Below are 231,056 nucleotides of genomic sequence, written 5' to 3'. Positions count from 1 at the left end.
CCACAAAGCCACACTGAATAATAAGTTACTTCACTTGGTCAGATAAACACGGCTCTGATTGTTTTGTGCAAGGCATATACTGACACAACTCTATTTTTAAATTCACATAACAGATAAGATAACGCCAACGCCCACTTTAAATGTAACCAGATCTGCAAGGTGTCCAATTCCGTCACTTGTTGTGTTCTAAAGTTCTCAAAGATTTCTCACACACTTCCATTTTTGTTCTGGGAATTTTGTTTTAGTCTTGTGTCATTAGCTTTGTGTATAACTTATAATTTGAAACAAAGTGATCTGATTGTGGATATTTCCTGTATGTTTGTGATTTCTAAAGTTGAGAATTTTTCAGCGCAGCGGTTCCCAAACTTCTTTAACTTTAATTTAAAATGAAGCAATCCCAAACTGCTTGTAACCAAAGAGTAAATATTTTGCCTGTTTTATTGGAATACTTTTAGTAGATACATTTATTAAGTAATTTTCATTAATAATGAGAAAAGTCTTTTATTAATAATTTTGTGACCTCTCAGATTTTATCACGCAACCCCTTGTGGGTGTCTGAACCACAGGACTACATCTACCGTCACACATTAAATTGAAACTATTTGTTATTGAAATGTGGACGTGGCAAAGATGTCACAATAACTTTTGTTATTATTAGATAGTTGGCTCGAAAGGCTTTGAAATTCAGTAATAAAATAAATTCCATTATGAAGTAAGTCCCATATATTTTCTTTATAAGAAGAAAGCTGCTGATCTATTGATATTGTTTTCACTCGCATGTATATTTGAGTTTACGGTGCTGGGAACATTGGTCGCAGATACAACACTAACCAGTATGACATCCAGCCTACGGGGAGAATAAACAACGCTGATTTATTGTCAAGGTAAATATCGGCCGGGTGTAAATCTGACGATCTTGATAAGTCCCCACAGCTTTAGTCTGCAGGTGCTGGATGAGTCATCTGTTTTGATTTATGGCTTCGTAGTGAAGCCGCCACTGTTGGGGTGTAAACAACAGCGTGAGACTAATCATCCCTGATGAGACCCTCCATAACATGATACATTTATTTACTGTAAAGCAATGTGGATATGGATGACGGGTTGGGAAAATCTATAAATTGTTGATCTAAATTATGCAGTAATAACAAAGGTGTTTTTGGACTTTTCATATGAGAAATCAATTTGTGTCTTCCTTTAATTCCTTGAATCACAAAATGTGTACTGTATATTCACCTCTTTAAGAGTTGTGTTGTGTGACCTATGGGTGCAGCCCACCCAGTCACTGTGTCGGCAAATGTACTCCAATAAAATGATAACAGTTAGAGGTAAAAGGTGATAAGCAGTAAACAATAACACAGAAAATTACAAGACATGCATTAGTGTTTAACATATTGTAGCAGCCCCTCCCTCTTTGGTACTTGCTGTCCTGTCCCTTTTCACAGCAGCCTCGTTTGTCATTGCAGAGAAAACACAGGCGTAATTAATAACATTAATTATGGCCCTGTGCAAATTTAGGTTGGCCAGGGCCCTGGTGGTGCATGCTGGCGTACTGGTATAAGACCATAAATAATTTATTCAATTCAAAAGGGCCTATTGATTTTAGCTGTTGACTGGAGGGTTATTCAGATCACCTATTGTGCAATGTGTGTAGAGACTGGCTCCTAATTTAGAATTGAGAGCAGCTTTGTGCTTTTCCTCTCTTGACCAATCAGGGTGTGAAGACACCCTTTCTTTAGGGCTTATTGCTTTCTGATTCTTATGCAGACCTCATCTCAACAGATAGCAGCATCTAGAAGCACAGGTCTTTAGCCCCTTTTGAGATTTCTTTGTCATCGTTTGCTTTTCTGATTGAGGGTTATTTTGAGGACTCTGAAACCTATAGCTGCAGTGAATTTTAAAGAACACCCTTCCACAAGATTACCTGCATCAGGGCAGATCTTAGTACAATTTTTGCGAGAGTTTGTCCTTGCCCACCGATATCCACCTGCAGGTTATATTTGTACAGATTTCCTTATTATCAAAGAGGCATTTGTTTATCATTGAGGAGGCAATTTAATTATAATTGAAGTGGCATTTTCTTCTTTGTGAAAGCACTAGTGTGAGATTTGTCTCTCCATGTAAATATTTCTGTGTTAAGTGTGCGGGAGCTGGTCCTCATGCTTTTTTACAACCAGCTGAATTCTGTGGAATCAACACCACTTAAAGATCGTTAGGATAAAAGGATGACAAAAACCTTCTGACATTTCTGTTTCTAGAATCCAGTTAACTTCATTTGCATTTCAGGCGTTTCAGACATTTCAGTGTGTAATTGCTGTTTGAGAACAGCTCATTATCTCTTTATTGGCTGTGCTATTACATAACGTGTTTGACACGGATGATTTGCTCAGTTTACAGCTTTAGACATGACAGTCAAGTGTCTGTTTTACAAACCTAAAGGCTCAGATAAGAGTAATTTCATATAACTCACTTTTATGTCCTTGACATTTAGGGATTCAAATGCTCATGCAATAACTCTAATGTAATGTTGTACCTCCTAAATGTCAATTTTCAAAAGGCAATATGTTTTCCATATAAGGAATAGTTCCACGTTTTAGAATGTATGCTTTGTTTGCTATCTTCCCGAAAGTTTGGTGAGAAAATAAATACCACTCTCATGTCTGTACGATCAACACAAAACTACAGCCAGCGGCGGGTTAGCTTAGCATAAAGTCTGGGTGAAACAGCTAATCTCTCGACCAAAAGGTAGCAAAATATGTCTACCAGCCCCTCAAACACTCATTAATGTTGTATGTGAAGTGTTTTTACATTCCCCAGTTTCCAGTCTTTATGCTAAGCTAAACTAACCAGCTGCTGTCTGCAGCTTGATATTTACCCTGCAGACATTACAGTGGTATTGATCGTCTCACCTAATACTCGGAAAGAAAGAAAAATGTCAAACCTAACCCTAATCCTAACTCATCCATTACAACATGATTGTAATAAACAAAACTGGAATAAAAGTTTAGAGTAAAACTAAAACAATGAGCCAACCAAGCTTGTTCACAAACAGAAGTTAATTTTATGTAAAATGAGTAATGTCTCTGCTTCAGCCACTCCCAATGTGTCTCCTTTTATCCTACTGGGAATAAGGCAGCTCATATCTGCATTTGTCATAACGGCTGTGTTAGTCACACTATGTTTTGACTTCCTGTAGAGTGGCAGCAGGGATTGGATGGCGAGGTCCTAAAGTATTTAAAAATGAGGAGCTGCATTTGATATCAAGTTTGGACACTGTTTTATAGTATTAGGTTTGGTTTCATTTTTACAAATATATGTCAACTTTTCACATGTCAATCATCAGTGAGAGGTCTGACTAAGGAAGGCAAAGGCATATTTTTAGGGTTCTGGTGTAGCCAGCGGATATCCGGGCCAAAACAAATTGTCCAATTAGCAACTTGAGATGTGAGACAGGAGTTGGAGTTTAGTGACGAGGTGTACGACCGGATTGTTTCACAAGCTAATATTAAACCAATAAAAAGCTAAATCATGGTCAGACGATAGCCGGTGGGTTCCCAGATTGGAATGGCAATTGCAAGGCTAATGTGTCTCTTTTGCTCTCCATACGGACTGTTTGCCTGCATTAAACCGAAGCCTGCTTCCACGTAATTAGTCAATACTACGACGGACCACAAAAGGGAACCAGAATTCAGAATCTGTTTATTGGGATTAATCACATGTGACGGCATTTCACATATAAGAAAATTTAAATAAATGGCTTTGACACATGTCGTTTTCAGACATTTCACATGTGATAAAAACTTAGTTTAACATGTGCAGGTGTTTTTCTGTTGAATATAGTTTTTCTCAGTGAACATCTATTTAGATGAAGTCATGTCAAAATGATCTACAGCAGAAGGTTCAGAACATGAATCTACACACTTTTTTCTCCTGACAAATGCCTTTATGTTTGAAGCGATAAACCGCAGATTATGTCCAGTTTTCCTCTTTGATTGGGAATGGACTCCAACTATTTCTTAACATTTAATAAAGAATAAAGCAGCAAAGAATTAGCCAGGTCACGCACATTTGTACAACTTTAAACTCTCCACTAACTATGGGTCAGATGATTAGGTGCAATGTGACAGGAAAGAATTAGCTCTTTCTCAAGGACATTTTCACCAAAAAAGCTCTGACTGTATGCTCACGTGGAGCATTTAGCAGCTAGCTATTTCTTCCAGGAGTTTGTGAAAAGCAAAACCGAGCTAAAAGAGAGTGAATACTGGAGTTACATTAACCAGGTGGCCAGAAACATGATTTCAAATGAAGCCAATGTTGCCTCGTGTAAGTTTTTTGTGAACACTTTAACAAGTTTAAAAGGTGCTAGTGTGTCGATGTTGTGTTTGAAGCTTGTTTCGTTGCCAATTGGCCGAAATCATCTTAAAGCCGGTTTAAAGAATCTAGATAATTTTATTCTCAGAGGGGTCACAGGATCACGCTCAGCTAAAGACATAAAAAAGGGTCCTGAGGGAGAAACACTGCTTGCTGACCCACTTGACTATAAGATGTCTATGGTGAGAGGAGGTTAGATAAATACTCTAAAATACTCTATTCACACTCAGGCTGATGATTTACTGCCCTCCAGCCTACATGAGAGTCATCTGTCTTAGCTGTGTGACTAACTGCCTTTTTCCCCACGACTTAGAGACCTTTTTGACAAGCGCAGACGAACGGTGACTTGAAATCAATACCGCACTTGAATTATGAAGTCAATTAGCACAAATGCGTTAACAGCTTCTATGAGAAGGTTTAGATTGACGTGAACAGGGGTTACTGAGTGCAGTGCAATGTTAAAATCCATTATCCGTAACCTTTACACAAACACTTCTTTACAAGCATGAAAATTATGAATATTTCAAAAAAACTTTAATTATTTAAGTGGATCGCCTCACCCTAATTTCTGTTACGTCACACCGTACCACCCACACATTTCGGGAAGGGCAGCCGCATTCGTTGCAACCTTTTGACCTGATTTCAAAAGTTGGGCAAAGCCTTACCTGTCTGAAGTAAAGGTTATTGATTAACAATGCAATCTCAGTGTCGTATACCACTCCCACCCGTCTGCATGGACTGTATGATACAGTGCAACTGATGGTGAGTAATGCAGACGACACTGCCGTTTTTGTAGTTTTTCATCATTTATTAATCCATTATCTCTACCTGCTTATCCTGTGCATCACTGGGGGCTGTAGCCTATCCCATCATAGGGCGAGAGGCCTCTGTCACAGGGGCAAAATGTAGACAGAATACCATTCACACACCCAACATACGTGTCTTTGGACTGTCGTCAGGAACCCAAGCATGCTTGGATTAAACCACTATAGGGAAGGAAAATGAGCCGTGGGTCCCAGTTAACCCCCTGCAGCTTTCTGTGCTACCAGGCACCCTTCTGGTCTGAAAACTGAAGCCATTGCAGAATTGCCTTAAACTCGCATTCTTCTTCTAATGGCCATTGGGTCGGGGGCGACTCCTCTGATTGCAAAAAAAGTGATTGTATAGAAGTCTATGAGAAAATGACTCTACTTCTCACTTGATTTATTACCTCAGTAAACATTGTAAACATGAGTTTATGGTCTCAATCTCTGGTTTTAAGTATTCTTCAATACAGCATGATGTTCATTTAGTAAATGATGGTTAATTTAGAGTAAAACAGACCATAAAGTAGGGTATGCTTTAGGGCGGGGCTACCTTCTGATTGACAGGTTGCTGCCTCGGTGTTGTCCGGTCAGAGAGTTGTCTGTTTTTTAGTTTTACAACTTTAACGTTTGGTTGGACTTAGCTCCAGCCTCTCATGTCACTTCTGATTGCAAAAAACAAGCAAACTCCAAAACGGCAAACTCAAGGCCTCAAAACTGTAGTCCGCAAACCAATGAGTGATGTCCCGGCAACTACGTTCACTTCTTATATACAGCCAATTGTGTAGTGTGTATGTATTTGTTAGTTAATTTGTTTGTGGTTACTTTTGTTATCAGTAATGAAGTAAATTAGCACACTTTGATTTAGTAAAATCCGCTTTGTAAACAAATATGTAATGACACAAGAAAGGGCTTGAAATAAAAAATGTTACGCTCATCGGGGATACAAGATAAGTTAATGCTAGAGGTATGATTTTGTTGCGCATACTGTGTTAACAAAACCAATTAGCAATGAATTAAATACTTGTTGGCAGAATCAAGTCGTTGTTAGTTTAGGTTTCTTCAGAGGAACTGTTAATAGTTCAAAACAGATATAATAAAACCTTATCCTTTATTGGCAAAAATCACCTCATAAATCGTAACTTCACACATTAACAACTAAATAATAGGCACTGAGAATTAGATGTTCTGTTGTAGTCATTATTATATCTGACAGAAATTAAAGCTTGATGACTGCTGTTGAGCTGTAATGTGCCACCCTGGTAGACAGATACACCCTTCATGCTCTGGAGCAGAAATGTGTTTAAGGAGCTCATTAAAAACCTCACTGGCCTGTCACATCCTTGTGTATGTGGGAGCGTGCATGGGTCCACTAATAAGCGAATTCAATTGATTATTTTTGCAGCCTCTCGCTGACCTTGAGAGGCATAGCGATTATAGTCGTTCCATTACTGGAGGGTCATAGTTTTGATTTCTGCAGCGTTATCGACGAAGCTTTTTGGTAAAAGGACAACTCTTTAGCATTGAGGGAAATGCATCTATTGGTATTTGTGTTGTTTGTGATCTACTTCTTTCCTAGTCCCGTTTCCTGAAAGCTTTTTCTACACAGCCAGTGTCTTGTTGGCCTTAAAGCACAAAGGTAGCATACCCATATCTTACAAGTGTCCCCGATTATTAATTCAGATCTTGATGGACTCAAGGGCTTAATAAATAAATAAAAATGAACTTTATGTTTTCTGCAGCAGAAGCAGAAATATCTGTCAACTCATCCACCAGTTTTCAGTAAATACCATCTGAATATGGCACACTACGAGCTAATGAGAGCTCTGCAGGCCACTCACATGGGATAAAATGATATTTGCATATATACAGTATTTAATGGTTTCAGCCTAGTTCCCTCACTCAGAATGTAAGTTAAGCAAAACAGTATAAAATGTAACAGCATACATTTTCTGTAATATACTATACATGTGTATATATAACACATGGGACTTTCTTTTGAACATGACAAGATATTTCATTGAAATACAGAGGACCGTCTCTTTGGAACAACCTGCTTCCATCTCTGCAATCCACATCTGCATTAATCATTAAAAAAACATCTGAAAAGAACTTGAATTAGCAAAAGATTTGTAACAGTCATGGATTTTATTGAGATACATCTCAACTTGTAAACTTTAACTTATGTGTAATTTGCAAATATTTTATTAATCTTATATTAATACATTAATATACTAATACTTCTTTGTGTTGAAACTTTTATGAATTATGCAAATGTTTTCTTCATCTTTTTATCCTTTTACCTCCTATCAAGTATGACTAATGATATCTAATGGGGAATGTCTTCATAAGCCATCATTGGCTTCTAACCTCTAATGCTATCTATAATGTTAAATATATAAAATGTTTAAAAGTATTTTGTGTAAATGTGCAAATAAAGAAAATCCAAAATAATCCACAGGTCTGTCAGACATGCCATCACATGAAACAGAGTTCAATAATTTGCATGGATGTGAGTCACAGGACTTTCTAACAATGGGCTGGTGTGGCTTCATCGTCATCAATGGAGCAAATGGTAACTGTTTAACCAACCAGAGTTGTGATCAATTATGCAGAGCAAAACATCCATAACAATATTCCCATGAGGCCACAGACTGATTTATGAATTCCCCTTTACAGCCCTGTAAAACCCCACCACTACTCATTAACCCGTGAGAAAAACTTTGCTCCCATTTGGTCACATGACCGCCGGGCTGTGGGGCCAGAACTGTTTAAAAGGAAGCTTGTGATTGGAGGGAGAGCAGACACTGAGCTGAGCACCTGCTGAGCAACATCACGAGACAAACAAAAACGCCGCAAGACAAACCGCTGTCAACTGTCACCATGAAGGCCGCTCTCGCCACCATCGCTGTCCTCGTCCTGGCTCTCGGCTGGACCTCTGAGGCTGTGCAGGTTGAAGTAAGTGTTGACATTTCTGTGTGACTGACTGGCCTTGACAATGGCATTGTTCATGCAGACTGCTACAAACCTGCATTCTGTACTCTCGTGGATTACAAACCACACTAAAGCTGTGCAAACCTCTGCCATGTATTTCTGTTTTGTCACATTATTTGCATATTCAGCAAACTGGGCCTTTTGGTTTGAATACAGCACTTTAATGACAACATCTGCTTTTTTTTTTCAAGGAGAACGGATTGACTTTCTCTCTGGAAGCCATCAAGAGGCTCCAGGAGCTAACGGAGAGCAGCGATGCGACAGGACAACAAAGCCCACGACTCAGGGCGAGCTCTGCGTCCGTCTGTGCCGACCCCATGCTCCCGCAGGAGCTCCTGCCCCTCTGTAGGCAGAGGGGAGCATCTGCGTCCCTCGCCAGACTAGGTGAGACCATTATATATGGAACAGTCAGTCTTTGTGATGCAGTTTTAAGTGCGTCGATCCATGCTCATCGAAGTACAGGTGATTCAACAGAGTCTTTCTGTTTGTTTTTTGTCTTTATTTCAGCTATGGTTCCCATGGATGTCTGTGAGATCTGCGCCTTTGCTGCCTGCACTGGCTGCTAAACAAACGCAGCCAGCCAGAAACATCTTGCCCAGCTTAAGACTTGTGATTCTTCTCCTCCCCCTCAAAACTATATCAGGGAATTTTTCAAATGTTTGCCTGCAATGTTGAGATGATGACTTTATGTTCCCTGAACACAGAGGCTCTGACTCTGGCCCATTGGGTACTTTATACATTTTAAAGTTGCCGCTAGACATAAAACCCAAAAACAAATCAGACGAACTGGGGTATGTGGTTTTGTAAACTGTTACTTTGTAGAACCACTTTATTTTGTGGTGACAGTTCTATACCAAACATGATATTTTTGGAATTGACACTGTTTGTTACATTTCTATCTTACCAAGCTTTGTACCGTATACATATTTAAAATAGACGTTTCATTTTTCCTCATGTTTCTTTTTTTTTATTACCATTGTTTTGAATAAAAAGCTTTCATTGATATATCATCTGTACATTGTGCTGTTTCCTGCATATTCAAACACACTATTACTATCATTATTACTATTACTATTTGCATTTTATTGCCGTTTGTAAAAAAGTAAAAAGTTTTGTTTTCAAAAATATACTTAAAGCTGCTGTTTTGGCCAATAGGAGGCGGAAATGAACCAAAGCTGACAGACACAAGGTCACAACCATCTTATAGCTTATAATGTTAATTTTAACACATCCAATTTCTGTACGCAAGTACTGCTTGTACAGCGTCTGCACATCTTCATGGTCAACCTGAAAAAAAGACAAAACTCACCTCCCCATCCCCAGTTCCAGCAGCGCGAGAGGGGCCAGGCTCCGGCGGATCAGGCTGTGGTCCAGCAGGATTTGCCTAAAGGAATGTATTGATGTAGTCCAAATACCACTCACAAGGAGTGAGTTGGATAGGAGTATCAGTTTCCACACAGTCTCCTCATCATCTGGACTAGCCTCCTGTTAGTGAATTAGGAATTATTATAGGAACTTTGGAAAATTGTCTTTGGTTTTAAAAAACACACACAATGAACATGTATAGAATCATTACACAATGATGCAGCAATATCAACTTGCATCAGTGGGCTCCTCTCCTCCAACCAACACTATGGGTGGTGGCTGCAGCAATATGACTGAATGCCCAGCCACTGCAAAAAGTGATGATGGTTAACCAAATGACTAATTATGAAGGAAACGCATAGAATGAAGTGCACCTACCTTGGAGATAAGGCCTCCTACCAGTACTGCCCACCTCTCCAGAGGAGCTGCCCCCAGCTATGCCCTCCATTATGGGCCTACCCCTATTGTGCTGGAGTGCCAGCTCCTCAGCAGGAGTAAAATCTGGAGTCTTAGGTCCTCCCCCAGTCTTGACCATATCAGCCCTCTTTTTGTTTGCTAAAATATGAAGGATATGACACTGACAAGCTGTTCAATACATTACCATGGCACATATTGTATTGACTCACCATTCTGAATAATGTTTTTGTGCTTAGTTTTGACTTGCTCCCATGTCCTCTTGATTGCTGGGTTGCAACTACATGGGGGTTGAAAGCACTCATAATTATATGACAGTGTTATTAGTACACCATAGCATATCATTATTGTAGAACATGATTAAGGTGGATAAGAATAGAGAGAATCACACACAATTTCTTTTCACTGCTTCAATTGATTGAATTTCTGATTATGAATAATACATACATACATACATACATACATACATACATACATACATATATATATATATACTGGTCCTCCCATACACAGATTTGCACACACATATTCAAACTCCTACTTCTATATGGTAATCTACACATACATGTATATACACATATATAGTACATGATACATAAGCGCATACAGTACATATATCCTCATAAGTATCTATTAATTTGTATCAATTAGATACTCTTTGGGCTTGTTTTTATCCACTTATTCTGAAAGAGTTGAGATAATTATTTTCGCTAGCAAGATCTCATTCGACAATGCATTCCATAAGCCTACTGCCAGCAGGCACATTTAAAGAAATATAATCTGATAGATTGGGGTGATGAGGCACTTAAAATTAGCCTAAACATTTCCCCAACACTTACGCATTTAACTTGTCTGCGATATTTTGCCATGCTTCTTGTCTAGCCCTCGCAGCGGTGGCGGTGTTCGATTTTGCCATGATTATGGTCTTGAATTCCTCATATGAATTCATGATCATCTCCTGCTTGTCAGCGGAGAAAAAAGAGGCTCTTTCTTTGAGTTTATTTGCCATTGTACCGTTAGAAAATCATGGTTTCGGTGATCGACGCTTCCCCCTTTTGAAGTAGGACGGGCACGTTCTTTCTTTGGTTTGTTGCTACAGTAGGCAGTTACATCAGAGTTTGTTCGCCAGAAATGGCTGCGTAAATGTGCTGAGTGTGCATATCTGAGGGATAGGAATGTACGTGATTATCAATGCTACAGAACTTGCTGTATAGTGCAGTATGTATGTGCAGCAATGCCTACAAGGTCAATTCTGGTACTTTTTGTTGACTTATAGGTGAAATAAAATTTAAAGAAATGTTGGAATTATACCTTTGTGCGAACAAGGGGATGCGTAAATGTTGACATATCTGAATAAAAAATTTGTTTCATAAATATATTTCTTATCAGCCTCATAAGGCTTGCAAAACACACAAAGCCGTGGGATTAACATTGTGAAACAATTTTATGCACCAAAACTACTTGATTAAGATGATAAAAAACATCATGGCTTTTGTTCAAATCATAACATAACAAAACTAGTGTGAATGCACAACTTTCTCATGCAACAAGCGTAACAACATTATGTTGCAAACGTAAATGTCTTGTTTTGGTTTCACACACAAACAGCTGTCTGCTGGTTGAAAGTAGTTAGTGGACTTTCTTGTTTCTTACGTTATTATTACAACTTTCAATAATGTGATAATAACACGTAATATAAAATAACAGCAGCTCAACGTCACTTTCTCTGACCGGATGCAAAAAAAACTTTGATACTTTTCATTGTTTACAAAAAGACATATTGTTAGATTATAACAATTAAAATGTATTTGACCAGTTTAAGGCAATAGAAAAAAAATACATTCAATTAAATTGACATTTAATGAAGTGAATCAGTATCTTTCCTCCAGTATATCCTCTTGGAAGTAAATAGAAGGATTTCAAATATAACGTAGATGTGAGGAGATAGAAATTGTATATATATATATATATATATATATATATATATATATATATATATATATATATATATATGAACAAGTAAATTAAATGATTAAAATACAGAGAAAATATAGACCTTTCAGAGGCTTGTTGAAAATGTATTTTGTGGGGTTGTATAACAACAGAAGCATCTTCCATGAGATTGTTTTTCTCTCAGTTCTGGATGATGGTCATGTCATATTATCGACATGCCGCTGCCTCTGAGTCTCTCGCTCATTACAGGTGATAATAATACTACTCACCAGACATTACCGCATATGGTGCAGTTGGTTTGCCTCTCCTGTCTGAGCAACATAATAACTGCTGGTACTATTTATCTACCACATCTGTCATCCGAACGCTAATGCACATAGTAACCAGTGGGTTGTTGACGCACCACGAGCACAGAGCCTGTACTCCAACTCAGCGGTTATTTCAGGTGTATATTTTTTCCCAACTGAACTATTTAAAGGGCGTTGTTGTGAAAGAATAGGCATGCTCAGTAAAACAAAGGTTAAATAAATGAATAGAATAAAAGATAACAAACAAGTAGGGAACCACTCATATGCGGTTTAAAAATAATCTCAGATTCAGTTTTACCACTTTAGCTTTAACCCTTCACCCTGTTTGCTGCATACTTAGAAGTAATGTTTATCTTAAAGCATCAGTGAGCTTCAAATAATATTCCATACACATCCATTTAAATTTTATAAAAATCTACTATTATTATTTTAGGGAGATTATTTGACTAAATTGTGTCATAAACCATGCTGGATCTTTCTATTTTTAACGATTTAATTTATGTCCTGTACATCCTTGACTTGTCTAGTTTGGGAGTTGTAATGGTCCAAATAGTACTTCCATTCTCTATTTTAACAATTTCCAGTATTTCACCAGCTCAGTATCTTCAACATGTTACCACTCAAACTTGAACATACTTATCTTTTTTGAGCTTTTCAAACCCAGAAGCAACATAAATATATATGAACTAAAAGCTTCCCATTATGTATTTAAATGTCCTCTTGGACCTTCATAAGAGTTATTTATTGTGTAATCAATAGATATCATTTAGTCTTTATTGATTTTCAGAATAATACTTACTAGTTACTTTATAGACCTTCATTAACAGCCATTGTTTGTGTGTGTGTGTGTGTGTGTGTGTGTGTGTGTGTGTGTGTGTGTGTGTGTGTGTGTATGTGTGCGTGACAGTGACACATTTCTTTATCATATAGAGAGTATTGTGATCCAACAAGTCCCAAAATATAGTTAAAGGTCAGATATTATGTATAGTTCTACTGGTGGATGTTTGCCTGCTTTGTTTCTTTTAAGTCATCAATTTTCGTAACGGTTCATTTTATTTCCTGTCTCTTTACCTAGTTGCAGACAGTTTGGCCCAAAATATGAACAAGCAAAGTCCGTCTCAAAGCTATTAAAACAATAAATACACAAGGAATTGGAAGCCTTGATTTCCTCTTTTATCTCAGCAGAGTGAAACCTGCCAAAAATGGTCGATGTTGTGACTCTGATGTGACCTCTGAAGCAGAGTCTCTGAGATCACAGAGTGAGGATACAGACTGTGACTCACAATGACGTCACACGTTTGGCTCTTTTCTGTTGTCCGACTGAGGTAAAGGTCAGCTCCTTCTCACCAACTCTTTAATTCGTTCATTTCAAACATTTGGAATAAGGGAGTTAGTGTGTGATATCTTTTGAATTGGTGATACTGACTGTATGAGCATTTCAATGTTTCCATTAAGGTGTGCTTTTCTGACACATAAAATTGCCATTTGTTTCTCAAAAGTGTCCTAATTTGCAAATATCACAGCCATGCAAACAAATGACCTATATGGGACAGCTTTGTACGTATATGGCCGCTTCCTTATCAGACAGCTCTGTGACAAATATCTGTGGGAGAGAGACGAGGGGTGAGATTTATTAAGTGGCCCTGAGGCATTGTATGCGTTAGTGTGACAACCAAAGTCAATAGCAAAATATTATGCTGACAGAGTAAACGACAGAGATAGAGGTTATAAATAAATTTAGAGGATGGTGGTTATAAACTAAAAAAGAGGATCCAAAGCGTTTGCAGTGCGCAAACCTTTGGTTTATCTTTGTCTTGTAAGTGTCCCTCCTACCTTTACTCTCCTCACCCTGCCTGTTGTTTGTGTTAATAATTCACTCACTAATCTGTCCAAACGCCTTCATAAGAGGCAGAGCCGATGCACAGCGACCACAGAAGAAACTCTCGTCTATACTGAGAGGCACCTTGCATCATCTGAAAATGAGAGTGCTCAGCGTTGTCCTTGTTGTGGTGCTGTGTGTGTGCAGAGGAGCTCTGGGTGTGCAGGTTAAAGTGAGTATCACTTGTCTTTTCTGTTTCTCTGTCTTTTCACTCTGTCTTCGCTTATTTTTAGTATTTTCTAAATGCATCTTAGAAATAGCAGTAGTTGACACCAAGGGGACTTTTTTTTGTTGTTGGAAAAATGTTGCCGGGCTGATCTGAGGATATGTTTTGCCTCATCTTACTTAAAAAACTGCATTTTAACACCAAATATTCTGTCAGGTCATGTTTTCTTTTACTATCTGGTCCGCTCTACATTCCCATGACAAGACTCCACACTCTCTCTTTCTCAGTCAAAAGCACCTGCACTTTTTGACGGATCATTCTCATCCCTCGCCATTTTCCTTGTTCCTCACCTACCAGGTTGGAGACAGGAGCTTCCCCTTGGAGGCAGTGAAGCAGCTGGAGAAGCTGATGGATTTAGATGACAGTGTTAGCCCTCACCTCGCCGAGACGAGCGTCGTAGCCGTTTGCACCAACCCCGTCCTGCCGCAGGTCTTTCGGCCAGTGTGTCAAGGGAAAGCAGCAGGCATGGTTTTCTCCAAACTAGGTAAGACTGAGCAAACAAACAAAGGCCAAACAAACAAACAACATAATGAAAAATGTGTGTAGGACATCAGGTTCACTTTGGCACCAACACATTGTGTTGAAAACCCCAACAGCAGCAGCAACAACTCTCAGTAGTTTCCAGCCGTGGCATTCAGCCCCAAGGCCATTGGTTCCCTTTCTTTCGAAGGGCTAATCACTGCTTAAGAAAGCCAGGCACTGTATGTTTCTGGGAAATTTAACTCAAACTGGAATAAATTGTGCATTTGTTTTCTGCCGTGGATTAATACACATTTGGTGCAATATGGACTTTTTACGACACAAAGACATGTGTGATTGATTTTAAATAATAGTAGCCATTATATTGAAGGAACATATCACCAAGTTCATTGATTAGTTTTTTAAAATATATTTTGGAAACCAATGGAGCTCTATGGCAGAGTGGACTAAGCTATATTTGACTTACAATACTATTGACTACACAATTATGTTTCTGTTTTGTCTTTTAACGGGATTTGCTGATAATAATAATAATATAATATCACCCAAACATTTCCTCTAACTAAGAGGCTGCATCGAGTGTAGGAGCTGGTTAGCTTAGCTTAGCATTTAGACTGGAAACAGGGGGAAACTGTGAGCCTGTTAGCCTCAGAGTTGGAGTTCCTAAAGTGAAGTCACATAGCAATTGAAGATCACATTGTAAAAGGTAAACCATCAACTTAAAGGCAGCATTTGCTTCTTATTAATTACATAATGCATACTATCATATGGTAAACCTGTTCTGCATGATTCCATGTCAGAATCTGTCACCAACGTAATTAATAACTAGCTGGTTGTGGTAAACAGTTCAATTGTGCTGGTTTGTTCAATTGTGCAAATAAACATGTGTTTGTCATGGTGGTGTTTGTTTACATTTGGTGTGCTTCACCCGGAACACTTGGAGGTCGGAACTTGGAAATTTCAACTGAGAAAATCCTCGACCTCCAAGTTGTCTGATGTCTGCTCAGTTAACACATTGTCACTCCCAACTTCAAACTGTGACGCTCTACGTACCCCTCTGCTTCACAGGAAGTTAGGTTGAGGCACCAAAACCGCGTAGTTGGATGTTAACTCGACTAACGTGTCACATGACTAACGACCGAAGTGACAGAATGACAACATTTACTTTTCGTTTTGCGTGGGACACCAACAGCGGTCTCCTTGACAAGAGTCCTGTGTTTGTTTGACCCCCTTGCCCTCTGCCTTGTGTGGACTATCTCGATCTTTGTAATACACCAGTCGCTCTAAACCTTCTCATAATGTGGCTGTTGGGTTCACAATGGAGTTAGTAAAAATCATACAGTAAACAATCTCAAACTTGCTCTCAGAAACCCTGTTTAATTAACAGTTGTGTTACTCAGACACACGCTCGCTCTCAGACTTCAGATTAAAGACACTGACGGCCGGCGCAGGCCTCCACTAGTTTGCTTACATGGATTCCTCGGTTTCACTGTTTAAACATGGTATTATGCACATCCTGCAATTGGTGCTTCATAAAGTGGCTCTGGAATGATAATGCCCGAGGCCGATGACAGGCTGTTCAAATAGTCTTTGGGGGCCATTAATAAAGCTCATCAGACAGACTGCACACGGATCTCATTATCAATATTAACAGCATTTCATTGAACTTAAAAAGCTGGCCCTCGGGTGGTACGAAAAACACATTTTAGGTCAGATGAATATCTATGTTGATATATTTTCATTTTTTTTTAACTTTCCAGTGTCAATCATCACGTCTATGGATCCTTGTGAAATATGTGCCAACCCCTCCTGCTTTGGGTGTTTGAACTGAGGCTGCCATCTGCTAGACGCACAAACACACTGATTGAGAGCCTCTGGGGTCGTCGTCCGCCTGAGTTCATGCAAATTTATATGTGTGTAAGATTGGCAAAACAAGTCCTGTCACCTAGCAACCAAGCCCAACGGGTCTCAAGGCTCAGTGGTCAAAGTAATACATTTTTGTAGATACATAAAACTGTATTATTCACCTTTTTTAAATATGTTTTGGTAAATTCTTTGGGCTACATAGTACCTTGTCAGTAAAGTGTCAAAGCAGAAGTTCTGTAGTGTTTGGATATTACTCTGTTGTCTTCAACTTGCTTTCATATTGAACTTTTAATATATTGAGTCTGATTCTTATTCTTGACAATAAAAAATGTGTATTCTTTGCATCCTTGAAAGCAGTTTTTACTTGTTTCAACAATACTGTGATACTCACACACTCAGCATCTTACCTTTACACACACACACACACACACACACACACACACACACACACACACACACACTCACACACACACACACAAAGGGAGTATGCTATTTCAAACTGAATGGAGAGAAAAAATAAAGTACATTAAATTGAGTCAAATGAAAGCAAATGGATACACTAAAGTGAGTGAGAGTGGAAACTGTCGCTGGTTCCACTTTTAAAATCGAAGATTGACTATTCAGCTGATGAATCACTCAATTCACACACACTGGGTTGCAAAGCGGATAACTGTCTGTGTACATTCTCTACTGTGGTTTCAGACACCGATGGATTGTCTCAGTGACCACCATCACGCGGCTCTGATTTGCCGTGTAGGAAATCTTCTCCCACATGTCTACAATTCCAATTAAATGGAATCTGGCAGCAGGAGAGCCAACTAGAGCAGCTAATTTATGGAACAGCAATCGAGAATGTGCCCGACTGACACCAGGAATCAATGTCTATGTCCTCAGTTCCAAACCCCTGTGCTTCACAGCCATCAGGTGGCAGACATGGCCATCACTCATTACAGGAACTCCTATCTCTAACCATTTAAAGCTGCCCTGCTGCCTGCATTGTGGTTACCTGCACCCATTGATCTATAAACCCTAAAATGTGAGTTTATTATTATTATTATTATTATTATTATTATTATTAATATTATTACTAGTAGTAGTAGTAGTAGTTGTTGTTGTAGTAGTAAGACCATCCACAAAAAAAATCTGCGGCCCCTGGGCATACACACAGAACAATCGGCAGACATTAAATACATTCATTTATATGCAACACCATTACGTAGAGCAATCCATAAGCATCTAGTATAACTAAAAAAATGACAATTCATTACAATTAAAAAACTAAAAATTAATGTCAACATGACTGGTTGCTTAATATCAATTTTTTTTGTGTCATGGGAAAAGATTAATAGATCAATCAATACACTAAAGGGATGAACCTCAACAAGTGCTTAATCCTTGGTGGCTGACTGATTCCCCTCCATAATGTGCATTTAAATAATTACAAGTAATGCTGGGCCTTTTTATTTACTGTGGTAGTGACTCACACAAACAATTGTAAAAATGAATGGCAATCCACATACGGAAAGTGACAAATTCAGAAAAATGTACTGTAGTTTGTTTCAACCTAGTTCTTATTTTAATATTTGTAGCCTTAATTGGTTTAAGGGAAGAAAAAAATATACAGAAGTATGTTCATGGCTACACTCTTTTATTCTAAGAAGTACCTTTATTTAGTCAAGTGTTTCACAGACTGAAAATCAGACAATGTAGAAAAGAATAAGCAACAAACAAAGCAAAAAGACAGTAGGCCTGGTTAAAATAATCCTTGAATGAAACACAAACAAATAAGAATAAGAAGAACAAAACAGAATAAGCACAATGAAAAAAATAAATAAAAAATGTCTAAACTGTGTGGTGGAAAAAAAATCCTATACCCGCTTTGCGTGAGTCTTCTAATGCTGAAATACATAATACCAAAAACCAGGTTGTCTTTTAAGTATTTATTCTCTGCGCAGAGAAGGTTCAATCATCACAACAGAATGCGTACAGTCTCAGTGAGGAAGAACCTCGAAAAAAGTGAACAAGCTTTCTTTATACAGAATGAGCAAAGGTGGGGCCGATGGCCGATGTTACAGACGTTTCGGTCTCAGACTTTTGGTCTCAGACTGATAGGAACAACAAGTGAAAACAAACGACCAGCAACCAAAACAAGCGGCCCAAAGGCCTTGGCATGGAACATTCTCATACAACACAGTCAGTTATCTATGTGAACAGGCAAGGGAGAATTATACTTTTGCACAACAGAGACACGGTGAAGTTCAACAAAGTCCAGAGCAAAATGACTTATGCATGAATACAATATACTGAGTAGAAATATATACTACGTAAAAACTTACCATTACAACTGAGAAACACGTCTGCCAACAGGAGTTAAACGAAGACGGAAGTAGCTGGGAGTGATGCCGCTTGCCTCAGCCTCTTTCTCACAGCGTATGTCGACCTCTGGCGGTTGTTAAGCGACGTCACAACAACGTCAACGTTCCAAAAATAATGGACTCTTCCAACTCTTCTCACAAAGAGGAATACAGACACATTTACCGGGTCAGAAGGATTGAGCTTCGCCAAACAACACAAATGAATGAGAAAGTTAAAGAAATGTATGTTAGGTTCGACGAGAAACATTGTTTGCAGTTTTTTAAGAGAAAAACCAAACACTTCACTTTTTCGACGTCTCGTCATGATCTACCTTCAGGGTAGGTTACTGGTATAACTTAAAAATAGAAACAAAACATGCTGAAGAAACCTTCCCTCTCTTTATTTACAAAATTGCAACATGTACTCTATTGCACAACTTGGCTCGTTGGTCTAGGGGTATGATTCTCGCTTAGGGTGCGAGAGGTCCCGGGTTCAAATCCCGGACGAGCCCTCGGTTTTTTAGTACATCAAGAATGTTTTTCTTTTTCCTTTTTAGGGAAAGCTATTGGTTCAGGTTGGCTAAAATATACATTGTAGTCTACAAATGCTCTGCCAAAACATACACGTCAAAGAATAAAAAACGGTAAATGGAATACAGATTCCACTTCTATCTTTAATTAAGTAGCTGTACAGTATTACAAACACACACACACACACACATCTACAGTTTGTTCCTGGTCTTCACTGAAGCTATTATGTTTACCCTGAATTAAACATTCAAACCCCAGAACCAAGACATGCACTATTCCATCAAATGGAAATTTATTGAGGATGGCTTGCATATTATTGTAGACATATTTCCTCAAAATTGAACCTGGCAGAAACTTTGTAATCTCAAGTGGAAAATAAACGTCTGCCGGTTGGATCAATGTTTTGCTAGACAACATTGGTTTGTGCTGACTGCCTGATGACGTAACATAATAGCAATGATTTTAATATATATTGCACCTTTCATACACAAAATACAGCTGAAATTAGGCTACTTAAAACAAACAACTAGAAATTAAAGAAAAAGATTGAAACAACAGTTACTTTAAAATACATCCAAAAAGATATCTAAAAAAGGAAGTTAGGTACATAAATACAAACAATAAACAAATGACACAGGTTCTAAAATGATTAGTCATGGTTTATTCAATCAACAACAATTATAATAATACATTAAATCTTTTATCAAGCAAAAATGCAAAACATTTGCTGTTTCCAGCCTCTTAAATGAGAGGATTTCCACATTTCTGCCATTTTATTTAAGAAATCATTAAGCAGTATCGAAAAATTATTCAACAGATCTGTTAATAATGAAAGTAATTATTTGTTGCTGCCCTAAAAGGACTTAAATAAGTAAGTTATAGGAAAATAAATAAGTACATATAAACTACTTACAGTTTTTAGGTAAAACTGTATATTGTCATAGCTTCAGAGGAAAACATAATTTTCATACATTTATTTGACAGCTATATTTTTTGCAGATTAAAATGTTCTAATACAAATCACAAGCTCTGCCTTTGAAATATGATGCATTGCATGAACTAGCACTATATAAAGTAGTTAAAATAGCTAGAGCATTAAAAAAAACGTTAAACCCTGAACATTAATAATGCAGTAGTATAACTTGTATAACGATATAACCCATATGAGACTTGTCCCTCTTTAAGAAGTACTTTTGATGTTTTGGTACATTTTGCTGGTAATACTCATGTACTTCTGTCCATTGTTCTTGTTCCTCTCAATTCCCACCAGAGGGCACAATTTACTAAACTTTCTTTTCTACGGTCAGCAGACTTCAGAGCATGTTGGCATCTATTATCCTCATGCAATATTAGAGTAAACAATAAATCAGGTTACAAATATTACTGTAGTTATCTGTGTCCATTTTGTTTCTCGTTGTACATGTCCTGACTATGTCCCGGCACCTTTTTATTGAAAAAAAGGACGCCATGACAAATGTACATCTTGACACTGCATACTTGTAAAGTGCATGATGACCGTTGCTCTCCTCCCTTTTCCAAGGAGCCATGAGAAATAGTGAGATTACCTCATCTTCTAAGAGGAGTGTTTTATTTTCACAGCTTGTCTTAAATATGAAGGGAAACCATCCCTCCACTCCTCATTTGGTTGTACTACTTATACTGTTCAGGACCAAACTGCTGGAGTATCCCAGTGTGCACTTTAAGAGAAGTTTGATGACAGTCCAGTGATTGGGCCAACATGCATTTAGACGGAAAACCACATTCACATCGAAGATTTAGAGTTCTCCTCTCACTTAACGTGCATGTCTGTGGACTGTGGGAGAACATGTAAAGTCTATAAGGCCCAGCGGGGTTCAAACCCACAGACTTTTTGTTGTAAGGCTATCGGGGAAACCAAGTGAAAACATCTGTGTGTTGACTTTGAAGTCTTTACGCAGCCCTAAACCTCCACTTCCCTTTGCCCACGCTCATCCAACACATTGTCACTCTCAACTCGTCGAGAGGCTCGGTCAGTGGCCACATGCCTCAAACTATGACACTCTAGGCGCTCTTCTAGCGTCAGTCTTGGACGTGTCAGGGACGTGTCAGAGACGGGACGTGTCAGAGACGGGACGTGTCAGGGACGTGTCAGGGACTGACTGATCGAACTGTGATGATGTGTTTGAATTCAAAATTCACTCCGCAAATTTAATTTATCCAAACCAATAACAGCTATATCAACAGCTATCAACCTGCACTCCTAATTTGTCAGGTAACTGACGTTAGCTAAGTAACAAAAGTAAGGTAAAAAAAAACTCAATGTTGACTTGTCACACCAGACACGAACAGCTGGTACCTGGGTGAAAGTCCTGTGTTTGTATGTCTCATGGGCCAGAAGGTGATGTTTCTTTGTGTGAATGTTCCAGCATTTTGCCAAAAACTGAAGATGACAATAATGATGATAATAGTAATGATTGGTTCTCCAGTTGGTTATCCGCTCTTGTTACATTGGTAGGCTAAATCGAGAATCCACCAGCAAAAGTGAACGGCCCGCTGCATGGCAACATGCATAGCTCAGTATTCCGCACCCCGAAGCCCCACCCCCCGCTGCTGCACAGTGCGCCGTTTGCTTGTTTATTCAAAGGTTATAAATACTGAACACGTCACATGTCCAAATTGCAAGGCACTTCTGCCGAGTGTGAAGTAGATCGGAAGAACAGTACAGACAGACAGATTTATTTCTTTATAGTTTCTAGAAGCGACCAGTTAGACATCGTCAAATCTACATCTAACATTGAAACTCCAAACCTCAAATACATAGTAAATCAGTGCCACTTTTGTTCTCTGGGAGCGTACCTCCCTCTTTAAAGATTCATCCAAAGGAAAGTTTCACAGCAGAACCACCAACCCAGTCTGGTGGAGGACGTTTGTGTCCTGAATAATAATCAGAGCCGTCTGACAAAGTCTGCAATCTGATCCATCTGACTGACTGTGTTGGAAATGTTAACTGGCGTGAAGGCTGTTTATTTGCGAGAGCATCAGCAAATCTTCAGAAAGACTTTCGCTCCCACCTGTTCCCAAGCTATAACAAAACACAATGCAGACACCTCTCCTTGATGTATGGAGACATGTAATGAATAAAATCAGTAAAAGGTGAGAAAGTGACAGTTACAGCTAAAGATGAAAAAAAAAATTTGACTGTTTTTTTTTTTTTAAACCAAATTCTCTATTTTGACACTTTCTTTGGAGGAGTGTATCTGTGAATTAATAAATATGAATGACACAAAATCTAACCAGCTCATAGCACTTTGTCCTTTTGTTCCCTGTTTGAATAAGAATATGTACACATACTAGATCCTCCTTGCTTTGGACACACATTTTCTTAAAGTTAGAAATTGAACCCAGTTCATCCAAACAACGTATGAGCGACCTTTGAACCTTTGTTGTGTTTGGCCGGCTGAGGCGTCCTGCTGCGGCACATGGCTTTCACAGCCTTAACACAAGAAAAAAGAAACAAAAGCAATCCGTGCACACTGGAGGCCATGCCACTGCAAACAGTTGCTCTCCTCTCCTGCAGGGTTCTCAATAAGCGAAGATTTTTTTCCCAGAACAGGATGTGGCTGGAAGGACATCTGAGATGACAGAAGAACACAAAGTGAGACAGAGAGAGCTGTTTTGTGTTTAACTTTAGTTGAACCAACCAGTAAGAAAAATAAGCAACATTATCTGAATGTCTTTCCACCTCTATCTTTATATGTTGCATTTCTTTCTTTCGTTTTTAGCCACATTTCCTAGATGGGGTACCAATTACAGCCGCAATCACCTCACTGATCCTACTGTCATTTAAATCACGTCCGCAGAAACGTCCTTGTATTTTAGAGTGGATAAAGATATATTTTTTATTTTACTTTTATGTGAAAATGGAGTAAAAAAAAAAGTGACAGAAATATTTTAACGTCTCCAACACAAATGTCTATTCGGGAACCAATGTGATGACAAAAAAAATTAAAGCCATCAGGGGAGCAAAACCCTTAAAAGCTCATCAAATGGGCTGTTTTAATGCCAGTAGATACTCTTCTGGTATTCTTTTTGAGCTCTATAGAGTATATTGATTTCATTTTGTATGCTGAATTAGCTCTAAACTACAAATTTGGCACCAGAACCTGACCATGTTTCTTATCTTTTAGAAAATGAAAATAGAAACAAGTGTCTTTTTCTTTTTTATATATTTGGTATCGTTATAGCTCACTGTTTTTGTTTCTGTTTCCCTCCACCTATATGTTTAGCTGCAGTGAAGAGTTCATTCCAATTTATAGCCAGATGGACAGATAGGAGGTCTTGGTTTAAGCAGCATGGGATTATCTTCTGATAAGAAACGCGTCTTGTAACTGATACTTTAAGTTACTACATGCTCTGTATTCGACACATACTATTAACAACTTTATACTATACTATATACTGCTGTATAACAACCTTTGTAAAAAATTTAGTGGAGTAATGTCTCTCTGAGCAGAGAATGAAGTTGCTCTCCCTTTGTGTTGTGTTGTAATCCGAGCTTCTTTGTGCTTTGTTTACATAGCTGGGCCAGCCGCGCATGAACGCTCAGGTAATCACTGTTAGCACAGTTAGCTGCTAGCCAGAGGCTCGGCCGGCGCCATGTTGAGAGCCATTGTGAGGCAACAGACATGCTTTCAATTTCACGTAAAGCACCTTTTAATTACAGCCTTTTACTTTCCAACGCACTCTTGCTTAGATGAGTCGAATGAGATGAAGACAAAGACACAATAGTTTGTAGAGCCTGGAGTTGATGAGAGACGCAGACTTGATGAAGCCTATAAAACCTTAATCCTGCCGTGTCCAAAAAATGAAATCTTCACAGGCTGAGTGGTCAAATGCAAGCAGATGTCTGCCAGAGTTCACTGTGCAGAAAACTACAAGCTCAATGGATTCAGTCAGTTGCAGGGAAGAATGCACGCGTAATAATTAACCCTCCAGGTTTGTTTAGGAATGAGTGGATTGCAACAGTCACTCATTACTACACATCAAAGAGTCCTCTGTTTCAGCAGAATTTCAAGGAGACATTCATACGCTGCCGTCGTGAACAAGCATGAAAACAAGCAATCTGCTCTAACAAAGAGTCACTCGACTGTCAATTAATTGCCTTGTAACGAGACAAAGGCCCAAAATATTGTCTTTTGATTAGGGGCATTATCAACAGTAGCAGCCTGTGGCAGAAGGGATGTGGGTTCAGTGATCAGGGTAATTGGATATTAACTGTACTTGGCAAGAAATTCTCTCCTGCGATCATCGGATGAATTCGGCAGTCCAAAGTATGACGCTCTGCAACAAATCTAAAGGGCTAGGATCCGGATTCTGACATGTGTGATTACTCAAGAGGAAAACAGAGATGTCGAGGAAGGGCTTGTATGATTGCTTTTCTAGCCCTGCCTGTCTCTTGGGAATCTTTTTATCTGTGCATGGGACAGATCGATGTTGAGTCTTGATGAACAACACTTCATTCCGTGACCACCTTGCTGCTTTTGGCTGTCTGGTTAAAGCCGGATCCAGCTGTCCCGCCTGCAGAAAATGTTGTGTGCAAAAATGAATAATAACAAAGACGCTGCCCTGTTTTAGTTTATCCTCTCTAGAAACCCTCCCAGAGGATTGTTACGGTAAAGCTGGATGAGACCAAAAGGTCACTTCATCTACACCGGATAAAACCACTAAGCCACAACCTACGATATGTTCACTCAATTGTTTTTCAGCCACAGAAGAGCTGAAGAACAAACGTGAGAGTGGTGTATTGCCAGCAGGTATTTGCGTATCCACGGACTGTTCTATCATGTAGGATAGGTGTAGTGGAAAATACATGTCGGCCCATCTAAACAGTGGAGACAGTGACTGTTGATTAGCGAAGTGATGAAGCAAACCGTCGTATGTGCGTTGTCAAAATCTGACAACAATTTAATTAGATTAGACTGCGTGGTACAGTATGTACTCATGGTATTTTATATTTTCTTCCCAACAGAATGATAATAATCTTGAAGAAAGTTAGTCGATATCTCCAGGTTTGCGTGGGGATGTGAACCCTTTCCTGCAGGAAATTCGTCTTCCTGCACATGTTCCCTGACCTTAGATACAGGACTCTGACAAGACTCGTCTCATTTCTATTGTGGTGGTTGATTTTCTTTGACAAGACTGGTCACAGATGAGGTTGGAGTCGAAGATCAATTTTTGCAGAATTCTTTATTACATTGATACATGAATCATGGGAAGGAAAGCATAGTTTGCTGGACTGCTGAATTCCTTCAGCTTTTCTGAAGGAACCGTAAAACCTTTATACCCTCTTGTTACACAAAAGTGAGGGGGTGGAACATACAGGAGTGTCAAGTTTATGCCCATACGTGTATGTTAGCCAGATTATATTTAGGTCCGAGTCTGGCGTCAGTTATTTAAGAAATACCGAGAACAAAGTCTGTATATGGAGATGGTCAAAACACAGGCATGTAACACAGATATGTAAGACATTCTAGAAAGAGCTGACTTCACTGGTTCAGTCACTTACACCTGTTCAAGTCTGTCCAGTTACAGAGTTATTTAGTGAATACAAGAGTGTGTGTAATTCTACAATAAAGAGGTAATATATACTAATAAATAGCTGAACTATTACATACAATGTTATCAATCCTAACATGCATATACAGGAGATATAAAATATCTCCACACTATCCGTCCTGGTTCAAATATTGCAGTTACCACTATTCGGTTTAAAAAGCTCATTAAGAGGTTAACTTGGCGTCCTCTCTCCCACTATGTTTTTTCAAGGCACAGTTAGGGTGAGTGTGGATCAACTTATGCATGCAGCTGTGGAGCTGTGGAGGGCAGTCAACTTGCCGGGTAGGGAAAGGTGATGGAGGCCTGAAAGCAGCACCAACAAATGGTTTTGATTAGACATTGATGATTAGACATTGCACAATGACGCACTGTGTTAAGACTCTTGCCTTGTTAAAGCTTTGGTATTCTCATACATTCCGTTTTTTTACTGCGTCCATCCATTGCATCATTTTGTTTTGTACATATATATTTTCCATTTTTATGTCCATCTTTTACTGCAGTCAACATTTTTTTTAAATGCAGAAAAAGTTATGCTGCTCACAGCTGCACAACAAATGTCTCTCTTGTACTGTTGCTGCGTCTAACTGTTACTGCTGTTATTAACTCCTATTTATCATCCAGTGGCGTCATCTGTAATGCAAGCTAAAAACACACAAACAGTCCTCATTTCTAAATGACAAATTAAGTTGTTTGTCAGTGCCATGTGGGTCCAAAATTACCCAAGATGCAAGCCTTTTTCTGAAGTGCTCCTCTACATTAGGGTATCTTTAAAAGTTAGTTAGTGGAAGACAGGATGCAAACCCCAATCTCCAAAGTCACGCATCCACCCAGTCCTTGTTTTGTTTGTGAATGTCGCGCTGCTTTCTTCTTCAAATCAAATATTTCCGCGACTCATACAGGTAAATTGAACAACAACACCAAGACTATTATTTTTGTGGTGATGACAGCACCACCCGCCAGCCCGACCTTCAACCGTACTGTAAGAGCCGTATTAGACTTAATAAGATGTGTAAAGTGATTTGTGTAAAAACAATGTTGAAATGCTCCTTTAGTCGCGCTACTGACTACGTCACAGCCAATAGCTCTCAGTTGAGGTTAATCAGTCTGCGGAGCAAGATAGTTTTTTGACCGTTGTGCCAACGTTGTGACAAGTTGAGCACAGAATGTTTCTTGTAATTTTATTTTTGTTGAGTAAAACCTTTTAAATGGAGTTACTGCCTCTGAAGACTCATTTCGAGTCAAGCTTATTGCCAAACACAGACTGTAACAGTAGTGGTAATGGGGATCACCGGACGGAGGTAAGATTGCCACTACACATACTCTTACTTTCTTATGCGTGGGAAAGGTTGTTTTTGCCAAGACACGCATTCCTCAAGAGATATCCAGGGCCAGAGGGCATTCACTTTTCTTACACCTCAATTCCTTTCATTGTTTATGGCTTAATCGACATTTACTGTAACACAGCGAAGAGCCCGATTTTTATACTCACCATTTTGCTTTAAAGTTGAGAGAACTAAATGTGACTAAATGGGATTTACTATTGCGGCTAACTGCATATGAAACATCTTTCTGGACAACTTGCCGATAAACCAAAGGAGCTGACAAAGACCACGTAAACACCAACATAAAGCCAACCAGGCTAAAACCCCCTCCAAAATGCCCAGTTTCCACCCTACCATCAAGTATTATAGTTTGTGCATACTTCAGAATGTGCCTAATAACCTTGGTGAATATGGAGAAGTTTCTTCTTCCCAAGCAAAAGTTATTCATACATTCTTTCAGACCTACCAAAAAATGTGTCCCTTCTCAGTCATGCACAGTGTCAGCCCTTCTATCAAGTAGTGGGGCATATAATCTTTGCTGTAAATGTGGTGGATACGAAGAATGTTCTACTTTCCCAGCATAGATATAGTGGGATTTCAGACTGCATTTACCAAAAGTTGTATCCCCTATCTATAATGCACATATGCTGCCCTGCCCTACCGTCATAATGGTACGATCTGAAGTACAAAATAAAATACTTGACGGTTGGGCAGAGACTGTGCATTATAGAGAGGGGATACATTATTTGGCAGGCCTGAATTTTTATCGCACTATAACATTTGCTGGTAAAGAAGAAACTCTATATTCAACAAGGTTAACTCCATATGCACAACCACCCAGATCCAAAACCTAAACAACCTGAAATCTACTGCTGCTCTCAAGGAAAATGTAAAAGCAGAGGACATACTTTTCTTTACTCCAGATGTTAATGTACACGCAGAAGTCCATCTCAGTAATCTGTGATGCCATCGATCTGAAGCCGCTCCATTGACAGTGAATGGGAGACTTACTATGTGTACCATGTGACCGTGCAATAAGAGAATAACAGTGTTACCTTATCAACAGTTGGTGAGCGCAGTGAGTGAAAGGACTTTGGCTGACACAGAGACAACACAGAGAAGTCACTTCTAACCTTTTTCAGAGGGGAAATCCATTGCACAGTCACTGACACATCGACCTGCTAGATTACTTATTTCCCAGCATGCCAACAAACCAAAGAATTGAGACTTTGTATCACTAAGTACCCCCAATATCAGATCGATCAGCCGTCACCCTAAAACACTTGTGTCTTTAATTGTTAATGATGGTCTTCATGGGCTATGTCATTACTTTGAAACAATTTAAACCTTTGTGGATAATGTGGGATCTATTGTGTAAGGTTAAAATGTTTCATGTGATTCTAGTTAGTATGCAGATTTGCCTTGCACATCTTTTTTGACTTCATTGCTAAATTTTCCTCTCATAAAAGTGTCCACTACAGCTGGTCTCACTCTCAAGTTCACTCATCCCCAGCAGTTCTCAGTCCCAGCACATTTTGAGGGGAATTTAAGGTTCTTACATTCATGACTGTGAGGCTGTGCGGAGGAGAAGTGGAGAAACCAAACAGAAAATGTGCAGAAGCCATGGACTGGGCCCTAATTTTCTTTTCTGCCTTCATTAGCCGCAGAGGGATTAACCCTCATGCTGGCTGCCTACAGAGGGGTGATAGGAGCTGGGGAGGGTGTGTAGACAAAAGGCGATTAAGACTTGTTCACCTATTCACAGTAGGAAACGATAAGAGACTATGAGATCATAAACAGGTCCAGAAATGTGCAGAAAGTATTCAGCATAGCATTCAAAGAAAGTGCAATATCTAGTAGTACAAATCCTTTCAAATTCCAAACATTTGATCCAAATTCATCAAAATGAGGAATGAGGTTTATTCCCAGTCATATAATGAATAATAATCATTCTTTTTTGCATTTCTAACTATTTTGCAGAGCAAATCAGGTTGTGGATTATTGTGTGTTTTATTTAATGTACTCATCTGAACTAGATTACCCAAAGGAGGAGGGTCATCAACTCCATTTTGCCCCAGAGAAGGATCTCTGCATTGAAAGGGGGAGAATTAGCATCTTCTTGCAGCCTCACTGCTCCTTTTATACAGCAGCCCCCGTAGCTGTCAGCCTTGCCTTGCTTTCTTAGTTTGATCTGTCTGAGGTTCTGAATTCCAACACACTTCTCCCCCTCGTTTTTCAACCATGCCCACAGCAAATCAAAGAGCTGGAGATCATGACACAGATTGAAGCGAGGGTCCTTGATATAAATAGAGAGATTGACTGACATAAGACATCATAAGTGGCCAAATCAAAGTAGGGGAGGGAGATGGCGAACAGGAGGACGTGAAATGGAAAGCATCGAGCTGTCACAGCATGCTGCTGGGAGAGGTTGAGGTGGCGTGTTTGATGAGCGACTTGATGTCTGTGGTGTCAGGGCGAGTGACGCTTTGATGGCACAGTCAGAACTTTTCAGGGTCGATCAAGATCTATATCCACAGCAGGACAGCTGCAGGTTTTTTTTTTCCATTCCATCAGGCTGGCCGTGAAAGCTCTTACCACTACAACTGATGAGGAAGATCTTCTACTTTACATATACTATCATTTATAGCATATTTATCTTGATTAAACGAGTATCTGAAAAGAGTATTTATTAGTTTCATGTTCATAAAAAAAGAAATCTATTGAATAAAATATAACTTAGATTTAAAGATAAAAAATTACATTAGCTTTCACCATTTTTCACCTTAAGCTTTAAAGTTAGATAACTCCAATCATACTCTCATATGACAGTATCATACATATGTTATACATATCTGTCTCTCTACACTATCAAATAAAAGCACAAAATGTCCAAAAAATTATCTTAAAACAAGAAAACATTCGATTTCATTTACATTTCATGTGTGTACGGTATGAAACTACTTTTCTCCAGTGTTACATTACAGTATCATATTATAACCGCCGCTCGCTTTTTAATGCAATTTCATCATCTGGAACTTGTAATGTAGACTTCATGCTAACTGTGATGAATTACACAACTCAGGCAGGTTTCGCAACAAATTTATTGTCATTGACTGCCCAGCCTAAATTGTCATTTTCTTATCACTTTATTCATTCTGCCCAACATCAAAGCAAAAAGAGTAGGATTCAAAGTTGGCCCCTCCTCCTGGGCTCAACGACACCACAAGCGCACGCTCCCCTGACTGCGGCTAGTGTGCTCGCCAGCAGGTGAACTTCAACCCCAGATTCAGTGTATCATGGCACCAAATTTGAAATTTTTCACTGCTTTGTCCGCCATTTTTGTCACTTCCTCTTGGATCCTTGCTTACAATCTGGCACCTGGCAGTTAGGTTGCCCAGAAACATCCTGAACACTGCAAAATAGGAAAATATAGGCAGAGGGCAGATACAAAGAGCACAACACAATTAGTGGGTCACAAGTGATGATTCAGAGGGATTATTTTAGTTTGAGTCTATTCATAGTTTTTTAGGAACATCCTACTCTTTAATATTAATACTGATTTGTTGTTGGGAGTGGACATTGTTTTATTTGCTTTGCCCTACCATATGAGTAGACGGTGATGTCTCCATCCTGAAAACGTATTATCAGTCAACATCTTCTCAGGACTGCCTGATTTCCCTCTCTTTTAACTCTGTTTTCCTCGCCCTGCTAGGCGAGACAAATTACACCTTTATTGTCCTTATTGGTACATGGAGTCCGATGACGTCCCACCCTCAACCTCAGCAGGCATCTAATCAGCCAACACGGATGAAAACACCTGTGTGTGTGCAGGGACTTTAAGTGATGTTATTCCTGCAAATCGACTTACAAAAGCTTGTCCAGCTGCCTCGATCTCATCCACGCTGTGGCTAGTTTTTGTTGGCTGTAGCTGATTGGTGCAGTTGTCTCTCTAATTAAGATAAACAGACATCATTTGACACAACAGCAGGCCTTTTGAATCAGACATGGGCAGTGATTCAGACATCTGTAACTAGGTTAATCACTGCATGGAATGGTAGAAAAAGTCCACTCTAACTTTTAAAACACAAAACATTGTACATGCTGGCAGGATGAAAGGGCAAAATCCCATATGGGGAGATGGTTGAGACGTAGAAGATTACAGTGTTTCTAGTATGCAGCCTCACACATGGCTTTGTGATATGACACTATGGCTTGCCTCACAAAATTGCACGTCTGGTGAGGCCCCCTCAAGCATTTATGTAGACCTGAGACGTGAACAAAAGAGGGAGACTTCAGCTATTGTTCTTCATCGTAGCCCCTTGTCTTGTGGTTGATGGATAGATTGAATGTCAAAGCTTTAGCAAGGCAACCACTTTAAAGTACCATACATACAGTACAAGTCTTTGACCTGGTTTCGTTTTAGAAAATGAAAGGTTTCATTATTCAGGAAACATAAGAAGCACTGCAAATCATGCACAAATACATCTGAAAGCTAGAGGAAGTTGGGGGTTGAAAGCCCAATTGAATATTCATGCCCTACAATCTGATACCCATCGTCGCCTATCTCTAAATTTAGAATACAAAAGATAAATCAGGATTACGGGACAACGATTTTTAGCTGCCAAAAGGAATAGAAGAAAAATCCAAATCAGCAAAGCAAGGCTAAATAAAAGCATGAAGTGGTCCCCGAGGGCCTCAGTAGATTTCATGGAGATATTGAGAATGTACAACTGACAGCATAAGGACCTCATTTCATACCCGTTTTACACTGAACCTCCCTTTTTCATGCTTCAACCAACATGAGTCCTCCTCTGTTTTCGCAGTGACCGCATGAAGCCAAGGAATGAGTGGCCTCAGTCCATTCACATTCCACACAATAGAGCAGATGGAAAAGTACAGCATACAACATATGTGACACTCTGAAAGAAGGATGTTCACTGAGGTATTTCTGTCGTGTGACAAATTGCAAATCCGTGTGACGGTTTACATGTGGAAAAAAACCACAAAACTGTGTCATTGAAGTATTGTCTGTACAAAACCACGCTTCTTTTCAGCTATCAGCCTATAATTGATCTGGTGGCAGAAAGCATCATTCCTTCTTAAACGCAATTCTTCTTGTTACATTTTTCTCTGTAAAAATAGTCGAAGGAGATTAAAAACTACCCTCTTTCCTTCCTTCTGCGCAGAGTTCGGAGACTGGCGTTAAGAAATGACTTAGCAACTCTACCGTACTCGACTTAACAAGGGACTTAACTTTTCAAGTTTTGTTTTTATTTAATTTTTTTGTTTCACTGTCCACTTCGCTGCTGTAATCCTGCAAATTTCCCCACTGTGGGACTAATAAAGGATTATTTTATAGTATTTTAAGTAGACCTGGGCACAGATTGATGAAACGTACCCTGGTAGAGTGTTCACACTAATATTAAACAAACTAGACTTTAGGAGTTGAACAATGTTTAGGAGAAGTTTAAAACCAATAATGTTGCAATAAAACTGACAAAAGATGATCAGATTTCATTTATTGGTTAAGAGGTTTTACAACTTCTGTTATTGGACACAACAATGGTAGGTGGGCTTTTTCTGTATGCACAAGATGTATGACAAGAAATCTATTCCTTTTACTTTTGCCTCTGGTTCCGGCATAAATTTTGCCCATCGAAATGTGCCCTTCTGAACGCACCACAATTACATGAGAGATCTTTTGCAAGTTTATGAGGTAGATTATGTTATCTGCACATTTAAAATATTAAACATATTCAAACATTTGCAAATTCAATCTAACCTAAAGGGTTTACATTTTACAAGGAGACTTAATGAGTCCTAAAACCCTTAACAAAAACAATCTATTCAATAGACAAATCACAACTGAGATCTCTGATTTTGTGGTGATCTCTGTAACACCACTTTTCATTTCAGTGCATCAAGGGGGATCAATTATTTTTTTATCATTTTACATATTTGCCTGAACTGCCTAAAACCGATATCCCTATGCTTTTCTCAAGTCATTTTTATAACAAAAACAGAAACAGTGGTCCTATGATCAAAATAGCTTAGAGTACAATTAGAAAATTAAAAAAAACAAAAACAAATTGAAATCTTAAAATGTATGTGGTGTTATTAATAGGTTGAGGACTATCAGGGGGAGGTCAGCACAGAATTCGGGTGACTGTGAGAAGGGCTGCCATGCTGGAGAGGACAGGGTGTAAACCGGCAGACCCGCTGCGTGAGAAACAGTGTTCCCTGTTCTGGCCAATACAGGCTGCGTATGCCATCACGTGGGGGATGTAGTTCTGCTCGTGGACCCCATGCAGCAGGTGAGCCAGGGGACCTTTAGCAAACACAGCCACATCTTCTCCTCCATGAGTTTCCATGCTCAGAGGTACAGCTGCCTGGGCCTGGTAGTTGCTGTCCTCTGAGAGGCAGGGGCAAAGAGAAAAGGTTGTTGTTTTTAATTCCTGAAGCATAGAGGGAAAAAGTCCACCCCGAAGTTAACAGTTCCCTGTGGAGGTGATGTGATACACAGTCCTGCCAATGGTTTCACACAATTTTAATGATCTACAGGTGGCGGTAACTAGCCAAGTAATGCACATGGCTGTGCAACAAAGCATGAAAGAAGAAGACCAATAGTGAAAATGGATGTAAAAAAAAAGTTGGATTTTCAAATGTCTGTGGAAGGAAATGCATTCAACACATTTGTTAGAACTCCAGAAAACATAGGCAAAAATACATTTTGGTGAGTAACACTGAACGTAAATATAAATTTTGTTGATTGATAAGAAAACTCCAGAGGGCACCTTTTCATTTTAGTTATACAGCATTAATCTGAGATTACCTAGTAACTCATTTTACAAGTCATTTCATGTCAAGACAGAGCAATCCCCTTACTAAGTCATGTTTACTAAAACTGTATAAATGTAAAAATGTAGAAATGTCTCCTCCTCTGCAATAGATTAATCCTTGTATGACTAAAATAACATGTGATATTACAATATCTACCATTGTAAAGTTATTTTTGGAGAATCATAAAAAAACAATTATTTTTGAAAGTCAATGAAGTTTAGTTATGGTAATCTGTCCTTATTGATATTACTCACGGTAGTCAACAGTGGAGACATTCTCCCTCGCGCCGTTAACAAGTTTGTAACCTGGTCCGTTCCCATATATGATGGAGGTGAAGGGCTTCTGGTCAACATCACTTAGCATTGGGGCCAGACCTGTGGATGCATTGAGCCCCATCATCAGACCTGAAAATGTAACTTACAGCACTGAACATGTGGTACGACAACGATACACACAGTACTGAATGCACAACATTATGTACCAAATATTGTGTTTCCTCTGACTGTGTAGCCTCCGAAGTTGAACACATGAGAATGATCAGCAGTAACTATTGTCAGTGTGTCATGGACACTGGTCAGGAGGTCTGCCAGACCGATGGCTCTGTCCATTTCCACAGCTTCATGAAGTGCCTGGTTGGCCTTTCCCTCGTGATGTCCATGATCAATACGTCCTCCTGACAGAGGGACAAATATTTCCAGTTAGCTGTTAAAAACACAGTGAAATTTTTAATCCAGTGTTTCTGTGTTAATTGTTCATTTATCTCTTGAGGTAACATTGATGTATCCAGTCAAATTTGATGTGGGGCAACTAGCTAACCCCACCTATCATAGTAAGTGGTGCGTGTTTGGATTTCAGCGTACAAAAACTTACATTTCCAAAGAATGTGGCTGCAATCTAATTCATTATTTTACCTTTATTGTCTTCTTTTTGATTTAACGACACAGGTAAGAGGGGTGGGTGGAGGTAAACAGTCCTACAGCTCCATATTGCATAACAACATTGAGGATTTGATTTAAATCCTTTTTATAACTATACTACTGGCTACATATTCGGTTTGAATAGTATTGTTAAAATGTCACATTACAGCCACTAAAGATGCCCGAAGTCCTGTTTCACTGGGTCTTTAATGTTGGGCTATTCTTTAAACAAAGTAGTTTGTAGGACATGTCGTGCGACAACGGCTGAAGCTGTTCGATCACTCAGAAAGTCTTTCTAAAAAGGCAATACTGGATCTGGTGCCAAAGTATTTGTGTGAAGAATTAAAAATAAAACAGCTTGAGAGGGAAGTTCAAACTGTGCTTACTGTCTCCCCTCCATAAACCTGACGGGCCGCTGCGTGAATGGGGCATTCTTGTCAGACTGTCGTTTTTTTAATGGCTCCACTATTTTTCCGTCGAAAAGGTGTGAGGGCCTTCTTTCAGACGGTATTCAACGATCCGACAACCACTCTGTTTGATACATACTGACCCCTTTTTTCTCGCTCAGTCTGGCTGAACAGTGTTTGACTGTAATTATGCTTCATGCACATAGTTATCAAAACCACAATCCTTCCTGTGCCTTTTGTATCTCATATTGTTCTGACATTGAACATTCCCAGATTTCTCAGTACTTGTTCCAATGTCAATGATAATGATATCATTATGTCAAGGCCAATACAGACCTTTTGTGCGAATGTCTCATGTTTTCTCTTCTCCTACATAAACTGCCTAGAATAACCAGCAACAGAAATATTTTAAACCATAAACTATAATGTTTCTCAATTTTCATGGTTGATAATTGCTGTATAACATATCAGTGTTGTCCCTTCCTCTGAGTCCTTGTCTGCTTTTCCTTTGATATGTTGTGGCTTTTTTGTATTTATTTTATGTTAACTGCGGCAAAATGTGTTTCCTTCAAGAGATAATTGAGTGAAGGGAAGTTGGCAGCAAAGTAAAAGACTTGGGAAATAGTTGCTTTTAAACAAACAATAACTCTCTGGCTGAAGGACGACGGGCCACCCTGCTAGTGTATGTTTACAAAGCTGCCTACTTCTTGACAGTTTTTAATTTTTCACATACAATATTATCTGGCCCGGGAAAGGGAAGTTTGGGGTTCCCTGCTGGAGCTGTTGCCCCCGCGACCCGATCCCGGATAAGCGGTCGAAGATGAGATGAGAGATGAGATGAATATTATGGGTAAATTACGACTATTTAAACGGAAGAAAATGGTTCAAGCTGTTGTAAACATGCTCCTTATAAAAGTAATTTAAAGGTTTGAAGGACATTTTCTTGTGTAAATTTAGCTATAAATACCATCGATCCATTATCTTCTGCATATCTGGGGCCGGATTGCAGGCTTTCCAGTGGTCCCTCTCCCCAGCAACATTTTTCCAGCTCTTCCTGGGGGACTCCAAAGTGGTCCCAGGCAAGACAAGATATCAAATCTCTCCAGCGGTGTTCTGGGTCTAGCCCTGGGCCTCTTACCAGTTGGATGTGCCCAGAAAACCTCTAAAGAGAGGCGTCCATGAGTGCATCCTGATCAGATGCCACCTCAGCTGACACAAAGTAGCAAGAGCTCCTCACCCTATCCTTAAGCCCAGCCACCTCAAGGCAGCTTATTTCGTACCGTACCGCCTGTTTACTTCCTGGTCCATTTTACCCTCACTGGTGAACAAGACAAGACACTTTAACTCCCTTAGTTGACTCACTCCTCAACGTTGGGCGCAATCCACCGTTATCCTTAAGGGATATTTAACTATAGAAATCTGCAATGTCTCCAACAGAAACTAAAACTTGACTTAGTCAGGAGATGAGGCTGACAGATCTTTGTCAAAACGGCCCGACGCCAAAAGATGACCTTCCAATTTCACCACAAACTTACCTTCGACAAGCAGGTAAAATCCATTGGGGTTCTTCCTAAGGATCTTGATGGCCACATTCACCATCTCTGTCAGCGAGGGATCAGTCTCACTGTTTCTCTCCAAGTCGTACGGCAAATCCATAGGTTCAAAGAGACCTGGAATAACAGAAGGCACGGTTCAAGGAGAAATAGGATATGAAACGCAGAAAATAAGCCTACAGCAAATGCATACACGTATGGCTCTTCATTTACACTTCAATGAGAGTTTCATAATTACTGAGACTGGAAACTCACCCAATAAGTAATCCACACTATTAGGGTTCAGTGATAACAGCTGCTTCTTGTTCCATACATAATGACCTTTCTGCACAAAGACACAAATGTATAGCACAGCAACAATGTGAGTCATTTTGAACTCCTAAATATGAAAATATAATTGGGAAGAAAAAAGAGGGAGCCAAGAAACAAAGAGGAGCAAAGAGAGGAAAGAGGAGAAACGCACTTTATCCTTCATTTTGTCAATCCACTCCTGCACCAGGTTTCTTCCGTCTTTTCGTGTGCCACTGTGCTTCGCAATGCTGGGGTACTCTACATCCGATTGGTTTTTGGGGAACATATACTTCCTCCCCCCACCCAGAATCACCTGGAAAGTCGCAAGAACAGAATAAGAAGTTGCAATCATTTCAATTAATTTCATCAGCTGTAGCTAGCTAATTAATCAAATTGATTATGCAAGGTTGAAAACAAGGTTTCCAGCTTAAAGTTGAATGTTTCAAGCAGATTTGTTTAAACAACAACCCTGTAAAGGGGTCTTAAATATGCACTTTATGGCTAAATACATGATATCATGCTAAAGACTGGAGCTAAAGCTAAAGTCAGTCCTAGTATTTTAAGTATGAATGCTTGTTAGTAGGACATATGTGGTTAGATTAATGCTTTATTGTTCATATTGTCAAACAGTACTTAGAGATAAGGCTTTTAGGATTAACATATAATTAACTCTAAGTTTGTCTGAGGTTGCTGGAGCATAAACTTTTTTATTTTGATGTAATGTTTAACTCCAGAAACTGGTTACACTATTTGATGAGTCCAATGTTGGTACTCTTTCAGGTGACAAAACATAAGAAAGTGCCATTCAAATAAATAAAAGACATCACTTGAAACTCTGAGGGTTTTTTCTAGTGACACTTGATAATAAGTTGTGTATTGAAATTGATTAATACTTTTGACTCACATCAATGTTGGGAATGTTTTCAAAGAGTTGTCTGGCGATATCTTTGCAGCCATCCTTCAGCGCTTCAGCTGGCAAGTCACTGTCGGAGTACCAGTCTCTGTCCACGCAGTGGGCGTACGCAGCACTGGGCGTGGCATGGTTGACTCGGGTCGTCGTCACTATTCCCACTGATTTGCCTGAAGGGGATACACACACATGCACACACAGGCAGCTGTTTGAATGAGGGCTGAGCATTTTTATTTATCAAAGAACATGTTCAGACATGGATTCCCTTTTTGTGCTTCCTTGAGCAGTGTTTCCTCGCTGACCTGCAGTGGAGAAAGAGTAACCCAAAAAGGGAATTTTGTTCTAAAATTACTGTAACTTTGTAAAATACTAATCGGATTTGCTAAGTCGGAGTGCTGAAGCTTCATGTAAGCTTTGGTTGAAACTGAAATGCTTTGTTGCATGGAACAAGGAGTGTTGGTTTTGTCCCCTATCTCTAAGAGAAAGGATCGTTCCACAGCCAGCATGGTGTCGCAACCAATAACTATTTTAATGGACTTATGGTCATGTGAAAACTGTGTTAAAATAGTTCAAAACCTATCCTTTGTCCATGTGAAAGCAATTGTAAATCACATGAAAAACATCTCAGAAAGTTTCAGACCAAATACCATATTTTACATTGCAATTTGATTGCATAGTCCCACAAGAAAATGTTGCTTTTGCTCAAACCTAGCCTGAATAAAAAATTTTAACAGTAATGCCCACCAATGATCAATGAACCTTTACTGAAGGCATAACAAAACCTTTTTTCAGATAATCAATCTTCTCACCTCATCTCTCATCTTCAACCGCTTATCCGGGATCGGGTCGCGGGGGCAACAGCTCCAGCAGGGGACCCCAAACTTCCCTTTCCCGAGCCACATCAGTCAGCTCATCCTTACCAGATGCCCGAACCACCTCAACTGGCTCTTTTCCACGCAAAGGAGCAGCGGCTCTACTCCGAGTCCCTCACGGATGACCGAACTTCTCACCCTATCTCTAAGGGAGATGCCAGCCACCCTCCTGAGGAAACCCATTTCAGCCGCTTGTACCCGCGATCTAATTCTTTCGGTCATGACCCAGTCCACATGACCATAGGTGAGGGTAGGAACAAAGATTGCCCGGTAGATAAAGAGCTTTGCCTTGCGGTTCAGCTCTCTTTTCGTCACAACGGTGCGGTAGAGCGACTGCAATACCGCCCCAGCTGCTCCGATTCTCCGGCCAATCTCACGTTCCATTGTTCCCTCACTCGCGAACAAGACCCCAAGGTACTTGAACTCCTTCACTTGGGGTAAGGACTCATTCCCTACCCGGAGTGGGCAATCCACCGGTTTCCTGCTGAGAACCATGGCCTCAGATTTAGAGGTGCTGATCCTCATCCCAACCGCTTCACACTCGGCTGCGAACCGATCCAGTGAGTGCTGGAGGTCACAGCCCGGTGAAGACATCAGGACCACAACATCTGCAAACAGCAGCGATGCAATCCTCAGCCCACTGAACTGTAAACACTCCTCCCCACGACTACGCCTCGATATCCTGTCCATGAATGCCACAAACAGGATTGGTGACAAAGCGCAGCCCTGGCGGAGGCCAACCCTCACCGGAAACGAGTCCGACTTACTGCCGAGAACCCGGACACAGCTCTCACTTTGGGCGTACAGGGATTGGATGGCCCCCAAAAGTGGCCCCCTCATCCCATACTCCCGCAGCACCTCCCACAGTATCTCCCGGGGGACCCGGTCATACGCCTTCTCCTGGTCCACAAAACACATGTAGACCGAATGGGCGTATTCCCAAGCCCCCTCCAGGATCATTGCGAGAATGAAGACCTGGTCCGTTGTTCCACGGCCAGGACGGAATCCGCATTGTTCCTCTTCAATCCGAGGTTCGACTATCGGCCGAACCCTCCTTTCCAGCACCTTGGAGTAGACTTTATCAGGGAGGCTGAGTAGTGTGATACCGCGGTAATTGGCACACACCCTCTGGTCCCCCTTTTTGAACAGGGGAACCAGCACCCCGGTCTGCCACTCCCTAGGCACCGTCCCAGACCTCTACACAATGTTGAAGAGACGTGTCATCCAAGACAGCCCCTCCACACCCAGTGCCTTCAGCATTTCTGGACGGATCTCATCAATCCCTGGGGCTTTGCCGCTGTGGAGTTGTTTGACTACCTCAGTGACTTCCACCAGGGAAATTGATGATGCTCCCCCATCAGCCTCCAGCTCTGCCTCTACCATAGAGGGCGCATTAGTCGGATTCAGGAGTTCCTCAAAGTGCTCCTTCCACCGCCCGATTACCCCCTCAGTTGAAGTCAACAGAGTCCCATCCTTACTGTATACAGCTTGGATGTTTCCCCATTTCCCCCTCCTGAGGTTCCGGATGGTTTTCCAGAAACACCTTGGTGCCGACCGAAAGTCCTTCTCCATGGCTACTCCGAACTCCTCCCACACCCGCTGCTTTGCCTCCTTCACGGCAGCGGCTGTAGCCCTTCGGGTCTGTCGATACCTTGCAACTGCCTCAGGAGTCCTCCGGGATAACATATCCCGGAAGGCCTCTTTCTTCAGTCGGACAGCTTCCCTGACCACCGGTGTCCACGGTGTTCGAGGGTTACCGCCCCTTGAGGCACCTAAGACCTTGAGACTACAACTCACCGCCGTAGCTTTGGCAATAGAAGCTTTGAACATCGTCCATTCCTGTTCGATGCCCCCAACCTCCACAGGGATGCTAGAAAAGCTCCGCCGGAGGTGTGAGTTGAAGATCTCCCAGACAGGGGCCTCCTCCAGACGTTCCCAGTTTGCCCGCACTACCCGTTTGGGCTTACCAGGTCTGTCCAGAGTTTTCCCCCACCCTCTGACCCAACTCACAACCAGATGGTGATCAGTTGACAGCTCCGCCCCTCTCTTCACCCGAGTGTCCAAAACATACAGCCTCAGATCCGATGATACGATAACAAAATCGATCATCGACCTTCGGCCTAGGGTGCTCTGGTACCACGTACACTTATGAACATCCTTATGCTCGAACATGGTGTTCGTTATGGACAATCCATGACTAGCACAGAAGTCCAACAACAAACGACCGCTCGGATTTAGATCAGGGAGGCCGTTCCTCCCAATCACGCCTCTCCAGGTATCCCCATCGTTGCTCACGTGCGCGTTGAAATCCCCCAGCAGAACTATGGAGTCCCCCACTGGAGCCCCATACAGGACTCCAGTCAGAGTCTCTAAGAAGGCCGAATACTCTGAACTGTTGTTTGGTGCATATGCACAGACAACAGTCAGAGTTTTTTAATCAATCTTCTGGATGTAAAAAGCACAACTTTAAAGGCAAAACCAGCAGAGAAAAGTCTTGTAAAATGATGGAAATAACTTTTCACATTTCTATTTGCTCTGCGCAGGAGGTCAGCTGCTGCCTGCCGTGTTTCTCCGAGGAATAATTGGATTTTTTATTATCTGTGACCCGTGAACCCACACATACCCTGACCCTCACCCACTTCTAACTTGTCCCCACCACCTCCCTCTGAAAATCCATGGAACTCAGTCCTTTCCTTCTTTGTGGTGCGTTTTGTCTTGTGTTGTGTTACACAAGAAGCAGATTGCATAACACCGTGATGTATCCTTGAAGGGTAAAAACCAGATGTCCTTCTTTGGGACACTTTTTTCATGAGATTTGGCTCTATGTTGTGTTCTGACTTTATGGACTCAGCACTGAACTGATTAATGATATTAAAGCCACTTGTAGACCCATGTGCAAATGGTTTTAATCAAGGATGCAGACACATCAGGGAAGTAAAAAAAAAATAAAAATTGACGAAACTTCATCCCAAGGGTGGCCAGATAGAGATTTTCAAAAAAAAATGTTTGGTTCAAAAAGTATCTCTTGTAATTTTAAATGAGGATACATCCGTAAATAACTTTTTGGGTTAGGTTGATGTCAACTCTGAGAATAACTTTGGTTCAAAGGGATTGAGCAGAGTGGAAAAACATGTATTAAGAGCATCACTTTCAAGAGCACTTCAAAGTCTTGACTTTGAGCAATCAAGTCGCCCCGGGGAGTATTCCCACTTTCCATTAACGCTACATTCAACTACAACCCCATTTAGGTTTTCCTTGGACATGAAACATATGATAATTGATTACAAAAATTACAATTCAGCATCCCAGTCCCTGTAAACAGAGAAACGTCTGTGTTACGTTTTATTTCATCTCACTCTACCTGCTTCCTTAGCCCATTTGAGGATGGAGGTGACTTCATTGCCCTTTGTGGTGTTACATTGGGCTCGGACAGCAGCTGCATTCACGCCCACCGTGCCCTCGTTGGCCTTGACCCCGCAGAGGTAAGCTGTGGCGGTGCCGGCGCTGTCTGGCACCTGAGCGTTAGTGTTGTATGTCTGCAGAGACGCCATTGTCAGAATTCAAATATCGAACAGGATTGTTTATAGAGAAGCAAGTTTTATGTCACATTTAGTATAAATAGTGTGTCAGTATGGGATTTTGAGCAGAGCCTTTGTTTACTTGCTTTTTTATTTTTATTACAACTCAATGTTGCAGCTGTTCGTAGAATGTGTTAAGTTCTCTTTCAGTTGAATATCAGCAGGAACAGTGTTAGATGCACATGTTACGCACAGCAGGTACCCTCATTAATTAGGCCTATTCAAATCTTTCTTCTATGAGCTTTCCCACACATTGTTCTTACATTAAGATCATTTGTATTGTGTCCAACATTTTTACTTAAAGCAAATCTCCAAACACTGTTTTCCTGTGGATTATCCAAATAGATTTGGTTTGTCAACCATATTATTCCTGGAAGTTCTCAGTTCATTTCAGAGGCCAGATTGTTTTTTCCATAGTATTCACAGAGGAGGTCTTTTTCTACAATTGTATTTGTAACCCGATGGGACTAACTGGATGCTGCCTTTTTAATTAGACTATTAACTAAAATAGAAGCAGTAAATACTATTAAGGACACATATTTTTATATTTCCACTTCATGCTAGAGCTGGCATTAGTTGCATGTGTGTGTTTTAAATAGTTTTTGGACAACAATGGAGGTCTATAAATGATTTCTGGCTTTGGCTGCAAAGACAACACTTGTTAGTCGGACCAGTTAATTGTTGTTTTTGGTCTTTTTGTGCGAATAGAGAAGAAAAATAAAGACCATCACTGGACTGATAGGTTAACTGGTTCATTTAAAGACAGTATTTGCTAATGATTCCTGAGGTGTAAATAATCAATTTACTCTAATAGTCCTTTTATCAAATCTATAACATAATACAGACCAGTGTGACGTGACACACTGAATGACCTTGTTTACGGTCACAGGCCTTGTCAGGAAGCCATTAATGGCCACAGCAAGATCAATACATTGGGCCATGTTGTACATATATAATAATGACCAAGTCAGACCTTAGCCAAAGACACAAAGGGGAACTTGTCCATCTCCAGCTGCGTCTCTTCTCCACTCTGTCCGTTCAGCTGACCCTTCAGTATTCGAGCAGCAGTCACCGTGGGAACGCCCATCCCTAAACACCATTAGGATTGCATTAGTTATCCCTCAGGACGGGAAACAAAGCACCTGCACATGAGAAACACTTTTCATCCACTAATGTGCTCAGTACGCAACACATGAAAAATTGTTGCTTTCTTTGACATCTTAGAACAAGGCAGCTGCTGTTAGGCAAAACACATTCTTGGATATGAATCACTTCAAAAACAGAGATATACAAAACAGATACTTATTAGGCCACAGAAAGAAATAAACATCTGTAGTTAACGTTTCAGGATTTCTTTTCTTTCCTGGAATTAAAGATAATCACAGGAAAATATAAGAAACTGTTTAACATACTCATTGGTAGGTCCTGATCTTGTCCTGCGATAAGCCACACCTTTCTTCTATTGTATATAAGCTGAAAAACGAATTGTGTTACCATTGGCCCCATGTCTAGTGTGATCACTGAAAATAAAGTTGAAGTCGACTCCGTTCCACAAAAGCCTGAGGCTCTCAGAGGTACACAAAGGACACAGTTTGTGCATTTGAGTCACAATTCCTGTGATTTTCCCGGCTAAAGGAAGACAATGTCCGGGAAACATTTTCCAGTTATATAATCACTCCCTGCTTTTTTTTTTTTAAGTTGTAAGAAGATGGTGCCTGTTATTTTGTAACTACTCTGTCACAACCCCACCACTCCACTCGGATGTGCAGCAGTGTGCAAGAATGTCATGTTGTGCCTATAGTCTGAACAGAGAGAGAGAGACAGAGACCAGATGGAGGATAAAAAGTTTTTGTGTGACCAATGAGTGGCCCAGCACAAACAGAAGCCCAGTGATCTGGTGGCAGCACAGTTGTTTTGTTTGCTGCTATTCATTCACCCTGCATGTTAGAAGAAATTTGAAAAATCTCATTAATTTGCTGATGGATTATGAGATCCTCTGTATCATCATTTCAGCTTCAATAAAACTGTTGGCACAGCTCCATAATTAATCTTATCCATTATAAATGACAGACGGGAAAATTGTGTCCTAATGACCTTACTGCAATTCAAATCCTTCTGCACTAAGGTAACCTTGCACCTTTTAAGTGGATTTACACAGCATTTGAAGAAATTTCACAGTCTCGCCATTAATTAGGACGTAAACATAACGATTTTGTGGCTTACCATCTCCGAGGAAGAGGATGAGATTCTTCGCTTTGTTTATGTTGAGATTTTGCAGCGTCAGAGCGTTCTTCAGAGTCCGCTGGGCCCACGTATTCCAAAACTTGGGATCCTTCTCTTGTTCTGTGTATTAGAAAGACACAAGTCTGGTTAGCTTCGGATAGAAAGTCAGAGAGTGAAAAACGCTCGTTATAATTTCCTTCAGCCCAAGATGAGGGCTTCATGAGAACCAACAAGATTGCCAAATGGCACGCCATTTCCATAATTGTTAATCTTTAAAGTGAAAAGTTTGTGGTGCAGTCCATCAGAGGTGGCAACCACAAAGTTACTTCAGAGAGGGACATGCTGGATTTTTAAACTTGATGCTATTGTGTATCCAGGTCTTAATCTGGCTTTTTTTGTAAACAAGCTTAGTCCCTCCATTGTTGTTGATGTTATTGTAGTATTGATTTCATTGTTATGACTGTAATCATCACTGTGACTTTGAACTTCTTTTTCAAGCCTACATAAGGCATATTTATGTTGTGATATGCTGGTGTAATTTAGCCTCCTGGTCATTTGTTGGCTTTAAAAGGAACCATGACACTCATGTTGACTCTTCCAGGCTCGTCCTTAGGAGCACCTAGTGTGGGTCGAAGCCAGTCGGGGTTCTCCTCTTGTGACTTTTTAATTGATATGTCCTACAGTAAACTAATAAAGGCATTTAAACTACATTGTGGGCTCGGGGGGTTTGTGCCTGAAATAAGCCCAAAGGCTTTCCTTTGTTCTAAAGTGTCTTCATATGTCTCGTTTTATGGGACTAACAGTCCAAAAACCCCAAATATTCTGTTTAATATCATGTATGACAAGGAACATGATCAGATCCTCACAATTGAAAGCTTAAACCAGCTAATTTGTAGGCATTTTTTCTTAAAAAGGACAAACTGGGTGACTGTGGCTAAGTGGAGAGCAGGGCCGCCTTTCAATCAGATGGTTGGCGGTTCAATCCCCGGCTCCTGCTCTACTAGTCTCATGTCAATGTGTCCTTGAGCAAGACACTTAACCCCAAAATTGCTCCCGTAGCTGCATCTGCGGTGTATAGATAGATATTGAATTGTAAGTCGCTTTGGATAAAAGTGTCTGCTAAATGACCGTAATGTAATGTAAATGATACTTTGACTATCAACTTACTTTTCTGTCGATCGACTCATTGTGTAATCATTGCAGCTTTAATTCTCACCAAATCAGTCAAATCATCTAAGAGTGACATACAATGTCACGTATTCTACATATTTGACTTTGTTCACCTCTTCTTATAAAATGTGACGACAAATACACAACTATCTCCTAAAGAGCAGCAGGGTGATCCTTTTTTTGAGAAAAATGTTCTTAAACAATAAATGCCTGTTATTTTCTTGGCATCACCTCAGCAGCAAAAATATCCAGTGTTTAAAAATAACCACAAACAGGAAATGTATTTTGATATGTAAACTTCCTCCAAAAAGGAGCCAAACATTCCCCCTCACAACCCTGAAACCCCCATGTGTGCTGAACATCTCCTGACACATTACAGACAGCTGACAGACATCTTGTTGTTGCTGACTAACGACGCAGTAACTTACCAGGGAATTGCGGCTTCCCGAAACTCCCCGAAATCAGACAGGAGCAAACGATGAGCAGCGCTGTCACCTTCATGTTGTCGTCCCAGTGCAGCTGACGCGTTGCTCCAGACAGAGTTAAATGTGCCACTTTGAGACTCGGAAGATGCCTGTCTGCCGTCGCCTCACAGCTGGAGAGAGAAGAAGAACACACACTGGTTATTAAGTCTGTGTCATCTTGTGACACACTGACCAGTTTAATGTGTACTTACTCAGATGAGTACATTTCCAGGGAAAGACACACCTTTCGGCTACGCTGTATGGCTTAAAATTCTCTGTATGTGACCAATATACAGTAGATATTGAACTGGCAACTCCACTGGAGTATTAGTTAGTGGGAACTTAACAGACATTAGTAGTATTACCTTATTCACCTTCTCTCTCATAGGCTTTCTAAATAAAGAAACAGCAAATTAAGGCTGGAGAATGCCAGTGGTCGGTCTGTTTTCGAGTCATCATGTTGGGGGAAGATGTTTGTGTGTGTGTGTTGTAAAAGTGTCGGGTCCATCAGGCTTTGCCGCAGAAGCACAAGGAGAGCTTGGTAAAGTTAAGCTGGAGGCCTTGCTGCGAATGTAAGTAGTCTCAACAGGAGGCCCTTATGGGTCCTGGCCAGTCAGCCTTTCATTTGTGATTATTCACACCCTCCTCCTTTCTTCCTTGTGCTCATAGTCAAGGTCACTTTAATGGGATTGAGCTCCATCGCACCGAGAGGTTTAAGGGCCATAACAAAGCCGATTAACAGCGGATGATTGACTGGACACGTCCGTCAGTAAGGAGAAAAAAACTCAAAATATTTTTAGCCCAATAAATCTTTCACCTGTGCAATTCCGACAGAAGGCTTCTGATTGTTATTTGATTTAGTATTGACAAAGATGGGTGCAAACATCTAAATCACCTGCTATTTTACTAATTGTGTGTCCCACCAAGCTTCTATTATTGTAGCCTAGCCTACTACACACTATAAGCAACTATACCATATGAAAAATATTAAAATTCCAAACTCTGAGAGATCCCCTCGTCAACACATCCAAAAGTTAACTCTCACTGCTAGCTGGCATATACTGATTTAAGCAACAAGAAGTTCTGAACCAAAATAAAACCATTGCATCAATGGATATAATCTCAAGGCACAGTATTAATCCAAAAAGACCATGCCTGGAGACAGTTGTTTTTACCTTTCTCCAGATGACTAGTTAAAAGCCGCCAGGTCCGCCCAGGGGCGGCGAGCCAGCCAACCTGCAGCAAAAGAAGCAAACCAGTGCCAACACGGCCACCAGCAGGACACCAGACAGGACGGTGGTCAGGATCACATGAAGTCCCACTTCAGTCATGGTGTCACCAAGCACTTGGCTGTTCCAGTGTATCCAGCTAGTGTCAAATGAGGTGAAATTTACCACGGTGCCAAATAAGTTCACTGGCCAAGCTCCTTCCTGAGCTGGCGTTGAAGCCCCTAGGCAACTTGGATGTGTCACTTCAGCAGGCAGCAGCTCCATCTGAAGCGAGGATTAGGCTGCTAGTTACGCTCAGGAGTGGAGGGCTGATAGATGAGAGGCTGCATGGCCTCCAAAAATATTCTGTCAAAACTCCACATTTATCGGTCTGCGCCTGCTCCTCAGGCCGGCAAGATGGTGTCATTTTCTTTGTCTGTTAGTTGCCAGTTCTTTTGTTTTTTTTTAAAGGCAACTTGGTTTGCTTCTCACACCAGGCTGCCTCATTCAGCCTCTTGTATGTACACAGAATAACTAACTGAATTTCACACTGGGGAGAGGGGGCATCTTACTAATTTTCTCTGTTTGACTGCAACTATTTAGACATGTAAAAACATTTTTCTTTTTTGTATCACTTTGTCAGAAACTTACTGGGTTGTGTCAGTTTAAAGAAGTGCCTCACAAACTTGTCCATGCCTCCCAAAATGTATCCTATCTGCAAAAGTCCATGCCACTTTCTGTCATTAAAAAAGAACAAAATCAGATAAATAGGGATATGATGGTATTTTACTGCAGCCTCCTACACATCAAAGGGGCAAGGAATTAGTGGTGTGTGAAGGGAAACCCATGACTCCATTGCAAGCATTTCTATAATCTCCCAATGTCTAAAGGACTTTCATGTTGCTTTCAAAAATGGCATCATGAAATCCTTTAGGCTATGACTTGAATGAATAAATGAAAACATGAATTAAAACTGTGCTGTTACCTGTTACTAAAATTCCAACTGACGCTTCGACAGCGCGTTTCTCCCAAAGCAACACGTTATCTGTGTAAAACCAACGCAAAAAAATAAAATAAAGTTGTATTGTTGTTTTACTTACTGCAAGTGGCGATTTTCCGCGACAGAAACCTACATCCAAATGCGCGTGCAGTTCATTCGGTCTTTCCCCTTGAAGTGTGTGTCCTCGTCGCTGCTTTCAGTCCTTTTTATAAGGCCACGGTTGTTCGACTCTGGCTCTGGGGGTCTGAGAATAGCGGTCTGTATCCCACGAGGGAAAAAAAACCCTTAGAAATAACGATGCCATGCTGCTGCTGCTGCTGTGGTAGTAGATGGACCGAGAGCTCCGCCTGTCTGACGACCGATGCAGTACTTCCAGGAGAGAGCACCGTCATTATACTGTAACCATTAACAGTGGAAAAACCACAATATAAAAATACTCCATCATAAGTGAAAGTACTGCATTCAAAAATGAACTTAAAGTACGAAGCTGTAGCCTATCTACAGCTTTGGGAGGTGGAGTTTATTCATGTATATATGCGTGTCTGTGTGTGTGTATATACTGTATATGTATATATATATATATATATATATATATATATATATATATATATATATATATATATATATATGTAGATATATGTATACATATATTCACATAATTTATATGTGTGTGTGTGTGTGTGTGTGTATATACAGTACTATACACACACACACACACACTAGGGAGGTGCGGTCAGGGGAGTCAGAGCCTCACCTGACATCATGAAAAGTAAAAAACAAATAATGCTAAAATAAAATAAAAATTAATATTTCCCTACTGATCTGTGCTATAAATGTAAATTATGTATGATTCCAATCATTTCAAGCATTTTTATAATCAAAATCGCTGAATTTGCGCAAACAGATTGGAGACACGCGAGGTGAGGCAGCGACGAGTTGTGCCTCACCTCAGATTGTGAATCCCTCACTAACTGGGTTGAGCGAGTGCCTTTTGCTGTCTCATTCCTGCACACACTGTACTATTTGTAGACACTTTTATTATATGTCCTTTCTTTCCATAGAATAGGTCATGTATTTCACGTCTGTGTAGAACATATTTAGTCTTCAATCTACCGCAGAGAAAAAGCACAGGGGGGAGGCAAATAATACCTCTGCCTCAATGAAAGGGGCGTGCGAGAGCCCAGGGGCCGGGTTTATCGCGTCAAGATGCACAGAGCAGATCGACCCAGACAGGAAGTCAAACAGCGAAAAGGGATAAAGCATCCGGTATTTTTTCAAAATAAAACACTATGTGCAGCCGGATCGCGGCGCACACGCTCCCGGTGGAATCAAAAATGTACTTTACCTATGTGTCTGTAAAGAATGCAGATATGAAATATGAAAAACAACCAGTAGTCAATGTGCAAGCTGCCAATTGAATGATGATTTAAGCTACTCTATTGGGTTCATATATTTGTAAATCTGACTCTGAAAGAGTCAGATTTATAAATTCTCATGCACGTCCTCATGCACGTCACTGACACACACACACACACACACACACACACACACACACACACACACACACATATATATATATATATATATATATATATATATATATATATATATATATATATATATATATATATATATATATATATATATATACTGTATGTACATATGCACACACATTTATGCCCATATATATATATATATGTTCAATACACTTACTCAGTGCTTGTGTTGGTAGTAACAGTAGTTAGTGATTCTTCTGTTCATTATAGGCTCCTTGCTGTTTCCTGTGGCCTCCTGTGGATGTCACTGTGGTAGCAGAAAAGGCTTATATGAGAAACAATCATAATATGTGGTCAAAGATCTACAACCCACTTCCTTTATTTGATTGATTTGTTTCCCCTTCTTACTGTACATAACTCCATAACTGGCAAGTTAGCATAGAATTCTTCAAACAAGCACCAAATGGACAATGATCCTTAGCATAGCATGTAGCAGCCTGTCATGGCATATTTTTTCCCACAGTAGTCTCATCATTTTAAGATCCAGCAGGATTGATTGTTTAAGACCCAACTCTTCCTATGTCCTGTCAGAGTAGTTGATTTGTCTTTCTTTCTGCCCGAAACATCTATATTTACAGATAAGAAGCAGATCCAGCTAAAGAGCTTTTAAGCTTCTACCTTTTATCCATAAACCTGATGAAGGATGAAAGTTAAAGTCTGCATCAACGGTTTATCAACATTTATAGCAGGATAAAGCTGTTGAGATGAATGAACCATGTCCTTTTCAAGTGGGTCCTCAACACAAATATACAGAAAATACAGTACATGAAATAAAACAGCACAAGTACACTCACACATTCACAGACATAAGCTCTCCAAGGCCAATCCACTCCCACACTGACTCCCTTAAAAGCCCAAACACATAGGCTACAGTAAATGTTCACATACATCCATTCATTTACATGCACTTACACATTATATGATGAATGCACGTAGACAGGATGTACCATTTTGAATACAGACTACAAAGTAACCTTCGGCAGCCGCCTGATAAATACAGGTAGACCTATGTACACATTCAATGTACCCCATTGTGGTAGTTAAAGAAACATTACTTCAATAGACGCCCAATTTTGAAACACGTTGACAGGCAGAAAGCAGGTCAGTTAATGTATTTATTCATATTTTATTTATTCAGTGTTCTCTCAGAGTGAGCTTCCACCAGTGGGACTGTGCTTTAATGTGATGCATAAGTGTGCTGTATCAGGTGGGACATCAAAATGGATCACCAAATGTGCTTAAAAACAAAGCAAAACTCCAGTTGGGTGGTTCCCAGTTAATACAAAATGTGCTCAAAAACAAGGCTGCTCGTTTTTTTTATCAAATTGGATAGCTTTTCACACTTTAGCCACAGGATATCCTGAGAGCTTAGTCATCTGCTAAGTGTTTTTCGATTTTATTTTACGTCTGACGCAAGCGCGAGGTGATTTCCGGGGTAGCGGATGCGGCGGCGGACCAAGTCCCAGAAGTGGAGGGTGACGGTGGCGGTGAACTATCTTGACAGTGAAGCGCATCTCTTTGGTTGTTTCAGTCGTGGCTCGCTCGCGGTCCCTCGGTCAGAAGGCACAACGGAGTCACGGAGAGTGTCGGCGGACTAGCGGACAGCACGGTAAGAACGCGTCCTCTACTCGGATAACACCGCGAATTCACTTAGCAAATGTTTAATTAGGTGGAATCATCTTTTTTCAGGCATTGACACAACATCACGTGTTCAACTCTTGATTAGTACGGGCTAGTTTGCGGTTGTTGACTAAATGTTTTGCTAACGACTTGTCCCGTTTGAACCAATGTAACGATGTGTTTGTATGTCTTACATAATTACAAAGTATGTTGCGTTGGCGTGCACGGAGTTCAGTGACCGTCCTGATGAAAGTCTGTGTCCTTTTCCAACAGGGACTAAACGTTTTGCTGCTAGCCAACGTGAAGTTGTCATTTTAAGAAATGTTTTTGTTGCACTTTGAGGTTACCTCTCTAACTTTTTTTAAATTTTCGTTTCACAAACACTCTCAAGGTTTCCCATGTAGGCTGCTCAGGGTACTTTCAGTGACTCACATAGACAGCATCAAATTCCCCTTCTACCACCTAACAAGAGTCAGTGGCCTGTATAACAGTTTAGCCTCTATGCAACCAGAACATCTTATACACCATCATTAGTGTGTATCCACACTATAACCCCCCCTTTTTTGCTTGATTTAATGGCATAACAAATAACATTTACTCTCACTGTCTAAATGTTTCCTTGGGTTTTTTATGAGCTCATTTATCATCTGAGGTCTTGGAGAGCAGATTGTAAGCAGCGAACGTGAAAGATCATAAATCAAAAAACATCTTTTAAGCAAACACACCAGCTCTGACCATAAACCAACTCAGAAAAAACAATGGCAGGTGCACCATGTCAGGGTTTCTGTGGAAGTAATGCTTGGCAACAAAAGCCAACATCAGAAGCACACGATGAGTGATCATCTTGTTAATTAGTGGAAAGAGGTAGAAAGCAAGAAAGCATAATTAATGTGGCATTTTCTAAAAGCAGAAGGGCTTCGGCGGAAGAGGGAATTAATGCAATCAAAGTAGAAAAACAGCATTTTTTTGGGATGCATGCCTAGATGCTGTCTTTTAATGAAGCCCATTTATTGTCAAAATGTGTATTGCATCACTTTAAAGTCAACTGGGCAAGACATGCAGTCTCTTGTTATCCCTGGCAGACATTTTGCGTCCTCTACCTCGGCATCATTCGAGGACAAGTCCTGCTTTGCGTTGAATGTGCAAATGGCAAAATGTGGTGCTACAAAGTCAACCCTCTGGGGGCACTTTTTTTTCTTTTTTTTCTTGCAAAGGCATGAAATATGAGAGACACAGGGCACTAATTGAACCACCTGAAGCCTGAGAGATTTGATGGGTTTAATAACATTACGTGGCCTCAGTTGTGTTGAGCTTGGGGAGCCTGGTTCAGTTATTCATTCCCTAGGTGTGATCGAGAGTGTTCTGCAAGGCACCATAACAACGGCAGGAACAGGTAATCTCTTGTTATTTGTGTCGTGGCGGCGAGATATCTCATTGTAAGCAAGCTTCCGTGTGCCACTCCTTTTAAACCCTGAAATAAAGCCTAGAGTAGGAGCTCTTGAATTACATTTTAGATGACATTAAAAACACCAGTTCTTTTGAAATATATCATTATAATATACTATTATGGAATGTAAATAGATAGTATGTTTCACTGTACTTTGCATCCCTAGTGAGGGGCTTGCAGATCTTTTGCATGGCTGCGACACCGAGACCTGACTGGGTGTTATTTGATCATCACACATACGTCAGAATACCTGAAACGTGCACAGGAGAATCACTTAGACTCCTGACAGCCAGGAATCTGAAGAATTTCAGAGCTGCAGCCTGTGATTTAATAACCATGTGAGAGTAAACGAAAGCTATTTATTGTTATTATTTTTGGTTGTTGTTCAAAGCAATGGAACATGTGCACGACTAAAAATAAACCAAAAGGTGTTACGATTCTGGTAAACGTGCCCTCGGCTTAGTGTAACAATCCTCCTCGTGTGTGTGTGTGTTTGTGTGTGTGTGTGTGGGTGTGTGTGGAGGGGGGGGGCTGGCTGGCTGATTTGTCAACGTTTCTTTTTTTTTTTTTTTTAATCAGGGTGTTCTCCGAAGGAAAAGCCTCGGTACTGCGAAAAAGAGACATTTCCAGGGCCTTCCTGACGTCAGAGGTCAGCAGCTAAAAGCCTGAGACGACTCTCTCTTATCTGTGGCCTTCGGGCAGAAACACAACAGGGACTGAACACAAAAACAGATAAAGTGTCGGAGCTGAAGCGGCCGTATTTAGGAATGTCTTCACGTTGAGTCACCGTCCCATACGTGAACATACGGTCAGAAGCACATGTTGCACCGGGTCGAGACCTCGCGTATATGGACCAAGGGCAGAACATGGCCGCCAGCGTGTAAACAAGTCCACGCAAAATAATCCATGTGTGCAACCCGTCTACCTGCAGGTGAGCCGGCATTGTTTGAGCCGTGCCTGCTTGATTTGTAGTAAGACGTGCGGTCATGTTTACGTTTGGCGTCGTGGTATTTCTGGAATGTTTTCACAAAACTCCTGTGTTCTCATTTTGTGATTCACCGTGAACTGTTGGCATCAAGCCTGAGGAGGAGGTTTGCAGTCGTCTCTACGTGCCAGAGAGAGTTACGAGGAACTCAGAAGCAGAAGTTGTATTTCAGCAGAATCATGAATCACAGAGGTCAACTCACTTCTACTGACACAATACGAGGCTTAGATTTTCCCTTCGATTGTTTTGGGCGTGTAGTCCTGTTAACTACTGATCCTCTGTGATCTGACACCACATCTTGCGAAACGTTTTTTTACTGCCAGCGTACGTCAAACACGTCTGCAAATCACCTGCCGTCTCCTTCCCTTCACTCGCGTCCTGCCAGCTTCATGTCTTTACGCTCTTCTCTCTTTTTTTCTTCCATAAATTCTCGTCCCACTTCTCGTTTTTCTCTCCAGAAAACAAACTGTCACACACCGTACACTCAGCACCCAAACACAAACGCGCTCCAGTTATTCTTGGAGGAATGCCCCCCCCTGCACTGCAAATAATCGTCTGGTTTCGCAGGATCAGTGACGAATTACTGACGCATGATTGTGGTTTACAGCCTCTCTCTCTCTCTCAGCCTCGCGCCGCTTCCTGATTGTGACCCCTCGTTCTGTCGGCTTGTATTTGGGAAGACATCTGGCCTTGCCCAAAGGCTCTTATCACGAGTTTTGCATCGTTTGTAGTTTCAAATGGCTCCAAGTTGCCATTCAGCAAGACTTCCAGGCAGTTAGGACATTAGCAGATGAGAGTGCTCAGTAGTTTTTACAGATTACAGTAATTCGACAGTTATTATATTTAAGCAAGTTACATATTTCACATGTTTATATCTAGTTTCTAGTTTCACAATGATGTGAATAAGGGAAATCATGACTGAGGTACAAAACATCATAGAAGAAGTGGCTGATATACCAGATATCATTAACAGGAAAGGGAAGGCAGGGTTGTCGCTGAAGCAATGTGGCGGGGTCAGTCTGTGTGGCAACATGTGCACGCACATCTGCACGGGCCTCAATGCCAGGAAAGGGTTGAAAAACAACGGTTGTGTGCTGAGGAATGTGTCTGTGTGCAACAGCAACACTGGTCTCTGCCAGCAGATACCGCCGTTTGTTGCTCTGCATTGTTGGCCGCGAGGCCGACCGCAAGATTCAATCAGGGTTACTTTTTGGCGTGTAATACTTTAGTGTGGTGAAATTCAGTTTGAGTAATTCACAAGGCATCGCTTGTTTTCCCTTAAAGACCCATTTTAGTCTTTTATTGTTAGGCAGGACAGGGGCAATCTGAAGGGCTTAGACCATTATGATGGAAGTGTATGATGTATATTCCCATGTCCCCATTGGTCATTTTTGGGTTGATAATATTTGTTACACAGATTTTATGCTAAATTAAAAAAATTGTACCACTCAAGAATTGATGAAAAGGAATACAAATCCCTCCAAAATACCATATTGAAAACTAAATGCTGTAAGAATTGCATTCTTTTGGTGATTGGATGGCGAGTACTTCTGATCTTGAAACTGCTCAGAAACCACCTTATTGTCAATAAACCTATGAAAACCATACACCTGCTGAATGCCCCAGGTCTGTAGTTTGTGGTTGTAAAGGTTCATGAGTCTGTGATTAACCTTGAGGTCACAACAGGGCATTTTATACAAAGATGTCAAGTTTCACTACAATTAAATGGTTACTATGTGGTTTAACATCATCACACATGATTGGGGGTCATTTGGATCCACAAGAGTCTCAGCTTTTAATCAATCTAAAGACTTTTCCCTAAAACTACATGGGATTAGCATTAGTGGGCATGTTTCTTAAAGGGGAGACTCGTGTGCAACCTCCGGATCTGAAAAGTGAAGTCAATGTGGAAGTCCCTTAAACTTGCATTCATTCACAAAGCCAGCAGACAGCCAGCAGACTCCTCTGGTTGTATAGAAGTCTATGAGAAAATGACTCATTTTTTACCATGTGTTTATGGTTTCAATCTCTAGTTTCAAGTCTTCTTCAGTACAGCATGATGTTCATTTAGTAAATGATGGTTCATTTAGAGTCAAATAGGCCATAAAGTAGGGTATGCTTTAGGGCGGGGCTACCTTGTGATTGACAGGTCGCTAACACAGAGTTGTCCGGTCTGGAAGTAGTCCTTGTTTTTCGTCTTAGAAGTTTAACCCTTTCACCGAGTGCTTTCACTTCATGAAAGTTAATTTTAACTTTTTTTTGGGTCGCAAAAAAGCCAAGTCTGGCCACGGCCAAAATGCCAAACTCGAGGCTTCAAAACGTCACTGTGACTACGTCCACTTCTTATATAGTCTCTGGCAGGGACCCAAATATCTTGAGGTGAGAGGTCGAGGGATCTCTGTGAATACAACCATACAAGTTTTTCCCCTCACCAAAATTTGCAGCCTTATTTAGCCCCCTGCCCTAGGTTGTCCTGTTTCATATCATACCAACATCTTTACCCTAGCTTCAAAAGTGAGCCAGCGACAGCCCCTCAAAGACGCCGACGTTACCGGGTTAAATGGAACGTGTGTGTGTGTGTGTGTGTGTGTGTGTGTGTGTGTGTGTGTGTGTGTGTGTGTGTGTGTGTGTGTGTGTGTGTGTGTGTGTGTGTGTGTGTGTGTGTGTGTGTGTGTGTGTGTGTGTGTGTGTGGAGAGATACACACATCAATATCCCCATTAGGCTCTATTCTGCTTTCAGCTATAGGTCACTTGAAGCCATTTATGTAATTGAAAGTGTCCTAAAAACAATTGGTGGCCTCTCCCTCCTCCCCCTGCCTGTCTGTGTCTCTCATCACTTTAGTCCTCCAGCTTTTGTCCCAACAGTCCTTTTATAAGCCGATAATGGGACTTGGCTGTGCCGGGTTTAACAGAGTTTAAAAGCACACTGAGACAGGGAGTGTTTGAATGATTTTCTGTTCCCTCCTCACGAATGTTACTGGGGTTGATTTGCAGCATTTTGTCTGATAGTTAACAGGAATCTGGTTTGCCAGGAATTCAGTGGAATGCTTGTGGTGGGAACGTGACTTCTCCCCCCTGTGACATGTTTACGTGAAACGAGCGGGAAATTAAATAAAGCAAGGATCTGCTGCTGGACGGCCTCCTGGATGTATTCACGAGAAAATCTTAATCTGTCTTCATGGATTAAACATTTATATTCAGTCACCGGTCTGTCTCGTGCTCGGTGGACATTAACGTGGAAAGTTACAGGCCAGAGCATGAGCATGTCCACAAAGAGAGAGATGGTACTGACAGAACCTCTGCAGTGTATCACAGTGTGTCTGTATGGTTAATCATGACCCTTCACAGGGCTGTCACTGCAGTGTAAACCACATGTAAATGTGTTTCTGGAGCGCCTTGTGTTTCAACTACAGGGCCTTTAGTCTCCTAATGTTAAAATAGCATTTGATTTATTTTAATCAGAAGTAATCTTTCACCAATCGTTTCACCAAATCAATTACAGGGTTGACTTGTAAATTCAAAATAATACATTTGTAGGGTATTCATCAGCTGATCATTCAATCAAAATGTAGATCCATCTTACCTTCACCAACACTAGTGATGTGACCAAACCGAAAACCCGGACAGGTTAGTTTAAAGTTCTCTAATATTAGTCCCTGTATTGAAAGATCTGGTTTTGGAGTGATGGCAGGTTCCAAACTTTAGTCGTTATCTCTTTCAATTTCGTGCCAATTTGTCCCGCTTCCATTCCTCTGCTCCTCAAAGTCTCCATTCAGCTTAAAATAAGAATTGCATGTTGTTGTTTAAGAATACCCGGGATGAAATATTGTGTGTATATAGATTAAAAAATATTTGGTTTCAATAATCGCATTCAAAATGTATGATGAACTATATAAATGCTATATATATATATATATATATATATATATATATATATATATATATATATATATATATATATATATATATATTTACTTAATTGGATTTAGTCCTGTGTGGATATCATATGTATTAGACAATCTATACCTTAAATCTGTAAAACAAATGTATCGTACATGTTTTAAATATTTTTGCTTCACTTACTCTCTTTGTATTTAAAACTCTTTTAATAGCAGTGTTTGTGTTTTGTGTGGGTGAGGATTTAAACTGCCTATCAGGTAACGGTTGCTACAGGCAGCGACTACAAGCATGGAGGAGGAGGAGGAGGAGGAGGAGGAGGAGGAGGAGGTTTTTTACGGGCTCCTCCCCCGGCTGTATCATGTCCTATAGAAAAAGACACTGGGTGTGAACTACAATTGTGAAGCTCCCTCCCCGAATCTAAGTAAAACCACATTGGGGAAAGCTCTCTCACACACACACACACACACACACACACACACACACACACACACACACACACACACACACACACACACACAGTCACACAATCCCTAACACACACTCCGCCTCAGTCACGTTAAATTGCTCAAGTCAGCTCTCCTTCCTGTTTTCCACTGGTTCCGTCGTCTCTCGTGCCGTGTTTGCATAGACTGGGCTGAACAGGAAGTCAAGGGAAGGAAAAAAAAAAAGTTTGCCCAGGAAGAACCACAACACTGTTGAAAGAGGAAGAGAGGACCCACAAGGAGATCTCACAAGAGCTTTCATGAGGACGTTTGTGTGTGTGTTGTGACGTTTGACACCGGGGGGGAGGGGGGGGGTTGTCTGTTGAACGACATGGGGGCCGTGAGAGGTGTCGTTGTAGCGACCAAAAGGAACATGGAAGCACTGAGAGAGTCTTTTCTGCATTTGACTTTTCAGATGTCAACGTATAAGAGAGCCACTTTGGACGAGGAGGACCTGGTGGACTCCACCAGTGACGACATCTACCCTTCATCACCCATGCAGGTAAACATGCAGACATCTTGTTTTACTGTCAGCACTGTGTTATTACGCAGAAGCTTCTGCGTGGGAAAAACGATGTGCAGGCCTTTAACATCTACTTAAACCCAATTCAACTCATGAGAGAGCCGTTTAAATAACTACATAAAAAATCGTTTCGAAGCATCGGTTCAACATTGGTCTGAACATCAGATACCACTTGATTTAATGTCTGCCCGTAAACTCTAACATGTTACAGAGGCCAGCCTGTTAGACAGATGCTTCATGAATGTAGTATATTTGCTTCTCTGCTAATACAGAACATGTAGTGATTAAATCATGCTAGCAGGGATAGCAGGTGGATTGAAAACAACATTGAACCACCTTTTATACTTTTGTCCGTTTTATTTACATGTTTCTTTTCAGTTTATGGACCCTTTTTTTTGCAGAATCAGGGAAACGAGGGGTCCGACTTTTGTTTCAGCAGATCTGTATCTAAGTTATTCGACACAATACACACTTTAAAAACTTAGAACGGAGGCCAACACGTGTACATTTTTGTCTCACTGCAAGACCTCAATAATCAAAAGACTTATTTAATCAGGAATTCCCCTTAAGATCACAATCTCTTTCACAAAAGTGACCTGCAAACATCGAACACCCACAAGCACACTAATACAATCCTTTGTAATAGTTAAGTTCATTAGGATATAGTCTGAGGTATCGGATGATTAACCCGAGGAGTTTTAAAGACAATGATGAAGAGCGTTTTGGCCTGACTCCTTTGTTTAGCAGCAGACTGTACCCAGTTTGCCAATTTCTTTTACATGATCCTATAAACATTGAAGTCACTTAACCGCTGATTGACACATAGTTTCACACCTTTTTCTGTTACCGCCTCTGTTATTTATGGTTTGCAGGATTCGCTTTGCTCTGGGAACTTTTTAATGCTTCAAGCGCTCTTTTTATAGACAGTTGGATCCCTTTTCTTCAACATCTGCAGCTGAGATCCTTCCTCACATACTTTGTTTGACTAGAAGTTTGAATCTAAGCCTTTGACATTGTTCTGCCATCATCATTTTGCCATGGTTTTCAGGGTAATAAGATGTGGTTTAGATGAGCTGCAGATTTAAAGTGCACCGACATGGCAGTGGGATTTTCTCCGTTACACTCATAAACTCAGTTAAGGTTCAAACCAACCCGACACGCTGAGCTCCAGGGATTAAGAACCCACCGTGGCTTTGGCCTCTGATTCGGCCACATTAAGTTTGACTGTTGAACTCTCATCTAAGCTAATAGTAGTCTAATAGTAGTAATTCGGATCCTTATATACACACTTCGGGGGTAATTGACTTCCACAGGATGTATGTGAGGTCCAAGATCTGGCATTTATTTACAGAGGGGATACTCAAAGGCCGGCCAGAGTGCTGAATGCGCCCTGTGGAAGATTTGCGAGTGCCTTTGGAATCATTCCTGTAGGAAATAAACTCCCTTGGCAGCCTTGACTAAAGCAACAATCAGTAGAAAACATGCAGGAGCAGCGTGTGCTGGTTAAAGGTCCACTGCACCGGTCATTGATTTATAAAATGTACACAGTATGGACGTTCCTCTAACTTATTTATTCTTTCATGTGGATTTTTTTCCTCATAAGCTTTGCAGCAGAATAATTATTATTGAGATACTGTTGTCTGACTCTTTTGTTGGACTCATTTTATTTACAGGTGAACCACAACAAAGCAGATGTGGCTCAACAGGATTAATCGAGGGCAAAACTAAAAATATCCTCCTCCTTGTTAAACTATTCCTAAAGCGAGAGAACAATAGAAGAATGCTTAACCTTTTCTGTGTAGGAGGCTTGAAAGGGTCGCGATAGAGACGTCATTGTGCTTTGAAACCAAACCTACTGGATTAAATGAAGTATGTTAATGTTTTTGTGTGTGTGTGTGTGTGTGTGGGTGTGTGGGTGTGTGCAGGTGACTCTTCTGCACGGCCGCGGCCCCTCATGTTGGTCGGACCGGACACAGAGAGAGAGGAGGCTGCTGTTTCTAGTGTGTGTCGTGTCTCTGGGCCTGTTCATATCTCTCATCGCAACCGGGGTCCTTTACAAGCAGAGTGAGTGTGAAGTTCTATTTAAACTCAATGCTATGGTGACATACACTGAAAAAACAAAACGGAGGAAGTGTTTTTATTGTTTAGTCAAATCCAAAACTAAGCAACAGTTCCAAAAAGAAGAAGAATTTTAAATAAAAAGACACAAACTGAATTTGCTGAAAACATTGATACCACTCTCATGTTTGTTTATTGAATATGAAGCTAGCTGGTTAGCTTTGCTTGGAATGTACACTTGCAACAAAATCCTCCTACCAGTTCCCATAAAGCTCACAAATTAAAACATTATACCGCATTTGTTTCTATGCAAAGAAACCGGCAAGAATTGTGAATTTTGTTTCCTTTGGACAGTCAGGCAAGCTCTTCCCTCTGTTAACAGTCTTTATGCTAAGCTAACTGGCTGCTGGCTGTAGCTACACATTTACCGTACAGACATGAGAGTGGTTTCATCTAACTCTCTGCGAAAAAGTGCATTTTCCAAAATATGGCGCTATTCCTGAAATGGCCACTACCATTTATAATGATTAAAAAGAGGTTGTGGCTATAAAGCTGCTGAATTCAAAAAGTCAGTCCACATTCTTTCCCAAGGTGCTTGAGCTTGTTCATTATGGAAAAAGGGCTTGTGGATTCACCACCGCATCCAGGCAGCATCTCATCCGCGCTGGTTTCCTCAATTTTGCCATGGGAAACGTAGTACCGCTTCCTCCCATTCAGAACCGCATGTCAGATCACACTTTGAAATAATAAAAGGAACAAGGACGAATGCTCCTCGGGGTGCTAACCTCATCACTGCTCGTAACTTTGTCTCCGTCTCTGTTTTGTGCCTTATATGTGCAGACGTTGAAAGTCTTTACAGTAAGCCGAGTATTTGAAGAGGCGAGCGTCCCCCTGGAGTTGTACTAGCACTTGCACTTCTCTAAACACTTTGATTACTTCTATAAATATTCCACACAACACACAAAAGGAGCCATGGCATTTATCTACGGGCCAGTGAAATACACTTCAAAGGCACAGTGACTGACTTAATCTTTAATTTGAAAGAAGATTAATTCACCATGGACCCGGAACCTTTATCTAGGTAGACTGCTTATTAGTCAGACAATTACATAATCAGTCGCAATAGTTCACGTCTGACAATGCCTCCTACAACGACCAGCTCAAGCCTTGCATTTCAACGAAGTATTTATGAAGGATTTTTACAAGGACCGATATTCCCTTTGGGCTGTTTATCTTGGCTCTTACTTCTTATAAAATAATAGTTTCCAGATGGTCTGAAACTCGCCAGCATACATCCCTGCCGGGGCATATTTTCAGATTACCACAGTGGTCCTCAAAAGACGAGGGTTTAAAAGTGAACTATCTATCAGTTATTAGATAGCTATCAAATTATTTCGGAAGGGCAATTTAAAGAGTTGATTTTGTTTCTGTGTACATACAGACACAGGGTGTGTATAAATATGTGTGTAGCTATGAGATTCTTTATTTAAAAACATTTTTTTTAGCCTTTTCCTTGTTATTGTTCTCGATTTTGTTATTTTTCTACTTTATTATCATTTGTACTTTTTCACTATACAATATATAAACATCGTAGAAATAAAATAATAATTAAACGTCTTTTCTCCTGCAGCTCACCCGGGCCTGTGCCTGACCGAGCCGTGCATTACTGTGGCTAGTGCGGTCATGGGAGCCCTAGACCGATCCGTCGACCCCTGCCACGACTTCTACAACTTTGCCTGTGGGGGCTGGGTGAAGAACAACCCCCTCCCCGAGGGCAAGTCCCGCTGGGGACCTTTCAGCAACCTGTGGGAGAACAACATTCTTGTAATGAAGCATTTGTTAGGTAGGAGTCCTGGTTTGAGTCAGTGTCCTCAGCTGCCTTCACCCCAGGCAAAGGCATTAATGTTTTGGGAAACCGGCCTCATTCACGTAATTAATCTTATGTCTGTTCTTTGGACAGAAAATACAACGACGAAAGGTCTGAGTAAGGCTGAGGAAAAGGCCCAGAGATACTATCATGCTTGCATGAATGAGGCCAAGATTGAAGAGTTGGGAGCTAAGCCACTACAGGAGCTTATCAGCCAGGTATGCTCACTTCCCAAAGCGGTCACACATCAGACCCAGCCATCATTTCAATCCTTCATCTCTATTAAAAGAAACCATTTCAGTCTTTTGAGTGTCTGCCTAAACGCTGCCCCTTTCAGATCGGAGGATGGGCCCTGACGGGACCCTGGGAAAAGAACAACTTCCAGGAAGTGTTGCGTATGGTGTCTGCCAACTATCACACCTCGCCTTTCTTCACCGTGTTTGTCAGCACCGACTCCAAAAACTCCAACAGCAACATCATCCAGGTGAGCAGATCGGGCCGTTTTATATACAACGTACATGTATTTATCTAAAATCATATATTCACTCACCAGAAAGTGCTACATCAAATTCCCTCCAACCCACATCGGCAGGCTTCCCTCAGGGGGATAATGCACTCATTATCTCAGCGGTCTTGGTTTCATACCGACAGAGAGTGTAACAAATGGCACAGATACGATCTTTAGCAAGCTTCTACTTTTAGCCTGCATGCTGGCAACGCAGGAATGAAAACAAAAGGTTGTTTGTGAGGGTTGAAACGGAGGCTCAAGTCATCTTATGTTTCTTTTGACTCTAGGTGGATCAGTCCAGCTTGGGGCTACCTTCACGGGATTACTACCTCAACAAAACAGCAAATGAAAAGGTACTGTTGGGTCAAATCCTTGCTTTCACAGCGGTTAAACGTGTCCCAACTCTAAAAGTATAAGACATTAAAGCATTAAAACTCAGGCCATCAAATCGAGATCTGCAATTTTTTGGAATGAGAATAAAAGAAAATTTAAATTTAGTTCTGAAAATACCCAAAGGCTCATTGCTGATGTTTGCAAAGAAAGTCAATAAATATTAAAAAGAGAAATATTTCAGATTCAGGCGAAAACAAACTCTGCATAGCGTTTTTGCATGGTTTAGGATTGCTTTCCTAACAAAATTTTAACACGCATGCACACACCTTGTCTCCCCCACTCCCCTCACCCTGCTGCCTACTGGGACTCTGCAGTATCTGACGGCATACCTCACCTTTCTGACGGAGTTGGGGGCTCTCCTGGGGGGCTCCGAGGAGACATCTCGGACGCTGATGGAGGAGATCGTGGATTTTGAAACCACCCTGGCCAACATCACAGTCCCTCAGGAGGAGAGAAGAGACGAAGAGCTCATCTACAATAAGATGGAGGCCAAGGATCTGACGGTGAGAGCCTGCCAGTTTTGATTACACAACACATAGGATGATACTTTCAGTCATGACTGCTCCTGCCGTGTACCAAAGGAAGTGAAAAGCTACATTGTGTGACAATGTAAATCTTCAGGATGTGGGACTGTAAAGGAACTGTTCACCTTTGTGCTCGTCCCTCAGTGTTTGTTGATGTGTGTGTGTGTGTGTGTGTGTGTGTGTGTGTGTGTGTGTGTGTGTGTGTGTGTGTGTGTGTGTGTGTGTGTGTGTGTGTGTGTGTGTGTGTGTGTGTGTGTGTGTGTGTGTGTGTGTGTGTGTGTGTGTGTTTATTTATTTATGTGTCTTTGCAGACTCTGGTTCCGGCGGTGGACTGGATGCCGTATCTCACAGAAGTGTTTGCTCCTGTGCCGCTCAACGAGTCAGAGCCGGTGGTTGTTTATGCCAAAGAATACCTCCAGCAAGTTTCTGAACTCCTAATGAAAACAAATAAAAGGTCAGATACTTTTTAAGCCTTAATGCTTAATATGTTCATACTACAAGCGGCCAAGCGTGGCCAGCTACTTTGTCACTGAGTCACCGTTGAAGCTTGAGTGCTTGTTGACTTAGTTATGTCCTTAAATAGCACTGGGGACTTTTGGGGCATTTTTTTTAAGGTGGAGCGTATCATTTTGAAACAAAAACATAGTATTGGCTGTCACATCACCGTGTCATTAGAGGACTGAATAAAGGTCGAGACCAGCTAAACTTTGATTTCATAGTGTATGCACCTCCAGCCCTCCCACCTCCTTTGAAAGTGTTGTGAACGATGTGTGGATCGATAAAAGCAGAGTGTTTTTTATTTTTGTAATGTATTTATGTTTTCTTTTGCTGACATTAGATATTTACACAGCTAACAGCCATATTTAGCATTTAGAAAATGAGTTAGATAGGGTGTTCATCAACTCGCCAGTGTGTTGGTGAGACAGAGAAAGGTCTTGGACAAAGTTAATTTCCTCCTGATTTGTGCGTTTGAAAAACGCAATTTCAGTCTCAGAATGTTCAGACGATGTGTGGCTTGTGAAAAATGGGTCCGATATTTACTTTGGTGACTGGAACGAAAAGAATTGGTCATAATCTGTGTTCACATTCACTTCTCCCATTGGAGTTAATAGACTCAGGACCTGCCGCTAGTCTTCTGAAGTAAACTGACCCTCAGTGGGTCATCTCCTTCTGAACTGTCTCTGGTTGAGCGTCTCTGGTTGTAGCTTCATGTCAGCGGCCTCCATTAAAAATGACTCTTAGCCTGTTGCTGTGTCGCTCGCCGTGTGAACACAGCATAATATAATACAGGCTGTATGGTTTACACTGTTAATACAATATACACTTCCATGAATCCCCCCTACTCAAAGGCATACTTGTAAATACTCAGACAGTATTAAAAAGGGCAAAAAAACAGTGATTTTGATATTTTTTAAAATTTTTCAGTCTACTCAACAACTACATGATAATGAAGGTGGTGAGGAAGATGGGGTCCATTTTGGACCAAAGGTTTCAGGACGCAGAGCAGCGCTTCCTCGAGGTCATGTACGGAACGAAGAAGGTGAGTTAAATTCTGTCCTTTTTACAGTCGCCATAATCCAGCATGACACAGATAGATTTAAACACTGAGGTGGGATTAGGCAGGGGAAAAAAAACACTGTGGCATTCTCATCCTGATAATGTATTTTTGGAATGTTGGTGAACTGGATAGAAGTATCCATGTTGCTGTTTTTTTATCATGGTCTTCTTTTTTGGCTTTTTAGTAGTCCAGTGTATACAGTCAAAGGAAATGGCTCACAGCCAAACAGCTTGTTTTAGAGAGCTGACACTCACAGAAGATTCCTTTTTCTACTGAATGCAAAAACATGGAAATTGGCACCAACAGAGGAGCCGATCTTTTCCGTTCCGTTCAAGACTGTAAAAGAACTGTAAATCATAAGTCAGCAACCTGCTTCCTTAATCTTGAAGGAAACGAGAAACCTGGTTTCCTTATTTCGGTGTGAGAGGTTTAAAAGAGAAATCTGCTTAGCACAGCTCCATTTCTGCTGGACAAACCTGTTTCCTTAGACTAAATGTGTTACTGTGTCTCTAACATGGTGTTTCTGTTTGATAAAGACCTGGGGCTAGAGCAGCTGTGTGGTAGACATGTGCTGCTAGATGCCCCTACACTACAGATGTCAAAGATACTTTAACATGTAAGTGTACATTAAAGTGACGAGGCAGCAAGTTGTACCATCTGAGTGAGAAGCTCCTTGACTGTGGCGGCTTCGGTGACTCCGGCTCTTATCTGACCAAGATCCTGTTCCCTCGGCCTTGTTTTCGACCGGGGTCAAGCTGTAATAACAAACCCCAAACTATCTATGCCTTGTCTCTTTGTGCGTCTGTTTTTCGTGAGAGCGCAGCTGAGTCTCTTTTTCCATCTCATTTTACAACTTGCTGTTGCTTGCTCAGAGCACTCCTCATTTCCTCACTGTAACCTTGTTTCCTCTCTGTCTATGTATACATGCATCCCCAATTGTCCTTGTCCTTTCTTTCACCTGATAATAACTAACGTCATATAGGGTCGTTTGGTTTACATGCAGTCCGTTAATTAGCTGGTCGTGTGAGAGAGCTGAGATGTAAAGTCATTGTTGTTAGATAGACGGAGGCACGGTTGTTGAAAATAGATATTATGTGTTAGGGCTGGACCATATGGCCTACATCCTCTATCACGACATAGGTTATTTTATATCTCAATAACGATATATATAAATAATCTGTATGAAATAACCACATGGTAAAGCCTATATTGTATGATGATGTGTACTTGATACACACATACTTGACAAATTAAAATATTGAAAATATGATTATTTTCTCATTTCATTAAGAACTCGTCACTGAAAGACGATAAATTATCATATTGAATTAGCGCCCAACCCTGTTATGTGCATTTATGTGTCTGTCTTGCAAATAAAAGTAAAGGCAGTGATGAACAAAATGCTAAATTTCCAGCATGATTCTAGAAATTGTGGCCACAAAAAACACAAATACTCAAATTTTCAGTCATTAAAGGAAACTTTTATGTGCACAAGCTAAAAAAAAAAAGTTACTTTTTTTTTTTTTTTTTTTTAAAGGTTTAAAACATTGATTTTTTTAATATATATAATCAAAGGCTAATCTGGTCTTATTGGGTAAAAGACACTTGAAGCAGTGTTAAAGATTCAAACATCAGGAAGTGAAACTGCCCTTTACGTGTTAGGATGTGACTCTTTCCCACCGATGAAATCCCTCCACTCTGTTATTCCTCTTCCGGTGTTTTGCTGGTTGACTGGTTTGCATTTCTTCAGTTTTTAGTGTAGCTAGCATGTGGGGTGTCCTGGTTGTTCACATGTTGTCTAATCAAAACAAAAACACAGTCCTCACAGTCCTGAAGAGGGAACCCTGTGTCTCTCAGCCCACAAAGAGATAACGGCTCAGCTTTGTCTCATAATCACTGAGCTCAGAGGTCATTTATAAAAGAAGATCGCAGCCATTTCCTTTCTTTTGTGTTGATTTACTTTGAGATGAATCTTCCACAACATGGGTCCTCCGTGGACTTCATTGGATTTAAATCTTTTAAAAAATTTTTTTTTTTTTAAATAAGAAATATTAAAGTCAGTAATGGTTAAAGTTTGATGTATTGTGTATATCCCAAAAGCCTTAAAGCTATCCTGATTTATAGTTTTGAATTTATGTTTTAAAAATGTATTTCTTAAATTTAGAAATTCTCCTCCGGCAGGAATACAACCAATAGAGAGTGCAGGTCTCCATTTCACACATAGGGATCCATCCATTTTAAATGTTCAGAGTTGTGGGGGTCGCCTATCCCAGCATGCACTGGGCAAGAAGCAGGAAGAGATTGGTCAAACTATTGCAGGGCTTTGCAGGAGTAATAGCGGCCTATAAGTAGACTGTGTTGTCTTAGCAGAAACACCAACACTGTCTTGAGCCCCTTTCTCTCTGGACTATTAACCCCTCTAACATCTGGCTTTTGTCTTTAGTGGGAAAGTTTACAATCGGGATTCATTCTCGGGACAAATGATTGCAGTAGTTACAGGTATTTATCATCTCCAGCTCCAATCTGCGGTGATAGAAACATGACACCCAGGTGGACACGCTGAGTTTTAAACCGATGCTATGTGACGGGCTTTGATGTGAATACATAATAGATCAAATCAACAGGGATTTGGACAATTATTATACTGCATTCTGGTCTACTTCTGGTCTACTTATGCTCCCTTTTGTGAAAAAAGGGTATCGCTGTGACTTCTTTACTGTCTCACCATCACTACGGTTCTCTCCACCTACACACGTAGCCCACGGCTGAATGGTACAAGTCCACCCACGTTCTGCGGGGTTTGTCACGTTCATTCTGGGAAATGACGAAATGTGTTGAAGAAAATCCCATTCCAAATAGATTGCTGTTCTCCAACAAGTGAGGTTGCGTTTTTCCTTAACATGTCTTTGTGTGTTGATTTGACTTTGCAGAGCTGCACTCCACGCTGGAAGCTGTGCGTCAGCGACACGGACAGCGCCCTGGGCTTCGCTCTGGGAGCCATGTTTGTCAAAGCCACCTTTGCCGAGGACAGCAAGACTATTGTACGCATTGCAGAGTGACACACGCACGCACACACACACACACACACACACACACACACACACACACACACACACACACACACACACACACACACACACGGTGATGTGCCTCTGACTGTCTTTTGTCTCCTCTGTGCTCCAGGCTGAAGATATGGTCGGGGACATTAAATGGGCGTTTGAGGACAGCCTGAAGTATGTGAGCTGGATGGACTCGGAGACAAAAAAAGCAGCCAAAGAAAAGGTGGGACAAAGATGTTGTGTTTCTTTCCCAGGAAGTTTTCCTGCTGCAGCTTCAGGGTACATAAACAACTGAAAGAGTTGTGTCTTGTGTGTTGAAGTGGCTGAGAAACACAGCACTGCCACCTGGTGTAAAAATGTGTCTTTTACAGTTTTTTTATTCTTTTTTTTTGATAATTTGTCACAGGCAGATGCAATATACAACATGGTGGGATATCCAGAGTTCATCATGAACGGCACAAAGCTGGACAAAGTGTTCAATGATGTAGGTAAATGTGGAAGTGAATTATACATCCTAACCGTCCTGTCACTTTTTATTTGTCACGCCATGTCTCACTAAAAACACTGAACTTTGCTTCTGATTCGTCTCTCTTTCAGTTTGAGGTGGTGTCGGAGCTTTACTTCCAGAATGTCATGCAGTACTACAACTTCTCAGCCAGAGTGACTGCGGACCAGCTGAGGAAAACTCCCAACAGAAACCAGTGAGTTGACCCTCATCCTCCTCCGCCCCGCTTGCCAAAGAGGAGGCTTGCACGCTCCAACGGGGACACATTCCCATTATACTGACTCAGCAGAATACTGCTGCCATCCACAAATCCCAGGCAACCAACTTCTCTCTGCTGAACCGATCCTCGTCTGTAATTAGGCTGAGGTTGAGGGGACAGACGAGGGTTCCCATGCCTTTTTTAAAATTTGATCTGCAGTCAGCCTGGCACAGTAGAGCGGGCAGGAGATCGATAGTCAGAATTTGTTGATGTCAGCCTCACACGTTGTTCCTTGTGTTTTTTTTTCAGGTGGAGCATGACCCCTCCGACCGTGAACGCATATTACAACCCAACCAAGAATGAGATGGTTCTGCCTGCAGGAATTCTTCAGGCTCCGTTTTACAGTCGTTCCTGGCCTAAGTAGGTCTAACTTCAGGTTTACTAAATCATGTTGAATGGGTTTTATTAGATAGAATAGAAAACAAGTGGAACATTGACAAATCCAAAAAAAGCAGCACGGAATAAAGATGGTATTAAAAGAAGTATAGAACGGTATTTGTTGTAAAAAAACAAACAGTTACAACTTACCAGCATTATCCACAAGATGAGAGTCCAGTGGTGTGCTGCATATGTAGCAATCAATACGAAATGCCATTTTTACAACTTCATTGTTTCATTTTATTTTTGTATTCAGTTTGATTTGATTCCATTTAAAATGCTGAACAAATCTCAGATGTGTGCAGCTCACAATTGCAGCTCTAGTTGTCAGAGACAACTAGACAGAAATACACATTACGTTCAGTAAAACCATGTGAAAAAATCTGGGATTTTACAGGAATGATTTGCGTACATTTTCTAAATGTATTATCTTTAATGTTTTTCAGAGCTCTCAACTTTGGTGGAATTGGAGTTGTCATGGGACATGAACTGACTCATGCTTTTGATGACCAAGGTTGGTAAAAAGTTTTCCATTCAAACCATTTACATTCCAGAGGACGTCAAATAGCATCATCCTTCTGACACAAAACGATTAATGTGTCAGAGAATCCGGTAATATTTCTCACTTTATATCAAAGGGAGGGAATACGACAAGGATGGAAACCTGCGTCCCTGGTGGAAGAACTCTTCGGTGGAGGCCTTCAAGAAGCAGACACAGTGCATGGTGGAGCAGTACGGAAATTACAGCATCAACCAGGAGCCCATGAACGGGAGGCACACCCTGGGAGAGAACATCGCCGACAACGGTGGACTTAAGGCCGCCTACAAGGTGTGACAGATGTTTTCTGTGTGTGGTTAAAACATGGGGGGTGGAATCTGTCACTGATGTCGACAAACAATTCAGACCACTGCTGTTATGTTTCCTATGTTGTCAGATCGCACGTCTGCGAGATCAGGAAACGATCGCATAGACTGGACATTAATCCAGCAGATTAGTTTGTTCTTCGAGGCACATCCCATTTATTTGTATTGGAAAAAAGCAAGCTTGTGTGGTTTGCGGCGACGCCTAGAAATGCAACAGGTGGTTCCGAGTGGCCTTGTCAGCCTCTGGTTACTTCTTCACATGCACACATTCTTTCCATGTAAAAGGTCATAAGCTGTGAAGCAGATGAGCAAATCATATGGAAGCAACAGTGAACCAGAGGGGCAATAACACAGAGGACCTAAAGTCTTTCCCCTTGGTCTACATCATTATGCACTTAAACACAAGCAAAAACTGTGTGTGTGTGTGTGTGTGTGTGTGTGTGTGTGTGTGTGTGTGTGTGTGTGTGTGTGTGTGTGTGCGTGCGTGCGTGCGTGCGTGCGTGCGTGCGTGCGTGCGTGCGTGCGTGCGTGCGTGCGTGCGTGCAAGTAACATGATCATTTGTTGCTTCGAAGGCTTATGTGAACTGGATCAAAAATAACGGCGAGGAGGCCACACTACCTGCCCTGGGAATGACGAACCATCAGCTGTTCTTTGTAGGATTTGCCCAGGTCTGTACCGCTCATTCTTTCTCGATTACTTAATCAAACTGTCTCATTACTAATACTTAAAGCTCCACGCCAGACATGTTTTAAGACAGTTGAAAATGCTCTGCTGATATGGTTTTATAGACATCAACGCCCTCTTTAATAAAATCAACAGTGCATGAATATGCAATTGTTCATTTGGAGACAAGCCGTCTCCTGCTTCACTGAGAAGTAAACTGTCAGTGTTTGTTCACTGGCACTTTAAGTTTCCATGTTAAACTTGTATAAGTTGCATACCGGACTGTGATTGGCTTCAAACTAGTTGAAAATCCTGCTCATGCGGTCACGTGTTCAGATTCTAGGTGAGCTCAGAGAAACCTTGCTCCTTCAGCAAATGAATGTGAACAAGAAGTCTTCTAGTGTCAAGCTGCATACTGAAGCTCAAACAGTCAAGGAACAAGTAGTAAAACACATTTGAGTGGATAAATATCAAAATAAAACAAGCCCAAAAATATACAAGTCCTTATCTGGCAAATTTAAAATGCATAACCACCTCAAAACACTTAAAAGAGCTGTATGCAAGAAATGAATGCTGATTAATATGAAATTTTCATAATGAGGGAAGAAAACAAGTTAGTCTGTTCATAATTAAATTAAAACTAACCCCCCATCGTGTGTCTCTTCATCCGTTATGGTCCCTGCAGGTTTGGTGCTCTGTCAGGACACCCGAAAGCTCGCACGAGGGCGTCATCACAGATCCTCACAGTCCATCAAGATTCCGAGTCATCGGCACCATCTCCAATTCACAGGAATTCTCGAAGCACTTTGGCTGCAAAGCGGATGCTCCCATGAACCCCAAACATAAGTGTGAGCTTTGGTGATTGCTCGTTGCTGTTAATCAGCGAGGAGGGGAATGGACGTTTGGGAGGAACCATTGACAAAGTCTCTCTAGACGGGCACCGCAAGAACCACTGAAACTCCTACTGCCTTGCCACTGCTTTCAGGACAGAATGGGCCTGCTCTGTGTGAAGGGTTGCACTCTTCAGTGCTTCTCCACGAGGATTGTTGGTTTAGCAAACTGCTTGCCCCAACTTCTGAAGTTAAATGTAGCTATGAATGCGCACTGGAAACCCAGCAAATGGTTACAGAAAATGGGAGAACCACTCTCAGATTTTGTGAACTGCTTGTTTGTCATAACGGGATGAATAATTTTATTTTTTCCTGTAACTCTTCACTGTGCTTGGGTATGCTCCCATCTTATTATTTTTTTAATTGTATTTTATTCATGGACACAATTGTTTTAACCTGATGGAAAACGAATATGGACAGTTTTAAATCTGTTCATCACGAATGGTATAAATGTGGTTTAATATTCGAGCAGCGAAGTTTGTACTTGAACCATTGCAATGTTTCAGAAATACTTTGCGTATCATTTGGTCAAACTGTTACGTTTTATAGACACATTGACATGATATGTGCGTCCCATTGCTGGCTTTTCATTTATGAAATGGAAACCAATACAAATCAGAAACGGAATAGAGGAATTAAGACATTCACAGCAAAAGTGTAAACAATTAAATTTTTTCCATCCAGAGCTTGGTCATGTAGGCCAACCAATGATGTGCCATACCTGTTTTTATGAGTAAGAGTTTGTCACAAATTATTTTGTATAGTAAAACCAGTCTTAAAACATTTTTCGTCTCCTCAATTTGTTCATTAAGTTGAGCCCACATACACACACATGTCTTTGTTGTACAGAGACGTGACTAGCCCCGCCCCCTGCCTACTTAGCCAATTACAATAACGTTAATGGAACATTCCTCTGGTGACTTGCAGATGCGAAGCAGGCAGAAGAACAATAGATGGCGCTAATAACACACAAATCTGTTATAGTCCTGCTGCTAGTGCAAATTACACACCATTACTACTTAAAAAGAAGCTGGTGTGATGGATTTTTGGCCATGCAAACACCCAAATTACTTTAAACATTTGTGCCACTTGATGTAATTAAAATATTTTAGTTTGAATATGTTGCTTCTCAATGTGTTGCCAATTACCAATGACATGTTACGTTCTGGACTTTTTTTAATATCCCGAAAAAAAAAATATATATATATATATATATATTTTTTTATATATATATATTTTTATATATATATATTTTTATATATATATATATATATATATTTTTATATATATATATATATTTTTATATATATATATATATATATATATATTTTTATATATATATATTTATATATTTATATATATATATATATATTTATATATTTATATATATATATATATTTATATATATATATATATATATATTTATATATATATATATATATATTTATATATATATATATATATATATTTTTATATATATATATATATATATTTATATATATATATTTATATATATATATATATATTTATATATATATATATATATATATATATATATTTATATATATATATATATATATATTTATATATATATATTTATATATATATATATATATATATATTTATTTCAGAGACATTATGGGCACGTGAGCCGTGCACGGTTTCTGGATGTGATTGTCGGCATGGATCGTAGGTTCGTTGATTAGCCGAGCGTATCCGTAGGTTGGCGAGAGTTGCCGAATCATCTGTCCTGCCCGGACTGCTGGAAGCGGCCACAACGCCATGTTGGCGAAGTCTCTCATCTCTGTGAGAAAAAAAATGATAGAAAACATACGTGCAGAGAAGAAAAGGTAGATCGCCGTGGAGGGATTGAAGATCGCGGCGATTATTCATTTTTGAAAGAAACGAAACCGAGCCGGATCCGCAAAGGTTCCGGACGGACGAGGGAGGCTAAACCTCCCACCGTCCCCATGCACAGCACCGCTGATCCGAGCGGCGACTTTCCATGAAAAAAGAGACGTTTGTGTTGCTATTCGAGCGTCGTTATCCCACTTCGTTAAAGGGATTTGGGGCCTGCTTCAAGAATCTGCTACGCTTGCTCCATGCATGCCAGCTAGGCGTCGTTTGTATCAGTATTTATTAAGGTATTGTTTTTATTTGTTAATTTTTTTGCGATGAGTTTGCCACCGAAAGTGGTCCCCAAACCCGCCGCTGTCGCAGTCAGCGGACCTGGAAGTGTAGTGTCTCCGTCGAGCCAACTGCGGGCTACCCTGACCTCCGTGTCTCTGCCGCCGGGAGCCCCGACGGCTCCTCAGCCTGTACCGCCACCTCAGTATCCTTTCACTTGGGTAACATGGAACATTGTTTGTGATTTTATGCATTTCATTCCCATGTTAGACAGTAACGCACAGTGTTGTTTTAATAGCGATAGATAACCGGGGTTTGATGGGGGATGATGGTTTCGTTTGGAGGGAGCTGGGAGGGGAGGGGACAATTAGCTAGCTAGGTATGCTAACGTTAGCTTATCGAGCCGGTTGTCCAAACTAACGGAAATGTCACTTGTGTTTCACGGGAGTTCACTCTACGCTACGTATTCTTGTCACATTTGTGGGTTAATATAGCTGTCATTTGAAAATAGCGAGATACAGATGAGGTGACGTTATTTTGTGCAGGATAGCTCCATCACCAGCAAGCTATCGGGCTTTCCTCACCGGTTACCGGCTTTGTTCAGTTACCGTTGTTAGCTAGCAAGGTGCATTAGCCTGTCGGAGGTTGTTGTGCCAGCCAGCTAAATTAACTGCTAGCGAGTGCACAAGTCAGTGAATGCAACGTCGCAGGGCTCTGCGGCTTCACTCATATCAGGGTGATGACCTGGGGCTTATGTTAGCCCGTACAAGTCCCAGTTTGAGGGAAGTGCACCTCCCTTTTTTTCATTTCACACGACTTGAGCTTTTGAAGAGGCGCTACTATGCACCTTGACGGGCCTGCAAGTGTCAGGGCCGGTTTGCTCCTAGGATGACAGAAGGTATCAATTAGCAGCAAGACATTAGCCAGTTCTCGGCTGTTTCTGACGTTTGGTTTTGATATGAACAGTTTGTTGAATCATTTATCAGCTGGTAAACCTGTTTTCTCCCAGAAATGTGTCTCCAAATATAAAAATGCAGTCCAGGGTTAGTTTAGTCATGTGTTTGCACTGTCATTAACCTTTGAGTTAACACAGTGGTACATCAGTATTACTCTACCCTACTCTTGGTGGAGTGAAGTCACTGTGGTTATGTCACCGCCTGTTTTATTTACAGCATGGTGGCAGTTGTGTGAGGTAGAGGATTAGGTTGACGTCTCCTGCCTGCCAGGGGCAGAGAGATGTGTCTTTTGTGATCTGACAGCTTCTGTTGTGGTTTAGCTTTGGGGTGTTGCGTCTCGACCTGATTTCCTGCCTTCCACGATCACAGCGCCCTGTGTTTGTGACATCTGTAAAGGACAGTGAGTAGCTGGTTGTGGCAGGTGGCCATATGAAACCTTCAGGAAATCCTGTTTTGCTTACAGTGTGTTGTGATGTTCATGGGTTGTTTGTGAGTTAGATGAGCAGCGCAACACGGAAGATAAAGGTCTCTTTATTTGTTGTGCCATGTCCTCGATTGACTCTGCAGGCTTTTGAAATGTACTAAACCAATTTTTGGCTGTGAAGAGCCTACCAGTTGAATACAGAAGTGCACACTCTCCATTTACTCAATTGATGTCCTCTGATGGGAATACATACTAGTAACTATAATAATGGTAAATATGTCTCTCTTATAGTTCGGAGACATTACACCTCTTGGGCTTAAATGTTTTATTTGCCTTTTTGTTTTGTTTACTGTTGCTTAGCTTCAACATTGACTAAAATTAGCAGTCTGTTTTTGTTCAAGATTATGGAGTTGTGGCTATTGATCCACTGATGTAGGAGTAACTGTGTCCCTTGTTTTAATGTACAGGGGCAAATCTATAGCACAATAAGATGGTTAATAAATGGTATTAAGAGATTAGTTAGTCCGGCTTTTTAACTGCAGTTGCACAGAATGCATTCAGGGGTATGTGATAATATGAACACAATCAAATTCAATCTAAAATAACCAATACTCTATAAGGTGTGTATGATATTACATCCCCACCTGTAGCCACATTGGAGTTGGAGGCAAATAAACTTGACAATACACTGATGTCGTTCCAGTTCATCAGGTTCATCTAACTGATGTACCTTTAATTCAATCCAATGAGTCCGCTGTGTAATAAATCCTACATTTATAAAGGTAATCATATTAGTTTTGTTGTTTGAAGAAGTATTGTTTCAACTTGCTGGTCATTTTGTAGGTTGTTTGAATTTAATTGGAATATATTGAATGTTTTTAACTATTATATACAGTTAAAAAAAAATTCTAGCGTTACAAAACCATCTGTAAAGTATGTGGGAGTAAAAAAATATATAAATTTGCAGGAAAGGGAAACGAGTCTGCTTTGTCCTGTGAGCTCTGTGTAGTTTCCAAGGTCCCCATCATCCCCGGACCCCGTTTTTGACCGCATTGCATTTGATCTTCATGTCTGCATGAAAACAGACGGTCTTGAGTGTCGCCACTTGTCTGACCTCTCACTCTCTCTAGACCTCTGAGATCAGGAGTTTTGGCGCGTGTTACGCTCTGTCTGCCCGGGGCTCCCCCTGTATGGGAATTCCCACTTGGAGGATGTTGGAGTGTTTGTGGAGTCCTGAGATGCACAGGGGTCCAAAGAAGCAGGGTGGCAAGGCGCGTATGTGTGCAGGGCCTGGGAAGGGGGTGTGGGGTAGGGGGGCAGTTTGTTTCTGTTCCTGGTTGCCAGAGAAACACCCAGCGCATGCGTCTGCTGCCGCACTTGTCAGACAATGGCAGCGCTGCTTAGCATTCAGAGCGAGAGGCCAAGGTGGCGCTTCCCACCATCTGCCAACAAAGGCCCAGGTCACCCAGGCTGCCTCGGCCCGCCCTCGTTTCCTTCCCTCCCCCCACAGCTCACCTCGCCCCACTGCTGGCCCAGCTGAGAAAACGCAGGGCTTCTCCCCATTTACCCCCTGCTCGTCTCCCGCCTCACCCCCCTCCAACCCCTCAGCTTTCATGGTACAGCGCTTTCTCCTCTCTTTGAAGGGGCTGAGCTCCTTTTTCCTCTCTCACAATTTTTTTTTTTCTCAATTCTTTGTCGTCAAGGTTAGTATTTCTGCTTGGACAAAAGGATGACAGCAGTTGATGATAAAGAAGCAGTGAAGTACTCATGTAAACTGTGAGCCAGTCATGCAGTCACAGCCAGTGTTGGTTGTGAGACACCGCTACGTAGTGCATGCACCCAGCTGGTGGCTCGCACAGCCCCGTGGTCCTGTGTTTTAGGACAGGTGTTTGCAGCCTGCATGAGAAGATATTCTCATGAGCGTACTCACTGTGGGATGTTATAAATAAACTGCTGAGTTGTTGTGAGCCAGCATGCAGGACTGTTCTTTCCAGAGAGGGAGTGGCCTGTTGAGGAAGACATTCTGCTCACTGTCAAAACATTTGCAGTGTTTTTATCTCAAGTGACATTTACACATTATTGCCGACGTAGTTTTTTTTTTTTTTTAACTCAATCCTGAATCAACACTTTTCTTTACGTCTAGAAAAAGCATTGCAGATACAAGCAGCAGCAGCAGTTGTTGAATTTTCTGATTATACTCGCATTGCTTGCAATACTCAGTATTTACAGTGAGAGCTCTGTGTTTGGAGATCCATCCCACCCAGACCATGATGCTGTCAGGTTGAGTTGAGAATGTTCACATCCATGTGTCAGCTAGTATTGCTACAACGTTTGCCAATACAGTGTTAATATTTGTGTCAGAGCAAGACTTGATGCTCTGCCTTACTGCACGTACAGTTAGAATACACTGCAGCCAAACACTTTGCGTAACTCGTGTGCATTTGAAACGGGTTAGTAAGTGGAGTACTGTATGGAGTACTTACTGGAGTAAGTGGTTTTTGATTTCAGTCTTTTGTTGTCACACATTTCAGAAATCATTTTATCCAAAACAAAATGTGAGGGAAAAAACCCCCCCAAAAAAAACATGTCATGGTGAAACTCACCATTGGTGAGCACTTAGTTCCTGTTTGTTAGCACTGTATCGCTGCCGTAATCCTCCTGGTGAGTGTTTGTAGTCGTCTGGGTCCAATAACGACACAAGTCATCGTACATTTCGTCAAACTCATTCATATTTTCTCAAGTAGTTTCACAGAAGATGGATGTCACCGGCGTCCGCTATGGTTACTGAATAGACAGGAAGTCTTTTTTAAGGTGGTTAAGAGATACACGGCGTCCTGGTTTGGTTCGGCCTTTAGACCACTATTTGGAGGAATGACACCAGCAGACTCAAATAAATAAATAGATGAGAGAAGCCCTCTCTGTGTCCATATGTAACTGTCTCAGGCTTTAAATATATTTTGCTTCTCTATGTCATCATTACTTCATCATGATCAAAGGGCTTTTGGTAATTGAAACTCAATGTAATTGGCAACGTGAACGAGGATTTACCCGTTCAGTAGGGACAGAACATTCAATCCACCTTTATTCATCCCTGAAATTGGTATTTTTTGGTAATTGTTTTCTGCATCTACCTCCTGCTGCAGAAATCCACAACCATTGCTGCTTAAGATATGGGTTGTTAAGAGTGGAATCCACCAACCTAACACCTAGCGTTAACGTTCATACTGTAGCAAAAGCAGCCTCAGCAACGGCAGGCAGGCAGGCAGGCAGGCAGGCAGGCAGGCAGGCGTGCGTGCGTGCGTGCGTGCGTGCGTGCGTGCGTGCGTGCGTGCGCGCAGGGAGAAGGAGGGTTTGTGTCTGGGCCGTCTCCACTCACTTCCTGTGCCTTTCCACCGCACCGAGACTTCCAGGTAACCGGTGTCATTCAAAGGAGGCGTGGTATTATTAAACGTGTGCCATATTTACGTGACAATCAATCCCCTGTGTGTGTGTTCATTACATGGCAGCGCAAAGCGTGACCGTTTTGATTTAAGGTTTGTATACGGAGCAGCTAACTCGGCAGAAACCCAGCTCGCCTCTAACTTTGACCCTCTTGTGCCTCTTTCTTCCTGGTCATGTTTCATGCGATGCGTTCAGGGGTGAGATTGTTAAATACGCCGCTGTGATTCATTAATCTAATCAGTAATGGCAGATTACGGTTTATTGAGCTGTATCATCCTCCGGATCACACCCCTGCTATTTGTAAGGCTGTATTTTCCTGCTGTCTTCCCACAGAAGCAGCACATTAGTGACTTTACAGTAAGCTACTGAAGAAGCCCCTCCCCCACCCTCCTAAATGAGGCTTACAGGTCACTGTAGAGTCGAGGGACAAGGTGGAGTGGCTGAAGCTGCTAAAAGAAGAAGAAGAATCAGCAGCGCAGACTTGTTTTAGGCTCTGATGGCAGACTTGTTTTAGGCCCAGGTTTTACCTTGTCAACAATAAACTACACTGCAGCCTTTCCTTTGTTCAGGAGGGACAACCCTTTTTGAAATGTGAGGCTTTTTGTGGACATGTCGTCAAATGAACTTTGAGTGTGAATAGCTGGTGTCCTTCAGGTGAAGTTCCCTCATCTGAACACTGCGTTTCTTCTCGGTGGCAGTGAGGGTCGAATGTCAATCTCATCATCGGTGTCATTTTTGTCCAATTGGACGTCGCAGGTAATTACTGGGCCACGCTGGCGCTCCTATTCCCTGAAGCAGTGTCCCTGTTGTAAGTCTTTTAAGTTGACATTGTGCTCACCCTCGCCCCTCAAGCAGAAAATTAATGGAAATCAAACTAATGACTGATATCTAATTAGTACGGTCAGCCACTTTCATGGTTGTGCCTGATGCATGTAGAAGAGCTTGACTGAAATGTATCCGCTGTCTGCATCCATCTGGTTACCAGGCCACCCACATTGGAGTATTTTTTACCAACGGCAGTAAAGAAACTTTAAGTAAGCGGTGAAAGTGCGTCACATTGCCAGCATGAATGGACGTCCATTGATATTCAAAGTGAAATCTTCAAAAGCTTATCTGAAACAAACACCTTTTTAGGCACAGAAACAGAATCACTTTCCAAGTTGTCCAGAAGGGAAACCACACTGAATCTGGTTTTCATTAGAATAGATTTGATGTTCAGTATTACCTTTTCAGTTTTCCCCCCTCAACACGATGTGATATTCCATTTAAAGGCCCGACACAAGTGTTCAATCGGTGTGTGTAGTTTGTGGCGTAACAGTCTGCTGTGACTGCAGATGTTTTCCTTCTAAGATAACAGAGATCTGCACACCTGCTTTTAGCCATTTTAAGTCATCCATTGTTGTTACAATACAAAGGTCAGGTCTGCCAAAGTCCCTGCAACATTTCCGTGTCTCAACTTCCCTGATATTTCTGCGTTTGCTGGTCCTGCCCTGGCCTCTGGTGACAACAGCCCCTGACCTTCAGGTGGACCAGGAAGCATTCGCAAGTGATTATTACGACTCCTTTTCTCGTCTGCTACTCTGTGCTTTGTGACAGTGGATGTTCCACATAATGGCCTTTCAGATCAGGAAAGGTAATCTGTGAATCACTGAAAACTTCCAGTGGATATTTTCTTCTTTGTCTCCTGTTCGGTGCTCATGGCACATCAAAACAAAGCATAAAGATTATATATACTGTGTTGTCCACAGTACTATTATGCTCCTCCTCACCTCTACTGTCAAGTCAGTTGTGAAGAGACTGAGCCTCTAATTACTCCTAGTGTCTGTGGGGGGGGGGGGGGGGGGGGTTGTTTTTCCAAAATGCCCCGGCAATGAAACGGAATACGCTTCCTGCTGTGCTTCTGCTTTTTGAATCTCAGCCCTCTTTTTAAACGATTATTCTCTCTCGTCTCCCTCTGCCTCTTGTGTTGTCGGTTACTCGTAGCGGAGCTGGCAGGGGGCCAGGAGAGACGACGGCCCCTGCAGGCAGGAGCATAGCAAACTGGCTTAAAGGGCCAGTTTGCTCAGTCAGAGCAGCTTGTCGGATCGTTGGATAGCCCCCCACCACCCCCCACCTTTCCGATGTTGCATTAGTGGAGGAGCTGCGTCTTGACCATTCCTGTAACTTTCCGAAACCTGCGATGTGACATTCACACCCACTTACCGGCCAGCTGTCCGGAGGTTAGACAGTACGCTGGCTTTAAACTTCTCTCTCAGCTCAACTTTTTTTTTCTTCATTTGTTACACAACTATTTGTGGCCCTTTTTTCTTTATCTGAAAACCCGTATGCAACACCATGAATTCCTTCCTGGAGAGGCTCTCTGACAGCTGGCTTTTTGAGTGTGGCTGCTGTAAACAACACTTTTGATATACGTCATGGTCGGACAACACATTGACGACCTACTTCTTCTCTAACATAACCCTTCCCTCCGGGGGGAGGCGTGATTTGTGTGAAAGGGAGAAAGCCAGACGTTCGGTTTCCCTTAAACCATGTGACTGTGTGTGTGTGAGTGTGAGAGAGAGGCCGTCTGTCACAGACAACTGACTGAGCAGGTTACTAACCACAGGGCTTCCCTCTTCTGTGTGGCTTGTACACATTCCCTCTTCTGTCTCCTCCGACGTCTAAGTGATGTCTCGTGAGGCTCGTTATTTCATGTTTCAGAAGCCCTGAAGAAAGTTCTCTCCTGTTCTGGTTTCTGTTCATACAGAGCCAAAAGCATGAAAAACGCCCGGAGGTTTTTTTCTTTGACCTGTTATACTACCTTTTAGTATAACAAATATATGAAGTTACAGTTGTCTTACTCTCCTGCTCTGGCTGTCCCCTTTGCCCAAAGTGGTCCGGAAATCCATTTCAGATTTTCCCTTTAACACTTGGAAAATGGTGAAGGTACACAGTGTACTCTCAGAGATGGGGCATTTTGGGCGGGGTGGTTTTGGGGGGGGGGGGGGGGGGGGTCCTTGAAATCAAACTACAGAGCCATCAGGAAAGCTCTTTGGATCCGAATCAGCGTAAAAAAATAGAAGTGTAGAGTGAAGTAATCTTTGCAGAGAGTTTGCTAAACGGGTAACTTCCCCACACACTAGATCAAGTCTCTTCATGGGGTTTGGTCTGCAATATTTAGACTTTAAATACTTGACAAATGACAATAATTTTTTCATTAAATTAAGAATTTAAGAGCAAAATGGTCAGAACTTTGAGTTAGTATGTGCTTATTATCAATTTAATTGTGTATCGCCATGTCTCGATGTACGACTTCATCACGATTCCATTGAAAGACAATAAATCATCCTATAGCGTTATCATCCAGTCCTGCTTAACGCCGCCTCTTACATGCATACATCAAACATGACGGTAATGTTACCTGATGAGCAGCAGGAAACTGGTTTTTGGTGTCCCCGGGTCTCTTCAGAGTTTCTCCTTAACGCAGCTCTCTCCAGAATCCCTCGGGTTCAGCCGACACTGGACGACCGAATCTTCCCCACACAACCCGGAGTGGCTGCAGTCTACAGCGTGAGTCCCCGCACACAGCCGCTCTCTCAAAACACATTCACCTGTATGCTGCAGTGCATGTACAGAAAATACACACTTCAGATACAGACTGCACACACAGATCTAGAATACCAATCGTATGTAATTTGGAAGCACTTTATCCACAAAACAAACATACACCGAGTTGCCAGATTATTAGGTCCACCTGACCTGGCTCAAACTACTGCAGTCTTATGTAACACCTTCATAACGGTTGCCATGTTTAGTCTTTGTTTGAACTGTTTTAATAGAGGTGTTGATTTGACTTCATGGTAACTTTTTGACCCGTTTGAACTGCATTGCATCTTTCTGAGAAGAGTTTCTGATATCGAGTCTGCTATAAATACGCTGGACAAAATATTAGAAACTCCTCTCACAGAACATCACAACCATTACAATCATGCTGTCGGCTTCATGCCACCCCCTAAAATCCATCAACATATGAGGTGATTCTTTTGCTGTTTTTGACCTGACCACAGAGTGCCACAGACATTGCTGTTTTTTTGAGGCAGAGCGCCCAACTGAAGTTCAGTGCAGGAGAAACGCACCAGTTTCCTCCTAAGAACATTGTAACCTTTATGAAGGTAGGATTCATTGCATTCGTTTTCACGTGTACCTGATGAACTGGCAACTGAATGTGTGTTGAGTTTAAATGTCATAGTGGTTTGGTACCATGCAAGATGTCAGTGCCTATAAAGCTACTCAGCCCTCCTTTATATTTATTCATATATTTTTTAATATGTATATAGGTATTTTTATGTGTGTTTTTATATCTATATCTATATCTATAGATAGATAGATAGATAGATTAAATATAAAGAGATCTCTGCAAGAGGTTGAAAAGCTTTTACAGGCACTGTGATCCTGCATTTGTGTGTTTTTGTATTTTTGTATTTTTATTACGTAAATAAGAAGGCATGCTTGTGAAGACATAATGCTGTTATCTTTGTCACCTCGGGGGATTTTTGCCATTCACTGTCTCCTTCAGGAGTTAATTAACATTTCCTGTATCAGATCTTTGTCACGATAATATGCACACGATTTAGTAAGGGGCTTCAGGAAGACTATTAGATTTGGTCACAGAAAAAAAAAAAAAGAAATCCCAAATTTAGTGTGATGTGCTGTCCTTGGCTGAACTCTGGGAGCCATTTATTGTCTAGTTGGTTACCAGCCACACCTACTCTAACACCCTAAAGACAAGCACAACCCCGAAATGGCATCCTCCTTTCCTTTTGAGGGCACATCATGCCGTACAACCATCCACGCTGTGCTGCTCACAGACCCTCAGTGCTCTGCTGCACCATTCTTGTCTTCTCTGATAAGCCAAATGTGGGGGGCAGCGATTTGTTAGAGGGCTCTGTAAGATACTGATTAGTGGCTATCTCACTATTAAATAGAAATTAGAAGATAGGAATATTGATTCCCCTCTTCACTTCACATTGTATTGATTTTTTTTTTCACACAAAATGAACTGAGCTCACACAACAGATACAATCATAGCATTCGCTGAGGCTTCCTCAGTGTTTTAATTCTACCATTGCAGTGGTCATATGTGGAAAAATATTGGCTTGTTTGTTTGCCCCATGGTGCTTTTTTATTTTCGCAATCTCTGTCCCTTAAGAGTGTTGTGGTATATCGTAGATTTGCCACTTTGATTATTTGACACCACAGATTTTTTATTTTTGATGTACAGAAGCGTGAAGACCGTCTATTCAGCTGCACGCTTATTTATTCGCTGTAACATAACGATACCGGAAACACCGCAGGTTTTATGAGATTTTCTAGCTCTGGAAGTTGGTCTTAAGGCATTAGGCTGCAACCATGATGACACTGGTGGAAATAAGCCGTGCCCATGGCGTGAAACGCTTGTTCTCTGCAGTGGATGCAGAGGGCTTGTGCTCTCTTCTCCCCCCTTCCCCTCATGTAAAGCCCCTGTACAGCCGCTTGCCTCCCCTCCCCCATTCCATCACTCTGTATGTCCTCAGAATCAGTCACTTGCCTGGAGCAGAGCAGGCCCCTCCCCTGGCAACAGCAGCTAGATTAGTTGCTTTATCCCAGGTCATCTAAGGGAAGTGGGCCATACATAGAAGATGGAGAGAAGCAGAGGGGGTTGATGCTATAGTGGCTGTACAGAATATTGCCTTTGGTGCCTGTGCATTTGAATATAATGTCACAATGGGATGTTAGTATTGGAGCTGTAAAAGCTTTCACGGCCAGGGTGTGTAGAGATAAAAAAAAAAAAGAAAAAAGGTGGGTTTCCCAGCTTTCCAGTCCGTCTCGGTGTCAGTGCCTCCTGCTTATTTCTGCAGTATCCGGTCTCATTCCCTGGTGTGTCGGGCTTGCTGCAGCAACAAGCAGCACCTGCAGTTGTGCCAGCCCACAGCTGCAGCAGCCAAGGCCCATTCTGAGTCAAAAACTCCCTCTCCCCCCCGATACCACTCGCTCGCCTTGTGCCTAACCTGAGCCCTTTTTGCTGGCCCATATTGACAAGTATTGTTTAGCAGGCTCTCGCTCGTATCTATTGTATCAGATGCACTCTGTTTATCACAGACGATTGGGGTTGTAGTGTGATGACTTGACCCAGTTTTTGCCATATGAGGCCCAGTATTTCCTGCACAGCAGAGTTGGGCACAGCAGCTTGCAGAAGGGGCCAGAGCCAGTCTTGGCCAACCCCTGCAGGCTTCAACACCCATCCACAGCACAGGTCTTCACCTCTGCACACATTTACCGGGGCTAATCCTTGAGCTTGTAGCTTAATTTGCATTCCTCAGCAGGAGGGAGGATTTATGACCTGTGGAATTCTGCCTCTTCTGTCCCTCCTCTGCAACATTTTGTGTGTGTGTGTGTGTGTGTGTGTGTGTGTGTGTGTGTGTGTGTGTGTGTGTGTGTGTGTGTGTGTGTGTGTGTGTGTGTGTGTGTGTGTGTGTGTGTGTGTGTGTGTGTGTCAGTCTGACTGACTGACATAATGTCTCTTTTTTTGTGTCTAACCTTCTTGTTTCATGTGATACAGGTACCCAGACATGCTGGCCCTCCGTACACTGCTCACGACATCACAAAGGGACACCCTAGCTTGGCGGGCACCCCGCCCGGTCATGCCCACTCCCCAGCGCTCTCTCAGGTATCACTACCCACAGCTTCCCCATATCGCTACCCTAAGGGCTGGGAGACAGGCGTAGGGGTGAGTTCATCAACCTCTCTGCATCTTCATGCTTGATCTGTCCATTGTGTCTGCATGCTTTGTGTGACCTGTGTTTGGGCCGGGCGGCAATTAAACACTAGAATTTATCATTTCTCAGTGTAATTACATGACAAATTTTGTCATGATTACATCATGACAAAATATGACAATAGAATAAGTTCTTTTTTTGTACCAACATTTGTCATGTTGCCAGAGTTTGAACACATTTTGTTTTTCTAAATGTTTTGATTTTTGCTCTAGATAAAAATAGATAATTTTGTCGAACATAAGAATGAATTTGAATACTTAAATTGTGACCTCTCCATTGTGGTAATGCTGTTATGTAGTACATTAATTCTGCCCGTCTGGCCGACCCCTAACCTGTATTATTTATACTTTTCTTACATCAGCTTTTTACATTCATCCTTTTCCTGTTTGTCTCTTTTCTTTTACACTACTTTTACACAGCAGTAATCCATGTGTGCATGGTTGCATTGTTTGTGATGAAATTCAGATGAACATATGGTTAAAACTAAATAAAATTGTAATGGAACAATCTCTGTGCACTGTATGCTCTGTACAGTACCTGTTTAATCCTGATGAGGGTCTGCAGAGGGCACACCCTGCATGCATGTGTCCAAATAGCAATAAACAGTATATCCTGGGGTTAATGCATATATGCACAAGCACCACATTATGTCCTACTCATTGGTTAAACAACGCCACAGGAATCACAGTCATGCCGGGCTATTTCACCACGAGGCTACGATTCTTATGTGATTACTCAGAATGGGTAGATCTGTTTTTACGTATTGGAGCCAGATCTATTAGCCTGCAGGTTAACACCATCAGTGTAACATTTTAGAACATTGTAAGTCATGTTAAGACCTCTGTTCTCTGGGTAAAAGCTCTGTAAAACGGCAAAGTGGCAAATGATTAATCAGGATTGGAATACAATAAAAGGGAAAGTGGGTGTGAACTCAAACCCGTGATTGGCTTGGATTTATTTAATTAATTAGGATTGGAGATGGTGGGGGTCAGGTAAGGGTTAATTTTTATAGGGTCTTCCTTCTCCATCTATCTGTAGTGAGATCCATACACATGGGATGGAGATAGAAAAGGGCAGTGATAAGAATCAGAGGTCCAAAACACAACAGAAATAAGCCAACGGCTTTTATGATGGGAAGAAAGATTATCTAAAAACCTTAATAAATACATTCAAAGAGGTAAATCTATTTAAACGGTTAATCACTAAGTCACTGTCAGACAGTAACAGTGGTGCTGGGATACCGTCGTATCGATACGTCCTATTGCCTTGCTGCTCTCCGCCTACAAATGTGACTCTGCTTCTTTTGAAAGTATGCGAGCATGCTCGCGAGGAATCTAGTCATTCCACTTTACCGTTACAGCCCTAATGGCCCGCTGCCTCACCCTAAAGCTCTGGTCTCTCACCAGCCTTCTATAGACACAAACGTAAACCATCACCGCCGTTCGTTGGTGTTGCTGGTGTATTGTTGGGGCTAGAGCTGGTCAGTGAAATGTCTCAATGAAATGACTAGCGGCTGACTTCTGCACAGTCCCTGTTCTGTATATAAAGAACCCTTTCCCTCTCTCTCCGTCTTTCCTTTTTTTTTGTCTTTCGACAGTCTCCATACAACCCTGGACAGAATGCTGGCTCCGCCCCTCTAGTGTATTCTCCCCAGACGCAGCCAATGAATGCACAGCCACAAAGTCGCCCGGTGAGTGCCCCTCTGCTCGTGGATTTACAGCACGCTCGCCTCTGAGTGCCCGAACAGTTTATGGTTTACTGTGACTGTCGGTGATGCAGGGTCCTGGTGTTATGAAGTCACAAATGGATCTGCTCATGGCAGTGAAGCAGTTTAGCTTATACGAGGTCTCCTTCGTAGTCTCCTTTTAAAGCGCCTTATATGCTTGTTATGGTGGCGGTGGTGTATGGGACCTGAGTCTAGGAGTAGTAGAAGCGCAGTATTCAAGTTAAAATGTCGCTCCCTGTGTCAGTGTTCTCTTACGTAGTTTAAATTATCTATGTCTGTTTTAATTTTGTATGTCAAGTCAAGCTGCCCTATCTTATAGTGTTGTGTTAATGTAGCCTAAGGAAAGCTGCGTAAAGATTAACAACACCTTTTTTGTGAAAATCTCCCTCCACAAGCCTAGTAAGAAATGTCCAAATATTACATGTACTTTGCCAGCACACACACACACACACACACACACACACACACACACACACACACACACACACACACACACACACACACACACACACTCCCCAGTAAGCATTACTTATTAATCCTGCCTGGCTCCTGCCCAGCCCCCCCTCAGCAGAGCAAGGCTGTCAGACCTCGGTCAGTGTCTACACACACATACATGCGTCTTGTTCTCTGTGTGGTTCCAGTTGCAGGTTTGCTAAATAAGAAACTGGAAATTGATTTGATCCCACCACATGCTTCACAGCATTAAAATCCTTTCCTGTGTTTGACAATTTAGAAGTAAGTGGTCCATAAAGCAAAATTAGCTCGGGTCTGACAGCTACATCATGTGCCATGTGTCCTCAAAGCTTTGTTGCTCTGTGGTTTTGTACTATATTCTCAAGCATCTGCCCTCATCCTTCATCTTATCTCTGTGTCTCTCTTATGCCCCCCCCCCCCCCCCCCCCCCCGCTTTGCCATCACTGCTTCAATCTCCTTGCTGGACCTCTCCTCCCTCCCCCACCAGTTTGCTACGGGCCCTCGACCAACCCACCATCAGGTAATTTGCCCCCGCTGAACGCCCCTCCTGCTCCCTCTCTTGCATCATCACCATCAGAGCCGTTTTTTTTGCTGGTACCTGCTGGCAAAGGGCTGTTTGTGGGACGTCTGCTGTTCCTTAGAAGAAAAAAAATAAAAGTCTCCGATTTGAAAGCCTTCAAGTGTCTTTGGATAGAGTACAAGAGGTTTTCATTATCATGGGATTTTTAGTGAGTGTGCTGTAATCAAGATATCCAGCCAGGTGCACAGAGCCGCTTCCTGACGGTTGTGCTGCTGCACTATTCATGTTTATTTTTACAGTCGGATTGATTTAATAGTCTTCATCAGGGTTAGAGTTCATGAAGCTTGTGGGTGTCTTTGGTTTTTAGCTCAGGATGTTAATGACTGCGATTCTCCATACAGTTCATATATTTTTTCTGCGTGACTGTACAGCAGTCAACAGTGTGCTCTCCTCCAACTGCATGTAGCACAAACACACAGCTGATTACGGACACACTTCATGCAGCATTAACATGGTTTGCAGTTCCATTCATGTGGTGTCTTCAAACAGGATATTGGGGATGAATGTCAGTTGTGGCTGTCACCAACCTGTCATTCAATCAAAAGTGTTTTGATAGTGGAAAGTTAACATTCCTATATTTGTAAGGCACTATTAAAGTTGACCTAAGTAGGAGAGACATTATGGCAATCAGAGTAGTGTTCAAGGCTATTTGGCTCCCTTGCAGATTGCTTCATTCCTGACAACAGAAATAGAGACGTTGTTATTGCGGTGCTTGTATAGCTAAATCTCAGACTTGTTTCAGTGACAAGACCCTCATGAGACCATGCTCTCATTTGTTTCCAGTAATTACACCAAGGTACTGTAATTAAATTGGCTGTTTTTATTATTGTTAGGGTGAGAATTGTTTCGTCTAATTCCAGATGGACACAAACCGCTGCAAGAATTAGTCTTAAAGAAATACTTCACCCCAAAAATGACCATTTCTATATCAATTACTCGCCCTGTGTTACCTTGAATTCTTTAATTTAACTTCATGAAGAATGTTTGTATTCTTCGTTCACCGTGGAGGCATGCGAGTAAAAGGTAACATGGGGTAAGTAATTAAAACACAAATGGTCATTTTGTGTTTTAATTACTTACCCCATGTTACCTTTTGATGCTGTTTCATGTGTGTGTGTACTACAGACTGTAGTCAGTGTGTGTGAGACACTGGTGTAAATTACACTCTGGGTCCTGTTAGGCAGCTGACACTATGTGGGCCAATGTCATTAGGTTATGAAGAGCATGTTAATGTGTTTCTGTCTGGCAGACGGCGCAGTATTTGTGGTGCTGTCGGTGAGTTACCTTGTGGACGCTAACATTCTCAGACATGTCTGAGTGCCGACATTCAGCCCATGTGAATTCCTGTTATCTTTTCTGTTGATTCTCGCCATAATGATTCACGCAGCTGCCCACTTTTATTATTGATGTGTCATTCACACCCCAGATGCCCCCCCCCCCCCCCCTCCACATCCTCACCTTCTGGACGCTTCTGTGTGGACACATTTTTAACAGACTATTAATAGTGTGGTGTCAAAGTGTCGGACGTGTTCGCCCCGCGTTGGTGTATACAAACACACATACAAAGTGCATTCTCTGGCTGTCACAAACTGGCGCTGGGATCTCTTGTGCCACCACGGAAGTTGAGTCGGGAAGCAGATGAAGCCGAACAGTGGCCTTTTATATCAATGGTGAAAACAGCCATTGTCCCCCCGAAATACACTCGATGCACAGTAAAGGGTACATGGAGTTTAGAAAATGAATTAATTTGGCCAAAGCGCAAATCCATCTTAACACAAGCATCATCATCATTTCAGTTTTTTTCCCTCCACTTGCCGGTGTAACTGACTTTTTTGGGGGATTTCAATGCTTTTGTTTGTGTTTGTGTGTTAACCAGAAGGTCAGAACAAGTGGAAATTACACTAAAACAAACAACTGTTGTACAATCCAGAGAGCTGTTCAGAGTGTAAATGACTCTATTAGTTTTAGCCTTGAGTGTTTCCTCTAGGTTGGACTCAAGCGAGCGGCCAAAGACTGCAGTTCCTTAAATGGCCACTTGAGGCTGGCTCCAAAGGGGAGGCGATCTCCATAGACCCGCATGTTAAAACGCCCACTTTCAGAGCAGGAATAAATGTGTTTAAACCCTTTCACAAAATAAGGTTTTGGTTTCTATTGGTAATATTCCCCTTCATTAATACCACACGGGGGTTGAATTCTATATATCTCATCCATTTAAAATTATATTAAGGCTTAAATGTATACACAATTAAAGGTGTGGCCTCTTTGAGTGATGGGTGGGTGCCATGTCGGGCTGCTAGCTGTGTCCTCTGATACCCTGCCCGCTTCAGCGCCACCATCGATTCACTGCGTCTGCCTAGATGGAGACAGTGGAATCCACCCACTTTGAGCTTAACAAAAACTCTTCAGATAAATATGGATGACGTCACGGAGATTATATCCATATTTCATACAGTCTCTGGCGTCGAGTAGTGGAAATGTCACATAACTGAAGCTAGCCGGACTACCAGGCTGCCAGGGCAGTGAGGTGACTCCTGTCGCCTCCCATGAGATAGACGCATGCATGTGACACTCCTTGGTGCCACCTTGGCATCATCTCAGTCGCTAAGTCATTGTTGCAGGTGACAGCCAGGTCCAACGGGGCTGGAAAATGCCAAATTGGCAGACTGTGGTAGGCTGGCACACAGACTTCGAGAAAGGAAATAACCCGTGGAAGTAAAGTGAGAGAGGATGTACCTGCGGATATATATATATGTGTGCAACTGTTCATGTTATGTCATGCTGATGCATAAGTCAAATGCTGATGTGACATTTTCGCTGTGAGCTTTTTTCCCACCTTCTCAAAGATAAACCAACTTTCATTCTGAAGGTGCTTTGTATTGCTCAAGTTATTTTTTTCCGATCAAAGTGTCTCAGGATCAGTTACAGTGTCAGGTGGATGGAAATAATTGTGTGGTTTTGTGCCTTAATGTGTGTGGGCGAATGATTGCCGGCTTTGTTTTTGTATTGAGTGTCACCAGTACAGTCTCCCATTGGCTTTTTTTCTCTTTCCTGCTTTCAATACTCAAGGGAGGATTCAGGCCCATCCAGGTAACATTAACCTCTGTTTCACAAGTCTCTCTGCAGACCTGCATGGCATAATGAGGATCATCCCTACATGATCCCATCCCTCCTCCCTTTTAACCCTGTGCACCCCCTCATCTCCACCGCAGTGAATGCTCAGTAGAGAGGTCTTTTATCATCATTTATTCCTTTCGTCTTTTATCCTGTAGAGGATCATTACTTCACTTTCCACTTCATAATGTTGCAGTTTTTGCTCCATTCATTATTCATCTTTAATTAGCTTGCACAATTTCCAAACAGCATGCGGAATGAAAGAGTCTCTTTTATTGTTCCCTAAGATAAGTGTATTTCCTTTTTATATCCATGCGATATGTAAGTGTCTCTTACCTGTTGGAAATGTGTTCATATTATTTTTTCTTTTTCTTTGGGTAGCTGGTAATGAACAGTTTCCTGGTCGTTTCCCAGATTTCCACAGGGCTATTTACAATAAAGCCGTTGAATTGATTTATTATGTTAAAGGTGATTTCCCTCCTGGGTGTTTTTAGACGGTTTTACAGCATTGTTTATTCTGCTCTCCTTCACCGGAGCACAATGTAACCGTGGTTGGGTATTCCCAGCGTGAGCCCTGGTTGTTTGGAAGTCGGTCACAGCTGTTGGTAGTGGTCTCTCTTCAGGCCCGGCCAAACACAAAGCCCATCCAATATTCAACTTTAGGCTGATTGTGACATGTGCTGTGTAAGAAGCCATTGTAGCGGCAGTCTTTATGAGTTTATGTTTTAAGTTTTCTAAAGAAAAAGGCCATATTGCTGCCTGGTGAAGAGAGCCGTGCCGAGTGTCTCACAGTCAGTACAACTGCAAAGTTGGCCGAGCTGCTCAGGCACAAAAAGAGGTATTTGAAACAATTCAGCTTTTTGATTTTATTTTCTACAGCTGTGGAGTCTGGTGCAGCTCGTTTACCGTAGACTGGCCAGAATTAAAAAAACAAAGAGTTCCAAAATAGGACAGTATAAAAAAAAACAAGAATTAATTAAATTTGCACGCGGTATTCCTCTTTAAGTTTTCTGCAGGAAACCGTATTCAGGCCGGTCTCTGCCAATAAGGTCCGGTGAAGTCCTTTGTTGCTTATCCAACCATAGGAAAAAAAGACATTAAAAACCCAATGACCCCCAGGGAAAAACGTGTGTGTGTGTGTGTGTGTGTGTGTGTGTGTGTGTGTGTGTGTGTGTGTGTGTGTGTGTGTGTGTGTGTGTGTGTGTGTGTGTGTGTGTGAGTGTGTGAGTGTGTGAGTGAGTGAGTGAGTGAGTGAGTGAGTGAGTGAGTGAGTGAGTGAGTGATACCTACAGTTGTGGTCAAAAGTTTACATACACTTGTAAAGAACATAATGTCATGGCTCTCTTGAGTTTCCCCGTTATTTCTACAACTCTGATTTTTCTCTGATAGAGTGATTGGAACAGATACTTCTTTGTCACAAAAAACATTCATGAAGTTTGGTTCTTTCATGACTTTATTATGGGTTAACAGAAAAAGTGATCAAATTTGCTGGGTCAAAAATATACATACAGCAGTGCTAATATTTGGTTACATGTCCCTTGGCCATTTTCACTTCAATTAGGCGCTTTTGGTAGCCATCCACAAGCTTCTGGCAAGCTTCTCGTTGAATCTTTGACCACTCCTCTTGACAGAATTGGTGCAGTTCAGTTAAATTTGATGGCTTTCTGACATGGACTTGTTTCTTCAGCATTGTCCACATGTTCTCAATGGGATTTTAAGTCAGGACTTTGGGAAGGCCATTCTAAAACCCTAATTCTAGCCTGATTTAGCCATTCCCCACTTTTGATGTGTTTGGGGTCATTGTCCTGTTGGAACACCCAACTGCGCCCAAGACCCAACCTTCGGGCTGATGATTTTAGGTTATCTTGAAGAATTTGAAGGTAATCCTCCTTCTCCATTATCCCATTTACTCTCTGTAAAGCACCAGTTCCATTGGCAGCAAAACAGCCCCACAGCATAATACTACCACCACCGTGCTTGACGGTAGGCATGGTGTTCTTGGGGTTAAAGGCCTCACCTTTTCTCCTCCAAACATATTGCTGGGCATTGTGGCCAAACAGCTCGATTTTTGTTTCGTCTGACCACAGAACTTTCCTCCAGAAGGTCTTATCTTTGTCCATGTGATCAGCAGCAAACTTCAGTCGAGCCTTAAGGTGCCGCTTTTGGAGCAAGGGCTTCCTTCTTGCACAGCAGCCTCTCAGTCCATGGAGATGCAAAACACGCTTGACTGTGGACACTGACACCTGTGTTCCAGCAGCTTCTAATTCTTGGCAGATCTGCTTTTTGGTGGTTCTCGGTTGACTCTTCACCCTCCTGACCAATTTTCTCTCAGCAGCAGGTGATGGCTTGCGTTTTCTTCCTGATCGTGGCAGTGACAAAACAGTGCCATGCACTTTATTCTTACAAACAATTGTTTGCACTGTTGCTCTTGGGACCTGCAGCTGCTTTGAAATGGCTCCAAGTGACTTTCCTGACTTGTTCAAGTCAATGATTCGCTTTTTCAGATCCATGCTGAGCTCCTTTGACTTTCCCATTGTAGCGTTTGTGGGCGTTTGTATCCAATGAGCCCTATTTAAATGGCCTCAGAGAAGTCACCAGCTGTAGTCACTCATAATCACTCACAAGAAATTAAGAGACCATGCTATGAAGCTCATTTCATTGACACAACTTTCTAAGTCACCAAAATTGCTAATTCATGTTGCTGTATGTATATTTTTGACCCAGCAGATTTTGTCACTTTTTCTGTTAACCCATAATAAAGTCATGAAAGAACCAAACTTCATGAATGTTTTTTGTGACAAAGAAGTATCTGTTCCAATCACTCTATCAGAGAAAAATCAGAGTTGTAGAAATAACTGGAAACTCAAGAGAGCCATGACATTATGTTCTTTACAAGTGTATGTAAACTTTTGACCACAACTGTATGTGTAGAACCCTGTATTTGAGTTAATCCATGTCTGTCTGTAACAAATGGCATCCAGTTTCATTCAGGGAAAGGAAATGTCTCTAAAAAGTCTAAACCACACCAGCGTTATATTTATCATTGAAAATTGGCATGAATAGCAATCAAATCCTCATTAACGGAACTACAGAGAACAACAAAAATTAGAGATTAATAACAAAACAAAAAAATCTGCTTTTGTTTACATCTTTTGGTGTGTGTGTGTGTGTGTGTGTGTGTGTGTGTGTGTGTGTGTGTGTGTGTGTGTGTGTGTGTGTGTGTGTGTGTGTGTGTGTCTGTATGCGTGTGTGTGTGTACACACACACACACGCATACACACACGTTTTTCACCCTTTGTGTTGCCACGGTGTTTAAAAAAACGTACGTCAAGATACCACAAAGGTCCCTTGACAACAAAAACACAGAAGTAGCGAAATTCATTCAGTTGATGAAAGTTCAATAATAATATACGTGTGGCTCCCCTCACACCTTCATCATCATAGTAATAATGATGATAATAACCATAAATCATAATGACCTTTGTAATAAACACAGGACATATTGTGAATGTCTAGAAGAATTGAGACAGTTCACTCTGGAGTACTTTGACTACAGACGACTTTTTACTATTTGTATAGCTCAATATGAATGAATCATGCTTTTAAAGCTTCTGTTTAATTGATAAGGTGATTGTCGGAGGAAATATTAAGGCCCAAGTGTCTAAATAGAGAGTGGGGCTACCTACTTTGCAGATGTCTTTCATCTGATTCATTTAATGCTTGCCAGTTACAATATAAGTTAAAGTAATAATATGTATGGGTTGATTATAGAGGCATTAAATGGTAATGTAACAGTGCATGTCATCCCTCAGTGTGAGTGAGAGTTCAGAGAGAGTCCTGGTGCTTGGCCTCTTTTTTTTCCCCCTCTTTTCTTTCTTTTGTTTTTCTAAAGCTGGTGATAAAACTGAGACTGTCGCACTGTGAGAAATGTGCAGGCCAAATGGAGAAGACATCTGAAAAGCTGTACTCTGTGTTTGTATTTTAGATACAGCGTGGCAGCATGTGGGAATGAGACCGCTGCCTCTGGAATGCTACTTTAATGTATTTTGTCGTGTTCTCTGCGTTTCTCTCACATGTTGCCCTCAGTTTTTCCAGAGGACTCAGATGCAGACTGCGAGGCCCACCATCCCTACGAACACACCCTCCATACGGCCGGGCTCACAGGCTCCCTCGGCGGCCGTCTACCCCACTAACCAACCCATCATGATGACCATGGCGCCCATGCCTTTCCCTTCCCCACAGGCTGCACAGTACTACATCCCACAGGTGACGCAGACACACTCAACTGGCTCTTAGAAATTAGCATGAAGCGTTTCTCTTATTTTGATGTATTATAATGGACACAGATTCTGAACATTAGGATTACACTTTATCTTGATGTCACATTTGCTTCTGCAGTTTTGATAATTTTTTCTTGTATTTAATCGAATGCTGAGACAGTGTTCTTTGGCTGCGGCTGGTACTGGTGAGCTGAATAAAGGAGTAGTGCAACATTTTGATAAGATTGATGCCAGTCACTCTGTCTGTTTGTTAAATATGAAGCTGCAGTCAATTGCCTGCTAGCTTCTTTTCTTATCCGTCTTTCCAGAAAGTTATTGCATTGTAAAAATTGGATTGAACAAATTGAACAACTTGGATATGATGTGTTCAGTGAGCTGCAGAATCTGGAGGCAGATTCTGTTCCCTTCTGGACAGAGCAAGGCTAGCTGTTTCCCCCTGTTTCCAGTCTTTGTGCTAAGATAACCAGCTGCTCTCTGTAGCCTTACATTTACCAGACTGGTGTGAGAGTAGTATCAAGCTTCTCGTCTCACTCTTAGCAAGAAACCAAAAAAAAAATGGGGTATTTCCCAAAATTCCTTGAACATACCAGAGGCACTATTAGGCGTGGTTCCCCACCTGTCCATATCTCAATGCCAGCTATAGTTATGACTGTACATTAGATATATAAAAGCATTTTCTCTGTGTAATTCATCATAACAAACACAGATTCTAAACATCAGTATCTCCCTTTGTCTCAGGAATTATGCAAACATATTGTTGCTGCTGGAGAGCACCTGCAATTATTTTGTTTTTGTGCTGTTGACTACAGAGATAACACTCTGGTTGCAGCTGGTACTGATTTAGATTTGACTTACTACTAGAGATACAGTTCATAACACTGCTCACGGCAGAATTTGAAAGAGGGATTATACAAAATGTCACAGAAGGATGATTAAAATCCCTTCAAATTTAAATCTGCACACTTTTGCAATCACTGGTGATCTTTTTTTTTTAATGTTTAGTTTTTTAAAATGAAGTTTGTATCTGATGATGTGTTGAGCGGTCTCTCTCTCTCTTTCTTTACTTGCAGTATCGCCACAGTACGCCCTATGTGGGACCTCCTCAGCAGTATTCTGTGCAGCCTCCAGGGACTGGCACCTTCTATCCTGGTCCAGGTCCAGGGGAGTACCCTGCCCCATATCGTGAGTCATTAACACAACAAAGATGCACATCGAGGACTCTGTCGCATTTAAAATCCAATTTCACCACAATTAGACACAACCAATCAGCCTCGTGTGCAACGATGTTGAACTAATTCCTTTTTTCCACTCTTTTGTTTTTCATCCAGACCCCCTCAGGTACCACCCGCCTGTCTCACCCTCGGTTCCTGCTCCCGTCCCCACAGCTGGTCCGCCCTACTACCCAGGACAGGCTGTGTATCCCCCCTCACCCCCCATCATAGTGCCTACACCACAGCAACCTCCACCAGCCAAGCGCGAAAAGAAAACAGTGAGTACCTTAGTAGTTCTGTGTCTATTTATTCTTTTTCCAATAGATTTGACACGCTGCACCTCCCAGTTATCTTGCCTTTTGTCAAGTTTAAAAATATCTTGCTCTTGTGGAAGCTTGCAAAACAGGAAAAAAGGGATAGTTTGGATGTTTTAAAGTGGGGTTGTATGAGAGACCTATCCACAGTCAGTGTATTACCTACAATAGTAGGTGGTCGAGATGCCCCTAGTTTGGAGAAGCAGACAGGAGTATTGGCACGGTAGCAAAGTAATTTACTGCTGGGAACAGGGCATCAACGGAACGTGTTTTTGCCACCTCAAAGTAAGGCGTCTAAAAGAATCTATATCAGTATAAGTGTGTGCTACATTCAGAATATTTCGCCCTTTCCGGCGCAGAACAGAGCCACCTGGCTCATTGGTTCACCTCGCAGATCACGGAAGTTGTTGGTCCGCCTCCGCTGCGATCGGTTAGTTTGTTTGGTATTTTTAAAGGGTTAGTTCAGATTTTAAAAAAGTCACACAATACCACAAAGTCACCACTTACCAATCAATGCAGCAGTAGACCAGCAACTCCTGTGTTCTGCGAGGTAAAATGACAAAGGTATCTGGTGGCCTTGAAGAGAGCGCATAGATAACAGCTTCCGTTCTCTGTTGGAAAGGGCTGTCATTTTTTTACAACACTGACTATGGATATGTACCTCATACAAACCCACTTCGAAACATCCAAACTATCCCTTTTAAGGCCCATTTAGCAGTTGTTCTGGAGCTTTCCATCACATAGTGATTGCTATCAGTTGTCACAGAAATGTAGATGTTCAAATTTCCATTTTTTTCATGACCTTTGTAAGACTTCTCATCCATACTGGCTCAAAAGTTGAGCTTCGCAGTTCAGTTTTGATCTCGGAAACAGCAGTTGACGAAACAATCTCCCCTCAAAGTTCATTTAGTAGCTTCTCTCTGGAGCTTTCAATCTTTTCATGCAGTATAATCTTTATAACCAGCAGCTTGCTCAGTTACTCCAGTTGCTCTTTGTGTTTAGAGTAACAGAATACATGTTTTCTTGTTTAAAATATGTAATATTTTGCGTAATATGAGGAATTATTTTAACAAAATAGTGTTTTGAAAATAAAGTCTACATTATAGTTGTGAATTGGTGAAAAAATCTAACCCCATAATATAATACTGCAAACTCTGTTGGTGTATAACGCTGCTGACGATAAGCCTACATAAGACGTGGCTGAGGCAGGGTTGCGCCGAGACTCGGGCGCTTTAGTGAGGTCTGTTTTTTTTGTGCCATTGTCCTCCCAGATCCGTATCCGTGACCCCAATCAGGGTGGCAGGGACATCACAGAGGAGATCATGGCAGGGGGTTCAGGGAGCAGGAATTCAACACCTCCTGTCGGCCGCCCCTCCTCTACCCCTACACCCCCACAGGTATGCCTCCCCGACACGCTCGCCTGCGGTAGTTACAGTCGTGGTGGTACAGCACTGATTAGGCCGGAGGTTTGGCTGTGGAGAGGAGAGACCGCTCATGTTGCTTTGGTGCAGCGTGAGCTCTCTGCCCTAAACCTTGTGTGTGACAGACAGGACACGGCTTCTGTGTCTTTGGTAATTTATCCGGCCATCTTGCCCTCTCATAAGGAATTAATGACGGCTTTCTGTCCAGAACACGCCTCTGCACTTTTGTAAATTGTTTTATAAATGTGGCTGAGTGTCATATGTTGTCAGCCATATGTTCCTGGGACGATTTAGGTCAAAAAAGTCTGAATAATAATAATAAAAAAAGTTATCGCATTAATATCACATACAACGTATTTTTAGACATGCAGGTGGGTATCATGACTTATTGAAAACTCCTGATGAATTCACTGTAATCTTATTAACAGATGTTTTAATCTTACACCTGTTTTTCTTTTTTTATAGATTATGTACTCTCATGCCTGTATTCTCCTGCTGCTCCTACAGAATCCACTCAGTTGTTGTTGTTATCTATCCGGTCTGTTCTTTAAAAAAAATGGCATTGAAGCCCCTTAATTAGAAACCGTTGTAAGAATGCCATTGGCACATTTTATTTTATGAAACGAAAAAACAGCTTTCCTGGATTCTAAAGAAAGACAATGTGACTTCTTCCTCCCTGTGTCCTTCTGTTGATGTTAACAGTCTTTCCTCTCTTTCTGTCTTTTTGTGCCCCTTTTGATTTATTTCTCTTTTCTTCTATCCTTCTCTCTGCATTGTTCTGAGCCGTTTCTCCTCCTCCTGCCATTCCTCCCACATCGATCTTCATCTTCTGTCTCGTCTGCCATTGCTGTCCTCCTAATCTACCCCCCCCCCCCCCCCCCATCGGACTCCTTCTGCTTAATCCTACATTTGGGCTTGTTTGTTTATTGGTTTGTGTGCGTGCCTACATCTCTGTGCCTGTCTCTGGTTTTCTGTGTTTCTAGTTTTTATGGGCGCACCCTCATTATCCTCACATTTTCTACCTCAAAACGCAGCAGCAGCCGAGCAGCAGCCAGACTCCAGAGCAGCAGCAGCAGCAGCCTCCTCAGCCACAGCAGGCCCATCCTGGAGGTTACGCGCTGGAGCCACCGCAGCCCCAACAGCCACAGCAGCCACAGCAGCCATCGACCACTGGGGCTTCAGACACCAAGCCAGGGCCAGGTCTGCACCCCCCCTCTTTTTTTAAAATACACCCAAACTCCTAACAGGTCTAGTAGTCTTTACCAATGCTGTTTTAACCAGAGTTTTATGTTAAAATTGTGAAGATATTGGTCTGTTTTACTATCGTGTCGTCACTTCCTGTCAGGCAATGTCATGCCTCCACTCTTTTGCTCAAACAACGATTCCCAGGCTCATCTTCCGTTTTCCCAGAACATGCTGCACATCGAACGCTTTCACTTTCATTTACCACACAAGGCGAGTCAGAGTGTCATCAACCAGTTCTACTTTTGCGTAGATGTTTATTAGTGAGCTAAAGGCTGCAAGTTTAACCTGATACCCTCTATGCAAATGCTGGAAAATGGCGTCTGGTTTATTGAGCCTGGAGCTGTCACAATCATGAACTTAATATCTATCTAAGTATTTTTAGACACACGCTATCTATTTAAAGAAAGAGATACATGATGCAAATATTACCATCGAGGATTAGATTGTGTGTTTATCTGAACTCTTCCTCTTCCAGATGATACGCCAAAACTGGAGCCAGTTGTCCAGAAGTCTTCCTCGCCTGGGCTTGTCCAGCCTGAAGCCCCTGTAGAGAGACCTGAGGCCAAAGCTGCTGTCACTGAGCTCTCTTCTGCTGTTGAACCAGAGCTTCCCTTCCCTGCTTCAGTGACCGCTGCCGTCGCTCTCCCTCTATCAGCGGCCAACAACAGTGAGCGTCCCTCAGCCAGGGAGTCCACTGCTTCAGCCTCTTCCCCCTCCTCCACAGTCGAGGAGCACAAGCCCTCTTTGGCGCCAAGTCAGATCCCCAACACAGACAAGCCTCTCTCAGACGCTCTGCGAACTCCGGCCGCCTCACCAGCGCCGGCTCCCAAGGCTTTGAACGGCCTCGTAGACTCTGGGACTGAGCTGGACGCCCTGGCTCACGAGCCTTCTCTTCTGTCTTCAGCTGCACTCCAGCCCCCGGCCTCTGCTCCTGATTACAGAGAGGCCACCTCCTCTGAAACTTTGCCCTCTGACATGAGGCCCGAGTTGCCCGTTGCTGCTGCGCCCGCCCCTATGGCACCTGTGGCCGTGGTGCCGGTCACCCTGATCTCAAGCCCCGCCCCAGCTTTGCCAGTCATGCTCCCCCTCGGCCTTCCGCCTCTAGTGCAGGCCACGATAGAGGCCGGCGAGCCAAGCAAGTCCTTAGACACTAAAGACATCGTCCCCAGGGCAGGGACGGAGGCACACGGAGGCATTACTGACAGCAAAACAGAGTCCCAGCACCAAGCACTCACCAGGAAGAGTTCCACTACAGGTACTTTATCAGATGCAATTCAACTACTGTAAACATGTCTTGTAGCCTAGATCATTTTGAGTGTTTTTTGTTTATTTGGTGACAGTCCAGCCTACAAAGAGAGGCTGTTTTTATGAGTACACTCAATAACTAGTGTTTTATGAACCCCTATGTAGTAGACATTGCAGATAATCTGTCAGACAGTCTGCTGTCACACTCCTGAAGAAGAAATTCATCTAAACTGTTTTTACCCAGATTTAAATGTGGACTATCAGATTTGTTTATGTAGACAAAAAGATGTTTCTCTTGCACATCATTGCGTTTTAAACACAAATTTCCCTTTTACATCCATCCTGGTTGAGTTGTTTGATGACTGGCTGTGGCTGATTGCGTGTTCCTGCGTTTGTGTTTCCCTGCAGTTAATCAGACTGCTTCTGCTATACCAAAGAGCTGGAGGAAACCAAATGAAGGGATCGCTGCTGGAGACACACCTCAAAAGGAAGATGAGGTAAAAAAACGTCTCTCTGCTGTAGCGAGTATTCAAAGTCTTACTTTAAATTATCTTCAAGTATGGATACTTTCAAGTTTGAATATTAACAAATATCCTGTGAAACTGACCTCCTTTCCAATACCCTTGTGATATTTCTTCACCTTCTTTGAATGGTTGGTATCTCAATTCGGAACAAGATTTTTTTTAAATGTCTTAAGTATCAGGACCGGGACAGAGTGTGAGAGGGAGAAGAGGAAAGGTGCAATAGTTGAAGTGGAAAATGTTTCTGCATGTGTGGTAGGGGAAGCAGACATAAATTACTTTGGGATGTTGTTATAGTTCAAAAGCAACAGCGAATAGTTATCCATCATCTTCATTGCTCCGACGCTGCGTGTCTCACAATTTAGATTTATATTGAATACTATTTGGCTGTACAGTGAAGCTGGCTTGACACTGGACTCAAAATATGACCTCATTGACTCAGTTGTTTCTCTTTGGAGACCAAATTCAGTGACCCCCCCCCACTTAAAGCTGCTATTTATTTTTGAAGACAAAGAAAGTTTAGTGTCTCGTTGAGAAAAATCACTCGCAGCCATGTCCTGGCCAGGATAGCACACAGAGCATGTAACACAGAACATGAATTTTAAAAAAAGAATAATCTCTCTCTTTTTTTTTTTTTTACTTTTAAAAGATGTTAGTGCACTAAGATGTTAGTGATAATATTTCAAAGGATACTAGGGATGGTGTCGAGAAAATCATAGCAGCATAGCCCTACTGCAACAAGCCTATTGTGCTCCTATGTTTCCTCCTGCTCTGTCTTTTGTTTGTACCTACCCATTCGTCTCTCATTCGTCCCTGAGTCCTCTTCCCTTCACTCTGTTTCCTTTATTTTCTCCTCCTGCATTTAAACCCTTTTATGTCCGTCCATTTCACCTCGTCAGCAGATGACCTCCTTACTGCCATGTAACTGATAATTAAAGATGGTGTTATGTGGAGAAATGTCAATGCTACTAGTCTTTAAATATAAGGAGAGCTATGCAGCAATAACTATTAAAGGGAGTATTGACCACCTGTTATGTGGATTGAATCAACAAACTGCTCAGTGCGCGCTCGATTCACCGAGAAATCTTAGTTTGCAGCTGCCAAATCTGTTGTTCTTCTTGCATCCAACTTCCTTGTTCTATTCGTTGTTTTGGCATCCCAGAATATGAGTGTAGAGGGTGTTCTGGACGGGGAGACGTTTTACAGTGTTTTTGGCTGACTAAGATATTTAGTGGCCGAAGAAATGCAGCAGAGAGAGGCAGAGAATGCGGCTGCATTAGCCGTGCAAGAGGATAAGGCTGGAGGGAACCGTCCAGGCGTCCAGTAGCTCGCTCCCAATGCATCCTGGTATATGTAGGCACTGCTGGCACAGCCGTGTGAGCAGGAGAAATTCCTCGGTTAACATAGCAGGCACTGAGGAATGTATTGCTTGGTCATCTGAAAACTGAACCTTGCCTCCACACAGGACGAGCCCAGGCCGGTAGAGCAGCCTGCTGGAGACCAGGACCTGCAGTCAGCTCCTGTGAGCAGCAGCCCGGTGCCCCTGCCGTCCATCCTCACCTCCACCGCTGCTCCGGTTCCTGCCAGCAGCCCCGAGGTTGACGCAAAGCCTGCCGTCCCAGAGGAGAATGGCGAGGCGGAGATGGAGCCCATGAGGAACGGGGCAGGTCACACTTCAGAGACGGAGAGCAGCGACAGCGGAGTCACCCCTGGGGAGAAGGAGAACTCCACAGGGGCCCCGCAGGACATGGAAGGTTAGAAGGGCCCCGTTCTTTGGACATACTATTAACTTTAATGTAAAAATACAGAAGTTTTGTCAATAGATTTCTGTGTGTTGACATTCAAATATCAGCATAACTTTTTTCAGTGTAGCTGTTGCTTCAATTATTTTCCGTTCAGTCTTTATATATATTTGCACTTTGTCTCTCAAACCCTGCTTGGTGGCCTAGACCTGGCCGAGTCCAGTGGGAAGCGTCAGTACAACAGGGACTTCCTGTTGGGCTTCCAGTTCATGCCTGCCTGCATACAGAAGCCTGAGGGTCTCCCACCCATCAGTGATGTGGTGCTGGACAAGGTGAGTAGACCAGATGTTGCAGATAGACCTGCATGAATAGTCAGAGCCCAGTGTCCTTAAACCACAGAGTGTCGAATGTTGTCTCTTTTAAAAGTTATCTGTTGTCTCTTTCCTTCTCTTAATGTAGCTTTCAACATGGAGTTTTGAATAGAGCTGAAATAATGAGTCGGTTGACAGAAAATGAACTGTCAATAATTTCGATAACCTTTTTAAGTCAGTCATAAAACAAAGATTTGCTGCTTCTTTTTTATGTCATTGTAAATTCAATGTCTGGGTTATTAGTCGGACATAGCAATTTAAAAAAAATCTCACCTCAGGCGCTTGGAAATTATTATGACTTTTCTGAGGTTTTAAAAACTAAGCAATTAAGCTATTAAATGATAGATTGTGTTCATCAGTAATGAAAGCAGCCATTAGTTGAAGCCCTAGTTTTGAATAAACTTCATGAAAACAAGGTTCTTCATCATTAGCTCAGAGCAACAGGCATTGTTTCAGACTTGAGTCCGTTAGATTGAGTGCACTGGATCAAAGATACTGCACACAGTTTGGTTCATTCCTCTGATCCACACATGTGTATGGGTGGAGCATATGGCCCGCTGAAATGCTGTTTTGATTAAAATCACATTGCTATTATGTCACACTTGGCAGCGTTGAGAGCATATGCCCCTCCCCCACCTCTCCAAAAAGAACAACCAGATCGGCGATGTAGAATCCCAAAGTCTCATTTTCTGAGGGAGAAAGTGAAATCTCAGTGGGAACGAGGCGAGAGGAAGTCAAGGACAGCTGAAAGACAAAGAGCTGGATTTGTTCTTCTCTCCTCCCCCACAACTATCTCCCCCCTGCTCTCTCTCTCTCTCCTGCGTTCCTTCCCTTCTTCCTTCCTTCCCCTCCACATCTGGTCCTGACTTTTCTGTCTTAATGGCCCCGCTAATCCCGCCGAGCAGAATTTATCACCAGTACAGTGAAAATCCATAAACTAAAAGCTGTTAATGTATTATGACTGTCATTTACAGCGGGTCACCTTTTAAGGAACCACTGGGTTAGAAATGCACATACATTCATACGCACACTCACCAGACTCCTTTTACTATATTGCCACAATTGTTATGGGGATCACTGCTCCCCCTGCTGTTCAACTCCTTGTGTGTGTGGGTGTGGGTGTGGGTGTGTGTGTGTGTGTGTGTGTGTGTGTGTGTGTGTGACGATGGATTGTGTCTGTTATGTGTTGTGCAGATTAACCAAAACAAGTTGCCATCTCGAGTGGTGGATTCCAGGGTGATTTCCAGGGGACCGGATTTCACACCCGCTTTCGCAGATTTTGGCAGACAGATGACTGGAGGACGAGGCGCTGCGGTGAGTCACATGTGCACACTCAAACACACACACGCTGCCACAATCATTCATAAAGTCACACGCACTCCTCTAATTCCTACTTTCTTAAAATGTGTCTAGTTGTCTCGTAATCATCAGGACAAATTCAGTGGGGAAAAAATGTAATAGATATGCCACGTCTTTCAAACTTTTGCGTAATGGTCTGAGGATAATGGGATATGATTTGAGGTGATTGGTTCCAGTTGGTTTCAGCCAAAGTCCATAAGTATTCAGTGGCTGATTCAACACAGAAAACCTCAGATATACCACTCCAAACACATCTGTACCATCGTCAGAGTCAAGATTTGTCTGATTTGGAATAAACACATAAGAGTGTTTCTGTTCTTCTGGACAATGCAGGGTCAGTTCAGATAGAGCAGATTTTATATTCTTTATTTTCTTATTTATTTCACAAAGTAATGTGGAGACTCTGGGCCTGTGTCCAGAAAGCATTTTTCATCTTCTTTTTTTCAACTGTTCCCAATGAGGAGAGAGCATATGCGGCCGCCTAGAGAGTTCCGCCTTTTTTTGTCCGGCCGCTTTGAGCGAGCACGTCCAGTTGAAAACCTCTGAACTTTTCAGAAAAGCACTGGTGACACGTCCCTGTAGAAAATAGAAGAGATGCTTGGCTGTGTATGTCTATCCTGAGCTTTATATGTTACGCAGACACTTACCAAATCTTAACACAGACCGAAAAGCCCATTTGTGGAAGCAGATCGGCCGGGCGTACACAGAATGTTGCTGGTGAGTGTTGTGCTAACGTTATGGCTGTCAGATCTAGCCGTGAAAAGCTCATCCATACAGAGTATGAGGGCAAGCATCCTCAGGTTAGTGCACTCCCCAAGTGCCTTGCAGGCACTTTTCTGCCATAAAAAGAGACAATATGGACACAGGCCCTCATTTGGCAGAGAATTGTTGTCTACACATGGCTCTTACAATTACAAGGAAGTGGCAGCTACCTTTTTTAAGTCATGTGTCTTTTTCAGTTTTTTTGTTATATTTTGTTGTTGGATAGACGATGTGTTGTGACTGACAACTTGTAGTGACAAGGAATATTGAGGCGTTGTATTCTTTTGATTGTGTTCACAGCTTATGAACATTGGGGCTCGGCGGCCTCCACCCAGGAAGATCATCATGAACGTGTCGGTTGATGACATTCAGCTGAAAAAATCTGAGAATGCCTGGAAACCTGGCATGAAGAGGGCGGAGGTCCTTGCAGACGATCCCGCAGTGCAAAACACACAGGTAAGGCCAAATATACACGCGTGCTTGTACACACAAACACACAGAAAAGATGACACAAGAGAGGAGTTTACCAAATTAAAATCCACTTGAGTGAAGAGCTTTACATTTTTGAAAATTGCAGAATCAATTGTCTGGTCTAACTCTGTAAAAATTAGAAAACAAAATGAGAGTTTAGTTATTATTTCTTAGTCAATGATTTGCTCTACTTCGGTTTGAAACAACTTCACTTAATAAATAGATGGTTATCATGGTTACCAATAATTACAAGCCGTAGTTTGTAAAATAATCTTCAAATAAAATGCTTGATTGACTGATTCTTCTCAGGAGCTCTTCAAGAAGGTCCGCAGCATCCTGAACAAGCTGACGCCTCAGAAGTTCAACCAGCTGATGAAACAGGTGACAGACCTGACCATCGACACAGAAGAGAGGCTCAAAGGGGTCATCGACCTGGTCTTTGAGAAGGCCATCGACGAGCCCAGCTTCTCCGTGGCCTACGGAAACATGTGCCGCTGCCTCGCCACGGTAAGCAGGCCGTCGTGTTGACATAAGGGTAGAGAAGCAGGCATGAGGTGAATGAATAATCTCACCTCAACTGTGGTTCATTCACGGCTCAGGAGTTCTAGCACAGCAATAAGTAAACTTTTCTGAAATCCACAGACGGTGCAGTTTCCTCTACGTGTGTGCTCCTTAATGAAACTAATCCAATTTACCTCTCAATATGCAGTCAACAGCTCTGACTAAATGTTTCAGCCACAAAAAGATCGATGGGTTCAGATTCATCACCGCGTCGATGCAACATAATGCTGTGCAATACAACACAGTTCAATAGAATGCGATGATATAGTGTGAACAATATCATTTTGTGATGAAATGGTAAAATGTGTTACACCCATAATCTATATTAGAGGGAGGAGAAAATCTTCTATTTAGATTGAATTTGTTTGTTGTAAAATATGAAATATGTCATCTCTTAAGGATTCCTTTAAATGGGTCACTATTCATTTAATATGCATTTCTGCAATAAGGAACAAAGAAACATCGCTATCAGTTGGTAACCCTAACTATACATTTAGCATACGTACAGGGCTTTATGGTAATAAGCCACACATGGAAATGTTAAGGGATGTGCTGGAGTTTCCTTCTGTGTGAGTTGCAGAAAACTCACATTCACACACTCAAACTTAAAGGTTTTGTTTGTCACCTAAGTTGTCTTAATATTTAATACTTTATCTACCGTGTCTACTGTTCCTCTGTGCAGCTCAAGGTGCCCATGACAGACAAACCCAACACCACAGTGAACTTCCGCAAGCTGCTGCTAAACCGCTGCCAGAAGGAGTTCGAGAAAGACAAGGTGGACGACGTGGTGTTTGAGAGGAAGCAGAAAGAGCTGGACTCTGCTGCATCGGTTTGTGCTCAATGAATTACTTTAGCGTGACACTGGATTCTGGCTGTGCCAAAGCATTTTTAGTGCGGAGGAGAGAATGAAACTCGAAGCAAAGACGTGTTGTGAGTGACTTTTGTTTGATTTTTCCATTGGTCCCCTCAGACGACAGAGCGCGAGCGGCTCCAGGAGGAGCTGGAGGATGCCAAGGACAAGGCGCGACGGCGCTCCATCGGCAACATCAGGTTCATCGGAGAGCTCTTCAAGCTCAAGATGCTGACGGAGGCCATCATGCACGACTGTGTTGTCAAGCTGCTCAAGAACCACGACGAGGAGTCCTTGGAGTGCCTTTGCAGGCTGCTCACCACCATCGGCAAGGACCTGGACTTTGAGAAGGCCAAGGTGAGGCGCAGAAGATTTATTAAGAGAGCTTAAGTAGCTAAAACGAATTCTACGTTTTGGGAAACACGCTTGTTATCGAGTTATGAGTGTTATATGAGAAGATTGATTCCACTCAGATACTGCCAGCAAGTTCGCTTAGCTTAGCATAAAGACAGGAAACGGGTACATCTTCCTGTAACAATTATAATGAAATATTATTATTTATTATACAATATAAAGAGTGGATATTTAACATATTTAGAGGCTCACTGTCACTCATCGGCAGGCCTGATGTTTTGTTTCTGAGCCAGCAAGTAAAACAAGTTTCACTGCAGCCAGAAGGTGAGCTGTTGATCAGCAGCCCTTTGATATGAGCACAGCATGTCGCTATGGCTCTGCTAAGATGCCACTAACGTAAATACCTGTAGAGTGCTGCAGGGATATTTTTGTAGGCCAACCTCGGGCATTAGCATTGCACTGGTTCCCTCGACAACAAGCCATGCTGCCATTTCACCTATTTACTACGAACTACGGGAGCTTGAGGAAGCTGTGGCAGCTCTTTACCATAATGACCCAAGTTGAGGTGGAAATTGATTTCCCTTTTTTTTTTTTAACATCATGGATTTAAATGAATTGTTAAAAGTGATTTATCGCCCAGCTTTAGGTATGAGAGGCATAAAAGAGAAGGCTGTGGTGAGATTAGGTCACACACTGGTCGGGCTTTCTTCAGTTCAAGAGACAGGAGAAAATGTTCATGTATGTTCTGAGGGAACATGAATATCCACACAGTGGATGCTCTGCTTTGACATCAGTGACACCCAGCTGGACACAGCGAGAGTCCTCAGATGCTTAAAGTGACACTAGACCTGAGGGCCTTTCTTTCTCTCTCGCTGCTGCACTGCAATGTGTGGTTTGATCCTCATCCTCTAGCAGTCACCCTGCACAAGGAAAGCCCTCTGACCAGCAGAGAGACTGATAGGAACTCAGCACAGCAACTTAATTCTGCTTTGTCTCACTTTCCGTCTGGTAAACTGTGTAAAAATCCTTCAGTAGCAATGTATAAAGCATAGTTTTAGATGTTAAAAATTCACCTTCAGGTGAGTTTCATCCTGTTTAATGTGGTGATTTTCTGAACATGGCCGTTTTAATGTCAGACCATTACAGTGAATTGGTTCTGTGCTTTCTGGGCTATTGCAGTTTTAGTTCTACCGTCTCCCAAATTGTTCCAATTTAATCTTGGGCGGTCCAGACGGCCTCTGCTCCGAGTAACAAACTGACCAATCAGTCAGTTTAGTGTAATAATGTGGAAATCCCTGAAACCCGCTGTCCATTAGATTCAATTGAGAAATTGAGAATATAACCTTCATGTCTGAAATTAACCTCTCTCTCTCTCTCTCTCTCTCTCTCTCTCTCTCTCTCTCTCTCTCTCTCTCTCTCTCTCTCTCTCTCTCTCTCTCTCTCTCTCTCTCTCTCTCTCTCTCTCTCTCTCTCTCTCTCTCTCTCTCTCTCTCTCTCTCTCTCTCTCTCTCTCTCTCTCTCTCTCCCTCAGCCACGGATGGATCAGTATTTCAATCAGATGGAAAAAATCGTCAAGGAGAGGAAGACGTCATCTCGGATACGCTTCATGCTGCAAGACATTATAGACCTCAGATTGGTGAGTGAGTGAGTGAGTGTGTGTGTGTGTGTGGTTTGTTTTGTGAGATATGTTAACAGATAGCACTGCATTAATAGAATACAACTTTCCCATATCGGTTTCCTATAATATTAAAACGCATTAATGGCACTAAACACAAATGTGTTCTGTACGTCTATTAATAGATTAAAATGGTGAATGAAAAAACAACAACAACAAACATCTTAAACTACCATTAACATATGATTGTGTTGATCTTTATTTTTTACACAGAACAGTTTATTGTGGAAAGTAAAGTGAACTGTCAACACAGTAAAATGTGATCATATATTATGCACACAGTTCTGTGTTTAGTATTGTTTTGCCAGTGGCTGTAAAACAGGAATCATCAGACATAGTGTGGATTAATCCATATCTACTGTATGTCGGTGTAAAATCAGATTAGGGCTGTTTAATATGACAAAAAACAAAAAACAATTCTCTATTTTAATCAATATCTTTCTCTGCAAAAAAATATTTACATATACAACGTCTCGCACCTGTAACTATACACAGTCATCTATGTTACATACATGAATGCTCAACTGCACACATATTGTGTCTGTTCAGTTTCAGCAGTTTGTTGTTTAGTTTATTGAACACAAATATATAGTTTGAGGGCACATGGATGTTTCCTGGGCTCCCACAGAAACAAACGAGGAGCAAAACGTCTTAACATGACAAGTGTTGTGTCCGTTTTTTTCCAACAGAGACATCTGCACTGTGATTCTCTCCTGCAGCAACTCTTACCTTACGCAAGCTGTTTGAATTAATGTCACTGTCTCCTGCAAGACGCTGGAAACACACATTTGAGCTAGGGATGCACCGATCCACGTTTTTCACTTCCGATACCGATACAGATATCTGAGGTTTAGTATCGGCCGATACCGATCTGATACCGATCTAATAGAGAAAAACAGTGCTGAATCGATTTAAAAAACGCAGCCGACGCTACGCGCCCCCAGGTTGTCCATCGCTTTTCTCATGTTGCTGGCGTTGTCCCTCAGAATCACGTGGATTTTGTTCTACGGAATTTGTCACTTGTCAAACATTTCCTTCAGGCTAGCTGCTATCGCTTCACTGGTGTGTGACCCACGAAAGTTTGTTGCATTTAACATTGCACTGTGTGGCACAAAAGTTTCATCCAGCCAGAGTGCTGTTAAACTTAAAAGTGACACAGGGGAAACGTCGGAGCTCCAGATGTCTGTCGTGAAACTTATCGATTTGACATCTTTTATCTCCTTCAATATGTGTTTGCACACTTTACCGTGCAGTTCAGGTAGCGCCGTCTCCGACAAATATTTTCGGCTTACCATGTCGTAGCGTGGTTCCAGGTGGTTAACTAGCAGCCGGAATCCCTTATCCCCGACAACTGAGAGCGGCTGCCCGGTTCCAGATGGCTGATCCTTTCGCTCGCTCCATTTTGAAAACAATCTATGCGGCCAGTTCGCTAGCGCATGACGTTACGCAGAGCACAACGCATATAATTGGACTGAATAGATTTGCCTTTATGGATCGGTCACATTGTCACCGATACCCGATCTAGAATTTTTTCCTATATCGGGACCGATACAGATATTGATATCGGATCGGTGCATCTCTAATTTGAGCCCGGCCATGCTGCGCTCTTGTCAAATGTCAAATTAAAATTAGCACGGCTACTTGGGCTGCGCATTGAATAAAAACAGTGTATAAAAACAAAAACGGCATGTTCAGCATCGTGGAATGAAACTAATATTAATGCAACAAATGAAGGGTCGTAATGAAAGTTGAAACTGAGTTAGACGATCATAACTGACAGTCTTTGAATATTCCTCTTCGCTTAAAAAACGTCTTGTATCTGAACTGATGCATCTGCTTTGATAAAACCCTCCGATACTCTGAAGATTTGCAATTTGCAATAATCTGGACTTTCATTTGAAACGGCTCGGCTCAAGTAAAAGAAATCCGTGACAAACTGCTGAAGACACTACCTCACGTGTCAGTTCTGAGGTCATTTGTGGTTCTCGTTATTCCTCCAGCACAACTGGGTGTCCAGGAGAGCCGACCAGGGCCCAAAAACCATCGAGCAGATCCACAAGGAGGCAAAGATTGAAGAGCAGGAGGAGCAGAGGAAAGTGCACCAGCAAATGCTCTCCAAGGACAGCAAGAGACGGCCAGGTCAGACCCGCGGTCTAAATCCTCTTTAGGGCTTACAGTCGGCACAGCGACAGTGATTCAGGAAGCCTGCAAGCATAGTGAGAGATTTCCTGTCCTTACGGCCTGCAGAGATGCTATTGTGCCCAACAGCAGACAGGAGGCCCCAGTCCCTCCCATCTGTTAGCTGACCTTTCATTTTTCATCATGTACAGCGCAAAACGGTCAAAAATGTCACTTTGTCAGCTTTCGCTGTCCACTCAATGAATGAAATACCATTAGATTTCCCCTGAATGCGTGTGTGTGTTTGTCTCGTTGGCCTCGTAGATCCCAGAGAGCAAAGAGAGCAGAGAGATCAGCGCGTGCAGAGAGAAGAGACCTGGAACACTGTGCCCATGACGAAGAACAGCAGGACCATCGACCCCACCAAGATTCCAAAGATCTCCAAGGTGAGACCTGCTGCTGCCTTTTGCATATGAACCAAGCAAGTGCTACAATACAGGGGGGGGGTTCTACTCTCATCACGATTTGTACATGCTTCCTTGATGCCTTTCCTCGCCTTTTTTCTTCGCATCTTAGTCCCTCCCACTGAGACATGTGAGCGGTGGAGACGAGAAAACGGGCATTTAACTAAATAAGACGTCTGCTTCAGAGCGAGTGTTGTTTTGTTATACCGCTTTATTTTATGATCTCTGTCAGAAGAACAATGTTCATGACAACTTATATATTTACTTTTAATTCTAATTCATAATGTGACAAAAATATGCCACGCCTCTTTTATATGTCTCGGCTGCCAAAAGACTTGTGTAAAGTGTACACAAGTGCATCTTCGCTCATGGCCGCTCCGGCAAGCCTCCTATCTCTTTGAGATGCAGTTTAGGAATTGAGACAAGGATGTAAAAATAGAGAATTGAGAGATGGATGGAGTAGGGACCAACTCACCTCTGCTTTGACTCCTTTTCACTTTGATATATCAAGGAGAATCCCAACAACCACTGATTAGAAACTGATTAAGTGTCCATACTGGGGCTTTCACCGTTCCAGTGTTTTGTATTTTCCAAGTCTGATAGTGTGTGATGACTCTACAGGCTGCTTTGTCTTGGTTGAATATTGTCAGGTCTGCACTGTAATTTTGATAAATCGCTGAGGTCGTTCTTCCTGTCGGGACAAGTTTGTCTCTCGTTCATTCAGTGTTTTTCCTCGTCAGTCAGAAGCTCTTCCACCGGTGGTGGTTGTTCTTTCAGTAGAATGTGTTTCTGGACACAGCAGACGTTTACGCAGCTCCAAGAGAAATCCTGTGTTTCATCATGTGTACTTATTCACTGGCCCTGTCCTCTTGTGATCCACATCATGGTGGTGGATGTTCAGTAACACTCAGTCCCCCTGTTGGACCCACGAGGTACTGCCTTGTAAAAAAGAAAACAAGTTCCCCCTGCAGGAGGAATTTTGCCATGTTCTTGGTGTCAGGTACACTACAAGAACAGTCATTTTACTAATCCTACATAAACTGGTCTCAGACTACAGAAGACTTTAGTAAACAAAAAGTAAGCATGATTAGTGTGCAAGCAATCTGCATGTATCAGGGAGGGCTTTGTCAGCAGATTGTTACTGTTATATGACACAAGCATATTAGTATCTACGCTGATTGATGTGTGTTATTTCTGGCAGCTCGGAGCGTTAAACGGACAATCAAAATGTACCTGCAGGTTTAAGTCTAATTCATTTATCTTGTCTCAAATTGTGTCCTCGTTTGCCTTTTTTGCTTTTGATGTTTTCCATGTGTGCTTGCAGCCTGTTCTTAAATTATTCTCTTTCTGCAGCCTCAAATGGATGAGAAGATCCAGCTGGGCCCCCGGGCTCAAGTCACGTGGGTGAAGGGCAGCAGTGGAGGAGCCAAGGCCAGTGACTCAGGTAAGAAAACATGTAGTAACTGATCCAAGGCCACAGTGGGACGGAACATTGCATGAGCAGGAGTTATATTGTACAGACCCGAAGTGACAGGGAAAAATATGTGTTTATTACACAGGAAAGCACATCTCATCTTGTGTTTAAGAGGCCAGTTCAAAGAAGCAAAACATTGAAAGAGCCTCAGAGGTGGAGCCCTCTCTGCCTCTCTGTCTCTCTCGCTCTCTGTGTGTGTGTGTGTGTGTGTGTGTGTGCGCGTGCGCGCCTCCGCTCAGATTTGACTTAATGACTGGATGATTACTTAGTATTTTGGTTGTAACGATCGTTAACTTCTTTGAAATAATAGTAATTAGTCATTATAGTTCCAACTTGATTGGATGGCATGAGGTGAGATTTCTTAACCTTAACACACCACATCATCTGTGCTTTGTAACCGGCCCAAACTCGAGATTGTAGCTTGAACTTGCCTAAATGTCCCATGGTTAAGGTGTCAGTATGCCTTAAGACACGACCATGAAGACAGAAATGTTGATAGCTGTTCTAAGCGGCCAGTTTTGCATTTAAGAAAGTTACAGAAATTGTCCAAACAATTTCCGATGTTGATCAAATATCCGTTTAGCACCTCTGTTGATGTTTACTGATGCTTTTAGTTTGATCCTGAAGCTCACTAGAGATTGTTTTTGCTATTGATCAGCATTGAATTTTGTATTTTATTTCCCTCTTGATACTGCAAACAGCTAAACTCTATTGATCCTTGAGCATTGCCCTTCATTTTTTGGTCATTTATGTCTTCTAACCTTTCTGTCCATAACAGAACTATCACGGACAGCTGGCCTCAATCGTTACTCTGCACTGCAATCGACGCCTTCTCCTCAGCCCTCCACCACTCCTCCACAGAACCCAGACTTTGACTCCAGGAGAACCCTGGGAAGGTAAAGAACAGCACCATGTGCTTCTGCTAGTTACTCTCTCATTTTCAAACATCCTGATTGACTCACGTTTTGTTTTTTTTCTTCTTCTGGCAGTCGTAACAGTGCGGCGAGAGAACGCAGTGAGAAGCTGGTGATCTCTGCCCCTCCGTCGTCACGGCCCGGACCGTTCACCAGGGGGGGCAGTTCGATGGAGCTGCTGGAGGGTCAAACCCCCGAGGATCCGCGGAGAGACCGGGAGCGAGAGGGAGCCGAGCCCCGCAGACAGAGTGTCACCGAGGACAAAACAGAGCTGGAGCGCAGCCGAGTCAGGGAACCTGGTAAGACACACAGCGCTGCACTACACTGGACTTACATTGAATCATATTTGAATCTAAACTGTCTCTAGTGGCACCACACGGATGTTCTGGTTCTGAGATTTAAGCCATGAACTAGTTTGGTTTGGCATCAGATATCCTGGATACAGTTTTTACACTATTGATGCACCATTAATGACATCAGAAAACATAAATATCTTAACTCTTACCCCCTTTACATGTATTGTATATTGTTTGTCTTTGTATTACATGTGTTAATCAATTTATATTTATATATCTGGCCACTAAATATTGGACCAGTTAATGTATTCTACCCGGTCAATTTGTTTTGGTAGAATTTGTGATCTTTGGGGGTTAATGCCCTTGCATCTCATTTTATTGCTGTAAAACTGTAAAAGGGTCTAATCCAGATATCAATGCATACTTTTTTAATTAGCTTGGGCTGTAATGCTGTTTGTGTGTCTTCTTTTAGTTTAGTCAGTGAATATTATATTCTTAGATAAGCTGTCCCATAAAACATAAATCTAGATTAAAAAAGATTGTACCTTTTTGAAAAAGGTATAATAAATTAAAGATGTTAAGCAAAGTATATGTATTGAATCAGAGTAGACCAAACATGGATTTTCATGCAGACAGACACTGTTGTGACTGTTGTTGTTAACGTCGACAGTGAAACCTGAGCCAGTGGTCCAGACCCCGGAAAGACCTCCTATGTCTGAGGAGGAGACAGAGAGGAAGTCCAAGTCCATCATCGACGAGTTCTTGCACATTAATGACTACAAGGTACTGAGATCCACAAGAAGATCAACAGTAGATGCATCAGTATTTTCAGTATTTGTTTCTGTAAAAACCGAGGTGGGGTTGTATGAGTTTGTTATCCGTAGTCAGTGTTTTACCTGCAGTAGATAACGGTCAGCACATCCCAGATTGGAGAAACAGACAGGAGTATGTTCAGGGAAACTAAGCAATGTACTGCTGTGGACGGGGGCAGCGGCAAAACGTATTTTAACCACCTAAAAGAAAACCAATGTTAGTTTAAGTGTACGCTATGTTCCGAATATTTCACCGCTTTACCTTGCTGTAAGACAACCCTTCCCAACGTGGGCCTGAAGCTGTTACATCCATCTACTGTATGTTCTCTTCAAAGCCACAAGACTCCTTTTGACAAAAACAGTTATTTTACCTCGTAGAATACAAGTTGCAGGTAAGTATTGCTGCTGCTGCTGCTGCTACGCGTTAAACCCCACTTCAAAAAAATCTAAGCTGTCCCTCTTTAATGTGCTGCTCTTTAATGACGACGTTGATAATATTAGAACCACAGCTTTAATCGTCGTACTTTAACCACTGTCCATGCGACAACAACTCATAGAATTCAAATGCAATGTCCTGTTCTCTCACTAGCTTCAGTCTTGATCATAGTTTCTGTTTTTCTGCAGGAGGCGGTTCAGTGTGTGGACGAGCTCGACCTGGGCTCTCAGTTGCACATCTTTGTGCGTGTCGGAGTAGACTCGACCCTGGAGCGCAGTCAGATAACCCGGGACCACATGGGCCAGCTCCTCTTCCAGCTGGTGCAGCAGGGCATCCTGCCCAAACCTCAGTTCTACAAAGGGTCGGTTCACCCACTTTGTTTAATGCACTCAGCCTTAAAACCAGGCAACCGACTGTGCCTGCTTTTTGTTATTGTGACTGCCGTGTTCCCATAAAGTGGAACTATTGATTGAGACAGTTTCTTATTCTAAAATGTCCCCATCTAATGATTTGGGGGTTTGTTTATTGGCATCCCCATGAGTTGTTGCAGTGTTATCCACAGATATACCCAGAATATTATTTCTAGTTCTCCAGAGTTTCTTACTGTTATACTTACTTTACTTGGTTTCTCAGTATTGCTCCCAATCAGCTGCATCACCAGACTTCATGGCCACCTTTTGTTGTCTCTTCCCTTAATTGTTGCTTTTGGCATTCTGTTCTTCGTCCAGCCAAGAAGCTTTTCTTTCTTTAACTGTAAATATTCTAATGAACAAATGCCTATCAGCCAGATTTTAACTCAGCTCAAGGATTTCTCTTAAGTTATCCATTGTTACAAACTAGTATCTTGTTTGTATTGTTGTTGCTCATGAGACTCAAAAGGGAAACCTAAAATAATGCTAAGTAGGAATAAAGAATGAAGAGGAAGTGTATTTCTTCTTGTCCGAGGGACATTTTTCTGGTCCATAATGAATACAATTAAAACTGAATTTGAGTTTAAATCTATTTTTTGTTGGTGCTTAAATATTGTTTGTACATGTATATGTGTGAGTCTAGTTTGTCACCTTCCAGAGGAACAATTACATCATTGTTGTATGTTGCTTCCTAACCACCGCTTTGTCTTTTTTTGTGTTCTCAGGTTTGCAGACATGCTAGAACAAGCAGATGACATGGCCATCGACATTCCCCACATCTGGCTGTACCTGGCCGAGCTGCTCAGCCCGGTGCTGAAGGAAGGGGGCTTCTCTATGAGAGAGCTCTTTAGGTACGACGCCCGCCAGTCACTGCATACTGGAGCAGAAAACATTAAAAAAATAATGTCAAATTTGATGTTTGCTCAGAATATATCAGACCAATTGCGATGTGTTGGCTTTGTGTGCACAGATAAAATTTTTGTTCACCACCACAGAACAACATTTTGATCAATATTTTTCTTGATGAACATAATTACATGTTGTTCTTCAGGCAACATTTTTCTAGTTAATGTTCCTCTTCTCTGTTCTCATATCCTGGATTAATTTGAGGCTTTACTAAAGTCTAAGATACATGGAGGAAACTTTAACGGGCCCTTATGGCCGCAAAGGAAATTGTCTTAAGTGTTTCATTGTGTTATTAAACTTCTCCATTCATCTGTTTGTTCACAGTGAATTAAGCAAACCTTTGCTTCCTGTGGGAAGAGCTGGGATCTTAATCTCTGAAATACTGCACATACTATGCAAACAAACGGTAAGCAACTCGTTCAATCTACAATTGAGTAATAAAGTTACCTGCTCTTATTATAAAGCCAGTGGACTTTAATCAATAGCTCCATTGTAGTTGTACACGGTAATAGATGATGTTCACTTAAAAGACTTGGTTTTATTGGTGATATTTTGGTGAAATGGATTTGAATGTAAAAGCCAAGAGTAAGGACAAAAAGAATGCACTTTCATTATTGCTCTACAATTGATTTTTCGCATTTATTTACTACATGAATCAAATCATGGACATTGTTGATTTGTAGCTAATTTTGGCTGAATCGGCTCGTTAAAATCTTTTCACCTGGAGGCCAGAGAGAAAAAAAACAAGATATATCAGAGAAGAGAGGTGCAATGTTGTCTCCTCTTGTCTCCACAGAGCCATAGGACTGTGGGTTCTTTGTGGAGGGAAAATGGCCTCAACTGGACCGACTTCCTGCCAGAGGAAGAGGACATCCAGGCTTTCATCTCACAACAGGTTTGTGATAAAGGCCTCCGCTCAAATCTAGAATATCAACATTGTAGGAAATCTCAGTCACCAACAATTGGTTTTCTTGATACGAATGTAAGACAAAAAGTAAACAGAGAGCACGTTATCCTCTGACTCCCTCCTCACTCTTTCTTTTTCCCCATTTCATCATCTACCTCTTCTATTGTCACCTCCCCATCGTGTCCATGTCCTCTCGTCTCGATGCGACCAGAAACTCCAGTTCGTTCTGTCGGACGGCTCCAGTCCCGAGGCGGCTCTGTCCAAAAAGATCTTGTCTCCTGAGGAGCTGAGCCAGCAGCTGGAGAAACTCCTCCTGGAGGACATGGCCAGCGACGAGCAGATCTTTGACTGGGTGGAGGTATGAGAAGTGACACATTTCTTAGAGGAACAACCATTAAACTCTGCAAGCCAGTGGCTTAAAACATTTAATAATGATATAACAAAACAACAACTTAAAGTTGTTTCCTGTTATTTTGTAGCATAACTGCTAAGACCTGTTGAACCATGTGAAATTGATATGTTGTGTGTGTGTGTGTTTTTCCCCTCCTCCTCTGTGCTCTATTTCCCAGGCAACCCTGGATGAATCTCAGATGAGCTCGTCTCCCTTCCTGAGGGCTTTGATGACAGCTGTGTGTAAGGCAGCAGTGAAAGGTAAGCACTCCGCCACCTGGAGGAGAAACTCTGTTCTGCTGAAATGCCATCACTGATTTAATATCATTCACTCTCCGTCCTGCTTTACCGAACAGATGATAACACCAACTGTCGAGTGGACACGGCCATCATCCAGTGGAGATTGCCTGTATTACTCAAGTACCTTAACTCAGACACTGAGCGACAGCTGCAAGCACTTTATGCACTTCAGGCGCTGATCGTCGCCCTCGATCAGCCTCCAAGTAAGTGCTGCATCTCAGTTTCATTAGGAGAAGGTGGGAGGAGAGAACTGTGATTTATCAGAGAAGACATAAATCATTTTAACCAATTTTATTGCAGAAAATATAATCTCAGCACAAGGTCTGTTTAGTAGCAGGTCTGAAGCTATCGATCATTTCACATGATCTTCATCAGCAGATGGAGTTTGCCCAGTTCTAATGGAATTACAGATGCTCAAATTAAAAAATGTCCTGAGCACGTAGAGGACTGCTCGTCCGTATCGGATTAAAAGTTCAGATTCAATTCATTCTTGACCTGGAGAAGGTAGTTTACAAATGTTTGAATGTTCAACTAGATATTCAGATTATTCTAATCTGTAACATTAAAGCTTTGGTAGGTAACATTAGAGAAATCAGCAAGAGAAAGCTACATTTAAAAAAAAAGTATCAAACAGAAAAACACAGCAGGACAGAAAGTTCTTTCACTTGATAAATCCTTGTCGGAGCCGAAGCAATGACTGATGCGTCTTTGTCTTCCAGACCTTCTCCGGATGTTCTTTGACTGTCTGTATGATGAGGATGTGATCTCGGAGGACGCTTTCTACAAGTGGGAGACGAGCAAAGACCCTGCCGAGCAGCAGGGTAAAGGTGTGGCCCTCAAGTCTGTCACGGCTTTCTTCACCTGGCTGCGGGAGGCGGAGGAGGAGTCGGAAGACAATTGACAAGGGAGACACTCTGGGGAGGCGACGTAGTAGAACTGCATCCTTACAACAGAACAAACAAACATTCAAAATGGGTGTGTGGGCAGGACAACATGTTTTACGGCTGGAATTTTTTTCTGCGGTACGGTTCGGAAAACATGCCGCCATTTTGAGTTTGGATTCCAACGGTGGAAGCACTAAATACCTGTATTATACATAGAAAATATTTTTGTTTTAAATTTTAACTTACTTTTGTTTTGTTACTTTTTAAGAAGAGACTTAAAAGCTACATAGGTTCTGGACTCTTTAATTTATTATTTTTTTAAGGACTGCAAATATGAAAGTTATTTAACATTTGCAGATGCTCACAAATGAGAACAGAAATAACAATATAATTAATTATAATAACAAAATAATAATTGTGAAATAAATAGCCTCCCTGGATTCCACACTGTTTGGTTTAAAACAGGGTAAAACAAAGTTATTTTGGGATGAAGGGGAAGCAGAGATAAAAAGGAGAGGATGCACACAAACTATTAACGTTGTCCGTGTATGACGTTTTGAGGTCAAAGGTTATCTCCTAATAACCAGAAGGAGTTTCCCTCAGCCTTGGCTAGCTCTACGTTGATATGTACATACGCCTCGTGAGAGGCAGAGGTATGCATTCGAGAAGCGATGCAAGTCAGTCCACAGAACTGTCAAAACAAATGCAGATGAACAAACCGGAATTGAAATGAAACGAGCAAAAAATTGCAACATTAAAAAGCAAATGGCCAAGATCGCTGAACGTGAAATGCTTGTAATACTTCAGACCTACAGAGCAGATTAAAGCTTGTAAATACATTAAAGACAAAAAAGGTATTTAAAATTGCTCATTGTCATGATTTGTTTGGTTGGTGTTTGAAGATGAGGGTTGCCAGATTTGTTTCTTTTGGAAGTGTGTGTGTTCCGTTTTCCCGTTTTTCGGGTAACACCTCAGCATCTTCAGAGGAGCAGCTGTATGATGCGGCCCCAAGAGCAGCTGGAGTCACTGATTTGTTCTGCTGAGACAATTAAAGCATCGACAAACATTATTAATTAACTCCCAACTTGTGCCTTTTGGCTTTGAAATAGTTGCAGCAGGTCCTTTCTCTTGTAATTGACTGCACTTTTTTATATATATTTTATTAATATATGTCTAAATTGTGTATATATCTAGTTGAGATGTGTTTCAATGTGGTCAGGCATGCACTGGCATTCATATTACAATGTCTGCGGGATCACATGCTGATCAGATCACCAAATGGGGCTTGCCTTATCCATATCTGATGCATTTGCTCGTCTTTACAGCAGTTGACTTGATTTTGGATCACCCACAAATAATTTTCGGCACCCAGTGTGAACATGGAGACTTGAGCTCAGATTAATAGATTGGTTGATTGACTGATGATTGATTGAAAATGTCAGCTTCTTGATTGTGAGAATGTACTGCTTTTCTGTTGTACGTCACTCTGTCGTTGGGTTTTTGAATGTTCAGACAGCATAAGGGATTTGAGGAAGTCAAATCAGGAAATTGTGACAGGCATCGTTCACAATTTTCAGACATTTCAAAGATCAAATGATTAATCCATTAATTTTGAAAATAATAAGCAGATAATGAACCTGAAAATAATTGTAACATCCATGGACTTTATTTAAGAAGGTTAATTCTTAATGGGGCCCCAATGTGGTGAAATAGTCCGAATTTAAACTAGATAATGATGCAACTAGAACGTTTAAGTATATTTCTAATGTTTTGTCTATTTTATTATTATTGTGTATCTACTACTGTTTTGAATAAGAAAATGTGTGTTCGTCTTCATTTTAACTTTGTTGGACAACTACAGCTCCCATGAGTCTTTGCCACAGGCGACCTCTCAAAACCTCGTCAGGGCTGTAGTTTCTGAATGCTTATACGTTAATAATTTATTTATCGCGGTTGACTTGACAATGTGCTCAGATTGTATTGAACTGTATGGTAGACGATATCAACGTAACTCAAAATAACGACAAACAATTGCAGTATCATGTTGAGCTTTTAGAAACTATATCGAAAGAAATTTAAAAAACGTTGTTTTGCTAGCTAGCATCTTTTCCGTTAGCCTCGGTCGGCTACACAACGGCAGCGACGAGATAATCAAGAATTGATTTTAAAAGGTAAGTGTCGGCGGCCATGACAGTGGGGATCCTTCTACGTGCTCTGTGACGCTGCGACGTAACCAACGGTCCTAATGGGGCGGGGCTCGTAAACAGTGAAATCTAAATAAAGGATCGTGCAGAAATTTACTCCAAAGTAGCTCACTTTTTCTTCACTAGTAAGAGGTAAGTTTGATCCGTGTTATGTTGAGTCACTCTCTAAATGTGAAGTTGCACGGATGCGATGCTGGAAAGGATTCGTAGGCTGGTGGCTCTTAACTCAATGCAACTGAAATGAAATTTCTACCTTGTGCGACGCCATTACTGTGTGTATAAACCAACGGACAAAATGGCGAAATTGCCGAAAAAATTCTGGCAACTCATCTTCTGGCTCGTGTGCAAATTATCGAAATCCACTGGCAGAGACTGGCGGTTAAGCCAAAGTGCATTGCACCATCTTGAAGGTGGTTGATTTTGGCGAATCACAAGTGCAGCAGCCTTTCTTCTGTTTCCATGAGAATGGGGCCCAAATGAATGAAGTGGGCTTTACGATGTCGCCATGTTTAACCACGCACGTACACAGGAATGGGCACCAAACCAGTGTTGTGTGCTAACGTGCTTTTTTTGTCTTGTTCGTGTGCGTGTTTAATTTTCCTCATCCAGGTTAATCTCGTGTGATGCCGATACGCCGAGTAGCAGCGACTCCGACCCCGGAGAAGGCCCCCTCCGCTGCAGCAGAGAAAGGTAAGGCTGGGGTCGTCCATCACCTGAACTAAAGGACCCGTGAGCGCGCAGTCACCGGCACTCATTGCACAGTGACTGTGGTCAGTCTACAGATGCATGTGTGGGCATGTTGTTTTTAGAACTGATAAAATGTCAGACTATTTCTGCTGCTTACGTGCAAACTTATATCAGAATTGAATGATCTTTGAAGAGATCATGTGGATGTCGTTGATAAGATGCCACATTTAAAAAAAAGTTCATAATACTGCATGAAACCCTTTTTAAAATAAGGGAGAAAAAAATAAACATTTAAGCTGTTAGTCCAACGTTTTGATTGCAAAAATCCCAACTGTCTTTATTAAAACATTGATATTAAGTAATGTCCCTTAAGTCAAGTCCAGGTCCAGGCTTAGCTAAAGCAGATGTGGCCAATCAGCTGCCACAAGGTCAAATAGTGCACCACAGTGTGGATGTCAGACAAAACAAGGGGAATCTCATGCTGGAGAGGCGAAACCGTCGCGCACAACCAGAACAGTCTTTGGGTCCCATAAGTATGTTTTTTTTGTTTGTTTTGTTTTTTAGGAGAATCACGGCAACATGCACATGAAATTGTCGGAGACTTTTGTTGCATGTTGTAGACTCTCTATCCTGTTTAAACCCTATACCAGCGTCCTGACGCAACATGGGTTGCAAAGTATATTTGTGGGTGCTAACGTTCTAATCATGTATTTATACATGTATTAACACATATGCCAGTGTTTTGCAGTTAAAAATGCTCCTTCAGTGGCTCTCTTTATAAATTGCCATGACTTAATTTCAAACAATTTCCCAAAGCAGAATACAAAATAGAACATTTCAAAAGACGATTCTTCCACAGAGGAATGGTCAGTCAACTGCTAAATTTAGAAGAGAAAAATGTGATATTCTCAGCATTGTTGCACATATTTCCTCCTCACAGAGGCTGAGGCGTCCTCAGAGGAGTCACCCGCCGCCGAAGAGGACCCAGCTGCACCGTCAGCCGCGCCAGCCGAGGTAGAGGAGGTCGAGGAGGCCACGGCTGAGACGGAGCCCACAGAGAATGGGGAGAAAGCCGAAGAGCCCGCGGAGGAGAAGGGAGAAGAAGGGACAGAGAAGCAAGAGTGAGTTTCACCAGAGAGCTAGTGTGCAACTCTGAACGCTGCGATATTTCACTTTGATAGCACTTTTATCTGTTTATATTATCCTTACCTCTGCTGGATAACAGCAGGCTGCTCCTCTCACGGTTGCAGTGTTGCATTTCCAAAGGACTAGCGCAGTGCCCGTTTTAAAAACATGCCTGTTCAGAACGGGCCGGGGGCTTAATCTGTGGTATTGCTGCTTGCAGCTTTCTCGAGAACCGCTCATACAAAATACTTTACACTCGACACAGCGCTTTGTTGGGTCCTGACACAAAAACCACATCTGCCGTGACATAGTTGAATCGCACACACCCAAGTAGTGGTGCAATGGATCATAAAACTCACGGTTCGGATCGTATCACGGATCGCAGTCGCGTATCGGTCAAAAATTGGATCTACACGAAACAAAAAAGGGAGCAAATATAACTTTTACAGATCCCTGATCATGTTTTGAAGTCAGTTTAAACCATCAAAAACTCTCCTTTTTACTTTGTTTGGGTCATCTATAGTTTTTTCTTCTTCATAAAAACACAGTGTAAATAAGGAAATAAAATATTGTATTTTTATGGATTAAAACAAATCTTGTCATGAGTAGTTTTAATGATGTATTATAAGCTGCTTAGAGTGTAAACGGGTCATAGTTCATCTCTAATATCTATTTGTTGTTGTGAAAACATCTCCTTCACACAACTGGATTTATTAACGTTTCTCACTAACACTACCTTTTATAGAACGCATCATGATGACGTTATAATTTACCTCCGCCCAATACTCATTTTCACCGAACAGAGCCTGAATGCATCATAATGTAACTAAACAGAACCTTCGTTTGTAGTCCATTAGCGATGCTGCCAACTTTACCAGCTCTCCTCCTGTCACTTATAACACGGATTGGTTGTTTACAATTTAACATTATCAAAGACCAATACCGCAAACGGATATAGATTTATTATGATGTTTAGGTATGAAAAACATTGGATTGCGTTATTATTCTAACTCATTGTATTTAAGAAATAACGTACAAAAGGCAGCCCAAGCACATAAAACAATATACAACTCTGTTGTATACTACTAACTTAATGTGTACTTCTACTTCAGAGGAAAACATTGTAGTACTACATTTACCTGACAGAGAAATGCTACTGGTTAAGATTCAGATTTAATGCACAAATAAATTCAATATGATGCATTGTTATTCATCAAACTATCCAGCACCATATTAGAGCTCCACCATGAACAGTTAAATAAAATACAAGTTCATTGTTCTGATAGTACCTTTCTTTCACTATTCACTTGAAGTCAACTTTTAAACACAGTACTTTGTATTGTGCTGTATTAATAGTTTGACTATTAATAGTTTAAGAAGTTTGGAGTGGGCCCACTTCTTCTGCCACTGCCAAACATAACCAATTAGAGAAAAGGAGAAAAGTAAAGCTAGACCGCTTCTGTGACGGCTGTGCGCTTGTGTTGACTCCAGGGAAAGTGAAGAAGAGTTTGGTTGCAGAGTGAACTGCGTTCAATGAGCCGCAGACCACATGCCGGACTCTGCAGAGCCGTGAGGCCCCGCCCCAGCTACTGAACAGAGCGCTGCTCGCTTGTCAATTCAAACTTAATTACTATCAAACATGTCGCGAGTCCAAATTGCACAAAATTGGACAAAAGCTCTCCATTGAGTCCCCAGCAAAACACCCGGCGAGTTGGAAGTGGGTTGGATAAGCGGTTCTCGAGAAACGCGAAGCACACACGGGGAGACATTCCTGGCTTTTTAATTTAAATGTGACTCGTCACGGCCGCATTCATTCGATGGATATCAGACAGATGTATCGGTCCCTTTGTCCGCAGTCTTGGAGGAATTCGGGAGGAAAAGACGTAAGCGTCACCAAAGACTATTTGTTACCAGCTCAGTTCACATCTGAAAGTTCAAAGACGGGGCGGCGTTATCTACATACATGCAGAACAATGCTAAAATTAATTTTGTTTATCCATTTATTCAAAAAGATAATCAGAAAAATATATTCTGAATAAAAAAAATTAAAAGAGAAGCCTCATAGACCTTTTTCTTCATGACAAAGTAACAAACTTTGAACGTTTCTCAAAAACATGTCCTCGGACATTATAAAGAAACAAGTGGGGGGGAAACTCCCATTTTGCTGTAGTTGATGAGGTATTAGTGATATTTAACCTGGCTTTCCTCGTTGATAGTTTCTCCTCCATGTCTTCTCACGGACCTCGACAAAGCAAACATTGACTTTTCTGCACGTAGTACACTAGCATAGCAATCCAGGGAGGGTCAAATTACATGGTGATCATAAAGACAGATGTTCTCAAACTTCATTTTGTCTTTCCCGTCGGTGACAAAGGGACAAATGCAAGGACTGCGCGGCTGGACAGTGTGCAACACACTGCTATGTTCTCCTACTAAGGTGAGGATGTGATATAGATAAGGGTGGTAAAAATCACAGTGAAATATCGCTTCTAAAGGATCGAACCACTTCACTGAACTTGTGTCTTGCTCCTCCTCTTTGGCGGCAGGTTGAAGGATGGCTACAAGTACGTGAAAGCCAAAGCCAAGAAGGTGAAAAGGACGATTCCTGCGTGGGCTAGCGTCGCTGGCAGCAAAAAGCGTCCCGTTGCCAACTTTGCAGGCAATCAAAACAAAGTGGATAATATTCTCATCGAAGCTATTACGGTGTGTAGGAACCCTGTAAATCATCAACGCAGTCGATCACAGGGGTTGGTTTTTTACCGTTTTTTTCTTTTTTAAATCTGATTTCTTGTTGTCTTTCTTTACAGTCTTGTAATAACAAGTCTGGAGTTTCATACCAGTCCTTCATGAAATATATTCTGAAAAAATACCCGGAGATGGAGCTCAACAAGAAGAAGTTTCTCATCAAGAAAGCAATGAAGAAACATTTGGAGAGGGGAACCATCAAACGGGTACAGAATGTTATCTTGGGGCAAAACATCTTATAATTTCTATCCGACTCGTTTTAAAACAGACTCGTTTTAAAACCAGAGTCCTGTGGGGATTACGAGTTTGAATGGTGTTGCTGGAGTGTAAACTTCCCAAAATTCACTTAAGAGCCAGATAGAGCTGCTAACGTTAGCATCAGCAAGTGATAGCATCCACAAGCAGCTTCCTCACGGTGGAGAAATACTCCACGGTGGGTGTGTTAGATGTGAACAGGTTCAACATAACTTCTAACTCCACAAAATCATGTATTTTGAAATGCTGCTCAGTCTTGACAGTAGCGCTTCCTTCTGTAGGCTGTACGATAGTTAGCTGGACTAATGTTTGCAGCTAATGTTAGCGCAAACACACACCGTAAAATCCTTTACTTGGACCTGTGCTCTCAAATTTCTAGTTTTGAAAGGTTTGAAACACTCAACAAACTTTACATTTTAGAGCTCCTTGTAAACAGCTTCAACCTTTTGGGGGAATCTAAAGCTTGACAGTTTTTAGTGATTGGTCTATTTCACAGATGCTCATTAAAGTGTGTAGGAACACAGGAATGTGTCAGGTCTGCTTACTCTTGTTATTGATCTGTCTCTCACACAGCTAAAGGGTAAAGGCCTTTCAGGAACCTTCGCCATTGGGAAGCAGTCCACCTCCACTAAGGTATGTCACCGCAAAGGTCGGAAGTGATGTACAATAGTTAAGTGCCGGCCTATTTCTCAACATGGAGCAGCAACTTCCTGGAGACTCTGCTGGTCGTGGTCATGCTTGTGTTTTGTACAGAATAAGCAAACGTGAGTTAAATAGAGGGTTCAGAGATGCTAAGCTCTGTTTCAAGCCTCTTTGCTAAGCTAAGCTAACCAGCTGCTGGCGGTATCTTCATATATATAATGGACAGAGATAACGGTCGTGGTGCTCTTCCTCTCATCTTAAGAAAGCGTATAAGCATATTTCCCAAAATGCATTGTTTCTTCATCGATGTCCAACTTGATCTAAAGGACTGAGGAACACCTTAAGTAGAACACAGTACAATATATCATAGAGTGCTGGATGGTATGATCAAACATCTGTATCACAGTATTCTTTTAAGATTCTGGCGATATATCTAAAGGTTATTTATGGCAAGACTGGGTCTTTAATAGGTTTATGGTGGCTTATTCTTCAGTCAGGAGCACATATAGTATACAAACATGTTGGTGTGTGTGTGTGTGTGCGCGCATTTGAAAGGTTCCACTGCTGTGCAACATGAATAAAATGTTCCGCGCACGTTTCAGCAAAATGTCTGTCTTCTGTTTTCATTACGGTCAGAGCATGTAAATGCAGCTCCCACTGTTCATCAATATAATGCACTGTAACTCTGAGGTGATTATGGTTACCCAGCGATGTCCAGTAGTCTCCAGTGAGAGCAACAGTTGGTGCACGTTGTAACGCCGTCGCTTTTGTAGTCCTCTCCTTTTCATACAACTCGTGTATTCTTCTTGTGATGGTGCGTCTCGAGGGAGGCTCATACGTGCCATCATTTGTTGCGATCCTAAGAACGTTCCTCAGACCGACATCTTCCACAATACTAATCGGCCTGCAGTTTGTATCTATCCACTTCGCTGTGGCATTTGTTAGCTTGTCCTGCTTTTGTTTATCTATCTATACTTCTCCCACACGCTGCATCCAACGTAGTCTGCCGAAGCCTCCCTCCACTATTTGTTTGGGTGATTTTCTGGCATCAACAGTATTGCTTTTTTTTTTTTTTTTTTTTTTTTTTTTTAAGTTGTTGAAAAGTGTGCGACTGTACGTTGTTACATTGTCAGGATAAGAGTTTGACTGAAGCAAAGATTGAATCCAGTGATTTAATCATTGAAATCGTCCCGACTGTCTGTAGCTTTTTACTAAATGTTTATGCGTCACATTTTGTTGTGTGCTATTGTGTTTTATACTGTTAAAAATAGTTGTCTGGGGGTTATTAACTGTTTTGTTGTAACCATGACCGAGAAGGGTACGCAGTTATGGATACTCTCTCAATACACTATCTTCTGTATATCATATGGGAAATTAAAACCACCCGGCACTAGTTTCATCGATCTAATCCTTTTGTTACTAGAGTAGTGTCAACAGTTTCCTTTTGTCATTTTCTCGGGTGTGTTTGGTTGTAATTGTCATTCATGTTACCGGATGGTGTTGCAGAAACCAGCTGTGAGGGCTGAGGCTCTGGGAGATGCTCTTCCTCTCATCATCACTCGGCTCTGTGAGCCCAAAGAGGCCTCCTACTACCTGATCAAGAAATACCTGGAGCAGCACTTCCCCAACCTAAACATCAAAAACAGGTACAGACAATTTTTTTCCTGTTGAATGTTGTTTTATGGAACTCTGCAGCTAACGATCTATTACTTTTAATTCTAACACGTTTTTAAAGATACTCAGCTACACACTATTTTAGTGGCTCAGTAACTTATAAAAATGGGTGTATAATAGTGTAATAAGTTGTTATTATTGGATATATTAATGATTTAATGACTCCGGTTTGCCCTCAGGCCAGATCTACTAAAGTCAGCCCTGGTGAGGGCAGTCGAGAAAGGACATCTGGACCAAATCACTGGGAAAGGAGCCAATGGGACTTTCCAGGTAAAGTGCTCTACAACACAGTTGAAGCTACAGATTCAGTGACAGGCTTACAACCTGATGTCCTAAAGCAATGTTCATATCCCGACTGTCACAGCTGAAGCGTACTGGTAACCAGGTCCTGTTGAAGGGCAGCAACTTGGAGGAAGCCATCACAGCCGCCATCACAGCCATGAATGAACCTAAAACCTGCAGCACCACCACTCTGCGCAGATACCTAGTGGACGCAAACAAGGATAGAAAGGAGTACCAATTAGGTATGACTCCTCTCTCTCTTACATGACTTAGCGGGACGCTGCTGACGTCTGACTGTTTCCTTTAGTAATTTAAAAAAGCATTAATTTTCAAATGATTGGTTTTCAGTTGGAAAAGCACACGAAATTTACTCCAAAAATATAAGTGTGCCATTTGATTTTCATGTTGAGTATAATGGATTCCAACAGTTTACACACAAAAGGAAGCAACATAATCTCTGCTGTCCATCCGTTGTGTTGCTATTTTGCAGACGCTCATAGTTTCACTCGTATCTGACTTAATACCCCCACACACTCACAAGGTCACCGTTCAAATTCACTTCAGTACACACACCAGTCATTGAACGCATCACTGTTCATAATGCTGTTGTTTCCCAGCACTGTTTTCTGACTGTTGTTTAGTTCAGTGGTACATTCAGTCAGTTGTTGGGTCAAACTTAAGTTTTGCCCAAAACTAGGCCTATAAAAGCACCGTTTTAAAGTGAATCAGCCATTTTATTTTTTGACTAATCACAATGCTTTAATGAGGAAGCAAAGTAACCGTGTATCTCAGCGAAGTGCTCTGAGCCACCAGGGAGGAGCTCCACTCCTAAAAGCTGCTGACTCTGTCTGAGAAATTGGTGATTCAGTATATTCAGCTGAAGACTGGATGTTGAAGATCTGTTCCTACGTGTAATGCATACGTTTCCTCACGGTATTTTGTAAGATTATACCGGTTACACGGTATATCACGGTATTTTTTTTTTTGCATTAACGCATTAACTAAAATGAAAACGAAAATTATTTTATCGAGCGTTTAATTATTAAGCGGACATTTTTAACACAAGAACTTGCAGCAAGCGGTGAACAGCTGTTTGTGTGTGTCTTCCGATTCTTCCTGCTTCCTTCACCTACATTCCCCTGGGTCCTAAGACCCTCCAAGTACAGCTTCTTATCACCCTCTATGTACCAACGTCCATTTATAACTAATACCACACATATTACACTCTAATCAGCGTTGCATATGTGTCTAACCAAAATACACCAAAAAGCAAAAAATAAATCATTTAAATTATTTTCTTTTTGTTTTTAAAGTGTTTTTGTTTGTAATATGTATAATAAGCATATAATTTAGTTATCGCTACTGATAATTTAACAAACATACAAATATGACGTAGATAGGTTTGCAGTTTTCAAGGTGTACATTTCAGATTGCATCTATTACATGAAAATAACTCACGTTTTCTGCTGAGGTGATATTAGTTGCTCGTGCTACCACCAGCGGCATCAACAGTGGCTCCAAACTCGCAAAATGACGGATTTTTTAAAAACCAAAACACTTTCAAACAGCAGACACAGCTCCTCTCTTGGGCTCAGACTATATTGGTGCATCTCTGGTCTCTCTTTGTTCCTCCTGCATCGCTCTTTTCTGTTCTTTAAGTAACACGACGAGGCCTCTACCAGCAGATAGCAGACTGTTGTGCTAATGGCTAGCTACCGAGCTGTACCCATCATGCTGTTCGGCGGTGAAATTTTATAAATGTACAATTATTAGTGTTACAAATTGTTTATGTGTCACAAACTGTTGTGTGCCGTGGTGTTGCCCTGTTAAAGAGCATTAGTTGTGTGTTATTAATTGTTGTGTTATAAAGTTAGAACCATAATTTAGGGGTCCCTCTCACTACATAAGTAGCTCCAACCGTAGCCTTCTTCGTGGCGAACAATATATTTTGCTTCCTGTTGAAGAGTGACAGCAGTTGTTTTGGCTATACCGGTATGACGGTATATGTAAAATTAATATTATACGGGAAATTTAAACCGCCCAGCCCTAGTTTCCTCCACACAAGATTATTCATAAGCATACGATCCTGTGGAGTTTTGGTTTGTGCATCGGTTCTCACGCATCCTTACGAAACCTTTGGTTTATTTGCCCTTTAAACAACATGCAAGATGAGCGAGCACTCTTAAAGCCTCTGAAAACGTTCTTTCAGATCTGAAGTATGTCTCGATAATTCTGCAACAATCAAAGTTAAAGTTCAGAAAAGTTGAAGTTCAGAGAAGTTGATGATACCACAGGATGGACGTGAAGGTGTCCGTGGATGATTTTTCTTTTTATTTATTTTTAAACATGAAAACTATTTATTACATTGCAACAACATGAAGGCAAGTTGATCACAGCTGCTGTTCCCTGCAGAGAAAGAAACAAACGTTCACACTCACGTTAAGGTTGATGTAGGAAAATGTCACTTTCAGCACTTGTTTTGTGAAGTGTGCTTTCTTTTAATTTTCTAACATTAAAAACCTAAACGCGCTGCTCGATGAGCTTTTGGTTACACGGTGTGTGGATCCTAAATTGTCACTAAAAGGAGAACTCTTTTCTTCAGTGGCCAGTCTGAGGAGGACCCTGACAAAGTGTAAAGTACTCGGCTGGATGGAGCAGATCACCGGTCACGGCTTCACAGGAACCTACCAGCTCTCGTTCCCCTTCTACCCGAGGTATGTCAACTACATTTAGTATTATTTAAGCATTTCATGCTCGAGAGTTCCTTTTTTTCTTTATCACACTTTGTCACATGGTTAAAAGTTTCTTTGGTCAATACAGTAGGCTGTCCATACAAAGTGTAATTTATATTTTCGGTTGATAAGTTAGAAGCTTTGGAGAAAATATTTGCCAAAAAGAAAAGAAAAGCCCTGATGATTTTATTTTTCTCTTTAGCCCTACCATCCTGTACCCAGACAAGTTCAATGACCTTTCAAAGAAAAACCCACCACCCAAGCGGAGGCGGACGGTTGAATCTTCTGACGAGGACGAGGACGAGGAGGAAGAAGAGGAGGAGGAAGAAGAGGAGGAGGAAGAGTCTGAGGATGAAGCTCCCTCTCGGAGGAGGTGGGTGAAAAACAAAATAATTCTGTACCTAGTATCCTTAACATCATTTAGAAAGACACTCATGAAAAGAGAAAAGTCTGAACGCCGACTCGAAACCGCAAATCTACGTGGACTTTTTGATCCCAGTCACATCTTCATCAGGTCCAAATGGTTACAGCATCTATATATGTGTACCAGGAGGCTGGTGTGAATCGCATCTGAGAGCAATCAACAATTCAAAATACAATAACAATTTGAGAAGTTTTAAGTTGCATGAAACAAAACATTGACATATTTTAAATGACAGAGCACAAAAAGGGTATTAAACCTGAACATTTCCACACACATGCATCATATTATACACTGATGTAAATGTCTTTATGGTTGAGGCTATGAACAATTACCAGAAGAATCTACAGTTGTGGTCAAAAGTTTACATACACTTGTAAAGAACATAATGTCATGGCTCTCTTAAGTTTCCCCGTTATTTCTACAACTCTGATTTTTCTCTGATAGAGTGATTGGAACAGATACTTCTTTGTCACAAAAAACATTCATGAAGTTTGGTTCTTTCATGACTTTATTATGGGTTAACAGAAAAAGTGATCAAATCTGCTGGGTCAAAAATATACATACAGCAGTGCTAATATTTGGTTACATGTCCCTTGGCCATTTTCACTTCAATTAGGCGCTTTTGGTAGCCATCCACAAGCTTCTGGCAAGCTTCTCGTTGAATCTTTGACCACTCCTCTTGACAGAATTGGTGCAGTTCAGTTAAATTTGATGGCTTTCTGACGTGGACTTGTTTCTTCAGCATTGTCCACATGTTCTCAATGGGATTTTAAGTCAGGACTTTGGGAAAGCCATTCTAAAACCCTAATTCTAGCCTGATTTAGCCATTCCATTACCACTTTTGATGTGTTTGGGGTCATTGTCCTGTTGGAACACCCAACTGCGCCCAAGACCCAACCTTCGGGCTGATGATTTTAGGTTATCTTGAAGAATTTGAAGGTAATCCTCCTTCTTCATTATCCCATTTACTCTCTGTAAAGCACCAGTTCCATTGGCAGCAAAACAGCCCCACAGCATAATACTACCACCACCGTGCTTGACGGTAGGCATGGTGTTCTTGGGGTTAAAGGCCTCACCTTTTCTCCTCCAAACATATTGCTGGGCATTGTGGCCAAACAGCTCGATTTTTGTTTCGTCTGACCACAGAACTTTCCTCCAGAAGGTCTTATCTTTGTCCATGTGATCAGCAGCAAACTTCAGTCGAGCCTTAAGGTGCCGCTTTTGGAGCAAGGGCTTCCTTCTTGCACAGCAGCCTCTCAGTCCATGGAGATGCAAAACATGCTTGACTGTGGACACTGACACCTGTGTTCCAGCAGCTTCTAATTCTTGGCAGATCTGCTTTTTGGTGGTTCTCGGTTGACTCTTCACCCTCCTGACTAATTTTCTCTCAGCAGCAGGTGATAGCTTGCGTTTTCTTCCTGATCGTGGCAGTGACAAAACAGTGCCATGCACTTTATACTTACAAACAATTGTTTGCACTGTTGCTCTTGGGACCTGCAGCTGCTTTGAAATGGCTCCAAGTGACTTTCCTGACTTGTTCAAGTCAATGATTCGCTTTTTCAGATCCATGCTGAGCTCCTTTGACTTTCCCATTGTAGCGTTTGTGGGCGTTTGTATCCAATGAGCCCTATTTAAATGGCCTCAGAGAAGTCACCAGCTGTAGTCACTCATAATCACTCACAAGAAGTTAAGAGGCCATGCTATGAAGCTCATTTCATTGACACAACTTTCTAAGTCACCAAAATTGCTAATTCATGTTGCTGTATGTATATTTTTGACCCAGCAGATTTTGTCACTTTTTCTGTTAACCCATAATAAAGTCATGAAAGAACCAAACTTCATGAATGTTTTTTGTGACAAAGAAGTATCTGTTCCAATCACTCTATCAGAGAAATATCAGAGTTGTAGAAATAACTGGAAACTCAAGAGAGCCATGACATTATGTTCTTTACAAGTGTATGTAAACTTTTGACCACAACTGTATATATTTTAATATTACACCATACATTCTCTGTTCACACTTTATGTGTTAGTTTCCGTCGATGGAGTGGAAGAGTTTTTTTTGTCAACAGCCATTTTTGAACATTTTGACCTGACAAAGATCCAACAGGGTTTGAAATGCTGTCCATCTAAATGAATGTGTGGTTTGGAGTCAGTGTGCAGGCGTTACTCTGTTAATTCATGCAACCACATGTGATGTTTAGAATTACACTACTTCTACTCAAGTTAAAGCTCCCTGTTCAAATTGCTTTTAGAAAATCTCAAAAGAGGCCTCCACCCAAGGCCCGCCGTCCCCCACCGGCCAAGAAGTCCCGAAGCTCTAGTCAGTCGAAAGCTAAAGGCAGGGGACGCTCCCTCACAAAGAAGTCTCCCGCCAAGAAAGCGGCGTCTTCAGCCAAGCGAGGGGGAAGGAAACCATCGGCCTCTAAGAAGGAATCCACACCGCCTCCTAAAGCCACGCCTGTCAAGAGAGGAGCTCCTGCGAGAAAGCCCAAAACGCCAGCTGTTAAAAAGCTGACCAAAAGGGGGGCCAAGCGACCGGTGTCCAGAGAGTCGTCCCCCGAAGAGGCCGTAGTCACAAAGGAGACAACGAGGAGCGGGTCCAAGCGGTCGAAGCCCGAGGAGTCGTCCCCCGAGGAGCCCGCGGTTAAAAAGGCGACCAAAGGTGGGTCCAAGCGGTCCGCGCCCGAAGAGACATCCCCAGAAAAAGCAGTCAAAAAGGGGGCAGCGAAGAGCACCAAGCGGTCCACCCGCAAGTCCAAGAGAGGGAAATACTGAACCCAGGAGAGCCTTTCATGAACTGGGCCGCTCTGAATCTGCAGCAGTTTGCCGCGTTGTTTCAATGCTCTCTCTTTTTATCAGTTTCTCCCTTTTTAACAGGGCAGTAGTTTTTATTTTATTTTTTTTTTTTTTTTTTGTTATTTCTATTGTAGATTAAGAATGTTATCCTTCCAAGTTTTACTGTACACTGAAAGTTTTTGGATTTCCTTTTTAATCACCATGTGTAGAACAGCTCAGTTAGTGTTGCCGTTAAATCAGATGTGTGACCAGCTGCCAGATCGGGAAAGATAGATAGAGCCATGTAGTGACTTCCGTTTTTCTATCTGTTCCACACCCACTCTTTAGTCCTTGGCAGCACACGTTCCTAATATCAAGTGAAGTGAGAGATCAGTGTTTGAGGGTTCATTTTAATTTAAAATATGGGTTGAAAAGTTTAAACCGTTCCTAATATTTTATAAAACACAGATTTTAAAAATGTTGCCCTGTATTGTGGGATAAAACAATATTTTTGACCGTGCAGTACTGCATAAGAATTTGAATTTGTATTCATCCTTTGAATTATTATTATTATTGTTATTATTATTATTATTATTATTATTATTATTATTTACAATGATTGATATTTGTTTATTTAAACAAAACAAAAAATGCCCCGAGAGAAGATTTGGCCTGCAGGTGACGGGTTGAGGACTTAAGAGGAGAAAACACTTGTTAGTATTAATTTCAAACACTTTGGGGGAAAATGTCTTTTTGATACGTGTCTGTAACAAAAATATACATGAATTGATTTTATTGCTTCACAGCTGTAACGCAGTACCAAACTGTAAGAGATGTGTGTTAATAAGAAAAAGGAGGATAATGGCTTATACATACCCTGCATGCATGTATTCCTTGTGTTGTTAAGCTTTTTTCCAAGTCATTAATAAAATGGCTATATTTGTAAACTCTTGCTGTTTTTTTAATTTATTTTATTTACATGGAGAATTTCAAAATACACAGCACACTTTCCTGATTCCAGAATATAAAGATGTATAAATTATTAGTTTACAGGTTTCTTCGTTGCACAAAACTAAATGGTTGTGTTTAACGATGTAAAGGTCAGAGCTGAGACTAGCAGGTGTCCTGAGGGTTGTAATATAGAACATGAGTTAACAATAAATAAATAAAAACAAGGGGACGTATTTAACTAAAAACATTAAGCATTTTAACATCCTCCTCATTGTTGAGTGGAGAGAATTATTCTGTTTGATTTCTTGGTCAAAAGAAGTGTGGAGATTATATTTTGCCACTTTTACTAATTTAATTGATGCATTACATTTTGCATATTTATTTCAAAATTGTTGAAACTACATAGTACGTTTCAGTGTGGGAGAGAGGTTCAAAGAGGTCTCAAAGAGAGAGGTTGTATGCATTGGTGGAAAGTATATTTGTATTCGTTACTACGGCATGTCCATCTCATACTACTTTTTACTTCTCAACTACGACTCAAAAGTAAATATGAATTGTTTTACCCGTGTGTGTGTGTGTGTGTGTGTGTGTGTGTGTGTGTGTGTGTGTGTGTGTGTGTGTGTGTGTGTGTGTGTGTGTGTGTGTGTGTGTGTGTATGAGACAACTATAATTACTGGTTACGTTACAGATATATATATACTGTACATAAAAATGTATTTGACGTTAACAAAATAAGATTAAATGAATACATTTATTTTAGAATAAAGAATTAAACCAGTGGTTCCCAACCTCTTTGGCTTGTGACCCCGCTAAACATCAGTGAGTGGTTGGGGCCTCTCGTCTCCGTCTCAGATCTCTATAGAAGTTGTTTGCAGCTGCAGCAAACAAATGCTTCCTCTCGAAACTTCTCAGAGGGTTTAAATGATATATCTAAGCATTTACTATGTAACGCAAAAGTATGTTGTGACCCTTATGAGGGAGTCCCAAAGTTAGAAAACATTGGCTGAAACTTCTGACCTGTATTTAAAGTAGTCCACCAGCTGCAACAGTGAAATGCTGCTCACACTGATGCATCAGTACAATCAAGATGTCCAATATCAGTATTCAGATCATTTACTTAAAGGGGAACAACCACCCTAAATTAACAATGCCAATATGTTATTTCTTATGTGAGATATAAAGCCTGGAGCTTTGTGGTGGAAAAAAACAATTTAATAGTACAGAGTGAGTCCTATGATACTGAAATTAAGAAACATTGAGAAAAGAAGCATGTCTTTAAAGTATTTATTCTCTGCGCAGAGAAGGTTAATCGTCATACAGAATGCAATGCTGTCTGAAGGAGGAAGGAACCCAGAGTGTTGGTTGTGTACGACTTATAAAAGCCTTGGGATCATGGTGGGTGGGAAGAGTTCATCACTGGGACATCTGGACAACCATTGAATGGTCCACAGATTGCATCTCCATCCAGCCCCTTATCTAAGCTGACAAATGCCGCTGATTAAGACACACACACACAATAGTACTCAACCTGAGAGGGCCCTCGCTGACCATGTCCAACAGTAATTTCCTTGTTTAGAGAAAAAGGGCCAAACACTGAGTGGTCAGACAATAAAACAGATAAGTCACAGTGGAAATTTGCCATCACAGCTGTAGACAGTGAATGGGAGACTGATTTTATTTACTTTTTAATGGCCAAATGAGCTTTATTCTATTGTTGTGTCCTCAGTTCTGAAACAGAAAATGTACCGTCTATGGAACAGTTCCACACTTTATACTTTATCACATCACACATTTAAATTTGAGGACTTTAGTTTTGGGGTTTGGTAAAATTATTTTTGGACTTTTAAAAATATATGTAATTTGATTTAACCTATTTCATTATTTATTTTATTATATTATATAACATCGTTATTTGCTGTATTTTTTTTTTTACTGCTCTGAATTATTTTGTTTTTGTTTATTTTATTAATTATATTTCATTATTGTGCTTTGGCAACACATGTCACGCCAATAGAACCTATTGAATTGAAATGACAAAAATACATGTACTTTGTACCTGGATACAAAGAATCCAGGTATATATTAGCAGCACATTCATAACACATGTAGGTAGTACAAACACATATTTACAAACAATGAATAAGATTAAAGCACAATTAAATCATAAAAGCATGAGCAAACTCAACCAGAGGTATTAGGGAAAGAGATTTGATCATCTTCCAATGGACTTTTTCTTCTTGTTTAGCAGAGTTCAATTTGAATAGAAAGTTCTGTTTGTAAATGAAACTGTTTGGCTGATTGGTTGAATTGACTTTCCCACCACCACTTGGCGTGTGACGTCACCGGGGTGAATTGTGCAATCAGCAGGAATTTGTGGAGCTTAAAAAAGAAAAGAAAAGAAGAAGGAATGTCTGGAGCTGGAACAAAAAAGGTGGATATATAGACAGCCACGGGGAGAGGGAGGAGTGAGTCAACGCGTTATCTTCCGCTTACTTTCATATTTTAGGGGCCGACGTGTTTATAGTCCTCCCTCTCCTCCTCCTCCTCCCCCGGTTTCTTCCCCTCGAGCCCCGCCTCGGGCACCAGCAGCACACCTGGACCACCACGGAGCGGCAGCAGGTAAAGACTGAGGAAGGACGTCGGCTTCAGCGGCTCCGTGTGGAGAGGACGCGGACTGCGTAGGAGGATCAGGCTGTCTGGTGGTCAAAGGCTCTCCGACTCCGGAAAGTGAGTTTCTACGATTCCAAAGCCTCGTTACAACCTGAGCTCCTAAATCGAGACGTTCCGGTGCGCTGTCGACCTTACACACACACACAAACACACACAAACACACACACACACACACACACACACACACACACACACACACACACACAAGGGGCGGAAACGGTGCAAAGGTTTTGGTCCGGAGAAGTTTCTCATTTTTGGATTTCTTCCCACTGTTGGAAAACGGAGACCTCTTTAGTAAAATATAACTCATAACTTTTCCGCGTGTGCTAGCAGCGACTTTGACGCATTTATGGAGCTGATAAAAACGAGGCAATGAGCTGCAAAACAAAACGGTACACTGACGCTAATTCTAACGAACAAAAATCACAGGTAACACTCCTAAATCACATTCCTCTTCTTGTCATATTTTAAGATGGACCTATATATAACTTTTGCTTTATTGGACCTCCTGTAGCACTACAATTGTGATTGTTAGTTTCCTACACGTGTGCATGTTTTGAACGCGTTTTAAATACGTTTTATTGTTAATCTTGTCCTCTTAAGTATGAGATGTTCTTGCTGTCTGGTTTCACAGAGAGAAACAGGCAGCATGGGCGAGGCACCGGTCAGAGAAGATGGTACAGTGACTAGATCAGCAGAGGTAACTCCAGCATGTTTTCATCTTTTACATTTGGGGTCTTTTTCTTTTTTTCACGTGTGTTTGTGCTTTGACTAAACTTGCCTCCTGGCTGTGAAGTATGTGGGCTCATTTCCTGTGGATGACTACTGCTTGGATGATCAGATAGAGCAACTGCACACTCAGCTGAAGTTCCTCAAAGTGAGTCCTGAGCCTTGACTCATCAGTGCCCCCCCCCCACCCCCCCCAAAAAATAGCAACGTCTTGTAACTGTTAAATTGAGAGTAAGATACAGAATATGTTGGTTGTCTTCAATCAGATTTGCAAAAGACGGAGGCCTGTATCGCTGAAATTCTCCATCAAAGGTGTGAAAATGTATGACGAGGATGAAACGGTACGTATGAGAACGTTCAAACGTTCATGGACGGCTTGTGTGATTGGACCTGGAGGCATCAAAGCTGAACATATGTGTTTGTGGTCTTGCCTGCAGACTCTCCTGATGGCTCACGCGTTGCGTAGAGTCTCTCTGTCCACCGCCCGGCCCTTCGACGCCCAATTTGCCTTCGTCTCCCACAACCCGGGCAGCGCTGATGCCCAGCTGTACTGCCACGTCTTTCAAGCCAGGCATTCCAGAGCGGTAAGACATGACCAATATCATGGTGGGTCTGCTGTAGTATTTAGACAGAAAGTTACAGCACCAACGTGTCTGGATTTATTTTTATTTTTTGTGCAAATCTGAAACATGGCTATGAAATATGTGGGATTATTTGGGACATTATGTTCTTACTAAAAAAAGTGTATTTTGTGATGCTTCAAAGGGAGAATATGTCTTGTATTTTAGCGTTGCGTTGGGGTTTTCAGTTGGTTGCAATCTGTGTCCTCACCACTAGATGCCACTAAATCCTTCACACTGCTTCTTTAAAACCAGCCTTGCTGTTTGGGTGCAAATAACACGTCTTCTCCTCATAACCCAAAGTTAGTGTTTGAATTTGCAAGGGAGCACTTGAGTGTAACTGTTTCCACGTCCCTTCCTGTAGGCGCAGTTCCTGAACCTGCTGCTGTGCCGCTGTTTCCAGCTGTGTTACTTGGAGAAGCACCCAGAGGAGGCCCAGGAAGACTCCGTCGGCTCAATGCCTCGTCGTAACCCCTCCCTGCTCAACCACGGCTTCCCTCTCAGCGTCAGCGCCCTGGTCTCCTTCAGAAGAGCCCCTTTCCGGGGGTTGCTGCCGGGGACTAAGGTTTGAACGTACTTCTTGTACTAACTCATACAACATGGTATTTTTCACCCTAACCCCAGTGCTTTCACTACATTTTCTTTCCCCCAACCGTCTATAGAAGAATCGACAGTCCTCCGATGACCTGCACAGCAGCCCAGAGGAAGTCTTTCCCACCTCCTCCCCCTCACTGGTGCGAAAGAAAGCCATACGCACTAAAGCGCTGCGCTCCGGGGCTTACCGCTCCTTCACGTTCACGCCGCTCAAACAGCGCAGCGTTCAGGAGCGACTGAGTGCGTCACAAGGTGGGCTGAGTGTTCACAGAGCGCTTTCAAGAGTGAAAGAGTTGATTAGGTAAAGCAAAGCCCCTCAGTGTTCAGGTGATGGGGAGCCACTCACTGTCTGTTGTGGTGCCAGAAGGTACTTTTTGGGATTTAGACTCAGTAAGGTGGATAATAGTCTGGTCTCACGTGGGTCATTTTATGGATTTTTCATTTGCCTTTTAGATGTAATGCCTTGAAACACAAGCATTGTTTTAGCGGTTATTTAATCACCCTTTGCTCCTTTTCATCTCAGTCCTGTTACGTTTAAAAAAACACCTTTCTTTCACTGAGTTGGCATTACATTGGATGCTTCCTCACTCAAACACGACTGGCGGAATATCTCCACTCTTTGAACCTGGACTTCGCATGAAAACACCTCGTCCAACTTCACAATGATTTCTCTTCCTCTGTGAATCAGGAGAGGGCAAAGACGGAGCGCCGGTGAGGCGGTCCCGCACGCCAAGCTTGGCCGAAACCGAAGAAGCACTGGCTCAGGCAGTGTGGTGTTGGGCTGGTATCGCAACGTGAGCGTTACTCGTGCATTTAACATCCCTGGCCCTTGAGTTTGTCATCGGTTCTCTAACTGCGTGATCTTGTGGTGCATTTCAGTGACAGCAGCTGTTCCCTGCTTGCAGATGATGTTCTGGGCTCATACCTCCTGTGCCCTCATCCTAAAAAACCTAAAAATGGCTCTCTCATCATTCGCTTCCCCTCTGGCCTGATCACCCACCTCATTGAAAACACCCGCAAAGGGAAATTCCTGCTGGAGGTAGTTGTTTTGTCAAGATTGAATGTTACACATAATTATTGGCGGAGACGCACTGATACAGATATCGGTCCGATACTGACTCAAATAGCTGAATCGGGTACCGCTGACAAAGATGCAAACTGGTATCGGATACCATAATTTTAATGAATAACGGCAGTAAATTTATATCTGTGTTTATTTGTTACATTTTGTTTTACAAAGTTAGGAAAGCAATGTTTAAGTCGGGCCTAATCTTGCCTTACACATAGAAGACTTCCACACAGTGGAAGACGTACAGTTTATTGATTAAACACTGGAATCAGATCGGTACTCTGTATCGGCAGATACCCAAAGCCCACGTATTGGTATCAGGACTGAAAGAGTAGACTCGTTGCATACCGAATTATTAGCAGTGAGTCGTCCAGGATGGTGTTTGCTTAGAATTTAAACGGAAACAAGATCAGATGTAGACTGAACTACAGAGGAAATAGCTCACTCCTCAAAAATGTGTTTTGACTCTTTTACACTAGATACCTACTGAATAACATTCAACTTATAATAATAACATTTAAATAAGGTTAGTATAAAAGTCATGTATGTATGATATTAAACACCAATTTTACTCCTTAAAAGTCTGACTTTCCATACATTTTCTTTTGGATGGATTGAAAGTTTGAAATAGTATCATTCCACACAGCTACAAAGCCAGTGTATTTAGTATCTGCCTGCTTCAATGAGAATGTATCAAGCTTATCTCAAGTGGAACATCATAAACATTAGATGCAATTTTGAAGAATCTAGGTTTCCTTGTGGATACATATATCTCTGCAATTCAGTGATGTATTTAAAAACTAAGAGATCTACAGTGTATTAGGTGTGAGGGTGTTGGAGAGGATAAACTACTGCAAAATGTTGCAAGGATTTGGATTTGTTTAGAGTGCAACATCCCACAAACTCCACAGAATAATGAAGTCATTGTTGGCATTTGATTAAAGTTGTCTTGGCAAACCGATAATTCTGTGTAACCCCGGTTGCGACCTTTTTGATTTTACAGTATTCTTTGCTCTGTTTCTTTGTGGCAGACCTACAACACTGAATTCAGTTCCTTAGCCGAGCTGATCGAACACTACACAGGGACTCGGGGTGAGCTGGCGTGTCTGCTGAGCTGTGCCCGGGTAAACCACTGTTACGAGTGGGAGGAACACACCAGCCAACAGCCAGCTTTAAAGCCACACAAGAGCCTGAACAAAGCCAAGATTAAAAGTACCCACGGAAAGCACTGGTTTTAACCCCTGGACACTGGAACTTGTGGATTGCCAACCTCAGAATAAGTGACTCTTTTTATTTTATTTTGCACATGCATAATCTCTTACCTTTTTTTAAAATCACATGTGGTGTTTTTGGGAGGCTTTATTAACTGCATAAATGCACCTAATGTTGGCACTTAATGTACAGTGTACAAGTCATTTCCTCAAAGGGTACTCATCTGTAAAGGCGTAATATGTTGTGCTTGCTGCTTTTTTTTTTTTTTTTTTTTTTTTAAATGTATTTCAATATAATCTTTTCTAAAATTATTTTTATTTGTGCCTGTAAGGCATCAGAGGAGTTTATTTGTGTTTTTTTTAAAGACGTAAAATGTAACAAATAGAAACCGTGGAGTGGAATTATTCCCGCGGATTGTTGCACATTATGGCAAAGCCATACTTTTTTTTTTTTTCTTGCATTGTTTAGATGTTGCACAAATATATTTTGTCAAATTGTATTATTCCTTGAATTTTAATCTTGCATATAGCCTCTTGAGAAGGGACATGTTTATATGATCTGTGTTTAAAGTTTGTGTGAAGTCACAGTTTAATGGTTTTTAACTAGTAATGTTTGTTAATATCAGTGCGCAGGGTATATTAAACTGCACGCTGTCGTATGAAACTAGGTCTTGATCATACGGTTGTATGCAAGATTATTTTCTGGTCCAAAAGTCTTCATTATAACTCATTTGAGTTCTTTTGTACTCTCTTTTCCACATTGGGCCAACAAACCGTTTTCATATTGTTCACCCCTGTTTGAGATTAAATGGCAGATGTTCTCTGCTTTTAACCCAAATCCAGCAAAACTGTTGTTTTCCATTATTTATGACTCTGCATAGTACAACCTCACCTGCAGGTTTGATATTGAGAAGGATGCTACTTGCCTCTGCAAATTATTTATTCTGTACACAGTTTCTAAATCCAAGGGCAGAAATCCTCATGGGACCACTTCATGTGTGAATAGGGTAAAAGGAGATTTTTACACAGTTGCTAGTTTAACACTTGGCTTAGACTGAATAAATCCTACATTGATGAAGGTTATAATATTCAACTGTTTGAGAGGTGTTGATTCAACTGAATTCCGACAGCATTCATAAGAACAGATGCTGCCACCTATATCAATGAGGGTAGGCTAAATATCAGAGACCCTTCTGTTTAATGTAATGCAGTTCAACAGCACCACAAATGTCCTTCAAAATACTCAAAGTTGAATCAACACTTTTCTAAAACAGTTTCAACAATACAACCTTTATGTCTGTGGAAATTATTGCAGGGCCTTTTGTAATAGATTACATCAGTTTTAGCTTTGTGAACGTTCAACTGAGTGTGTCTGTTGAATATATTTACATTAAATGGGGTTGAAATATATATTATTTCTTTAATCTATTAGTAGTTCTGTCCCCACAGTCAACCTTTACACTGGTGTATTTATGTGAATAGTTTAATTCTTCTGTGAAGACAAAAAAACAAACATCACCCAGTGTGCAACTTATTGTTGCTTTACTCAGTATTTTTTTTAATGTTTTTCATGGCACTGTTGACTTGCATATTTACACTTAACTTTACAAGGTGAACAAATTAGTTCACGAGTGTAATGTTAAATATATCTAGTCAAGATTTGGATAAAAAATGGTGACTCTCCACCTCCATGTTGAACTAGGCCTAGTGTCGTTTAGTTAGAAGGATGGATGGTAACGTTAGCTAAGCTAGGTGGAGAGGTAAACGGAGACACCGCATATTCATGAAGGGACTATTTGTCTTTCCTTTTATACACAACTATATACAAAATATGACTGTAGTAATAGGTTAAGGTACAACATATTTGTATTCAGTGACCTCACTCCCTCCTCACCAAAATGGCCGCCTGACTCGGTCCCTCGACGGTTGTTTATGGTTGCTAAGCAACTTCATATCGCCGTCGGGACGTTACCTGACCAGTACAATGTGTCCATGGTGTCTGAAAGAGTTTCCGGCTCAACTCCAACTGTTTCTAAATTAACTTTGAGGATTTTCATACTACGTGTTTGAGTGTTTGCCTCTCGTGTTCTCAGCGGACGTTAACCGGTATGTGAACTGTTATTAGTCATCCGTTAGTCGGCAGCGTTTGTCATCTGATTATGAGCTAATGAGAATCCTGCTTGCAGCTCGGTTCGTGTTTAAACATAAAGCGGAAATAAACACGTCAACCTTGATTTCATCCGCTATGTCCTGCACAAGCCGCCTGCTGTGAAGTGGATGTTGACATGGGGTCAGAGTCGGTGAAGGTGGTGGTCAGGTGCAGGCCCCTGAATGACAGGGAGAGGGCTCTGGGCTCGGAGACGGTGCTGTCAATAGACCTGCACCGCTGCCAGTGCTTCATAGAGAAGCCCGGGGCGGCGGACGAGCCGCCCAAACAGTTCACCTTTGATGGCACCTACTTCATTGATCAAACCACCGAGCAGATGTACAACGAGATTGCATATCCTTTGGTCGAGGTACGCTCCTGGAGCCTTTTGATTTGTTTGTTTTCTTGTCAGTACCAACACAAAGCAGCAGTCTTGACATCCAGGCATTGCAAGCCGGGCACTGGACACCCCCAGTCCAACAACAGCAGCCTATATCTTATTGCTAAAGACTGCAGACCTCATTATTTACTTAACAGCCTGCTGTCAGTCACCCACAGAGGTCAGCACTTTATTGGTCCTTTTTAAAGAAGTCTCATGCATTAATACCACATTTGTTATTCTTTCTTTTACAGGGCGTCACTGAGGGATACAATGGAACGATCTTTGCCTATGGACAAACTGGAAGTGGGAAGTCTTTCACCATGCAGGGAGTGTCTGATCCTGCAGCTCAGAAGGGGGTCATTCCACGTGCCTTTGAGCACATCTTTGAGAGTATTCAGGTAGGTTGGGAAACCCGTAGTTAAATTTGCAACACAATCCAATTTCGTTTGCATTCATAAGTTTCATGCAAAAGTCTCCCCCAATTTCAGTGCATGCATTTCTTCTGTTGGGATGATATGCATGCTTGGTTCAGTCTTGCGGTTCTAGTCTCTGTCCAGGCTTGTCTAAGCTCTGCGTGCTCAGAGACAATAATTTAATGCATGTTCTTGTTTTGTGCAAGCTAGTGTGCAGAAAATACAAAATTCCTGGTGAGGGCCTCCTACTTGGAAATTTACAATGAAGAAATCCGAGACCTCTTGGGTAGTGACACCAAACAGAGATTGGAGGTAAGTCTCTTGAAGCTCTGCTGTTTTAAATGAAACAACCAGCACCACTGTGTGACATCATAAGCCAAACATGATTATTGTTCTTTGGCAAGTACAGTCATTATTAAACTTGTTTCTCAGACTATTCTCTGACAGCGAACACTGTGCTGCTTATGTTGTGTGGACAATGCTGTGCAAGTTGCCATGGTGACTTCAACTCAAGGTGGTTACATGATTTTTTTGAAGGTCAAGGTGTTTGCACAAGGTGATTTTTGATTTTGTGTGGTTGATGAATGCTCAGCTGAAAGAGCATCCAGAGCGTGGGGTGTATGTGCGGGACCTGTCCATGCACACTGTGCACAGTGTGGGGGAGTGCGAGAGAATCATAGAGCAAGGGTGGCGGAACCGGGCAGTGGGCTACACGCTGATGAACAAGGACTCCTCACGCTCACACTCCATCTTCACCATCCGTTTGGAGATCTGCAACACAGGTACACACACCTACACACACACACACACACACACACACGCACACACACACACACATTAGCTGTAACATTGAAACATATGTTTAATCTGTTCAATGTGTGATAGAGGTGGTTTTAATCTGCATTAATATGTGCTTGTAGTAACATGTGAGCCTATCAGCTGCTCAGTATTAAAGAGCAAGATGTCAACAAGCTGTTGTACTTAGTGTGTTTGTAAGAGTTATTTCTTGTGCCATCTTTTTTTTCTGTGTCTACTTTCCACAGAATTCATATTTTGACCTGAATTCCTTCAGAAAATATGCTGCTTTCAAAATAATGTGGACAATGAAAGACAAAAACATTAAATCATTGTTTTACATTTTAGCCAGCAAGCTAACATGTTTGGGAACAAAAAAAACACAATTTGCCTCATGGCCTTATTGCATCTGTCTTTATTTGCCTCTTTTGGTAGATAAATTGCCAGCTCCGTCTCCACATAGATGGATTTTTCCTTATAATTTAAATGTCTTGCAAAAATGCTACTCAGTTATACAAAGAATATAAAAAAAAACATGGCTAACCACTTTAATAGTTGAGTCAGGACTTTTTAATTCACAGTACACATAGAGATGACACTTTAAAACAGGTAAACCACAAAAGTAATTATGAAAAAAAGAAAAAATCACATTTTGAGAACCGATAATAATGGCTGAAAATATAACTACACAATAAGCATGTTATACAGAGAACTAATGACTAATATAAATAGAGAGTGGGCAGCTATGTCTGCTAAAAGTCGTTTTGTATCAACATTCTCTTTGTCACCCCACACTCTCAGACGCAGACGGCGAGGATCGTCTACGAGCAGGTAAACTCAACCTTGTTGACCTGGCAGGAAGTGAGCGTCAGTCTAAGACCGGTGCTACAGGTGAGCGACTCCGCGAGGCCACCAAGATCAACCTCTCCCTCTCGGCCCTGGGCAACGTCATCTCTGCTCTGGTGGACGGACGCTCCAAATACGTCCCCTACCGGGACTCCAAGCTGACCCGACTGCTGCAGGACTCTCTTGGAGGAAACACGCGCACCTTGATGATCGCCTGTCTCTCGCCCGCCGACAACAACTATGAGGAAAGCCTGAGCACGCTGCGCTATGCCAACCGGGCCAAGAGCATCCAGAACAGACCTCGTATCAATGAGGACCCGAAGGATGCTCTGCTCAGAGAGTATCAGGAGGAGATCAAGAATTTGCGGGCCCTCATCTCAGGCCAGCTGGGCACCGCTGACTTTGCGTGTGAGTGATACACTTTGTAACTAGCCTTTTAAATACCAGGGAAACAACATATTTGTATTTGATGATTGCCGTAAGATTTAAATGCAGATGGTGAAACATGTTTCATTTGCTTCTTTGTTGACTGTTTTTTTTAAGTACCTGTCTGGCTGAAAAACACACTGTTGTTTATTACGCAGCTCTGCTGGCTGGTCAGTTGTCTGAGGCATCCCTCGCTGTTCCTTCAAGGCCACAATCCAGCAACACAGAAGCAGGGAAGGAGAAGATTAAAGAGGCAACTGCAGGCCGTTCCCACACCAATATATCACGTCACATCTCCACATGCTTTGTGTAAGAACCAGGTGATTTATGGGACTGTATTCTGCTCTCGCCACAGGAGTACGAAGTGAGGCTGGCCAAGTTGCAGGCTGAGTACAATGCAGAGCAGGAGTCCAAAGCAAAGCTGCAGGAGGACATCGCCGCCCTGCGTTCCTCCTGTGAATCCAAGCTGTCCAATCTGGAAAAGGCTCGAGCCAGCAGGGGGAGCTCTGTCCCAAAGGATGAAAACAGAAAATCATCCCCCCAAGAACCATGTAACTAGTATTTAAATTTGTTTTGGTGCTCACCAGCCTGTCAAAAAGCTCTAGTGATTCAACGCACCTGACAAAGTCTGAACAAAAACTGAACATTAGAAACGTTGTTGTGTATGATTGCATTGTTAATCAAGAGTTCTTGTAATTGTGTCCACCCCCTGTATTGCTTCTTAGCATCAGTGAGCTTTGGCTGTATGACAGAGGATGCGGAGGAAGAGTTCCTCCACAACACTGATCCCATGTGCCACAGTACAACTGGAGAAACTTCCCTAACCCAGGTACTGTCCACTAGCACCTTCTATCATTTGCACTAATCAACATTATAGTTCCCAAATGAGATATCCACCACTTCAGGAATATAAACCCAGCTTGAAATGATTGCTGCCATGAAAATAGAACTATGGATTATTAGAAATATTAGAAACTCAAAGGGTATTATTTGCTCATGTTGGTGAGCCAGCCTGCTACACCAGCAGTCGGTGTCCAAAAAAGCCCGGACGGATGCTCACCTGACATCACTGCAGGGCCTCCGCACCAGCAACATGTCCTGGAAAGGTAAGTGGGCACATATTTTATACACATAACCAACCATCAGCACTTCTTACACTTTAGGATAAAGGTCTTTCTACATCATGTCTACATCCAGATGAAGAGCATGGAGTGATAATAGTCCGGCACGTTATTTTATGCTTTCCTATGTCAGCCTATATTAGTTTATTGCAGATATATCCGTATCAGTGTCTGTGTTGGCCATTATGTAACAAGAAATTGCAGTACAGAAATACCAAACAAGGTTTGAGGTCATTTATAAACACTGTCACTATTAAATAGTTTGTCAACTAGAGAGCAAGTTTAAAAACTCGCTCAGTACGATATCAGTATGTGATCACAATTTAACAAAAAACGAACCAGAAACAAAGGTTTTTTTTTAATGATTGTTTATCTATGTAAAATGAAAGTATGTTTTACTACCAGATATTGATACTAGTTTCAGCCTCAAAAACCCAGTATCAGTTGTTCCCGTTCAACCATCTCTCCCCAGACTGCAGCAGCTGGAACAGGAGGTGGTTGGAGGAGAGCAGGCCAGGAACAAAGAGCTGAAGCAGAGACAGAGACAGAGGAAGAACCTCGCCGACCAGAGAAAAGTCCATCTCATCTGCGCTCTGTCAGAGAACAGTGAGGACAGTGAAAATGTGCTGTTGAACGTCTACAACTCCATCCAGGAAGAGGTCCATGCCAAAAGCCAAATGCTGGTCAAGGTCCAGGGCAAGGTGGGTCCCAGCAGCTGCAGGACAAACGTAACGGGTTCTTTGGGACATGCAGTGGGTTTGGAGCAATGTTTAACAATTGGCCTCAGGGTCTGCATTGCAAAACTCCACATAGTGTTTACTTAACACCAAAATCTTTCAAGGTTTGCACCAAATGATGCTGATAATGTGAAATCAACTTTGCGGAGTCTCTAACGTTTTGGTGTTGAAACGATGTGCTCTGCCATTCAACCATGAAACCACATCCACCTGTTGTTACAGCTGAGAGCTGCCAAACTGGAGATCCGTGACCTGCAGGCAGAGTTCGAGGTGGAGAGGGATGACTACCTGGCAATGATCCGGCGGCTGGAGAGGGAGGGCCAGTTACTGCACAGCCTGCTGGAGCGCATGGTGCCGCTGGTGCGCCGTGACTGCAACTACAGCAACCTGGACCGCTTGAAGAAAGAAGCTGTCTGGGATGAAGATGGTGCCGCCTGGAGGCTGCCCGACGTTATGGTGCAGAAAACAACACTGCCTTCAGGTGAAAAGTGTGAAGGAAGGCGTATAGAAAGTAGACAAAAATCATCCGTTTTGAGTGATGATGTGGCTTGTGAGTGTAAATATGTGTTTCACAGAATCTCCCCCTTTAAATAGCATCCCGCTTTCGTTCTCTCTCACAGCAGTGGCTCCGAAACTTTCAGCTGGCAGAGGTTCAACTGCTGACGCTGGAGAGCAATTCATGGTGCGTTTCTGTGTTTATGGTCCACGCGTCATCTCACACACATACACACACACACACACACACACACACACACACACACACGGAAACACTGTCACAGAGCTTTAACCTCCTGTTTGTTTTTAGCAGGTGGAGGAGGACAGGTACAAGGAGATGTTGGACCGTAGTGACAGTGAGAACATCGCCATCAGCTACTTCAAGTCAAAGAGAGCGAGCCAACTGCTGGGACGCGAAGCTACCAAGGGACACGGTAAGACAAAAAACGTCAAATGATAATTACATGTCAACGGTTGCTTATCTAATTAGCTTTGTTGCAGATTGAAGTCACTTCACTCTCACTGTGCTGAATCAGCAGGTTGTCATCATTGTGTGTGTGTTTTTGGTCTTTATTTGAATTCTGAAGTGTCCTTTATTTGAGGTGGAGCAATTAATCATGCCAAGATCATAAAGATGTAAACAATGCTACGAAAGTAATTATGCTCAAATTGTAGATAGTTGCTGTCACAGCGCTGAATCAACTTACATTTCGACGTTCACCCCTTGTACATTGGTTAAGATAAGATAAGATATACTTTATTTGTCTTGGGCTCCAAGCCGCTGCATCACACAACACACTTGCCAGCATCCCAATCCACATGCACGCATAGAACGTAGATCATACATACACTCATGCATAGACATGTCTTCAATAGTTATGAACAATAAAACCAGGTTTGATCAGCACAGATGATAAATATTCAAGTCACAACGGTTTTACCCTTCTGACGGAGCTCTTCTCCCACAGCCATCCACTCTCCCCCCCTGGTTAACGGGACGGCCCACCTCACTGCGAGCTGTTCCACTGCGAACCCTCCTGTCAGCACAGACTCCGTCCTGCCCCGCCCCTTCCGCCTGGAGTCGCTGGGCGTCCCAGTGTCCAACGGTAAGGTGAAGCGCAAAAAAAGCAAATCTCACATCCATAACGAGGGGATTTGAAAAAGGCCGTTCCCGTCCCCTAAAATACTTTTTTTTGGGACTCAAAAGATTGTATGTGATTGCTCACATACAGTATATATTAATACATTAAATATGTAATGTTCTAAACTTGTGCAAACCAGAAATGTTTAGGCACATTTTCTTGACATTGGCGAGTCCAGGTGTCATGGGTTTTCAATCACATTTTGAATGTTTGCTTTGGACATAATACTACCTACAGAATGATACTACTCCTTGAAGTTTTTTGCACTGTACCTAAAATCTTGTGATTTCTGCACTGTGAGACTCAAAGTCCAGCTCCTACAATATTTAACTTCTAATGTGTTGTGCCGTTCCTGATTTGTAAACCACCATTTCAACCTGTTCCTTATCTAACTTCTAAAATCTTTGCTGCTGAATAGATAAAATAAAAGGAATTAATTCATCCACATCATGGCTAGTTTAATTTACTTTGCAAAAAGACATTTTAACATGGCTTGTTGATTGTGTTGTGAACCGGAATAACAAATAAGAACTCAGTCAGCAACACGTCAGACCAGTTTGCTGTGTCTCAGCAAATGGATGACTCCACTGTCACGAATGGGTCAGGGGGGCTGTTGTCAAGGCGGCAGCGTTGACAGGTAGTAGACGGTGATCTCATGTTACATACTGTGTGAGTACACAGTATGTTACATACTGTGTGAGTACACAGTATGTGTGAGTACACAGTATGTAACATACTGTGTGAGTACACAGTATGTTACATATGCATGTTACATACTGTGTGAGTACACAGTATGTTACATATGCATGTTACATACTGTGTGAGTACACAGTATGTTACATATGCATGTTACATACTGTGTGAGTACACAGTATGTTACATATGCATGTTACATACTGTGTGAGTACACAGTATGTTACATATGCATGTTACATACTGTGTGAGTACACAGTATGTTACATACTGTTCAGCATTGTGGCTTTTGATGTGGTTTTACTTAAGTGTAATAAAGATGAGTGAACCCTTCATTTATTCCTAAAGCAAATCTCGAAGCTGATTTTGATGCAGATGTCCAAATAGTGCATTATTATCTATGCACTATTTAATATAGTCTATATCTGAGGAGATCTCAGATGCATCTCTACTGATAATCTCAATCCTCTCTGCAGCTCATTTTCTGTCTGAGTATCATATTTCTAAAAATGGTTGTGGCCTGATTTCTTCATCCATTGTTTAATAATACTTGACCGGCAGAGAGCCGTGTCAGTTTCAAAACTCGACACCCTTTGTTTGCAGACACAGATACTGGCCCATTAGGCCACAGAGGGCAACTGTAATCATCTTTCGCAATAATTAACCACGTACTAATTCAAGACTGTTGCAGAGTGCCCAGCCTTTCAAGTAAGTCAGTGGTTGGAATTAGAAGTCTCTCATGCAAGGGTTATTGAGAAAACAGAGAAAGGAAAGTAGAGGTCTGCTAAGTTCACATGGAGGTGGGGCTCAGGATAATCGGATAATGGAAGAACAGCTGAGCAGGCTTTCTCGTTGCCCGAGTGGCGTGTAAGATGAGTCGTATGACCGGTAGTCATTATGTAAGTGGAGTGTTTGATGAGGCAGAGACTTATGGTCACTCTGCAGGTTAACAGGGATGGTAGTTTGTCTGACTTAAGGGGCCTTTGCTTCTTTGTGCTACACTAATTCTGTGCGATGTTATTCCACAGCGCAGTCAGAAAAGGCAAACCGGTAAGAGCTCCAGTTAATCACATTTCAAATCACAAGTCGAACAGTCTACGCTGACGACTTCAGAAACAAAGCTGTATAATTCAAAATGACAAGACAGATGGACTGTATTTAAACTTGTGAGGATAAACAAAACTAACAATATGCAGTAAATACCATGCAGACTTCTTTATTTTCTCTGTTTTTTATGGAGATAGTAAAGAGTTGCTAATAATAATCACATTGTCGTTGTTTTTCTGGATGAACATCTCCAGTATTTAGACAACAAAGGCAGCCATCTCATGTTTTTAAAACCATCTAAACCATTTTGTATGAAATAGTAGCAGAAACAAATCAGGAGTTATTGATACATCAGATCTCAATAATAATGTACTGCTGATTGTTACTAAAGATTAGGAAAAAAAGAAAAATCACCCCAAAATACTTTGAGAATTAGCTTTACAATCATAATGATCTTCTTGTTTGAGGCTTTGCTCCAAGGAATGTACTCAACAATCCACTTAAAGGCACATCTGTGAATTATAAAACAATCAGTCATGGAAAGAGTCTGTTGATTCGGGTTGATGTTTCCTTTAAGTAGAAGTACAGTGGAGCAGCATGTTATGTGCAGTATAATGAGGAAGGAACAAGATTAATGGAAAGCTACAATATGGCTTGCTTCACTATCTAAAATTGAATTACAATATCTCTTTCTATTGTTGACTTCAGACAATTTGTTACAGCCATAACCGTGTGTGTGTGTGTGTGCAAAAATGTATTTAAAACATTCAGCAGCCCATTCATATGCACTCTTGGACTGATTAGGTGTCGTGTTGGGCCTTGTCAAGTCGTAACTGAAATTTGTTGAAGGGGTTTCAAATGTGGAAGGTGCGTTTTCAGATTGAAAGGAGAACAATAGTTGGAAAAAAACTGGCCTCAAGTACGTGAATCCCTATGTGTTAAAACCTCTATCAAAAGTGCTGTTCTTGCCCTTTAAATTCTTCCACTTCTTCATCCTCTTCTGCTTTAGATTTCCAAAGTGCCAAGTGCCAAGTTCCCACTTAGTGCTCTAACTCTCTTTAAGCTGGTACTCTTGAACTCGTTCTGGGCACTGCCTTTCCATAGGCAGACTTCTGCTGTTTACCTGGTTTCGTCTTTGAGCAGTCCAAGCTTTCTGAGTGCTTCTTTGCGATCCGCTCCCATCCCAGGCACCACCATCACCGTATATCCGACTGAGTTTGAGGGTTTGCGAGGCACGGGCTGGCAGCTTCCACCGTGTCTGTGGTTGTCTAGGGTGGCAGAGCGCTCCAGACCAGCTGCCTTCAATCCACTGGATTGAGCGGGATCTGATACAGACACAGGCTGTATCAGATCCTCACGTCTGGAGTAGTGATGGAAACTGACGCTGCTCTGCAGAGGCCTGTTCTTAGGCTCTGTGGGCACTTCAGAATGACAAAACGATGGGCTTCTTGATGGATTAACATTAGGCAGACCTCTTGTAAATCTGTTGGGAGTTGGGTCCAGAGAGGAGTGAGATTTAAGGGGGGGCAGAGGGGCTACTGACTCGTCTTCTGGCTGTTGGTCTTTCAGGAGACCCAGCTTCTGCAAAGCCTCCAGTCTGACGACCTGGGGATCTGTTGCATTCTTGATATTGAATGAAGAGTTTGAGGTTATGGATGCTTCATTTTGTGCTTTCACAGATATGTTGGCAGGAATCTTTTTGGGTTTGGGACCAACAACTGGGGGACTAGTCTTAGACTTATAGGCCTCTGAGTGGAATCTGACAGATCTTGGAGGAATTTCATGGTTTGGGCATTCCAGTGTGACAGGAAGGTGCTTGTCTAACTCTATAGTGTGATCAATTGTGGGACAGAGAGGTGTCTTCTTTGTGGAGGCACTCCTCCGCAGATGAACAAGTGCCTCATAGGACAGAGGACCTCGAGGTAAACCTTCAGCTTTCCTAACCGAGTAGTCCCTGTGTTTGGTGGGAGGAGGTATCACAACATTAACCTCTAGAGGTACTTGGGGAGCGACAGATGTCTGGTTGTGTTTGAGTTTGTAGCTTGGAGGAATGAAGTGGGGCTTAGAGCTGAGGTTTTTCGCTGGAATGACACCCATCTTTGCATTTAGTGCAGAACATGGAGAGCTGCTTGCCACAACAAGAGGTGTAGGAACCAGGTAGCTCTGCATGGATTTGGTGTCAACAAATTCCTGTATGGGTTCCTTAGATGCGTGTTTCTGTGAACCTGAAAGACAGACAAACACATGTTTGTCACTAGAAAGTATTAAACTGACAACTGTTTAGGTAATTCTGCATCTGTGTACAGAGATTAACTCACTGTTGAGCTTGCTTTTGTTCATGGAGGCTGACAGGTCAGCCAGTTTGTTAGCAATGTTGCCAGGGCTGGGCAGTTGGTCTGGTTCATCATTGGACAGTCCACTGTCTTCCTCGGTATCCAAAGACTCAATAGTCTCCTCCAAAAACATGAGACAGGCCTTCTCTTCAGCAGACAGGTGCTCCAGACTATCATCACTCTGTAATACATAAAACAATGAGAGGAAATTGACAAACAGCAGAATTGATATCACTTTTTTTATATGGACAACCTCATCGCTTCTAAATAGACATGAAACCAATTGCATCCCTTAGCTTGTATGTTTCAGCTCAGTCACTGACATGGCTTTGTCTTGATATTTAATTTTTTTTTTTTTTTTTAACAATGAGTAGTAGTAGAACTAAGAAGTTGGGAGGAGGGAGAGGTCACTTACAAAGCCAGAATTGGCGCTGAGAACGCTGTCACAGCTGCCAGCGCTATCCATGCCAGTCATCGTCTCCAATCCAATGCCACCTGGCCAGGTATCGCTTTTGGGCATCTTAGTGCCCTAGTTTATTAAAGTTTAGTGGCACAGATTCAGTCTGTGAAAAGGGAATACATAGTTAAAATTGAAAATCTTCCTCCAAAATCTTGAAAGAGCTAAGTTATTCCCAAAAAAGGATTCAAAAGTAGATTGCATTAATGTAATCATAGTAGTATTTCATATTTTAACCACATTCTTTCTACATTATGTCTCTTTTGATCATTTTCCACAGGTTTTTAATCGTTCTATCTTCCACCCAGCCTTTGGGTTGCATGTCATTTTGTACATTGTGAAATGTGTACAGCCCTTAAACGACCACATTGGGAATTTTCTTTAAACTATTATCCAATTGCATTCTCTTGCAGTACTTTTGCATGATATTTATGTTACCTAGTGCCAACAAATAACCGAGGATGTGTGCACAACCTGGAGGCAGAATCCACACTGGTGTTATGTTGTGATAAAAATGAACAAAAGTTTTTGTAGAAATAGCCCAACTTGCTGAAAAAAACCAACATAAAATATTTTTTAGATTTGACACAGACTTCAATAAGATGGAAGCTAATGACAGTAATAGATACCAATACGTTGCTTTTAGTTGTTGAGCAAAAGACCAGATTCCAACAATGTCTGGACAACTAACAAACAGTAAACAACGGCTCACCCTCAATACTGGTTCTCTGTGTAAAATTGAGCAGCAAAAATATTCTAGATACATTCCAGAGCTTTGACCACATCTGATCTAATTACCACAGGACAATCTTTTAGCTGTAAATGAATTTAGAATTTGGCTTTCTCTATAATGAATAGATAATTGACAGTACAATGTGCACAGACACTGATAAACAATATATAGCATGAAGACAGGTAAGCTGTACATTTGTTTCTTAAAGAATGTGAGCAGACATGGAGAGGAAGGAAAAATGAACGGCAATCAGCACCACAAGAGACAGGACAGCTCCTGATTAGTCTGATCTGGCTTTACTATTATCTCAGGATGAAATGTAAATGGTGTCAAACATGTACATAACAATAACCCTGGGTTATGTCTACCGGGATTAAAATTAGTACTGGGTTATTTTAATCTTATTAGACTACAGTGTAAACATGGACTGCATTGCGGTGGCACAAGAATCTGTGTCTTCATAACACATAATATTTTAGCATGACTTGGACAAGAGTGCACAATTACAGACTTCATACTTCATCAAGCCATTAAAGAACAACAAAATGTGTCCAGGGGCCTTCATAGCATTAATATGTATCACAAGAGAATGTGAAGACTATTGCAAGACAAATCAAAAGTGTTGAAAGACAACTCTAAAACTATTACAAGTGAATAAAAGGTGTTCAAGCATTCTGAAAGAATTCATTTACAGTCTCTGTGGAATCAATTATCCATCCTTTGGTGCTTTTGTTTGGCTCAAAGGCACAGTTTTACACTTAAGAATCAATTGCTGCAGAACAGCAGCCATTTTAATGCAAAACAATAAGAACTGTATTATTTTCACAACATCCATATTTGGTTGTCGTTCTTCTAGGTCTGATATTCTGATAACAATGAAAAAAAAAAGCTAAGATGTTAAAGCTCCTAACTATTTTTCCAAACAAACCGTGCTCACAACTTCATTACTGTGCAAGTTTAACACATACAGAACTTTTGAGAAAATATGAAAGGCAACTAAATGTTAACTAAATTAATAATAATAAAAGGGTTTACAGGGATTTAAAGGAAACTTGTAGTTAATTGGCTAAAACCACTACAATGGTACTCCTTAGAAGCTGCATGTGTGCATTATATGGACAAGTAATATATGATTTATTTTCTAGGTTTCTAAATTGTCTCACATGCACACCTGCCTAAATATCATCTCATCCACATGTAACCCTGTGGTGTGTTTTACATGCACACCAGCGTTCTGTTGACGGGACAGAATGACGGGGTATCATAGCGTAGTGTGTTTCTGACAGATATCTAACTAGTCCTCTAACTGCATGTGACTCAGATTACAGCACACATGCCACTCCTAATCTTCCTCAACCGGATCAGTTTCAGAGGTAGTGGAGGGCAGCAGCAATGATCCCCTGAAAGCTATATGATATCCAGGTAGACCATGTTGTCTGACTGCAACACTATTCATCTGGGTCTGTGTTCATCCTCAGAAATGATCATCATTTGAACGTGGTGGGATCTAAAGAGAACCTAAAATGTAACAACATGATTGGGGATTTTTCTCCTCCTAGGGATGCTAAAATGTGAGACACCTTTTACTGTAAATGAGATTGCAAATGGAATGCCCAGCTATTAGAGCATGCAATTTTTACCAGTGCAAACAACTTTTAGAGAATGAAAACAGTTCACTTTTCTCCTATCGAGCTGGAAGTTTAGTATAGAGGAACCTCTGTCTGATCCAAGTGAAAAGAAATTCCCTTTTTGGATAAGTTTCCGCACCTGAGAAGGAAGGGCTGCTAGATAAGCCAAGAGAGGCACAAAAGCACTCCTGTTCACTGTTGCTTTGCCATGTCATCCCAGTCCTGTGAAATGTCCCTATCGCCAGGCTGATATGTAAATGTGCTCGTATGTCCTGCTGCTTGCAGGTCAGGATACGAATCTGATACAGCATTTATTGTGTCTTAATTTGACACAGTCTAGGTAGATCACTTGCAAAAAAAACAACATCAATAGAGTATTTTGAACTCTAATCAAATGTGCCTTGCCTAAGTGTCATTTAGTTCCCATGCTGTCAAAGACATATTGTACATTATTGTACTTGGTCACACTACTTTCTTCCCTGGTCATAATAAAACCTCAGACTAATAAGACTGTAGTTATTGATTAACCCCTGTTGACCATTTCCAGTGAAAGGACACGGCAGAATAGACATCATAATGTTATCTCTGTATAGATACACCTATCAACACAGTACAGTAGCAACCGCCACAATGAAAATAACTCAGCCGCTGTGTTGTTTTGATTGTGGCTATAAAAGAGTAGCTTTTATTAGCCTAACCTTAACGCATTGTTTGAAGGGGATTGTGCAATTGGGTCAAATCATCCCCGCTCATTTTTTTTCAACTTCATTTTTACCTTCCACTACCTGGCCTTCGACCCTCTGTCTTCAGATAGGATTCATGTCCTTTGTAATGAAGATTATCTACCCCAAATACAGTCTTTACGAAATGTCCATTGATCAAAGGATGTATGTTAAACCTCTACTTCAGTTCCAATTTCCAAATGACAACTGAAAATGGCCTGCAAATAATACAAAGACTGACTAAACACTGTAAAGAAGTTCGTTGTGACATTATACACAAATATGAAGTGTGGTAACAGAAGCTATTAAAAAACGAGGAGTTAATCAGAAAATAAAAAAGTTCAATCCACCATCACTTAAGCTTAAATTGATATAATTTACTTCATATGAGCTATAGATACACTTCTTATAATAATGTCAGAAGACACATATGATGTAATGTAATTTAAAGAGAAAGCTTTAAGTAGATTCAACAGACCACAATCTGCAAATCGCACTGATTGAACACATACCTGTTTTGAATCTCCGTACATTAGTCTTCAGTTATCCATCTTCTGCTTCTTGTGCAAGTGAAGACGAGGGTGAGTGACTGAGCGGCTCTGTGTCACCTGCATGAGGGACTTTGTGCCCTCAGCGTTTAGCCAATCAGAGAGCAGCATTCTCCTGAAGACACACGAGCCTTCGTCGTCATGGCACCCACAACTGCGGTAATCTGCTAATCAGTATCTCTGTTTCAAACTCTCTTTCTCTCTGTCTGCTAACTGTAGTGTATAGGCTCATTATCAATGACATGTAAACGGTTTACTCTCTAGATAATGCCTACTCTTGATACCAGAGGTGGTTGGAAAAGAGTTACATTTACCCCATTTCATGTAACCTTCTAAAGTAACTTTTTGGAGTAAGTTGTACTTGTCAGAGTAACGTTAGTTTGAATGCAGAATACTTTTTACTATTGTTTGAGTAAATTTAACAAGTCATATGTAGCCTGATGAAGAAAAACTTGCATAATGTGTGTTATGCACATAAAAACAAAGACAAACTGCTTTTAATTCTTGCAGATGTGATGGATCTAATGTTTCAACCACAGATGGTCTTCCTCAGATCAAAGTGGAAAATGAACACACCTGTATTCAATCACGAAACGTTCCAGCATTATCTCCTAATTAGCCTACATGAATCATCTTATATGAGCCATTTTCAGAGACTGATTTGTCCACTTCTCTAATCTTATTGTCTTCACGTGATTGGATAGATCAGGATGTGATCTGTGGCTGTTTGTGATGGGAACTGGGAGTTGGAATGATCAAAGTTTAAGGACACTATAACCTGTTATGTCAAACGGTAAATAGAAAGAGTGTCAACATGTTACAAACACGATTTTGCTTATTTATTTGCCCAATCGTAATACAATATAGGAGACAACAAGCAAATAATGTAACTTACTTTTACTTATTGATGTACTTAGTGTAGAGTAATGCAATATTTTGTGATCACACTTGAGAGAAACAGGCTATATAGCCACTGTTTGTGGCAGGTTATATAATAAAAAGGTGTAGACTTGTCATTTTATCACAAATACATGCAGGTGTATTTTCTTTAACTTTACCTGAGGAAGACCATATCTGTTAGTGTGTGTGTGTAGTGAGAAGGGAGTGGTGAAGCGAGAGAGAGAGTGTTAATTTGCGTTAACGAACGAGTGGAACATTAGTTTAGCGGTGAGGATTTCAAGTAAATGTACAGTGAAAGTTGCAGTTTGTGCAGAAATAAATGCTGCAGCTCCTCAAGACCAACAGAGGTTTGTTGTGTTTTGTTTTTCGGCCCCAGAGACCAAAACAATGTTGTCCCCGGGGTGTTTTCCAACCACGGTCAGGAAGCCAAAGCAGGTTGGTTTGTCCGTTCTGAGTTACTGTAGAAACATGGCGGCCGGCACAATGAAGATATAAACTGTTATTTTCTATTTTGTCAATCCTTAATTTCAGGTGATTATAGAAAAAATATACTAATTATTATTACATTACATTTTTGCCAATGCTTACATACAGAGCTTTACTTTTCACGCAGCCTGCTATGTTGCACCGCCATGTTTCTACAGTAGCCCAGCCTTTATACCTGAAGAATGTGTTCAGTTGGTTGCAAGCTGCAACCTCATCACTAGATGCCACTAAATCCTACACACTATTTCTTTAAGTTTAATAATCATCACCTTGTTTACATTTAGTTATCATCATGGGTTTTGGTTGGTTATCCTCCTTCCAGCCATGATCTTTGAAATGAAGATGCTGACCTCAAAGACTACCCCATCAAATCAAGCATGTTGTCAAACATCCAGTTAAATTCACACCATTTATTGTTCATATGAGTACTTTATTTTTTTAAAGACACATGACAAGTCTTTAATTCTATGAGGAACCCAGATGAAATTCAGTTCTCCTCCTTGTATTGAAGTGGCAGCAGAAATCTCAAAACGTGGCAAACCTCTTTGTTTTGCAGTTTTGTTGAACTGACCCTTAAGCTCAACATTTAGTTAACTTGATATTTGTAAACAAGATACATTTTCCTCTGTCTTATCTTACCAAAGTCTGACCTGGCTGTATTGTGTTGTCTCAACCTCTACAGGAGACACTCATTGTTAAGGAAGAAAAAAATATCATTTAATAATATAGTCAAAATAAGTCATAAAAAACTCATAGCATAGTAGGCTATGTTGAAAAATGTCATAAAAAAATCAAATAAAAAAAACTTTGTCGGAAAGAGTCATATGATATTATGTTGAAAAAATATATATATATATATATATGGAGAATATATATATATATATATATATATATATGGAATATATATATATATATAACTATATTGTGAATGAAAAATTCTAATTGAGTACAAGTACAGTTTAAAAAAGAGGGGGGCTTTATTGATCATAAACAAACTAGTTTAAGTCTAAATGCTAACTGCATATGATGTGTGCTTTCACACGGTCTCTTTGACCAACAGTAGCAACTATCACTGCTGCTACAAACAGCTGGTGAACAAATCGTATTACCCTGTTAAGGGTAGATGTACCTAGAATACCATGTCGGTGGTGTAATCCCACTACGATGGCACAGGATCAGTGAGGTTTAGCCAACATGGGTTTATTCCCATTGGCCATGGATTGTCAACAGGAGCAATAAATAGATGTGGAGACGGCTAGTATTACAAAAAGTATTAGAAAATAAGGTGAACTGAATTTTAACAATCACTACAGACATAAAACATGGCTTGAAGAGTAAACTGTAAAAAAAGGAATGAGTTGACACAAAACCACTCGTACCAACACAGTTGGCTATAAGTTTTAATTGTGACAACACTGAAAAAAATCAAGTAAATCCAGTTATTCTGCAGTGCTTTGTGTGTAACATTCATCGTTATTGTCCTTGAAGAGTCTTGAGAACTTTGTAAATACAAAATACAACAAAGCCATTTCATAGTTTCACTTTTAAGTAAGCTGACAAACCCATAATCACTGGTAAAATGAAAGAAACTACCTAAAGTTAACGGAGGAAAAGAAATCATAGCAATTCATTTTAGCTTTGCCTTTTGTTTGTTAATATCCAACACCATCTCTGAAGAAATATCTCAAAGCCTCCACTGTTAAACTTACATGTTTGGCAAAAACTAGTTACCAATATTGCCATAAGTAGAAATACTGGTTCTGCACAACGTGAGGCCATAATGAAGTGGGATCCAAGCTAAAAGCTAATCCCAAAAATATATGAATGTCCTTTTTTGATCTGTGGTTTAACATAAGTCAATGAATGCTTCATCCTTATAGGCAGTGAGTATCAAAGGACTGAGCAAAGAGATGTGACAACATGCTCCAGATGTGCGAAACATACAGTGGAACAAAATGGCATTTGTTTTTTTGACAACATGCACTACATATTAAACCAAATGGTCTTTTACTCTTGGTTTTCAAACACCCTGACTAGAAATACTTTGGGCTGCAAATATATGCTAAAAAATACAGATTGCAAAGACAAATGTTTAATGCTGACGAGCTAAACACAGAATGTACCTGAACAGTAAATCATTAAGTGAGCAGGATTCATCTCGTATAGAACGTCTCACTCACTCCTTTCAGATTCTAGTAACTACACTCTCACAATGACTGTTCTGCAATACAAACACCTCATCACTCAGTGTTTTTCAAAATACGCAGCACTTTAAAACAAAAATAAATTAAAAAAAGATAACAGCATGATGAGATATTCAAATGACACACTAGAATTAAAATGATACTCCTGAAATACTGTCGTACCCATGAAGAATAACAGAGCTAACAGACATTGTGAAATGTTTCAGCACCATTATTTTTTTGTCTAATCTAAAATAAGTTCCTTGATAAACAATGTCACAACATCAAAAAAAGGAAGGGTACAAAAATTACATGATTAGGCCAACTTTGGATCACAGATTGCTAAATGATATTGTATTTCAAAATGCATAACCTCAATGTAGTTTAGCATGAACACAGCCCAACTGTGCTGAACTATTCAGACGTCTACAATTAACCAAATTATCATTCATTATATTAGAAGAGTTTCTGACACAAATCAAGGGAAATAAAAAACATGCTACATAACCAACATGATGATAACAGTCATTCTTTGTGTGCTGCTCTTAAGACAACAGTGAATAGGATCACATCGTAGTGCAACTCATTCTTAATGGTTGTATTAAACTCTTTCTAGAGCCAGATAACAAGGTTTTATAAAATATAAGTTCAGTCAGTCACAGATGGGTATTGGGCAATTTGGTGCATTTACTAATTGCCAACACGTGAGGCGCCATTTGGTTTGTTACCAATACAACCAAGCCATCGAGTAACCCAAAGAGATTAAAACATGTCCTAAGAATGGTCCGTAGTTTTTACTTGACCCAGTAATACATTTGAAACCGTCCTCGCAGACTAAAAATATGGTTTAGAGACATCGGAGTACTGCGGTAGTGTTTCTGACTATGAGAACTGACAGCAGTTAAAAAGAAATACTTGACGAGAGGCTGAACACAGTGTCTGCAGATTCTCCAAAGATGTCGCTGGACAATGTGAGGTAGAGGATCACACGAGCAGATAGACAGATACTGGGGCACGGGGGTTGGTGGTGGTTGTATTTGTGAGAGGCAGAAAAGACAAAACAGTGTTCACACTTCCCCAAAATTGGTGTGGCCCGTCTCCTTGGCGTGCTCACGAGCTTCATTTTGTCCCACCAGGCCCGTCTGGCACACCATGCAGCGCAGCGCAAAGCGGTTAACGTCCGTGAACTGCCGCTTGCGGCGGGCCTCGTCCGCGAGCTCGAGGGCCTGTGCCAGGATCACGTCGTCCGTGGTGGAGAAGATTGTCTGGGGCGGAGCGTCGGAGCCGGGCGTTTCTTTCTGCAGCGGGTCGTAATGGATGCCGTCGTAGATAAGTAGCACGCGTTTGTGGTAGCCGGCGTCCTCCCCGAATCGATCCACGCGGACCGTCTGAGTGTCCACGACGCAGATCTCACACTGGTAGAATTTGGACATGATGGACACCTCGATGGCTCCCCCCCAGGTGTCGTCGCGTCTTATCCACGAGCAGTACTCCTCGTTGGTCTTTCCCAGCACCGCTTCAGAGTAAGCCGCGGGGTCACTGGACACAATCTGGGCGATGAGGCCTCGCATCTCAGGGGCACACGCTGGGTCGTACACGCCACCTTCCACCACATAATACACACTGGTGAAGAGGCATGAGTTGTCAGCCGGGACCACTCGACGAGCCAGCGTGGGTGAGGCTTCCAGGCGTGGAGCTTTAGCGGGATGATCCGGAGGAGGCTTCGGCTTGTTTTTTTCTTCCTCAACTATGAGTGTGTCTCCTATAGAGGTTGAGACAACACAATACAGGTAAGAGGAGAGGAAAGTGTATCTTGTTTAAAACTATCACGTTAACTAAATGTTGAGCTTCGGAGTCAGTTCACCTAAATTGCAAAACAAAGAGGTTTGTCAAGTTTTGAGATTTCTGCTGCCACTTCAATACAACGAGGTGAACTGAATTTCATCTTAGCATTAAATTATTTTCTTTCCAGAAACTTTCACAGTTGCTCTGGGTAATTCACAGAACACTGTCCATCATTTTCATACTTACTTAATGTTAACCCAGTCATAACAGTCATGGTATGTATTGACAACATTTAATTAAATAATAAAACAGTCATACAAACAATCAATGCTGTGACTGTATCTGGATTCAACGTGCCTGATTTGATGGGGTAGTCCTTGAGGTGAGCGTCTCCGTTTTGAAGATCCAGGCTGGACGGAGGATAACCAACCATGATCTTCTGCACATCACAGGGGATACCAGTCAGCTCCTCCACCTTACTCTTCAGCTCTTGTACGCAGGACTGATGAGTCAAGCCCTGCATTATGTGGCTGCCATTTTTGGTCTTACAGCGAAGCCGCAACATCCTACCTACAAAAACAGGTGACGACATGTTAGTAACACAGCAGGCACATTTGTTGTCACAGGATTGTAGCAATCGAGAGAACACTTTCTGAACATCTGGCTTTATAAAGAATGTTAAATCAACTTTGTAATTAGTTAAGTTGGTTAATGACTATAAAGTCCTAGCTGGAATGTATCAAACTGTATTCATATCCAGAAATGACCTTATTTCTGCTACTGTAATTCTAATGCTCAACAGTAGTATTGCTAGTATGTCATAAAAGTCATGAAAAAGTATGCCATTAAATAATGTCATGGTATATCATAAAACAGCATACTGTAGTATTTAAAACAAATGTTATAAAAACTAGTATAGTATTAAAGTATATCATAGTATAAAATTGTCATAGTATAGTACGTCATTGAATGTCAAAAGAGGCATAGAAAATAGTGTGGTGAAGTATGTCATAAAAAATGCCATAGTTTTGTATGACATAAATAACTTTACCAAATGTCATTTTGTTTTGTTTTTTACATTCAAAGCTTGAGGTTTTGTCATTTTCTATGATGTCATAACCCCCAACAAATATGAATTAGTGTTATTGTGCTTGCATAAATGTAATATACAGTGCTGTTGGATTGCTTCTAGACTTATGTGTGCTGTAAGCAGCACAGTTCTTTGACCGCAGTGTTTTTGAAAGGCAAAAGTCCAACAAATATGAATTGAAGCAGCACATTTCATGAGATAAAAAGTGTGAATTTCAGTAATTATTCATCTTACTTTTATCAATACATTTTGACTTTTGGACTAAGTCAACTACAGAGATGCCTGCTGTGTGTGAGGAAGATAAACTATTGCATTCAATGTTTCTGTAAGCTATTAATGATAATAACTGTTATGTCAACGTAATGAATAAAGTTTCCAACTATTTGGTGAAGCCCCATAGTATAGTGTCATAAAAAAGTCATAGTATAGTAAGTAATGAAAGTCACAAAGAAGTCATACTTTGAGTAAGTTATAGAAATTACAGTATAGTAGGATGTCATAAAAGTAATATAAAAGTACTAGAGTAGTCCTAAAGAACAGACTATAATGTCCATGGGTGCTGGGGAGAGAGATGTTTTGACTGGTGTCCAGGCTGTGTAGCCAAAGGCACGAAGTTAGGAGAGTGGGGGACATGCTGACACCCTAGACGTTTTTTTTCTGAAATCATGAAATCTGGTGGATTCTGGCCATGATTTCTGTCCATAACAAAGACACCAATTTATGCATGAAAAGTATAATTTTTTTACCTATAAAATGCCATTTCTCTTCTCACTGATGAAAACTTTTTAAAAATGTATTTTAGAATAAAAATAAATATTCTCACCTCTTTTCTTTATCAGCTTTAAAAAGGCAACCAAAATCTACATCTGTCAATAAAAGAGAAAATTTAAAGTTCCTGTCACTTTAACATTAACATATGTGACTGCACACTGCTATTATAATATTTATGAATATGCCGGTAGTTCAAGTATCAAAGTCAGACACAACCCTCCTTCTGGGTTGAGATCGCATTTTGCCTACTGGCAGCTTTGGTAAACTATTCTCAATATAAAAATAATGAACCTTGTGTATTACACTGTATGCACACTAGAAAAACACTTTCCCAACAGGTAACAGGTCACAACAGGATATGACACTGAAAAGCATCTGTTAAGCTATGAAACTGAAAAAAACTAAATAAATAGAATAATAAATTAAACTTAGTTTCACCGTGGCTATATGCCAATGTAGCTTCTATGCTGCATGCAACTGTAATAAACTGCCAGAAGACCATAGATGTGAACTGATTTTTAAATCAGGTTAGAAACATGTATGATTGAGCAACTATGTTTTTAGTGTTGAGTGCAGCAAATGAGACTGTTGTCATTCTAATGATGGAACACTTTATAAATGCCTGTCCAGGCCTTATACTGGTAAATAAAAGTAATTTTTAGTTTGAAATTAAAAGAAATCAGTAATTGTACTGCTTTAAAAAGGACCACCAAGTGAAAGTAAACAAAACGCAGTAAAATCAACTCAAATATTTACCTCAACTAAGGAGTGGCCTTTATTTGAGAAAGGCCTAAAATAAACGTTTAAAGGGTAGGGCTCCTTGGCTCAAAAATAAAAGGCAACCAGACAATAAAGCAGGGGCTATAATTTCTGGTTGCCATCTTCATTTGGGTTGTGGAATGGAAATAAAAATGCCTAAAAGGATGATCAAAATGTAAAAAAACAAAAACGTGGCGAGGTTTGTTTAAGGTGATTATGTGTGACTAGAGCAGAACCCGTGAAGCACCACTCAACATCACTTTAACCAAGAAGTGACTCAATCATATACGAATTGAAAAGTGCAGTTGTCCCTTGTATGTAGTTCACGCTACTAGTTTAACGGTGAGGGATTAAACGACCTCGAATCTGTTAAAACATGGGTTTTACCTTTTCAGAAAACATGCATTCAAGTTACCTCAAAATACTTCATCGCGTGTCTAGTATTGGTTATTTAACGTTAGTTTGGAATTGATCAGTTTTACCGTGTAGCTATGAGCTAGTTCTAGTTGCGTTTGTTAGCCTAACTTATGCAACAGAGCAACAAACAGGCTGTTGTTGACCGTGTTGCTGTAACGCTACTTTCTAAATGGACGCGGCATAACAATTAAACTGCTGATGAGCAGCAGCAGTAAAACACATGACAGCGACATTGCTTTGTTTTCTTTTCTTTGTTCTGTCAGTCAACGTCGGTGACTTAGTGAACTCAACAGCAGGAGATAGTGGGCTAAGCTAAGAACTCCCTGCTAAGCGAGACACATTCAGCTGAATGTATAACCAATTGTTGCATAACTCAAGAAATAGCAGTAGGCGTTATTGACACGTTCATCCTGAACATGTAACGTTATGAAAAAAACAACGATACTTGCTCGGACTCACTAATATGAAACATAAACGGTAACGTGTGAGCTAGCTATATCATGTATCATCTGCTAATGTTAGCATGCTAACCTGTAAGTGGACTGTTTTTACAAGCATCCAGGGAGACTTTGGTAAATTATGTTTCCTGCCATATATACACGACACGGTGTATTAAGTGACATGTCAACGAGGTTAGTTATTTTTCTTCTTACCTGCTGTTGACTGCAGCTCAGCCTCAAACAATAAACATCCAGTGAGAGACTGATGTGTAGAACGTCAGTTTACGTCTCTACGACACCATGACGCTCACTGGCTGATAAACCACGCCTTTACCGTAAATCTCCTAATAACAGTCAGCTAGTGGTGCAGGGCCAAAGTATTTCTGTGTAGACCAACCCCGGAAGTTGTCATTGCACGGGTTCCCAATGGGAATTTTCCATTGAATTTTGGAATATTGCAGAAAATAAGACCTATGGCAAACACACGATTATAATACTTACATGTTTTGTTTAGAAAGATAACTTTTACAAATAAACACCACTTTTATAATTTTTGAAGCGTAAATGAAATCGACAGAAGTAAAAAGCTAACGTTAGGCTATAAACGAACTACACCATGGTTGCATGAGCGCGAGTACACAACGAGGCTGTGATAGCGGAGTAGTCTGCCTGATGACTTTTTAAAGTCTCATTTAGCCTTTTTTTAAGACACGTACAAGCAAAAATGTATGAATGGGGTATAGGTCGTAAAACAAAATGTTAAATCACTTAAGCTTGTGCGTACCATTTGCAATTACATTTCGAGTGGTGTTGATTTGTGAAGATAATCTTGCTGAACTAAAGTATCACAAACTTGTATTTGCCACAGAGCTTATTTTCTGCAATAATCCAAAATACAATAGAAATAACTCATTGGCTTTTTGTCGAGGGAACCAGTGTGATGCTAACTTTTGTTCCAGAGGTAAGAAAACCTGTTTCAAAATCCCATTGACAAACACTAATAACTGATCCAACCGTGGTCTTTTTCTCAGCAGTAAGTCGTGTGGCTCACCTCATGTGTTTAGATAAGGACTGTAGTTTTTTGAAAAACAAACTAATTAGTTGTTAACTTATTATTCATGTTTTTAACATGGTTTTTAAGGTTTGAATTCCTTGTTGCAAGTGTTGTAGTGGGTGGAGTGTTGCGAGAATATAAATAGTAAACCGCAGAAACACATCAAGAGAATAGAACGCATTTATTCTGTTAATGAGGCTAACACACGTTAGTTTCCAGTTCTTTAAAACAATTAATTACAGTTATTTCTGCTTACAGTTGACTTAATCATTTTGCATGGTTTCACACCCATCTGTCCAATAATCATAAACTGCAATGATCTTGATTTGAAATCTCTTCCAATCTCAGAGGCCTAATATTTATCAAGCAAAGCTGTTTCTATATGTCTTATTCAGTTCTTTAAATATTGTGAAACAAAGAACAATTAAATGAAGGCCACAAATAATAGAATAACCATTTAGAAAATATCACATGCTCAGTGTCTCCTTAATTTTTACGGGGAATAAATTTCTGTCACTTCAAAATTCACTTTTATTGTCCGCTTAAAAGGCACAAGTAGGCTGATTCAGCAAAAAACGTAACAGTCAAAACTTACACAGTCATAGAATGGAACTTGTGCATCTGTCTAAAATTAGTAAGTAAAATAAAAGGATTTTGTGTTTTGGATATGGCTGATGTAAAAATAATTTAAAGGGTAAAGATACATTAAAATAAATTAATTAAAAGTTGGGCCAATATGATAACATGAACACAAATGTCAAGAAATATCTAAAATACCATCAAAATGTTATGCTTTTGTTGCACAACATCCCTTCCTCATATAGGCAATACGAACAATACATTAACTGATGAACTTTTAGGATTTAGTGAACATTGTGACATTAGCTTGTGAACATTATGAAATTGTAGCTTTTGACAGAAAACTAAGTTTCTTTAAAAAACGCTGCTGGTACACAGTGTGTCGAGAAATGTTATGTATTTGTCTAACAACCCATTTCAGAATTTGAATTTCCTTCAACCCGAAAAGTACATTCTCTCAAATCCTAAAATAACACAAACACAATACACAATAAACCTAATCAATAAGATATAACAGATGATAGCTCGGAATACATTTTATAAGATCTACAGCTTGTTTGCATGGTAGATGAGGGTATTTGTATTATAAAAATATGTTTACTACATCTACTTTATAACATATTATATTTGCAATAGTGAAAATTGTTCTTGTTACATTCATACAGAAGAGCTAATTCTATCGATATACTTTAACTTCAGTAAGGCATTGTAATATTTACAACGATGATTAGTTGCCTTTTTTTTTATTGATTTTATTGCACATGCAGAAGTGTTTATGATACTAATGATAAGGCTTCCAGTTCATATGCAGAGTAAAGTTAAACAGAGAGTTGAGATAGATAGGACCAAAACCAAAAAGTCACATTTCCAAAAATGTGGTTTAAAAAAAAAAAGTATTTTGATTCATGACTGAACCCAGAACTGTTGCCCACATTGTGCCATGATGGAAGAGGCTTTCATCTTCACTCAGAAGCGAACACAGCCACTAGTTTCTTCTGGGCTGTCAGAGTCGCTTCCTTCGCACAGGGACTCCTTCAAGGAAAAGAAAATGTCATTGACGTTCACAAATTAATGCCAAACAGCAGCAGATCCTACTGGAGGAAGCTAACAGCCTACCAGCGGGGCCAGGAGTCTTTTAAGTTCTTTTTTGAAAAATTAGGTCATTCTGAGAAATGTGACAGTCCACATTAGTGGAAACTCTTCTTTAGCACATTCTCAAGAAGTGATTCATTATAAATCACATTCCGACTCCATGTATTGTTGGCTCCGAGCATGATATAGTAGCCTTAATTGTATGCAATAACAAGGAAATCAATACTTAAATACCCTGAGAAATCCTACATTATTTTCCCATTTAGAAATATATCTAGGTGTCTAATAAATACTATAATCAAAGAGTTTTACGTTGTTGCAGCCATTTATGAAACTACCACAGAATCAGCGTCTCATAGAGCTTTCTTGATAAGGCCACTGAGATGAAACAAAGCCGACAGCTTTCGTTCTTATTCAAGTACAAAGGTGGTTCGAAGGTTAGAGAAACCGAAAGATTGAAAACCATAAAAAATGCACCACTGTGACAACATGGGTTACTATGACATGAGTTGAATTGTGGGAAAGAAACTGAAAGGCGGGCTACATGTACTAAATCTCCAAAATACTCACAGACAACTGCTTCCTGTCCGAGGCTGTAAGACAGGTTTAGAGGAAGTTGGGAAAGAGAGAGATAGAAATGTGGAGAGAGGCTGAAGCACTTTACACACGAGGCAAGGCCAACACATACACAACACGTACAAATATGAATCTGTAAAATCTTAAAATTCTTTGTAAGTTTGACATCCGTCATCCGACATAATGTGTGAATTTTAACTTACATTTTATCAAATTGGATCCAGTTTTTAAAAAGTGGAATCATCACTGTAGATTTATGAAGGTTAAGTTTAGCTAATAATGTGTACTTGTAACAAAATACAGTACAAGAGACCTTTGGTGTGTGTGTGTGTGTGTGTGTGTGTGTGTGTGTGTGTGTGTGTGTCTTTTCTATCCCATAGAGGCTAACTAATAAAAGTAGACGTGCTGTTCTGCATATTCAAGGCGGAGACAGCCCAGTGGTGAAGCAGAGGTCATGCAAGACAAACATCTGACTTTGGAAACAGACAGGCGCAACATACAAAGACCCATTCAAGATCCAAGACATGCCCTGAGAGAGAAAGACAGAGAGATGGATTCTATATACGTCATTTTCAACACGGACACTAAATCATCGAGACAATCCAAAACGGAGGCGAGGGAATGCCATACACAGGGTTACCACTGTGGTGGGAGGTGACTGAGTACAGTTGACAGTGACTGATTTAGAGGGGGAGCCTGTAGCTACGGCACTAACTTGGCTTTGCCGTCCCTCTGGCATCAGAGCTGATGGGGTGGGGGCGAGCGGTAGCCAGGGCTGGTTGCCCGCGCTGTAGAGCCTGGGACGCTTGACCTGGTCGTGACTGGACAAGGGTGTGTAACTATTCCGTCGATGTATGAGAGCAGAGTCCCTGGGGATTTTATCCTGGTAGGAGATGAAATACCGCAAGTGTTAAGGGAAAAAGATGAGGGAACACACAAAACCCCGGGGGGGGGGGGGCGACACCTTACCAGACATAGCTAAGCAAACTAGCCGTCGTATCAACATGGATCCACAGCAACAGGTTAAAACAACTGAAGCCGTTTCAAGTGACAGACGCGGTTTCAACCAAGTTATTCAAGCACACGACACCAAACATTAATAAATTGTACCGGTGCAGTCCTGATTGCACAGACAGACGAACAGCTGCTCCCATCAAGATTAATATAAGATTTAAAAATGGGACTAGTAGCTCCACACACGGCAGTCTTTCACACACAATCTTCATATCAGGGTGCAACCAGAGAAATAATAATGATTAGATCAGCCAAGCAAGGTAGCATGATCAGCCGTTGCCTCCATCAAGCTAAAATAACACCAAATTAACAACTGACTTAACATTCATTAGCTTACAGCTCAAGCCAGGCTGATTAATTACGGTTAAAGATAGAAGCAACAAAACAAAACCGGGACACAGAAAAGGGATTCAAGGCAGCAAAGCCTCACACACGAGATCAAGTGCAGACACAACAAGCCTATTAGACGTTGAGATTTGCTGATGAGTTTGGAATTATTACTTTGTAAGAAAACAATAAACATAATTTGCAGCGATGATCACATTTGAAGCTGTACTTCAACAATGCTGTATGCACATTTATGCAACAATGTGATTCAGCTCGATGCGGAGCGACTTACAAGAGGCCGGTCTCGATGCGTGTTCACTGCCTCCACGTTGAGATAAAACATCTCCACTTTACAACCTAGAGGATAGGAGATAGAATACATTCTTAATTAAACATGCATATAATGCAGAAAAATAATCTTTAATATTGAGAGCTATAGGTAAAGGCTTACCATATGCAACAGGGGTCAGTTTGAGTATTGTGTGGAGCGGGCATTTCATGTAAGGCAGGTCTTCTATGGGATGAAGAATAGAGTATACAAAATCGTCTTATCATCTGGACGTCATACGTGTATATGTGTGTGTGTATGCACTTGTGTTTATCTGACCTGCACTCTTGTCCAGGAAGTAAGCGAGCAGGCAGCGCATCACAGCCTGGTGGCAGATGACCAACACGTTACCCTGCCTCTCCAACTCCATGATAACCGGCTCCAAGCGTTGAACAAGGTCTTGGTAGGACTGAAAGAGAGCGAGAGAAGAGACTGTTTAAAACCCACCGCCGAAGGACACATTTAAACAAACAGGATTCAGTTTATTGCAAACAAAAGTATGGAAGGAGTGTTGTCAGGTCACCTCCCCTCCTGGGTAACGATAGTGGTACTTGTCCTGGTCCCTCAAAGCAAACTCTTCTGGGAAGGCGTTCTCGATCATCTCATAAGTCATCTCCTCACAGACACCCTGGAGAAGGACAGCAGCATTTGTCTTAATGTCAAAAGCACATATAAAGAGGAGGATGGAAGCCCTTTCACTGCACGCACACGCACGCACACACCAGAATTTAAATATAGTCCACATAGCGATTATATAAGTATATTATATTATATATATATATATATATATATATAGAGTAGTATAGTATATTGTAAATAGTACCAGGTGTTATCACCATATTCCCATCTCTATGAAGACCCTGTGAGGTTTTCTCCTCTGGATGTTGCTCTATGCTTGAACATTAACAAAAGCACTGAATGCTTTGTGGCTTTGTCGCTGTTATCTCTACATTGAAGCCTTCTTCACTTTGACAATTGTGCAGAGACGGAATGTATCAAGTACAAATTTGAGGGTTAGGGTTTTCTTTTCATGCCACCTCATTCTACACTACTACATCTCAGAATATTTATTATCAATTATTTGACTGCTTATTTATAATGTAACTAGTACGTTACATTACAAATTCAGATTTGTGCATTCAAATAGCTTATAAAATAATGTTTTGTCATAAATTAAATTACTACTAATCCATTCATCGATTGACAGAAAGGTAACTGGCAAGAAGCCATTTTTCTACATTGAGTACTTTTACTTTTAATACTTTAATTACATTTTCTTTATTATACTTTCATACTTTTACTCAAGTAAGAATTGAAGAACTCAAGTAGAATTGTAAAATGCAGGGTATTAGATGAAGGTACTGACTGCGTCAATCTCGTTGAGTATCTTCCACTGTTCATAAGGGACGCCCAGCTCCTCTGCTGTCTGGATGGTTCTTCTCAGTTGGCTCGTCCAAACCTTCAAATTCGACAATTCATGCTCCTCAATGAAGTCTCGCAGAGCATGGGCGAACTGGATGTGAGAGATAAAGAGAGATGATTCCAATCATCTCTCTGTTCATTACTTTTTTCTGAATTAATTCCTTAGTATTTCTGCTTCATTAGATTCATGTCCAGTTGACGGAGACAAGAAAATGGGAAATGGAGAGGATTAGATGGGATAAAGGGTGTGACTCAAGTGTTCATAATATTACAGTTAAGTACACCTTATCCCACTGATCTGAGTTCATAAAATGAGGATTATGAAAAGAGAACCTGTTTCCCTCGAGGAGACAGTTCAGAGTCTCCTCCGATGCGACCTTCAACGTTGTGGTCGCTCTCTCCGTGCCGACACAGGTAGATGGAGTGAGAGTGCACGTGGATGTTCATGAGGTAGTAGACAATCTTACTCTGGATGTAGTCCTGAACGCGGTTCACCAGAAAACGCCGGCCCACGTTCATCACCTTGATGAAAGATAGGTCCCTGCAGGTGCCAATGAATGAAATAGTTGTTAACGACACCATCTAGTGTTTTTTTTCTGAACTGCAATCGCAATTCCACAAAATGATACACAAGATGCAAACAATTTTACTGCTTGGTTAAAAAAACATTCCAAAGTAAGCTTTATATGAATAATATTGGGATGTTTTTTTTTTTGTAAACAGTATTGAATAATGTTTGAAACACCAATATAGAAGCAGAAGGAGGTGATCAGTTCTTACTTGTCGTAATCATCAGGATCTAATGGTTGATACGTAACCTTGTAGCACTCGATGCGTTTGAGGAAATCGCCCATTACCCTCTCTCTGTGTCTCTCAGGGTAGTCTGGACTGGACACTTTCACTTCCTGTCACAGGTATGCAGCACATTCAAACAATGTGAGCAAGCACGGCCGTTCTCACATAACACTGTAGATAGTGTGAATATTAATAGACTACGGGTTTGACCAAGACGACAAGACAGTCAAACCTTTGAGTGTCGTTGGTGACATGAGATCATACCAGAATATTAGCAGCGATGACCTCCGGGTCGTCACACACCGACTCCACAAAGAACACCTGTTGGAAAGAGGGCAGCTCACAGGGTCAACGTGTGCAAAAGCTTCCTGAAAATGTCCATTGAATCAACACCATGTCACATAATCAGCTGTGTCCGCATCAGATAATTAAAGGCACTCAGTGGAGTTTTCAAGTAAACAAATTGTGTGTATTCTTGACTGAATTGTTTCTAACCATGTTTTCTAGCTGTTAGTTTTCTTTTCTGCATTTCCTGGTGTGTAGCTACGTTTCTTGGTGCATGACTAGAAAAAATACTAACTGTCAATCAGTGGAGTAGCAGGAAACTGGCAGCAGAGCTGAGTGCGTCCTTGAGCACAAGGAGGATATGCAATCAAAACGGGCATTGCTCCAAAAACATTGCTTAATATTGCTACGAGTGGTCAAAAACTACACAAAGTACCTTTAACAGAATTTCTAAACCAAAGAAATAGGGGAGTAGAACTAGCATTGAACTGTTTTCTATGGTCATTTGACAAAATTTGTGCAAAAGAAAATGGCAATTGTTCCTGAGACGTATGGCTGGCTAGGTACCTAGGTCACCATGTAGGTGACAAGCTTGTCACCTTACCTATGTAACTACCATGTCCTTCTCCAGAACAGCAGCGAGTGAGGCGGAAGGCTCATATAGACCAAGCGCTGCCGCTGGCCACCAGCCCGCTGTTCGGCTCAGTTTTCTGTAACTAGTGTAGCATGAGATAATTAGCAAGCTAGCTAGCTAATTCATTTCCACGATACTTAATGCTACACTGGTAACAGAAAATGAGCCACATTTCAATGCGGGGACGAGAGTGTGTGGATGATACATCTGCGACTTCCTGTAAGTCTGTGTAGTTTATACGGAAGTTAGCCCGCTACAACGGTTGCAATGGCAACAGTACAAATAAAAATGGCGGCCGCTCTGACCATCCAGCTACATTGCTTTAAATTGGAATATCCCTTCTACTCCTATTTTATTTCTATGATCTAAACTAAGTTGATTGACTAATTAATTGACCTTTTTGCTCCTCTTCTATTTATGCTCCTGTTACATGCTCCTTTATGGTACAGAAACACAAAAACAGCTGACTCTAAATAATCTTGGGAGTTAAAGGCCGATATAATGAGTCATATATTTAACCAGTGACTCAACCAAAGTTGTGTAGTCTCACTTTAAGTCCAGGAAACCGCTCTATGCAAGATGTTTAAATCAATGCCTATTTTCCACCAAAGCCCATGAGGGAAAAGAGGAAATAATTGCAAAATATGAACATAATTAAGCAAATCTCACCTTGAAGGCATTCTCTTTCACAAAAGCTAGGATGAGGTCACGCCGTTCTCTTGTTGTGTTTGTTGCATCAAACACCTTAAAAAAAACAACAAAAAAAAAAAACGAACACAAAGGAGGGAAAGTATTTCTCATGTATGATGCGTGTGTTCACTGGTAAAATGTTTGAGGGACAGTTTAGGATTAAGACTATCGTATTGCAAAAACTCACGTTTGGGGTGAGTCAACATTGAGACACAGAGAGACAAGGCAGAGAGAGGACTCACCGCGATCTGACCTCCCTCCACCAACAGGTACGCCTTCACATCCTGCAGAGCTACCAGAGCACACTGCCTGTGGGAGAGAGAGAAAACATACATGGAAACAGTGCTCTGAAGGACCATCAGTCATTCACTAAAAAGGTTTTGTATAAATGACATGGAAAATGTCAAGAATCAGAAAGTATTAGTAGTATTATGTAATTAGAATCATGCTCTTTTGATCATCAAGTAGACTGCTAATCATAATAATATATAAAAGATGAATGTCTTTTTTCTGCATGAGGGAAATTGATAAAGATCAGGTAACTCAACACACACACACACACACACACACACACACACACACACACACACACACAAAAAGATTTTCTAATCTCCTAGTGGTGTCTAATCTTTATGTGCCGAGGTTGTGATCATTTGCTCTTTAGATTTCTGCTGCCACCCCAACAAAATTGAGGTACATAGGATCCAATATGTGCTGCTGAAAGCACTGGAAAAAAAACATTTGGAAAGCTCAGCGGCAATATATATTTTTTTATCTTTAACACGGTCTTGGTTACATGTTTGATAATCCACAGACCTTATTGCGCACGGTTTCATTTGGAGTGCTCTTTTGACAGAAAAGTAATATTTTTGGGGTTGATTTAGTCTACCTTGAAGGAATCCTGAGGGATTTACTGAACAGAACAACACTTAATTGTCTCTTAGAGTTAAAGAAACGGTTTTACACTTTGGAAAATGTGCTTAGCTGTTCTCCTGCCGAGAGTCTTCTCAGGTAACTCTTGGCAAGAAAGTGAAGAAGCGTATTTTCCAAAATGTCACTATCACTTACACTTAGGGGAACAATTTCCATTTGGGATAATCTAGTGCTGTTTTCTTCAGTAAATCCCTCTTATCTGGCCACCACTTCTAATCTAACTCTCAGCAAGAAAGCAAAAGTGCGTATTCCAGAAGACGTCGACCTTTTCCTTTAACCCCACCAAACTGATACTTCTTATATCAAAAAGACAAAGTCTTTACAGCTACTGTTAGACCCAGCTGGCGGGCTTGTGTCAGCTTCAGAGTGACAGCGGCAGCTTGTTTAATATCTAGGTCACAATTCAGCGTTGGGACGCTGTCAAGAGCCTATCGCATTTTTATGAAAGCCGTGAACGACAAACTCCATTTCGATTACCACTGCTGGATAAGACCATGAAGGAAAGAGAGAAACAGTTGTATTCTTTATTCTTAATCTTTTTTGGGAAATAAGCAGTGATTATACATTTGATCTGAATACAAACCAGAAGAATTTGGTGGTGATACTTTGTCATGTGGTGTGTCTGCGCACGCACATTAACTATAAATCAGTGCCAGTTTAAGGTAGTATGAACATTATGCTGACTCTGTCTCAACATCGACTGTAGGCCTGAAAACAGCTTAGTCACTGATGCAGCAATGGAGGCTGCAGAATACCAAACAGACACATGTTACTTGGGGGATATGTTGGCATTAATATTATAAAGACAAATGAACCTGAAAGAGCTGTGACTCTGTTTACACAAAAAGTTAATAGACTTCAAGTAAAGGTGTGGACTGGACAGTAGAAATGCTGCAGCCTCCCTTACTGATAGATAAATAATAAATGAATGTCCTGCGTAATGACTGAACAACAGTCCACGATGGGCACATTTTGTAAAAGTGGAACTTACTTTCTTATTTTCATGGCTTCCTCATTGTCGTGCCGGAAGAAATCATAGGACTTATAAGCTCTGACAGCCTCTCTGCGGTACACGCCCAAGTTAAACACTGAAAAATGAACAAATGACATTAACACGGCATTACAGCGATTAGAACTCAACCGATGCTGAATTTAGCCTCCTATTCTCAGATACTCACATACAGTAGGCTGCGTACATTTAAATGTACATGTCATGTCAAATGGGGGTTGCTACATAAACCAATATGAAGAACGTTTGGACAATCGTTGCAAAGTATTTGGAAGTAAAAATATACAGTTTCACCTGTAATCAATATATTAGATATCTTCATACCCTAATTTTATGACCCGTGACAAATTATCAGCAAAGATCTTTTGATTTTCCTCAATATATCGGTACGGTTTTTGTTTTATTTTTAGAAACAATCTAATTTACAGTATATTATTGATTTAAACTGTTAAATTAGTTTGTAGACCACATTATACTGTATTTTTGAGTTGACACCCATGACACGATGGCTATTTGATTATAATTTGAAATATGTGCAGTGAGCTTGACTTAGATTTACTATTGGGGAAAATTGAAAAAGACAGAGAGAAAACTGTTTTCTGTCACATGTCTTGTAACCAACCTTTGGTGGGGACTCCGATCCAGTTGAGGTAACGTGTGAGTTTCTTTGACATGTAGGTCTTCCCTCTTGCAGGCAGGCCGATCATTACGATCACCGTTGGAGAATTTGTCATATAGGAGGCCCATGCTACACAGGAGACGGACGTACAAGCACATTAATAGAAACCCTACACAGTTATAGTGTCTGACCCTCCAATGTTAATCATCTGCATGACAAAACGTGGCATAGCAGGCAGAGAATTTAAGGTACTTAGATGTAAATGTGCTGTCTCGGAAAGTTAGGCTGTGTTTCAACACAACCAATGAAAATACTGCAAGAAAAATGCATTTTATTGCAGGATCCTTAAAGGACAAATTAATAACTAGGCCATGTGTGCACTGGACTAAAATAATTATCTCTTCAGACAAAAACATCATCAGTGGACTGGGATCAAAGACGGAACCTAAAGAAATTAGAGGAGTAAACGTCCTTGGAGAGAAAGGCAATTTCCTTAAGAACAGTGGAAACCACAGGTGTCACACAGTGAACAATACAAGGCTTTATGTTACAAGAGCACCTGTGGACTCTTAAAGCAGTCATGCAGAAGAACTTGCTCAAATGGAATTATTGTGGGAAACTTAAGACTTCACTTACAGCACTTCTTCTCATTCATTCTCATGTCTGCTTTCTTGGCTTCTGCTGAGTTTGCAGAGCCGTTGTCTATCTGAATGCTCGACATGTTGAGAGTCTTGTTTGAGTAAAAAAATAAAAATCAGCTCGCTTTCTGTGCCAGAAGGGGATTATCTAAACCAGGCTGAAACAGAGGAGTCAGATAAATGTTAGTATTATTACTTCCATGCATCTCTGATAAAACAGAATCTTAAACACAAAGCTGTGGATTCTCTAAAAAAAATATGTTGGCTCCATGGATCCATAGCAAAGGATGAATATGCTGCCACATCCTCTCATAAAGGGAAAGAAGTCCGCTTGGCTAAATCCACTGTATTTACAAAGCTGCATATGAGCAAGCAATCATTTTCTCTTTAACTGCGGTGACTGAGTTCATGCGACGAGAAATCTGACATAATTACATAATCCCAAATGAAAATGCACAACAATATGATCCGCCTCAAACATTATATACAGGACGCGCTTACAACAGCATCATATTCATTTTTGCGGTATTGTTTTTTACCTGATCGATATGTAAATAATATGAGTCGTGCCGGGAGGAAAGCCTCTGCGGACGCCGTGACACACCGTCGGCACGGGGGTCTCACGATTTTGCCGGACCGAGAGTTTGCACCCGCCGCTACGGTCGGAGGAGCCAGTCTGGTCGGCCTGTCCTTGGTGCGGAGGTGCCTCCTCGGCCGGCTGGTGTCCTTCCAAGCGAGAGGTGTGCCTCTACGTCATTATGTTTTGCTCCTACCGTAACGTTGATAATAGATCATACGTCAATGCACTGCCCATTATCACTAATTCAAAAAAGACTTCAAGAACAAAACAGACAGTAAGAGCTCTGCAGAGGATGAAGTGCAACCCACCATGTGGAAAGAGAAACATTACGAAACTGATCCGTGGATGAAAAACATGTATTCACCTCTATCAAATATTTAATTTGAGCATAACTATACAAACATTGCATAGTCATTTCATTCAACAATGGTCTTCAATAGATAGTGGTCAGAGAGTCAGGATTTACAGGTAACATTACAAGTGCTATAACAGAACCCAGAATAAATAAAGCCCACTTACAATCACAAGGTTTACTCTTTAAATAGTACAAAAGGTTGAAATCAAAGTTGAGTCCTATGAAAATTCACTTAATTAAGCTGGCAGCCCATTTTGATTTACAGTTAGACTGATGAGAAACATCAGTGAGTAAGACAATAATATCTACATCTGAATTTACTTTTGATGTTGTGTCCACACATCTGTACACATTTGGAATGTGGATGCCACAGAAGCCTGAAATGATCTCAGACCTCAAACTCACCCCCATATTTAGCCACATACTGAGGAACATTCAAGGGTCAACGGTCAGGCACTGGGTCAGCAGCATGGTGGATGGACACCAGCTGAGCCAGTAACGGTGTGTGAGCGATTGTCAGAGCATCTCAGGCTTGTGAAAGACTCATGAAACTCAAGAGACAGAAGTCTCAGCTGGAAGGCACAGATAATGATTATAGAGTCAGTAGATTTGCACTTTTTTCTTTTTGTAGATGAGACGCTGTATGCAGCAGACGTGGGGAGTTTCTGGTCTCCAGTGTCCGACCGTTTTCACATTAAGATTTGATTTTCCACAGCTGGAAATGAAGCAGAAGAGATAAAACTGTCATTAGGAGGAAAAAAGAATACTGTCATTTCACAGATGTCTTACAGACCAACTGTGGTTCATCCCTCATTAGAGGAACAGTTTTGGGGAGCACACTTATTCACTTTCTTGCAGCAAATTTGTTGCTACAGTTGATCTTGAAATCTAACTTTCAAACGAAAGCACATGAATCAAAAGATAATGAATTATTCCTTTAACTTGGAAGCATGTTTAAAATTCTCACTATGCATATGTTGCTTTGTTTATTGGCCAGATGGTCTTCACTTAAGCATCAGGGACATAAGATATTTCTAAGATATCCCTGTAGGCTACTTACAACCCCACTGTTTGTTTGTAATATGCAACTATAAAGGGAATATTTCACAATTTTCATTTAAAGGTCAGTCCAGTGTTTTATTATTGTAATTCAATAAGTTGGGGTTTTCACAAGAGAAAGATTGTTGAAAATAACATGAGTTGTAGTCCCCTAGTCAAACACAAAAACAATCGCTGGATCCTACATTTCCCACAATGCAACTGACTGAGTTTGACATTGAGAATTCCAACACAGGCATATATCAAACTTCAGAAAGCTCCCTGTAGAGCCACAGAAGACATAACACAACCTATTGTCACAGGCGGAATACTGCTTTATGTGAAGACTAAACTGAAGTCATGTGTAAAGTTGAGTTGAGTGCTCCTTTAATCATAATTTGTTCTGTGTATTTTAACATTTAGCAGAAAGACTCTCACTCTGATGTTGAAGCCGAGCAGGTCGCTGACCACAGCAGACACAGCGGACAGGATGACCACTCTGGTGATGTTGTAGATGAGAGGGTTTACAGTCAGACCCAGCAGTCTGAATGGAATATCCAGCTCCTGGAGGAGGTAAGAGGGAATGCATGTCATGGGTACCACTGACAAAAATAGCTCCATTGGGCCATGGTTATAAATAAAACAAATTTAATTACAATGCAATCAAATTAGTTCTATATCTCTCAGTATTAAGTTATTAGAGATGTCTCGAGTCAATCCTAAATGACGTATAGAAGCTAATTAATGAACATACGATAGTGCTAGAGAGAGAGATGACTGGAAATAAGGAATGCAACAAAGATTCAAACCAGGAACATTACAGTTTATGGTTGCCGTCTTAACCCCTACGCCAGAGGTCAGTGGTACTAAAGGCTATTCACTACATGGTAAACAATGAGGAATTACTTTTAAATGTCATTTAAATGCTATTCTGTGTTCTGACTTTTGGGCAGTGTTTAAGAGCAATAGGATTTTTTTTGTTTTTGTTCATTTTGTTACAAATAAACTTAAGGAATGTTCTGATTCAGACTGTTTTATTCTTTATAGAAAATGATTTAGTTGTAAAATGAAGTCAGTATGTTTGTCGACTAAAATGTGCTTGTTAAATGCTGTGTGCAGCTGTAATATGCAGTCATGTATAAATAATGCTTCGAGGCACAGAATCAGTAAGTTCTCATTACTAAAAGATGGTTTAGGACCTGGGGAAAAACTATTGTTAAATATTTCCTTTATCATACTTTTATAGAAATAAAATACAAAAAAATTGCAATATTTTACACTTGGAAAATAATCACGAGAGTAAGGTTTTGGCTCTGCTGTAGTAATACTGTATTACAAAGCTAAATAACGCTTATTGTGTAGTTTTTTGTAAAATCAGACAATTTATCATTTCAAAAAAACAAAGAAGCTTCATTTTTGCTTACCTTCATCAGTTTTGTAGCCAGTTTCAAAACGTTATTCACAATATTGAGTTCTTCTTTCTTATTGGGCTTTTTCTCCATCTTGAGATACAAATTGATCTGCAACCAAAAGCAGTTTTACATTCTGTAAATTGTACAATAAAGTCATAGTCATTTAACTAGTAATTTAAAAAACCTGGATAAAATTATCCTACCACTGAATGAGCTGATGGTGTTGCCTATTGTGCTAGGCCTACTGACAAATTACCTGCAACTCCATGTGTTTAGAAGACCCAGGTTCTTACCTGCTCGGTGAGCAGCACTGAGGAGTTGCTGTATTTGCAGTTGGTCTCTGAGCCCAGCGTGGCCAGCCGTAAGAGAAAGAGGACGAGGGAGGAAGCCCACACCATCAGCTCCCAGTTGGTCAGAGAGTCCAGGAATGTCTGGTGGTTGCGCAGCAGCTGAGGAAGAGCAACAAAAACAACAGTATTGATACTCGTCGTGGCCGCCGGCACTTTGTTGTTGTGAAAATTTGAACAACAATCTCAACAGATCCAATCTCTTCCAACGGACACATCACTGACCTGGGCACAAATGATGAATGAAATAGAGAGCGCCAAAAGGAAGATAGTGGAGACGATGACGTCGACGGAGCGCTGTGGCCCTCGCCTCTGCAATGAAAGAGCAAGTCACCGTTACAAGCAAAGACACGTCCATCGCAACCCTCCGGTGGTGAAACAATGTACAGCAATGACGGAGTTAAAGCCGGTGAATACAAACCCTGAGAAAAGAGCGCAGTGACAACCACATCTTTATGTTCTGGACCTTCTTCAGCCGGAAATGAGGGATCTCCGATTTCTTGGCCTTGCGAGCTGAAGTGATGTGGCTGAAGTACTTTGCAAACAAGAGTCTCTGTTGTGGAAACGTGGACGCACACACACATTGTCAGAGGCGCAAAGCAAGTCAACAGAGTTTAGCAGTCTCCTGCAAAGAGTGGAGTGGCCACTAGAGGGAAGACCGGCTACCATTAGTGAAGAAACGGATTGGTGAGTGTGGCTGAGGTTGCTTACTATCAGAATTCATTGAAGTAAATTAAAAAACAAAACTAAAATCAGCTGTAACAATACAATCAAACAATGATCCCTAGGCTTTTTTTTTTTTTGCTCAAGTTTCACTCCCATAGTTCATTTTTAAAGGCAGGGCGATATCTGTACATGAACGGATAAAGTATTGATGTTCCTGGGATATTAACATAACATTCTCACTAGTAGTATAGACAGCGCAAACAAGAAAAGGGGTAACAATAATGGATTTTATCACTCCTGTTTCTTATTTCTATTTAAGATAATTACATAATGGTTTGAAACAGTTCCCACAATGATTTGGGGGACGCAAGTAGGAAGTATAATATTGCTAGTGAGTTAGTTAATAAAGCTCAAGCTAACAATATGTATCATATCTCTGTATTCAAATGTTTGAGTTACGACTGACATGAAGAAATGTGATTTTTGGCACAAATTTCATCATTCAGATTCAATGGGTTTAAATCGTATTACCTGTTTGTACGTTCTCTCAGCCACACACATCATGAAGAAGAACAGTCCTATGAGGCAGACTCTCAGCACCATCGTGATGAAGAAAAAGACGTAGACCTGGGCATCACGCCGCCCCACCGCCATTTCGCCCAGCTGTTTGAGAGACATGGAGCTGAGGAGCGACATGTCCAGACGCTGAGCCAAGTGGAAGGCGAAGGGAAGCAGCGCCAAGGTGGCGGTCATCAGCCCACCGAGCACAAGGTAACCCATACCCTGCTCCACCAACTTCACCTGTCAAAGAACACAGAGAGAGAGAGAGAGAGAGAGAGAGAGAGAGAGAGAGAGAGAGAGAGAGAGAGAGAGAGAGAGATATGTTGTTATGCTGCAACATTTTCATGCTGTGAAAAGCAAATCCATTGTTCTTGACAGCCAACTCGGTAAGAAAAGATTGTGTTGATAGATCGCAGTCTGAGTTTATGTATTTTTTCTAATGTCTAAAAGTGATTATATACGTCAAACAGGTAAATGTTCAACAGAGTGAGAATATCACCTTTTGGCACATTGTTGATCATATAAAAAATGTATTCAAACTGTTATCTGTCACTGTATTTCATCACTGAACGAGGCTTTCCTTAGATTACAATATTTCCCACCACAGATGTGACTCCAAGCAATCTTTACTAGAGATGCACCGATCCGATATCAATATCTGTATCGGTCCCGATATAGGAAAAAATTCTAGATCGGGTATCGGTGACAATGTGACCGATCCATAAAGGCAAATCTATTCAGTCCAATTATATGCGTTGTGCTCTGCGTAACGTCATGCGCTAGCGAACTGGCCGCATAGATTGTTTTCAAAATGGAGCGAGCGAAAGGATCAGCCATCTGGAACCGGGCAGCCGCTCTCAGTTGTCGGGGATAAGGGATTCCGGCTGCTAGTTAACCACCTGGAACCACGCTACGACATGGTAAGCCGAAAATATTTGTCGGAGACGGCGCTACCTGAACTGCACGGTAAAGTGTGCAAACACATATTGAAGGAGATAAAAGATGTCAAATCGATAAGTTTCACGACAGACATCTGGAGCTCCGACGTTTCCCCTGTGTCACTTTTAAGTTTAACAGCACTCTGGCTGGATGAAACTTTTGTGCCACACAGTGCAATGTTAAATGCAACAAACTTTCGTGGGTCACACACCAGTGAAGCGATAGCAGCTAGCCTGAAGGAAATGTTTGACAAGTGACAAATTCCGTTGAGCAAAATCCACGTGATTCTGAGGGACAACGCCAGCAACATGAGAAAAGCGATGGACAACCTGGGGGCGCGTAGCGTCGGCTGCGTTTTTTAAATCGATTCAGCACTGTTTTTCTCTATTAGATCGGTATCAGATCGGTATCGGCCGATACTAAACCTCAGATATCTGTATCGGTATCGGAAGTGAAAAACGTGGATCGGTGCATCCCTAATCTTTACCCACAGAATTAATACCAAAGTAAAGAGCATGACGTGTACCCGCGTGAGGATGATCCCACTGATCTCCAATACTGACATGTCTGCTTTCTTACACTCGCCCTGCTCCCAAAATATGGCACTGACGCGGTCCTTGGATGGGTGACATGCCTGCAGCCAAGACAGCTGGTTCTGAAATGAAACACAATAAATAACATCCAATTTACTGATGGCTTCCAATGGGACTGGGACTGCTAATGAAGCTAGCAATTAAATATTACAACATTTAACATTAACACCATAAAGTTGTAACGCCTTTGGAGTGTTTTGACATCCATGAATAAAATGTACCAACATGTTTAAGACACAATTAGACAAAACCAGTGGAGGAAGAGTAAGATGGCCTTACTCCGGTGATTCCCTGCTGTAGGCTCTCATCATCACTGCTCAGAGTGGTGGTCTGAGCAAGCGCCATGCCAGCGTTGTACCTCCCGTTCAACTCGCTGTCACTGCTCCCCGTGGAGACGGAGTCTGGCCCTTGGAGAAGCTCCTCCCACAGTGTGTCATCAGTGTCGGAGGCGGGACGCGAGCCCCCGCTCGGCCTGAGGCGCTCCACCTCTCTGGGCGTCCCCTTGACGGAGGCCCCTTCCTGTTTTCAGTATATAAAGTTGTTTCGCATCACGCTGAACTGTGCTCAATCCTTAATGCTTGTTCTATTTGAGGAACACACAACTGATGTAAAGTAAACGTCAATCTCCAGTGTCATTAACACACAGTGTAAAAACAAGGTTTACCTGAAGTCTTAATGGGGGTTTGGAGTTAGACTTTAGACTTCTCTTCCTAACAGAAGACATTGGTGGAGAAGTCGGACACGTTGAAGCAGGGTGTGCCTCTTGATGAGGTTTTGGAAGAATTACTTCCAACGGTTGAACCCTCTCCTCTTCCTCACTGGAGAGCTCGTCGGATGCCCCAAATCCTGACTTTCTTGTTGCCTGCGAGAGAATATTGAGACACACATACATTTTAAACATGTATTACAAAACATGCAGGTCTTTGACAAACGCCACAGACTATAAAACTATGGTGCACTTTAAAGCAACCTTCACAGATTAATCATTTTTAAAGGCCTAGCTTATGAAAATAATAAATTAGATATTATAACTTAAGTTGTCTTTCTCAAAGCGGATTGACATTTTATGTTTTTCAGTAATGAAAACGAAATTATACAAGAATACATTACACATTAGGCCAGTAGAGCTGGACTTAGTCTTACTCCTATGTAATTGTGAGTTTAACAAAAAGCTGCTAAATTTTTGTTTAAATCCGCAGTTAGAATGGAATTAAAGAGTCAAGGGCAGCTTTGAATTCAGTCCTGTAATACAGGAAATTACCAAAATAACAAGACAATCTGACAATCGTATGAACTCCAATACAATAGCCCTGGAGTAAATAAAAAAATCAACAACGGTTCTTATTATTAGAAGCTCTAGGCAGTCGAGGAGGTTCATTGATTGCAATAAAGATACGTGTGTTTCTTTATCTTCACTAATGCCTTTGTGCGGATAATGAGACAGCAAACAAAAAGAACAAAAAGATCAGTAACACATCCTCATTAGCCAGAGACCAAAAAGGGACAGTTCTCCCCCAAAACAAAATGTATTTTTCTTTCTCTAACCTGTAGCGCTATTTATCATGCTAATAGTTTTGGTGTGTGTTGCCAAGTTTTGGAGATATCAGCCATAGAAATGTCTGCCTTCTCTTGAATACAATGGGACTAGATGGCCCTCAAAAAATACATAGAAAAAACTCAACACCAATGTCTCTTGAAATTATGACCAGCATCTTACATGAAACTACTTTTTTAAATGTATTTTTGGGGTTTGAGCACCACAAGCCATATAGTCCCATTATATTGGAGAAAGGCAGACATCTCTATGGCCGAAATCTCCAGAACTACGCAACTCACACCAAAACAATCTACTGTATATTGATAACAGGTAAGAAGGAAAAATATGTTTTTTTTGATTTTGGGTTGACTGTCCCTTTATATTTTGGCAATGGACCCAGAGTTTAATTCTAACTACATTTCCAGTGCATCCCACCCATATTTATTGACAGTTTTTTAAAATTCTGACAATGATTTTTACTTCTGTCATAAATCAATGCCTTCTTTGCTTCATACCACAGTACTGAGGTTGACTAGTGAGACGAGTGACTGTACCCTCCTCTCTTCGTTCCTGTATGATCGCTGGCTTTCCTCAAACTGCCATGGCCCCTGCTGCACTGCGTCGCCCCTGTCAGGTTTTTCTTCTGATTTTTTCAGCACTCTGCCCTTCCTCGGCCTGAAAAGACACAGAATAAAAAGGACAGTCAAAGGCGAGAGATTGTAAATACAGCAGGCATCACAAAATTAGCTTAAACCCACAGGAGTTTGGAGAGTATCAGTGAGGCTTTACTGAATAAAAGAACTTCAGGTTGATGAAAAGTCCTTGGGTTTATTCTTGTTTATGCACGTGCCAAGAGGTGAGAGTGTGTTTGTAAAAGGCAAATGAGTGTGCAGTGCCTAACAATGAGAAAACAACCTCCGTCTGCGAGCAGGACTGGTGGTGCAGCTGGCAGCTGGACTGCCCGAGGGCCACCGGCTGGACTCAGTCGACACAATCTGGCAGTGCACGGTGCCCAGCAGCAGCATCAGACACATGGGCCCAAACACCTCGCTGGCACTCGCCCCAGGGACCTCCAAGTACAGCACCACTGCTGCCACTGAGGGGAGCAAAACATTTGGCAACAGCAAACAAAACGGTCTCTTAGGGGAACCATTATAACAGGATTCATGCTTATTAATGAGGTCTTTCTGTGTTGCTCAGGTGTGATGGATAACACGTTTGTTGATGCACATAACTGAATGTAAATGTGACAAATGCAGATACTGAATTGGGTTCATATCAAAATCCACGTATTGTATTTAGATTTATTTCCTGCATGTGTTTCTGTGGCTGAGCAAAGTCAAAAGAGAAAATCTAAAAATATTTATGGGGAGACACAACAGCCATTAAATCAGTCTTTTTTTCCCCATGTTTTCAGAAATAAGATGCTATATAAATCAGGCTACAGTTGATATATGAACAAACCCCTCTATAAAAACCTTCAGAATATAGATAGGAATGGAATTATTTATGGCTCAGAGGCTGAGAAAAAAAACAGATTTTTGAGGAATATAAAGGATATAAAATTCCATACATTTCGAAAGACACCAGAGGCCAATAGGGTAAAATTTGAACTACTAGATAACACGTTTTCTGAAATTCTATGTTTATATGTGAAAATGAGGCATTATCTAATGCCAAATTTAGCATATAGTGACAAAAATAGACAGAATGTAGTAAAATAAACGTGTGCTTTGGATGTATTTTTCCCACTAGTCTGAAAAAAAATAGAAGAAAAATAGCCCAAAATTGATCAGTGCATGAAAATAATGTTTTTGCCTGAGGTGTCCCACCTTAATCACTGAATGACTTTCACTCCAGCAGCAGCAGTAATGTTTTAGCTGAAGAACGACACACACTCAAAATGTCACTGTTGCAATAAAAGCATTTTAAACGGGACTCTGTTAGTTTTTAAACCATTACTCAATGTGCATGTTGACACTGGTAATTCATTATAGCTGGGCTCCATATAGTCTCTTTCTCTGTGGATTTCTAAAGCACATAAATGATTGATAATGGCAATATAGAAGAGGCTCATGAAGAAATTACTATTCTTTCAAATTCTTCCTCAATGAGACGTTTTAATGACATCTTCCATAAAAACAAGAAAGAACCAGACTGAGATCTTTCAGCAGTAAGAGTCAGTTTACAGTATGAAACTCACAACTCAAGTGTGAATAGACCTGGTGAGCTAACCTTGCATGAAATACAGCACAAGGATCCATGAGGAGATGGACCTGGAGGTCACCTGGATCCACCACTGGAAGAAGAACGGGAACAGCAGCACTCGGACCAGACCCTTCCGGGTCAGAGCTGTCCAGGGTCTGTCTGGCTTGGCTTTGCCGAATGTTGATCCTGCGGGGAGAAAGTCGCTCACACAGCTTAATGACCCCATTACAAATATGACGATATTCCTCGACTATACAAAGTCCTGTGATTTGTCTCTGTTCATTATTCTTCTGTCATTACCGGGGCTGAAGCAAGTGAACAGTGACACATGAGAACACAGGCAGAAATGACAGAGGCTGGTATGGTATTAGCTGACAGCAGAACATGTATTTGTTAGTGTGTAGCTGTCTGTCTGCAGATGATTATAGTGTCTCCGTTATCAAACTAACTAACTAACAGACTAAGAGACGGAGAACTACTCCTCACTGATGCTCACCTCTTACTAAGTCGACATCAATGAGGTCTGATTTGATGTGACCGGTCTTCCTCGGTTGGCTGTCCAAACCCTAGATGAATGGCAAGTGGTATTTTCAAAATAGTGGTAATGCACAAAAAATTAATTTCTTTAAAGAGATCTGCTGTTGTCTTACATTTAAATCCGTCTGCTCCAGAGATTTCTCCCAGACTTGCTGATCATAGGCCCCGATCTGTAGCAACAACAGAACATTCATTACCGAACTATCATTTTCCCTAATGCAAATTTGAATAGGTACATATCATCTGTCACTATTAATATACATCCTACACACTGTATATCCAGTATGTAGTCATCTTTACATGTACATACATACAGTACACTACTTACATAATAATTCAGGCCATGTATATCCATTCAGTATCTATTTCTTTGCACTATTTGTTTTGTTTACATCTTAAAGAACATTTGACTTGTATATAGACGTTTTATTTTTTTTATCATCTGACCAGCTTTGTTGTCCTTGTCCCTAGCTGTTATTTTGAATTATATGCAAGTACATTGTGAAAGATAGAAAATAAATTCCTTTTATGTGCACACATACTTGGCCAATTAAAGTTGATTCTGATTCTTCAAACCCACGGAGTATTTACTAAGGGTCTGTGGCCATTAGTCCAATTCAGTTTGTCCATATTTACCGCACCAAAGTTTTTGCTCAGTTAAAATGCTGTTTGGGCATGTTTGGACTGATGCTTATGGTAAATTATTCCAATCAATTGGACTTAAAACAGATTGTTTTTTTTCCCGTTTCTGTAGAGACTGAAGAAACAGAGAGGGAGAGCTGATCAGAGTGTCTTAATAAATACATTTACGGCTCAAAAAACTTCTTCAAATAAACTGGGTAATTGAAATTAATGCATTTAAAAATAGTATTAACCGATGACATTTTCTTATGACATTTAAAGACAGCAAATTAAGAGCCTCTTACATATTACAATAATGAATATGAGACATTTCTAAATATATCTCCATAAATTAGAGTAAATAACATTTAAAAGGTAAAATATGGGACTTGTTATGGTTAAGCCTATTAGCTGTAAACACTTTCTTTTGCACTCTACTGCTTTTCAGACATGTCAACACAGGCTTTAAACAGACTGGAGTGAGATCTTATTGACACAGATGAAATGCAGCTGGGCTCATAACATGAACTGGAAAATTACACTGATGCACAATCTTGTGGTGTTGGCAGCTTTGAGACCTGACAGTCTATCCCCCTACATGTCTCGACATACGGTAACCTGTTGAACAGGTCACGCCTGCTTTTTTTTCAAACTTCATTTGGTTTGTACGCACTCATACGAAACCAGCGAAAGGTAAACGGGGAAAAAAGGAGTAGTGCTCCTGTCAAATGAGCTAATCAAATCTTGAACTGGTGTGCGCTTGGTTTTCTCTGACACTATTTGCATTTATTGATATAAAACTTTCCATTTAAATAAAAACTTGGCCTCTGTCAGTATCTTTATTTTATGTAAAAAAATGCATCTATTCTCTGTAAATGTATCTTACAACATCCCCCAAAAATTCAGACGTATACATTCATAACATAAATGTAAAGCTGTTTCTGTACCAATATCACCAAATTCAAATGTCTCACCGATCTATCTATCTATCTATCTATCTATCTATCTATCTATTTTTAGAGACTTTTTAAAATTGATTTGTTGGATAAATCAAATGTACACTTTTAAAATAGGTCATTAACAACTGAATGTCTGTGTCACCTTCTCTTGATACCAGGCTATTCTGGCCATTGTGATCTGATGCTGGAACCAGTGAAGTCGCAGTCAGGTCATTTCACACAGAGAGCAGGAAACAGAGAGGACTGGGCAGATATCCAGATTTGTTCACTAAACAAACAAAAACAAAAAAAAGGGGGGGGGGGCACAGACACTGACATATAAGCAATGGTGGAATGTAACATACTACATTTACTCAAATACAGTACTTAAGTACAATTTTATGGTACTTGCACGGCACTTGAGTATTTCCATTTTATGCTACTTGATACTTCCACTCCACTACATTTCAGAGGGAAATATTGTATATGTACATTTTACTTCACTATACACTTGTTTCTTTACATGCAGATTCAGATAATCAATACAAAATATAATCAACAATCAATAATCCTGTGATATTATATATATATATATATATATATATATATATATATATATATATATATATATATATATATATATATAATTCTGAAATGACCCATTCTGCATTATGTGTACTTTTGGTATATTTCAATGCTACTACTCAATGAAGCGAGCTTCTGTTTACCGTAAACTAAATCAAGTAACCATGCAAACGTTAGCCAACACTAGCCGCTCGTCAGCAGCAGCCTAAATGAACTCACCTGAAAGGAGACAGTACGGGTTGATTTGCCACAAACTTGTAAACGTCTTTAACAATCATCACAAACCGCTCGGTAACTACTTTCTTGTCGTCGGGTTGTGAAGCGCAGCAGCGTCTTGTTGTCAAACCGAGTTAACGTTAGGTTAACCGCTAGCTACGCGCTTTACCACAACTGACACTTTTCGACTCGATTGATGATTCGTAGGTGTTACATTTCTAAAACGTTTCCTTCATCCTCGTATGGCTGGCTATCTGCGTTTATTTCAGGTAACTGTCACTGTGTACTTCACAAACTTCACTTTTTTGTTCAACGTTTGGCTCAGTCTTCCGCTTCCCTTTTCCGGGGTTTGTTGTGCTTGTAGTGGGAGACTATTCCCTAAGCATTGTCTCGCAGGCTGAGTTTGCGCTCGCTCAGGTTGCGTCCAGAATCCCTTTCCGTGGGTAAGATTGAGATAATAAACCTCTACCATTGTCTGAAACATTATAATGATATTTTGTGCTCTATGTTTAATCATAAACATTTGACTGATGAAACTGGTCGCGCACTTGAAGTAGTAAGGTGCTGCCTTAGAGGCTACTCTACGGACAAAATACACCCAATATCAAATTATTCCTAACATTTCAGCCAATCAGAGCACAGCAAGAGTCCGCCAGCGAAATATTGGACATGATGAGAATAGTTAGGGCTGCACATCTTAATTAATGATTATTCTAACGATTACTTTCTTAATTAATCGTTGAGTCTAGAAAAAAGCCAAAAGTAACATCTTCAAATTCTGGACTAAGAGGTAAAAAATACTGCAACCGCCCTGTAAGATTTTTGATTAGTAAACAGAAAAAGTCTGCAAAGTTGTCTTATTCCACATTTTCAATTTCAAAACCCTTCCCATAATATCTGGTGGATACATTCCGATTCTCATTATTTGAATGACCCTTAAACCGTCCAATTTAAAGATTTTGACTCTAAAAAAATATCTGAACCAGGCTTAACAAAAACGTACCATGTGAAATGTATGTGGAACTGTTGTACTCTGACATTCACTACAATTAAACCTTGAATATCCCTAAAACTATTAAAAAGCATGACACCGATGTCTTTAATTGTGACTAAAGTCCTGTTCAAATTGCTTATCATACAACCAACAATCCCAAACTCAAAGATCATCAGTTTAAGATCACAAAAGACCGAGTACAGCAGCAAGTTATCTTAATTGAGAAGCTAGAATGAGGGGGTGTTTGATTGAAATGACTCAAACAATTAATCAATACTCAAAGCTTTTGCAGATTAATTTACTTATTGACTAATTTAATTGTTTCAGCTCTAACGATGATGATGATGTGTGTGTGTTTTTTGCGGGCATTCAAAATGACCACAAACAACCAGGCAGGTACAGTATATTTGTGATTTTGATATAAGAGAAAACCTTAAACAATATTGCAATACACTATTGTTTGTTCTACTTTCTAAAAGGGTCCACTGTCTCAGTAAATGTCAGTCATCTGAGCAGAAGTGTTGAAAATGATAAGGTCCGTGAGAAGGACTCTGCTGTCTTGTTAGTCAACAGCCTGTCAAAACAGAGATAGAGTGTCATTTGTCACTCGACTCCTGATTGTCCACTGACGGTTGGTCTTGCTCAGCTGCACACATGATCTTCGCCTTGACCTTCTTGTTGGAGGAAATAATGAAGTAGGGGCTGAGAGAGGCATAGCAGGAGGAGAAGAACACCCTCATGTCAGCCACCACTGGTGACACCTTCGCCACCGTCAGCATGTAGATCCAGATTGCGTTATCGATCCCGAAGAAGACCACGTACAGAACCACCAAGGTGATCACTGTTTTGGCTGCCCTGGTCTCTGCCCCGGCGCCCTGAGGGCGGCGGATCCCTCTCACCTGGTGGCTGTGGCGGTGCAGGAGCAGCAGGATGTAACCGCTTGAGCCCACCATCAGGGCGACAAAGCCAAAATCCCTCCCAGAGACGGCCACTCCGTTAATCACATAGGACAGGTTGTCTCTGAAGTCCACGTGGCAGAAGCCCAGGTTGAGGGTAAATGCAGGGACGGTGCCATTGCGTGGAGCCATAGAGAAGAGAGGGGCTGCGATGCATATGGCCATATTGAGGAGCCACAGTCCTGCAAAGGTGGGGAGCACCAGGGAGGGAAGTGTGGGCTTCAACCTGGACAAACGGGGTCCGGCGGGGGCGAGGGTCACCGCCTGAAACACACTGAGCATGCAGGTGATGCAGACCGACAAAGCCCGGCCGATGCGGTAGGCGTAGATCACCACCTTACAGCCGGGATCATTCAGCAGGTCCCTCAGCCCAAACACAGTCATGGTCTGGGGGACGCAGCGGGTCAGTAGCAGCATCAGGTTGGCGAAGGCCAGGTGGCACAGGATCATGTCCACAGGAAGAAGCTTGGGCTCGGTGTAGAAGATGTGGGCGTGCGCCAGCAGCACCACCGTGTTGCCCAAGATGCCCATACCTGTTTGCAAGAGGAAGGAGACCCCTTTGATGGTCACACACAGATCCATGACACCAAGGCCTGCTGCTGAAAGGGAGAATCAAATCTGTTATGAATACAGGAAACAGCCTCTAAGTAACTCAATTCAAAGGAACCTAACATAACCAGCCAGAATATAATCAAGCAATCTCTTGAATGAAAACCATGCTCACCTGAAGTTGAGATGAAGTAAAGCCTGTTGTGCATTAAATGTTTAATGGCCTGGGTAATTGCAATTTGTAGGCTCCGATGCCCCTTGAGATCACTGGCCAACATTGAAGTGTTCAGCCCACAGTTTAGCAAATTAAAGCAACAAACTTAATCTGACTCAGTTTATTCCAGGGGGCAAACACTGCAAAGGGAATATAGGGCAACTGAAGGATACACACAGTTTTTCAAGTCAATGAAAAACAATAATTAGGTGCCTATGTGAATATTGAAGCAAATTCTGCTTTCTGCAATCATTCCTCCTATTCGGACTTAATAAGCATCCAATGGAAGTGATGGTGGCGAAGAAAATCCACAGTCCTTGCTCTCTCAGCGTCAAATCAATTTCAGATAAACTTTTGAATATATTTTTGTACTAAACAAGGGCTGTGGATGTCCTTGGTTAGCTCAGTATTTGGGCTTTGTGTTCCTCTTCCTTCCGCTCTTTATCACCTGCATGAGCTCAGCAGTCATATTCTTCTTCCTGGGCGTCATTAAAAAAATTACTCCATGGATGTCCCCCATCACTTCCACTCGAAACATGTTAGGAATGGATCTTTTAGTGGCAGGTATGAACACGAGTGATGATGACATTGTGCAAAAATCTGTTTCAATGTACAGACGGGAATGTGAGTATTGTTTTAAAGGAGACTTGAGAGGTTCTGGGGTGGAAGTGTGACATCAAACGTCTCCAGGCTGAACATCAACACAGCACTCCCAATTGGTCTTAGAATTTAGTGTTGGGAAATTGTTAAAAAAAAAAGAAGTAATTGCGCTGCCTTAGGTCATATACAGATAACATATGTGACTTCTAAACTTCAGTGGTATTTTCCTGTGCTTTACTTCCACATGTCAGTTTTCAGCTTCTACAGACTGCACGTCCATCAAACATTATAATGCTATTTCCCTGTGGAGTTAAAAAATAGAGTTAAACAACTCTCGCGGGGAACACTGCGTGCAGTAATTGTTGATGCAAAAGCAGCCTGATGATGCCTTGAATGAGCCATCAAGTGGCTTTTACATGCACAGCTGGTGCTCCTTCATGTCCTGGGAGCGTGTTAAAAGACACAGAGGAGCAAGGCAATTAGCCATATAAAAATGCATGGCTGTACTAATTGGGGGCACAGGGACAACATTTATTTATGTTCTTAACTGTCAGCACTCACAATCGCTACAACAGAAGTTTGCTATTCTTATCAAGGTATTGCAGCACTGTCTCTGTACGGTGCTACTCTGTACAAATTGTAAATGTATCTTAGATTAATAGCGCTGTAACCAACTGGTCAATTCTACATTTCTGTTTTCTCAGTTGCAAAATTCAGACTGTGCTGAAACATTGTTGTTTAAGAAGCTTATTTTCTCCTGGGAATGAGCTTTGGAATAAAGCATCATAAGATGTGTTATTTTCCTGTTTGTGTGTGTGTGTGTGTGTGTGTGTGTGTGTGTGTGTGTGTGTGTGTGTGTGTGTGTGTGTGTGTTTTTTGTTTGTTTTTTGTTTACATGTTCAAAGAGCTAATTAAAATGGCAAGTTCAAGCTTGTCCTTCTCAGGGGATTGGATCATGTGCAGTCTGTTGCATTGCAAGTTAATTTTTTTTCCCCTGACATGCAATTTGATGTCTTTGTTTATGGATGATGTAAATAGTTTTTTCCCCCCAATGCCCTAAATTAGTTTTAATGTTACATAAACTTTCATTACAATAATGTCCTTAGAGGCAAAGTTTACATCTATATAGTTTAATACAGGTCGTGTCAATAATATGCACAGTATCTTTTCTTCTGTATTTAATTGTATTCCTGATTAAGGGATGCCTTTATGAATACAATAATATCAGTTAAAAGTTTTGCATGTATAATAACAGACTTATATATGTGCTGCGCTCAAATGTGATTCTCATTCTTTTGATATCATTACTTAGTGTTCACAAAATGCACTCTCTTACAACATTAAGTGCTGTATTATCTTAAATCAAGTCACTTCTCAAGTAGTAGTCAAGTTAGTGGTTTGCATGCAAGTCAAGTCAGTTCAGAGATGTGTCTACTTTTTAACCTTTTGCACCTTTAAGTATGCGGGTGAGGCTTTGGTTGGTGAAGAGGGAATATTCAGTGCACCCCTCACTGTGCCACTTAATCTGTCCCACAGCAAAAAATGTGGTTTAAGAGGCTTTTGGCTTAGCAGTCTCCCGTCTGATATTGATGGGCCTTAGACTCAGTGTTTGCATTTAAGGGGAGGGGAGCAAATTTGACCTCCCACAACCTTTTATTTTATTATAAATCTTTTCTAGTATCCTTCTAACATACAAGTAACATAACTCAATTGCACACAATGTTCAGTCAAAAACACAAACTGATCTTCAAGATGCATCTTCATTCCGCTGAGTGCATTCACCTATCACATCAAATCTACAGAGATCATTCATCAGTTTAGGTACCTGTCTGAATTTCCCCTCTGTTTACCACATTCACATTACGTTTTATTGTTTTTCTCCATTGTGTTTTATGTACCTTCAGGTCTGTGTGCAATCTGTGTTTCACCTGGCTGAAAGACAAATTTCCCTTCAAGGAGAATAAAGTTAAATTCAAAATGTACAGCGGTTTAGGAACAACTATGAAAATACTAAATTACAAGTGAAAATTCTGCATTAAAATGTTAATTAGGTGAAAGTAACATTAGGAAAATACACTTAAAAAAAGTAAAAGTACTCAACGGAGAAAAGAGGATTGGATTATTGATCTGTTGGTATCATGTTACTGCTGCAGCAGGTTATGGTAAAGCTAATATTAATATATGAATATATCATGTTATATGTAATAAGTACTAGTGAAGAAAAAAAGTGCAATATTTTCCTTTGTAATGAGTAGAAGTACAAAGCAGTATAAAATGTAAATACTCAAATCAAGTACAAGTAACTCAAATTTGCACAGTGAGTAAATGCACTTATACATTTCACAACCAAGTATTGATAAACCAAGTCAACACTATCGATCCCTGAAATCCTCCTATATCATGTTCAAGATATTTCATAAGGCTATTGTTAATGCAACTAATCCCATTGAGCATCATATTGTGGTATTTTCTCTTTTAATTGTATGTCTCATCATGCACTTGAGAGAAATGGACTTAACATTCATCACCTGCTTTAGGACATGTTGCGGTTAAATCATGCAGCCCACTTACACTTATTTGTCCTTACAAAATCCTCACAGTTTAGATTTAATTCAATATTCAGAACTTTTATGGCTTTGGATGAATTAGACAATCATAAATTGTCTGCTATGTCACACTCTACAAATGAAAATTGTGAGTGATCTGTCATGCAGACTGAGTGGAACGTCCTCTTTCTCCACTGGAGGACACTGTGGTGTTGGTGTTTGACTAACCAAGAGAAGTCTTTTTTAATAGGTAGTGGCTTCTAAAATTGATTAGAGAATTAAAAATACAAAAGTAATATGAAGGGTCCTGTAAGGAAATCTAATTAAAGGATCATTACAAAAAAAAGGTATTCAGTGGTCTCCACTCAGGGAAACAGTGACACTGAGAAACTGTTTTAATCTTTCTTGAGTATTTGTGGCTAATAGATGTTATCTACTCATTAACACCATTTTCTCTCTCCAATGATTGGATCTCCGTTCACAGCTTTCTCTGTGTTATCCTGTCTGTCTGAAACCCAGTGAGGGGACAGAATCAGTCATCTGAATTGATCTCCAGTAATTGGAGGCTGAGGGAAGAGAAGTCAATGGACCATGATAAACAGATCCAACAACTGTCACCTGTTTGCAAGTATAAGAGCACAAACAACCCAACTACTTCAGGAGAGGGATCAGGGAGAAGGTCCACTTCAGACCTCGTTACCCTTGTCTGTTCTCAGGTAGGGGTGTAAACTTCTGCAGTTTTTTCGAATGCGCCTGAATACACCTGGTTCATTTAAGTGGTGAAGTTGCCTTGTTCTCTTTTCTATTGCTGCAGGAATGCCATCAGAGGTGTTTGTCCGTGGGATGCTCTATCTGTCCCTCACTGTTGTGGGAGTCCCGGGTAACGCAACCGTCATCCTGGTGTTCCTCCTCTTGCTGTACCAGAAGAACCACCTCCTCCCATCTGATGTCATTGTTCTGCACCTGGCCTGCGTCAACCTGCTGGTGGTGGTTGTCCGCTGTCTGCTGGAGACCCTGGCCTCCCTCCACCTGCCCAGCATCTTCGGAGATGTGGGCTGTAAGGCCGTGATCTTTGTCTACAGAACATCCCGGTCCCTCTCGATCTGGCTCACCTTCGTCTTGAGCGCCTACCAGTGCCTGAGCGTCGCCCCTCCTGGATCACGCTGGGCCTCCTTCCGCACCGTGTTAGCCCAGTATTTGGGCTTTGTGTTCATCTTCCTCTGGCTCCTCAACACCTGCATGTCCTCGGCAGGCATACTCTTTTCCTTCGGCACCAAAAATGTTTCCAGCCTATCAAACCATGGCATCAATGTCCAATTCTGCTACGTTAACTTTCCTTCAAAGTTGTCCATAGAGGCGAACGGGGCAGTTCAGGTGGGCAGAGATGTGGTGCCCATGGTCCTCATGACACTAGCCAGTCTGATCATCCTGGTCTTCCTTTACAAGCACAGCCAGCAGGTGAAAGAGCTCCGCAGCAGCGGCAGTAGCGGAGGCGGGGCAGAGCAACGAGCTGCCAAAGCCGTGGTAGCTCTCGTGATCTTGTATGTGGTTCTTTACGGGGTCGATAACGGGCTTTGGGTCTACACTCTCACTGTGAGGAAGGCCATGACTTCCTCGCTGATCTCTGACCTGCGTATATTCTTCTCCTCATTCTATGCAGCGCTAAGCCCCGTGGTCATCATTGCATCCAACAGGAAGGTGAATGGCAGGCTTAGGTGTGACGTAAAGAGGAAGCCTGTTCAGGAGAAAGACACGTGTCTTTCTACTGTGTGAGGCCTGCTGGGATGGCTGATTGTTCACAGCGGCAGCAGAAGGAGCCAAGATGATGAGGATGAATCTTTCTAAAACGTGGGTCATGCATGGGTCCTTTGTATATATTGGGTGCATTCTGTTTTGTGATAGGAAAGGCAGGAAAGACTCTTCTTTTCTTTGTGTTGTGAATTCATAATAATGATGTTTTTTATTATTTATTAAAATATCTTGTTTCCTATTTGTTGTTAAATAACTGACGAGGGTTTAGCACCTGTAGTTCTGGATGAAATGGTGTGTCTGTGGGCAGGGGGAACCGACTGTCTCACTGTGTATAATTAAGGAAGGAAACTGTCATAACAATACTGTTACTCAATGCAGGTCTGTATGAATCTCTGCTGATCTGGCACTATGTGGCTTTGTTTGTTTTCTCTTCATGTTCTCTCCATCTTAATTGGGTGGAAGAATTATTGCTGGGTGACTCAGGGCTCAATGTAGCTGTCAAATGACTTCCAGCTGCCCATTTAGCTATAATTAAGGCTTTGAATAGAATCCGCTAATGCTAATGAGTCAGGTTAATTGTCCAACAGAGAATTGGTTAAAAACCTGATGGGAAAACTATATTCTTTGGAGAAAAAAAAGATGTTCATTACTCAATACTGAATCACTCAAGACAATGCTGACAATATAGTATGAGTTCTTTGGGTGCGGTTATAAGAAGAGGAGACTTTAGGGACACAAAACTACATCTTGGCACAAACCCTGAAGAGTTCATTGAGGATGTGGTAATGTGGGAATTTAGGAGTCATTATGTAATTGCCATGTCTTGGAGAAGCAAGGGCAGGGAGACACGGTGAGGACATAACAACCTCTGAGTGACAGTCCAAAAGACATAAAGTGGGGCTGCCAGGACTCTGTGATCCTGCAATAACTCTAAAGTGCAATCAGTACAGCGCTATTCAACTGCTGTCGCAATGCAGGTGAGGAGGAGGAGTAGGAGGAGGAGAAGTCCTCTTTCTGTGCTTGTGCAGAACTGTTGCATTCAATGGCAGGTTGGCATCCAAAGACATTAAACGCCATACAACGAGGTTGATCTTTTGTCACAGAATCACATTCACTTTTATTGTAAACGTTGCGGCCATTAAAACCTTCTTTCATGTGACTTCATTCTTAGGAAAGCTCCCCCCCAGATGACAAATTCCATGCATTTTACTCTTCAAACCACTGAAATCTGATTGGCACATTACACAGACTCCGGTGGAATGAAGGATAGAATACATGGATGGGTTCATTAAAGCAGCGAGCGTGCTGACACCTCCGGTGAGGAATCCCTGGGAGTGACATAGTTGACACGGCTGACTTCCTTCCACAAATTATGTAGTTCTGTCTTTTTCTGTCGGGAAAGAAGTTGCAGAGCGGTTAAAAAGAACAAATCCATTAGAAAACAGGTTTGCTTCTCTTTCTTTGTGTGCGTGTGAGTGCGTGCATGAAGGGTGTGCCAGGCTGGCCTCTCCCTGCACAAGACCGAACCTGTTTTCACTGTTTTCCATCCTTCAATCCAGTCTTTTGAACCCAGTGGATGCGGGGTGCTGCTGAACATGTCGAGACCAAACCCACACAAATGGAACCCTCTATTACTGACTCACTCTCAAATCACCAGCAACCTTCAGCTCTCACGTCTCCCCCTCCAAGACTCAATCCTGCAGCTAAAACAACTTGCAACAGCTGACGAACGTACACTGTCGACGTCTCAACCTCTGACTGCAACTCACCTGAATGACGAGGCAAGATGTGTGAAATGCACAAACTATCAGGGAAATTGCACAACAAAGCACCAGTGCCTGATATTTATCAAAGAAATAAACCTACAATTGTTGACTTTTCTGTTTCCTTTTGTCTGCAGATAGACATACAAGTGTATACAACACAAACCTGTACAAAAGCGAGACACACTCAAAAAAAAAGCTGTGAAGTTGTCCAGAAGGGTCGGTTAAATTAAGTCGAAGGGTTACAGTAAATTCCGTCAGCCCATCCATCCCTGCTGTGTTTGTCAGTCTGTTTACCTGCACCAGGTACAAGCATTTTTGTCCCCTGTGTCCACCAATAGCGATGCAGCAGCAGGGTTAAACCTCGCCCCTTTTCTGCCTTGGAGCCATTCCACACCCTAATATAGTCTTTTTTTACTCAGGAACTGAACGTTAAAAAACCAAACCCTCTCCACCCTCGTAACAAAAAAAACAAAAAAAACCTTTTCAAATTACACAAACCATGATTTGAATCACTACAATCACTGTGCAACATGCTGAAATTATATTATATACTGTTATACTATTATAAGTATATAAGTATATGTACTACTATATTATGACTTACATGGTAATACATGCATAAATGTAAACAAGCACAATTAAACGACACATTAACCTCCTAAAATCAATTTTGAAAAAATTTATAATGAGACGTAAAAGCATTTTTCAAAGCAGCAGGTTCATGCTGCTTTGAAAAATGCTTTTACGTCTAAATTATCAAGTAAATCCAGTAACGTTGAAAGTTATTCTAGTTATTAATCCCAGAAAATCTCTCTGATGTTTTTTCCAGTTAAGAAAAGTTCTGGCTGACTATAGCAACTGGAAACTTTGGGGCTTATTACTGTGGTGAAAATGTATCAGTAATAAACACATCCCGGGGTACTTTCAAAACCCACATTTTATGGAAATGACGGACGTAATAAGCCCTTTTTAGGTTTGCTGATACTGTCTATGCCTTTCCTTCAAAGGGATGTTTCTTTAGGCGTGTTGTTTGGAGGATTTATTTCCTGTTTGAGTGAAGCTACTGATGGAGAATGCCATAAAAAGAACTGTGCCTTTATGTAAATCAAGTCATTTACTATCTTTTTTTATAAGTGCAGGGCTGACTGTATTGTAGCAGTGGTTTTAATTCTGTGCCGTGCCCATTTGGCAAAAATATTTATTTTGTTTTGTTTTTTGTTTTTTGAATTATGTGAAAGCGACATGCTCTAAACTTTACCTCAAAATACAGTGACATGAGTTTAACGCTATTTTTATTTAATTTTATTGAAGTTAGAGAGTTGTATGTGTACGACCCATTTCCTTGCATCCACCCAGTTTAACTGATTCCCTTAGACAGGGGAGGGACACGGTCGTGTTTCAACTTGCCTGGAATGCTGCACTGCATGTAAGCAAGGAGCTCTGTATTCAAGATGATGAGAAGAAGTCTTAGAGTTAAGGTGAAAGTTCGCCCTGTTTCTGTGATGACAACAATCAATTCTTGATTTATCCTGATTAACACCCATTTTGTAGAAAAGGCTGAAATGCTGCCAGTTTAATATCCACATAAATCTGGAGACTCTGGGGTTTAATGGTTGACTTTATGGTTCTGACAGCCTGATTTTACCAGACAATCTAGTGGCAACAACATATTACAGAAACGGTTTGACATAATGGGAAATACTTTTTATACTTCTCTGAGAGTTGAGATGAGAAGATTGATACTACTCTCTGATACTCTGATATGGGACAACAGCTAGCCTCACTCTGTCCAAAGGTGACAAAACCTAGAAAGCTCACTAATAAAAAACAATTCTTGTTTGTTTGATCTTTGAAGTTTGAAAACGACATGAGCCAGGCACCTGTTTACAGTCTCTAAGCTAACTGGCTGCCGGATTTGGTGTCATATTTACTGTTTAGACATTATAGCAGCATTGATCTTCCCATCTGACTCTCGGCAAGAGAGCGAATAAGCATTCCTTTTAATTTAATCTACAATCAGAAACGTTATAAGAAAAAGCTTCTATTCATACTGTCAAAATCCACTCAAGATAGAGAAAATATTAAATGCAGCTGGAGAAAAGAGCAAACATTTTGGTTGTCTAAATAAGCACTACTACCTCTACAATATGTGCATAATCCCTGACAGGGAGACTGTATAGTAGATTACGCCCATTCCCAGTGTACCAGCGAGGACATGGACCACACTGAAGGAGGGTGGGGGTGGTGTGGCAGGCTCTGAGGCCCCAGGGCAGCAGCTTGCTGCAACTCCACTGCTCTCAGGTAAAATATGCACTGCTGTGCTGAGACTTGAAAGACATTCAAGATGCACTGCACCCAATCCAGCAGCATATCACAATATAAGGAAGAGAAAGAGAGAGGAAGGAGTGGAAAAGAAAACGTTGGGTTACTGAGTTGGAGAAAAAAAAGAACCTCTATATACAGACATGGAAATGTTGTCATATGAACTTCTGAGAAATGACTGAATATTAATAATCTTTCACTTGAAAGACGGGAGTTACAGTTTGAATTGGCTGAACCGAAAGCTGACACCTGTCCTGGCGTGAACCAAATATCAGTAGTTGCTATGTCAGTATTCTCTCAATTTGTGGCTTATAATTTATTACTCAGGGGTGAATGAGCTTTTGTTTTATGTGTATTCAGGTATTCTCAGTGAGATCGAGATCGCTGTTTAAATAGAAAGATACATTTCAAGAGAGAAATAAATGTATATTAGAGAGGAGCGGGCTTCACTGACATGTCCGTTTGCAGAGATTTATCCTTTGATGAGCCAATCCAGTGTCCCTCAGGGACTCTGATTCATGCTGAATGATGTGTGAATGCATAAACCCAGCGCCCAGATTTTAATCTCTTTAAATGATTGCGGTTAAAAGGCAGCTGACACGGCGGGGTTTGAATGTGGAGTTTTTAAAGTTGAATTAAATTCCAGGAATAATAGTGAGGCTGTATCTGCAACTGCCTGCTCAGTACATTATTTCTTTATTTTGAATAAAATGCCTGAAAACTGAACTAAAATGCAAAATTCAGCACTTCTGCTTCACTGAAAGAAAACTGCTGTGACATTCCTGAATATAATGCAACACCAACATCAAACCAAGTCTACTACAGTAGACTTGGTTTGATGTTGAACAAAAAACAGCTCTTTATATCTTCTCTTTGAATAAATGCCTGTGTTGATTTGAATTATACTGTATGCATACATGAGACTTGTGTTTTTTCATTTTATGTTTGTGGAGGCAGGTAGCTCTCAGTTGAATACTGTCTGTGTTATAGAGTAGACTGAATGTGTTAGAATACAACACAACCTGTACCTGTGAACCAACTTTGAAACAAAGTCAATAGCTACAGTAATGGTTGGACATTTTGATATTTTGGTGCGGTAAATATGAAGCTAGAACCAGCAAGTCGGTTAGCTTGCATAGCACAAAGACAGGAAACAGCTAGCCTGACTATGTCCAATAACAAGTGTAGAAACGACAATTTGCGGTTTCATGGGGGGTTATGTGCCAGACTATTTACGTCCTGGATTCTTTTTGAAATAGACTCTATGGTGTCAATCCCTTTATCTAACTTTGGCAAGAAAGCCCACGAGCGTATTTCACGAATTATTGAGCTATTCCTTTAATGGTAGATGTCAATTTCAAAATGCTGAATATTCACACATAGTTTCACGACTTTAAATTGGTTGGCAAATCAACCAGCAGATCCAACAAAGACCTTTAACCGAAAGGTAACATAACCTTCTTCATGTCAAATTCACACTGTAGCAGTAACAAGGATCCTGCCCTTTATCTTATCCCATCCCTCCCCCATCCCCTAAATGCCACAAAGGTGGAATTTTCCACGAGCCACTTCCCTGAGTTCGCTGTGGAATGCAGACAAGATGGAGCAAGCCTGCAGAGTGCGGCATCTTGGCAGTAGCAACGTGTTGAGGTGCTCAGCTTGTGCACACATCGTGTCCACCGCCTTAATTCTGCCTTCAGGGGGTTTGATGAACTATTACTCAAAGTGTAGCTCTGCTCGGTTGTGTTGCAAGTTGCCACCGTTGCTGTTGATTGTCACAAAGAACCCGATCAGAGAGCCAGTTCAGGATCTTAGTCTTGTCTGATTTTGTCCAGTTACATGTCGTTATCGTCTATTTTTGCGAAAGTAGTTTGATGTATGTTTGTTTGACTCTAACAAAAAGCTCTAAACGCAGCAGGATGTTTTAACACAACTCTAAATCCAAAGCTGTTGGAGACATTTACGACTGCTCTATTAAACAGACGTAGATTGCTATCTGTGCCTCAGAGCAACAGACCTTGTTAAGTTATACAACGTGGGCATGTGCGGACATAACAGCCACACATATTTCATCCAGCTAGTACCACCCTTCAACCAGGTTGAAGGAAGTGCAGACTAACGTGCGGAGAAAATGACGAGAACGCCGTCTCTCTTTGGCGCCAAAGTTACCGTCTGCAACAGAGTGAAGCAGTCCAAACTCTGTTTCCATATAATGTATTTACACAGCACTTAAATGTATCACACAGTACTATACTATTAATGGGATTTATGTAAGATGACAAATTGCCCGCGGTGGGGAGTTGTTGGCATGTGATGAAAAGGAGCGTTACTCCAACAAACTTTGAAAAATTGAGTCTCCTTGTGCTTTTTCAGAATAAGTGGTGTCACTCCACCCACTTAAAGCTGAATAATAGATCTGATGGATCCTCTGTGCATCGCACAGCTGCTGTCAGAGCAATTACAAAAGGCATGAGAGGAGCACTCACACAGCCATATCGGAGTTTATACCAGTCGAGTGTATCACAGTGACACACTAGACTTGGAGCCTGGAACGGTTTTTGCTTTCCAAGGTCTGCTGAGGAGGTCCACCTCACAAATCAAGACACACACTGGTTTTTTTTTTTTTTTTGTAGCTGCTCCATTGTTGCTGTTAACACCCAGAATGTCCAGCCAAGTCATTTTGGACTTGACCTTTGAAAGGGTTATTTGTGAGCTGGGAGGACATTTTGATGTTTGGGTTGTCGTATAACTAAATCCAGCCTACACGCCTTGAAGTATTTGGAAATGGGGCAGGAGAGAGTGACACCTGTTGATTATTTATGGCACTGCTATCAAGGGGCAACTTGAATGAAGCTGGTGAAGTGCTGATATCAGGTATATTCCTAAATAGGTCTGTGCTAATTAGCTAAAATCATTAGTACAATTTAACTTTCTAAAATGACTATTTTTCACAAATATGAATGGTTGGAGTTAAACTGATGGCGAACGCAGTGAACTGTGACATATGGTGCACACAGCACTCTAAAAGATGGTAGCTGAATCGTACCTTGCTCCTAGAGAACCAACCAGCTATTCTGGACTATTACCTGGTCCCTGGTGTTCTGTATGTCAGTTGGTTTGTGGCAATTTGATGAAACACATTTTGATATGGGAATATCCTGTGTGAGCACAATATTTCACTCAAGTAGTTATAATAATTATTAAAATTTTGGCTAAGGCCACAAGATGATTTAATAATGCAGGAACAAGTAATAATTGTATTCTAATGGCAAACAAATGTGCAAGTAATAACATTAAAAAAGTAAATGACACTTGCCTCCTACAAAATGACATTACCATACAACTAAACTGCACTCATAATTATGTTTTGGGGAGAACCTTTTTCCTCCCAGATTACAGCCGCAGTTTAAAAAAAAGTTTAAAACAGATGGTTAACATTCTAAACTGAAAGAAAAAACACTACAAAACTACCTTGCTGGGCTTAGTAAAAAACATCATGGTTTGGCTTTAAATGACTATGAAATTGAAACAAAACAAAAGCTCATCAAAAGGACTTGTTTGTGTTTAGGTATGAAGCCCTTTGTTTACACGGTACACAAACAGCAGTCTGCTGGTGAAAGCCCTGTGTTTATTGAACCATTGCCCACTATGACCTCCTTCCTGTGTGGACTTCCGCTGACTCATTTGAAACTTATTTGTGATACGTCAAAAGCAAATGTAGACCACGATAAAGTACGCTTCCCTCGAACAACAATGTTTTGTTGTTTGGGAATGTAATTTTTAGGAGACATGGCTGGAATTTTGAGGCCTCTGGAGGTTTGGGGGCCGGGGGCTTTTACCCGCTTTGCTTGTTTGGTAATCCGGCCTTGCTTCAGTGTTTCAGAATTCCTTCATATAAAGCTTTTCTTCAAAGTTGTTCAAACTTTTGTAAGAATTCTTCTACAAATGAAGTTGTTGTCAAAAATCCACACATTTCAACAAAGCAGTTTTAGACTAATTCTAGTCACGACTGGATTTAACGGTCGCCCAAATAGGTCTCCCTCATCAAACAAATGCTGAAATACTTCCAATCAAGCCTTTTTTTTCAGCCTGGCAATCGACACACTTCAGTAAGGATTGAGTCACGATGTTGTCAAGGTAATAAAACACGATCCGAGTGACCAAATGAGAAGTTTATATTAACAAGAGAGCTGTGCGAGCACTTTCACCACAAAGCTGATGAACCGATGAACCTGTCAACTACTGACTCTCACACGTTCATGTCATTATGTGTTGTTGTCACCATACAATGCCTGCCTCTTAACCAGCACTGTAAATAACACACAACATATGTACTGGCTTACAGTGTTGACATGTACATGCACCCATAACACATCTATAAATCCATTTAAAAAGGTAAATCAACAAAAATAAGACAGCTGAAGGGGAAATGTAGGGTTTCATTCATGATAGTAAAGATATGTCTTGGAAAGTAGGCAGCGAATAGTTTTCTGTGGTGTCACAGGTTTTGCACAAGTCTTAATGCACCAAATAATGTATTGAGTCATTTGTGTGGAGGAGCGCCACAGTGAGCCAGACGATCAATGGCGCAGCAGCAGTGCCCGATTAGCCTTTGTAGAACTGCCAGGTTTCCTTTATACCCGTCTACCGTCGCATTGAAAAACACTTCCGATCATAATCTCTGAATTCATGTCCTGGTAGAGAGTTGAAGACGCTGGTCAGAAATAGTGTCTTTTGTCTAACAGTAGGACAGCAACAGGCTTGTGATTGTGCTACGAACTCCTCAAAACTGAACTCAAAATGTACGTAATAGGCCACTTTGTGTGAAACATGACAGCAATTTCATTCCATAAAAATCAATCTCCATTTATTGATTTTAATTATATCTGGTTGGCAAAAGAAACACTCGAGCTTCTATTATGTTATAGTTTAGAAATAAACCTGATGGCGTGAAAGGAGGAAGCGAGGACGTTTTGTTTTCATGATCAAAGACGAGGAGCTTCTTAGTCGCTCCTCTCTCCTCTCTGCAACAGCACCAAGATTAAAATACGACCCCTCTTCTACTGTACGTCCCCTCCACCACCAACCTCTGCTCAGCCCACACACACACACACACACACACACACACACACACACACACACACACACACACACACACACACACACACAAACAACACACATCTGGCCCACTTAGGTGGATGGTGTGAGACCATTTCACCCTTTACCCCCCTATGGTCGATCACGAAACACTCATTACCAGTAGAGGGCATTGGACGCATCACCTCATCACCTCCCCACAGGACCGAGGCCCTCCACCTGACCTTGGCAAATGTCCAAACCAGCAGCCCATCGGGTCTCAGGAGGGGGGAGAGAGAGGTTCGGGTTATGGGATGAAGGTCAGCGTACTGCAGCCTCACTGCATGCTGAAGAGCTCTGCTGCTTTCAAACTTTTTCTCCCTTTCTGTCTTTGAACTCTAAGGAGACATCCCTTTGACACCAACAAGTCAAACATTTTGTATTCAGATCTTCAGTCTTGGGTTCAAGCCCAGGTTCATAATTAATGGCCTGTTTAATTTCTTTAGAAATATATGTGACATTGAGCGCTGTTGTTTCCCCCAGAGAACATTACATCACTTGTAGCTGGCTGTGCGGAACTCTGTCCGGCAGCTGAAGCAGACCTCACCCTGCTAACATTTAGATCATAAAGCAAGACCACCAACACTTTCATCTGAAACACAAAAAACACAATGCTGCTTTCTCGAGAGTACTGAGTAGGCGGAAGCAGAATAAGAAAAGTCCAATTATAGGGAAGATGGAGTCTAATGTGGAATCGACCAGAGGGTCTTCTAATGACTACTAGTCGTTCATTGATCAAGCGCTCCAAGACAGGAACAAAGAACACTTTGAGGGGGGCGAACCCTCCTGCTTATACTTCAGAAATCAGTAATCGAGTCACTCACTCAGATGTCTGTTCTTGGTTTAAGAAAAAAATAAAAAATCAAGGTCTCATCAATCCTGCTATATGAATCATTGGTTGATGATATCATTTCTGTAGTGAAACTGAATTTTAAATAAGATAACCCACAAGCAAATATTGGATGCATAAAATAGAATGTGCTCGCAAATCCAGGAATTGTGATTATTTATTCAATTTCAAATGTTGATGATGCACTGCAGCAATCTTGGTCGCCCTTCAGACTGAAATAGCTAAGGAACTATAAGAAGGATTGTCATGACATTTATGGTCCCCAAATGATGACTCCTACTGGCTTTGCTGAGCCCCTGACTTTATCAGGCCAAAATTTCACTATATCGAATAGTTTCATTCATGACCAAACCTTCAAAAGTAACTAGAGACCATCTTGTGATGGGATCTCACCAGCTGCCGTCGTAAAAACTACTTCTGGCGCCCTTGGTTGAAACACAACCATTATTGAGTTCGCCATCATTTTGATCTCAACTACTGCATCTGGCACGGTTGCGACACCATCGCAGAAACATAAACACCTGGCAAAGCACTCAAAACTGCTTTTGTGGTAGTTCTTACTTCAGTAGGTGTCAGGGACCTGCGGTTAGGGGAGGCAGGTGAGGCAGAGCCTCCCCAGACATCATGAAAAGTAAAAAACAAATAATGATAAAATAAAATAAAAATTAATATTTCTCTACTGATCTGTGTTATAAATGAAATTTCTGTATGGTTCCAATCATTTTAAGCAGTTTTATAATCAAAATCTCTGAATTTGCGCATGTCCTGTTCAGAGAGGAGACACGTGAGGTGAGGCAGCGACGAGCTGTGCCTCATCTCAGATTGTGAACCCCTCACTAACTGGGTTGTAAGAGCCATTTTATTGTTTTTTGTTTTTGTACAACCTCCCACCACTTGGGGGCGTAGTGCCGGTGTGAACCAGGCACAGGTAATATAATCAGTGGGGTTATTGGTTACAGGTGTTGCTGAATAGGAGGACGCAAACAGTTTTTGACCGTGCTACATGTAACGTGCGACATATAATGAATATGAAGGTTTTTTGGTTCTATGTAGAGGAAATGGGATAATGACAGATAAAGTGGTTGGCCTCTGTTTATGTGAGAAATAAAATGCCTATATTAGAAACTGGACTTCGTTATTTAGCACGCGTCCAAACAAACATTTCAGCAACCGTGGTGACTTTTTTGGGAAGCAACGGGGTCACTACATGGGTTGAGCATGTGCCTTTTGATTTCTCATTGTTTGTCACCACTGTAATATTTGTTGACACTTTTATTATATGTCCTTTCTTTACATAGAATAGGTCATGTATTTCTCGTCTGTGTAGAACATATTTAGTCTTCAATCTACCGCAGTGAAAAAGCACAGAGAGGAGGCAAACAGTACCTCTGCCTCAATGAAGGGGGCGCGCGAGAGCCCAGGGGTCGGGTTTATGCTTGTTCTGTCGTTGCTCTTCTTCTACACTTCTCTTATTCATATATTTTGCTTTGACCGCAAACATGTAAGATTCAATATCTAAGCTTAAAAATGTCTCAAACAGGGAAATATGACCAAATCAACAGTAATTCAACATCGGACAGGTAAAGTAACCTTTTATGTGTTTGTTGTTCTCTTTATACATCCGTGGTTGTTACACAGATTATCGCGGAATCTCACGATTTTCGCGGGTGGCGCCCGCGAGCGCTCCGATACTGAAACGCTCCGTCAATGGGGGCACACGCTCCCCGTGGAATCAAGTATGTACCTTACCTATGTGTGTGTAAATAATGCTGATATGAAATATGAAAAACAACCAGTAGTCAATGTGCAAGCTGCCAATTGAATGGTGATTTAAGCTACTCTATTGGGTTCATATATTTGCAAATCTGATTTATGTAGTGTGCAGTCAGTGCCTCGCCAGTCACGAACCTCACTGCATGTCACTGGTAGGTGTCTCCAGCACCACATTTTGCTATGATGGCACACACACACACGCGCACACACACGCGCACACACACACAAACACAGACTCACAAGGTAAAAGCAACTCCAACAACCAGTCATGGCTGATAATGATCATTTCATCAGCTGTGCTTTCATTTTATAGTAATTAGCAAATGTTAACATGCTAACACGCTAAACTAAGATAGTGAACACAGTAAACATTAAACCCGCTAAACATTAGCATGACCGTAGACTCTTTTAGTGTATTTCTCCAAACATTTAAACATGCTTTTTAGGAAACAGTCCTGCTCGAATCAAAGTGTACTGTTCCATATAGACTAGTGTATGTGTAATGAGGGAGGCGTTTTTTTTTTGGTTTGTTTTGGTTTTACAGCCAACAACTTTAACGTTTTGGTTAGATCAGCTTCATTTCCAGCTGTGGCAAGAGTTCATAAATCGACTCTACACCACCTGCTCAGCACCAAATGTCCGTTAGACAAAGTTAACAACTAGTTTGTGAACACAGTGGATCGTTTTGCAGCTAAAGAGCCGGATCTTTCCCTAAGGAGTTGGTGGAGACCAAAAGCAGACTTAAAGGAAGAGTGAATATTGGACTCAGGTGGAGAGAAACATGACTCTATACTAATAATTATGTTGCTCTGGATGTGAATAACACTTTTAAAGAATAATGTTGCACAGGAAAATAATAATTCTGTTGTTTTCCTCCCAGTAAGCTTAAGGTACACACACAAAAGGACAAACCTTGTTGACAAACATTTTAGTGGATACATACAATGGTAAATTCAGATATTTTGCTGAGATTTGAGGTGTTTTCATGGGATTTGTCATTCAATTTGCATTGAGGATTTTTAAGACGTGTGTACTTTCACAAACTAAGCCCTGATTTCATAGTAGTGCTTTTCTGTATCAACATCTCACACTACAACACAAAAAGGTCAAAATCTGCTAAGAAAGCATAATGGATTGCAGAAAAGCACAAAAGTGACACCTGCCACATTTGAATGTATATTCTCTGGTTTGTCTGCAATATGTCACATTTGCAATACATTACAATGTTCAGCGTCAGCCCTCCCTCAGAAAAACATGCCGCTCCTTGCTACAGTGCATTATGAAAGGTTGCAAATGGGCTAATTTGCAGCTTTGACAGCACCAGCCTCAGCAAAGGCGGGTAGTAATAGGTTTTGAGGTGCCGCTTCAGCGACTGCTGTGATGGGAATGCTGTGGCTGAAAGTAGGCATAGGTCAGGCTTCCCTGGAAACTCTGACAAATTAAAAACAGAAAACCTTTGACATTTATCATGTGAGGAGTCTGCAAAGGTCATTGCCTGTACTTGCAGCTTTCATTTCCCGTCTACGTCCCCCCTGGACATGTTTTTCTGTGATTGCTGGAGCTGCAGCAAGGGGAATCAGGAGCTGTGATTCCAGAGAAATACCCACACAATGACAACATTCCTCGTACAAGAAGCAGATATATGGAGTAAACAGAAATGTAAAGTCTCTGCTGCTGCTGCTCCCTTTTTTTCCCCCATGTCATTTATTTACCACAGCAGTGATAGGCCAGCTGTTAATGAGCCTATCATAATGATTAGTTATCACATCAGTTTCATCAGGATGCTATTTAGAGGTAAACTGCTCTTGTGTAAAGAACAACCACGGGTACGTATAAAACGCAAAAAAATAATAATAATTCTGATATCCTCGCAATACATCATTCCACACCATAAACACTGAAAACTTGTAATCCCACTGGACCATGACTGTCTCATTTAAATGTTAATATAATTCCCATCATTCATAATTTAATGTGCTCCCTGGCATTTTCTGTTCATCTTGGTAATGCTATCTTATGTGACAAGCCAATTTACTGCCGGAGTTGACCAAATTGCTTTAGCATTGTAATGCTAACACCATAATAAATCCTTGACATGCTGTTCCTTCTCAGGTAATATAAAAATAAATAATAGACGTTCACCCTGAAATCCGTTTTCATTGATTTCCCTCCTGTTACACACACACACACACACACACACACACACACACACACACACACACACACACACCGAGAGAGTGTGGCTTTAAATCGGACACGATGCAGCTGGAGAAACATCACATCTGAGGAATGTGACAGAGATTGCCCTTTTCGCCCTCTCGTTCTCAGAGGTGGCTCCAGTGGGGCTGAAAGCAGTGTGAGAGATGACACAAGCAGTGCTAGGAAGACGAAACAGACCGATTATAGCTCTGAAGAGAGAGGGAGGAAAGAGAGCAGGGCCGGGCTTAATGCTGGTAGGTGTCATTTTGTGTGACCTTTCTGGGAATTACCACTGTGCATGACCCAGAGCATGTTTGCTTGTCATTGAGACGGACCCCCTCATCCTTCCTCTGGCAGACGTCATGCCCAACTCAGCCTCCTGACGCCTGACTACCTTCCAATTGACCTGATCATGGCCAATAACTCTGATAATCCCCCAGCTCTCATTAGCTCCCTCACACAACTTGAACTGAAATTTTAATTCTACAGGCTCCCTCCGTGTCTGCGAGGTAGCTTAACCTTTGATGATATGTCGGCTCGTCTTAGCAGAGAAAACCCGGGATTAGTCGACTCGTGGAAGCTATTGTGGGAGAAAAGCGGCATCAGAAGTTGATCATCGTTTAAGTTGGGGGAATGTGAATGCGGATTCACTCAAGATACAGGCAGTCGAAGCTTGAAATCCTGTGATTAAGACGTGTAATCCTATGTTAATTGTAGGATTGCAGCATATATGTTTAAATACTGATGTCTCACTAGAACTCATGTGCTATTTAAAACCACTTATACCAAATTTGGTTTGAAGGATAAGTCTGGTGATATTTTAGATTTCTCTTTTTGTTGACCATGAAAAGACAACAATGTGTCCATCTCCTAATATTTTCCAATTTCCCCACCGTGTTCAAAGCATTCATCCTAAAGCGTATTGTTTTTTATTAATGTGTATCTTAAAAACAGATAAATTATACAGTTATATAATTAAAGACTCAGTAATTTCCTAAACCGATAGGTCGTTTTTTAGAGAACGTTATTCAAACTGGAGTAAATGCTGCATAAATGGGGACTATTTTCAGTATTTACGGGAGCACAAAATATGTCAGATCAACTAAAACAGTACCAATGATGATGATGATTGAAATCAAGCACAACGTCACCGTGTGCAACAGCGTGGCTCATTAATGTGCTTTTAATACGTTTTTGGAAAACAATGGAAGTCAATGGCACAGAGGAAAAAAGCTATTAAATCAGACTTTGGCCACACAGACAATACTTGTTAATCGGATCAATTCATTGTAGGTTTTTGGTCTTTCAATGGGATTTGTTGACAATAAGAAATATACATGTAACATATAATATACATTCATATAATGGCCATACTCTAAATAATAATAGCGGGAAATACGCTTTTTTGCTTTTGCATGAGAAGAGCCATCTTCTCCTGGCAAGAAAACGAATAAGTGAAAACGATGGGAAACCAGGACGGAGCAGAGGAGTGCTTGTGTAATAATTTGTCCCACTGAGCGAGGCGGCGACAAAGCCAGCTTGAACAGCAGCCGACGTGTTCGCAGGAAGCCACTGTCACTCACAAAAATAAAATCACTCAGCTTGCAAGGAACGAGGTGCAATTACTTCAAGGTCTTAATTAAAATAAATTAAGTGAAAAGTGAGACAGAGATTGAGACAGAGATAGAGCCACAGTGGGAGAGACAATTCTTGTTGTTTTTTAAAGTCATCTTTCTTAAAAAATGTCTGTAGATGTGCATCAATCCCAAGGAAAAGAAACCCATCTTTGAAGACATCAAACATAAATAGTTTTTTCTTTCCCTCAACATGTTTCTCCCTGAAGAGGGGTTTTCACATATTCATGACAGCACTGTGTTTATGTGTTCTCCTCTCTTCACATCCCCGTCTGTATTTGATGTCCTTTGCAATCCAGCCTTTGGACACAGTGTGTTTTGAGAGATGTACGAGAGGAAATGATTCATTCATCAGATGAGGCCCAGGATACAAATCCCAGCTGACCCGCTGATCAGATGGTTGATATTGGAGACTTTCCTCGGGGCGGGTGTCGGGCCACGCTTATTAGAGCTTTCAGCGAAGCCTGGTGTGCAGGTCATCATCTCTCTCGTAGAGACTCTTTGTGACAGCAAACACAAGGCAACCTCACCTCTGAATATGTGCACATCGCACCACCTAATTCAAACGTCAACCCAGATAAGAAAAGTGCGAGGATGATAGTGTGATGTGAGGGCTGGACAGGCCTGTCAGAGAAGTAATTATTTTACTTCAAGAGGAGATATGGATTTGGCCTCAGGTGTGTGTTTTCTTGTTTCAGAAGGCATTCTGTGGGTAAATGTGTCACATCGGAACTTTGCGGAGGCAGATATATACTCATCAAAACTTTTGTGATTGCTTTGGACCAGCAATTTCAAAACGGAGCACGGAGGAGGATGACTGAGTGCAGCTGCCCGTGGTGCTGGAATTGACATTCAAAGACTTGTGTGTGTGTGTTTGCTTTCCCTATCTACAGGTTTGACGGACAGTGCGTTCACGGCAAAGTGCCCAATAAACACATTAGTGAGCTGCATTTTTAAACGCACATCAGAAGGCAAAACAACTGCAAATAATGCTTTTGATTAATTTTTTATTTGGGATTTATGAGACATGATGAGACATTTTTCTTCCTTAATTTCCTCTAATTCTGGTTACACCTTCAGTTGACAGGATAAGATTCATGATTTTTAGGGCAGGTTATTTGGGTGCATTTGCTCATATCACGTGGCGCAATTTCTACGCTAATTAAAATACCATTTGTCTAACTTGATGCCTTCCTCACATCAGAGCTTTTTTATTGTTATTATGATGAAGGGAGTCATGTTCATTACAGACCTCATTTTATCTCAAGGTGGTGAATGAAAACAGTTTTTTTATGTGAGACTGAACATGTACTGTGCTTATAGTTACAGTCAGTGGTGGAAAAAAGAAAGTAGCAATAACCATTTTGTGAAAATACAATACTCAAAAGTATCTAAAGGAAATGTTCTCAATATGCAGCCATTTAATATTGCTATATCAGATTATTATCACTGATGCATTGATATGTAAGTAGCAGGTTTAACTTCTACTGATTTGACAGACTATTAGGTAGTTTAACAATTTATTTGATTTTATAATTTTTAAATCTTAATCTGCAAAGTAACTAGACACAGATATGTTTTGAGCTAAATGCTAATGCTAACATCGCAAAATGCTCATATGCTGTTGTTCATCAAGTATCAAATTTATTTTTCATTTTAATCTATTGCATGCTAACATTTGCTAATTAGCGCTCAACCCAAAGTACATCTGAGGCTGATGGGAACTGTGACATGGCAGGTGAATGTGAGAGAGCTAATTACAATTTATCCAGAGGGGAACAGGAATGCTTGTACTAAAGTTACATTTTTATTTTTGCTGTTAAATTTAAAATTCATGGCAATTCATCCAGTAGTTGTCAACCTCACGATGGCGCTAGAATAAAAGTCAGAGGATCGCCAACGTCAGTAGGATACATCATCTGGAAACTATGACTGTGCACAATTTCAGTTATTTATTTCACAGATATCTGAAAAAAAGGTCATGCACTGATAAATACAGACACAGATGCCGATTTCAAGCTCAAAGCAGCTAGCCATAAAAAGCAATATAAAAATCTGCAGTGGGGATCAGTCAAAAAGGTAATTTGAATTTTAGAGCTGTAACCGTTGCTGTGCTTTACTTTAGATAATAATTCTAACGATGAAACAAACTATGGTTCCTTAAATCCTCTCCAAAAAAACAACAACCCAGGGATGGATGCTGAAGCACACGCTCTTCCTCTGCCTGGCTTCTTTTTATTTGCTCAACCACTGTGCAATGATTTCCTGTGCCAAGGTAGAGGCACCGCACATCAAACTATTCTGAGCGCAGGCTTCATCCTCCCTGTGTATTGTGAAAGAATCCAATAATAAATGCTGAAAAGGAGAGAAACCCTGCAGAGATTTAATCAGCGCCACACTTTGTACCGAGCCAGTGTCAAACTTATGCCCAAGTTGAGCTCATCAGCCGCCATTTTCAGAAGCCAATTTCAGAATTATCATCAGGTCTGTGGTAGATTTCTCAATTAAACCAAACTCTCCTCTGACATTTGTGGTTTCAATAGGCGAGCCCCAGAACATCTGCAGACAGGCAATTTTGAAATCCCGCTGAGATGTTGGTTAAATGGCAGTGATAGACATTTTCTTCACTTCTTGATATTCTCTTTCAACAGCGCAGTCCTCTGCCCCTTTCTGACCAAACCGACTGACTCCATCTTACACTTTAGAACCCAATTTCATATTTCACCACATTAACTTGCAGCCCCAGGGAAGGCCGCAGTCTATTCCTGCTGAATATTTACACCAGTATCTTCCTCTGACAAGAAAATGCCAATTTACGTGGCACACAAAATTGCTTTCATCCAATAAGCCAGATGCAAATTAATTCCAGTAAAAAAAGGTCAAACATATTCAAGATTTTCCAAGGGTTCTTTAATAAAAAGGGTCTGATGTTGGTCTAAATATGGAAGTGCTCTTCAAGTGTGACACGCACTGCCCTGTGTGCTGGCTTTTTTTACATGTTGAACACAACAGTGTTTGATTGGCCTACTTCATAACAAGATATGGAATCTCTTAAATTCCCTTTAAATCAACAACATTGTATTTCATCCCCCCCACAACAAAAAAGAAGAAACAGGCTTGACATTTGAGGTGAAGAACTCGTGCATACACAGGGCTGAAATGTGTGTAGTGGGCAGGTTACCAAAGCGATTTGGCTTAAAGAGTGCATCCTGCTCCACAGGATATGGGGAAATGCTGAGTGGGCCGATCAAGTTCTTTCCACCTGTTCGAAGAGGGAATGACCTCCAGGAACAGGTAGACATTCCCAGCAGGGGAAGTTCATGCTCCTGCTCATGCTCAAGCCAAGCGTGCAGGTGATGCAAAGCCGAGTGATGAAGCCATTAACTCCAAAATAAAGTGTTGAAAAGGGGAGTGAGCTTCACCCAAAACGGCAAAGACGGGTAAGAAAGTAAGAAGCCTTGGAAATACAAGGTGCCCTCTGGTATTTGAGTCACTTAAAAAGTATATTAGATGTGTCAAATATTTCTTCATTTTCAAATAGCCCTTTATTTTGAAAAATACATCTATATGCAAAGCTAATAAGAGGCTCTGAGAGGAAGATAAATCTATGCAGGTGGTTCATATAAGGTTTCAGAAAATATGGATGCTTCCTTAAAAATGACTGAATGTGGAGCGAGCGATTCAATTCCACATTAATGACATTAAAGTTAAGATTAGATTATATCAACTCAACATCATCACAAAATTATTCTGGCCTTCCCCTTCTGCTTAGTTTCCTCAATATTTACAGTATTGATTTGCCTCATTATAAGCGCTCGGATAAAAAGGGAGCCACAAAATGTCAGCAAATGTCAGCTGATGAAAATGCATGACTGATGGGCGAAACTGTGTTTTCACATCACATTCACACACAATTGGCTCTCCCCATCTGCCTCCCCGCTCCTTAATGCTACGGGATGCGGCATCCTGCAAAAACACCTTCAGAGTCAATGAGGGTAATAAACTGATGATAAACGCTGTGCTCACATAAACAGATCAGAGAACTTCATTTACACACTGTTGTGACCGACAAACGGGTCAATACACTCCAAATTAAATCAGCAGAGGAGGTAGATTGTTTATAAAAAAATCATAAATCTTTTGCTCTATCTCCAGTCTGTCAAGAACTTGTGAATGAGGTCTCTGTCATTAGTTTATTATGTGCAGTTTGATCTAATTTGTGAACTGATTGAGCTCAATGTGAACAGAGCGTAAAAGCTGTGAGTGGAAAACACTTGAGCACTGTTTGGACTCAAGCTTAACACAGTGCACTCGCAATGGCTCCTAAAATAGAAACGTCTCTTTTTTAAAATTTTGTTTCACCTTCAATCACTCACTTCTTATTCGTTGTACTAAAGCTTTAACATTTGCTGTTTTAAAGCTTCAGCGAGGAGTATACTCACAAAATGTGACGCAGTTCACACATCTAACAATATTAAATATATTAATTTAGCAACATTAAAAACACTTTTTAAAAACAACATCTGCAACTGTACCTATTGATGGGACTGTGTCAAACTGATATGATTTGTAACATTATTATTTTATTTTATTGTAATTATGAGTGTTATACATGTATTTTATTGTTTTATGTGATGGATTCATGTTGCTTTACCACTTGCATATTATAGTATAATTCTATTCTTTTTTTTTACACTGTTTTTGTCTTTAAGTTATATCGTACACATACAACCCCCTGCACACATATACAAACACATATATATATATATATATATATACAGACAAGGTACAACAACAATACTAATGTAAACTTCCATAATAAAAATTAAATAAATAATACATTTTTTTATATTTATAGTATAATTATATCCTTTATTTGGATCCCCATTAGCTTCCACAAAGTTCCTGGGGTCCACAAAAAAATACAACAAAAACAATCGATAAAAGAAGAACTTGGTAGTTTTTTGTGAAAAAGCGTGAAAAGCGTGTAATCAACATAAATTCACACTTCAGGAAGGGAACACTTGTAAGAAGATGATATAGCATCCATTGTTTGATGAACGTTTAATACATAAAGACCACTGAAACAAGCTCAAAGATATACTTGAGATACCAATCAAAAGCTGATAATCCCACTCTGCTGTACTGTATGTAAATGAGTTGATGCTCGAGTGTTTGCATCTTGCTGGAGTGTGATTGTTTATGAATAAAATAATTAATCGTTCATCTAAATGTATCAAGTCACTGTTGTTGAACAAGGAAATTAATTGATAAAATGAGACTGAGTGGAGGCATCAGTACTTCTTGTAGACACATTTCCCACGGGACATAATAAAAGGTAGGCTGAGTTACGAATTAAAGTCAAAGATTTTAATTTGAAAAATCAAAACCAATAGGCCTACAATACAGGTGATTGTATCTTTAATATAAAATATTACTCATCAGGTAATTTACACTTATCACTTCATTACTTCTGCATGTTAAGTATGTGTGACATTTTTCAGTTGGATGTCAGGTGGCTGTCAGCTAACATGATCCTCTGATTCAGCCCCCCCATGGCAGATCAGGCTGATCACACATTCAATGTTTTAAAAAAGACTTTGTGTCTATTGGCTTTCTCTGAATTTAAAACTAGTTGCAAAAATTCAACATTCATCTAACTTAGTACAAAAGAGCGCTGCAGGGATGAGGTATTTTTTTGTAGGCCAACACAGGAAGTTAGCATCGCTTTGGTTCCCTCGACAAAAAGCCAAGGGGATTTTTACATTGGATTTAGAATTATTGCTGAAAAAACACTCTGTGACAAACAAACATTATGATGCTTTTTGTTCAGCAATTGACGATCACATTTCAAGTCGCAACCACTAAGATAAAGGTGAACTAATCGGCGTGATAACATTCTGTAGTCTCATTTAGCCACTTGTTAGCGACCGTCTTTTTCAAAAACATGTTACCTACTGACATGCTTTATGTTGCAGAACAAAGCATTTCAAATCTCTTAAACTTGTGTTAACCACATATCTTATTTCATGCATCTAACCAAATACCTAATCACAAATCCACTGACTTCGAGACAAGGGAACTGGAAGTGCAAACATGCTAACTCATTTCCAGGTTTAAGGACTCCATTTTCTTTTCTTTCTATTTAACCTAACCTGTAACTCAACAAACTGAAGTAGGCTAACAATTACAGCTTACGTTAGATCACATAAACCCATTGTTTAATCAATTCCTTCTTCTACTTTTGCTCTTCTGTTATTGGTTTTGTAAAGGCTAAAAGACAACGCCACCATCCAAACTCCTAAAATGGCAAATACGTCTCTTAGCCCGATGCAAAAGGTTTCGGCCATGGACGTATTATAAGAAGTGGATACCAGATCAGCCCTTAAACTTCACATTAGGATGATGTTACACACTTTAATATCACTTTTCTAGGCTCAGGGAGAACTATATAAATACATAACCTTCAATGCAAAGAGTAACAATTAACCTTGGTGCCGTTCTAGGTTTCAAACGTTGTACAGGAGTCTCTTTTATAATAGTGGTCTCTGGGGAAAATGGTCTTTGAGCTGCAGGGGATTTTTTTCACTGCAGTATTGCCACTGGGACTTACTGACAGCAAGGCTGAGTGGGAACGCCATATTCAACTCTTTTAATGTAGCCGTAGTTTCAGCGAGTGGAGTTTGACAGGCCAGCCAGCCCAGTTAGGGTTGGTACGCTATGATTGGACAATTATTAATCGAGGGGAGGGGTTAATTAATAAACGGTTACTTGCTCACAGTTTAAGTTTTGTTCCCTTCACATATATTTCCTTTGACAGTATAAATATCGACTTTGTGAAGCTCACAGTAGACTGTTTTTCTTGAAACGCATGTAAGTTGAGAGTTCGAGGATGTACCTTTGGGTTCTTTCTCTGGCTGTTGATGAGCATTGGATTTTGACTACTGTTCTTGTTTGCAATGCAGTCGGTCTGGCAGATATGATGACAGTTCCCCATGTTGCATCACATGCAACACAGCAGCTTTCTCTGCTGATACATCTGCAGTTCAAGTAACAGCTATATCATTCTGAGCCTCTGCTGGTTGTCTCATGAAGCTTTAAAAAAGAAGTAGTGATAGTACGAGTTAAGTCAATGGTGTCACTGTTATTATTCATGTCTGTTTATTTTAAACTTTGTATTTTAATTAGATAGGATCTGAACCATATGGACCAATTTTTGTTTCACTTCTCAGACCAATTGTGTTTTTTTTCTTTGATCTCAAGTTGACCAACACATTTTGAAATGATGTAAGTGGAGTCAGAAATAAAAAAGTGTATCTGTTATTCTGTTTTGTTTCTAAACTGTCAACATAACCTTGGTTCTTTTAAAAGTTGATCTAATCCAGACAACGCTTTGATACTTAATGGATAAAGTTGGCAAAATTATTTATATTTTTGTATTGTCAACAAATCCCATGAAAAGATCAATACTTTGACTTCCCCATTCTTTCTGCGACACTCAGCCTCAAGTCCATTTGTTGCTGCAAATGAACAAAGCAAATGAAACAAGGAGTGCGTTCCAATTCCCTTTCTCATATACTATTTACTATGCCAGAAGAAGATGTAGTATGTCCCAAGTATGACAAATGCAGTATGCCAAAAATACCAGAATATTCTACTTCATCCGGTCGCATTTTGCAGTATGCAAGCCAGCATGCTTTTCTGGCTATTCTGACCCCCAATATTCTGTGCTGTGGAAGATGCGTCACATCGACTGAGCCACTGAGAGAGCACAGACAGATGACAGCTTATTGACAGAAGCCGCAATGATGAAGTAATATGTCCTAAATGTATGCTTACTGCATGCAACAGGGCAGCTGTTCTAAAGGTAAAAAGAAAAAGTATGCCATTTGGAACGCAGCAGTAGATTCAAAGGACCAAAGGACTTCCTAAAACTTCCAGCTTGGCACTGTAGTTTTTAGCAAACATTAGTAAAACAGGAGTTAGCTGTGATTTTTTTGGGAACTACTGTCAGCCGTGGATTAATGCACATTTGGTGCTTCTGAGTATTTACAGCAGCAGGACGATGTATGAAGGATCAACTCAAAATAAACTACAGTGCCCATGTTTATGGCAATGAAGGTCAACTTTCATCAATGAAACGCTGTGGCTCAATTATGTCTTTTTAAATCGTTTTTTGTAAAACAATGGAGGTCTGTGGCACGGAGGAATAACCTATAGGTACCGGTGATTTGAAACAGCCACATACGAACATAAACACAAACACAAACCGTTTGCCTGACCTGAAAAATGGCCCTGGGTTTATATTCTTTTGGATGGAAAACATTTCTGAAAATGTTCATATTGACAACAGAGAAGAGAAATATATATGAACAGCATAAACAGGAACGAGTGACAAGGGGATGGATAATTGTTTTCCGACAGCGTACTCCTTTTGATGAATGTCTCATTATAATCTGGGGATGATGGATGTGAGTTGGATAAAGCCTGGTGTGTGTTTGTGGCTATTTAGGAAAAATAAGGGATATGAGGGCCTCTCAATCCTATTCTTTACACAGTGAGGTGTAACGGTTCAGAGCGAGGGGTTTTAATGGCTTTCAGTTGTTATTATTCTCTGTGTCATGACAGCTTGATTGTGCCTGCAATCTTATTTTATTGCTGTTCCATTTGCATGCACCTCCCTTTGCCGCCTTGCACAGCTTTGTGTTGTTATGGTAATTTCCATGAAGTAGATTGCATCTAGCTGGCTGCTCAACTTGGGTCCTGTCTGTGGGAGAAGCCCAGAGCAACAGCATAATAATCATACAGTGATGAACACATCTCTGCTGTGTGCAGGGTTACAGTTAGGGATCAGGTGCTCAGGTGCCCCTCTGGTGCAACATTAAGGCAAGAATGAAGTGCGTAATTTCAGTGTTTAGTGTAATTTTACTATCCATAACCATAAGTTCATGATCATTACTTTTGTCTATTCTGTAAATCTGTCTGTCGGGGAAGAGAGATACATTCTCTCTTGTTCTATCTGTTAAAAGGGTTTAATGTTTTTTTTCTTCAGGGAGTTTTTCTTCTTTAGGTCTTACGACAGAGGTTGACAAATGTGTTGTAAAGCCCTTTGAGGCAAATTTGTGATTTTGGGCTATATAATAAGAAATGACTTAAAGCATGCACAAATGTCCCTTTGGGACGTATTCTGGCACAATTATTGTTAACAAACACCACTGAAGCCAGAGACATCCTGCACTGTGTTACTGCATCTTTCACTGTGCCTCACTGAATTGTGTGAAAATCTGCTTTACAACACAAAGAATGTGTTATGACACAAAACCAGACACAATTGATTTTCTTTTGACACACTTACCAAAATTACCGCGGTCAAGTTTTTATTAAGGGTAATAAAAAAACAGATAAGGATATAAGCAAATATTCTTTCTTTCCTACATAAATATGCAACATCATTGAACATTTTTCAGTTATTTTTTGTGACCGACAAATATACTGAGCAGCAAAACTAAAACTCCAAGGAATTTATGTTGCTCAATTCTCCGCCTCCCGATTTTGGTCCAATGCCAATGCACAGTGCCAAAATAGGAAGTAGTGTGTCCTTTATGTGAGGAGGAAAGTAAGAGTGTCAAGGACGCATCAGACCGGAGTTTGTGTCCCAGATCTGCAATCACTGTTCGTCTGTTTATCAACTCAACCATCTTTCCTTAAAGTGTTTTTGATGCCTAACCCTAACCATACCTTAACCATAATGTATTTACCATAATGATGTTATCTACCTAACCATAGTCATATTAAAGTTGCCATTTGCAGATATTGTAAAAAAGTGAGAATTTCAAAACGTCTGCGTTGGACGTAATCTATGGTTTTGCAGTCTTTTTCTGGCAGTTGATGAGCCAGTTTAGGCCTTTACAGATGTATTGGCCTTGGTCAATTCATCAGTTAAGCTCTAGAACTGAACTATTTACGTCAGTAGTTATGCCGTAAACATTGATGTACTGTAAATACTCTAATAAAAACTGTTATTCCATCTGCATAGTTATGCAAAACTTATCTTGCTGGAATCCATATTTGCCATTAACAGTACGGAAAGAGAGACAAGCACATGGTCTTTGCTATGAGTGACACGTTTTATGGGAAATTCAAACAGCACTTTTCAATAGCAACGATATAATGAGGTATTTCAAAGAGGATTCAGTTTTCTGCATCTGCGGCAGCCTCATTCAGACGCTCTTCACTTGAGCAGCTAACCTGTGGCTTCTCCTCTCGGCAAGTTTTCTCCAGAGACCTGAACACACTGTACAAGTGCTGCTCTTCAAGGAGCGATAATGCGGGTTTGCACCGCAACTTGAAAACTAATTAACGACCGCAACCGCCCTTGAAATGGACAGTGAGTCATTTCACTTGTGCAGTGACTGCAACAATCGTCTACAACTCAGTTCCACTCACAATCTTCATCATGGCATTGACCCGATGGTAAAAAGCTACTACTGTGAGTCACTCACATACAAGCATGAGTCATCACATTTAATGTAGCTTGGCATTTCCTGTAAAGCACTTTCCAGTACAACGTATCATTCACTGATAAATCTGATGAAAGGACTAAAACATGGAGAAAGGTAGTATGTTAATCCATTCACATAAAGGTATTCTAAAAATCATACATTATTTAACACGAGGACAATCCCATCATCCCACATCTCTAACCCACTGCACCCACTGCTGCTATCGTTATTATAGTCGCATTGCTTGCTATTGCCGGTACCATTACTGCTTTTATTATCATTGTTATTCACTATATCCACTTCTGCTGATATTAGTAGTCATGATTTTTCCATCATCATTTTGTTTACTACTCTCATTATTTGAATCATTTCTGTCTTGTTGTTACTTATGTTATGATGTTCATTCTGTACACATGACATCATTGCACTTCTGTCCATCCTGGGAGAGGGATCCATCATCTGTTGCTGTCCCTCAGGCTTCTTCCTTTTTTCCTCCCCATTAAAAGTTTTTTTTTGGGGGAGTTTTTCCTGTTCCAATGTGGGGGTCCTGGGACAGAGGATGTCACATGTGTACAGATTGTAAAGCCCTCTGAGGCAAATTTGTGATTTTGGGCTACACAAAATAAATTGAATTGAATTAAAAGCATATTCAACACATACGTATACATCTGATAAAACTGTCTTTGTTCTGAGCCTTTTCTATTTTCTCACTTTTTTTTTCCCTCACCTGAAACTATAGTTTCCCTCCAGCTATGTGTGCATCTGCATTCCTATTTTCAGCACTGTGCTGTGCACGTTGCACGTGCTTGCCTCAAGGTGTATGTTTGTGTTTGTAGGTCTGCAGGCTTGTGTGTTTTTGCGTTACAGTGTGTGTGTGTGTGTGTGTGTGTGTGTGTGTGTGTGTGTGTGTGTTTAACATGGCCTCATGAACCCCAGCACCTGACGCCGGGCCAGTGAGGAGTATCGCTGCCATCTGGTCGGCCCTGAGGGAGTCCCCGGGCCACCCAGAGCTGCTCGCCCCGAACAGGTAACCCGTCTGACATCTCCGACTCATCTTCAACCCACCAAATGGCAGATAATGAGGGGAGGACAGCTGGCCGACACCCCCCTCCCTCCCCTCCTCCACCAAGACCAGGAAAACTGCCTACTGAGCTTTTCAGCAACGTAAGCAGTTCTGTGATAGTTTCATCTGGAAACATTGCTGTGTGTGTGTATGTGTGTGTGTGTGTGTGTGGACTTCCTACTCCTCCACTTTGAAGTATTTAAGCTCTGCAAGGCCTCAAACATCATGTCAATAAACCTCAATGTTGTCTTTTTGTTCATGCGCTACTCATGATACTTATTTAAAAGTTAAACCAGAACAGCTAAAAGAAGACACGGCTGATTTTTAGTCATTTGAAGTGCTCCTGATGCACTTTTCACTTCTCTATGTGTATGTGCACATTTTTCCTTCAAAGTCAGGGTGATCCGTGCATCGCACTATACAGCCTCTTATTCCACAGTCACATGTGCTTTGAACTTTCACCTGAAGCAGAACGCAACAACACAACTCAATAATGAAGCTGTAATAACAAAAAGGCTCTGGATCACAGATTTTGGAAGGATGGGCGTGCGGTTGCGTCATTCAGCCTACAGATGGCAGTATTTCAAAGGAAACTTGGGAGTATGTGCTGTGCGTTTTTTTATCTGGAATTCTGAATGAACATAAAAATGCATATGAATTCACTGTAAAAGGTTGTCTTGAAAAAAAAGATCTTGACTGTCTCAGTCTATGTCTGACTGGGTGAGTGGGCCAGCATGAGAGCTGCTGTGACACAATTTCCTTTCACATTCTTCCAATTTAGATTTTACCTCAGAGGATGTGTGAATACACGTCTCAAAATATATAACAAATATAAATCAAAAATACAACCCATTTGTACAAGCTTTGGTATTACAAAAAAATGAAGATAGCTGTCATTTGACAAATAAGCCTATTTTAGACTCTGGCAT

The 231,056-nt window shown here is 41.1% G+C and overlaps 14 protein-coding genes and 1 non-coding gene across 30 annotated transcripts; 9 read left to right on the top strand and 6 right to left on the bottom strand.

Annotated features, from left to right (window-relative positions):
- The first annotated feature begins 7,969 nt into the window (after positions 1–7,969).
- On the top strand, positions 7,970–9,170 carry si:ch211-220m17.5 (guanylin family protein). The gene is made up of 3 exons (XM_068711767.1): positions 7,970–8,129; positions 8,357–8,549; positions 8,673–9,170. The coding sequence occupies exons 1-3, from the start codon at positions 8,055–8,057 to the stop codon at positions 8,729–8,731; spliced, it is 327 nt and encodes a 108-aa protein (XP_068567868.1). The 5' UTR covers positions 7,970–8,054; the 3' UTR covers positions 8,732–9,170.
- Positions 9,171–14,122: 4,952 nt separating this feature from the next.
- LOC137873534 (guanylin-like) lies at positions 14,123–16,998 on the top strand. Its single transcript, XM_068711766.1, has 3 exons — positions 14,123–14,256; positions 14,608–14,794; positions 16,551–16,998. The coding sequence occupies exons 1-3, from the start codon at positions 14,185–14,187 to the stop codon at positions 16,619–16,621; spliced, it is 330 nt and encodes a 109-aa protein (XP_068567867.1). The 5' UTR covers positions 14,123–14,184; the 3' UTR covers positions 16,622–16,998.
- A 2,452-nt stretch (positions 16,999–19,450) lies between these two features.
- On the top strand, positions 19,451–19,522 carry trnap-agg (transfer RNA proline (anticodon AGG)). Its single transcript has one exon. It is a non-coding gene; the product is annotated as a tRNA-Pro (tRNA).
- A 13,437-nt stretch (positions 19,523–32,959) lies between these two features.
- alpl (alkaline phosphatase, biomineralization associated) lies at positions 32,960–49,137 on the bottom strand. 2 transcript variants are annotated; one of them, XM_068712562.1, is made up of 13 exons: positions 48,991–49,137; positions 48,542–48,627; positions 46,647–46,813; positions 45,049–45,168; positions 43,799–43,914; positions 42,609–42,783; positions 38,370–38,545; positions 37,638–37,778; positions 37,430–37,499; positions 37,157–37,291; positions 34,779–34,970; positions 34,552–34,671; positions 32,960–33,869 (listed from the first exon to the last, which is right to left on the bottom strand). In XM_068712562.1, exons 3-13 carry the CDS (start codon positions 46,717–46,719, stop codon positions 33,604–33,606), a joined length of 1,584 nt encoding a protein of 527 aa, XP_068568663.1. In that variant the 5' UTR covers positions 46,720–46,813; positions 48,542–48,627; positions 48,991–49,137; the 3' UTR covers positions 32,960–33,603. The 2 variants fall into 2 exon arrangements, with proteins under 2 accessions (XP_068568663.1, XP_068568662.1); XM_068712561.1 differs by lacking the exon at positions 48,542–48,627.
- Positions 49,138–51,900: 2,763 nt separating this feature from the next.
- On the top strand, positions 51,901–73,715 carry ece1 (endothelin converting enzyme 1). Of its 2 annotated transcripts, XM_068712560.1 has the most exons (19): positions 51,901–52,055; positions 59,296–59,382; positions 61,329–61,467; positions 63,092–63,304; positions 63,422–63,546; positions 63,666–63,812; positions 64,124–64,189; positions 64,544–64,732; positions 65,065–65,207; positions 66,179–66,293; positions 69,242–69,352; positions 69,495–69,593; positions 69,777–69,854; positions 69,968–70,071; positions 70,384–70,494; positions 70,959–71,026; positions 71,151–71,341; positions 71,950–72,045; positions 72,726–73,715. In XM_068712560.1, exons 2-19 carry the CDS (start codon positions 59,296–59,298, stop codon positions 72,900–72,902), a joined length of 2,259 nt encoding a protein of 752 aa, XP_068568661.1. In that variant the 5' UTR covers positions 51,901–52,055; the 3' UTR covers positions 72,903–73,715. The 2 variants fall into 2 exon arrangements, with proteins under 2 accessions (XP_068568661.1, XP_068568660.1); XM_068712559.1 differs by lacking the exon at positions 51,901–52,055 and having other exon boundaries at positions 58,819–59,382.
- A 959-nt stretch (positions 73,716–74,674) lies between these two features.
- Positions 74,675–122,113, top strand: LOC137873996 (eukaryotic translation initiation factor 4 gamma 3-like). Of its 5 annotated transcripts, XM_068712553.1 has the most exons (36): positions 74,675–75,262; positions 83,355–83,427; positions 83,925–84,029; positions 86,456–86,623; positions 88,270–88,362; positions 89,360–89,392; positions 92,519–92,539; positions 96,650–96,829; positions 97,914–98,025; positions 98,172–98,332; positions 99,640–99,765; positions 100,773–100,989; positions 101,510–102,289; positions 102,688–102,776; positions 104,266–104,554; positions 104,750–104,874; positions 106,108–106,227; positions 107,335–107,490; positions 107,815–108,012; positions 108,749–108,895; positions 109,037–109,273; positions 110,802–110,906; positions 112,946–113,084; positions 113,388–113,509; positions 114,881–114,971; positions 115,780–115,897; positions 115,991–116,214; positions 116,882–116,994; positions 117,648–117,820; positions 118,595–118,720; positions 119,100–119,181; positions 119,572–119,670; positions 119,894–120,040; positions 120,252–120,333; positions 120,429–120,575; positions 121,092–122,113. In XM_068712553.1, the coding sequence occupies exons 1-36, from the start codon at positions 75,105–75,107 to the stop codon at positions 121,271–121,273; spliced, it is 5,538 nt and encodes a 1,845-aa protein (XP_068568654.1). In that variant the 5' UTR covers positions 74,675–75,104; the 3' UTR covers positions 121,274–122,113. The 5 variants fall into 5 exon arrangements, with proteins under 5 accessions (XP_068568654.1, XP_068568655.1, XP_068568656.1 ...); XM_068712554.1 differs by lacking the exon at positions 83,925–84,029; XM_068712555.1 differs by lacking the exon at positions 89,360–89,392.
- Positions 122,114–123,503: 1,390 nt separating this feature from the next.
- On the top strand, positions 123,504–137,751 carry hp1bp3 (heterochromatin protein 1, binding protein 3). 2 transcript variants are annotated; one of them, XM_068712551.1, is made up of 13 exons: positions 123,504–123,592; positions 124,070–124,150; positions 125,088–125,268; positions 127,647–127,709; positions 127,819–127,975; positions 128,080–128,223; positions 128,846–128,905; positions 130,421–130,560; positions 130,768–130,858; positions 130,953–131,112; positions 133,473–133,584; positions 133,805–133,975; positions 136,282–137,751. In XM_068712551.1, exons 2-13 carry the CDS (start codon positions 124,084–124,086, stop codon positions 136,802–136,804), a joined length of 1,869 nt encoding a protein of 622 aa, XP_068568652.1. In that variant the 5' UTR covers positions 123,504–123,592; positions 124,070–124,083; the 3' UTR covers positions 136,805–137,751. The 2 variants fall into 2 exon arrangements, with proteins under 2 accessions (XP_068568652.1, XP_068568653.1); XM_068712552.1 differs by lacking the exon at positions 127,647–127,709.
- A 2,354-nt stretch (positions 137,752–140,105) lies between these two features.
- Positions 140,106–145,501, top strand: sh2d5 (SH2 domain containing 5). 4 transcript variants are annotated; one of them, XM_068712549.1, is made up of 11 exons: positions 140,110–140,186; positions 140,262–140,482; positions 141,060–141,125; positions 141,222–141,302; positions 141,421–141,495; positions 141,592–141,738; positions 142,139–142,339; positions 142,437–142,620; positions 143,057–143,162; positions 143,248–143,407; positions 144,469–145,501. In XM_068712549.1, exons 3-11 carry the CDS (start codon positions 141,075–141,077, stop codon positions 144,673–144,675), a joined length of 1,212 nt encoding a protein of 403 aa, XP_068568650.1. In that variant the 5' UTR covers positions 140,110–140,186; positions 140,262–140,482; positions 141,060–141,074; the 3' UTR covers positions 144,676–145,501. The 4 variants fall into 4 exon arrangements, with proteins under 4 accessions (XP_068568651.1, XP_068568648.1, XP_068568650.1 ...); XM_068712550.1 differs by having other exon boundaries at positions 140,106–140,482; positions 141,060–141,102; XM_068712547.1 differs by having other exon boundaries at positions 140,106–140,482.
- A 1,116-nt stretch (positions 145,502–146,617) lies between these two features.
- kif17 (kinesin family member 17) lies at positions 146,618–153,568 on the top strand. Of its 3 annotated transcripts, XM_068711764.1 has the most exons (15): positions 146,618–146,754; positions 146,908–147,164; positions 147,428–147,574; positions 147,800–147,901; positions 148,182–148,371; positions 149,186–149,638; positions 149,815–149,909; positions 150,012–150,207; positions 150,382–150,485; positions 150,668–150,762; positions 151,250–151,478; positions 151,737–151,995; positions 152,135–152,196; positions 152,320–152,443; positions 152,978–153,568. In XM_068711764.1, exons 2-15 carry the CDS (start codon positions 146,934–146,936, stop codon positions 153,166–153,168), a joined length of 2,478 nt encoding a protein of 825 aa, XP_068567865.1. In that variant the 5' UTR covers positions 146,618–146,754; positions 146,908–146,933; the 3' UTR covers positions 153,169–153,568. The 3 variants fall into 3 exon arrangements, with proteins under 3 accessions (XP_068567865.1, XP_068567866.1, XP_068567864.1); XM_068711765.1 differs by having other exon boundaries at positions 146,618–147,164; positions 152,323–152,443; XM_068711763.1 differs by having other exon boundaries at positions 146,618–147,164.
- A 1,476-nt stretch (positions 153,569–155,044) lies between these two features.
- Positions 155,045–161,344, bottom strand: zgc:158258 (uncharacterized protein LOC791186 homolog). Its single transcript, XM_068711762.1, has 4 exons — positions 161,277–161,344; positions 157,640–157,787; positions 157,210–157,405; positions 155,045–157,116 (listed from the first exon to the last, which is right to left on the bottom strand). Exons 2-4 carry the CDS (start codon positions 157,742–157,744, stop codon positions 156,011–156,013), a joined length of 1,407 nt encoding a protein of 468 aa, XP_068567863.1. The 5' UTR covers positions 157,745–157,787; positions 161,277–161,344; the 3' UTR covers positions 155,045–156,010.
- A 2,740-nt stretch (positions 161,345–164,084) lies between these two features.
- Positions 164,085–170,427, bottom strand: yod1 (YOD1 deubiquitinase). Of its 2 annotated transcripts, XM_068712544.1 has the most exons (4): positions 170,357–170,416; positions 168,580–168,622; positions 167,024–167,236; positions 164,085–166,643 (listed from the first exon to the last, which is right to left on the bottom strand). In XM_068712544.1, the coding sequence occupies exons 3-4, from the start codon at positions 167,229–167,231 to the stop codon at positions 165,949–165,951; spliced, it is 903 nt and encodes a 300-aa protein (XP_068568645.1). In that variant the 5' UTR covers positions 167,232–167,236; positions 168,580–168,622; positions 170,357–170,416; the 3' UTR covers positions 164,085–165,948. The 2 variants fall into 2 exon arrangements, with proteins under 2 accessions (XP_068568645.1, XP_068568646.1); XM_068712545.1 differs by lacking the exon at positions 168,580–168,622 and having other exon boundaries at positions 170,357–170,427.
- A 934-nt stretch (positions 170,428–171,361) lies between these two features.
- pfkfb2b (6-phosphofructo-2-kinase/fructose-2,6-biphosphatase 2b) lies at positions 171,362–182,927 on the bottom strand. 3 transcript variants are annotated; one of them, XM_068712542.1, is made up of 16 exons: positions 182,678–182,925; positions 182,137–182,296; positions 181,504–181,629; positions 180,864–180,960; positions 179,182–179,248; positions 178,919–178,993; positions 177,595–177,651; positions 177,316–177,440; positions 176,869–177,076; positions 176,480–176,626; positions 175,637–175,741; positions 175,393–175,522; positions 175,237–175,299; positions 175,078–175,142; positions 174,160–174,327; positions 171,362–172,808 (listed from the first exon to the last, which is right to left on the bottom strand). In XM_068712542.1, exons 2-16 carry the CDS (start codon positions 182,219–182,221, stop codon positions 172,743–172,745), a joined length of 1,584 nt encoding a protein of 527 aa, XP_068568643.1. In that variant the 5' UTR covers positions 182,222–182,296; positions 182,678–182,925; the 3' UTR covers positions 171,362–172,742. The 3 variants fall into 3 exon arrangements, with proteins under 3 accessions (XP_068568643.1, XP_068568644.1, XP_068568642.1); XM_068712543.1 differs by lacking the exon at positions 182,678–182,925 and adding an exon at positions 173,439–173,461 and having other exon boundaries at positions 182,137–182,249; XM_068712541.1 differs by lacking the exon at positions 171,362–172,808 and having other exon boundaries at positions 173,550–174,327; positions 182,678–182,927.
- Positions 182,928–183,077: 150 nt separating this feature from the next.
- phtf1 (putative homeodomain transcription factor 1) lies at positions 183,078–195,602 on the bottom strand. Its single transcript, XM_068712540.1, has 17 exons — positions 195,275–195,602; positions 194,634–194,759; positions 193,025–193,081; positions 192,871–192,940; positions 192,402–192,560; positions 191,082–191,262; positions 190,721–190,841; positions 189,294–189,491; positions 188,909–189,148; positions 188,563–188,691; positions 187,068–187,337; positions 186,292–186,423; positions 186,096–186,182; positions 185,817–185,972; positions 185,536–185,631; positions 184,550–184,675; positions 183,078–183,788 (listed from the first exon to the last, which is right to left on the bottom strand). Exons 2-17 carry the CDS (start codon positions 194,661–194,663, stop codon positions 183,768–183,770), a joined length of 2,073 nt encoding a protein of 690 aa, XP_068568641.1. The 5' UTR covers positions 194,664–194,759; positions 195,275–195,602; the 3' UTR covers positions 183,078–183,767.
- A 1,259-nt stretch (positions 195,603–196,861) lies between these two features.
- Positions 196,862–197,821, bottom strand: LOC137873530 (olfactory receptor class A-like protein 1). The gene has a single exon (XM_068711761.1). The coding sequence runs from the start codon at positions 197,801–197,803 to the stop codon at positions 196,862–196,864; it is 942 nt and encodes a 313-aa protein (XP_068567862.1). The 5' UTR covers positions 197,804–197,821.
- A 4,125-nt stretch (positions 197,822–201,946) lies between these two features.
- ora2 (olfactory receptor class A related 2) lies at positions 201,947–202,903 on the top strand. Its single transcript, XM_068711760.1, has one exon. The coding sequence runs from the start codon at positions 201,947–201,949 to the stop codon at positions 202,901–202,903; it is 957 nt and encodes a 318-aa protein (XP_068567861.1).
- Positions 202,904–231,056: the final 28,153 nt, after the last annotated feature.

The sequence above is a fragment of the Cebidichthys violaceus genome, unplaced genomic scaffold (genome assembly GCF_023349555.1).
Source record: "Cebidichthys violaceus isolate CVI_PGR_0920_01 unplaced genomic scaffold, fCebVio1.0.p SCAF_17, whole genome shotgun sequence".
Taxonomy (NCBI): Eukaryota; Metazoa; Chordata; class Actinopteri; order Perciformes; family Stichaeidae; genus Cebidichthys; species Cebidichthys violaceus.
The sequence above is the reverse complement of the archived record's forward strand: the minus strand, read 5'-3'. Positions and strand labels throughout refer to the sequence as shown.

What these genes read in the sequence shown, in the direction of transcription:
- hp1bp3 (XM_068712551.1), top strand. Translation starts at nt 124,084, where the DNA reads ATGCCGATACGCCGAGTAGCAGCGACTCCGACCCCGGAGAAGGCCCCC. An exon ending in GAAGGGACAGAGAAGCAAGA is followed by an intron (nt 125,269 to 127,646) that starts GTGAGTTTCACC and finishes TCGGTGACAAAG; the next exon opens with GGACAAATGCAAGGACTGCG. An exon ending in TGCTATGTTCTCCTACTAAG is followed by an intron (nt 127,710 to 127,818) that starts GTGAGGATGTGA and finishes CTTTGGCGGCAG; the next exon opens with GTTGAAGGATGGCTACAAGT.
- LOC137873996 (XM_068712553.1), top strand. Translation starts at nt 75,105, where the DNA reads ATGAGTTTGCCACCGAAAGTGGTCCCCAAACCCGCCGCTGTCGCAGTC. An exon ending in TGTGCCGCTGCCTCGCCACG is followed by an intron (nt 108,013 to 108,748) that starts GTAAGCAGGCCG and finishes TCCTCTGTGCAG; the next exon opens with CTCAAGGTGCCCATGACAGA. An exon ending in TCCAGGAGAACCCTGGGAAG is followed by an intron (nt 115,898 to 115,990) that starts GTAAAGAACAGC and finishes TTCTTCTGGCAG; the next exon opens with TCGTAACAGTGCGGCGAGAG.
- ora2 (XM_068711760.1), top strand. Translation starts at nt 201,947, where the DNA reads ATGCCATCAGAGGTGTTTGTCCGTGGGATGCTCTATCTGTCCCTCACT.
- phtf1 (XM_068712540.1), bottom strand. Translation starts at nt 194,663, where the DNA reads ATGGCCAGAATAGCCTGGTATCAAGAGAAG. An exon ending in TGGAGCAGACGGATTTAAAT is followed by an intron (nt 192,941 to 193,024) that starts GTAAGACAACAG and finishes CCATTCATCTAG; the next exon opens with GGTTTGGACAGCCAACCGAG. An exon ending in TGATGTCGACTTAGTAAGAG is followed by an intron (nt 192,561 to 192,870) that starts GTGAGCATCAGT and finishes TTCTCCCCGCAG; the next exon opens with GATCAACATTCGGCAAAGCC.
- si:ch211-220m17.5 (XM_068711767.1), top strand. Translation starts at nt 8,055, where the DNA reads ATGAAGGCCGCTCTCGCCACCATCGCTGTCCTCGTCCTGGCTCTCGGC. An exon ending in CTGAGGCTGTGCAGGTTGAA is followed by an intron (nt 8,130 to 8,356) that starts GTAAGTGTTGAC and finishes TTTTTTTTCAAG; the next exon opens with GAGAACGGATTGACTTTCTC. An exon ending in TGCGTCCCTCGCCAGACTAG is followed by an intron (nt 8,550 to 8,672) that starts GTGAGACCATTA and finishes TCTTTATTTCAG; the next exon opens with CTATGGTTCCCATGGATGTC.
- kif17 (XM_068711764.1), top strand. Translation starts at nt 146,934, where the DNA reads ATGGGGTCAGAGTCGGTGAAGGTGGTGGTCAGGTGCAGGCCCCTGAAT. An exon ending in GGAAGGAGAAGATTAAAGAG is followed by an intron (nt 149,910 to 150,011) that starts GCAACTGCAGGC and finishes CTCTCGCCACAG; the next exon opens with GAGTACGAAGTGAGGCTGGC. An exon ending in GAGAAACTTCCCTAACCCAG is followed by an intron (nt 150,486 to 150,667) that starts GTACTGTCCACT and finishes TTGGTGAGCCAG; the next exon opens with CCTGCTACACCAGCAGTCGG.
- LOC137873530 (XM_068711761.1), bottom strand. Translation starts at nt 197,803, where the DNA reads ATGGATCTGTGTGTGACCATCAAAGGGGTCTCCTTCCTCTTGCAAACA.
- pfkfb2b (XM_068712541.1), bottom strand. Translation starts at nt 182,221, where the DNA reads ATGTCGAGCATTCAGATAGACAACGGCTCTGCAAACTCAGCAGAAGCC. An exon ending in TCATCGCTGCTAATATTCTG is followed by an intron (nt 177,441 to 177,594) that starts GTATGATCTCAT and finishes TACCTGTGACAG; the next exon opens with GAAGTGAAAGTGTCCAGTCC. An exon ending in ATCGTTACCCAGGAGGGGAG is followed by an intron (nt 175,523 to 175,636) that starts GTGACCTGACAA and finishes GCTCTCTTTCAG; the next exon opens with TCCTACCAAGACCTTGTTCA.
- alpl (XM_068712562.1), bottom strand. Translation starts at nt 46,719, where the DNA reads ATGAAGGTGACAGCGCTGCTCATCGTTTGCTCCTGTCTGATTTCGGGG. An exon ending in CATCCTCTTCCTCGGAGATG is followed by an intron (nt 43,915 to 45,048) that starts GTAAGCCACAAA and finishes AATGGTGTTTAG; the next exon opens with GGATGGGCGTTCCCACGGTG. An exon ending in AAAACATTCCCAACATTGAT is followed by an intron (nt 37,779 to 38,369) that starts GTGAGTCAAAAG and finishes GCGACTTTCCAG; the next exon opens with GTGATTCTGGGTGGGGGGAG.
- sh2d5 (XM_068712546.1), top strand. Translation starts at nt 140,798, where the DNA reads ATGAGCTGCAAAACAAAACGGTACACTGACGCTAATTCTAACGAACAA. An exon ending in CAGTGACTAGATCAGCAGAG is followed by an intron (nt 141,126 to 141,221) that starts GTAACTCCAGCA and finishes CTGGCTGTGAAG; the next exon opens with TATGTGGGCTCATTTCCTGT. An exon ending in TGTTGGGCTGGTATCGCAAC is followed by an intron (nt 143,163 to 143,247) that starts GTGAGCGTTACT and finishes GGTGCATTTCAG; the next exon opens with TGACAGCAGCTGTTCCCTGC.
- zgc:158258 (XM_068711762.1), bottom strand. Translation starts at nt 157,744, where the DNA reads ATGCCCAAAAGCGATACCTGGCCAGGTGGCATTGGATTGGAGACGATG. An exon ending in TCAGCGCCAATTCTGGCTTT is followed by an intron (nt 157,406 to 157,639) that starts GTAAGTGACCTC and finishes TATGTATTACAG; the next exon opens with AGTGATGATAGTCTGGAGCA. An exon ending in GAACAAAAGCAAGCTCAACA is followed by an intron (nt 157,117 to 157,209) that starts GTGAGTTAATCT and finishes TCTGTCTTTCAG; the next exon opens with GTTCACAGAAACACGCATCT.
- yod1 (XM_068712545.1), bottom strand. Translation starts at nt 167,231, where the DNA reads ATGTTGCGGCTTCGCTGTAAGACCAAAAATGGCAGCCACATAATGCAG. An exon ending in GGACTACCCCATCAAATCAG is followed by an intron (nt 166,644 to 167,023) that starts GCACGTTGAATC and finishes CAACCTCTATAG; the next exon opens with GAGACACACTCATAGTTGAG.
- LOC137873534 (XM_068711766.1), top strand. Translation starts at nt 14,185, where the DNA reads ATGAGAGTGCTCAGCGTTGTCCTTGTTGTGGTGCTGTGTGTGTGCAGA. An exon ending in CTCTGGGTGTGCAGGTTAAA is followed by an intron (nt 14,257 to 14,607) that starts GTGAGTATCACT and finishes CTCACCTACCAG; the next exon opens with GTTGGAGACAGGAGCTTCCC. An exon ending in CATGGTTTTCTCCAAACTAG is followed by an intron (nt 14,795 to 16,550) that starts GTAAGACTGAGC and finishes TTAACTTTCCAG; the next exon opens with TGTCAATCATCACGTCTATG.
- ece1 (XM_068712559.1), top strand. Translation starts at nt 59,212, where the DNA reads ATGGGGGCCGTGAGAGGTGTCGTTGTAGCGACCAAAAGGAACATGGAA. An exon ending in ACAAAACAGCAAATGAAAAG is followed by an intron (nt 64,190 to 64,543) that starts GTACTGTTGGGT and finishes GGGACTCTGCAG; the next exon opens with TATCTGACGGCATACCTCAC. An exon ending in CCGAGGACAGCAAGACTATT is followed by an intron (nt 69,353 to 69,494) that starts GTACGCATTGCA and finishes TCTGTGCTCCAG; the next exon opens with GCTGAAGATATGGTCGGGGA.